This window comes from Anguilla anguilla, chromosome 2 (assembly GCF_013347855.1).
Source record: "Anguilla anguilla isolate fAngAng1 chromosome 2, fAngAng1.pri, whole genome shotgun sequence".
NCBI classification, from domain to species: Eukaryota; Metazoa; Chordata; class Actinopteri; order Anguilliformes; family Anguillidae; genus Anguilla; species Anguilla anguilla.
In genome coordinates, this window is record NC_049202.1 from 50,122,911 (window position 1) to 50,411,268 (window position 288,358).

Here is a 288,358-nt window from a genome sequence, read left to right on the forward strand (position 1 = left end):
CATTGTTTCCAGAGGTATTTTAGAACTCTGTAGTATGTTTTGCAACTGACTTTTTGAAAGGTGGTATCCTATGACAGTGCCACGTTGAAAGTCACTGAGCTCTTCAGTACGACCCATTCTACTACGAAAGTTTGTCAATGGAGATTGCATGGATGTATGCTTGATTTTAGGCACCTATTAGCAATAGGTGTGGCTGAAATAGCTGAAATCACTAATTAGAAGAGGTGTCCACATACTTTTGGAAATGTAGTGTACGTGATATACATGCTGCATTAATGGATATTGCGGCAGTACTGTACCTTGACTCCATGTACTGTAATTTGTAGCGGTGACTCAATCCTTCAGGACTAAATAAAAGCTTGCTAAGTAAAAAGTAAATTATCTGTTGCTAATAATCTGTCGCTGAAATTAGCTTTGGGGTGCAAGCAGCAAAGATGTGACAACACATACCTTAGTTTGTGTTTACAGATTGCAAGATTAGCCACGCAATCAATTATAATTGAGTTTGTGTCCATTATTATTTTTAGATTCCTGTAATACAAATCACATTGTCTGTAATTGCAGTTTTTGTGGTCTTGGGTTATGGAACTAACAGTAATTTATTTGAGACAAATAAAAACAAAAACCAAGAGATATAGCACAAATAATTGTACCAAATGAGTCAGCTATTTGAATTGGATTGGAAAAAATGTGAATGTAGATCTGAATCACCACCTCTAAATGCACCCAAGCAATTAAAAGATAATGGTGATTCAACAAGCCAGTGCTTAACAACCTTTAATATGGTAATTGAATTACTCCTTGTGATGAAAATCTACAACAATGCAGGTAACCAGAGTCCACTGAAATCACAGATGAACTGAGGACAGCCTAATCATATTGGTGAACCATTACCTTTGAAGCTACTGAAGTGTTGAATTTGGCTTAAAACCGTCAGACCAATTTGAAAAAGGTGCAGATCTAAAGTATAAAAGATGCAGTAGCAGAGATGCTTTTGAAGAATTAACCCACATAACAGTGAGCTCTTGACAGGAGCCATGTTTTTATCCTTGTGAGGCATGCACAGAGTAATGATAAGAATCATCCCTCAGACCATTAAACAAAGCTTAGAGACAAATGGTCACCATAATATGTCACCGAAACTTGATGAATGAACCTTCAGTCCTTTATTGGGAAAAAACTGCGTCCTTTGCAGCATAAGTTCAACCAGGAATATACTGTATATATTCTATTGGAGAATGAACACAAAGAGTTTTCTCCAAATTAATAACAAATAATTTAAGCTTAATTGTTTTTAATATGGCATTACAAACTATAGAACAGTTGATGCAGGAGAAAGAGTGTGACTCAAAACGGCTGCTAGCTGGACCAGAAATGGGGGGGGGGGGGGTTGCTAGGGTATTATACCCTTATACAACTGTTCCAGACTGACACACCTTTATCATTTTGAAACAAAATGTATTCTCATGATTAAACAGTCGTGATGATGATTTTGATTGTTATTATTATTATTATTCATAATAATAATAATCTGAATGAGAACCATTCCTACAAAAAAAAAAAATACAGAGTAAGGAAAGCAAAGCAATGGACAATTGTAATGTTACTCACAACGTCAAAATCAGTGACTGTCAGCTGAATTCTAGTTCAACTGCCTTACAGAGGTGGAATCTTATTTCATGAAGTACTACCCATCTGATACCGCCAAACAAGCTAACGAACAGCACTTAACTTCAAATCAAGTCGCTATGTACAAATTCAGTAATCAACTTTGAAGCACCTATGCCCGCATATCGATAAATCGTTTTTTTAAAGAGTAATGAGAAATTTAACGGCAACCATCAAAACATTTAAAAACAGGTGTGTTTCACTATCTTTATCATTCTGCATTAGTGCTCGAATGCAAATAAAACAGTAACCTACAACGGTTAAAATTTGAGGGAGCGTTCCCTGTTGCACGGACAAACGCAGGTTGTTTCAAGCGTGAATTCACACGGCAATCAGGAAACAACCGAAACACCTTGCGTCCGTAAGCCTGAAAACGTGCTGCGGAATTGATTTTGTGATAGTGGCTGCAAAACAATGCCACTAAGAAGGCGAAAAGTGCATGCTGCTGAAGGCTAAGTGAATTTGTAACATCTTAGTATGTTCGCGTAAATATGTAACATTTGCCATATTTTGCATGAAAACTAATCAACGGGAGCGCGTTAAACATGAACAGATGCTTCAACGAAACAGTTACAAGTCCAAAGGTGAATCACATGAAAATGTCAATGTGTGAATTGGTGCTACTCACAGTTGGCGCGTCTTCACCAGGCTGTGTCCTGGTGTCTCCTTGTATTTGAAGCCGCTGACCCCCATTCATTTTCCCACATTCCATCTCCTTTTCGTTCATATTGATTCCTCCTTCGCTGTTCCCCAGTCTCACTCTTTTTGTTTCAGGCTGAGAATCTTCTATGTCTTCCCTTCTCAGCTTAACAACATCCCTTGCTTTTCCATGGATAGCCTCCTCTGGGTTGCTGCAATAATTTGACATCGTGTTATTTGTTTCTTCTTTTTTAACTCCTGAGCGGCTAGTTGTTTTGTTCCACGATGCAGCAATGGTACTGTTAATCAAATACGCTACAGACACAGTGTGTAGTTAACTATATTGCATGTATGTATTGCTGCTGTCTTTTATCTTGCTGCCGAAACTGATGAAATCCCTCCCAGTTCCGTAGCTGCGTCAGCGACATTGAACACTGCTCCACGTTTACATTTATATACCATATAATGCACTTTCATATAAGCTCGCGCACGCTGAGACAAAAGTGTCCACCTATGCTAGGCGGTGCAAGCAGTCGCAGTAACTGTCTTAGAACAGGTGCCTGGCACAGTGGTAGCCTACTACCCAGGGCTTCTCTTCACTTTCAGAGGCAACCAGGTTTGTTCAAAACGATATACAAGCTGACTTACTGTTTTCACTGAGCGTGTACATACATATATATACATATACATACACACACACACACACACAGTGGCCACTTTATTAGGTACACCTGCTCTTGAACGCAAATAGCCTGCTCCTCCAAACAACAAATCATGTGTCTGCAATTAAATATATAAAACATGCAGACATGGTGAAGATGTTTAGTTATTCAACCAAACAAGATGAATAGTCAAGATGCCTATCTGGTGACTTCGACTGTGGTCCTGTGGTTACCAGGCAAGGCGGTTCCAGCATCTCAGAACCAGCCGCCATCCTGAGGTTTTCATGTACTACAGTTTCTAGAGCAGGGCTGCCACCCTGTTACTGGAGATCTACCTTCCTGTAGGTTTTCGTTTAAACCCTAATTTGGCACAGTGGACTCAACAGCAGCTCAAGATCACATTTAACTGTTGAATGATTTGTGCTTTCTTAGGGTTGAAGTGAAAACCTACAGGACAGTAGATCTCCAAGAACAGGGTTTGAGAGCCCTGCTCTATTGTTTGCAGAGAATGACAAACAAAAAACATCTAGTGAGAGGGAGTTGTGCATAAACATCTTGTTAATGAGAGGTCAGCCAGAGAAACAGCTGTTTTCCAACAGCAGTGTGCAGAAGAGCATCAACGCATTGAACCTTGAAGTGCATGGGCAGCTGTTTGAAATTTTGCAGGTTCAAACAGCTTTATTTATGGAAAGCTGTGAGTGTCAAGGCACGGACTATATCCCCTGGAAGAATCTGTAGTCTACTTTATAAGAAAACTAAAACAATAGATGAGGGCCAAAGAACTGAATTTGAGAACTAAGAAAGCTATTGTGAAGATGAAAGAAATATATATATTAATTTGTGTGAGCTCAGCCAATATTGTCTGTTGCAAATTGGCCTCATTTTGATATCATTTGATATCATTTTGAACCCGTGTTCAGCAGTTGTCTACGATCATGAAAATGCACTTCTTGTACGTCGCTTTGGATAAAAGCGTCTGCCAAATGAATGTAATGTAATGTAATGTAATGTAATATCAATACTTTTAACGGCAAGCCTACATCTTATAAGTTTTAATTAATAATTTATTGACAGTGCTTTGCATGCAAAAGTAAATTGGCATTTTTGTATGTTGGCAATGTGGTTTTGTTGAGATTTAAAGTGATACACTGTCACAATCAGTGTCCCTACCTTACGCACAGGAGTATCCATCAGTGTTAATGATGGCCTCTACAGCGCGATAACATATTACTGTTGTCATCACTTTGTCTTTATGCTCTGACGAAGGAGTCTATGGCCCGAAACATATCCTAAGTAAGAACGCAAACACAAATGACAACACCGAGTCCTGCATATGCACAGCCCAGTTGTACAATCTCAACGTGGATTCTTATGTCCCAGAGGAGGTAATAATCCCAAGCCCTCTAGGTTGCAATCCAGGACAGTTGTGAAAAGACTGAGGGAAAGAAAACACAAATCGAAGACCCCTTCATCCTGTTGTTGCCTGCACCCCTTGCTGTGATGTTTGGCACTACAGATCACACTTGCGTTGCATTAAAGGTGATGTTGTCCGCCTGTGTTTAGTCGCGAGATTGAAAAATAAATACCATTGACTTTGTGAGGTCCCCCAACTGAAACAGCAGATCAGATAAATCATGTTGTCATGAAGACAAGTGAACTGCCTGTGGAAATTTGAGATTAAGTTCTTAGGAGGCAGAAAGCTATTCCTAAAAGAGTTATTAAATGATCATCACTGAATGTTCCTAGGCAACACTGTTAAGTCCATTGCGAAAAGTCTGAAGAAATCTGGCACAGCCCAGACACTGATTTACTATTTGGGGCAGTTAATTTGAGAAGGGTGTGTTGCTTTAAGAAGACCATCTTCTCCACCTACCAAACTAATCACTTTCAGGTGAACATATCACCTGTTGCTGTCTCTTACCTGACACACTATGATGAAGGCAAACACTTGAACAAGTTGGTAGGCATTGTAAATTTTTCTACAGTGACATGCCACTCTAATAAAGGCTTTAACTTTTTAGAATCAGAAGAGTTCTTTGGATCAGATAACCCTTCCAAAGAACACCTTCTGTAGATGCCACTTTAATACATAAGGCTATTCACCTAAAGTAGTGCTCCTGCCCTCTGGCTATATAATGCATGATCTTTTTTGCAAGTATGATATAGGTTTATCTGTGTATGGGAAGTAAAATTGTAATGTTCACTCACATCTTATGAGTCGGACTGACAAATTTAGAGAATTATGTTTCCAATGCCAATGTGTTGTACAAGTGTAAAACATGTATGTCGGTTTAACAGGTTTGGGTAATGTCTTACTCCTCACCACAGTACTTGTTCCTGCGCATGCAATTTCGTCTATATTCAATAAGTAATTACATCTTTTGTATTTTCACAACTGAGAATCACTGAAAGGATACCAAAGCAACTGTACCACTGTCAATGTTCTGGTGGCAGTACATATATTTAAACATAACACACACAGCTGCTTTAACTGAAGACCCACATCTAATATGAAATGGGTCTTAAAACTTTGAGGGTACTTTTCCCCCCTGCAGCAATACCTCTATCACCAACAGCCTGAAACAACTGTTTATGGGTACTTGGACTAAGTGGTAATGACTGCACCTTAAAAAAAGACCAAAGGGGATTCAGTTTTCAGTGTTCAGTTTTTTGATCAATTTCTAAAAATCTATGATGTCCTTCAGCTGATGTTGATTTACTGTATTCAACAGTACATTGATTTAAAATATGTTCTAATTTCAACAATAAAACATGAGATCTCATGGTCAGAACCTATTGTGTGCTATAAAAACAGTAACATCTACATTCATGCCTGCTCTGAGCCAGATTGTGCTTCTTGAGCACTTTTTTATGTTTGTAATAAATGGTGAGCCTTCATTGAAAGTGTAATAATTCACAACTTGTAATATAAAGCTTACTCTGCTGCCTTGTACATTACTTAGGCAGTTTAAGTTCTACACAACAGTCCACTACTACCTACACCACCAAATGTTGAAACTAGAATTTATAGAATACTAATGCAGCATGTTTAGAGCACATTCCTATGTTGTATGACTGGATCCAACAAGACCCAGAAATGTTATCCATTGTGACTGCCTGACACTTTGCTTGTCATTGACGTCATTGATGTCATTGACCCTTACAGACGACACGTCAAGCCATGCATTTAATGACACTAAGTTTGGGATTTAAAAGCTTCCTATTATGTATGAGTGTAATAACCTGTCACTCAGAATTAAAACTATGGGCCATCCTTCCATTAATATAAAACTCCCAACAAACTGATCATTCCTAAGAAGTAGGAATTTATAAATCAGTTTTTTTGGGCCTGGCTGCCATACAGAATAGGAAATTTTATGCATCTAGTAATTTGGAGATTGTTGTGCTCTTCAGCTGAAGAAAATAATAGGGTGATAAATACATTGAGCAGAGTGAAACAACTTACATTGTTCACTGTTCTTTTAAGCTGTTGTAATTATTACTGTGAAGACTTTAGATTTTTTTTTGTGTCATCTCCGGGATCATTTTCTAAAATATTCAAAATTTCTCATTCTTTCAATGCTTCTTTCTTATCTATCAGGCAGTTATTTTGAAAGGTGAGCTGGTACATGGGTTCAAAGAGGACTAGTTCAAGTACCCCTCAATTGAAAATAGCCTATCTCTTCTCCAGAGTTCTGCCCTACTGAGGCAAAGGAAGCAGCTGTAAGGGGGGTCAAGAAGAGTGGCATTCAGAATCACAGATATTTCCACAAGGAACTGAATGTTATACTGTTTATTTAAATACCTCTCACTGTGTGGAATTACCAGAAATGTCAAGTGAGACACTCAAACTCCCAGGTATTAACTTGAGGTGTGGTGGCCTTTTGAACTTCCATTCCACTCCACAGTTTTATTTGACAACAAATAAAATAACAAAGTGAATCCTAGCAAACCAAACGAATTTGGTGAAAAACAATATAACAATTGATTGATGCTCCAGCCAAACTTTTTCATGTAATCAAACGAAATAAAATAGGTTCTTGCAATCACATTGTTTACTATCCGTTTCTCTATTAAATTAGTGAATGTTTGCTATGCATTATAATCTATAGAAATGGCAAATCAGATCTTGACAAATTGGAAAACACAAAGTATATAAGAAAAGGTTTTCTTATAATGGGGCTATGAATACAGTCATGAACAGTAGTAGAACCACAGAGTAGGAGCAGTTAAAATGGTAGCACTGTTGGTTGATTAGCAAATGTCGTAAAGTTATAAGCCATAGAAAAATTATACAAGCAAATGCAAAATGTGAAACAATAGAGTATTCCGTTTTTGTTCACATTTGCCTGAAACAGGATGGTACACCCCTCACAATACAGTTACAGTTGCATGGCAGTGATTTTATGTTTCCTAATTACTGGGGTCAAGTGGGTGAATCTGAAAAGTCAATAGAACCACAAGAGTAATTATTCTAATCTTGAGGAAGGGAATTATAAAAGAAATCAATTTATTATAGTAAGCATAATACATTTTAAATGGTCTAATGCAGACACTGAAGAGCAAACAGTGGATGTTTGTCTGAAGCACTGCACTCAGGCTTTAGATATTGCACACAGTGTGGTGAAATGTATTCATTTTTGTCAGCTGATCTTTCATGAATTCTTTTTATGACTCAGACAGCAACCTCATCCTAGCCAAGCAAATACATACAGTACACGCACACAAAATGAGTGTTCAGCAGTTAAGCACATTTATTAGTTGACATACTGAAAGTACCTCCATCAATGACTTGTTCAGATATCAGTTTGATTGTACATAAAAAAACCATAATAGAGACATCTTGATTGCTCCTGATTATTTCCTATGTAATCCCCATGACCTGACATTTGAAGTCAGTGGAAGGAGTACGTGCAGGAGTTGTAATTATAGTATGACATATCTGATGAAAGAGGCCCCCCCTAAAGGGATGCAAACCACTACTCATCTGACCTTCAACCGCTCCTGGTATCTGTTGAAAGGGCTGCGATTTAAAATCCTGTCTCATCTATGCCAAGGGTGACCACAACACATATATCAGAGCTATAATGTACAGACAAAGAAACTTTGGCAAAGCAGGAAATTGAAGAATTAAAGTAGGATACAGCTTATCATGGGCAATCTGAATATTCCCAAAAACTACAGAAAAGGCGAATGAAAATAACTGATGTACAATATTGTACAACGCACATCAGGCCACATATCACTCTCTCAACCTCAACACAAGTTCCTTAATGTCTGTGGACCACAAGCCGAAGCACGCCATGCTATTTACTGAGGAGGATTCAACATGCTTATGATAGATTGTTCCTCCGTCCTAAAGATCAATAATTCCACTGCCAGTCAGAGCGCAAGATAAGTTGGAGAGATATAAATGATTAAACCGTGAAGGGGAAACTAAATAAAGACTCCATGGGAAACAGAAAGGAACATCAAGAGGAAAATGTATGAAACTGTCATGTCCTGAAGGAATCTCTCAGTGTTTTTAGAGCTAGTTAGTGATAGTTTTAGATCTATTATCAAATTTTATTACATTTGTATGCTTAAAATATCTAAGACTTCGTGCAGTGGGAGCATGGTAGGTCTTCATGTTCATGTTATGAAATTAATTTATCTTTCATGACTTCTTAAAAGCTGGTTTCATTCCCTGTAAATTGAGGGCACTTAATGTTCACGCTTACTCTGAAAATCATTGAAATTCCACACAATGATAGCCATACTGTATGTCCCTTGTATGAACTGGCAAATGTAACCCAGAATGTTTACCAGAAAAAAGGGTGGTCATACTCCTCCAACCAAGGTACCAGAAATATATTTTCTTCTAGTCCTCCTATTTCAAAACGTCATTTTTGATTTAGATTAGGGATTATGTGATTTACCTTTTTTAGGTCTGGGAAACTGAAACCTGTGAATCCTCTGCTGATGTGCTGTTTTAATACTTTTTTGCATTCAGAAATGGCCCAGAATTTTTTTTTAAATGATTCTTGAAAAAAAAAAAACCTAGAAAAGCCTGCACTGAGATTGGCTTGTTTTCCCCCTCGGCTAAATGGCAGGCTGGTTTTCAGTGGGCGGGGTAGCTGGCTACAATGTACTACACGCTAAGACCTGCTGTAAACTAGCCACGAGGAATGATTTACATTTGACGTGTCTTAGGAATATGAATATGAATGAGTGCAGACTACACGCACACCCCATCATTATCTGCTGAACAGTTTACTATAATCTAATAGTGTTTATTATAATTGTATTGTTATAACTAGGTTAAGAACTTGAAATAAATATGAAGACAACTATTTGTCACTTCTGGGGAATATAACCACAATTTGAATCCAGTCTCCTGGACCTTTAAGTATTAAGAATAATACATAGAGATACTGTTGCTACTGTATACACAATTTGACCCTAAAATTAAACTAATTAAAAAAATAAGAATACTTATTCTTATCATCTGCACTCCTGATTCATACAGATGCACATGATGTTCTGATATATTTAAAATACGACATGCATGCTCGAGTGAGAAAAAATAGACATTGTTTAAAATTTTCAGCCGTGGAGAAGGCTGCCTGTTTAATAATGAAAGCAGTGTACTGAATCCTTCAATTACATGGAATTAAGGCTTATGCTTAGAGAGTGATCAGGCACACTTTGCACATGGCTCCAAGCCCACAGACAACAATGACCCCAAAAAGCAGGAGAAGAACTAAATCAAGTTAAAAGGTCTAAAGAAAAGGCAGGACAGAGAGATGGATGTGGATTTTTGGGACATTACCACGGACGTTGACCTGGACATTAGACTCTTGAGGGACACGGGATCACTGTCAGCGACCAGACAGTTGAGATGATATGTCATAGCATCGCACCCAACAGTGAACACCATACCACAGCTCCCATCACTGCACATGGGATTTAGTTTCACGTCAGTTCAGGACAAAGAGTACTTGTATGCAGCCCCACTGTCCACAGCGTTCTCTATTCTTGGCTAGAATGACCCATGCCAGCTCTACAGAAGGGTAGTCAAATGTACTGTATTAAGTTTGGATGCCCTGAAAAAATTACTTATAATAATAAACAGTACATTTCTTAATTCATTTATAAATCCTTAATTCTGTTTAGAATAAATTATTATACTCTATTATCAGCAGTTGAAGCAAAGTCAGTCATATTACTGAAAAAACCACACAATGTTTTAGAGAGGGCTGAATCGGTTAAAGTAATGAGATATTTAGTATCACTTAACATATAAGGTTATCTGTAGTTAAGTTTTTGGGTGATTTAATCATTCCAGCAACCAATCATGAAATGAGATATGTAATTAGTTTGTATCAATTATGTGAAATCTTGTTATTTGAAGAACTAGACAGCTGTAATTGGAAGGTGCATAACAGAGGGAAAGGGGTAAGTGGCTTCGATACAATTTCACTATTTGGGGCTGTTCAGGACTAGATGGATTAATTACTCTCACAACTCAGCAAGCATTAATACAGTATCAAAATTATTTTAATTTGTTGTGAATTTGCATGAAGGTATTACTTCCATACACACACGCGGGCGCACACACACGTGCATGCATGCTTTCGATGGTGTATTGTTTTCAAGGTGAGGCACACAGTGGGCAATTCACTGCTCTTTCATTGATGCTACTTATTTATTTTTGTGCCATGAAAAATGACTTATTTATAAATTATATGTATACATATTTTGATTTCTATGTAACATTACTATAGTGTTAATGCCCACTATCTAGAGACCTCAGAGAATGTATAATTAACCGATTATAGAATTGGGGTGCTCACTTCACTGAGGTTAACTCCCCAGGGAAACTGCCAACTTGAACAAATACAGATGCATTAGGCAGAGTCGTTCTTATAACAATTTGCATCAGCAGTATAACAATCATCAGCCAATGAAATGTAGAAGACCGCCTTTCACTATGCTGTACTGAGAGTTTAAACTCTACAATACTGTAACGCAGCGAACCGTCACTTCCTGCTTGGACAGTATTTTTTGACAACGATTGGGTTTTAACTGCGTATCTGCGCGTGGCAGCGGTTGTTTGACTCGAGTGTGCAGCTTTCATGAATGTAGTGCGCACCATTTACGTTTGCCGGTTTGTCAACTCAAACACATTCGCTACTGTACATCTGTTCACCACCATAATGTATATTCAGACTTAAACATACACATGTCTGGTTTCAAACATTAAACTGATTCATTTTAGTATACTATGTTCGATCAACGCAATGTTAAGAGGTGCTACTAACCCGTGGTTTATTCCGTTTGTTCCATGTTCAAACTGAAATGACGTGACCCGAACGTCACAATTCTGTGCAATTTTATTGGAAGCACTGGACAAGAATAATTGGCTATTTTAGACGGGGGGAGACCGTAATGTGTATTGGATAATATTTTCCAGTACCCAATTAGATAGGTCATTATTGGATATAGAGTAGCAACTGATAATATATGTATAATGATTTATGTATGTAACAATATACTGTCATTTCTTCTGTGAGAATTGAATAGCATATGCAAATGGTATAGTCTGGATAACGCATAGTATATAAGCAGGTCATTTGGCGTCAGTATTGTGGCCGGCAGTAGGTGGGCACGATTTTGCGAGTGTAATTAATGTGCTTATTATTATTTGCTTTGTATGTGTATATAACTGTTTGTGTAACAGTTGCAGGCACTTTTGTAAATAAAACACCCCATTTGGGTTGCACAAGTTTAAGTCTTATCTCCACGGTCACTGAAATATTCGCCGTCCGACCAACCTTGTAACAAATGCCTTCCCCTCCAACTTGACACATCCATTTGAGTCCATTGCAGAACTCACACATTTTAAGTCTACCTCACAGCCCTTAAATTGTGGCATAAATGTGACCATTGCCACCACTGGTAAATTCCATTTTGACTGAAATGCTGTTGAATTTACTCAAGCCACTCAGTATCACAGAAGAGCAAGCAAGCACTGATGGGGGGTTGGGTGTCACCCCACCGCACCTGCCCTCCTTGTTTGCATCTGAGAGACATTTTCTCTTATTACTCCAAGGAAGTAATTCTGCAATTAATATAAACAGTTAATATCATAGAAAACTCATAAAACAGGGCACACTTTCTATAAACAGGTGATCTTCACACAAACTGGTATGTTTTAGGCTGTTGGCCCTCAACCCGAATTTGCCTCCCAAATATATAATCATAGGTGTCTCAAGTATCATATTTGTGCTGTAGTGTTTACCTTGTTAAGACTTTCATTCTCTCAATTACAACATATCTAAATTTTTTAGATATCAATATTTTATGCTAACAACTTAGATATTAATTATTCTAAGTCATTTACATAAAACAAGATGCACAATTCTGAAGGTTTTTGGTACTCTCTGTGAAATACATATTGAGGGAACTTGGTAAAGACTCCTTTGAGATGTTAGAATTTCTTGTGAAAAACTGTCACAGCTACCTCCATTGTGAGTGTTTGAGAATAATGGACAATAATTGCCATCAGTATATTTGCTCCCTAGAATGACTGCAGCATTTATAATGGCTGGGAGGTCAAGTTGAAAATTGTTTCCAGTCGAGGGCCATGCACTTTAGACAATTATTCCATGAATTGTGGACATTAAATCGATTTACAAAAATTGTCACTATATGAAAACCCAAACTGTTCAGGCTTTAGACCTGATATTTTACATTTTTTCATTTTACAAATGAAAGCTCTCTCCAGTCTTTTTTTCTTCAACAACCCCTTTCTTTTTCATGACATGTTTGCTAATTAGTAAGATTCCATCTGATACTGTTCTACATTAATTCTGTACAGAATATTGGAACTTGACTTTCAAAAGCTTGAATAAGAAACTGACCTTGCTAGTGCACCCACTTAAATGTGCAAGAGGAAATGTGAAACTGTTTAAACCTTCCATGACTGCAGGCCAGGTGTGGAAGCGGTATGATTTCTTTTTCTCTGGCTCAATCGGCAGTAAGTTAAAATAAATGTAATTAATCTTATTTCATATCTGACACTAATGCTGCTAATGTTTTACTCTGTGCAATTAGATTCATCTTTATAAGGTAAATACCCTGAGGCACCCCCAAATTTATGGAATTAATGTTGAAGTGATCTTCATGTTAATGAATTTTTAAATGAATCTATTCCTGGCAGCACCATTTAAGGGCATTCAATTAAATCAATTAGATTACAGTGTCACTTTAGATCACTTTAAATTATTTCTACTTCTGCCAAAAGACCCCAAGAAGTGCTCACTTGCTAAATTCTGCTTAATTCCTTCGCAACTCATATGGGAGGTTTAAATAGTGTAACATTTCCTCTTACGTATCTATTTATGGTTTATCATGACATTGTGGATAATCTGATGTCTTTGGTCAGTGGAGCTGTGAAGTCAAGAAAAAATACTGTCAAAAATGGTTATGGCTGCCACCATTTGATCAAAGGTAAACGTTACTATTTCAGTTGCAGTAAACATTATTATGGTTACAGATGTGATGTACTGTACAGCCATTGTGAGATCTGGGATTTTCATACATTTTAGTTTCACCATATAGAAATTACTGCACTTTTTATAAGTAGCACCCCCATTTCAGAGTGTCATAACATTTGGGACAAATGACATCACAGGTGTTTCTGATTAGTCAGGTGTGTTCAATTACTTCCTTGGTGCAGGTAGAGGAGATATTTCAGTATCTAGTTTTGTTTCTAGCCTTTGGAGTCTGTTCTTGGCATTTGTCAAAATGAGGACCATTGTTGTGAAAATGAAAGTCAAGTAATCCATTATGAGGCTGAGGAATAAGAAAAAAATGAGCAGACACATAAGCCATAAGCCACTGGAGAACTTAATAATCACAAAGAACCTGGTAAGCATGGGAAGACCTCGACAGTTGATGGCAGAACAAATCTCACCATAATAAAGAAAAACCCCATACAGCTGTTCAACTGATCAGAAACACTATTAAGGGGGCAGGTGTGGACCTGTCAGTAACTACTGTCCACAGAAGTCTTAATGAACAGAAATACAGAGGCTGCACTGCAAGTTGCAAACCACTAATTTGCTAAGATAAATAAGCCCAAGATTCACTCTCAAGATGATGATGAAGAGCAAAGTATGGCGGTCATTGGGAACTGCCCCAGATCCAAAACACCCATCTCCCCTCGACTGTGAGACATAGAGGTGGGGGTGTGATGGTTTGGGCATGTATGGCTGCCACAGATAGTGGCTCACTTGTCTTCAATGATGATGTAACTGCTGATAGCAGCAACAAAATGAATTAATTATTCATCTCACACCTTTACACCAACAAGTTCTTCATTTGGTCCTCAACTGTATAATTGGTCATATGCTTTTGACTGCTTAACACCAACAACTGCAAAAAAGAAGTGCCAACAGTGACACCTCGGGGATGGAGACTGAAATGCAGGTTGACTGTTTCCCAGTTCACATGTTCAAGAAACACTCAAGTCCCCAATCATCACCGATACGCAGATTTACTAAATATTTTCAGCACAATAGTTTTCATATACAGTACATGTAATTGTTGGTATTCTCAAAGAATGGGCACAAACATACACGTGGATTAACTTGAATCATAAACCAATGAATGAGTTAACTATTTGAGGTATGAAACTGTTTCCATAATCTTTTGATCCAACTTTCACTTGTTTAACATGTACCAAATTCATAATCACCTATCTACTCACTGTGTGTGACTCCAAAAGAGGGCTTGGGATCTGCACATGATCTCTTAAGGAACTTCTGTTTATTTGTGATTTATAAATTAATTTATCAATCCGACTATTAGTCCAGTAGCTACATATTTGTGCAATAATGTATCAAAGTCATCATAATACCCATGTAAAACCCAACATTTACACAAAGATAATTGTGAATACTGGCTAGCAATATGACAATGATAGATTGCACCTACCCTCATTTGCACAACTAATTATTTTTCATAAATACTCCACTGACCTGTGAACAAGAGTATGTCAAACTATGTGTGTATTAATGCGTGGCTTCTCATACCTTGTATAATGGCTTCCCTCCGAATCTTTGTGTGGAGAAAGAAAACCTTAAAAACAACTTACTAAAACATCTTAAATGAATGAGTGCCCCAATCCAAAAACCATTTGAATTTTTGTATTTATTTAAAGTTACATTTTATAAAAAAATGGAATTTAGAAATGTCTGTTATATGAGCTTTATTAAATTTTATTCTGTGACAGAAGATGTGCAGCCATCTTGTTGGATATGGTGAGTCTTTCTGATGAGGCTGCAATCATTGGAAAAAAAAAACCCTGCATTGAACTGTATCACTGCCTGCTCTAACATGTTACTCTTCCTAGAACCTGTCACTGTCTCTGGATTCAGTAGTGTCTAAGCACTCAAATTTTTTTCAGTCAGTCTTCTGTCTCCCTGGCACCAGATGTCCTTCTGTGCCTTTAAGATAATTATGAACAACATTTTTGCCAAACATTTGCCTCTTATTATGTGAAGTATGATGTATATATTAGGTTTATATAAAATGCCAAACAATTACAAACATAATACAAACAGAATTGACTTTGGAACGGACATTACATAGCTGGTCTGTCGACAAAATATTAATATTTTTGGATGCTTTTGTGGGATGTGATACATATGACATTCTGCTTGCTATAACTGTTCTGATGCAATGATTTGTAGCAAACAAATGAAAAAGGAGCATCAAGAATTTTATACCAGATGGCTTCCCATTTAAAGGAAAGTGGTGGTAGGAAACAGATGGGCAAATTTCCAAATGATTTATTTGAAATACTTTCCTTTAGCCATATTTTTTATTTTATGCAAATGCTTTGGAGATCAAAAATACCTTTTCATTCAATTTCCATGTGGCCAGTTATTTGCAATACAGCCAACTTTTCTTTCAGCTGTCAAACCAGTCAAGTGCACACTAACATAACGTTTAATACAAGGCATCTTTTTGTTAGCAAAGCCTCAGTACAATGAAAAGAAATTTATTGGTGAAATAAATTTTTTGACTGTGCTTGTTTCTCTAATACTTCCTTGGTCTTCATTTTAAGAGACAGCTAAAACACACCACTCCATGAAAACGGTCATGAAGTGAATTCATGAAATGCATTTTGAATAATAATTCTTGATTACAGACAGCATGGGTAATATTGGCCAGTGATAAATGTATGAATCCTACGTATAAAAATGCAATAATTTCTACATGGTGAGACCAAAATAAAAATGCCCTTTATTATAAATTGGGAATCTTCACTTTAACCACATATCAATTGCTTGACTCTAAATTAATCATATGTATGAGTGTGTGAGTGAATGATTAGTGAATGGTGTGTGTGCCCTGCGATAGATTGGCGACCTGTCCAGGGTGCATTCCTGCCTCTCGCCCAAGTTTGGAGAAGGCACTTTCATGTTTCATCATGAAAATGCCCCTGTGCACACAACGAGGTCCACACAGAAATGATTTTGCCTAGAATGGTGAGGAAGAACTTGACTGGCCTGCACAGAGCCCTGACATCAACCCCAAGCTACACCTTTGGGATCAGTTGGAAAGCCAATTGCGAGCCAGGCCTAATCGCCCAATCAGTGCCCAACCTCACTAATGCTCTTCTGCATGAATGGAAGCATATCCCTGCAGCAATTCTCCAACATCTAGTATAAAGCCTTCCCAGAAGAGTAGAGGTTGTTATAGCAGCAAAGGGTGGACCAACTCCATATTAGTGTCCATAAATGTGGATGAGATGTTTGATGTCTGGTGTTCACCTTTGGCCATGTAGTATTCTTTTGAACCTAAGCTTATCTAATGAGGATTTAAATGGTATCATTCCCATATCAAGTCTTCTGAAACCGCCCCCCCCCCCCCCCCCGCCACTCCCCCATTGGAAGGAACAGCCATAGTCAGGTACATGGTCTACATTTGTCAGGTGTCTGTTTGTGACATTGCCTCTCTGAATAAGCCTCCATTCCATTGTAGAGCTACAGCCAAACTTTCAATGGACACCATGTACATTTCCTTCTTTTCAGAAGTTACAAAGTCTGCCAAGACTGGGCTCATAAAAAAAGAAGCCATCCCTCCACTTCCTTGCTGCTTCAATACAGACCAGTCCAGAATCGGGAACTGCTATGAACTACTATAACTCCTGCCATGATCCACATACAGAATGAAGGCACGAACGCGCACAAACACACACACACACACACAAACACACACTTAAGCAGATCAAAGGGAACAAGATCAAAATCCAATTTTTAGCCACATAAGTGAATCAGCATTATTGTATCTTGTTCAACTGTTTATCTTATCTTATCTGTGATTAAAAAGATATCTGAACAAAAAATTAAAAATTAAATGTAAGCATTAACTGATAAAGACACTGGAATGCCCTGGACTGTGGATTATGTACTGTGCAACATGAAATGCATGCCATTTACTATAAAAACAATGGTTTCCCAAATAGTTTCTCTCAAATAAAAGGGATAAAATACTTACTGGATTTCACATCAAAATAATGAATCATTTTGCATTTAGATTAGCTTAATTTGAATGAAAAGATACAAAGTAAATTTTATACATAACCTACAAGAGTATTAATCCATTACAATGCAATGTTTCTGGTAAACTGAAATGTAAAATCCAGCATCTGTGAATATAAAATTTCAAAATTTCCTTTTTGTTGCCTAAAGCATGTTATTCCTTCATATATGTCCAAGAATTGTTTTCAAGGGACACTCTCACCTAAAAATGGCATTGTATACTATGTATACTAAGTCATTACTTGAAAAATAATCTGTACTGTGTGTGTTCTGCCCTGTGATAGATTGGTGACCTGTGCAGGGTGTATTCCTGCCTCTCACCCAATGCGTGCTGGGATACGCTCTAGCACCCCTCGCAACCCTAACCAGGATAAGCAGGTATAGATAATGGATGAATGGATGGGTGGATGGATGGATGTGTGTGTTCTGCCTGGATTTTTCATTTCATTCTTGAGGTTTCAACAGCATACAACACCAAACTGCTCAAGGAGAACAGGGATTAGTGACAATGCGTACTGTACTTATCTGGAACGAGTGCATAATTGCTGAATTATGGTGTGCTCTATCTATCATGCCAAAGTGATTAGAATTTTACAACTTAGTAAATGGCTTATAACAGTGTCTGTAATTTAATATTATTCTAACATATTTATTTAGGAACGTTGTTAAAGACTATTTTAAAATACAGCCTGTTTAAAATACATTTTTGCTAGCTACAGAACAGAAATTCAACAAGTGACATGGGTTTGAATCACCAAAACACTATGTATTGTGAAAAGGAAATCTCTCTGTCCTTCAGTCAGAAGTGTCTTTTCTCTTTTGCATGTATTTTGCCTCGACACAACAGTTATGGTAAAACTGCAGATTCAAGCTCATCAAGCTCAGTGTTGATGGCTAACATTGGTTGCTACAGTGCCAATAGCCAACTATGCTACAGCAATAGGTGTTCGATAGTAACCTTTGGCTTGCCTGTGTACAAATTGTTGTGGATGTCAGTCCTGGTGTAAGCTTTTGCTCCACAGTGAATATTGCACTGGAATTTTTAGGTTGTGGCACTGGACCAGAACTGACTTGTATTTTTGGGAAGGGAAAGGAAGATGAGTTGCTATACATGCAATGTTTTACCTTCACATGGTTTGGAACAAAAAAGGTGTGTATTAAAAATATTTCAACAAGAGGTCTGTGAAGGAACCCCAGCCCTGGTCTGTGATCACAACCAACCCAAATACTATCACAGTGTTTTTAAGAATGAATCACAGCTGCTTGACAAGAAATGAGCACATTTATTATACATGTATAAGGATATAGCAGAAAGTGGTGATCCAAATTCTATCACGATCTTTGACTGCATTTCTTGAACGATGACAACAAAATTAAGTCCAGCAAGTAACAACCCAATCCAATCATACCAGCGAGGCTGTTGATATTTCAGAAATCAAATACCAAAGTTTCCATCTCCATTCACCCTCTGTGCCCTCAGAGTAGGCCTAGACTGAATTCAACCATCCTGTTATTTGTAAGTACTGTATTAAGTTTTACTTACGTTGTCATGGTATAGACCTATGCAGTTAACATGAGGTAATGGCAAGTATTTACCCCTGTCACCAGCTGGACAAAGTTTTGGTTTGTATCTTTTATTTTACATCACATACCCCATTTGATTTGGACTACAAGAGACTATCGGTTGATACATGAATTAATAGTAGTAATTAGCACCATGTCAACAGGGAGTAAAAACTTAATTAGCTCTTGATGTGTTGCACATTAGCCTATGTCTTCATTCATCATTATTTATGCATTAGTTTATGTATTAGAAAATTCTTACTTGTGTACCAGTATTATAAAGTGTTACCTTTATAATCAATAATCCTTTATAATAATCTTACCCTTCTTTTTATTTTGCCAAAATTAAAAATGTTTGTCAAACACTGTATGCCACCTCAAACATCCAGCTGAAATGAATGGAATATTCTGGTCAAAAAAGTTCAAGGTGAAAGACTGCAGTCAAGGTCTTTGAGGTGATATGTTAACCTTTGATGATAATTAATAAATCAGCATATTGAGGATCAGCACAGGACACAAGTCAATACAAGTATCGCAATAACCTTTTATGACATACAGTTTACCTCATTGTTATGAAGATTAAAAATGAATAGCACTGATAGCATCACCTCAACTTTAAAATGCAGCATAATTAGTAGAAATAGATTCCGTTGACAGTCCAGCATACTCAGTAATTCAGTTCTGAATTGAAATCTAGGCAAGCATGGTTTCTAGTCCAATAGAACCATATTCCTCTTACCCTCTCTCCCTCTGAGCACAGTGCACACCCTGCATGCAGTGGGGAGCTGCGACCTTCTCATTGGTAATGTATTCCAATGACACAATGCAGCAGTGAGTGAGAGGAACTGTGTCCCAGTAGTGCATTGTGTTTACTCTTCCATGGCTGTGATGACTGATAGGAAGTTTCTGTACAATTGTCACTGTGTTCCGCTATGCTGCATGGTCAGCATATCCTATTAAGAAGCTTTTTGGCCAACTTTTTTTCAACAAGTCAGTCAAGAAATGATGGGAGAACGTCAAAATTTCCATCTACCATTTCAAGCACACACAACCAAAAAAACAAAACAAAAAAAGCCAACTTGTATATAAATGTAATTATTCCTGTTATTCTATACCCTATTATGCTGTAGGGAAATGTCTACAGTAATAAATGAAAAAAGCATGGCATGCATGCTAAATAAGGCATAGTTTGCCTTTATTCAAAATTATTTTCATTTGTCCCATTACTTTAGCTAAAATTAGGGACTATGTATAAAAAGGGCTGTAATTCCTGCACAGATCACCTAATATGGATGTAACTGCCCTCAAATTAATAGACGGTTTGCTGGCGGTCTGCACTCGATCCTTATATTCATTGTTTTATTTCAAACAATATGCTGGAGTAAAGAACCAAAATAACTAAAATTGTGTCGCTGTCCCAATAGTTTTGAATTTAACTGTATATATAAAGGTCTAACATTGGGAAAAATGTCAGATATCTCCAGCTCAACAGTCACATACAGTATATCTGACATATCACATGATCTTATCTCAATAGGCTTTAGTGACTATAAAAGCACAAGTCTCTCCATGTTAGAGCAAGCCAGACCGAGACAGGCAGAAAGGAAGGATGAGGCTAGCCTTGGCATTCATATTAGCTATCCTTTTGAGCCACAGCATTGAGTGCAGGCCATTATACAGTGATGGGCAAAAGACCTTCAACAAGCTGCTGGTCATCTCATTTGATGGCTTCAGATGGGATTATGACCAGGACGTAGACACGCCAAACATGGACAAGCTGGTAAAAGAAGGAGTGAAAGCCAAGTACATCACACCACCAATGATTACCATGACCTCCCCGTCTCATTTCACCACCATCACTGGTAAGGTTTTTCCATGTCATTCCATGTCTCCCCTGAATGGTGCATTTTCCTTTCTTGCTAACGGTGACTGTCTGTCTGAGCTGTCTTCCTCAGTGGCTCTGTTTAATTTTCACTCTGTGAAAACAGAAAGCCATTGCCTCATGCAGCGAATGACTGTTCAAACATGTGTTGATACAGAATGGCTGTTTAATCTGCATACTTAATACAGTGCAGTGAGAAATGTAAATGTATTTTAGTCACAACACATTTAAAATACCAATGTAATTCCTCAAAAAAAGTGTTAAAACTCAAAAGAGAAGAAAGAATTGTTAAGCTGACATTTTAAGCAGCAAACATTTAAAACTATGACTGAGGATTTGCCAGCTATACAAATAGGGAGCATTTTGGTCTTCCAGAATGCTGAGAGTTTCTGGACACAGGTAACTTGGCAATGCACAAATACAATTTGAACATAATTGTTTTTACTGTGTGGATTCAGTAAATCCGGTCAGCCTAAATGTATTTTGCAAACAAATATTACTCAGAAACATCCTTCCATCCATTATCAATACCCGCTTATACTGGTCAGGGATGCAGAGGTTGCTGGAGCCTATACCAGCATGCATTGGGCGAGAGGCAGGAACACACCCTGGACAAGTTTCCAATCTATCACAGGGCACACACACCACTCAATCACACCCATGGGCAATTTAGAGTCTCCAATTAGCCTACATGCTTGTCTTTGGACTAGGGGAGGACGCCGAAATGCCCAGAAAAGCCCCCACATGGGTGGGGAGAAAATGTGAACTCCACACAGAAAGGCCCAGGTCAGGATTCAAACTCAGGACCTTCTGCTATGAGGAAACAGTCCTACCAACCGTTTGTGAAAAATTATGGAAAATATGGGCCTTACACATCTTAATTTGGATGTGAGACATAATTTAGAGACCCATGATATGATACACCATATGATGACAAGGCATAATGCTTGTATCCTGGTAAAACATTTACCCATGTCCACTTAGCCATCTGGCATCACTGGGAAACAGTCTTTATTACATAACACATCATGGCAACTATCCTTAATATCTGAGAATGTAACAGGGAAAAATCTATGCTACAGTCATCAGTGACTATAATGCACTGTATACCCAGAATAAAGATTTTTCAGAAATGGAGCTTCTTTAATTCAAATATTTAGCTATGTGCACCCTTGGTAAAGCCAAATACTTGGTTTCACACCAGCCTATATTTATTCCCTTCATTTTCTGCAGTTCAGCATGAGGTAGCTCTGATGGCTGAGCCAGAGGTTTTCATCCATACAAATGCAATGTTATTTTCCTCTGCCTGGGTCTTGTGAACTGTACTGAAAATAGTTTTGACATTTGCTTATATTGCCATATGCATCATCATTTAAAAATAATTTTCACTACATCTCATACTCAACCATTGAGTACAAAAATCACTGAAGCGGCCTCAAATGTATTGCCATCCTTGTGAATGAATCCCTTACAATTCCACCCTTGTGATTTCCCTCAGACTTTAGAGGTGCACATACTTACAACTACATCAGGAGTCAATTTAATAAATCTGACTGCAGCAACACCTGTAAGACCTTGATAAGCCTATATAAGGCACATCTTTTTAGTGCTGACAGGAGAACTCTTCAACAGCTGAGCTGTTTTCTGGCCCTGCAGTATACCAAGATCGGCTTTATGTAACAGTTTGGTCATTCTGTGTGAACTTTAACCAGCGATCATTTCAAGGTCTTTGCTCTTAAGATCAGGGTTTACTGGGTGCAAACTGTGCCCCCTGCTGTAGAGAGGCAGAGGCAAGAAGGGCAGCCAACAAGGGAAAAATAAGAGCTGAGAAAAATTCAGTTGATGCAAATAAATTAAGTGCCCTACCGTTTTTTGGAAGGGGGGCTTTATGGTCTGTTTCGTTCTATCCCTATATCAGATATGAGATTGCAGCAAATTATTTTGCCTCATTATGATCAGGATCAGGAAAGTCAGACTCTATGGGAGTCTATAAATGCTGAGTCGTCTGCATAAAACCTGCGACATAAGAGATTCAGCAGAGCTCAGTAGCTATAAAACAACAATCAAAATAATGTTCCACTAACTGGCTCAAAGCTCATAGGTGCTATACCTTAGCACCTAATTGGGAGGACAATGGTCTAAGCAGTAATCCTACAGATACTTTTTTTAAAGGTCGGAAGCTAGAGAGTTTCCTGCACACAGTGCCCTATCTGTCTAATTACAGCATCCTGGTGAGCAACTGCATTACACTCACATTCTGAAGAAAGATAAAGAGGACTAACAGTCAGTTGCTGATTCAGCTTAATTGCCAGTGCTGGCTAAGCATTCTGTCCCATAAAATTTCTACTCAAAAACTTTGAAGCAGATATCTGTGCACACTACACCTGTTTATGGCTGTTCAAACAAAGATCAATGTATTTTATTCTGCTGAGGAATATCAAGAATGTACATTATTTTCCTGGACGTTCTTTTATCATTTCTCAGTTTTCTCTCTTTTTCTAATCATTTGCTTTTCATAAAAATGACTGTGAGGAATAATAAATGGCACGGAGTGTAGCACAGTGGGTAAGGAACTGGACTTGTAACCGAAAGGTCGCAGGTTCGATTCCCGGGTAAGGACACTGCCGTTGTACCCTTGAGCAAGGTACTTAACCGAAATTGCTTCAGTATATATCCAGCTGTATAAATGGATACAATGTAAAATGCCATGTAAAAAAGTTGTGTAAGTCGCTCTGGATAAGAGCGTCTGCTAAATGCCTGTAATGTAATGTAATGTAACACACATCCAGCTATCTTTCTAGGTTCTGACAGAAAAAAGTAAACAGAAAGCAACCAATGGTTGCATACTAAAATGCTCCCTCATAAATTTATGATGAATGGCACTCTTTAAAAATATCCCAGACATGAGAAACCATCTATCATAGAGGATTCAGTTAATCTCTAGACAGAGTTCACCATCTTTATGTAAATGAAAGTTTCTGTGAGACTTTTTTCATTATCTGTCAAACCTAGAAACAACATGATGTATTAAGCATGCATGTAGCACCTAAGAACCTTTTATGCAGTGATCACAGTATTTCACTTTGGACTTTGATTAGATGTGACAAGACATCTACCTAAATCCTAACACAACAGAAAACATAAACTGAAAGTGAGTCACTTTTGCTGTCGTACTGTGTGTGGTTCTCATGTGTCTAAATTCCATGCTCAAGTTTTTATTGTGCTTTTGCTACTAACCCGAATGATTTATATGAGCACAAAATAATCTAGCAGTGTAGTAATCTGTAATATGTGAAAAGAAATAGTTTCCTAATGTAAATATGCAAATGAATATGCCCATATTAAATACTGGGACAGAGATTATTGTGTTGTGCCTTGACCTTTTAGAAAAATAGTTTAATCAAACAGATGATCAGATGATGTATGGTTGAAGGATTAACATTCTATTTTTAAAATACCATCACAAAAAAGAATTCATCATTACCATGTTGGTGATAATGCACTTTAATAAATTTGACTTTACATGTACTGTTGACAAAATTGCACCACCTAGTGGCAAACAACTTCTACAAAATTTGGTACTTTCCTGACCCCTGCTGGTGAGCAAATTAAGTCTACTTTACCAACTGAATATTTACTTTTACTCTTTACTGTGCCTTTTAATAAGAAAGGACCCAACTGAGAGGTTTACAATTGGCTGCTAATCTCACTGCATTAGAACTTGGGGGTGAGACATGTCATATCTGATTCAAGCTTGGCAGAGGGCCATTTGAAGGCAGAAAAAATATATATCTGAATGGAGACTGGGGTATCTTACACTGTGATTGTGTGCATACTATTCAAATATGTGCACATTTATTTTGTATAAACGACAGCATTTGACTTAAGTTGTGACTTAAATGGCCTTCATAAAATTTGAATAGCACAAATTCATTTCTGCTGCATTCTGATCTTGTAGGCAGATGGCCAGAAGACCACGGTGTGGTGCACAATATGATGTTTAACTCCACAACTCTCTTAAAACTGACTCATAAGGCCACTCAGAATCGTTCTGAATGGTGGGACAATGGGGTCATGCCACTGTGGATTACCGCTCAGGAGCAGGTAAACAGCTGTAAACACACTCAGCCTTTCAACACATGATCCACTAAAGTACAAAATGTCAAATGACTGTAATCTTAGACTGGTGATGAACAGTAGGACAGACTGAATTTTACCTAGAGGATAGCGCGCAGAAATCTAAAGTAATGGTCAAAAATTCACATGTAGGCGAAGATAAACACGGCTCATTGAAATTTCAATGTCCCTTATTATTCCCTCAGGGCCTGAAAACAGCCTCATTTCACTATCCAGGAGGTGGAGCCAATTACAGCGGGCAGGCTGTGACCCGTTCTTTGGTCGAGTCCTATGATCACCCGGACTCCAATGAAACAGAGTGGCGCGAGAACATCGACATTGTCATGGGCTGGTTCACCAAGGAGAACTTTGACTTTGTCACGCTGTACTATGGGGAACCTGACAAGGTTGGACACGCAAAAGGACCAGAACACCCAGACAGAAAGGAAATAGTCAAACAGATCGACAGGACTATTGGATACCTGCTGGAGGCAATTGATCGGTATGGCCTGACTCAACGCCTAAATGTCATCATCACTTCTGACCATGGCATGACCACCATCAAGAAGAAACCAGAAGTGGATGAAATCAGACTCTTAAAATTTCTCAAGCCCTATTACGATTTTGTCTATTTTGACCTGCTTGACTATGGCGGTTTTGGCATGATCAAACCAAAGGTAGGTAAAGAGCAGCAGGTGTATGACCTCCTGGTGAACGCCCATCCCAATCTGACAGTATACAAGAAAGAAGAGATTCCGGAAAGCTTCCACATTGCCAAAAACAGTAGAATACAACCCATCGTTCTCATTGGTGATCTGGGCTTCAACTTGAACTCGGTAGGTTCAGTATCTCTTCCTCCATACTATAAGTGTGAATTTTTTTGTACGTCGCTTTGGATAAAAGCGTCTGCCAAATGAATGTAATGTAATATATTCACTTTCATTTACAACAATGTTTACTGGGAATTAAGCATACTATTTATACATTTATGCGAGTCAATTTACAGTGAATATTTGATTTAGTTCATAGTTTTATGTTTAAGTTTTAGTATATGTTTTATTGTGTATCTTGAAAAGAAAATTCTGCACAGAATTTGAGTAAAAAACGCAGGTTTTGAGAGTCACTGACCTGGCATTGCAAATTTTATATGGCTGCAGCTGTCCCATCACTGACATGTTTCCCAGTATGTACAGTACACATCTGCCTTAGCTAAAATATAATTTTGTGAGAGGAAAGCCAAAAGGTGACATTTGACATGCCAGCAGGCAATTTTGGATTCCATACAGAATGTGTGTCTTCAGACATTCCATGTGGAAAGAGTGTGATTCTCAGTGATCTATATAAAAGTAATCTAAACCGTCAGAACAGCTTCTTATGTTCAGCTTCTATCTTGTGGAGAGAATGCTAATGAAAACAAAGATGTCTGTTAACACATGAATTCAACTTAAACCTTTGCAGCAACTCATACTCTATGTTAACAAAGGAGACCATGGCTTCCACAATGGAGAGATGGACATGAAAACCATCTTCAGGGCTTTTGGCCCCGACTTTAAGAAGAATTACTTGGCTGAGCCTTTTGACAGTGTCAACATCTACCCACTGATGTGCAAGCTACTGGGGGTGACCCCTGCCCCAAACAATGGTTCTCTGTCGTACACAGTGGGGATGCTGGAGGACACAGACACTAATTCTGGTAAGGACACCTAAACATTTGCAATTGGGATGGCAGGTAAGTCATCCTGCCAAGTTACGGCTTGGTGGGGTCAGGTGGCATGCTTCATACCTATACAGCACAGAGAGTTTGGCACTTTTCAGGGTTTCCTGCAGAAATAATCACAATGACTCTTGGACCTTAAGAACATTAACTTCAGTATCTTATGACCTCATGTAAACAGACAGAATTCACAAACAACTTCACACGTCCACACAATAAAGCCCCAAAACTTAAGGGGTTTTAGATGTCCCCAAGAATATACTAAACAGATCACTTGAATTCAAACAAATATTCTGTCAGAATGTAGTGATGGCTGAAAACAGTGCACTGCAGAAGAAAAGTGGTCTTGACGGCCAGCTGCTGACATGAACACAATATGTAATTGCTTAGGGCCACGCAGGGCCGGCCTGTGGCATAAACGGTCTATGCGGTTGTTTTGGGCCACAAACGCTAGGGGGGGCCACACGATCCAATGTTTATCTAAGGTAAATAACCTTATTATCGCAATTACGTTATTCATCCCCTATCGCGGAACTAGCGGTATTTGTTAAATGGAACCGAACATTTCATAACAATGTAATGTAAGAAGGATTTTACCAAGCGAACCCCCCCGCTCGACAGAATCAAACAGCACCCCCCCCCCCACCCCTGCTCGGACAGATTTGCTAAGGGCCACCAAAAATCCACGACCATCCCTGGGTCACAGAATTCAAGTTTAAAGTTCTTTTTGGAAGACACTTTAAGTGTAAAATAGTGCTGCTTACATTTATGTGGCAAGCAGCTCCCCTCAAAAAAGGGATGAGATACCAAAATCAGCCTGGATTCCTGGAGGTAGAAGTTCAAAAAGGTTCCAAGGAAAACTGGAAAAGGTTCCTCCGGTGGAAAAGGATCATGTTACCATAAGGATGAGGTAGAAACAAAAACACTGATCAGTAGGTTGTTCCTGGAGCAGAAGCGGTGACATCACTGATGATTGTGTTTCTCTCTTCCAGGTGCAAATGGAAGCAGACATCATGTGTCTTACAACCTTGTGGCAGCGACAATCTTTTACCTCCTTCTTCAGATGTAGTCATTTATGTGCCGCACAAATATAGTGCAGTCTGAACCCAGTAGACTGCAGTGGAAACATGCAATGTACACGATAATATGCTGCAAGCTGGCTCCTAAATGGCAAATCTTGCTTACAATTCCTGAACCTTTGTGATGTATGCAAATATAATTCCTGAACCCCTGTGACCTGTTTATTTCAACATCAAAAGTTCCAACTGTTGTATCACAGTGAAAAAAAAGACAAAAAAAGTATTGTAATTAGAAACTGAAGACATTTTCACATATTTTTTAAGTGTCTCTTCAACAAAAGGCCTTTAATGTCTTATTTATTGTACTGCATACCATAATGCACTATTTCATCAATAAAGTTTTGTTACAACATAAGTTAAGCTGCGCTATATGTTGCATAGTGTCCTGCACTTGCAGTAATATGCATTTCCACCCTTCACAGTCAACACAAACACAAGACTCCGGACAACAAGGATTGTTAAAATGACTTTGTCGTTTTGGAACTTTATTTTGTTAGCCAGTACTTCCCAGCTTGAAAAGGGTATGGACACACAGAAGGTACATGTACAGTAGCTCACAGCTGTGATTGGTATGCAAATCATGCTAGACCCACAAAGACCAGTGACGTTAATCATTCAAACAGCAACGCAGTAGATGCTGCGCAGACATCTTTCTACAGTTCTTGTTCATAAGGGGATTCTGGTTAAGGTGGTGTGATCACTGTTTGTGCAATCACATATTCCTGAAAGGTTATGATGCCCAGAGAGATGTATGAAAATAAGACAAGTCGGCTAAACTGTGTGCACATTCTTATTCCTACATTCATATCCCGGTTTGGAAAGTAACATTTTCTTCTCTTCATGATGAAATTAAATACATCATATTAAAAAAAATTGATATCCAAAAAATGAGTAAACAGGAAAAAAAAGAGTATCACCGCATCACAACACAGTCCGTGGACATCACTGCTAAACAGTTCAGCTAAATGTCATAGCTTCAACTTTAATGAGAAATTCAATTTTTCCCCACGGTGACATTAATTCACAGAAAACCATGTCCAATTGCAATTACGTATAAATGACTTGACTTCAAATAGTAAAATGCCAAGTGAGTGTGCCAGCAAGTCCATTTCGAAAGCATGACCTCATCTGCGACCTTATGATATGATGCTGCAAATTGAAATGCCATTTTCAAATTGGATTACCTTTGAAAATTTCACATAGAAGTGTGTAATGTCCCGAAAACATTCATCCATGAAAGAAGTCCACAGAAGTGTGCGCATTTTAAATATTCTTAAATCATTAAATGTGGTTCAGTGGTTTCACTTTCTCAAATGAGGGAGATCAACATCTCTCTTCCAGTCTCTCAAGATTTTGTCAAAAAACGAAAACCTTCAGCGTCCAAGAGCATGCATCATTACGTTGCCAGAGTAGCAGAAGACAATAACACAGGTTTTAAAATGAAGCCTTTAAACAATATTTAATGCGGTTCTCTTTACTTGGCATTTCTCCATTATCTTCTAAAGGTGGATAATAATAGTCTAGGAAAAGCCATGCATTTCCATAAATCAAGACGCTTTGTTCAGAAGTTTGACTTCAAAGTCATCAGCATTGAGACAGCATTTAAAAAAAATGATACTTCTCTCTCAATCTGATTTCAAGCAGCAGTACAGAACGCATCCCGGGCTGAATATTTACCCCTAAATACCACCTGAAGTTATTTTTAAACACAGTTTCTGCAGTAATTTACATGACAGATAAAATCAATAAAATAAATGTTAGCCAGTCATCTGCACATGCATGTCCAGGTCATCTTGCAGCTCAGCTAAGCCTAAAGATGGAAACAAAACCAAGGCTTTTCAGGAGCACAACGGGGAGGGGCAAACGCAAAGACTGATGACCAATAGCTTATTAGCCTGCGCTCAATGTGCTGAAAGACAAGCGAGAGAAAAGGAGGTGGGGAAAGTGGAGTGTGCGCGTGTGGGAATGTTATTTAGGAAGCGTCCGTTCCCGCAGCTCCGGGAGGGTCAGAGTCTCTGGGGCGGACGTCTTCCGGGGGCGATCCTTGGGCACGCTGAGGAATTCGGGTGGGTCTCCGTTGACGGGCGTGGACGGGGCGCTGGCTGGGGCGCTGCGGGTGGTGGCCGTGTGCGACACCTCGTGGATGGAGATGGTGGGCGTCACCAGGCCGATCTTCTCGTTGGTGGCTTCTTGAGTGTTCCGCTCGTACTCCCTCACCTCGTCCATGGTCATGTCTGACCCCAGGAAATGGAGGAGATATGGACAAAAATCAATGCTGCACCTTCAGCTGCATTTCTGATAATCCCTGCTTTTGGCATGTTGTACTTCACTGGCTATCATAAGACACATCTTTCAACTGCGGTCAGGCTCGGCGGTAAACATTGCAAATCACACTGCAATAAACCTTTGTTTTGCACATTGTTAAATGAAAATGTTTGAATTGCAATAAAAGGGTTTCGAGTAATGATTCAGTTGATTATGGTAGTTCCCATTCAAAGCTACTCATGGACATCAAGCAGAGAAAATGCTACATAAAAACAAAGGGACTACCAAGTAAGACTGTGAGCACATATTTGGGACAATGGTTTAAGATGCTAGCACCAGCTCTCAGTACCTGTGGGAGTAATTTAAAGCACAATGGGGGAAAAATACACATTTATGTTTAGTTTTACTTTCTTTTCCATCTTCATTCCTGTAGACATGAGCATAAAAGAACCAACACATTATTCTGAATTACACATGCTGCGGGTATAGGTCATCCATCTTCCACCAGTAGCTGGCAGTATAAGCCACATAATCACGTTCAATCAGTCCACATAAATACAGACCTACAGTATACTTCCTGGTTGATAATGCTGTTAACACCTTACCCATCACCACTAACCATTTCTGCAACAGCAATAGAAACAATAATCAGTTAAAACTCAAGGATAAATTCCAAACATTGAAAAATAAATGAAAGAAAAAGGAAAACATACATTTGCAGGATCTCTGCTATGTCTCTTGGCATCCAAGCTTTTGGTTTGTGGCCACGTGCATCTGATTCTCGAACTTACGCACATCCTCCAGAGTCATAGCTGTGGAAAGGGGGACATTATCCACTTGTACACTGTAGCCTGCTTGTTGCAAACAAGGGAGGGTCACGCCTTTATATATAGAGTGAATAATCCCATGTAAAACACTGGCTGCATCTGAAGAGAAACTGTGCAGTTCTGCCATTGCCAATCACTTCCAGTAGAAGACAGTAAAGGGCTTTGTGAGGCAACAGGGTAAAATCTTTAAAAAATGACAGATGACTGGACCAAAGCCCTCTGCGCAAGAACCTAGAATAGCACAATTATTACAGGTGCAAAATGCTCATCTTATCAGGTGAAAAGCTTAAAAAAAAATGTTTTCAAGCATTTGATGCGCATGAAAAAATTCCAAATATGAGTTTACTTCAAAGCCCTTTTGTATCTCACTGAAAGACTGTCCCCAAAAGTAATAATGAAAAAGCTCAATCATTCATTCTCTCAATAGGACCATTCGCTATTCTAAAAAGAGATTTTTTTTTCATTCAAGGAATTTTTGTATTTTTTTTTTTTTATTTTTTTTTTTGAAGAGTTATGAGGGTGCACATGAAAATGGTACAACCAATGACGTCTCATCCACTGACTAAACATCCACTTAAAACAGCCGAGTCATAGGGCAGTTCAACAGTATAGAGCATATTAGCATTGCAGACTCTTGTTCCGGTGGTCTCTGAGGAAATGTATAATGTAAAATGGAAGTGTGGCCAATTAATGTACTACGGTATAGGGAATGCAGGTTCATTTGGGTATACTGTTGTCAAGTTAGTTTCAGTCAAGGCAGTTCTACAGTATATAACCTTTCAAAGATTGCAGACTGTCTTCCAAGTGTGGTGTCTGGAAGTGTTTGTTTACCGACTCCCTATTCCACTTTGACAGGTAGTATGAAATTATGGCTGTTAGGAAGAGTCAGTTAATCGCTCCATCAGTTAATATTCTCTTGTGTGCATAATCATTGTCTTTGCTGAACACTTTCATGCCAGTCATATTTGTACCACTTGTGCACAAAATAATACAAGGCACGTTGAGTATGCATGGAACATTTCATCAATATCTGAACAACAAAGGCATCAATTTGAAGATGATATTCAGTTATAAAGAGTTAGGAAATAAAGAGTCTGGAAATAAATAAATATGCCAATGAGAACAGATTTATATAGACTTATAATGCCAAATATAAAAAGAAAGAACCTAACAAAATATGAGTGTTCTGCATTCAAAACATTTTGGTGTTTTTTATGTTCAGACCATTAAGTAATTTCACTATAAATCTATCATTCTTGATGACACCCGTTGTTCCACAACAAAATAATCTTGAATATATATGAAGCCATTTTCTTTGCTCTGAAACATAGCTCTGTAGCCAGGACTAAACTGAAAAGCAATTAAAAACGACCAACAGACTGAAAGAAAAAAACCAACAATTATAATATTCTGCAGTAATTTGGGGGCTGTTACTGGCCAGGATCGCTGTACTGTCCTGCTGGTGCTTTCTTTCCCCATATCCCACCACAGAGTTATTTTGGAGTATCCTGGCCTGCATCCCCAATGCCAGATCACAGCAGGCGTTAATATCACACGGATCCCTACCCCCCCAGTCCAAGTCGTTGTATCACCTTACCCTCAAAATATTTGTTGACAAACTGAAAACAAATTTCTCCAAATGCCACAGGGAACTTTCCCATGGCTCTTGTCCAGATCAGATAAACTAATGTCACCCTGCTTGGTGTGCTTTACATAAAAACCATTACGTGCCACTGAATATGGGGGGGATACGTGCCTCGCAGAAACTCTCGCCACTGAAACCTGAATATTCAGTGAGCACTATGATGTTTTGGCATTTTTCCTTGATTTGGCACTGTACTCCACAATTTTAGATTTGTAATTAAACAACTGTGGTTAAAGAGCACATTCTCTGCATTCGTTAAAGGGAGTTTTTATACATTTGACTCTGGTTTCAGTATGTAGAAATTATAGCAGGCTTTATACATAGTCCCCCCCATTTCAGGGCACCATAATGTTTGGGACAAATGGCTTCACCGGTGTTTCTCATCAGTCAGGTGTGTTCAATTGTTTCCTTAGTGCAGGTATAAGACAGCTTTCAGTATCTAGTCTTGATTCTAGGCTTTCGATTGCCTATGGAGTCTGTTATTGGTGTCTGTCAACATGAGGATCAGAGTTGTGTTAATGAAAGTCAAGGAAGCCATAATGAGGCTGGCAAATAAAAAACAATCATAGACAAAGGCCAAAACTTAGATTTAGCAAAAAAAAATGTTCGGAACATCATTAAGAAGAAAGAGAGCACTGGTGAGTTCAGTAATCCCAAAGTGTCTGGTAAGACAAGGACCACCTCTATAGTTAAACACAGAAGAATTCCCATCATAATAAAGTAAAACCCTTTAACACCTGTCCAACAGATCAGAAACACTCTTCAAGAGCCAGGCATGGATGTGTCAGTAACTACGGCCCGCAAAAGACTTCAGGAACACGCCTTGTAACCCCTCCCAACCGCCCAAAGGGATCACAGAGCTTCTCCACCCTAGCTCCCCAGTGGTGGAACAAACTCCCCGTCCCTCTCCGAACCTCCCCCTCACTGCCCATCTTCCGCCGTGGCCTGAAGACTCATCTCTTCAGACTATACCTAGACTAACCACCACCACGCTGTATAATATTAAAAAAATTAAAACAAAAACCCTTTTTCCTGTCACTTGTTACATGTTGCCCCATCCCTGCACTTCTTGGTAATTTGTATTTGTCCTAATACTGTAGCTTATTCTTCTGCCTAGTTGGCTTTGCAGATGTTAGACCAGAATAGTGTTCATTGTTCTTGGCTAGAAATAGCTGTACAAAATAAGTAATTGTACCTTACTGAACCCGTGTTCAGCAGTTGTCTACGATCATGAAATGCACTTTTTTGTACGTCGCTTTGGATAAAAGCGTCTGCCAAATGAATGTAATGTAAATGTAAATGTTAACTACAGAGGCTACACTACAAAATGCAAACCACTAGAGTTAGCTACAAAAACAGGATGGCCAGGTAACAGTTTGATAAGAAGTACCTTAGGAAGTACCTAAAAGAGCCTGCAGAGTTCTGGCAAAAGGTCTTGTGGACAGATGAGACCAGGATGCATTTGTATCAGAGTGATGGCTACAGCAATGTGAGGAAAAGCAACTGCCCAAGATCCAGAGCACCCCCTCATCTGTGAAGCATGATGACGGGGTGTTATAGTTTGGGCATGCATGTTGGCCATAGGTAATGTCTTCACTGATGACATACCTGCTGATAGCAGCAGCAGAATCAATTGTGTGTACAGAAGCAACTTATGAGCTCAAGTTAAAACAAATGTCTCCAAAGCCATCCTACAGCAAGACAGTGATCCCAAGCACACTGCAAAAGCAACAGGAGGAGTTTTTCAAAGCCCAAACCAGGAAAACTTAAGGCAACCAGCCCCCGAGACAAGCAGGAGCTGAAGATGGCCGCAGTACAGGTTTGGCAGAGCATCACCAGGTAAAGTACTCAACACCTGGTGATGTCTATGGCTCCCATTCAAGCAGGATATGTTTAAGTATGAAACATGGCTACTTTCATTTACATAACATTAATATTTTATCTAACATTATGGTGCCCTGAAATGGGGGACTATGTATAAAAATGCTATCATTTCTACACGGTGAAACCATTAATATCCCTTTTAATAAAAGCTGAGAATGTGTACTTTAACCACATTGAACTGCCTGATTGCAAATCTAAAATAGTGGAGTTCAGGGCCAGACCCAGGCGGAAAAAAAACATTATGGAAAGAAAACTTTGAGAAATAAAGAACATTTCCTTTATGTCCCTCCATTTTCACGAAGACCATAAAAGATTTCTTTTTTCTTTTTTCAACAGTACAATGGCCCAAGACTCAATAGTATCCCCATCTTTCATGTCATCAAAGTGCCTAAACTGTGATGCAACCATTTTGACTCATGCACAGACAGCAGCACCTGCAGAGAAAGGCTGAGCAGCAGGAAGCTTAGTCTGAACAATTGTTAGTGAGGTTAGAAAGGAAATAGAGTATTGCGTAAGGCAGCCAGGAGCTAATACCTAGAGCACTATGAAGAAAAACTGAGAAATTGGTTATGAAATATTAACAAGAAACAGCTACAGCATGTCAGTCCATTGTGCCTGTTAGTAGCAAAGACACATTAGACACATTTCAAACACCTAAAAAACAGAAAAAGATTTAATAAAACAAACTCGGGGTCAGTTTTCTAGGTTAGACTAGCACCAAAAAGGAAAGGTGGCGACACTCCGAACAGAAGGCACAACCGTTAAAAGCTTTCAGTGTTAAAATAAAACAATGGCTGGGATGAACACCTGGAGAAGAAACATCAAGGGGATAGAAAATTATGAAATAGTTATATATGTTGTTTACCTACAATAAAAACTGTTTAGTTACAATAAACTCCGTCTATAACTCAGCTTCCCTTACAGAAACACTGGCAAATTTAGACGAGTAAATTAGCTGCACCTTCTTCAACACAACTGATAATTGTTTGCTTAATAACTGACCATTGATAATTGGATGCACCAAAGCAAACTCTCTTGAATGTCTCCAAAGCCCATATCTCAGTTTAAAACATTGGCAACTGGTTAATTCCTTGGTCGTCTTTGTCAGTGAGCAATTATGTGTAGCATGCATGGCCATCCCTGATCTTGACTGGTTTTGGGCTCAGTTGGATAAAATACATGGATAAATGGATAATTATCCTGTCGCCTCCTTTCAGTTCCACAAGAATAAATTATTAATCCCAGTTCATAAAGTTGAAAAGATAGCAGGTCATTAAAAAAAGACAACTAGTGACTTACCATACCACTCATCAACCCACGCGAAAGCTTGCCGGTGTCCCACCAACAAGATGTCCCTGATGACCTGAGAAAACAGGACAGAGCAAGATAGTTCCCATATTAGTCCTTAACTAAACCACCCAACTACAGGGGTGAGTCAACAGGCAGGACCATGTGTAAGTAACCTGTAGGACTATGTGTGAGTAGCTGTAGAACCAAAGTTGTGAGATACAGGGCTATTAAAGGAGCTTTCATACTGGAAAATGGAAGTCAACACCATCCCATATATACCCCAAGTCTCACACAACCAGATCAAGTGTCTGGCTTAATGGGTTTTTGTGTAAAACACACCTTTTCTTAATTTTGACACCATTTTTTAATAGGTCACACATCAAACATTGATAAGCTGTGAACAACTCATCAAAGATAGGAAACAAAGCATGCAGAATCAGTGGCTTCTGCAGCTGTATGCTATGCGGTAGCAAAATGCTGTGTTTACTAAACTAATAAAAATGCACACAGATCACCCCTTTTCATTATGACTGGAATCAGCACATCAAAACTTTATTCTGCAGACTGAAGAGTCAGTCTGGCCACAAATTCTGAGTGTGCTACTGTGAGAGGTGGTGAAGCTGGACTTTGGTGTAAGCACATCTAACAGTAAAATTTCCTTCTGCATCCTTATGTATTCTGTAATTTCCCAAATTTGAAGACGGAAGTTGGTAAGTAAGCTGTGGTCAATCATGATGGTACTGCATTTCTGCAAGTGCACACACATCTGCTTCTGTATATAGAAATACACAAGCAAACACTGTAGTGCTTATGTGGCAGTGGTTATAAATATCAGAGCATTTTTATTAATATACACCATCTGCAATTATCAGTGCGGAAACCGTTTTAGCAGCAGAACTGCTCATTCTTTCCAACGCAAGACTTTTGACTGGCCATATTTCTCTGTGACATTTCTTTCAGCAATGCAATAAAACAAAGTACAGGCCGTCCTTTGCTGCACTGTTAATTGGTGAGAGGCATGTGCATCAAGTTCTCATTCCAAACAAGCACAGTAAAGGTCTGATAAGGCTCAGTTCTCTATGACCATGTTAAAGAAAGCACAGTACACAGAGGCATGACAGTATGGGCCACTGCAAAGATCCTTGTGCTTCTTTGATAAACAATCGCAAGCGACTTCATGACCAATAAGACACCAAGTAACAGATATTCAAAAATACTCAAAATGCCTTTAAAACCGAAAATGCACGTTATTACTGGTAGAATATGCAACGGTCCTGCCCTAAAGCCTGGAGCTACCAAATGACCTGTTCCTGCGTGTAGCTACATGGAGCGCAGTGTACAGGAGTGGCTCCTGTACCTGATGCAGCAGCAGCAGTCCTGAGATTGCAGGGGATGTGAAGGAGGACTAAAAATAGCCTCTCATTTTCACACCTCCTCATGGTACCGTGCTCAGGGCTCATTGTGAGGCGACCTGTGCCGCCTCCACACGCGGCGTAGCGACTTCCCCTGCCGTTTAATCACTGTCCTGGCCTTGTTTCAGCACACCTACCCGTCTGAGCAGAGGTGGAGCGGGTGACCGGGATTGGACGGGAGGTGGTCACTTTGAAGTGGCCTGCATGAGCGGCAAGGCAGGCTGGCACAACCCGGGGAGCGAGAAGATGAATAAGGCATAGGTCCCAGGGGGGCAAGACTCATGCAATGATCATGAATCAAAGTCCCGGTTTCCCCCGAAGTCATGCAATGGCGTACACGAGGCACGTTCCCCATGCTCTCCAACCTCTAAATTTCACCATTTTTCAGTTCACAGCATGGGAATATGCAGCACTCCTGATGCAGACAAACAAGTGTAAAATCAGATCCACCTGCTTATTCCCAATCAGACTGACTCTCTGGGCAAATTTGCACCTACCTCTATACATGCAACACGGTTTAGTCTGATCACAGCCCACATACAGAATGCCCCAAAGTTATATTTATCTTTTAAACACCAGATTTTTTATTTCAGACTGTGATCCAGCAAGAAATACGAGGTAATAATGTCATAGACAAAATAATTAGTTGCGTTTTCACCAGCAATACAGAGAAAAAATTGCAGTTGAGTTTTCTAAAAATGTGAATACAACAAGGACAATTTAAGTACCTCCACAAGTCATTGAAAGCTGAAAGATTAGAACCATAAACTCAGACAGTACTACTGAATAAAAATCCACTCCTGATGCATCAAGTTTTAAAAAAAAAAGTTAAAACCCAGAATTTACTTTTCCAGCACTGGGAGATGTAGGATTGTAATATATGGCCTAATTCTACAGGCTTTTTTACGCACAACTGAAAGTTATTCACATGATAAAACAATCACAATTGAAAGGTAAAATCATTCATTATTTTCTAACACCGGCTACAGCTTCCCTTAACGTGAGCTCTGTCAACCTCTAAATATTTCCGATGGCCAAAACCAAAAGGTTTGAGAGAGAATTACCTTATTCACAATCTCGTGAATATTAAAGATTTACAGCCACGTTGGGCATCTGTCCCATCTCAATTTATCAAACAACCTGCAACCAAGCTCTCACCAAAGTTGTGCGTGTCATCAAGAAAGCACTGTAAATCACACACTGCAGCAAAGCTGATCACACTGACAGCGACCTCATTATTTCAAAACGGGAATCCAATTGTCCGCATGCAGTCTGTGTACAAAATGGATTAGCATCCATCTATCGCCATCCTGTTAAAGGCCATGTGGTGACTCACGGCACTTTGGACGGGAGCCTGCTGCGGGTCCCCCAGCAAAAAGCACAGAGCTGATTTCATTCTTTAAACATTTCCTTGATTTGTATTCCCGAGAACCTCTGGCAGATGTTTTCTGTTTCACTTTTAGCGCCGGACGCTGTTCGGTCCCCCGAGAGCTGTGCATCCATTTAAGAGCCGGACGCTCGCGCCGAGAGAACATTTTATTTTCAAAACAAAACAATGTGTTCCCGGTGCTTGGTGTTCCGCTGGATTTGGTCACATGCCCGGGTGCTGCCCCGTCGATTTATCTGCCGCATCAGACTGTGCAGTGGACTGGAAGGGCATCACAAACTCCTGGCCTGGCAAAGGGTCCAAGATCAAGTGAGCTAGTACAGTAGCTGGGACAGCAGCGCCCTACTCAGCCGACAACACTCGCTTGGAAATGCTAGAATCCATTATAGAATCTAAACCACTCCCAGTGTTTACAGCTCCATTTTAAATGAAATGACTGCATTTCATAGAATTTCTGCTGGTTTGCTAAAGACCCATTAGCTTCCAGGACTTATCATATTAGAGACACTACGTTGGGAAGTCAGAAGTGAGAAATATTTAGCTTTTTCCTTGATCAAACTTCCAACTGCGTTTCAAATGCACCAATTATTTAACGTTCTCTACAACAAATAAATGTTCCAAGTAATTTGATTGCTTTCATAACCAAGGAAACTGATTTTACAGCCTGAGACTGGTCTCAATTGTGACATAGAAGCAATCTCCATATAGAACAGGAAAACCAATTTGATAATTTAATTGACAGATCAACCACGAGGCACTAAATAAAAGATACTGCTCAAGATGACCCTGTTGTGTACTTTATATCAGAAAAGGCCAGTTATTCCTGTAAGTCTGTGACCAAATTAGTCTCTCTCAATAAGTAAGGCTAGCAGGCAAAATCATGATAAAAGGTATCTACTGTAAAAGCACTGGCTGCCAATGTTCAGATGAACAGCCAATTACCAGTCAGTCAATGCGTAATTACCCAGTCTAGTAGGTTGCGTGGCGTACCATCACGAAAGCTGTCAATTAACATGGACAAAAGCTGCCAAAGACGAGTGTATTCTGGCTCAATGTGAAGAACAAAACAACTTAAAACCCAGTTAGCAATTATCTGCGGCATCGAAACAATCTGTTGCTTTGTAAAAGTTGTCGAGCATTCGTGACCTAGGGAACCGCCGTTTCTTTGCTTTGCCTCCGCACATCTTCATAAAATCTCTGAATGGCAGAGAGAGCATGACAATGAATGTGCTGTACAGCTCAGCCCTGGGAAGGGAGGACAGGCGACTACAGAACAATCAGCGACACGCTGTCTGTCAGTTCCCATCATTCAGCGGACATGTGATTATACAATCTCAAAGACAGGGGGATCAGAATCTCCAAAATGGGTAGTGCATTCTCTATTAACAAATAAAAGTATTGGTACTAAAGGTAAAGATATATGGGTATACGTGTCTACTATGGAGCCTATTTTGACAGTAAAATGTCTTGTCTAGGCAATGTGAGAATGTGCCTGTCACAAGCACAGATACTTTTCAGCAAGAGAGCATAAAATAAGTTTGAGTTCGCCTTTTTTCAATTATATACGAGTAACATGTAAAACTCTGATAGACATAAACCGTTCCAAAATTACAATGCCTTAATTTGTCAGTTGGAAGTATGTGCCACATAACCTGTTCATGACGTGGTTTGTCCCTGGTTGGTTTGCTGGCTTCATGCCTGGACATGTCTGGACAACAACATACCACATTCGGGTCAAACAAGACATACATTTCAATCCAAGACAAGATGCTAAACCAAGTACCTTGTGTACAAACTGCTCGACTCTGGTCTGAAGGCCCCAGACCTCGAATTTGACCGCAACCAGCTTGTAAGAGCACATGATTGGCTGGCTGCTTTCTCTCCATCCTTCCTTCAGGGGCCCCCGCCCCGTTTTTAAGGACCTGAAGCACCTGAGATCCTAAAAAGCAAGAGTTACAGATGTCACACAAGGCAGATCTTTAAAAGAAATATTAAATTTTTCATATCTTGTCCCATCCCTGAGTCAATACTGTTCAGAGAATGTAGTCACAGAAAAGTGTATTGAAATACGCATAATGCCATGTTAATCTGGCAGCATTGTCAAAATGCCTTACTTTTATTTGTCATCTGAAGTGAAACATCAGTAACTAACCGAAACAATGAACCAGTACAAGAACCAAGACTGAAGAATACTGCTTTCCCATGCCTCCTCTTCTGAAGATACAACAGATACAACATTTGTCACCAAGAAGTAAACAAGTAAATTGAGGCAATAATGTCACGACACTTACTATTTATTAGTCTAAACATAATAGCAGGCAAATACATTAAAAAAAAGTTAAAACACTCATTGATGCCCTAGAAATCCAAAAATTTAATTTGTAGTAAATAAAGACTGGAATGAGACTGGAAAGTTTTAGTTACAACTGAGCTCCTCCATAATTTCAGAGAAGAACATAATACAGTTTAATGGAGAAAAAAGATCATCCAGCACATCTGCGCTCATCATTTTGCCCACGGTCTCCAGGACTGCTGCTGAACCCCCACAAATGTATGTGCTTCAACTACATGACCCGGCAATCTATTCCAGACATTGACAACATTATGAAAAAATAAATAAAGCCTTTCCTGATATCAGTGAAAGACTTACACCTGAATAACCGGACGTATCTTTTGTCTAATTAATCAATCTCTTTAAAACAACAAAACTTCCAATTCCCCTTTGTCTCCTCTTGCTGAGCCAGAAGAGATACACGTGTCTTCTAATCTTCCTTATAACTAATTCCTAATTTCATACCTGGAATCAATTCGCTTGCCTTTCTTTGTACTTGTTTAACAGCTTGAAAATCATTCTTTATGGAGTGGTGCCCAGAACGCAAATAATACTCTGAATGTGCCCTGAATGTATTTTCTGGCAACGCAACCCGGCATATTGGTAGCCTTCTTTACTGCTACAGCTTGTTGTTACTGATAGACTTTATCATTCTGAGCACATTCTAAACTGTTTCTACCAATCCTTCCAAGTCTTCTTTTGTATGTGCACTTTAATATCTGCCAGGTTTCCCCCCAATTCTGCATTTTTTATTGTTTCCTGAATTATTTCAGTAGCTTCTGAACCCGTTCAAAAAAATTAGTTATGTGACATCTGCAAATTTTATCGGGTCCTTACTATAATGCCTTTATCAAAGTCATGTATGAAAAGATTCTTGTGTGCTTTCCTACATATTACACTGAGGGAATAAAAACAAGGGCACTTTGACGCATCTTGGAAAAGTTGATTCTCAGTGTTTTAACCACATTTTTAAATATTGGCACACATTTTACAATACACAACCTCCTCTCAAACAGTCTATTTTGTTTGTTCTATCATTTCAGATCTGTTTATACCCTCTTGATTGTACTTCCCCCCACTTCACCAATGACTGCACTGAACAAACTCTATCGTAATTCCGCACTAGATGATCATACATGTGAAGCCCTGAGTGCGATTATCATAAGGACCCTTGAAAGCTGCCATCTGGGCAGTATGCTCCTCCCTACTGTTAACACTAGCTAAGCTCCCTGCACACCAAACTGTCCCTAATTTAAATATTCTTCTGCTACCCTAAGCATATCCTGGTCCAATGCAGCTCAACGTTCTCCCCAAAGGATTGCGAGTGCCACACTGTTCCTTCCATTCGACACACTGTATAATTTTAAACTCATTATCTCCTCTGTGGGAAAAGCTATGGTGGGGGCTTGTTAAAAAAACATGGATTCTTGCTAAAAATATCAGTGATTTTCACCAGAATGATGGTCAAACACTGCATGGTCTAAATTTCAACTTGCCCTCTATTTAATCTTAAGTGACTTCTCACGGTTTAGAATTGTAAGAGTTCTCATACGAGAAAACATCATTGGAGGAAGTGCCTCCTGCTATACGCAACTAAAGCCTCTATAGCCAGAAGCCAGCAGCATTTAGCCAAAATAAAGGTTCATTAGTTAGCTACACACTCCGACAGCTATTGTAAGCTGCCTCACTAAATCAAGTGTTTAAACACAGAAATATAAATGAGTCAACAAAATGTAACTTCCTTTACAGGGATTGCCCTTGGTAAGCAAGCCTTTCGTTCTAGCCATCTCCATTCAAAAAAACCACTGTAATGTTCTGAATGAAACAAAGGGCTTTACATTCAGCCAGGAATCACTGAAACATGAGCCCAGTCAAAGCAGACTGTCTGCTTCGAATTCAATTCAAAATGGCCAACTGAACTTCTTTCAGTTGCTTATAATATTTGATAAAATAAAATATTCTGACTGTCAAAATGCTGCATCAGTTGAGGACAGTATGGAAAAGCATATAGAAAATAATGAATAATATTTCTGAATTTTAATTTAAACCATATGTAACATAAGAACACTATTTATCAACCTCTTGAATGAGACTGTAATGGCAGATGTTCGGTAAGGAAACACTATTACTGCAATGTATTATACTCCACAATGAAGGCCAAGCAACAGCACATTTCGGTACCTCTGAGCTTTTGTAGTGCCTTTCTGGGATGTCATCAATGGCAATGTCCAGGAAGCACACCTCTGTATCACAATTACTTTTCTCCATAGTGAAGATCTATCAGAAAATAACAGAGAATTACCACAAAGCAAAGTCATACACTGTACAATACCCATCACCCATCAAGGAATCACTGTGTAATCATGACTAGAATTTATGTCTCTTTTCATATTAAGTTCACTCAATAGATAATACAAGGATCCCTTACTTACATTTTCATTGATCCCACAATTGTCTTCATATTTTGTCTCTATGTGAATTGAAAACTTTGGCAAAAATGAGCACTGAAAAAAGAGAAATAAAGTGTAATCACTACATGATGAATGGACTGATGAAAGCAGAAAAACCAACTGGACAAGAAAAGACATTCAGAGGAATGGGGTTCACCTCAGATACAGCTCTGAGCAAACCCTCGCATTACTGCAACTGAAGAATTATGACTGGCTTATGTCCCAATGTCAGACATATGGGCAACAAACAAAACAAGCAAATTATGTGTCAGGTCCAACAGAGGGTGTGCCAGTGTTCAAATAAGAGAGCTTATGAGGCACGCAGAACTCCCATTACTCCAGCGTGTCTCCTTCCCACATCTCTGCTCAGGCTGTGGCCTTAATTTGCAGAGAGAAAAAAGTCGGCCGGATGGAATGAACTGCGGCTAAGCACCATCATGATGAAGATGGTGCTGACATTCCTGCAGTTTGGCCACAGGGCTCTCAAATCACCAGTCCTCCTCCTTACACTGCTCTCTGCACCTACTGCTGTGTCAAACACACATCTACATCACCATGCATGCAAATGTATTCACACACACACACACACACACACACCGGTACATGCATACACATACACACACGGAAGTCCACAGACTGGCTGAGGGAAAGGGAAGGGAAAGGGAAAGCAGTTTTCAGGACAGTCCAAGAATGCTCCGATGTTAATACTATTCTTAAAGTGAAGCAGTAACCGCTGTACATCACTTCAGATTTAACTTCTCTTTTGTTAATAAAAAACAAACACTTAAGTCAATATAAATCATGACTTCATAAAATAAGAAATATGGTTAACCATTTAAAAAAAAAAAAAAATTATTTCAGAATTTCACTGCTGTTCAGGATTGTGGACAGTTTGAGTAAATGCACTTCACAGAATAAGACAAGTTATTCAAGTTTCAAACAGCAACCAAAATAATAAATAAAAAACTTACTGTGTATTCTGGATCCAAAAGCCAAAATAGTGCATGAAAGGAATAGAAAGCGTTATTCTCTCAAATTAAAGTATGAAGACATTTTATCTCTCAGCTAATTATACACCAGCATATTGAAAATGTGCTAATAATGGAGCAATATGGATTTTACTATTTGAAAAAAAATGTACCAAAATGATTCATGTCTTAATGTAAATGCCTCCCAACTATGACTAGCCATCCTTTGAACATTCCCATATCACAGTGTTGTATTAATCTTACCCGTTATTGTATATGGATAGTAATTCCAGGCCTTTTCTGTAATGTAAAAAATACGGGGGACAACGGCTCGTGCCCAGCTGGGAAGTTTGCTGAAAAACACAGAGGAAGAAATGATGCGATTGTGCAAAATACATGCATAGCCCTTAGCGCAGCTAACAGCTAATATTCACTAAATATGCCACCTGATACAAAGAAATTTTCTAAATGGTAGCGGAGGAGCACTAAGTATGATTGTGGCCCCAGAATGCATTATTCAAGCCCCGGCCCCAGAGTCATTTCCAGAGAACTTCCCTGATTACACAGAAGAAATCCAATTATTTTTCAACTGATTGGGCACGAAAGCCCTTGATACCCGACGGTGAGCGTAAGGCGGACTAACGCCGTTACCCAGAATAGAATCCGGTTCAATAAGAGGTTACTATAAATAGAAGGACTGATTGATTCCACGTTACCCCATTCAACAGAAAAGGCAGGCCTCTCCTGGGAGACCAAGGCATGTGTCACCAATTACTGCTGGTTAAAAGGCTACACCAGGAGAAGGACATGTGGATGGCTGAGCACTGATGTGATATTAACCTAGAATATTAACTGGCTTATTAGAAATCCACACGCAGCATTTTTCACAATCCAGCAGTTGATAAGGAATCTGCTGCCGGCGGGAAATTATACATATGTCTACATTAATGACATCTGATCCCTAAACAAGCAATACGTTCTGAAAAGGTACCGATGTGTCAACTGGTTGTGTCCACTTGTAAGAAGCTTAGGCTGCATTTCCTCCATTTGCTGAAGCATAACTGGAGCTGCTTTCTAATTTATCACAATCTATAATATCAATGCCATACAAAGAATAATTAGCCAAGATTCATAAATAATTATACTATCTGCAGAACTGGAAGGAAATTACAGCCTACCTACAAGGCTATAGATCATTACCTACAAAATATTTGACATTTCACAGGATGGTCAGTTCAATTCACTGTGAATTTTTCAATTCCACTGTGCCGTTTTAAAAATTGTAGCAATACATTTTCTTTTCATTCATACTCATTAATCAAATGCATTTATAAATAACTGCTGCAACGGCATTGCCAGATAATGGGTACAAGCATGGAATATCTTCAACCATCTCAAACTTACAAAAGGGAACACTGCAGGTCACATACCCACTCAGTCGTCTGAGTTGAATCATACATTAGGAGCAGTTTATAAAATAACACAGCCAAACCATGCAAACTAGGCTATATTAATGTGTGTGTCAATATAGGCTAACTATCTGCAAGAACTGAAGTGAAGCTAATGTATACTTTCGCGGAAAACTGGAAGATATTTCAAAAGACGGTTCAAAAGCTGAAAACAACTTCCAGCAGATCAAGATATATTCATGATATGTAATGTGCAACACCAATGTGACTGAGCTCACGTGTATCCTGCTTCATATATATGATATGACCTACGATGAATTTGAAACTCTTTTTTCCCCAATTTGAATGTTAGGTGACCTGGCTTCCAGGTGCAAAACCAGTATTTTCCATATGTAAAACTAGCATTACATTACATTCCAGGCATTTAGCAGACACTCTTATCCAGAGCGATTTACATTGTATACAATTATACAGCTGGATATATACTGGAGCAATGCAGGTTAAGTATCGTGCTCAAGGGTACCACGGCAGTGTCCTACCGGGGAATCGAACCTGCGACCTTTAGGTTACAAGATCAACTCCTTAGCCATTATACCACACTAGCACCAAAGCATGTGACCCTACCAAACAAAGAATTAGCACATTGCGAACCTAATGTGTGAGAGCGATATCAGGAAATACTACTTTCCTGAACTCCGGGCTACAAGAGCAAACACATCGAAAGGCACAAAGAATGTCATATTATAAACACATTAATGCAGTTCAAAATTCAGACAAGGGGGGTGGCTTTCAACTGAATTAGCATTAACCATATTTCTACAATATAGTTGCTATGGCTTATGCTCTTGCCAACTACACATTCAAATTCACATATCAAAGCAATGCCACACAATGAATCTCTCTGTCAAATTAAATGGTTATGAGTGATAGGAGCAATTGCCACAAGAAGATTCACCATGTCCCTGGCTGTGAAACCATTAGCATACAGCAATGAAAATCATGTTAGCTACACAAATCTGTACATCTGTGGCCCCATTACCATAGTTGTGGCAAATGAAGCATTGCTATCAACATTTTGTGCACCATAATAAAAACAGAATGTGCTAACAGTGCCCGACACTGGTCCTGCCAACATTGGCACAAGCGATGTGTCACTATTTATCTTCTGTCGCAGAAAAGACCAGTATACACTACATTCTGGTTCAAAAAATCTTAAACTCTGGCCATTCATTCTGAGTTTATCAATATTACCAACACTAAATGTAACGCTATGGCTTCAAACCCTCTTGCACAACCTACGTGCACAAGTGCATATTTTGTGCATTTAGCATCACCAGATGACAACATATTTCCCACTAACCAACAGGGCCACACAACTGTATATACTACTATTTTATTGTAGGAACACAGTATTATATATGCAAGGAAAATAAAACCCTCAAACTACCAAGTTACCTAGCTAACAAAACATTAGTCGTGGCTATGCTTGTCAAGCTAGCTGTGGCATGTACGAGTCTACCAGGCTGTCAAGACAAAAAAAGGTATAATAGCTGTAGTAGGTTTCAGTAGGTTTAACTACTATACCTACCTACTACTGTCAGTAATAGTAAATATCAGATTCAGAGTTCAGATTTCCCTGGAATCATTTCCTATATTTATTTCATTTGTGTCAGTTAACACTGTTTTTCCCTGTGCCAGAGAAACCACCAAATAACCCTGATCATACAGAAGCACTCATATTCTGGCTACCTAAGTGAGAGCGTTCTGTTTATAAGAGATTCAGATGTATTCATCAAAGCTAAATTGCTCTGTGTTAGGTAATACAGCTCACAGATACAGCAGGGCTCATTTTTAATTGTATCACTCCATTATAATTGCATCACTTCTGACAAACTGTTTGCTGTCCACTGCAATGTGATACTATCCATTTCCAATCCCTGCTGGCAACATAACACATTACATACTCTCATAAAATACATTATGTATCTGAGGTAGTGGGCTTCCAATAGCCAGTATGTACATCGTTCAAAAGAACCATCGCTGAATATTATTCATTAAAAGTTTAATTTTGAGATGTTTATGTTAAGATGGCATACAGCTTAATTACAATTTGTGCAAATGGAGAAAATCTACCACTGAAGAACATTTTAGCTCATACATACCTTTTCTAACCAGGAATTGTCCCTTACCAAACTAACTGAAAGTTCACAATGTAGCTTCCACAGCCTGATGCAGATTTACTAGAAATACAAAAACATTTTACAGACGAGACAGGAACTGGGAGAATGGAAGCTGTGGCTTACTGATGACATTAAATCAGCTGCGATATGATACCAAGAACTGAGCTTCACAGAACTGACCTAATCCTTCACAGACTCCCCAAGCTAAACTGTATTTTAGTCAAATGAAACCAAGATAATGTGAAAAGGATGAGCTACAAGGTCGCCCTTGTGCAAACCGCTTGAGGTGAAATATATGCATATGCTCCAATGCAAGAGGAGGGAGTGCATAGTGGAGAGTATACATCTATACATACAGTGAGCCCCGTAATGTTTGGGATAAAGATATACCTGTATGTACTTACATAGCCTAACATCGGTACCTAACGTAAACTCGTTATCTAACCTTAGCTGACAGACTCCAGACTTACACCCCCCTAAGCAAACCGTGCCACTTTTTTTGAGGGTGTAGCTTCGTTTTGTTTCGTTAGGAAAACAAAATGTTGTGACCACAGATGACGCAAAATTGACACAAACTGAAAGATTACGGATAGACATTTTAACTTAGTATGTATGTACGGCAGTATTACAAGAATTCATTTCCCACCCTGAAAAAGAATCCACTCAGCGTCACCGGAAATGTGCTGGACAAAGTTAAACTTTCCAAAATGCTCCCAGCCTCTGCTTAGTGCTGCAGTAGAGGAGGGCGTTGTTCACCCTGGGGCTGCTGGTGAGGAAGAAAGAACACTGGTTGCTGAGTGATGCCCCTTTAAAAATCCACTCTAAGTTAAGGCAAAAAAAAAAAAAACATTTGCTGTGACATTCCTACAATGATTTAAATATAGTAAAATTTTATACAAGGACACAACATTAGGTCATTTGAGGGGGGGGAAAAAAACCCAGCTCATTTTACTCGTATTTAAAATAAGCAAGCGCTTTGCACTGGGGGGACCAACTCCAAGGTGAATGTTCACTTAGAGTACAGTGTGTCCTTTAAGAGACATATTCACAGGAACTACAAATCTTTCTACCTAGCTACATATATATCTGACAGACCTTTTCTCTCATTTCTCTTTCCTGTATGTTATTTTGTTAAACAAAGGGAAATATTTCATACTTGCTACAATGATATTACCTCTGGTATTAAAAAAAAATATTTATTTCCAACTGGAAAATGCAACACTTTTTCCTTGTGGTCTATTATAAGCAATAAAGTAAACATCTCTAATGAAAGGTATGTCAGATAGCCACATTAATGTATTTTACAGAAAATGGTGAGGAATTCACACCCTTTGGAGTGTTCAGCTTTGTGGCTGTCTAATGGATGAGCAAATTGCCCATAGCCCCCGATCACTCTTTCTAGTAGCAGAACTATCGGCAATAGCTGGCTCATTAAAAATACACTTCATTATAGAGGCTTGTGGGGAAAGGCGAGTAAAAATAGATTTTGTTGGGAGATTTGGTCCTATGGTGTGAACAGCTCAAAAAAACTGACACGCAAGTCCATGCCACAAAACGTTGCCTGGCAACAAGAGCTGCACAGAACACTTTTTTTTTTCTACCGAAAAAGAAAGATGCATTTATATCAAGAAAGCGGCATATGGGGAGTGAGTAGGTGGGAACACAAGCTTCTGGCTTCGACTGGATGTGATCAGACAGTTGAGGGAGTCATTTTTAGATTCTGATTTAGTGCTGAACATTTCAGAACTGGGGTCTAATCTCATTTCCCCAAATTGAAAGCAGTGTGGGCAGAAGAGGGGTTAGTCTGTGATCACAGGGAAAACAGAGACAGGATAACCTTAAACAAAGCTGTCCCTAATCATCACCCTTAATTGGTGTCCCATACAGAATTGAATGTAGTTCAATATTAGCGGTAGAGGTACCCCCGGAGGCAGCACGGTGACATTAATCAAACTCTATTGACCACAGTCCAAATGGATTAAAAAACATTGCCATGACCCTCAATGTGCATTTCTGTGGTCAAATTGACCATTGAAATAATTGTTATCACTTTTTATTTAAATAATTTACTTTGGTCTGAATTAAACTGAAGTATGGTAATGCCACAGATCAAAGACAGAAAGGAGCACGACTGTCCCATATGCAGGTGCTAAAATAATGCTCCATTAGGAAGGTCTACCTGGACAGGTGAACTCTCTTCTCTGTGAACTGGCCTTCTCCGTGCACGGGGTCCACGTGCGGCTCGTTGCGCACCACCTCCACACCTTCGCCCTTGTCGCTCTCCTCGTGGCTGTGCTTGCTGATGGTGTACAGCTGTCCTATTCGATACTGCGGGGGAGAGAGGTGTGCATTCAACAACATGGCTGAAACTCGATGCACGCCGTAGCTATGTTTAAAGGGCAGCTTTGGCTAACACTGTCTACGCTTTCACATAAAACATTATCCTGTGGGCTGGTGATGTGGTAGCAGCACGCGTGGAAGGACAAGCTGAAGACGTGAGATGTAATGAGAGCCAAGTTTAGGCATACGAAGCCAAGAATCCTACAAGACATATCAACTAAAACACGCTGCTGTCAGGCTAGGAAATCTGGACCGTGGATGCACTAACATGCATGCATTTCTATAGACACAATAATTGCACATAGTAAGAGGAAAATCCTAAATTTATATGCACGATTGGGGCAAATATTATAATGTAGCAACGTATACTCTATCAAAATATCCTGTAAACTTCTGAAGTTAATAAATCAGCTGCTAATTATATGAATTCATTTTCACTCTGCAGAAATCTTCAGCTGAGGTTGAAACGGAGAACAAGACAGCATTTAATCAGCTACGATGAACCAAGTACGCACATTAGCATTGCACCGTGTTAAGACTGTGAAACTTAGTTACGCCGATGAAGCCATTAGCACGACACGTGCATTTAATAACACACAAATTGCCTGCCACGTTTCTCATCCATCAAACTGATGAAGTGAGCTGCTCTAAATGGAATTGTACAGGGAAGTAGATATTGATGAGCTCTTATTTCACACCCTTCGCAGTGCTCCCCGCAGGAATTTAATCTGGAAACTGCTGCATAAACAGAGAAGCACAGAAAGATTCAGGACCCCGATAAATGTTTGGGTATCCGGGAGGGCATAGTGAGCCTCAAAGGCTATCACTGGGAATGAGCTCGTGCAGACACAGTGTAGCTACTACTTAGCCAAAGCCAAAGAATCCTGCTTTATGCATTTTTGCCATTTTATGTGAGAGGTGGGTGATACTACAGTTCTTACAGGCTCCCTGACAAAATATGGAACATAATCTCTGATTTTGCACCTCAGTGCATGTCCTGCAAGTCGCAAATATTTTACAAATACAGTCATCCACTGTTACACCGAATGTTCTACACTATGTGGAACTGATATTGCTTGAAAACTGGAGCTGTAAAGCTGGAGCTCCAATTATTCTGTAGAGTTAAATACTACAAAATACTAAAAATACTAACTGGACAAAAAAACACAAAGTTGCATCTGGGACAGAATGCACCTCAGGGCAGAGAGGGTCGAAAAGCTGCAGCTTTTCAGTACGCCCACTTGCACACGCAAACACAAACACGCGCTCTGCATTCCTTCCCCCCACAGGCCAGTGTCGCTCCCTCCTGCATCACTGTCTCCTACTCAGCCCCTGACGTCACGCTGATGTCAAGGGTGGGCTAAAAATAGCAGCGGTGTAGCAGCAGCTAATGATCTTCCATCAGTGGGGGCAGTAACGTGGAGAGGTGGGGATCCTGCCTTTTATTATGCGCCACGCACATATCCTTGACATCAAACGATCTCGCCTCATACCATTAAAACCATAAAATGTGAACTTGAGCGTTTCGATTTGCGTTTGAGCAAACGCCCTGCCGAATCACTGAAAACTCAGTGGGAAACAAAGGGAAGGACAAGTACTGCAAAAACTGTACAGTTAAATGGAAATGCATTGGTACAGTGACACAATTTTTGTTGTTTTGGCACCTGTACTCCAGCGCACTGGATTTTAAATGAAACTATAAATGTGAGGTTAATGTGCAGACTGTGAACTTTAATTTGAGGGTACTTACATTTTTGGCGAACTGTGTAGGAATTTTATACATAGTCCCTCTATTTTAGTATTTTAGTAGCAATTGGACAAATTAACACAATGTGAAACATAGTCCTCATATCTAGTAGTTGGTTGCAAATCCTTTGCATTTGCTGAAGTCTGAGACCCACAGACATCACCTGAAGTCTGCGACCCACAGACATCACCAAATGCAGGATATCTACCCTGGCAGGCCTGCACTGCAGTCATCTTCAGTTCCTGTTTGTTTCTGGAGCATTTTGTCTTCAGCAAGTAAAATGCATGGTCAGTTGGATTCAGGACGGGCAATTGGCCAGTCAAGAACATTCCATTTTTTTGGCCCTGAAAAACTCCTTTAGTATGCTTGGGCTTATTGTCCTGCTGCAAGGAGATGCGCCATCCAATGAGATTTGAGGCATTTGGTTGGATCTGAGCAGATGAGATGTTACTATACACATCAGAATTCATCCTACTCCTGCCATCAGCAGTCCATCATCAAGGAAGAGCCAGGTCCAGTGGTAGGAATACCTCCACCATGTTTCACAGATAAAGGGGGTGCTTTGGATCAACAGCAGCTCCTATCTGTCTCCACACTTTCCATCACTTCGGTACATGTTAAAACACGGCTCATTTGCACATAAGTCTTTGTTCCATAACTCTAGAGTTTTCTTAATGTACTTTTTGGCAAACTCTACCCTGGCCATTCTGTTCTTGAGGCTTACCAGTACTTTGCATCTAAAATGAAGGCAATGAGCTTATGCTGGTGTAGTCTTCACTTTATGGTGGCCTTTGGCACATCTGTTTTATATCCTGGCGAGGGTTCTTGATTTGTTTGACAGTTGAAAAGGGGTTTTTCTTCTCACTTGAAAGTATTGTTCGTCATCCACTACAGTGGTCTTCTATGGTCTATCAGGTCATTTGCTATTACTCTGCTCCCCAGACCGGTCTTCCTAACAATGTATCAAACTGTTGATTTTGATACCTCCAATATTTTGGCTAAGGCAATATTTTGACTATTCTTATTTTTCAACCTGATGACGGCCTGCTTTACTGACATTGAAACTGAATTTTGTCCTCATGTTAAGACAACAGTAACACACAATGCAAATTTCACACGTAGATTCAAAACCCTTTGTTGGCTTTCTTGTGCATGAACTAATGATGCACAGCTGGCCAAGAAACAGCTCAGCATCCAATAGACAAATTACTTTTGCTGCCATAAAATGGGGTGAATATTTATAAAAATGGCTGCAGGTCCTACACATATCACCAGATATGTATGTGAATACCTTCAAATTAAAACTGACAGTTTGCACAAACTCATATTCATTGTTATATTTCAAATCCAATGTGCAGGAGTACAAAGCCAAAACACCAAAAAATTGTGCAGCTATCCCAATAATTTTGTATAAAAAAATCTTACTCCGTAAACAGGCAGGAATACACTCTGGACAGGCCACCAATCTATCGCAGAAATATTTTTAAATGAATAGTTAAAATATGTAATTGCAAATGATTAACTAATTCACATGAGTTTCATCGGTGTTCACTGAACTGAAGAATGCCTGAGAAATTCTGCTTAAATAAACAAACTTCTGCACTACACCCTTCTGTACTGCAGGGTTGACATTATCAAGGTATTTCAGGGTATTCTGATGGGACTAATCTTCTCGAATCAAGAAACAGATTGTTTTGGGCAGCTGGGGGATGACGGATGCAAGTACCTCAGGGAATCCACAGCTGACTGATTGTATTGACAAAACATATAACAAAAAGATGGGGGAGCATAAATATTTTGATCAGCCATGATTGAATGATTTTCTAATGTAAATGTGGGCACCCAACACTGCTACAGTCACAACTCATCCGTCACTCTAGTGTCTAGTGACTTAGGTGCATTAACTGACTTAACTACTTAACTACTGCTTGTATTTTTTCCATAGACTGCGTTGTTGCCGTTCTCGTTGTTTAGTGTTAATCAGTTTAACCTTCAGGGTCCAAGTTGAACTATGCGGTTGTTCCCTGCACTTGGACCGGTACTTCTCTCTAGGGGTTTCGTCATACTTGTTCCTGGTTATGGTTATACACTTTGTTGTACGTCGCTCTGGATAAGAGCGTCTGCCAAATGCCTTTAATGTAATGTAATTTAAAATAGAAACATACATTTGACTTATCCATGTCTGATTTTGGGGAGCCAAGTCCTCCAACAGTTTCTAAACTAGACAAACCAAATTTCAATACCATGAACTTCCCCATGCACATTATGTTGCTTGTGCTTTGTTAAGCCATGCTATTTATACTTTTAAACTAAACATTTTTTTCATGTTTTTGTTAGATTCCAACAAACACCCCCTCAGAGCATGGGCACATTTGAAATATTTTGTATACACTATGCCCCTGGATCAGAACTGCGTGTTTGGCACATTACACAATGCTGCTTTACGATTTGTTTGTAATTGTACATGCCAAGCACATCACTGTGTACTATGCAAACTGATGGGAAAGTCTTCATTGTCCTTAGGACAGCTCCATTGGTACTTGTTTGTTCATAAAACCATTTTGGGTGAACTGCCAACCGACTTGAACAACTTAATAGTCCAATAAAGAAATGGTCACTACAAGCTCAGATCAAAAAAACATATTTTATCACGTTCCCCAGGCAAGAACAGAGGAGAGCATGCTTTCAGCTATACAGCTCCATCCTCCCGGAAATTATTTGCAAAAAGATTTGAGGGTGCATTATTAAAATTGATTGTTTAAAAGATCGAATTGAACAGTTGATCACACCACAGTCCTCACGTCATAAATTTAAAGCAAGGTCATTGAAGAACGTACCTGAGGGAAATCCTGCTGATGAAGCGGCGATAAAGTCTCTTGACATGATGGCGAGCTGAAGAGACGCCAGGGCTGAGAGTTGTATCATGTGTGCTTGCACTGCACACATGAGGTGACTACAATTTTCTCCCAACTTTAAACAGTAACCATCAGAATTCAAATTTTTAATCATTGAAACACAGGTTGCATATTGTAAAAATAGCTAACATTAGTGTTTGCTAATATAAAACCATAACGGATAATGATACGCTAGGGAGTCAGAAACGTTTTTAGAGATGTGATTTCTATCAGTGTAAGCATAATAAATGTGGAAAAAATTAGGTCGCTTGTTAGATTTCCAAACAAGCACCCTGTTAAAAAAAAAAGTTTCAATTTTTTTCAAGCATTTGCATGGACAAAGCATGTAAACTCTGTCATTGAGTGAGAGAGAGACAGACAGAGAGGGCTTTGAATGTGGACCCAGCTCAAATTAGGCTATATTGTTAAATAAAAAGATAAAACATTCTAACTAAGTACCATTTTGTCATGGTAATTAGGCTAAGTTAATTTAGCAGAAGAATTATATAGTCCTATATTCTTGAAGATAGAACATCTAGATGGACAATGTGTTCTTTTAATTGTTCTCACCCCACCATAACTCAAAATACAGGCCTATATTGCTTCAATATTTACAAACAATACAAGGGTTAACAAACCTTTTATGGTTTTAAAGTGCATGTAAAACTACTTTTTAGCTCTTGCAAACTGCTATTCCTTGTATCAAGAGCTCGTCAGAACTAAAAGATAGATTTAGATATTTTAAAAAATAAACACTTAAGATGTTATGTTTTCGTAGTCTTAAACTTTTTCGCCTTTGCTAACCCCCCCCCCCCCGTCGCATACCCACGACCACACCACGAGGAAACACAGGATCCACAGGAAAAATGGTAGGCCTATTTGGTATCAGCAACAAACTTTTCATACTGGTCAGGCCCTAATGACAATCTCAATGTGACTACTCTGGTTAAATAAAGTACAAATAAATAACTATTTGCAGCACACCTGTTTAGTCTGAGTGGTGGAATACAAGCTGGCCTCACTGTCCATTACACCAATGCGACTCACACTGCCAATTTTTCCTTTATATAGCTGAAGAGCACTGTTAAGGGTAGACTTGCAAACAGCAGTCGCCAACTATCAGCAAGGTGTGAAACTAAAATAGGTTTCTAGGTGTTTCTATATCAGGCCGCTGTTTCATTCATACATTCATCTGTTCATTTCATGTTACTGCCAGCTTCAGAAGTCACTTTCATAGCGCTGAGTTATGGCACGAGTGGTATGGCAGACCGAGAGAGGCAAACAACGTCAAGCAAGAGCACTCAAGCTGACTGCATAATCCAAATGTTAAAATTCATGTCATTCGTTCAGGCCAGGCCTTAATTACGGCCACACACATTGCCCAAATTTATAAATTCTAGTTTAAAGTGCTATTAAACATTCAGTTTGACATCATTTTAGAAGATCTTTATCTTTATTTTAAGGGTAACCTAGGCCTATATGGGGTTTCCTCCCCAAGAGAAGATGCCAGTAGTGATATTTACAGGGCAATGGGGTGCAATGGCCAATGTATCAAATTTATACAGAGATGCCAACACAGCAGAGATCAAAGTCACAAAGAAAATGCTGGTTGTAGTATATAGCTATACCATAGCTCATCACAGAGCTCAAGTTTCGAAATGTCTGAGATAGACGAGCTTGACCACAAAGGGGATGACGTAGAAGAGTGGTTGCCCAAGGCTGGGGGGAAGTAGCGTAACATTTAAAATCTTTCCAAAAATATACAAATGTCACCTAATTTCTATTTTTAAACAGTTTCCCCCTACTAAACCACAGAAAAGTCAGCAGATTCACTGGGCATGTAAGCATGACAGTCTTCAAAGCGTAAGCCTTACATCCTTCAAGTCTACGAATGTAAATGTTTTTTTTTTTGGTTTGCCAGTTCTATTGACAATAGAAGTTGATGTTAATCTTTTTGTGATCACTGGTTTCTTTTTTCCCCATCAAGAAAAAACAGCATATATGACAGGACAAACATGAGTTGACAAGGCAATTAGCAAATTGTTTTAAAATTAAATTGGGAAAAAAGTGTCTCATAGTTCAGACCCACATATTCACTTTTGTTTGGGGCCTGTTTCTGCAAACTACCCTGGCATTTTGTCATATTTCTATGTTTAACATGCAAGCTGATTCACCCTGCCATGCTTCACGCAGATGTCAGTTCTACAGCACTCCCAGCAAAGTCTGATATCATACTACATTTGACAAAACCCAAATACCTGCGTACTCTTCCCTGAATTTCTTATATTTTAGATACCAACAACCTGCCAGCTTTACAAAGGCTAGTATATAGGCATCAATATGGTCGTGGTTTAAAGCAAGAACACACACTTAATGTAACCTGTTGTTTGTTCGTTGGTATGAGATTCTGTTTCTTCCTGTTGTTGTTTTCTAAAGTGCAAAAATGTAAATAGGCTATGCCTTGCAAGGAAACTGTTCATAATGTTAACTGTATTTACAAAGCCAATGCACATATGGTCTGTTCCATCAACTTGTTTTAAAATTGGTAATTGACCATTTTGAATGGATTCAAATTTTTAAATGATTACTCGCCTCCCTAATTTACGCATACTGCAGCACACACACATCTGCTGAGCAGCACATCAATTCACCTTTTGTCTAGCTTTCCTCCATGACAAATGCATCGCTGTAAATGAGCTGCCAAACTGTAAAATCAGATGCAAGACTAGCATGCAAGACATCACTCAAAGAGACAAGATCACTTCAGATCTAATAAAAACTTTCATTTTTATCAATACGCAGCACTTGTGTCCCAGTGCACAGCTTAAATCCTTGCATGGTGTACGAATGGTGAATAAATAGTGAGATTTAAAAACAGAACTCTGAATATGGCTATTTAAAATTGAATGGATGGCACAGAAAGGAAAGGTAACATTAGAGAAATAGGCTAAGTGCCAAACGAGGCTGCTAGCATCTTACCTCAACTACAAACAAAAAAAAAAAAACTACTCAGAAGTTCTCACTAACGTTTAGCCTACTTTTTGTGTGCTTTCATGCTCAGCAATGAAAGAGTTTCGCTTGAGTTCTAACCTTTATTTATGCCACTGCCCCCAGAACAAAGCTACGGAAAGAGTTAATTCATATGTAAAAAGATCATCTCAGTAACTCCTGCTTAAGGTGATAGCCTACATGGAATGCCACCAACCAAAACGACATTCAATGCATGTGCTTATGTAGAAGCACGTATACAGTCATACAGCAGTTTCTTGGCAATTATGGAATGAAGAACTGATCCTATAGGTATATTGATACTGAGTATGCAAAGGCCCTTTGTGTTCAGATTCCAAGTCAGCACATTAAGCTCCATAGAGCAAAAGCAACAGGAAAACATGAATCCAGGTACTAAAGGATTTCAAAATTTGCATGGACATTATATGGAAAACCTCCCGATCTGGACAGATTAAAGCAGAGATCGTTGATCTTTGGAGGTCAATACTAATCCTGATTCAAACAGCCAGATGGCTCTGCAGTCTGCAGGCATCAAGACTGAAAATTTGCATGACAATTTGCACAATGGTAAAAGACCAAGCAGAGCCAAAGAGGAAATGTGGCTATTTCACACTTCCTGTCTTACAGGGCTATTTTGAGCATACATCTTTATGAGAACCAGGTGAAGTTACCCACATAATTCTTGAGCCTTCGTTTGTTGAAAGCTTCAAGTGACATTTGTAAAGAAATTATCTGTTTCTTTTCTGCTTTAGGAGCTATATTAAGCATTTCAGTCACCATTGAGAAATAACAATATGTGCTTTACCGAACAGGAACCAATGCACATCAGACAAATTAATCTTTCACCTTATGTTTTAACAGAGAAAAGCTAGATTTATCCTAGACACTTAACAGGTTGAGCACTAAGTCCTGTTTCCATGGTGATTATTACTGCACTGATATACAATGCTTTCAGAAAGTTTTCACCCACCCATGGATTATGCCTCTTTTTGCTATATCAAATTTAAATATATTTAAATGGAAATTCTAGATAACTATAGATAACGCAATAATAAAGTATTCAGAAGCCTTCAGAATTATACTCAAAATAAAAACTTGAAATTGACTTCTCCCAATTCTCATTAATAAAAGCCAGTTCAGGCTTCCATTTTCTTCAGAGATCACCCTATAGCTATATGCCAATGAGGTCCATCAGTGTCAACTTGGGTTCGGCTGCATGATTACACAACAGATATTAACAACTTTGTGAGGTCTCACATCTGAAACGGCAGATCGGCTCAATCATGTTGTCATGAAAGGGAAGGACCTGCATGTGGAATTTCAAGAAGAACCCAATAGGAGGCAGAAAGCTGGAGAAGATTATGAAAAGATTGGTAAAGTGTTAAACCATCCTTGAACAGCAGTTAATTGAAACAATTTTTTTAAATATGGCACAACCTGACACTTCCAAGACACTGCCAACCATGACAGATTTATCGAGCTTATTTTCAGAAAAGGAAGAAACTATCAGGAGATAAACAGTCTCTTCAGAAATTCGCAGATTTGGCCCCTTCGGAAGAGGGTTTAGATGGAAACCACTTCTGAGAAAGGCCAACATTAAGTCATGTCTGGAGATTTCCAGAAGCCGTGTGACCTATTGCGATGCTTTCGGAATAAACATTTGATTTGTTTATGGTGTGTGTCATCTTTGTATTGTAGCCAATGAAAAGTGTATATTGTTGGTTTGGGTTCATGTGAAGCCTGTCCTCTCTCCTAGTTACATAAGCTACCTAGTCTTGCTGAAATGATGATTGCAAAAGAAAAAAAAAAAAAAACATTTACAAAATTTTGTTTTTGTACCACTGCAAGGAGGTGTAGTTGGAATAGTCTGGACGATGACCGCATTAGTTACAAATACAGCAGTGTCACAGGATTAGCTCCAAGGAGGGCTTTTTTACAGGCCTGCCCAAAAATGTATTTCTGCCTACGCCACTGTAACTTGTGCTACATGAGTTAACAAAACATAAATCACTCCTAGGGCTTTTTTTTTTGGCTGGACTGCAACAGCGGGGCCAGCCCTACAAACGCGAATGTCTGTGACTGACTGAGTGAGTGATGAAGTTACACCATTGGTCGGCCGAGTTATGACGTCACACCATTGGTCGGCCAGTCCAGCTATACACTAGTTTTTGACCTGGTCTTGTTTATTATTCACTTGTGTACCAAAAATTCATTTTCATCAGAACGCCAGAACGTTAGCTTATTTAATCTCACTACTGTTTAAAGCGTTGTAACAAATAAATAAATATTACATATATATATGTGTGTGTGTGTGTGTGTGTGTGTAAAATGCAGATTTTGAAATGTCCTGCCTTCCAAAGACACAGCATTACATGGGCTAGTGTGACCACTTTTAGCATGAGGGACTGGGAAGCTTTTGTTAAAGAGAAATGAACATTGAAGTCTTATTTTTGCAAATAATCTTTGCATCATAAATTGATGCAATGAAGTTGAATTGTGCCTGTGCATGGAGAAATAATGCTTCAATGCATTAAAGTTTTAAGACCTAATGGGACAAAATGTGAAAAAGTTCCAAGGAGGTGAATATTGTCTGAAGGGACTTCACCATTCTCATCTCAGTCCAAAGTGGACAAGAATTCATATTAATTATTTAGAATGTTCTAACCGCAGTTGCAATTTTAACAAGATGTAGAATAAAATTCACGATCTTATATTATAATCATGGTATTGATCGTGTGCTGCCAAAGTCCGCCAAGTTAAGTAACCTCTGCTCTAGTTTGTGCACGCCCTTATGGAAAAAGAGGGAACTCAGAGTTATTCAAAGTTCAGTGATAACCACAATTAAAGTCTAAAACACCAAGAAAATCCAATATCTGCAAGCTAAAAAAGCCAATATGGGTTGCAAGGGTCCTTCTGTGAACAAAACTCTTGCTGTGTAAATATAATGACTCCTCTTTTTCAAACACCTATATTGGTAACCAATAAGAAACCTTCACAAGAGCAAGGTCCAAGCTTTGGGTGTTCTCTCATTCATGCTTTGGAATTACTCTGACCTCTCCATGTGAGTGTGTTAGACTTTTTCCCTGATGAATTAATCATTAAATAAAGGTAAATCCAAATGCTGTCCGCGCATTTTAGGCTATATCATTTGATTAAGAAGCAACCTATTAGCTAGTATTCTCCACATAATGAAGTCATAATATACAATTATACGTGTACACCCAAAAAATAATAAAACATGCACAGATTGTAACATGAAATTTTCATTTACCACTGCTTTACACCAGGCCAGGCAGTGGAGGATGGGCTCCCTCTCTACAGCCGGGTTCCTCCCAAGATCTATTCTCATTGGGGAGTTTTTTCTCACCGTTTGAGTTTTTTAACACCATTGTGCTTGCTATTTTGGGGTTCAGGCCTGCTTTTTGCTACTCTGTAAACCGTCCTTATTACAGTTTTCTGGGAGAAGCACTATACAAATCTAAAATTAATTTGATTTTATTTAGGTTTGTATAGAATCCCATAGCAAAACAAACCGTTACCATAATTTAATGACATTTAAAACTCCTTGTAAAACCCATTTAGCTTGTCTTCTGACATTTGAGTTGTACATCCAACAAAACACTTCCCCCAAAAAATATAGACTTATAAGATTCTGGAAGAATCCCACATTTCAAACAACTTCGTTGACATGTGTTAACTTCTGATGCATCAAAGTGTAGCCACAGGAATGTATAGGCTATCAAGAGTGCTAAGAGTTAACCTGATATTCCAAGCAAGTTCAGTCTATTACATTTGGCCCAAGGACTGAACATTTTTCATAAAACAGATTTAACTTGCTTTTTATTGCAAAACAACCAAGATAATTAACATTTAAATATTCACCATTTAGAGAACATTTTATATTTAGAGAATAACCAGGCCAATTCTACTTCATTGTAACAATTGATCTACACACTGCCAAAATCAATAGTACATCCTAAGAAATAACACCTTGCAAAGTGAATGTAGCTGAATAAATAATGCAAAAGACTAAATTACGCTGATGAGGGCACATTTGGAAATCCCAAAACTTTTCTCTGAAAAGGTGCCAACATCTGAAAATAAAAACCGGTTTTATCAAGTTTTTGTCATTAATTATACCACACTTTACCATGGCTTAGTAACAACATTTCAATCCGGTAACAATTGTGGTCCATCCCATGATGTCCTGCAAGAGGAACAGTTGTTTGAGGAATAGGCTAGTTGTTTGACAAATAGTTGTCCAGTTCCACTCCTGAGATTTCTAGCAGATAAAGAGGTCAATACTATGATGCTGTCCAAGGAGAGCGAAAGGTCAACTAAGGAGAGGACTTTGGTGGGAAGGATATCATCTTTGATTTAGCCAAGCTGAGGGTTTGTCATCCACTTTAAGATTTCTTGTAGGCAAGCTTCGATGAATGCTGAGAATAGTGTTTTGGAGGAAGGGAAGGTAAAAAAAAAGTTGTGTCATCACCAGCAATGATAAGACAGGCCATGGGAAATGATGACAAACCCAAGAGCTTTAAGTAGGCAGTATACTTCGTATGAAATAGGCCTAGAACTTTTTGAGCAAAACGAAGCAATCAGAACAACTGACGAACAAAAAGATGCGGTGTTGTGTGTTCGTACGGTGCAGTGTGCGACGGCCTCCAGGGAGAACTTTTCGAAAAGTTCTTTCTTGTTCTTCGACCTCCCCCTCTCAGCTATTGGTCCAAATATCACATAGTTGGTTACGTCACGGTTGAGAGTTCAGAGGTCTGAATTCACATGCTAATGTACAGAGAGTCAACGACAATCTCTCTTCTGTAGAGATGGGAATTCTGTGAGTTCCCGCATGTTTGATGAATGGTGCTACTCGTTTCAGCAAGTCATCAAAATGCCTAGCACACATTCAGAAATAAGAGAAAGTGGACCCCCTCGTCTAAACTTGCATTTGCTGAATGTACAGACAAAACTCTCCATTCTCCGTCCTACTCTGATTTAGAGGGTGAACGTACCATCTCCTTCGCCTTTTTTCTTCTTTTGCATAGCTAGATAAACTAAAGCCACTTTAAACATTTTAAACTTTTTGTTTTGTGTTGTGATCTCGCGTAGCCCTTCTCTTTATACATCCATTGCATAGCCGCGAGACGGAGGTCTGGTTGAGATTTCAGCCCCGATTAATAGCTGCCTCATAATTATTCACGCCCCAGCAGCGTGGAGTGACTTTAAACGGTGTGGTGTTCTCACTAGGTATACCGACAACAGTGTTCGTGGACATGTTCGCCGGTGGTTCTCAATCCTGAAGTTCTTTCTTCTTACTGAGTATACTGCCAGCTTTAGAGTAGAGAGTGAAGAAAGAAGGCCAAAAACAGAACCCTAGGGGAACATCTGTAGAGAGCTTATGAGATCTCAAAACTGCCAAGCCTTGTTTACTGGATGGTGTGGGCGTTTCACTGATAAGCAAATGAGTTAAATGACGTCACACATAACAAACACGCATGACTGAGGTTACAGGGTTGCACGCTGTACCTCTCTTCAGCTGATATAGCTAATTATCACAGCAGAAAGTAGTACTGGTAATATTTCTAAGTTAGGCCCATATATGTAGGAGCCCAAGAAGCCTAATCAATTACAAGATGATGTTGTCGTGGAAGATGCCTTAGCGCATCTGGCGCAACAAACCAGAAAATCGTAGGTTTAATTTGCCTGGCAAAGTGTGTGTAGCTGCTCGTGTTGTTATATTAAATTACATATCGAGCCAAACGAAAGACATGTCTAGCCAACATATGTAGCAAAGCAGCTAACTTTACTCATGTCCATGTTGGCAAAAATAGTGCCTACTAGCCTGTGCTATACAGCTAATACATCTCATTCAGAACTCTGCTATCTGACTAGTCTTCAATCTTCCAAAGTTCTCACATGTCACTCCCCTGCTGAGGTCACTCCACTGGCTGCCGGTTGCCACTAGGGTCAGGTTCAAAGACCTGACTCTGGCCTGCACTGTAGCCAAAGAGATAGACCCTTCCTATTAACACGACATAGCCTAATTCAACACTACACGCCAGCTCGATCACTCCGCTCTGCTGTAGCAGGGCAACTTGCACTGACTGCTATCCGTGTGAACAGTTCTTGTTTGTCCCGACCACGAAGCTAGCACCTCTGCAAGGTTACCCTCAATCTGGTATCACTCATGTATCACTTGTGTCTTAATCTTCTAGCAATTTCATGTTGCACTTGTATCTTCATCTTGATGTTGTAGCTCTTTATCTTATCTTTATCATAGTAAACATGCCTCACTTCTAGTTTATGACTTGCCATAACATTACTGACTTTGCCTGTGCTTACTGTGTTAACCAGACATAATATTCATGACTATGGATAACATCCTTTAATGAAAATTCAACCTTATCTGACCTGTGTACCGTATTTGTTCCAACGACTTTTGCTATGCACTTATTGTATGTCGCTTTGGACAAAGAGTCTGCCAAATAAAATGTAATGCAATAGTGGGAAGCTTGAATTGATGAAGGATGGATCTCTTTCATTACATCCATCCATGCTGCAACAATTGATCGCCATCTTTATCAAACTTGTTAGTAAATGATGTGTCAATCACTGAATGAATCACTGATAAATGTAGCCACGGCATTAGCAAGACTTTCGATTCTGCATCAAGTTAAAAGTACAAGCTAAAAACAAAATTCACTGTTCAATTTTTAATGATACTTCCCCCTACGTAGATTCACTGACATAATATCAACTGACATATGGTTTTAATTTCTGCAAGAACAACAATGGTTTGCATTTGACATCAGATTCCTGACAGGACATGGTGCTATTTCAGAAACCACACAAAATCAACACTAAATTCTGATCGCTTCAAGCAGAGCCAATAACCCAACAACTGCCCCTCCCCTTTTGGTACTGTGCCTTCAAAAATACAACTCAATATTTCCCAAGAATGGGGTTTCACAATAGATGGAACATGAGATCTAATATCATAATTCAAACATCCAAGTAACACTACATGTCAGCGCATGTGCCATAGTATCGTCTACCCCCTAATAAATCACAAGCACTGGCAGACTGAAGATGAATTCCAGCAGACATTGTGAGGAACAGCCATTGTCAACCTTTTCAACGAGCCTGCCACACTCTGCCTATTACATGGAAAAGGCTGTGTTGTGTGGGATAGTGAAAGAAGTATGTAACAATGCATGTATTAAGTATGTATTCAACTCTGGTTGGTTAAAAACAAGTAACACTGTACTGCAGACAGCCAACAGAAAAATAAACGAGGGGTTTGTTGCTGACTGCAACTACACCTGATATCCGAGGCTGATATTGACATTCTAGACAAAAATATGTGTCCAGTACGCAAGCCAATATCAAGTTTTTTTTTTCAAACAATCGACATAAAATAAATTGGAAACAATGCATTATATACACATGTAGAAACAAAACAAGGCATGGTTGATGACAATTTATTTTTGTGACATGATTCTTGTTCTACATTTACTTTTATATAAAACTGTGATGGATATAGACTAAAGACAGGTCTGGACCTACCATTTCCATACCAGGCAATAAATGGTGAAGAGTATCTCATGAAAGCCTGCTCTAAGGACCTATACACTGTATAACAAACAACTTTAGAGTTAAGAGAAGAAGAAGGGTCATTAGTCATTAAGATATCATCACATAGTATTTATTGCCCCACACTTCATGCCTGGAATACCTAAAAAAGTCTCAGTGAAGTCAGCCATTCCAAAAAACTGCCAGAAACATTACACTCAGCTTCAAAACAAGGTTGGACACAGACGAGAAAAAAAATTCTGCGCCTTTTACTAGGTCCACAAAATGAAGGACAGTAACAATACACAACAGCACACAACTACTAAATAAGTTAAATTACCCATGCCCTGGGAGCCAGAAGTCAAAAGCAAACAAATGGACACAAAACCATAGTTTCTCTCCTCACTTACATTCATTATGTTTACTTGTGTCCTAACTTAAATGCACTTCTGAACACCTCAAGAGCAAATGACTATGGACTAATCCAAACCAAGTACTTTCTTAGGAACTAAAATTTTGTATTTTAAGACAATTATACAAATTGTATGCAAGGGGATAAATCAGGGAAGTTATGCAGCCAATTATTCACATTATTTTGGTAATCTGAATTAACGTTATTATCCTAAAAAATAAAGTTAGACTGGACAGGCCAATAGATTTCAATCTCAACCAGTTCATGACAGAAAAGGAGCAGCTGAAGGTCACAAAAGAACATCTCAGAACTCCATATCAGCCTCTTGTAAAGAACTGAACTAAAAGTAAACATTAAAACAGCAGCAAACCAAAGTATAAAGTTTTTCCTAATGCTTAATAAATGGAACATCCATAACTTCCATATAACTAATAATTAGCCTAATGTTTGAGATATTCAATTTGATTGTTAATTATTTTCACAGATCAATTCCAATCTGGGATATAGCGCTAGCTAGCAAGCTAAGCAATAGCAGCCAGCTAGTTAACTTAAGAACAATCATGTTAGCTAGCTAGCATGCTAGATAGATTAGCCATAAAAGTACCATAATTCACCAACGAATACAGCTAATTAAATATAATCAATTGCACTTACATTCATTAATGAGTGTTTGATTTCTATTTTGTCTATTATTGCGATAACTTGTTTGTATACTTAGTAAACAAATTACATAGAATACAGAGTTAGGTTTAGGTTTGACTGGTTAATTCCACCAGTTCATTGTTTGACTAACTTAGAATCAACAAATTTGGAGATTTACACCCGGATTATTATTTTTAATAATTCATCACTTGAATTGGATCTTATTTTAATTAGCCTAATGTATGGCATTTAGGGATCTTCAGTTGTTTGTCCCATTAGGCTATCTTTTAGATGAGTAACCATTAAAAAGGAAATAACTAACAGGAGGCTGTGCTGAATTTAGAGCTGCCACATGATAAATTATTATTAGATCCTATTTGCGTAACATGTTTCACATGAAATGATCCTGTTAATATGTTTTTAAATCAAAACAGAACCACCATAAAGTTTTAACATGTTAAGTTACAGAATAAACATAGTATGGCATGTGACAGGAAATACAGTATACAACAATGAGCACATTAAATGTTGTTGAATAAAACAGGTTATTGTTTTATGACTAGTAATTTGAAGCCAGCTTTTCAAAAAGGTTTAAAATGTTCAACTGCATTTAGAAAACACATCTATGGATCAAACCCAAACTCACTTGTGCAAAGCAATTTGGTTATGGAAATATAATGCAAAAATCACAGCTGGCAAACTTTGGCTTGGGAACAATTCTGAAATATGGAAATGTATGGTAAAAACAATTCCCCCCAATCATTATATTTGTCTCAAGCAAAACTGTGCTCTTATATAAAGGGACACTTAGAATCGCTAATTTTGTGTCCAACCTTAAACTCACAAGTCTTAAATTTAAAAACAAGCATTAGTATACATAGTAAGACTACAAAAAGTAAATCTGGTGACAGGAAAAGAATAAACCCCACAGATTTGCAAGACGCTCTGAATGAACTAGCAGACAGATCCTAAACAAATGCAAGTTGCACATGTATTCACACAGAAAAAAAATCATAATATTTTAAACCAGATATGCACAGCTGTTGGCTTAAAACTGTGAATGCTACTTTTAAAATCCTCTTTTTTCCAGAGCCCTCACAATCCGGCATGCTGCATATCAGAGTGTTATAAAATACATGTGTTTTGAAATGAAATTCTCTGTCTGAAACAGTGGTCAGCAGAAATAATTTGACCTGTACTAAGATACAATGATTGGCCTCCAGATGGTGAAAAGCAATATTACTGAGAAATGAGATTCAGCATGAACAATATGATGGATCTGTACACATGATCATTGGCAGTAAATGGAAGAGGAGGCCAGAACATCATACAATCAAAAACAGCAGGTCAGACATTTATGGCCAGCATTATTGAATTAAATATCTTACCTCCTCTACACTCAGGGGCATGCAGATGCGGTACTCTTTCAGTAGCATGGCTTTTTAGACAATGTGGCAGGCAAGAGGGCTGATCAAAGGCACAGAACTGCAGCTGGCTGAAGACTCGGGAACTAAAACAAACGCTCCAGATAGTGAGGAGCTGTATCAGGCAAGGTCCACGTGCTGATGCCACTTCCTGTATAGGCTGAGGAAGAAAAAATACATGGCTACAACAAACTAACTGTTTTTACCTACCAAGAATACCTCAATCTTAAATCATGTTCGCAAAAAATAAATAGTCAAGTATTTACACAGTTGTGCTAAAAAAGAAGAAACAGGCACGCCCTCGTTTGCCACTAAATGGTAGGGTACAATATAAACAGTCAGGACGTTTTTGAATTCCGGACAAGCACGGTTAAACAATTCACGTAGAGAATCGCGTCAATAGAAATCATTAAGCGAGCATTAATCGCGGTGACTTTTGCAAATACTCCAAAATAAACATCAATTAAGACTGCTTTTCTGAGTTTCCTTAAAAAGTATCCTATGTATTTAATTTCTTTCACTGCTGTTAGTCCTGGAATTTATTCATTCTAAGTCAGAACTCCGGTCAGTTTGCACCTATTTATAATGTTAATTAAGCCGCAGAGTGAGCGTAATAGGCGTTATATAGAAAAGGGTGCAACTCTATATTACCACCGTTTGAAGAAATATGTGAAAACCAAATAGACCTATATATTTCGGTCACTTCGTGCCTGTTCTACTTCTGCGCCCGCACAACAGGGGAGGCTATAGGTCGCACAACTATTCAGATGATACGTTAGCATTATCAAGCTCGGGCCTTTTAGTTTTGAAATACCAGTGCTGAGTAGAAGGTAACGGGTGTTTAAACCGGCGTGAAATAACCATGTTTGCATTGCCATTTTACAGAAATTAGACTGAACACAAAAATTAATTAAACAATTTACGAGCCAAATGCAATACCTGCATTGCACAGCTTAGGAAATGCAGTGTTATGTTAGCTAGCTAGCACAGGTTAAGTGTCTGCTTTTTGGTATGACAACGTATAGAATGCTTTAACACTTTGGCTAACTAGGTATCAAGCCAAAAAGTTAACTTTCAGTCTACTACTTTTTTAATTTGTATTTTTTGTATATACAATTTGTGCAAAATAGCTGAATAGAGACACGGATAAAATCGCCACAGTGACAGCGTTACTTAATGAACGAATTGAATGAATTACACGAATGTTAAGCTGACGACTAGTGTTAAAAACCTTCTGCGTTAGCTATCGATATAGTCTACTGTTTTGCACGTTACGTAAAAGATCCACTTCACTCTCATATCCCTAGGACCCGTTTCACTAGGATTTGTTAATACACAATGCGAACTACACAGCAAACCAACGTTAAATTAACAGTATTAAATCATTGAATTGTTCCACTAAATACAAATGCTTTAACGTAAGTTGCAAAGATAGGATATTATGTTCAAATGGCATAATGATGTAAACTTTCTCAGAGCTATGTTTACAGTTGGGATATGACAGACTATTTTGCTTGGTAACTGGCTTTTTTTTTTTTTTAGCATTTACAATGTTATCTGCTTGCTAACTTTTATTTTAATTATAACTAGAAGGGTATGTCCATATAATTCAGTCACATCATTTTGTAGTTGTCAGCTAACGTTAAATTAACAGTTAGTCTAGATATACAAGCATATACCGGGAGAAGTGACTGGTTAACTGCAGGGAAACATGGTATAACGTTAACACTTGAACCTGTTAAAGTTAGCTTACTATAGACTAGTTCTTTTACGTCAAATTACAATTAGTTCGCTAGCTACCTTAACAAGGTCGGTACAGTAAGTTGGAAAACCACTGTAATGTTAGTAAGCTAGTACGCAGTATTAATAGTATAACTAGGATTTGCGATTGTTAGTCAGGAAACTTACCCAAAGGTTGCATTGATAGCCAGATAGCTTAGAGTCACGTCTTCATTCCTGCTGGAGCTCACTTCAGTTATACATTGAAGCCAGTATAGCTACAACATACAAACTAACGTTAACATTCGTTGAATAAACTCAATCAATTCAAACAGGTTCCTGTAAAATGTCCTTAAACAAGCAGTCCGGTCAAACGTGGAGAAAGGAATTAGCTATATTAGCTTAACCTAACTAACGCTAGCGAAGTTACTTCCACGGCAGACAGTCATATAGTTTTTTGCTAGCGAGCTAGTTTCTCTGAAATTTTTCTGTCTCCATGGCAGCCGAAAAGTCCCACCTCAGTGCCATTCACACGGCTTACTCCCGTTTCTCACGTTTTTTTAACTTAATTTTTTTTTTGCCAGTTTCGCTTAGTTTCCAAAAAAAAAGATCTCCAAAATACAGTACTTTATGGTAGTCGTTTGCGCTAGCAAGATTGCATGCGGTTTAAGTGTGTACTATGTGCTGCCACGGTTTATTCTTTATTAAAAGAAACTGTTCCCCAAACCTTCAGGTTTGAATGCTCTACACTGACACCTAGAGGACTATAAAAAGCATACCCGCTTTGGGCAGGAAGGTGATGAGATGCAGCATGATATTCTCATAGATATTCTGGAGGGTTTGCGAGGCGTGAAGCATCACGTGGCAGTTCTTTCGTAGGCGGACGTGAATATAGTGCTGTAGTTCAGCTTTCAGGGGAGTCGGGGCAGTTACGAGGCTACTGTCGCTTGTGAAATGTGAATCAGTTCACATTAGCTTGAGTGTTCTTGATGAAAGACTAACTGAACACGATGGCGAACAATTTTAGTAATCTAATTACAATTTTATCAGCCACATTAGCCTATGTGACTGAATTAACTATAATTTAGACTGTTCATTAGATTCTTTATTAACCTTTTATTTATTTTTTTGAATTTTTGAAAGTTTTTCTGAATCACGTGATCGATTAAAAAAGATATTAACTGTGCCACATTCCTTCACTAACCTACAGCTGTTCTGGTGATTGTTCTGGTGATCTGTAATAACATTAAACATTTCATCATGACAGTAGCGTATTTATTGGAAGGTTTTTATCTCTTATAAAATGACAAAATCAGAATAATACGCAGATTTTTTTCAACTGTTGCCTATTTAATTTTCATTTCAATTATTGAATATATTTTAATCAAACTGCTTTGAAAAAAAAAATATTGTGTGCATATTTAATTCAGAATGTGACATTTGAAAAAAAAGTAGGTCTATGTCCATAATTCATTAAGCTGATTTTTGATGTAGCTATAGCCATACTTGTTTGTTAATCCGGTCATCCAACATCAATCAGAATTACTGCTTTGTGTGATATTTAAAATGACTCAACTTGTGAGGCTGTCTTAATGAACTCTTATTAGAATTTTTTGCATTTAGCATTATGCATTTCTGGCAAGGACACGCAAAATGTGAAAACACAGTTATCACCAGTGTGTTGCTGCAATTCAGCTTTAGCATGGGAAGTAAATTATTCAGCAAACTGTGTCCCTGCATCATGATATTGTTCTAAAGTGACAGCCACCTTTTGTAAAATATGTAAAGTAACTAGACTTGGATTACAAGTTGTGAAAATGTCCTTATAGCTCATAGTCTCCTAAAATGTTCTCATTTGTTGCTCTTCAAAAAAAAAAAAACATGTGCATGTGGGGTTATGATGACTGTATGGCTTATGGATATGTGGATGAAAGTGTTCCTGGTTTCTGTAGTAGTTTTAGCCTTCTGGTGGTTGCAGTCATTCTTTGTGGAGGCTCCAGTAGCACAAGTTCTGACTGGCTCTTTGACAAATTCTCAGCCCAGCCGATGGACAGAGTAGGGGGTTTAATAATTTTCACAGTGGAGAGCAGCAGGCCTTTGGCACATCTCAGTTTGTGTCCTTAGCTAAGAAGAGCTATTCTAAGCCTTTACTCAATTTTTAACCCTTTTAAGGTGTAAGATCACCAATATGTGAATAGAATGTTCTCTACTGAACATTCTGATGCTGGTGTAACAAGCACTACTGGAAACCAATGGAATTCTCTAGAACTAAAAAAAAAAAACATTCCAAAAACTACTCTTCAAAGGGTTAAGCAGAAAAGAGTTAAGCAGTGAATACAAAAGAATTATGTTCTGTATTTGCTGTATTTAGATATTTTGTCACAAAGTCAGACATACACAATGGAGACAACCAAAGTGATTAAAAAGAACAAATGTGCATCCGGTTTAAAAACTGAGTACTACTTAAGAAGCAACTAAACATTTCGTTGTTAGGTTTAAATGAAACTATCTGTAACTGTGGATCTTTATGGAAAATGAATAAACAGTGCATAATATAAACAGGAAATGAGTACTGCTATCCTCTTTGATTCCACCAGAGTGGACTCAAAATGTTTGTTCAGCTCACAAGAGAATAGGAAGTGATGAAAAAGCATGCACAGTGAGACATCCCAGGTGTATTTACCCATCATCTCTGATCCCACACCCTTGGGACTGTGAATAAAAGAACAATGAAAATGTCATATGACAATATGTCACCAACATGGCTTAATATATTTCTCATTTCAAAAGAATACTAACAATGTCATGAAACATAACTGTAGGCACACATAACAAGCATTACTGAAAATTACTAATATTCAGTCTGCAACAGGAAATAAAGCTGCTTTTCCACCGCATGGTACCGGCTCGACTCGACTCTACTCGCTTTTGGTACCAGGTACTTCGTTTTCCACTGCAGATAGTACCTCCGTCTATGTAGCTGGTCGTCATTAGCAACACCGTACTTGTGGTCTGCAATGTTTTCACATCACCTTTTGGTATCGCCTCAGCTCGCTTGGAACCTCGACAAAGGTGATACCAAGAAAGTACCAGGTACCAGGTACTATCCACAACTTTTGCCCGATGGAAAACCAAAAAAGTTGAGTAGAGTCGAGTCGAGTTGAGCCGATACCATGTGGTGGCAAAAGCGGCTTAAGGTTGCACTGCAGTTCCTGCGGTTTTGTTGTTGCCTCTTTATGTCTTTTTTTAGAAATGCTGAATTAAATATTGCCGAGTTCTTTTAAGTGAAGTCAGTCAATAAATCAATATAGGGACACTTGCCTGTTCTGGGGGAATGAAAGCTCACCAGTGATCAATATATCTGCAGCACAGAGGACAAATAGGAAGAACAATAAAGCATGCAAATAAACAGAGTATCACTGGCAATCAGTATTGGTAAAGACATAGTGCAGGGAGGTTCCTGGCTCTATAATGCCTTGCAAGCATTTTAACAAAAATATTTAATATATGTGTCAATTTTTTAATTCGCAACCTAGATTGGGTCAGGTATTTTAATTGTCTTGAGAGATATTAAGCATTTTGAGGTCCAGCTTTGTTGATTTTCAATCCACCTTCATTGGATTGCAAAATAAATATCACTGACTTTGCGAGGTCTCAGAACTGAAACAACAAATCAGATCAGTCTTGCTGTCACAAGTGCCAAGGAAATTTATGATTAAGTGCTTAGGCAAAAAATTGAAGAAGGCTATAAAAAGAACTTTTGGAATTTTAAGCTTTAATTTTAAAGTCCATCCTAGCACAATGAAAAATATGGTACCACAAGACATTAACAAGATCAGAATGTCCTACCAAACTGAGAAATAGGACAAGAAAGGCCATTGTCAGAGAAAGGACCAAGAGTCAAGCCACAGCACTGACAGAATCACAGAGCTCATTGACTGAAATTGGAGAAACTGTCCAGAGATTAACAATCTCTTCAGCGCTTCACAGATTTGGCCTCTGGGAGAGTGGCTGGACAGAAGCCACTTCTAAGAAAGGTCAATATTAAGTCACGCCTGGAGTTTGCCAGACGCTATGTGAAAGACCCTGAGACCTTCTGGAAAAAGATGTTGTGGTCTGATGAGACTTAAGTTAAGCCTTTTGACCCAAAAGCAAGGTACTATGTTTGGGACAAACCACATTTTCCATCAGCCAGGGAACACCATCCCTACCATCAAGCATGGTGGCTTGCAGCATCATGTGACTGGGTCGTTTTGCAGCAGGAGGGACTGGGAAGCTTGTTGCTGTCAAGGGAAAGATGGCCGGCAGATTTTACAGTGAGCTTTGGAGATGAGACTCAAACTTGTGCAACCCAAGTCGGTGTGTTATTTACAAAAGTGTCCCCAACAATTATATACAAAAGAATCAGCACATCAATTACACCCATTCAATCTCACGCATCTAGCGCCGGCTACCCTACTGGCACCAAATGACCTGCTTATATACTCTACATTATCCAGAATATACCATTTGCATACACTATTCAATTATCTCACAGAAGAAATCACAGTATATTTTTACACATATACATTATTATACATATATTATCAGTTGCTACTTTATATCTAATAATCACATATCTAATTGGGTACGAGAAAATATTACCGACTACACCCTACGGTCTCCCCCCGTCTAAAATAGGCAATTCTTTTTGTCCAGTGCACCCAATAAAATTGCACAGAATTGTGACACACGATTTACGTCATTCCAGTTTGAACATGGAACAAACGGAACAAACAACGGTTAGTAGCAACTCCTAACATTTCGCATATTGAAACATGGTATACTGAAATAAATCTATTTAATGTTTGAAGCCAGATGTGAATGTTTAAGTTACTTGCAGTACATTATGGTGGTGAACAGATGTACAGTTGCGAATGTGTTTGAGTTGACAAACCGGCAAACATGTATGGTCCGCACTACATTTATGAAAGCGGCGTAGCCTACTGGCGCCAAACAACCGAGCCACAAGCAGATACCGCTACCATAAGCAGATACCACGTAAAATCCGATCATTTTTTATAATAGTGTCCTAGCAGGAACAAAGGGTTCACTCCGTTACAACGGGTGACAAATTAAAGGAAATCCCAAGTGTCTTGGTAAGGTGATGGGCCCCTACATGCCGCCAAAACAGCATCAATGCACCTTAGCATAGATTCTACAATTCTCTGGAACTCTATTTTTCTTTTTGCTATCTTGATCTAGATTCGAGATCTCGCCCTGCTCAGAATTTTTCTACATGCCACAGAACATGATAGGATGTTGATCTCCTAATTGTTTCATGCACTATAGCTACCTGTGTGGAAGCATCTGCATTCATTGTTTCTCCACTCATGTATTCAGGTTTTTCCTTTAATTTGTCACCCGTATGTAGGCTATGTATATGTATGTATGTATGTAAAGGTTTTGTTTTTAGCAAGTAGTAATTTGATAGTAAGATTCTGATTGTTTTTTTTTTTTTTTATGCCTGTCCTTCTTTCCAAAGAGCAACTTTTGATATTTTTTCAATTTAATCATATTTTAATATCTTTATTCCTAGCACTGTAGTCAGATATTTACCCAATAAATTGCTTTTGGTTATTTGTAAAATCTTGATCACATGAAAAGTGAATATTAACACTTAACAAAAGATGATTACTGTTGGTGTATTTCTTGATATCTGTTCTTGTGGCACTCTTGGTGACTTTTATTATTCATTTGCATAATTTTAAAATCGCATTTTTACTAACTTTGACATGTTTTAAAACATCTTCAGCAACCTTGAATTATTAACTTAATTATTCTAACAGCAGCATTAATATCCAAAACAATATAAAAATTTGAAGTCTAAGCTATATCGTTAATCATACTTTTCAGTGGGTAAAGCTGAATGGTTAATTTAGAAAAATTGTTTAATTATCAAGGATTTTAAAAATAACATTTTTCCGAGAGCTCCCCGAAGGTGCGTAGAATATTAATGAGTGGTATTTTCCCTTCAGAATCGAGGCTGCTTTCACACTGACGTCAGAAGTCTGCGAGCACAGACCCAGCGGGGGTTGCACTGATAAATGAATAGTTCTGAGCACCACGCTTGATCGATTCATGCAATATTTCTTTGGTCCTGCATTTTCAGGAGTGCAGCAATCCTGGAACAAGCTAAAGTGGTAATATTTCTGTCTGAAGGCAAAAAAAAGTCTGATTTGAATCCAGTCCTGGGTACTAGTTAGCAAAATATTAAATGTGATGCAGGTGTTTGGGTAAAAGCTGCTTCTATCTCATGTTGAATAATCCATGTTGGAATTTTCCATTCAGGATTAGAAGGTTTTTTTTTTTAATGAATACAAGTTTGGCTGTTCAAGTGTATCTTGTGACTCTGATTAGCATAAATGGACTTTCTGGGTTCTTCAGTCTACAAGTCACCAGTTTCAATCGCTGTCTCCCACCACCTTCTCAGCTACTGTGGCCCCATATATGCATACCTTTATGACTAGAATCTAAATTAACAATGGCACATTGCATACTAACTGAAATATTGGGTAAAATTATATCCCAGCTTGGTTCTTTCAGTTTGCATCTTGCCTGCTTGTTGATTGACACAGGAGTTATTAAAAACTGAGAAATGACACTGCTAGTGAGAATGTTAATGTCCCTACCCCCTGCACTCGACTGTCAGTCTCATGTTCACAAACAGCAGCAAAAATTCTTGCCTGTAACTTTTTTGTATCTATTCTTTTCATTTACATTACTTTGAGATGAGTCCAAGCAAGGGTCCATGTTTGCCAGTGCACTTTCAATGTGTTTTTTAATGCAAAAAAGTATCCAAAACAATATCTTATGCACCTTCCTTTCATAAAATATGTGCCTACCACCAAGTAGTTCAGTCAACCTACAGTACTACCTTAGAATCTTATGTCCAATTGTATGGTTAAAGCCTTATTTCCTGAATTAAATTTTCATGAATTTAATGTAATATTACAGCAAGAAAGACGTGTAATATTACAGGTTAAACAGGGGTGCACAACTTTGCTCCTGGGGTGCTGGTCTGTGTACTGATTTTTGTTATAACCACTTACCTAAATTTTAGATTTCTGGCAGCTCTATGAACTGCTGGTTCACTCGTGAATTTGAGCACAGAAATCTTTGGGATACATTTGGAGTCTGCGGCTGTAGCTGGTAGTTATACTCATTTCAGTTCAAGATATGATGAGGCAATTAAATAAAAACCAGAGTTAGTGTAAAATCCTGAAATGGATCAGCCCTTGTGCACCCCTGGGGTAGAAGCAATTCCACTTAAAACAGTCCACTTTATTTTGGATATCACACTAAATATAGCTACATAAGATGTAGGTAACTAGAAAGTTTGGCTAAACATGCAGAATGTAAATGTTCCAGATATTTGGCTGAAAATGATGTGGTCATTAACATTCTGATAAATAGTCTTAATCTTAAAATGAGTCTTGTGTTTTTTGTGGGCCTCAATGTAAATTGATGTATCTTTTGCTTTCTTTATTTTTTATTTTTTAATGTAATAGATCAGTAATTGTCCTGTGATGTGACAGTCCATTAAATTTTAATAAATTATTTTTATGCATTAATACATTGAAATGCATTAATTGTTTATTTTAGTTGTATTTTTTCAGTAATGACACTTCTTGTAAACCATTAATCACATTCTGTTATGTGATACTATATCTACTTAAATTTTGTGCTGAATATTTGCTATTTGCTTCCCTTAGGTGAAGAATTCTCTGTGGCGCACATGGGGCATCTTTGATATTTTAGCTCATTTTACTTTAGCTCAATTGTATGATTGCGAAAACGTATATGTAAAATTTAACAGCGAATCTTCCACGAATACCAGCTGCAAACATAGTATATTATGTTTTACAGATGGAGAATTAAGCCACACAATACAATTAAATGCTATGCATTTCTTGCTAGCTAAATTAAGTTTTTCCAGTACTAATTACAAAGCTGACTACCAGAATTAACTGGAAGGAGCATAGGGCAACAAGCACTTGACCTCTCAAATTTTGGAGCACAGTAAAGACAAGAATGATTGAATGCAGCCAGTGAGAACACACTGTGATAAGAGTCTGCATGAGATTAGTGTTTCTGACTTTGAAAAAGCAGTAATGAAATTGGTGAACAAGACGGAGTATTGCAAACAAACTAAGGGGTAAGTATCAAAGTGTCTTCCTTTCAGTTTACAGGGAACAAAATCCCTGTAAAAAAGTATGTATCCATTCACCATTAAATATACTGTATATACGGTATACTGTATACAGTATATATAATGTAATGTACATATGCTATTTTAAACACTGATCTGGTTAACTGCCCCATAAGTTTAAGTCAGTCTGGGAACAAGTTCTTCAACAGATTGTACGGAAACTGACCTCACAGCTTGTAACCTTGGCATGCTGAATACACTTATCAGCACTTTAATTGTGTGGCTGTGACCATGCAACACCTCTCGAATTGACCTTGAGAGCGCCCTCAAAATGAACAACCATTACAGTTGGCTCCTTTTCAATTGAGTACTGCCATCTTTTAAGGCAAAAAAAAAAACAAGGCATCTGATGCTCCTAAGCATGCTATCAGAGAGTACTCCCTGAGTGAACATATGGCAGTTTAATAAGGGATGCATGTGACAGAAAATGAAAGGAAAATAAGGAAAGCAGTAAATACCAGTAGTGCCATTAAATGTTCTGAGATAATTATTTTACTCTTTTGTAAGATGAAATAATGTCAGTACCTGTCACAGAAGCAATTGTTAATATAATTTTGATATTGTTTCACTACATCAAAATGCTATTTTTGTCTCTTCCAATAAAGCTTGTGATTTCTGTGTCACATCTACCCCCTCTGATGATAATTGAGTGAAGTAAAAACAGTTTGTTAATTTGCATATTCAAGATGCATGCTTGGAAAAACTGGAAATGCAAAGATCATGAATTGTGTGAATTCATGTAGACTTTGAAAAAATTTGGTTTCTGTGCAGTTTTGAAATTGGATTTTGCATCAGAAGAGTATGTTAAAGCTGAATCTCACTTAATGTCATTAAGTAACATGTTTTGGTAAGTGGGGGAAAAATAATTATTTTGCCATAGTATAAGCTCAAGGTTGCTCAATATCTTCAGATAAAGTATTGGTTATTTACCTGTTTGAATTTCAATCCAGCCAGTAGAATGAAGTGAAAAACAACATGTTAAATATATATTCAATGTATTCTATGCACTAGTCCTAGGAATATGGTATTCTTTCAATAATGTGGTATCTGCAAGATATTCTATTTATTTTGTGACAATTTTATTCTCTTAATCCTGACAAGGCAGTTTATCCATGACATATGAGACATGCTCAGCATAGCTTTATTCTTTGCCACACTGCCATTGCATCAGGTTTATAGGAATTGAAAGGTGGATTAATCAAAATACCGTTGTCAAAGGCAACACGGAAAACTGTTTGTGACAAGTACATTAATCAGCTGAGCCACTTTTGAGATAAAAATACAGCCTATTATTGGTCAAACACAGCATATGCAAGTATTTTACTCAGATAATTCTATATTTCACATTGTGCACATGTAAAATTAGGACAGATAATATGGCAGATTATGGATGAAACTGAACCCAAATAATACCCTGTTCAGAAATGCACAGATGATGTGAAGATATTTGGAAGATGAGTTGTGGGGAAAGAAATGAATGTAACGCCCCCAAGTCAACCCCTGGAATATCACATATCACCTGTCAGCCCTCAGCAGTCTCTTCAGGGCTGGCCGCTCAACAGTCAGCCCTCCTTGCTGTCAGCAAGGAGCTCCACTCTGCACCACTCTTGACCACCACCTTTTGTTATCTTCCCCATTTTGGGGTTCTGTGGTACAGCTTTCAATTGGATTGCATCCAAGCCAAGTCTCTTTGTTTTGTCATCTCCTCCCATGGCCTGCTTCTCTCGCTTTCTCGCTCCAATGCACTCATCTCAACTTTCCCACAAGTTATCTGAGTTGGATGGAAAACCATCCGCTAAAGCTCAACTCCGCTATAACTGAGATGCTGTACTTCCCAACCAAGTGCTCCCCCTGCTTAAGCTTTCACTCACCATGGATGGCCCCACAGTGTCACCCTCTTCATCTGCTAGGAATCTTGGAATGCTACTGGATGACAATCTGTCCCTCTCAGAGAACATCATGGTGATATGTCAGCCATGCAAATTCTTCCTGTGCAACAACCCTTCTCTGCCACTTATTCAGCCTAGCTCTTAGTCAAGGCCCTGATCATTTCTCCTTTGGACACCTGCAACTCCCTCCTTGCTGATCTTCCCACCTCCACCATCCGATCTCTACAGCTTATCCAGAATGCTGCTGCTCAACTGAGGCTTAGTTACTGTGTATAACTCCCTTTCTTATCTCCATCCACTACCTATATTGGCTCACATCAAATTAAAAACCTTGCTGCCACCTCATGGGGGAGCTAAAGGAACCTCTCTGTTCTATCTTCAAATGATCATAACCATCCACACCAGTCAGATCTCTCCAGGCTGCACCCTCTGGACACCTGACCCCTCTTCCGCTGTATGTGCTGCACTTACAAAACACATCTCCTGTCTGTTGAATAACCTTCCCACTGCAGTCAGGAAAGCAGAAACCTTAATCATCTTCTGACACAGGCTGTAGACCCATCTCTTCAGGCTGCACCATGGCTCCCTTGGTCATCTTTAGCGGTCCTCTTTCTTTCTACTGGATTTCGATCTAGAGAAACTCACAGAAGTGGTGAACATTTGTGCTCGACTCAGGAAAACACCAGTGTAATATCACCATAAAGCTACAGGGAGGCTGGAAAGAAGGGAATTCTAATAATCCAGGTGTGAATTTGCCTGGGACAAGACTAATTGCTGTGCTGTGTAGGTGGTAAGGAAGGGGAAGATTTCTTGACTGTATAGAAAGAATCTACACGCCTGACTCATAGCTGCTGTATTAATGACGGAGAGCTGATTAAGGTACATAGTAGTAGAAGTGCCCTGAGTGATCTGTAAGATTCTAAGTTTGAAAATGCCATACATACCAGTGTTGAATGGAATAATCAATTAGACTATGTACCATTACAGTGTGTGACTATACAGTTGTCTCCAGGTACATCACATATACTTGCTATATAATAATGTTTTCATTTAAACTTATTTAATCACATACTGTAGACCAAAAGACTCTAAACTCACCAGTAGATGGCAGCCTATGCAAGAGGAAAAGGTCTTATTTTTAACATTGCAATGTCCATTAATGGTGCTTTAAGGATTACAGGCACTACGTTTTTGATAGCATGTTAATATTTGCTTGTTGGGTCATTGGGTCAATCAGGCTGTACTGTGTCACTCTGTCTTACCTCATACCTTATGAATGCAGCATACAGCATGAAAAGGCTGTTTTTATGTTTTAATCAAGCATAACAAGTCGGCAGCTTCTATCACACGCACACACATATGTACACACGCACATACATGCACAACCACAAGTCACAGAACGTATCTCTATTTATTTTAAGCATCATGATGCAGAAAAATGTCCATAGTAAGTAGGCTTTTCTCTCACTACTCCAGTCAGTGAACTGATTAATTCAGGTAGTCTGAAATCTTCAGTACAGCAATCCTGTTCTGTTATTTTTTAAAGAAGTCAGATCAGTTTTGCCTTTGTGAATAGTGTAAATAACAGTAGCTGCAATTTAACAATTCCATTCAAGAATTAAAAGTGAAATGGGAAAATGAGAGGAGTTATAGTGCTTTAGGGCAGCATAAATCTCAGGGAACCTGACATGATGTGTCTATTGTTCCCATAGCATCCACATGAGCTGTTTCTCAGCTGTCTGTATCAGTCAGTTCAGCTTGTGTAATGAGAGAGCCTGAGAATTGGTTCAGCTGGTTTAATGCTGTATTGCATTGGTAGTGCATCCGCTGGGAAGCAGCAGTGATTCCTTCCCTCAAATGTACAATTATCTTGATGAACTTTTCAGATTTGCTGTATCTGAGCCCAAGCAGCTAAGGTGGCCTGTCTGGGGGCTGTTCAGACACGAGGCAATTCTGCAGCCATAGCTCAATTATACAAGCCTATTACTACAGTTGTTAAAAATGTGTGATAAATGACTAAACTGTTCTGTGTCCACATAAAGCAGTGAATATATTATATGTATATGTAAATACTGGTATGAATGTACAAATATAGACATTTTAAAGAATTAAAAGATTTAAAAAAATATATTAATGACTTATTAGAGCAAATAACACAGACATTTCTCAGGTGAGTTTAGTTTTTGCAAATACACTGTGGTTGTCAGTCCTGGGAAAAACATTGGTATACCTTTCCATATCTGAGGTTGTATGAAGTTTGGTTTACAAAGTAACTAATGGGTGGAGCTTCCTGTAGGTATTTAAAGCACTTACAAACATGGGGGTAAGGCTGATCTTGAACGCAAAATAAAAATGTTTGCTTGCTACTTTCAACATAGCTCAAGTTGTCTTAGATAAAAATAAAACAAAATGGCCAAGAAGAGCCCCTCCTAAGTAATAAAATATTGTATTCTATCAGTAGAGCTATTCAACATGATAAAGCATGCTTCCTGAGACAGATTTCACTTGAGTAACCTACACAATGCACTGAGGTACAAGTGCAATTAAAAAAACAACACTGAGGAGACACTGGCTGCTTGTCTCAGAATAAATCCTTCAGAAAGATACCACAGAGAGCACCGCTCAACTGTTTGGAACTGTGGTATTAATGATGCGGGGCACTGTAAATAATAGCCCACAGAACTGGGTTCAAGCAATTAAGACTATTACACATCAGGCTAAATCAGATTAAGAGCTGCAGTTTTACAGTAAGAATAAAATGTTCTACTGGAGACTGTGTGGTCCGTGGTTCTTTTAATTACCCTCTGTAGACTCGCATGCACCCAAAGCGTGCTACAGCATGCTAGGACAAGTATCCCAAACTACTCTAGTGTTTTGTGATTTCCTTTCAATCAGAAGCCTATCTAAACCTTGGAATTGTGCTGTTTGCACTCTAGCCAACTACTGAGTAATATCACTATGCTAAAATACACCAAATACTAGCAGACACTGCAGCCCACCAGTTGAGTTCAAATCCCTGCACCAGGGGTACAATAAAGTTTCACAGATGTGTTTATGAGAGTGCAGTCCAGAATAAAAGTACTCTGCATGAAAGTACAGTGGAAGTCATTTCCCATTAGCACCTCTGCAGTTTTTGTTTAATAAATTCAAGTATCGTCAACCTGTATGACTGACTGCAAGACTCCAAGAATGGCTATATGCTGCATTATGCTTCCTCTTAGATAGACTGATTACTATTTTTTGTAAATCTCAGAACTATATTGTGCTGCCTGTTTGTAACCAACCTGAAGTAACCCATATATATATACCAGTACAAGAATTAGAATCATTTACCCTTCTTCCATCTGTCTGTCCTAAAATAATAGCTTTAATTAATTACGGAGGGTAAAATCCAATACAATATTAGAACAGATCTCAGCATCACAACAGGATCAATGGAAGCAGTCAAAGACACTGCATATACATTTGCATTAAGCGAATGCAACATACTTTTTATATAATGTACTTGGTTGCATTTCAGTGCATATACATCTTAGCAGTTTACCTATCTCTGTTGCCATTGTTATCCCAATTAAAAAACAAAGAATGTTGACAGAGACTGTAGGACACAGAACCAGGAGGGATGATGGGAGGGTGTGAGACCAGAGGGATGTTTCCTCACAGCTGTCACTCCAAGCCTTGACACAGGCCAGAATATAGTGGTGCCTGAGGTCTGCAAGGTGATTGGTCAATTAGCAGGTTAGGTATGAACATAAAAGGTATGCTCATTTTTTTTACTTCCCCCCTGACCTATAGTTTAATTGAATAGTTTTCAGAAGCCTTCTACTTCACTTCCTGAATACCTCAGGTCACTACTGTAGAATGGTGAGAAGAGAAACGTGGATGGAGAAAATGAAGAGGCCTCTGAAGCTTTATTTGCGGCAGTTTAAAGCTATTTCAAACATTTACATCTCCCTAATTGGTTCTTCTTTAAACAGCTGCCACAATCTCATTTACATGAGCTGGATTGTTTCACACAAAGCTCTCTTATCCTTTTGTACACTTCCTTTGCTTCTGTGGGAAGTGGCTTGGCATGAGAACACTCCAAACATTCCTCTCCTACTGCTGTTAGAATTAAACTTTCTAACAGGTGCTGACGAGTTCACGGGGCATATTGCGGCTTCTCAGAGCTTGGGAGCAGACCCATGTGAATGAAATTGGGCTACTAAGATCAGTGAGCTCTATGGTTTTGCTTTAAACAGACCATAGGGGGGAATAGTTTTTCCTAAGAAATTTCATTGTTTATATTCTGAAGCTATCTGATTTTCTTCAGTGTGTTATACCACTTGAGGCTAAATGACTACACAGCCATTTCATCTCCTAAAGGCAAATACCTTTCTGAGGGTCTCTTATCTTTGCCAAAGGTCAGCCATTGTCCACTAAACTAAGCTCTTCTTTCAATTGCTCACCCCAGTGCTTGTGTAAGGCAATGACTGACAGCTAGGTAAAAAAACAATTCAGCTGGTCAAACCCATGTGACTCACAGGGCCTGATCCTGCCTTGCCTAGATGATAACCTCCAGCATGCTGTCCTTCACAATGTGGTGTATACAGGGCCTAAAATGGGGAGCCATCATCTCCCCAAGGGCCTGACCACCATTAGAAACTGAACTCTATTTTTGTGTTGTTATTCAGCTTTATGAATGCACTATGTCTGGCCACTCAGTATGCCTCCCATCACCATACAGCTTTGGATCAGAATGTCCAGACTCCATTTTATATCTACAATAAAGATGGTGAGTAACAGAAGATCAGGACTCTAATATGCACTGCCATTCTTTTACTGACATCATTCACAGTATTTACAATTTTGTATTTACTGTGGTACCGCGCCAAAGGTTTGCGCAGGGAAAACGAGAGAATCTTAAAATTTGTGTGTTTGTGGTAATGCATTTTTATTTTAGGGAGTTATGGCGGTAGACCGCAAAAACTACGGGAGGAAATACTTTAAATTTATGAATATAACCTGTAGAGGTGATTTAGTCACCTGCTAGAGGTGCGTCATTTTTTTTTAACATCTGCGAGAACCGGGTGATCAGGGTTGCCATTTGTAAGAGGAGACATCGTCAACGTGAGAGTCGCCATAAATATAGCCTAACAGTTTTCGGATTTTTCTCTTTTATTCAGAAAATGTCTAGCCTAATATGCAATTTTACTTCAAACAGTTTGATATGTAAGTAGCCTACCTAGTCATTACGCATTTCAGTTACATTCATAATTTCATCAACTCCGATGCAATTAAAACGAAAGTAGGTTACACACAGTTAATGTTACATTCATATCACGTAGTCGGTATAAGTGTATCTTATCAGAGGTACGGAATAATTGTAAATTATTATTAACAGTAGGCCTATGTGGTTTTCAACACCATATAGTGTCCTTAATCTCCAAATCTGAAGCCCTCCATTCCTTTCATTTCAATGGGAGCCGATTATTCGCGTCCGCAAGGCATGCCGGGATAACTGGCGCTGCTGGGTAAGTGGGCGGTGCGACTGGAAAGACGGGGAACATTGTGCGATAACCAATAATTAAAGATCCGACGTGTAAACTGACTTTGATTTCAAATTTTATTTTCCCATTCCGCATAAGTTAGTTCTGTCTGGAGGAATCATTAATTATTGCTTTATGGGGATTTACAAATTGTAAACATTTAAGGAACACTGCTTTAAAAATAGAAAACAGACACACGTGCAGCTGTTTGTGGGAGGGGAAAGCAATGCCAGGCGAACTCGTGGGTGTGTGGCTTGGCTTTACCCAAAGGAAATACCCTGCTAAATTGAAAACATGCTGCGAGGCAGAATTTTACGGCACTGACGATAATTTATGGCATGCTTAGTAAATATGGCCCTATATTTGTAATATTATTCCTAGGACTATCCTTAATTTAATGATTACTGTAATTTAAAATCACAATTATATTCTCTGCTTGAGAGAAAAAAAATTATATATATATATATATATATACATAACCGGTTTAAGCAGGTGTGTCCAAACTTGACTGGTACTGTATATATATATATTATTAAAATTTAATTCAATTCAAAATAATTTAATAATCAAACCGTGGCCAGAGTGTAATTACAGAATATTTACAATATAGTAACATTCAATCGAAAACAATTCAATAATAATGTAAATAATAGTACACAAAAATGATAGAAATATCTTGACGTTGACTTTTCTCAATGGCATGACTTCAGACTTACAGAAACAGTTTGGCTCGGGCCCGAAAAGTCCTGGATTTGTAACCCTGCCCTGTTTCAGCTCTTTGAACCCCCCAGCCCAATATTCATCCCTCTTCACAGCATGAAAAGCCCAGGCGACATTAATCCCCACCACATCAGGCTCATATAGCTAATGAGGGCCACTTGAGATCAGGGCCAGGCTGCTCAGCATGAGCAGGGTGGTGTGAACCATGGGAACCTGGTCACATGGTTTCTCACTTACCGCAAGATTTAACAGGGAGCTGTTTAATATGAAACTTTGAGCCCTGCTCCACAGAACTGAAATTCTTCCCTCCATTAGCATATACATGAAAGCATGACAAAGTAACCCTAAAATCGAACAATATTTGGCAAGATATAATTTGTATTCATTACTATGCTGCACAAATAGGTAATCATCTATTTATGCAGCATAATCACCCAGTGCCTCAGAGAAATGCTTGGGAATGTGAAATGTAACTGCACAGATGAATAAATGCACCTTTTGCATGCATGTTTATGAAGGAATGCATATCATTGATGTAACTAACATTCTATCAATTAAAAAATGATAATATAGACAAATACACCTTGTGGGTGCTGATTCATAAGCTGCATTCATAAAAATAACAACAATATCAACAAATCAATTTACAACAGATGGACACAAAAAGGATAAATTCAAATATTAAACATTGATCAATGCATGATACATCTTTAATCAGTGCATCTGTTATTGGAAATCATCCAATAAGTTCCATTTAAAAATGTGCATATATACACAGTCATGCTATTTTTATTTATTTCAGAGTTTTATTTGACAAATGTGTGATTTTGATAAAATACTGGAAATAATGGATTACCTCTGATGTGACAGTACACACGATATTGACTGAAAAGCATTTTCTCGCACAATAGTCCAAATATTTCAATATATAGCCTGCACACTCCCAGCCTGAAAATATTGGTTTTATTATTATTATTTTTTTAAATCAGGAACTGGTTAAAAGAAACAGGAAACTAGAGGAAGGGTTGGCTGCAGCACAGGAAATGACTGATAGGAATCAGGGAGGGAGTACTCCAAGCCTAGATGGCAGTAGACATGCAGTGGCCTTTGCCTAGCCCTATATCGTATCGTGCCTTCTTTCAGGGCAACTATGTGGGCAGAACTGCATAAAAACAAACCATTCCCCCAGCTCCTGTGATTAAAACCTCTGCATGAACCACCACCCTTTTCTTACATAGATGTGTTTACAGCACCTGGACCGACCATATAAGCTGTGATTTAGATCACATTTTAAGTGGAGTTAAGCGAATCACAATGGTGCACCAGTTGAGTACAGTGAGACACTGTTCTCTTATGCTTTGCAAAGAGAATGCCAAACAAAAACACACAACCAGTGTTCTGTTCAATTGCATAGGCATGCATTGGAATTTAGTGCATGCCTGTATTAAAATGACCACTTTGCCAGTTTCCATCTTCAGCCCTTAAGTGATGCTTTCTTTATGTAAAGAAAGACCTTCTACATCTACGGATAGTTTAGAACATTGGGCATAAGTCAGTGTAATTCATATAATATATGCAATATATAAATGTACGAGTTTTGCAGGAAATTGCGGCCGAATATGAACTCCTCCAACAGACCACCCATTCAAAGGTGTCAAACTTCGCAAGAAAAAAGAGGCGGGGTCGCAGGGGAGTACCTATGGATTTAGCGAAGTGCGGGTAGGTGAAGCGTGAAACGTGATCCAGCCAATCTGCTCGAAGGGATGGTCTTTTCGGGGTTTCCGAAGGGGAGGAGGCTTATCAGAAACCCATTTGTTCTTACTGAGTTCCAATCGTGATGAAACCAGTTTAAGACGGTGCGGTTGTGCGGTCGGATGTTGAGTGGATTTGAGATTTTTAAAAATAAAGGCTGTAAATTCTTTCGATTCTTTTCATGTCTGGCTAGAGGTATTTTAGTTTGGTTTTATTATTTAGAAATAAAAGTGCGTTTATTTTGTTGTGTATCTTGCCTAGCCAGAGTTTACTGGGACCAAAACAGTCAGGATGTCAGACTTTTCTGTGAATGACCATCTTGAGGGGATATTGTCCGACTTTGAAGGTAGGTCGATACTCCCGCTACCGTTACCTTTGTTACTACAATCTTTGGCTATCCAGCTTCTTCTGCAGTAGCCTACATCATTTTGGTCAGTATAAAACCGTAGGTACTGATCAGTAGATATGTATTTGAAACATTTGGAACAACCAATGATCTAACAAAGGGAAACTTTGTACAAGACTTCTGAAGTCGTTTTAGCGTTGTGAGATATAAAAAAAATCCTCTTCAATCGCATCGCATTTCCCTCAAACCAACTTTAAAAACAATTATTCTGTAGTACATGGATTTAAGTTAGTTTCGCATACATTTGAAGAATCGCTTCCATTCTTCGAAATGATTATCATTAACTGTAGCTGTCCTGATTCAAGTGAAGTAACATATAAGCGCCAGGTAAAAGCATGAACCAGCAATAAAAGTTTGCGCTTTGTATAACGGCTGTAATTCGCAATGAAAACGTGCAGCAGTAACTACAAATGTACTTTCTGTAGAAAAGCATAAGAAGCGCGATAAAGTCAACCACGCTAAGTATTCTCAAGTTTTAATTTCCAGAATGGATATGATGAATTGAGAATCAGTAATAGGTGTACAACATTGACTGGGGTGAATAGAGCCCACTCGCAACATTCACTTTAAGTGGTTAGAGCCCACCCTCTCCCCCAAAGGCCCCCAGAGAGTACTCGGTTGAAGGACTTTCTTCCTCTGTAATATAATATGTATTATATTATCTGCTCTGTAAAAGATTAAGCATTATTCCACAAATCAACTTCAGCACTTGAAGAGAAATACTGAATGTCAGTCACAGCAAAATTAAATAGAATGAGAATGGAAACATTCAATCCATAATATGCTACTATTAATAGGTGAAGGCATATTCTGATACTTTTCTTGTTAGAATCCAGTGCATTCATGTTTATCTCCACGAAGATTAAAATTTTAGCTAGAGAAACATTGACATATTCAAACTTTGAATCCCTTCCTCATTCTCCACATGCAAACACTTATTGATAAGAGTAAGATTTGTGGATTGTCTCTTAATAGTATTTTACCATGAAAGACCACAATTGGCAGTGATGGTGGCTGACTTTGTCCTCCTGTATTAAGTTGCATTGTGCTGAAAATAATGATATAAAGCTGAAACAATGCATGGAGGCACAAGGTAACAGACAATCATTCAAGAACAGGGTGCTGGCTATTTGTGGCACTTTTTAAATATAAATATAAAATATAAATGCTTACATTGTATCCTATATTCATGTTAGCAACCATACCTCCATGTACCCTGCACCCCACTCCTGCCAAATGGCTGAGGCTTAGTAGGTGTGGGTTTAGTTAGTGCTGAGATGGGAGACCTCATGGGAAATTCTAAGTTGCTGCTGGAAGTGGTGTTAGTAGGCCAGTTGGTGGTGATATTTTTTCCATTATCTGTACCCACTTATTCCTGGTCAGGGTCATGGGAGGTGCTGGAACCTATCCCAGTATGCACTGGGCGAGAGGCAGGAATACTCCCTGGACAGTTCACCAGGCTATTGTGCCACCAGATTTGTGAGAATTATACTGAGAAAATTGGTAGAAGGGGAATCCACTAGGAATGGTGGCAGAAAAAAAGTGTCTGAAGCAATTTAACAATTCTGTCCATTGATGTAAACTTTCTCAGTGAAATATATTTACAGACTACTTTGCATGGCTATTTTGAATAATGTCAATAATGTAACAACCTTCTATACATTTTGGAAGAAGGCAAGCAGGCTTTACATGAGATATTTTCAAACATATATACACATTAAGAAGAGATCAGCAGTGACTTGTTCGCTGTGATTTAATCTGCCTGGTCACACAGGTGTGAATTTCATAAGTAAAAAAACTTGGCAAGGAGTGCAGTATGAAATATGTGCAGCTTTTCCAGGATTATGCAGGTTTTACACCATTGTAGCTCTCAGAGTGTTCCCCCACATTTTAAGAAACCCATTGAAATGTATCATTAACTTTGCAAGTGCAGTTTAGGAAATTTCACCCAACCTCAAGCACAACCTCAAGCCTGGCCTGCTAGCTATCAGCAGAACATAGTAGTATCACCAAACAAAGATGTACTCATGGTCAGTTCAGACTCAAAAAACTGAAAAATCAAGAAAAAAAACCGAGAAGCCATGCTATTATTCTGAATTAATTATATTTTGATATTTTGTCTTAAAGAAAGAATGAAAATAAAAAGTATCTTTTATGGTGTCCTGTGTTGAAAGAGCATTATTACACAAGAGCCCTTGTGCTGCTGTTGAGCACAGCAACCTCCTTGACGTCCAGGCATTGCCTTTTAAGTGAAATGGCATGTCATCCACTGTGACCTGTGATCAGAAGGAATTGTGTTATTCATTCTTTTTCCATCAGGAATCAGCATTAATTGTCAGGAATGAACTTTCTGCAGTATTCTTTCTGCCTGTCTGTCTTATAATGTGACCAAAGACTAAAAGGATGGATTTAAGTGGTCGATTTTGTGTGACAGCTTCAAATAGAATTGGGTGAAAGCACACAATTGTTGATTTCCATGGCTTTTGAAAGCAGCGGTGCCAGTCCTGTAGTGTTTAGTGTTCTGCTTTTTCTCAGTGGTAAGTTAAAATACATCAAGTTCAAATTGTATTTAGTTTCTTGCAATGGGGAAAATGTGGCAAAAAATAATAATTTTAAGCATACATTTAATTTTGTTTAATCTTGAATAATACCTAGTGGTTCATTTAAACATATATACCCCACAATAAGCCTCATTGAAGACATGCATTAATATGCAGAAGCCTTGTTAAAGCTGTGAAAGACAAGTCCTCTTTGACCTTGGCTCATGCCACTGTTTTGTGTGGTGATGCATGATTTTGTTGCTGGTGACTGTGCCATGCTATTTTAAAATTTGTACCCATTGTGTCCTGATAAATTTATATAAACGGCTCTTAGCCAGCAAGGAAAATTAAGGGGTCCGTTGCTGTTCCCCTGAGACAAAAAGATGGAGTTAAGCTGTGCTTAGACTGAAGCACAAGAGCAGGTGAAAGCTATGGATGCCAACTCTCGATCTCAAAGTTTTTTTTTTTTTTTTGGGCGGGACGAGAATAGCTGACCGCATTGAGGATGGGGCAGATGTAAAGAAGCTGGGCTGAGCACTTGGCCTTCTGAAATCCAAGGCAACCTTAGTTTGGGGCCTCACTTGATCTTGGAAATGCAATCCTGTTCTCCTAATGGCCACACCAGTGATTTGGTTACGCTAGTAGCACTGGAAGAAGAAGAGATGCATTTTTCATGTTGACAACTGGCATAAAATAAAAATAAAGGGTTTGGTTACGTGCCCTTTGCCACATTCTTTCTGCCTGTTGCATTCCAGTTGGCATTAAAGCATCAGACTGAAGGCAGCTGATCCAGTAGGCACTGAGCATTGGTGGGCTACGGGGGGAGGGATGGAGTTCATTAACTGCATCATTAAGATCTGTAACTGAACCACCAAACTTCTTTCACTGTAATTATGTTAGTTTATTTAAGGTTTGTAGTATTTGTATGTGTGATGGTTTCATTGCTTGGTTATTTGGGGTAAATAAAACAATGTTATGTGAACGGGCAAAAACATGCTGGTGGCACACAGGAAAGAGGGTTTGGATTTTGGCCCATAAACATGATTTATCTGGACTTTCTCTCAAATCCTGGACATTACTTTTTACTGCTTTTGTTTTGTCTAAGACAAGGTTCTGTTTGCTTTATGTGGCTGTTGTCTGAATTTTACTGTCAAAATGGAACACTGTTTCCAAAATCGGCTTTAAAACTGCTTGAATTTGAAACGAATGCTAACAAGACCAAATATGGCTGCAGTGCAGTGCAGGCAAATTGTTTGACTGCACAAAAAACAAACAGGAATTAAGCAGCAAAACTGTGAATTAAAAGCTATAGCCATTGCATAAATAGTATGTAACTGACTAAAGCTGGGCATCTTCAGTTTAACCAGTTTGCATTTTGAAGAAATAGTGCAGAACTAAATACACTCATTGTTTCTGCCATCGACTGTTGTGTTCTCTTTTCCTGTTATTTGGTAGAATCAAATGTGACCAATTGGAAAGACAGTCTGAGGTGTGAAGTCAGGTTGAGGGTCTCCAGGCCTCAGGCAGGGGCTGAGGTGTTCTTGTGCCTGTAGCAATAGCACTGTAAAAGATAGCTTGGAATTCTGGATCCAGATGTGCCTGTGTACAGAGGAAGTTTCCACAGGTAATCAGCACACACCTGATGTTCTCTGTGCTGCTGATGGGGCCGTCAGTAAATACCAGCGTGGAATGCGGGGACTGAGCGGGGAGAGGTCTTCTGGGACAAGTCCTTGCTTGCTCCACAGGACTGTACACTCAGGAGACAGAATACCTACTCTCATGTAATCTATGGATGGAGAGCTGTGGTAGTTCACCAAGGACTGTCTAGCATTTGCAAGTACAGCAGCTGCGAAGCCATGTTTGAATTCACGGTTGTCCTCCACTACCATGTTCAGCAACAAAATCAAATGAGATGTTGATATTTGTAACTGATGACACCATTAAAACTCCAGAGAGTAGTTGTGTCTTAAGAGGGTGGTTGTTTATTGCCAGACGGGGGCATGCGCTACTCTCACTAGTGTTAGCCCCGGAGCCTCCTTTCCAGCTTGCCTCTGGGATTTTGGCTCTTAATAGATTAAATCAGTCCCTGCAACCCCTAATTCAGTGATGTATACCATGAACAATAAATCTAGGGCTTCAGATCACTGGCTGACCATCGATGTGTAGCCTATGAGTCCAAGCAGTTTCATCTATCAGCTTTGTTGTATATGTTTTTGTCTGGAAAACTCATTAGAAAACACAAACACATTTCATTGCTTTCATTATTCTACCTCTAAGGTCCAAACACGCAATATGTCCTTGTGAGCTGACCCTGTCACCATGCTTGTGTCTTAATGACCGCTTTGGGATTACATTGTTTCCCAGTGGTTGGCATTTGACATTTATGTGTTGAAAAGTGTCAAAACCCAGAATCATAAGATTTCTAAGTGACAAGAGTGTTGTTTCCTGCAAAAATTGTGTGTGCTAATACGTACCACTGTAATTACAGTTCTAAAAAGCAATGCTAGCCCTTGATAATTGCAGTTTTTATCTGTGATCAATTAAAGGAAGCTAGAATGGACAAACAGTTGGATAAAATAGACTACACTTCCTGTAGAACTGGAGCAAACATCAGGCCAAGCGTCTGATGTTCTAAAAATGGTACATAAGTAAATACACTTTGTTAATTTTCCTGATTGGAGATTTGGAAGAAGCTCACAGGTTCTTTTATTTTTTATCATTTTCAAAAGGCAGTGTACTGCTATGTGAAAACCGAGAGGATTAAGGCTCTGAAATTCTGTGGGAAAGTGTTCTTTGGGAAGCAGAGTCAGTGCGCATAGCTGAGGCAGTAATGCTTTTTAGCAAATTTGAAAGGGAGCCAGTAGCTGCCTGACACCGGCCTTTCTTTAACTTGAGCGTATGGGCGGGCAAGTTCACACTTGCGTCTGTGACTTTGATAAAAGTGACTTGGCTCAGTTGCGCAATTTAAATAGGTAGGTGGGTATACTTGTCTAAGGGGGATAACTGCATCTCTCCAGTAACTCTAAACGAGCTGTAATAATGTCATCTTCCCTACCAAAATGATAGTACCAGGTTTTGTCTGATTTATTCAGTCTGAATGCTGTATTTATACATGAGAAATGGCCCTTGAACTGAAAGTAAAATAAGCTGTAACGCATTTACTAAAATGCATGTATTATAATTTGTGAAGGGTGGTGGCGTAGTGTAGTGATTAAAGAACTAGTGGTGTAGTGAGTTTTTTTTTTTTTTTTTGCCTTTTCCCCCTTTTCTTCAAATTTGTAACTGGACTCTCAGCTAATGATTCAAGAGAGCAGACACAAGGGGCACTTTTTTTATCACACTGCAGCTCACAAGTCAGGCTTGAGCAGAGATGAGTCAAAGGAATATGTTTCATACCCAATTTAACAGGAAGACTTGTAGGTGTCTGATTGACCAACGGGGGTTGCTAGAGAATGATGAGATGTGAATCCCTGCCAGCTGAGCCCTCCCTAACTCAACCCTAGATGACGCTACTGCCAATAATGTGTCACCCTGTGGGGCTACAGTTAGCAATGGCACAGGCTTGATTTGACCTCTGCTATTGGGGTTCATCCATGCACTAGAACGAAAACCGTACCTTAGCTAGATGAGCCACTCAGCAGCCCCAGAAGTGGGTGACTAAATCATATTTCTGGTTCAAAACGTAGATGGGACACGGTGCTGTTGCACTCTTGACCAAAGCATTTAACGAGTGTTGTATTAATGGGCAATATATACAAATGTTAGCTTTTAAGCAATTCTGGGGAAAGTGTGTGTTGAATTAATGTACAAACAATAGAAATGTATAAAATCCTATTTCTGTGATGTTAATGTTAACAGCACTGATCAGCACTAAACAAAGAAAATATCGTGCCTCATAAGGATCCAGAACTACTTAGCTCTTTCCTGTGTTTCTGTACACTGGAAAGGTATGTACAAACATGTATGAGAGTGAAGTCAGCTAGAAGTACTGGGCTCACACCATGCTACCTGTTCCAAAGTTTTCAATGACCTGCGACTGTCATAACAAAAAGCGATGGGGGCTGTCTTACCTCCACACATAGATGAGCGATGCACTGAGGACACTGATTGCCTTGTTGTGGAATTCCGGGTCAGCGCAAAAGCTGCAGTAATCCGACCCATCCGCCCACAACCCCCAAAGACACCCTTTTTGTGAATTGGCCTTTTGTTCAGAGGGAAGAGCTGCCATTTCCACCAAAGGTACACAGATGAAAGGCTGTGTTTGCTTGTAGATTTTACTCCTAGGTTCCGGAATGCGGGCGCCCAATAAGTTGTGCAAAGCATGTGTTGGGATATATATTCCATATTATTTAGCTCTGTTGTATTGAACCCCACTCTTCCAAATGTTTCCCAAGTTCCTGTTTTTGCTAGCAGAATCTGAACTGGAGTTCTGAATTATTTTTTTACTTTTTTTTTTTTTTTTTTCATTTTTAAGAGCCCAACTCCAGAAGTGAAATTATTGTTAGGATTGGAAAAGGCTCCCAAATGCAAATTCTGCTTCTATCATCTTCATATATGTTCTCCTCCCTCAGCTTCACTGTCTGTTTCCAGTCATATTTTATCCATCCTGTTTGTATAGAAATGCAGGTTTGAAATAAGCAGGAGCCATAGTATAGACTGTTTGTGCTAAGGATGTGCATGTGAAGTACAAGAATGTGACATTTGCTGTCCTTTATTATTCTGGCCTCAATCATTATTGTAGGAAATTCTGGGAAAAACTCTTCAGATCATTCATCGCCTTCTCGGTAGTTCCCTGAGAGACAGGACTAGACCACCTGATAACATACAAACACAGGATGTGAACCAATAACTGTTACAACATCAGTGTGACAGCTCAGAGGATTAAAGTGAACTAAACAAGAGGAAGCTGACCCTGAAAAGAAGAGAAAAAAGATCTAATGAAGAGATGTAGTAAACCTGGTGAATCCAAATCTGTTTTACATCATGTATATATTTGGCATTCGGATATAAATATTCTGATTCATTACCTCTGATAACGAGGCTCTGGCTGTTTTTTGCTTTTTAAATTCCTGCCTTCATGTTTATTATGCAATATTGTTGAGTGTTCATAGATTAATGCAGAAACACATTAACAGTGAGCATACACTTCATGAAGTGATTGATTCTGATGGTGAAAAATTTGAATTCCTTTGTATCTGGAAGTCAGCCTGCGCATGTATTCATTTATTTAAACATTAACCATCTATTACATACAAGCACAATGTTTGAACAAATATACCTCGACTTGTTGCTCTGCACTTCAAGACTGCCTAGGTTCCATAAGCTAAAATACTGATAATATATCTTTTGTGTATTACCAACCCCCTCATCCTGCTGGCAGAGTCAACCCATGTGAAACAATAGTTCTCCTTCTTTACCAAGAGGCCAGTGGCCAAGAGCAAAGAAGATGTTTCTGCCTCTGTCCCACACTGTCTAGCTTTGACCTGACATTGATGTTACTCTGTAATCATCCTGCACTATCCTGGCATAGCTTCCAGTGCATTCATTGTCCTAGCTACTGTACATTAATACAACATATCAGTGTTGGGATGTTCTAACAAAACAAATAAAATATTTGTTCAATCAGCATGGCATATTATGCCCTTGCTTTTAGATGTCTTCTAACACATTGGTATTTGCTCTCATAGAGGTACCACTGTCTTTTTTTGAGACAGACTAGGCTATAGGATTACAACATATCTTTCTGTGATGTCATGTAGACCTCAAAGGAAGATGAAATGGACAGAGTTGTAATTATAACTTGAGTTTAACAATATGTCTGGCAGACATGAACTGAATTGTGGGTCTTGTCAGCATTTACAGAGAAGGGTCATCTCTTAGGGCATCTGTTACAAAATATCTGCAGGATGATGGTTGATTTATTATTATGGAATTATCAAAGGACTGCAGAACTTTGAAGCATGCCAGTAAACACAGCAATGTATTTTCAGTTACAAATACTCTGTACCTTGAAATCTTTTCTGAATCACTTTTTGTGTCTTGGGCCAAACAAATGAGTAGTTATGGCATGCTGGTCTGCTGATGCTGGTCTAAATCAGCTTATCAGTCATATGTACAGCACAATACCAGACTGTAATATTGAATAATATTTCATCTATGTCTTGTTACTCACAGTACAGAGAAATATATTTTAACTTGGAACACAAACAAGAATCATCATCATCAATTTACTTTAATAATGTTAATGTTTGTTTCTTTTCTTTTCACAGCTCTGAAAAGATCCTTCGACATTGAGGATGTGGACGATATCCCCACTTTCTCTCCCACGGCCACTCTCAGTTCACCTTTCAGCCCTGGCCCCATCTTAAACAAGACCAATGAAGGAAGAGGGCAAACAACACACATTTCCCCATCCTACCAATCACGGATCAGTATCGGCTCAAACCCCTCTCCAAGTCCAGTGATGAAGAATAAAATGAACACCAGCTTATCCTTTAATCGTGGCACCATGGCTATAGCCAAAACCAATGGAAACATGGGTCCAGGAATCACTAGGGTCTCATCTTTCCAGAGCAAATTCAACCCAAATGGGTTCACCTCTTGCTCCAGTCCTGGGAGTGATAATGACAGCCTGCATAGCTCCTCCTCCAGCCTGGAGTATCAGGCCTCCTCCAAGATGAGCTCCTATGCCAGCCCTCCCCAGAGCCCAATGGGCATGAGTGAGTACAAAGCCCTGCGTTTGGGGAGTCCTGCACTGAAGAAGTTCTCCTCCCATGGCAACATGTTTCATTCCGAAGTTGGGCCACCCTTAGTCATTGCTGCTGAGCCCATTGGTGTCAACCATGTGTCCATGCCATCGCTGGACCTCCACATTGCAGAGAACAGGACCATCAGGAGCACAGTCTCTCCAGGTCTTCGATACGGAAACTCTGGAGTTTCCTGGGGCTCATCTCCTCAACAGCCGAAGCCCACTGGTCTTGTAAGGGAACCATCTTTTTCATCTAGCCACCAACCCCCTAAACTGAGGGAGTCTGTTCGTCTCAACAAATTCCCTCTTGATCTGGACAGTCTAGTGTCTCAGCCTCAAGAAACTCCTGTGGAACCTCCTCCCTTCATTCCAATGCCACCTCCAAGGTCTAACTTCAAACTGAGTAGCCTTTCTAGCTCTGCCAGTCCTTCACTATCGACTAACAGCCTGGATAGCACAGACACAGGGTCCACTCATGAGCATATTGAAAATACAGAGTCCATGTCTGCCCCTGAATCCATTCCTGTCCCTAGTGTCAGTGAGTCTCCCGTTCCTCTCTCTCCTGCACAGACCCCACAGCTCAAGCTGGCCTCACAGCCACAGGTGGTACAGCTTAGCCCAGTGTCCTCCCCTCTGCCCAGTCAGATGGGCATCGTCAGTGACCCTGAACAGGAAGTGGCAACGGTAAAGGAGAGTGTGGGGTCCATACTGCAGAGGATTGCCTCCTTCTCAAGAGCTGAAAAGCCATTCCCCGGACCCATGGAAAACCACTATTGCAACAGGGTGGAGAAAGAGGTGTCACCAGTGCAACACCAGATGTTCAAGAAGGGAGAGGGTAAGAGCTGCGAATATCTGTCTATTTAAGTTTTAAATAAAGTAAATTAATTAGCCTATCACAAGACAATAAAATTAGGTTTCTCCTAAGTAGCTTTGTTGAAGGACATGGTGATTGAAACATTTTCTCAAGATTTGCCAGATTCTACCATGAAGACATACTATTTGTTGAACCAGAAGGTAGTATGAAGCAATAGAGGTGCCTGCTCGGAGGTTCTCCTGTCTGACATGATGCTGTCATCACAGATATATATATATATATATATATATATATATATGTCTTAAAAATAAAACAAATAATGAAAGAACCTAACGAATACCAGGCATATAGTTTTGACCAATTGTTGACTCCTGACAATTATAAACATGCAATGGATCTGATCATTGCTGCACTTTCAGTAATTTGATCCCCAATGGCCATTAGGCTAGGTAATTTTGTGCTTTGCAGCCAACCAGATCTGTTATAAGTTTTGTGGCAAGTCTAAGGCTGGCGGTGCAAGGAAGCGGTGTAGACAAAGTCAGTGCTTTGAGTTCAATGGGTGGAAATCAGATTGAACTCAAACACCTCAAGGTATTGCAGATTACTATCCCAATGGCAGCTTGTAAAAGTCCAGCCCTATCTAGCAAATAGTAATCACTCACTTTAAGTGCTTTGGTTTATTGGAAATGTAAACAGTACATTTCAGCAAGAGCAACCATGTAGTGTCCATATGCTTTCTGTTTTCTTTTCTCCTTCTTTCTATGTACTTATTGGAACAGAGTTTCTGCTTTTACCAACCTAAAGAAATAATTATCAAAGAACAGTAAGGATTTCCTTGTGTTTCAGCAATCACTTCACTGACTCAACTTCACTGAACTAGCCACTTAAATCTGCCAGCAAGTCATTTATAAAACAATAAGAGTGAGTTGTTCTTTACCCAATTTGAGGGATTACTTGACACAATGTTTTATAAACTTAATATCCCTTTGTTAGGTGGAAAATGCAGTTATGTGTAACAAGTTTAAAAAATGACATGGAATGTATGGTCTAGTTTAACATGCATTTTTTCATCCCACTGTGTAAACATAAAGACACACATGATTACTTGGGTCATAGTTTACAGGGTGCTATTTTTGGCGGCATGTGGTTTATCAAGGTTTTATCAGAGATTGCTGGGAGTGTTGTATCACTCAACTTGGGCTTGTAAATCATTGGCTTACTACAATTGCTGCTACTCTTCACTGCAACAACATGGCTAGATGTTGGTGGCCTGAGACCTTAATACTCCATCACAGAGGTGCCGAGTTCTGACATTATTTGGAGCACGTTTGAATGCTTTCTGCTGTCATATTGAAAAAGTTAGTTATGTGGATACCTATTTTAATTCCCCTTGGTACAAATGCATGTTAAGTGGATTGGTTGACACCAAGGGGTTCATTGGTGAAGACTCCTGGGCTACTCCAGGTCCCTGCTGTTGTGACACAAATAAACCCCTGATGCACTGGAGTGCCGCAGCCTCAGGACTGCCAGCACAACGTGCTGTTTCCTCACAGAGCTCGGGCCAGCTGTTTCCTGTGATGGGCTCGTATTGGAGAAAACTACATTATGCGAGCAGGTGACCAGTTCTGCCACATCCGAGTCCCACCAGAGCACTCTTTGTTATTGTTTTTTTAGGTTCCGTGTGTCACACTCTATGACCTGTTCTGTTTTTAAATGGTATTTTTAGATCAATGCTCATCTCACACCCAGAGTGCAGCTGGGGCCACATGTGGAGTGTATGGCAAGCTGTTATTCCTGTTTATACAGATAACAGAGAAAAAAGGGGAAATAAATGGAAGAGGGATGAAATGCCTGTATTACTTCATGCTGAACCCCTCATAAGCTTTCATGAGGGCTATGTAAATATAATTTTCTTTGCTGTTAGTGTTCTCTACATTCAGCTTTAATGCATTATAATGAACTCTTGTGAGTCAGGCACTTCATAATTAAGATTCTGAATGAATAGAGAAATCATGACTGAAGGCTCTTTAGTCGAAAATATGTGGCACATATAAAACCAATGTTATTTCACATTGGGCTGTGGTTGAAGTTCTTTAGATTGGGCTGTTCACTGTATTTCAGGGTGTATGAGGCAGGATTTTTAAAAAAAAAAAAAAAAGAAAAAAAGTTGTTGTTGGAACCACATGTGTACTTTTAGAACACCATTCTCAAAGAATGGAGATTTATAACGTGGAAATTCAAAGCCTGTTCCCACACAAAAAACATCAGAACTTTCTGCGCACTTTTCATGCGCAGAAAGTCGAGCATGATGGCCAGATTTGCAGCTGTCTGTTTTTAAGCTGAGCGCTGCAGATGCCTTGGAAAAGTGCTAGTGTAAAAATGCAGCCATTTTGGACACTTGATAGTGGAATTAAGAATGCTTCAGGGGCAGGGTTAATTCTATGAGAGTATAGTATTGTTGGCTGAGGTTGTTTTATTAAACTGGCGCCGCAGCCAGGAAAGCTTCCAAATATATGTTGCTTATCTGATGCTGTGGACTGAAAAAAAGATGGTGGTAGTTTTAAACCAATATTTTACAACTGCATTGGGCTATTGTGATAAGGAATTGAAAAACAGATACCAGAAGGAGTAATAATCCTGCTGCTGGTTCATATGATCATTGGATTTATAGTAACATATGTCGTTGTTCCCTCCCTTACATTATGTCAGTAGTCTCTGTTTTGCTTGCAGATATTATGAGGCCAGCATAACCTTTAACTGAGCTCTGGCAGTTTCAGTCAACATTTTATTTGGCAAGAAAATTGAAGTGTAAACTCAAAAAAGTAATTAACTCGTGGGAATCTTCTGTTAAAATTTTTAAGCACAACTTATTTTCACTTTTTTTATAGAAATATAGACCAATCTGCACCAAATGACACACCTATGTGAACTGCAAGTGATAACCTGTCTGCTTGCATTGGTTATGTGCACGCTGTGTTATGAACACACTAAGGGTCACGTAAGTACCCTCACCTTCTGACGCACCGTAGACACTCTGTTTTCTCATTGCCAGCCAACCAGTTAAGACTTCTCAGGTTTTATTTATCTTTCACTTTTGTCAACAATGAGTAGTTTTGTTTTTTGTTTAGCATTCCCTTTCTGAGAGTTTCATAAAATTCTCATTCTTTTTAGAAAGAATTGACAATGGCACACGTCGATCCATTGTTCGGGTTACATTTAAATAATTACAATGCACATTGTAATTTGAGTATGCAGACACTGATATCAAAATGAACTGATAATTAGACATACCAATTTTATTCTTGAGGCCTGTGACTGGCTTTACTTCCATTTTTAATTAATCAGTCATTGTCCACAAAATACTATGATCAAGATGCTGTCTATTGAATGGTAGTAAAGTTGCATGTTTCTAAATAACTTGGTGAGGAAACAGACAACATATTTATTGAAGAGCAATGGAGAGTACCTACTTGAGCTATGAGTGTTTTTCAGTAGGTAATATGTTTCACAAACCCCGACAACAAAGTGAATCTGTTTTGCCGAAATTTTTCTAGCCCTAAACCCTATCATATTTCAGAAAGGAAATAATATCTGCCATACTTGTGATGTTAACGAATATATGCTTGCTTGTGTGTTTGTGTGCCTGCGTTTGTTCGTGCATGCGTGTGTTATCTTGTAATTTACACCTTTCTTCAAAGGGTCCGCCACTTTGCCTGTTAGAAGACCTAACAGTTATAACACTGGTTGATGTATTAGCTGTTCGAAAATGCGATTGGTTCTGAGCAATTCTCCAAGCCCAAAAATGACCACATAAGTTAAAAAACGGTTATCACAATACTTTATTTTTGAACCTCAGGTACATCAGATCTGTTGTAAAAATTAATTAAATGTCCATATGTGAATATTGTTATTTGGAATGTATTACTTTCTTTCAAGTATAAAGATGGTTCAACACTTTCCAATAATAGACACACAAGCAAGAACTCGCCAAAGGGCTTTCCTCTTCCTCCTTCCTTCAACAGCCAGTGAAAATAGCTTTGAAGTAGGTTAAAAAAAGACTAGCTGTTCAAAGTAAAGCACATCAGAGGTTAACTTTTTATTTTTTTATTTTTTAAACATGATTTCAGAAACATAACTGAACAGAAAGCTCATATTCAAGGACTGTGCACCTCATAATTGTAGTAATTGTTGCATCTATATAAATGTCCATGAATAAATCAGTGACTATATCTCCTTAGGATATAGGAGATTATTTTGAAGAAGCTAAACTTTATTGTGAACTACCGCGACAGACATGGAATATACAGAAAATATATTTCAATAAAATGTATTATGAAAATATATTGCCATTCTGGGTTTTCTGTAAATAAATAGTTTTTGCAGTTTTGCCTACCACACAAAAAACTATTCATGGTAAACATCTGATTTTTCTACATATGGTTCTAGCATCTGTCAGCCAACCAATTCTGAGTCAAAAACCTTTGTAAGTAGTTAATATATTCCACAATTAGTGTTCAAAACAAGGAATACATTTGTTATAATTGTCAATAGGGACAGTTGTAACACTCATTTAATGCTCTAAATCTATAGATTGTAGTCTAATGTAAACAATAGTGTTCTACCCTACACAAATTTAAAAAGGTCATTTGATTTCATTTTGGTTAGCTATTAAATATTGTTTTAACATTGCAAATGTATCAATCTGTTGTAAAAGCAGCAAATCTTCAGGCTGTAAAAGATTTAGAAATGTTATTTTTTCAAACAGATTTGATTTTCAAGCTGAGGTTTAGAAAGCTCGTAATATTGTACTGTATTAAATGTCACCACTTTTTCTGATTTCTGAAACACATATCTGAATACCAGAGTTAGTCTCTATCAGCACTTGTTTTCTGACCATAAGTATAGATGTAACACTGTCTTACACCTGTACCTGGCTAACTACCTTGCACATTTGGATAAATTTCATAAAAAGCTAGCAGATGTCATTTTTAGATGACGGATCAAGGATCATAACTATCTAAGTTTAATTATATGGTCACATAAACAAAAGAATCTATCCAACAACAAATCTACAGATAAGAAAGTGAAAAATTTACTGCAAAACAGATTTTCTCTGAGACCTTTGGAGTGGTCCACATACATTTCCCACATAGAAAGCAGATGATACTATTCATGTACAGAGCTAATATGACAGTGCAAGCTTGTTATGCAAAGAAGATATTTAGCATGTTACATCTGTACTCTGTTTAAACTGTATGCAGTCTCCCCTACTGTTCTTTGTAGCCAGTAATCAAAAACATTCCAACATATTTATTTTATCAAGTATGTTTCCTGGCAACTGTTGCTTTGACCAAAGACTCCTGTACACACCAAAATTCGGTCAACTTCCAGTTAGTCAAGTTCATTAAAAACCGGTAGTTTTTAACTTGAGAAATATGTGCTGCTTAAAAACATGGAACTTTGTGTTATATGACTGCGGTTGATTGGCGTGTTCACCGTTCAGCCTATTCCATATAATTGTGCCAGAGAATGAAGGGGGTATTCAGATGATGAAGATGATGACAATGATAATGCCTGCACTAGTGGATATAATGTGTATAATGTGTAATATATTATGTGAACATGGCTTGGGGACCTGTATTTGATTCTACTTATCAAATTATCTTGACTTCTGGCATCCTTTTAGTCTGTGAAGGATCAATATATGAGATTGATGAATATTCATTCATCACACATTCAAAGGGCCCTAAACAGAGAGCATTGAGGGAGGACTGTTAGCTGAAAGACGGGCAACACAGCAGAAACTAAAATGATCCTGAACTCTTGTTCAAAAATGCATGGTAATGGGCAGCTTTGAGATCTGTAAAGACAATAAGGTCTTGGCTTCATTTGCCAAACTCTGAAAACAACATGATGCCTCAGAGTTTCACAAATTCAAGTTCACAAATATAGCATCTTGTCCAAATTTTCTGAAGGTGCAAGTTGTTTTGTCAATCAGTAATAGGTCCACTATGGTTTTTGTATCCACATATTCATAGCAAGTACTGCAGTCTCCCCACCCTCTCTTTCTGTCACCCCCTTCCCTCCTTATCCTTATCCAGCCAGGTTCATGTTGGTGCTTGTTGAGAACAGACTGGTTTCTCTCTCTCCTATAGAGCGCAATTTATTCTGCTGTTAATTACAGTGATTTGAGGAATAAATTCTTCAGCAGCAGATGTTAAGACACCCTCCCTGTAACCCTGCCAGCTCAGACATTATCTGTCAGAGCTCCTCCTTAAGCCCTGCTTTTTGTGCAAATGGATAAATACTTCCTGACTGTTCATGCATCACTTTGTCACCTTTGTAAATGGTCATGATCAGCTTTGCTAAATGCATACAAGCATATAATTTGTTGTCTAGTCTGGTCTGCAGGGCAGTAGTTTTGTTTCAAAGCACATTCTTATTTTTCATAAAACAAGAATACATTTTGATGGATCTATAAATGCTACATTTTTTAGACTTGAGTTGGGTTTTAGATTGGGTTCGATTTGGAATACACCAGTTTTCCCTAAATGAATAACATCATAGGGTCAGTTAATTCATTGGTTTTTGTATGTTTCTGTTCACCCCAACATTGATTTTCATATTTTTTTAACATGCAATTAGGCTGCATTACATACTTCTATTAAGAACATAAATGTGATTTATGAGCACACTAACTGATTATTATAATATATTTTGGCAAGGAACTGAGGGTTTGTGATATCATTTCCCAGTTTTTTTCACAGTAGCCAGGAGGTCTAATTACCAGAGTTTGTATCCGTTTTACAACCCATTACAAACATCAGCTGCAATATTGTTGGATGAACCATAAATTATATTTTTGGGCTTGTTAATACATCTTTTCCACACCAGCTATATTTTATTTTTTTAAAGAGTGGGTACAATTGCTTTGACTTAATTATTTACTTAAGCAATTCTTTATCCCCATTTCATTATTCCCCTGGAATGGCCTAATCATAACTGTAGGTCACTCCCACCACAGTAAAGTTTGCCTCCCCGGGGGCAAAACCAATTTTGTCATCTCACATTGGAATTGTTGTGCCTCATGTAGCAGAAGTAAATGAGTCGGTAATGATTTTCCACACTGCAGGCTACACAGTACAGCAAGAGAGCAGGAGCCAGTTGGAGGTAAAAGGTGCATCCATCATGGCTGACATGTGCTACAAGTTGTTTGGAAGAACTAAAGCAGCAGGAACCCTCACCAGCTTTAAGCACATACTGCCCCTGAATGCAATGAGAGCATTGTTTTGGAATAAAATTTGCACAATTTAATACTAGGTTTTTCCCTTGAATTAATTCATTAATTCATCCATTTCTTGTAAAGACAGTGATATGTGATAGGTACATCATGTTGGAAACAGTTGAGTTATGATCACTGACATAAGAAGTAACTTGAATGTGGAGCGGGTGTCATAATGTGAAGCACCTCAGTGCTGATTTATTTCTCCTGTATGAGGAATGCATTTCTCTGCAGGGTAAAATTATTAGTTGTACAGTAGTTGCGCTGTAGGGCATTGTGTGTGCATGTAGCTGTCACCATAGCTGTGGCTGCAGGCCTTTCCATTGCTATGATCACTCATGGGGTCCACATCCTCTGATCTTAAGCAGTTATTCAGGGAGACTCACATACATTGGTATGTACCTGGATAGTTCACTGAAGCAATCAGGATTACTACCTTGCTCAAGGGTAAAATATCCATTCTAGTGAGTTAAAACTTGAAGTCATTAAACTTGAAGCCCTCCTTCTCTGCTTACTGTATGGTAGTAGAATCAGGTACAGTTAGTATACAACTGAGCACTTCACTGTCTGTCAGTAGTGTCATATTGAGTCAAATCAATAAAGAAATAGTGGTTCCCTTCTGTAATGTTTGTGAATGTTGGTGAGTAGAAGCTGAGAATAGAGACATGGTAAATGAGGAAGGACGATCAGATCAACAGTGAAGCAGCTCGATCTGTCTTCTCCTGAGATGTGTTACAGATGCACATACAGATGGCTGAGAATCTCAGGTGTCAGTTGACTTACTGCAAGCATCCAGTGATTCCTTCTTTACGCTCTGAGGATGGCTGAAAGTAAGACCCGTGCACAGCCAGCCAAGTCATGTGAAAGAATGAATGAATGAAATCTGTAGGTTTATGAATGAACTGAGGCTAGAACAGCAGTGAAACAAGGTCACTTTCTTTTTCAGATTACATGAACCGTACCATGTTTCACCCAGGATAGAACTGTTCTGCATTGTGTTTGCCTGTGTGATGGACCCTTCCTGGGTCCTTGATGGGGTGGCCTGTTCTGTAATGGCTGTAATGTAACCCAATTGGAGTGGCATTGGATGGGGACCATTTGTAAATGCCTGTAGCTCTGTCCTTCACCATGGATGAGACTAATAGAGGAAAATTTTGGGTCGTGTGGGAGTATAACCTCATCATAGAAGATTTTATTTTTGGCTGGACCGCAATAGCGGGGCCAGCCCTACAAAAGCGAATGTCTGTGACTGAGTTACTGAGTGTTGAAGTTACACCACTGGTCGGCCGAGTTATGAAGTTACACCACTGATTGGCCGGTCCAGCCATATGCTAGGTTTTGACCTGGTCTTGTTTCTATTATGTCAGGGACCACCATAAAAAGTGTACTCCATTTGACTCACGTATTTACACAATAATGATGTATGAAATCAAAAAGTAAACCTACAAACCAATGAAACGCTACACGTAAGAGTAAAACACATTTTCAAATAAATATGAGTAGAGTTTTTCCCTCACAAATAGGTTGGTGCTTTGATTTCAGTGATCTCTTTGTAAAGAAAAAGCTAACAGTTGCATTTAATCCTGAGGTAAAATTAAGGACAAACGCTGATTGAATCATGGCTTGAACACAATACAGCTTTGAATGCAAGTATTCCATGTCTGCCTTCAGCTCTGTTTACAACCGTGGAAGTAATATAACATGAATGACAGATGCTGTGTTGGAAAACAAGATACATCACATTGTAATAATTTTGTAATTGATCATGTACAGTTTGTTGGTCTGGGCTTTGAAAACACTATTCTCTTGTGTGCCATTTATTTCTGTTTGTGTGTTTGAGTTTCTAAAAGAATAAATGGCTAAAGAAATAATAAATATCTGTTACTTTGAATGTGTAGTTTGGTCCTTTGCTGGCATCTTGGATTGGCCAAACATGCTGGTCTTAGCTGTGCACTGTTACATTACAGCAACAGAGTAGAACATGGTGGCATAGTTAAGGCAGATGAAATTAAAAGGAGTAATTGAGAATAGAACTGGGACAGGACCACCCTCAGTAGCAGGCTAGGCTGAAACTTTGAAATGACATTCCACATCGTCATCACACAGAGGCCAGATGCATAAGGGGACCATGGTTACTGGTTTGTTGGGTTCATAATGTGGAAAGACTGAAATGTATCTTTCACACACATTTATATCAGCATTTAAATCTCATCACAAGTGAATGCAATCTGATGGCTTTCTATAAGATGCTTATATTCAATTTGTGACTAATTGCTATCAATGTGGAGGGAATAAGCCTACCTTTAATGCAAGTCAGCTTCGAAGATCCATGTATAATTATGGCCAAGTCAGGGAAAAGCTATGTCTTAAGGCGGAGAGCCAAGAGCTGTTTCACCAAAACAACACCTTATATAAGACTGTTTACCTTGGCAAATAAAATGTCATACCATTAGGGGGATATAGGGAAGGATTGTATTGATGCTGACAGGACCCACAGGCATTCATGGATAAAAACCAAATTGTTGCTATGTATGAAAAACACAAATCTGTTTTCATTAAATTGAGAAATATGAGCACCATGACATTTGACTCCACTAAAACATGACTGAAACCACAAGAAGAAACGTACCACAGATAGTCATTTGTAACAATGGCTCTATTCTGTTTTCAGGGCATTTTCTTTTGCTGCTTGTAAACAAAGTTTGCTCCATATGCCTGTTTTCATTTTAGTCTATCCATGGGTGTTTTGGACTAGCAGGCTTTATTATGATTCCCAGAATCCTAACTGCTTGGATAAAAACTATGGTAAACATAACTGTTCAGTGTAAATATAGTTGTGAGCTTAAATTGTATGGCTTTATATATATATATATATATATATATATATATATATATATATATATATAGCCTTTAAGCCAAGAAAAAATGTATTATTTATCATCTGCACATTGACAAGCTTTTAACTGGAAAAGGCTGCCTGGGGCAAAACATAATAATCCCAGTAATTTAAAAAATTACTAAAAAAAGAAAAGAAAAAAAAAAACAGACCAATTTGATGGAATTAATTAATTTGTGGTTGAAAAAAAATATTTTTGCTGCTGGCAATGGTTGTTCTGGAGTCCCTCAGATTCTGAGATAGATTTGAATTTAACAGACAACAATGTGGTCTGATGGATGGCTACAGCTACCTCACATAATATTCCTCCCCATTCCTTCCCCCTATTGCAGATTTAGGATACATTACAGCCTTATATTAGTAATAATCTTAAAGAACAATCGCAGCATTACTCCCGTTTGCATTGGTCCAAATACGACCATTGTCAAGACCATCACACAATTTTATAACAGAAACCCCTTGGGAACCATTTATGCCATGGGAAACTGGAAGCTAAAGAGCTTATTAATGTCGCTAATGACCTGTGTCTCCAGTCCCCGGTTGATGTTTCTGATTAACAGGAACTGCATAATTGGAAAAAAAATAATTGGCTGTGAATGTTATTGTGAGCTTAAGAAATGTGCCCTTTAGCTTTGCGAGCAGTCGTAGTGTCAGTTGCAGCATGGTTTCCCGGAAGTATACTTTTTGCACTTGAAATCCTTAGTGTTACCAATTGTGATTTAAGTTGTAGCAAAACCTGTAATGGTTTCTCAGATAGGATGGTGATAAAATTATTATAATTAACTGCATGCGAGAAGGTCCACAGTTTGATGAGGTTCGACCCGGAGGTCATGCCACAAGATGAACATGTTTTTCTTCGCTTTTATAATCCACTCCTCTATCAAAGGTGTTGACCACAAAACTGTCAGTTCCAAAAGCCGGGTTATATAATCTTAATACAAGCTTGCGTGATCTCAGAGGGCCTGAGTTATTTCGTGGTAGGAATAAGGCTATAATCAAAGACGCTGCGCTGCCATTTTCGGAAGTGTTTTAGTGCAGCCGGTATCACAATTAGCCCAAGGTAACCACCACCTAAGTCTGCCCTTTTAGTTGCGACTTGTTGCACCTTCATTCCACAGCCTTGAGTCATTCCCTCTCCGTGCTGTTCTCTGGTCACTAATCTGCTGTTTGTTATGGTCCATGGAGTGTTTAGGGTTTAATCCCTGAAATATGTGGAACTTGGAGGTAACGTGTCTTAAATAGCACGGGGTTTGTTGTGGCCTGGAGAGATTGTTGTGACAGCTCCTCTGCCTAATTTAGTTCTGGTTTGATCTCAAAGGGCATTCTCATGTTGATGGATATTTCAGATTTTTTCACTCTCTGCGAACATGACATTTTAAAAATCTATTTGTTAACCTGTTGATACAGGACACTGGCTGATTTGACTGTCGAGTGTAACTATAGCCATGTCATGAGTGCCAACTATTCAAAATACCACTATGATACATTGCGTCTTATGTATCACAGAGGTGCACAGGGCTGGCAGTGCAGTATGCATGCCCTTTATGTGAGTCATTGCAATGTGCGCTTCTCTGCATAATGCATATGTATTCAAGGGAGGATCATGTAAATAACAGACAGAGATATTGTAAGTGTGGCTGATTATATATTTTGTTAAATTTACAGAACGAGGGTTGATTTTTGCATGGAATTTCTCAATTTTCTCACCTCTGTAGGTAGGCGTAAATCTAGGCACAAGCAAGACGGGTATAGTCCTCAAAGATGCGCTGAGAAAATCTTTGCCACAAGAATCACATTACTCCAAATTCCCGAGCAAGAAATCATCAAATGTTCAGATTATTAATATTAATTATTATTGCTTAATTATTTCAGCCAAACAATAAAGGCTGGGTGTTTGTCATGACAGATGTTGGCTATAGCTGCAGAGCAAGCACAGAAAAGTTGTTAAAAGTCACAGAAAACTGAAAAAAGAGGAAGAAGTCAGTGTTTAAAAACATAATTTTTAAAATTGAATTAATTAATTCAATTTATTAACCAATTTGTCCATGCGGAGCAGTGGGAAATGATTGAAATAACATGCCCAGCTATAGCCAGTGCTTGAGGTTTCGAAAAAAATTAATGGAAAGTTGCTGCACTTGTAAGTAATACAAGTAAATGCATTGATAGGCTAGTGCGTAAAATCACGTTTGCCCATTATGGAAAGAGCATGCTTTTTGCCTTAAGCAGAACATTGTTAGAAACAGAGCACACTGAGCTTGCTGAAATTACATTACTAAAATAATAAAACACAGGGTTATCATATGTTTTTGTTGTTTCTTTAAAGTTAGATTTGGTATATGTTGCAAGGTTTTAGTCTTTCAGCAAATGTTGCCGTAACTACATTAAGTATTTTATTGTAACATCTGACTGCAGGCTGCATCGTAGTTACCATCCAAAACTGCTAAAAAATCACAGAAAGCTAAAAACAGGGAAATTCACTGAACTGCAAAAAAAGACAAACATCATGGAATCTGTGACACCTGCAACTTACGTGACAAAAACCCAGTCGTAGATATAACTATTCTTCTGGGAGAAATATAATATGACCTAGAACCTCCAACACAACGTTTCCCCATTCCATTCTGGCAATACTGAAGCTCCTTGTGACATTACACTCTCTCGCATCTGGATTAATTCAATCGGCAATTGCCGCCACAGCTGGAACATCACAGTGCAATCGATATTCTTTCCTCCACTGTCTGTTGTGCTGGGTATGCTTTTATGTGGCACCAGAAGATACATCAATTTCCTCACATCCAATGAAGATACACAGTACAATGTTCCGTGTTAAATCTATGGCCAGAGTGGACTCACATAAACTCTGTTAGAGTTGAATTAATACTGGACATTTTACTGTGTATTCAACAGGAGTTTTTTTTGTTTAACTGTGCCTTTTCAGCTCTGCTTCATATGCGCATTGTGAATAATAGGCAGCACTATTCACTGCCTGTGTAATTAGCTGTAGCCCTAGTAAATAAGACCTTAATTTCAGGCAGACTGTGAACGCACCAATATGTCTTGTCAGCCCGCAATTTGCGCTTCAAATTTTATGTACGTAAATCTGGAACGTAGGCTCTTCTCTGGCCTGCCATTTCAAAGTTGTGTGATGGGCAAACACTGGCTTTTTAAAAATGTTTGTCCTTTTTTAATAGGCACCCAGGACAGAGAACACCCAAGAATTCCCCAGACAAATTGCTACACAGTTTACCAAGGAGGTGTGGAGCCATTTGTGTGTTGAGAGGGTTTCTAAATAAACAGGAGACAGATGTGTGTTATGATTTCTGACTGTACAATTTTAATCTTAGTCACGTTAAATTAGAGGTGTGATGTAGACTTGTTTGACAAGTTGTCTGAAAATGACCTGTTGTGAAAAACCTGTTTGTTTTTCATGTAATGGGTTTTATAACATAAGGTTGGGTTTTTCCAGAAAGAACATACATTGAGAATGAGATTGCATTTTATTAGGTGCTGTTTATTTAGGCCTATTTATTTTTTATTTTTCATTATTGCCATTATAACAACACATTACACAATATTCATAAGTGCATTCAACAGGAATACAATATTTGAAGATTTCACAAAAAGTTTTATGCTGGTGTTGACTGTAGCACAATTGTTGTCACTAATGATGGAAAAATTCCTATCAGCTACCTATGACAAAGAACCCATTGTTGCTTGTGTTTGCGTGTGTTTTTGCTAGTGAGGAGAAGGAATGCACTGGAGGTGCAAGACGTTAAACCTGGGAGCTGCAATGATCTGTTGTTTAAAACATGTCATTGCAGTCCATAAGAAATGAATAATCAAGGCATTTGCAGTTATTTTTAAGTTTTTTTTAATGCCTTTGCTCTTGTTGAAGAACTACTTCATTGCTAAAAAGCCAAACTCCCAAGCACATGATATTTTACACATCACCTGGCTAGCAAATCACACGCGGTAAAGAAATAGTTAAACTTTTGATGCTTCTCTTTATTTAAAATGTGTTTGTGAGTAGTTTTTCATGACAGCCACGGTGTGGTTTCCAGCCCTTCAATCCCATTAAAAGAAGTGCAGCTGTTTTCCTCCTTTAAAAACATGACTATCTGATTCAGAGTAAACAGCCTGTAGTCCTGTACAGCAAGTGCTTTGATTTATAGCTGCACATGAGGGAGAATGTGTTCTTCATATGGAGGCAAATCATACATTTTCCCTCCGGTGAGAAAAATGGCGTATCTGTTAAATTCAAGTTGTGTGTCTTCCTCTTTAAATCCATACTGGAGTCACATATGACATAAACAGCCAACATAAGCATAGTTTACTGGAAGAGGAGTCAGTGAATGTGATCTAGCTGCTGTGTGTTTAATTTGTACTCATAAGTAATAACTATTTGTAGTAGTTTACTTAATCAGATCTCTCTCTCTCTCTCTCTCTCTCTCTGTCTCTCTCTCTCTCTCTCTCTCTCTCTCTCTCTCTCTATTACTTTTAAACATACACTAGTGTGGTTCATTTAATCAACATTTCATCAACATGTTCTAAAAATCTAACCAGTGGTACAATTAAAATACAGCTCAACCCATATCCCACATGCCTCATTGGTCTGGTTTGGCAGTTGTGGTTCAGCTCTTCAATAAGGTCCATTTTTTTACTTATTGATGAACTGTTCTGAAGGCAGTGGGCTGTTCCTATGAGCTTCTAGAAACAGTGCCTAACCCTTACTTTTTAATTGTGGGGAGCATGTAGCCAATTAAGGCTGCAGCTGCTGCTGTCTGCCTGGTCAGTACTGTACAGAAAATTTGCAACATGTGCGATTGTGTTGAGGGATTGAATTAGAAGCATGTGGCAAATGTGTCCGCAAATACTTTAAAAAACAATCCAGACCCAAGTAATTGCTGCAGAGAGCCTGCTGTGCTATCAAGTAACTTTCTTTCCCTCAGCTCAGATGTTGTTTGGACATGGCCTTCAGTGCTTAGATCGTTTCCTCAAATACAGTTTTGATTGTAGAGAATAATGAAGATGATATTTTTAATGTAGTTATAATCTTCAGCTGTATTGATTTATCCTGTCCTCCTGAGGACATGCTGCTTTCCATCTGGAACAATGGCTAATTCAGTTTGAACAGAACTGAACAGGTAAAGGGCCTATGGTGTCAGACAGAGGAATTCCGTACTATCTGTTCTTCTGTCCTACAAAGTGTAACTTGCAAGTTGTGATGGAAAAGAGGCTTGTGGAGTCGTGAGTAAATGGGGATCATGTATTGGTGTTTTCTTTTCTCTGGCCTGGAAAAAACTACACATAGTCGGCCTGAAGCCAGGAACACTCAGCCATGGGGACCCACTAGTGGCTGCTGATAGAAGCAGTGCATCTGGTTGTGTAATCTTGTTATTGTTCCTACAGACTGTGGGCCTTATGTGACCGTGCTTGCTTTCGGAAAGTTGCATGTGTTCAACATTGTTGGAAAAATGTGCTATAAAAGGTAGCAAATAGTTATCAAGGGCTTCTCAACTAAAGAGCTCTTAATAATAACTTATGAACTGTTATTGCACAAGTATTTTATTTGTTATTGTTATTGTCATGTGTTATTCTTGTTGTTATAACAGATATTATTCTGTTATTGTTATCTGTTATTATCTGTTATGTTATCTGTTGTTATAGGTCGTTACAGTGTAAAACTCTTATTATGCTTCAATAGCATCAGAATAATTTGAATAGATAGCCAGAGGTTAACTTACTGCAAGCTTACTGAAAAGAAACAATGGTGCCTTTTCTGTTTACCACATGCCGGAAGAGTGAGGCGTTTTCTGCCATTTGGGCTGTTTTTTTTCTTTCTGCATTTGTAAGGGAGAATGACTTCTAAATTGATAATCACTTGGGTTTGTATTTATACCTTTCCTATTGGTGGTTCTGAATGTTTCGAGATAATCTACAGTATATAAAATCCACTTAGTGCTACTCTTTAAGAAATGTGCAAACACACGTGGCCTGTAAGTCTGGAATATCTCCAGTAGTAAGTTTTGAAATAGTAACCAGTGGATTTAAATATCAAAGACCTGGACCTTCTCCATTTTCAAAATCCCCTAGAAATAGAGTACACATTTGAGTTGTGATTCATACCAGTTTTGAAAGATGATAACGGTGTGCTACTAAATAGGTTTGGCCAATATGCAGCACACTACACCAAGAGTAATGGTGCCAACTAATAATTGTCAAAGAGGAATGGAGCCATAATGGATGCCATGGACTTGGGTTTCTTCTGTCTTGGTTACATTAACACTATGCTTTCTATGCTTGATGCTGCTATTGAATATGGTAGGACTAAGGCTAGTGTGGGATCACTTGCCTGTAAAATAAAATAAAAGAGATTTATTTTTAAAAATTTAGCAGCATCAGTAACAGCACTTTTGTAACTGTGGTACAATGTAAGAATGGAGAGATGGTTAATTCATGGTATGGACCTGCTACATGAAGACTTTGAGTGGAAATGCCTGGCTCACCCCTGAGCCAGCAAACTTAACCTGCAACCAATCCAGTGTTAAACTAGGTTTGTAGAGAAAAGGCCTAAGCTTGTAATATTGTTCCAGGAAATATGGGTCAGTTACCAGATGTGCTCTGTACATAAAACCACTGAGTTTCAGACTTTGCCGGGTCATAAAAAGGGAAGAGTGGAATCACTATTAATGCTAAAATAAAGACTTAATGTACTGTTTCCTTCTTTTGAAAGGATGGGATTTTGGATAAAGTGCTGTACTCAGGAGGATCAAGTAATGACTTTTGGACATAACTGAATTCTCAAACAACCAATTTTTTTCTGGCCGGGTGGTACATTAGAAGATATTCCTCAGGAAGACTGTGCATTCTTTGTGGAGTGCTGTATTCTACACAGAATAGTGGTAGCAGCAGAGTATGATGGTTAGGGAACTGGGCTTGTAACCTACAGTAGGTTCAATTCCCAGGTAGGACACTGTCGTATTTAACCTGAATTCCTTCAATATACAGATGTGTGACAAATTAAGGGAAAAACCAACATTAAGTGTCTTAGTAAGGTGTTGGGCCACCATGAGCCACCACAACAGCTTTAATATGCCTTGGCATAGATTCTACAGGTCTCTGGAACTCAACTGGAGGGATGGAACAACATTCTTCCAAAACATAACATCCCTAATTTGGTGTTTTGATGATGGTGGTGGAGAGTGCTGTCTAACATGCTGGTCCAGAATCTCCCATAGGTGATCAACTGGATTGAGATCGAATGACTGCAAAGGCCGTAGCATATGATTCACATAATGTTCATGCTCATTAAACTATTCAGTGACGCCTCGTGCCCTGTGGATGGGGGCATTGTCATCACTCTCAACGGGATAGAAATGTTTCATCATTGGATAAAGGTGATCACAGACTTCAACAGCCAAGAAAAGCACAAATGCTAGCCTAAATGGCCAGAAAAGACAACCCAATATCAACATAATCTAGCCAAGTGTTGTATTTTTTCTATTTATAATTATAGATGAAGGGCTGAAAGTTCTAAATCATAAATTAAAATGATATTGTATTGCGGAAATGAGGACATTTTATAGTAATTTCCAATAATCATTCAGGAAATGGTCTTACTGATACTGTGCAGTTGTATCACATGATGGGACCTGACAGATGGCCCCCAGAAAACATTATTTGCAGCATGGCTGAGGAGAGAGACACAAATATAACATGGCTGTTAGGCCTGTTTCACTGACCATTCAGTGAAATAAAGTAAATTAAATCATTGGTCCTTTACATCTGTTAGAAAATTATTTTATATGTAAAATATAAATAATTTTATTTGAAATTCTACTGAGAAGGGTATTTCGTTATGTTGCATTTTTAGCTTGGCCAGTGTCATGTCCCGTCTCTCAGCAGGAAATACAGCACTGTATGTCCAGCAGATGGCAGCAGAGCAGAATCACTTCCATCTACCTTTGGTCTGTTAGGAATCAGTTCCAGGACTGCATATACATTCGAGTAAACAGAGTGCCGACATTTTATTTAGTGAGACTGAAATAACATGAGTGGTATTGTTTTCTTTGGCTCTCTGCCTAAGTTTGTTTATCTTTAAGAGCATCCCTATTGGTAATGGGCTGTAAATGATGTGTTTATTTATGGGCACCAGAGTTTCTCAGTGTTTCTTCTTACCTCTCAGTGCCTGAGGAACGAGGGAAAACAAAGAAACTTTTATCTGCAAACATGGCACTCATGCGCCAGGAGGTTGTGTACTTTGACCGAGGGGTTGCGTGAAACAGTCTGGGAAAGAGCAGGGTGTGAACGTCTAAACCTGACAAAGGTCAGCAGAGGTGTAGTGTGAAGCTATTAAGATCAAAAATAGACCTCATAATGCTTCACTCTCGGATGTGCTCTGAACTGAAGTCCCACTCTCTATGAAGCACACATCAATTTGGTGTGCTGAAGAGGAAATTGAAATGCGAGTGAAAGTGAGTGTGTATATTTATACATGTGGCGCTACGCTGTATATAGCTGGGCAAATTAGTTGTCTGACCTCAACAGCAGCTTAAATTAGAAAAGACGACTGACTGCATGTTGCGTATTGGGGACAGGGGCCTCTGAACAGGCATAGAAGTGTAAAAACAACAGGAGGAGTCTTACAGCTAGCCTGCCCACTACGACCACTGCACCTTCTCACAGGTGAGTGTTAAAGCCTGTTCACATGTCCTTGCAGGAAGACTGCACACTGGGTGTCACACAGCATCAGTTGTAACAACTGTGTCTTGTGTGTGTGTGTGTACATGTGTGTGTGTGTGTGTGTGTAGGTGTGTGTGTACGTGTGTGTGTACATGTGTGTGTGTGTGCGCGCAACTCTATTTGACCAGTCACTGGGATCATTTGTTTCACGTTTGGCTGCCATTTCATGCAAGGCCACTTAATAAAGGGAAACTGTTGGAAAATTATGATCATTGGTGGTTTTTCTAATCTCCTGTTGGCTGTAGGCTCGTGAATTCATTTTAGGTCTATTTTCCAAGGGCATCTTGCCATGATAGTTTTTTTTTTGTTGTTAGTTTTTTCTGTGATTTAAGGGGTTTTCCAGGTTTGGTTGGAGACTGTAATGCAATACTGGTTGATGCCCTCGTCAGTATGTCTCTCTGTAATAGATTAGCTGTCATTTTATTCAGCTTTACTTTCTCACTGGTAAAGAAGCCGACATTATGAAATTAATATTACATAACTACATTCTCCTTCTGAGAGCAAAATTCAATCTTGTTAGGCTCTGGAATGATGCCAGGTTAGCTCAGGGAAGTGCCGAGCTTTCAGAACACTAGTGCGGATATGTAACTCCTGGGGCAAACTCCATCAATGGATAAGGGACAAGGGGCTGCATGATTAGTTCCTAAGAGAACATTATAGATGCTTATATGTATGATGTCCCTCTCTGACCCTGGGTCTTTCCCTGTGTGGCACTGTTTCAATGTCCAGATTTTATTTTCAAAGGAAAATAATGCCTGAAAGTAGCTCCTATTATGGCCAGGTGCATTTGTCATGGCATCTAATATTAGAGCATTCCCCATGTGGTAAAATGAAAAGGCTAATTAAATGACCTGCTCACACATCCCTGTCTAGAAGGAGTCGCTTCGCCATACATGGGCATGTGAAGGTCAGCTCAGCTGTGGTTCAGAAGAGATCCCTCCACACACAGAAACAGTCTGATCCTCTAATGAGAAAGATGAACTTTTCAGTCTGTCAGCCTGAGCAAAATTCACAAAACAGCTGCTTGCTCCTCTGATTGTCTGATTGTATTCAATTAAAATAGCTAAAATTGGCTAAAACTTTATCAACTAGGCGGAGTTTACATGTTAATACTTGCTGTACAGACCATTCAAATCCTTCAAGGAAATCAGACTGAAGATGCATTGCTGATCACTTTGCAGGTGCTGGACATATTGACATATTGTTATATTTTTATAACCTTTGAAAACAGAAATTAAACATAATCCTATTAAGAAATGTTTGCATATATAAGGAATGGTATGTTGCAGGTTTATTATGGAGGAACTATTTGTGGAATGTGTTGTTAAATGCTAATGGATCTGGCCTGTGCAATGAACACGAAAGAACAAAAATACCAAAGAAATATTACAAAAGAAGGCATTTTATGCAATGACTAATACAAACATCCATTAATTTTTTTATCCTAAAATAACAGCTTTTTTGAGAGAAGATAAAATAAAAAGCACAGAATAATACAGTCAGCAAAGAAAATTATTCCTTCAGTGAACTAGAGGTGCTATCACTCCCTGCTGTGGAAACACTTCTGAGCTGCATTTACTATTACCAAAAAATGATCGATGACCTTTAATCTGAAGACTATATATCCACTGTAACAGGCCGGCCCAGGGTTACAGGGGGCTGAACACAGCATTCATATACTGCCTTGTGAAGAGGCCCCGTTGACAGACAGTTTTTGAGGCTGGGCCCAAGGTGCTGGGTTAGAGACAGGACCTGGGGAAGAATGTATTGGGGCAAAGTGAAATGATTTCCTTTCTGACAGCAGGGCATGGGCTTGAGTCTGCTTCCTGCAGAAAGACACCCTCCTAAACAAACCCTCTCAGCAGTTTGTGCCCTTCAGCTCAGACCATGTGAGATTGTATTATTTAAATGCATGCCAACATATGCTGGGAAGCAGCTTTTTAATACAGCTGAGCAAGTATGCAATTTGTGCAATGTGTGCAACAAAAAAGCAACTATTTTTATGACCCAGAGCTGGCATGGGTTGTTGTTTAGTTCTGTAATTAATATGCTATTTGAACCATAGCAATGCTTATATGATAATACGTATACATGTGTAATAAATAGAAGTAAATAAAAATAAATACTATAAATAAACATATACAGTACAGGAGTGGTATGGTTTTGTCCTCTTTTTCAGTAAGGAGTGCAAATCAAGCTTGAGAATTTGAGCGATTTAGTTCCCTCACAGGCTGAAGGAAAAGGCATTAGCAAATAATATGAGTGATTAAATGGCAGAGTGCATATGGCAGGTATATCAGTGGCTCAAATGCTGACTGAGCTAGCATCTGGGGGTTATTAATGAGATATTGCAGTATGACAGTCTGGTATTAGAATGAGATATGAACTACACACTCAGGGTTTCTATATTTCATATACTGTATATACAGTCATGTGATGTGTTTGCCTGTAGAAATGAAATAGTTCCTGGTAATGTAATTATTTCAGGATCACTTGCATACCTGTGAATGTGAATGGCGGAAGACTGTTGATTGTGAGGGATTTCCAGGGAAAGACCTGGAGTGCACTGGTCCAGGCAGTGGAGTGTGAGGAGACAGGGGAGAGGTTGGAGTGAGTGTATGGGGGTTCATTTGTATTGTGTGAGTGTCCTGAACGCTGGCCCTCTCTTCCTCCCTGGACAAACAGAACCACACACCGCTCCTCGCTTCCCGCTCCAGAGTTCCCTTTCTCCGCCTGCTGTTTTCTTTTCCCTTTTTCGCGGGACTGGGGGTATCTGCTCACTGTTTGTGAAATTTAACAGTTTGCAATTTTGTGAGTGTCCCAAACAAAGCCCTGGAAAGTTGGCAGTGCTATGTTCGTTTTGAGGTTTGTGGTGGATTATCGGGTGAGTTATACTGCTTTTCTCTTAGGGTGAACTCGGCTGCTTCTAACTTCTAACTATAGATGCCATGTAGTTTGCTTATTTCATGATGTTATATATTGGGATGCATATTATGGGATTGGAATCTTGGTGATGTATGGATTAGCTATGGATTTCATGTCGGTATTACAACTTTAATAGACTTTTTGTATAAAGAATTGTTTTCTTGTTTTCAGAAATGAAGTAGTAGTCTAGTGGAACACCCATAATTTTCTCAGCTACATTTCTTCTCAGCATGTTGCTGGTCAGTCAGTTACCATGTGACTACGCCATCATCTCTCTGGGTTTTAAAGCCCCCACCCCTATGTATAGCACACTGAGGTGTGGACAGTAAAACTGAAGCCACTGGGCCTATTATGGTATTTCTGGGTAAGTGATCACCAGGTAAATGTTTCATATTTACTAAATGGTTATCTTAAAATAATGGTCGCATGACCATATGCTTATGCAATTCCACTGCATCCCTATATTTTTAACTTGCCCAGTCTTGTTCCAGGCCGGTGTTGGCCATCATTGGGTGGCTAATTCATCCTCTGTTCTGGCAAAATCATGACATAATTACCTTTGTTTTCAGTTGCAAAATGTGTATTTGACTTCCTGTGAGGCACATGGATTAAAAACACCATGCGTTTAGCGGAAAAGTTTTTATGGAGCTAAACATAAATTAGGATGGTCAATCTAGAGCTGCCTGAGACAGCAAGATGCATAACATGATGAGTAGATGCTCTGCTCTTAAAAGCAAAGGACCCTGGAAAAGCGCATGCCATGTATGCTCATAGCAATGGTGATGTACAAGACTGAGACTACGTTTAAAACTGGCAGCGGATGCCAAGAGCTTTATACTATACTACAGTGGTTTGTTTTCAAACCAGGATTTGGTCAAAACCTTGAAAATGGCACCAGCTTTTACGATGCTTATTGCCCATGTGCAGTTGCTGGGACTGTGATAGCAGGAAAGGAAAGGGTTACTTTAAAGCTTTCTGTACCTCAAGCTTTGAATAGCCAAACTACTTGGAGTGCCACAACCTTTGAGTGAGACAAGAAGTATTTCCCTTTTTGCTGCTCAGAATGTTAATTTCATACAAAGGCTGAGCTCTTTTTCTATTGTAAGCCAAAATTATGCAAATGAAAAGCTCAACTTTAAGGAAAAAGTTTATGCGGGGCTTATGTGTGTATTGTGTGTGTGTGTGTGTGTGTGTCTGTTGTGCAGTGTGGGAGAAGCAGACATTGGCTTAATGAATTAAAGAGCACATGGGGTTGGGGGAGGGGTGAACAGACTGAGGAGCTGCCTCCCCTCTGTGAAAGCAGGAGGCCCTTTCAGTTACACTGCAGTAGCACCATGCTTTGACAATCTGTCTCAACATTGCTGCCTGATACAAAACAGTGTTCCTTTTGAGCTCATCTGCAATTGCAGATAAACCTGTCAACTTTCAGTAATGTGTTTTTGTAGTCCAGTGCTCTTTAGCGTCTGCATTTACCTGCTTTCGCCAGCAGGTTTATTTGAATCGTTCACTTTATGGGAGTAATTCATGCCATGTCTGCTCGAGCGTAACATTGCCATTCAGGAATCCTGCTTTGGAGCCTCCCACTACCAGCAGGGGTCTCTAGAGAGCAAAAATAGCCTTCTGAAATAATTGGACTGGTATGTTCACTATAATACCCCCTATTCCGTGTGCAGTCCTGAGGGAGGAATGAAGCATTGTTGTATACAATCGACCTTTCTTTCTCACTCCCAATGTCACCCACATGAAGATTTGACCTCTAACCCCTTCATTTTTTGGCAAGTGTTACATCCTTCTGCTTCTTTCCTTGGTCACCCCCGTCCACTTTCTTTTTATTTTGTTCTCACTCGAAAGGGTCCAGCTAGAAAAAATGTTGACAAAGCATTGACATCACTGTTCTGTGCCAAGACCGACTCCAATACAATGAATTACCATTGACATGGAAACTTGCTAAGGATTAAAATGGTTGGGAAAGACCCTGGTGTTTGTTTTCAGCATAAAAATTCAGAATAGGCAAAGGCAGCTACTGATTATCAAATAATATAATTGAGGGTCCAGAATATATCTTTGTTTTCGTAGTTTTGTGCATAGCCCTCTCACTGAAAGTTAATTGGCTCTTGAATTAGTGGGTTTGTCAAACAGTACCTTATATTTGGAAGATATGTGACATGCAAGTTGAGGGTTTCATGAGTTCTTCAATATCTTATATGAAGAGGTCCCCATGTGATAAGTATGGTAGCCTAATGTTTTTTTTCTGTTGTCCTACAGAAATAGTGTCAGAGTGAAGGTACATTATCTGCTGAGAGACAATGTGGGATGGGAATGCGGACAGTCTGGGATTGTCTTGCCCAGCACTTTTCCCTTTTGAGGGAGAGAAAAAAGGATCTCTGTCTCCAGCACCCGTCCCCCCACTGAAAGCCAAGATGCAGATTTCCATAGACAATACCTCATCCTGTAATAGCCGGTTCAGCCTAAACTAAAGGAGAGGTTTTTGTGTCTAGCACTTTTCCAGGCATCCAAATTCTCAGATTTTTGTCTGAGACATTGGGCTGTGTCATTACACTTTTTGTTGTGTTCCTCTATAACTGCTTGGACTGCTGTGGTTATCTGAGACCGCACATATATGAAGGTTTGAGCCGTGACCTTATATCACACATTATGGTTACATTAGTGAAAGCATTCAAAAGTCAACCATCCGGGGCCTTTTGGGAACAGAAATTTGAACAGAGTGCAGATGGTTTAACACAAACAGGAAGTACAAGCCCTACAGAGGAGGAAACACTTCACTGCACAAGCTTATCTATGTGGCGGCTTTAGAACACGCCCACCCGCTGTGGTAGAACTGTAGATATCCTGTGCACTTGAAGTGTTGAATGCCGACACATGTCTCTGTCCTCCAGGCTCTTCACAGCTAAATTAAGGTAAATATCAGTACATGAAACCCTCAAGTTCTTTGGGATCTGATGTAAAGTTTGGGCTAATAGCTGGTAATATCTTTCAGCCAGTGGTTTCTGTAGGTGAGATTTATTACACTGATTACTTATTAGACAGGCTGGGCAATAATAAGTTGTTCATTGTAGTACATTTTCTAAGGGTGAATGTTCACATGCGTTATTGCTTACATCCACACAGTGTTGTCATCTGTTTTGCTTTGGTCTGAATTAGATATGAAGGACTGCACCTAGTCCCAGACCAAGGAGTTGCTCAATGATACCATTACCACACGACACTAATCCCAGTAGTACATAAAAAGGTGGACTGTCTCTGCAGGGCTGATGGAATTCTGTGTTCTATCTCAGGAGGATCCTTGGGGGCAATAGGTTTGTGGAGGAGGACAACGCTGTTGGATGTATTTAAACATGGTACAATCCATGTCCTAGAGATTTCAAATGACTAGACATTTCTGTTTTCCCTGTCGCTGATGGGCTAATCTGACACATATTGGGGGGAGGGGAAGATAGATATGCATCTGAAGTGCTTGAAAGCACAAGTGAAAAACAGTAGTTCTTTAGCAGGAACTGTCACTTTTTTTTAAGTGAAGATAGAGGTTGGATGATAAATGAAACCCAGAGGCCAAAAAGCCTACAAGGTATAAAGAGGAGCTGTTTGTATAAAACTACTGAGGATGAAACTGAACAGAGACAATGTCTATACTGTCTCAACCACTTGTTTAAACATTCTCTTGATAATATGCCATAATTTACCAGATTTTGATAGCTTCTAAGAATTGTATGGAAAACTGTTCAGTGAAATACAACAAAAAATCCTAACAAAATGTAAATACCAGGGATCTCTTTTTTCTTTTTCTTTTTTAAGCAGTGAAAGTCATCAGGGCACTGTCCACCCAAAGGACCACTTGTTGTTACATTAAGCCTTTAATGTGTATTACTCAAGCTGACTAGGCCCTGACTTGTGACTTGTGACAACTGATGACTTTCATTGCTTAAAAAAAGGAAAAAGAAAAAAGAGATCCCTGGTATTTACATTTTGTTAGGATTTTTTGTTGTATTTCACTATTATTAATAGATAAGTTTAGTTACTAATGATCTTATTATGAAACATTGTTTTGCTGTCAACAGTCTTGTTTGGCAGATGGCCAAGGGGGTTTCTGCAAAGTGGTTGGCATCTATGATGGAGGCGAGATTATGTTAGAGACAATCTTTTTGATCAAGGCAATTTAAATTTGTGAACATGAGTAACTCTTCTTTCCCTGGAGAATTGTTAGTTTTATGTTTGGGTTAGTTTTATAGTCAGCAGTGTGCTCCTTGCAACAGACCATCAGCAGCTTCAGCGGCCTGTGAAGGCATCTGTGAAGATGCCGTGTGTGAGAGGTAGAGAGAGGAGCGGAGCGGGGAGGCCAAAGCAGAGCGGCTGGGTCAGTGTGCTCTGTTGGATTAGTGCAAGCTTCTTGGCAATCTGCATTTGAATGGCTGAGTGCAGCCTGAGCCGTTAGACTCACTCCCTCACTCTGACACACAGGAGGGAGAGGGAGGGAGGGAGGGAGGGAGGGAAGGAAGGAGAGAGTGAAAGAGAGAGAGACTCTTATTGGAACACATCAGCGACAGCGCTCGTTGCTTCTTCAGCACAGGAACAATTGCGAGGTTTTAAGACAGCGGCAAAACAGGCAGGAGTGCTCTCGGCCTCGCAGTGGCCCAGTTCCCTGCTTGGCAGTAGCGTGATTGGATTACCGGCGTATCCAGAGGGAGGCAGACAGAGTTTTGTGAATGAGAGAAGGTAGGAATCTCTGTTCTGTTCTTTGAATGAGGGCTCGCTCTCAGCGCTTCTTTCCCTAACAATGGGCCTGGCCAGGAATGGCCTCCTTCATCAGCAGCTGAAGTCGAGGCTCTTTGCTGTTTGAATGCTGTGCACAGCTCTGCTGCTCCAATTCAGCATGTAGAGGCAGCTTTCTAGCTTTTTTCAAATCTTTGAATCTGGTTGGCATCCAGGCTGCCTAACTTTTATTTCACGCGATTGCACTGTGTCACTCTGAACTTCATTCAAACGGTTATCTCATATTTATCTCTGCTCTGCTGCTCCGAAGGCCACTATTGAAGCACATCTAGCTTTAATAATGCAAGAAGAGGAACACGCCACTGTGTAGTTTAAACAGCAGTCCCAGTTTGAAGATAATCTAATTCAAAAGCAAACATTAAAAGCGCATTGACAGACTTTACTGCTGAAATCAATGTTAAAACAAGCCAAAATAAGGAGGTCAAAGTCTGGCATCCTCCCAAAACTCCTTTAATGAATTAATTCTGAAATGTTCATGTGGGAATTACTGGAACTGCATCGCTGCTCTCATTGTAATTTTATATTGTACTGCAGATAAAAATGTAAAAAAACAATGAGATGCACTTGTGACATAGCTTCTTTGGCATGATGGGTTTATGACAATTATGGCAAAATTATACTGAAAGATAATCTAGATAAAATTCAAAATTTTAAGATTCCAGATGAATTGCCTGTTCTTTTTTAAAGTTGGTGATGTATTCCCAGGGAAGAAGGAAGATGACAATGCTTTATTTGTTCCAAAGTACTGGAGAGCATATTCATAATGATTTGTCCGTGGTCCAGTTATTGATCTGCACCCCCACAGTTGTTGATTGATAATATTGATGGGGATTTAAATAAAACCAATCCCCTGAGTATTATGGTCATTTGCTGTTGTGCAGTGCAATCAATACTTGTGTGCTGTGATGTGTAAACCTTTTTAAGTTCTAAGAATTGAGAGAGGATATGGTGAAGATGTTGCCAAGAGCAGATAGCAAAGATGGGCAGGGTTTTGGAAGCTGTGTAAAGGCTGCTCTCTGTATCCCAGGCTGGCCTGGTCACACCCAGGAGGACAGTGACCGCCTTGTTCCCTTGAGTGGATCACAGCTACCCTGTACATTTAATATACTGGGGGCATGTGTGTGGATATGTCGCTGTGTATGCCTGCGTCTCAGCCAGTGAGGTCACTGGTGCCGCAGTTCTGTTGAGGTCACTGCAGTGGCATGGCCTACATTATGCAATATAGAACAACAGTTAAAGAGAAGTCTCAATATGCATCATGACCACAGCACCAAAAAATTAACCTTGTACACATTAATGTGTATTAGGTGATTGTATTTCACAGAAAAGCATGCTGAAACCATTGCCATGTTGGCAAAATCATAAATCATAATTTAAAACTGTAAAACATGGTCGCATTCAGAGATCAGCATGAACTGGTCAAGACACTTGACTCCCTGCATCTTTTCTGTGCCTATCTTTTTCATGACAAAAAGCAGTCTAGCTTTGGAAGGAATAGCCCCCATATCTGTTTAGTATATCAGTGTCTCCATGCTGATTTTCCTGGATTGATGCTACATTTTCTTTTTTTCTCATTTACTACCCAGCTCTTTCATTAGCTCATCATTCTCATGCCTCCCTTGCATACAGTATGTCCTGCAGTCTAGTGCTCTTGTCCAGTTCCCCGTTTGTCATGCCATCAGACTGCTTGTTCATCTCAGCTGGGGCTTGTCTGTACTTTGCATACACTTGTTTTGGTGTCTGTAGAAAAACAAGGCAAGTGATTCAGCATGTGTCGCTGCTTGGTGGCAAGCAGAGCAGGCCTTGAATTATTACAAGGTCTTGCAGCATATTTGTCTGTTCTAATCTGTGCTCATGAAATGGCTTAATTCCCCTCCCGCAGTCCAGCTGTCTAAGTGAATTTCCTATCTGAGAGTTCATTATTAAGTGTACTGAGCTTTCAGTAACTGATTTCCAGACTTTACAGGTCCTTTTTTTCACTTTACCCAACTGTCAGTGGAAATCTTGCTTGTAAATAAAGTTGCATGCAGTAAAGCATTAGGCTACTTGCTTATGTCTGCGCTAGTTGGAGGTATTACTCAAAAATGAAGAAATGTCCTATATCGCAGAAGATACAAATAGTTAATTTATACATTTGGCATACCACTGGCCTGATTTTGTCATGACCAGCAGGCTGTCCTGTGGTCCAGTTTTCCAAAAACTTTTAATGGCTTGTTTTTAAATTTTTTATTTTTATTTCCCATCTTTCCTCTGTGTCAGTACAGCTTGCATCCCCTCCCCCTCCTCATCTCTCTCTGCCTTTTGCACCCCCCCCCCCCACCCCCCCCAGTTCATCCAATCATCCAACCCAACCCCCAAAACTCCTGCTGCTATGCTGGGGCCAGTTTTTACAAAAATGATCAAGAACAAAAAGAGCTCAATCTGACTAACAGAGAGGGGAAACCTTTTGAGATTACCTTCCTCCTCTATCAATTGGCTGAATATACAAAATGCATTTCTTTATCCACAAAAATAAGGAGGTTGTTAGAAGGTTCAAGTGGATGCAAGTGGACACATTTGTTCTAAAACAGCAGGGCACTAGAAGTAGCTTACTTACTCTTAATTACTTACAAATAGTTTTTACTTACAAGAGCTACTTAACTACTATGTCCTACCATCCTTTTTATGTAATAATATGGTGGCTGTGATCTATGGCAATGCGACTGGCTCTCACAGTATGGCATGTGGTTTTATGCCTGTCTTGGGGATATGGTATAGCATGGAACTGGATTTTTCAGAAGCAGGTGGACTGCACCCTTATGGGTAATGGGTCAAGTAGTATTGTTCATGTCAGTGGCCCTGATCAGTAAAAAACATTTCTTCAAACATAGCTGTATTCAGATCTTTTTCTTTCCAGGAAGTCTCCATAATTGCCCCACTGTAATTACCTGACCTCTGTAAAGTCAGTGATTCATGTGATGATGATGAATCTTATGTCTACTCTTTCTACCACTTATTCTGCTAAAAACTAAATTTCAACACACTTTCCCAAGCTTAAAAAATCATAAACAACGAATGTGAGTAGAAAAGACTCACTGTTTTTATAATGTACACTCATCTTACGAAACAGTGAGGAAGTCTTCTGCTATTGGTAGGTGTATGACAGTTCTGTCATGTTGCGCCATACAAGACCTGCAGTAACCTGTCTCATTTGGCACAGTATCAGGACCAGGTATCAGAGCCTCAGAGTATCAGGGCCACAGCAGGATTGTGACCGCCACCTAAAAGGGTTCCCAGATTGTAGCTGACCCGTGACTGCTCAATTTGGATAGCCACAAGTGTTGTATTTTTATCTTTGTACCAAAGTCATATACTGTAGCTACTGCAGCTACAAAACAGGAATACACGCTTTACATGAGGGGTGAATTCATTTTAACTGTAGTCAGGTAGAATCATGAAATAATGCAAAAATTAAACCAAGCTGGTGGATCATGCAGCAAGCAGAAAGTCCTATGGACACAGACAAACAGGGAGATGGAGGGAGGATTTTAAGATACCACTGACACCAACACCATAGGATGCAGCTTTGTTTCTGTTTAAAGATAAAAACTTTGGTGTTAAAGGCATTTGAGCGAGGGCCAGAGAAACACTTTTGCAGAAGTGAAAAAGAGCTGAATAAAACTGTTTGCGTATGTAATAAAAATACCAAGCAATGTGTTGTGGTGAACCTCATAAAAAAGCAACATTATTGTAGCTTTGCAAAAGGTGTATTTGGAAAATTTCATGAGTTGATGCTCAGTTTGTTGAAAGTAAGCCCAAAAGGCAATTTAAAACTCATCAAGAGGAAATCAGCCCATGTGACATGTTCAGAAACACTGATTGTGTTTGAAGATAAGCATTTTATTCTTAAATAAAGGAAATCCTTCTTGTTGCTTTTAAGTTTCCATGTGGGCCCATGCCAGAAAATGACAGGATGTATCATTTTTTAAGGGCAGAATATCTAGTGTTCTAGAATATCAGTCTTCACCTTTCAACAGCTTTTACATCACTGTGAATGCTTCAGTTTTATATGACGTGCATGGAATTTGAACAATACATTTAAGCTGTCAGAACAACTTGAGATCGTCCATAGACAGGAAGTCGGTCGTTTTGCCCTTAATTGTCTTGGTCACACATCCTATTCTTTCCTAGTATTGATGAATTCCCTTAGGTAGTAAATATCATACTTTGACCCTGGCACTGTTTGAAGACCCATGCTGGTTCCCTGCTCTGCTCTGAGGACCACAGCTTGGAGACATCGGAGTCTAGGGGTCACTTTCCTGGCAGCCCCTAGACTGCAGCACATCTGATTAAGCCAAAGGCAGACAGCTCTTGGAAAGCAAAAATCATTGGATATGTTTCTGAGCCTCTGCCAGCACTGGGCTTCATGCGCAATAGACTAGGGATATGTGGAACATGACAGCTTGTCTCCACATATGTCCGAGATTATGGGCTAAGAAGTACTTGAGGGGATCTCTCCTCTGATCCCTGCCTGTTGCATCTACCTGATTCCTGACTTCTTGTTAAATTCGCTAATAAAATACTGCTTCAGTGGTGCTTCACTGGAATTGTTGAACAGAAAGTGAGCTGCCCACATTGGGCAGCTCACAATGTTTTCTATGTGGAGCTCCATGCCTGCACTTTATTTGCCTTTAAATGTAGGCCTGTTTTGTAATTGAGCATCTGCCACAAGATTGGCTGTAATGATTGTGCCGTGAACCTCAACAGAACTTTGCTTAATTCTCTGCACATGGTAACATAACAGAGTTGGAAATTATTTGAAGATTCTAATGGATGATAATCAGTGGTGTGTTTTTTTTTAGATTGTCATGGAATCAGCCTCCACTATTATGCATCTCCTTTTCCCATTTGTACCAGCAAATCTGAATCAAATCACCGGTTCTACAATTCATTCTTGTTACTGAATCAGGAATCTGCCATTCCTCATCACCATTATTTCTTCTTCAGTCTTCTACATGTACATGTAAAATGTGTGACTGTTTGAGACCAAATAAAAATGGAGATGTAGATTTTAAAGAATGGTGTTGCTCAGAATGGTAATGTGATTCAATAGCTGTTTTGTTGAAAGCATGTTTAATCAGTCTCTCAGGGGTGCTCATGTGTCAACAATTCAATTTCCACTCTAAACTGGGTTCCTTGGGTTCTATTAGTCTAGTAACACCATGCCTTTTAATATGATCTCAGGCAACCATGCACATGGTCAAAGGAGCATTGCCACAGTTAGCATTGCACTGTTGATGCCTGCAAAAACAAACCATGCTATGAGCTTAACCAAATCATCTGGTTTTTGTGCGAATAGCAGCATTACAACTATTTTGTCTGGAACTGTACGACCCAATCACACTCAGATTGACTCAACTTGGCACATAGGCAGTAAATTAACCTGTTATGTGTCTGCTTTCAATAAGTAACTGGAAATTGACATCTGGTTTCTTGTGTAGTACTTTGCGACGACTATAATGTGTACACGTGTGTATTGTATTGTTAATTTATTTCAGTAGACTGCATGACAGAAACATGGTGTCCTCACAAAACAAATTTGCTGTGCTGATTTAGAATTTATTGACAGATCGGACACACCAAATTAAAATAATAATTAATGGTCATTCTAACTCATTTTGAAAGTACAAAGTACAGTTTAATCAATTTTAGTATTAAAACAAATACCCAATATAATATTTTGAATGTAACTTCTTTACATGCACTTTTGGATATTAAGCGCTATTATGATCCAGTGGATCCATGGCTCTGATCTGACTCGCCCCTGCTTTGTTTCCCCGCAGACGTGTCCCAAGGCCTAGAGCCTCAAGTACAGATGGCGGAGACGGAGGCGGAGCCAGTGGAGCAGCTCCCATGTGCCAGCGGGCCCACCGCTGATGGCCTCATCATGGGCCGCAGTCCCTTCGGCTACGTGGGCATAGAGGCCGTACTGGACCAGATGAGACGCAAGGCCATGAAGACCGGCTTTGAGTTCAACATCATGGTCGTTGGTAAGTAGTGCAGCATAAATAGCTGTCAACCAAAGTGTACGTGAGAGCTCATTTTTAGCATATGAACTATAACCGCACTCCTATATATTTGTGAAGTGGGCAAAGAAAAAAATACTCTACTGACACACAAATGGCGGTGTGGAAAGAGAGAGGATTTTTTGAGCTGTGTGGCTTTTGAACAATAAGGATGTTTTTTATAATGTCAAAGCAAAGATAGTCAAGACCACACTGGGAGAACAGATAGTTTGGTCATGGGCTGAACACATGCATGAAGCCTCTTGTGTTTTTGAATCTTAATCTTCATAAGCAGTAGGGAAACAGACTCCGTTACACGATACGGTAGTTGTGGTTTCTCGGGACTGCCTGAGATGGGCGAACGGAAAGCTCTGTCTTTACACAGAGGAAATTGAGAGGCTTGAACAGGAAGTGCATTGGGATGGCATGTGCACTGGGGTAGAATGTATTTGCTGTGTCTTTAATTATCAGTTGTCATAAAATAGTAAGCTGTGTGAGGAAGGATATTCATCCTGCACAAAATTACTGTTTACATAAGGTAATCTGGCTGTAATTACGCAAAGAAAGTGTTTCATATCAAACCCTCTTTTGTCTTTGTCAACAGTAGTATTGTAGATGTGCGTTTAATAGCAGGATCTCCAGTTCAGTAGGATCTATGAGCATGCATTGGCCAACTTTGGCTGTCAAAAAACCTCACATGGTGTCGGCCGGTCACAGTCAACTGTGGGAGATTTATAGGAGGATGCCATACAGCGATCTGCAGTAGAAGTGATTTAGAAGTGGTCTTACTAGGTTGCAGTGACGTTTTGAATTACAGAAACAGTAGCAGTAATGAATACACTCTAACAGCAATTCAGTAAAGGCTATTACACAAGTGTTAATGGTTTTCAATGCATGATGACTGTCTCAAAATAAATGCTTTACTCAAGAAGTTACTCAAGACAGAATTCTCCCCATGCTTTAAAAATTAGCCTTAAATTAGATTATCTTAGCTGTGGAGTTGTTCCTGTTTTCATAATTTGCATTTAAAAATGCATTGAATCTGTGTAAGTATTGCTTACCTAATTTTATTAAAAGGAGTTAAGATTAAATAACAATGCACATGCTTGCCTCAATTTGATGGACATAAAAACTGTCAGAAATGTTAAACAGCTGAAGTTGGGCAGTCATTTGGCTAACATTCAGTAGGGAAGGTATCACACATAAAGTTCAGATATCATGTTGTTCACCAATTACTGTGTCAAAGTGGAGGACTATTTTTATTTCATCGTCCTGCTTGTATAGTTGCCTGGATGAGAAAAAAGGTGTTTTATCATAATATGATTTCTCCATGGTGATACAAGACTTTTAGTGTTGATTATGTGTTACATGGCATTGGTGTTATATTATACTGTTGAGATTGTCATAAATTATTTAAGCACAATGAATAACAGAATAAGTAAGCTTTAGTGTGGTAGAATACATCATAGATGTGCCTACCCGTAAAAAAAATAGAATAAAAATCAGAAACAAAAACCTTTTGTGCTTCAGACATATTCTGGGATATTTTGAAAAATAGCAGTTGTTTGGGTTGAAGGTATTAGTATTGTTCTGGCAAGAAACGGAGAGGCATCTCCTCCTTGTTGATACTGGCTGTCTAAGGGAGACCAGATAACTTTCACTGCTTCTCGTTGGAGAGCTGTGGGACATCTGCCTTTCTGACAGGTCCCTCCTGCTGTGACCTGAACCAATCACAGCCCAGCACATGCCGACTCTCTCATGCTGCCATGGCCTCTCCCAGGCTACCATCTGCTCCCAAAGGGAGATGGTGGGGGGATTGTGGTGTGATTTTTATCAGATTTACAATCCAGGTTGTACAGTGAAGCTTGTTTGGCATGGACACACTCTGGCTAAGCTAGACCCAGTTTGTATCCTGAGGTGACCACAGGATTTATTTGACAAGTGAACAGACTGAGGCCTCAGCAATAGGCATTCAATGTAATCCTGATCTTGGCAATAGCTACATATTGCTACAGCTGCCAAATAGTCTTTGTCCTTTTTTCTGCTGGCTGTATAATGTTCCTGGTCGCCCAATGCCTTTTTCCCCCCATTTCTAAACCATTATAGCTTTCATTAAATGATCATTACAAAATTGCTTTTTTGACATTAGAGACAATGAATATACATTGAGCACATTGACATTAAAGACAATGAATACACATTGAGTGCATTTAAGTCTGGTCTTTCTCAAGATTGTGCTGTTGTTTGTTATGGTTTAACAGTAACTGTACTAATCGCACAGTTGTGTGATTATGGCATTGCACTGTAGGTGCAGCACGTCTATATAATGTAATGCGTGGAGAGGGAAGGTCTCTTTCAGTATCCCAGCCTATGTCTGCTGTCCTGTCCTCTAAAGCAGAACACAACTGTTTCTCCATGTGTTGGCCAGGGAATCCTGCATAATATGACTCATGCTCTCCCAGAAACAAAAGAACAGAACTTGTTTTCTTTGCAGGAGGTTGTGGAAAATGTAACTCATCAGTGCTGCACTGCCACAGAAGAATTTATGTTTGAATTTGAGAAAGAATACTCAAAGTGAACTTTCAATTCTTCCTACTGAAGGCCAGAATCACATACTTTAATCAAGAGCAGCAAGCACAGTTATAAGAAAAAGCAGCATGCTTTCCTGAATCCCTTCCACCCTCAGTGAGTGATCAATCATGTGCTGTTTTGTGCATCCGACAGTGGAAGGCAGTGGCCACTACAGAAGGACCTGCTATAATGATTTATTGGCCTTTAAACAGAAGGTAAAAAGCACCTCAAAGGGGGGGAAAAAATTCATGATTCCTTGAAGGCACTTTTTATTGTCCAATGTCAGAAAGCTGGAGACCAAAGTGTCTTCTCTGAGCTGTTAAAATGCTCATATACAGCTGAGTCTCAGGAGGCCTGCAGCTGCCGTGGCTCCACCATGGGCTGGAGACTGTAACAGTGTCACAATCTCAGGGAGAATTTTAACGGCTTTACGCTTTCTCCTGAAGAATGTCTCTTTTTTTATTTGTGCATCACTAAGGTAGTATTAAAAATGAGTGCTGTTTCGCTATGACGTTTATGACCATGTCAGTTCTCAGAATTGATTTTTTTTTTAAATGAGGTGAATTAAATAAATTGAAATATAATTACGATCTGTAGTCTGCCCTTTGTATATTTGCCACATCTTATTTCAGCAGTATTGATAGACGTGCATTACCTTGTACAGCTTAGCACCAATACAAAACCACATTTCATGTTCAGGAACCAGAGCCAGGAGGCAGTCCTGTTTGCATGCTGTGACTGTCCAGACAGATGTGACAGACAGAGGGGTTTATGGGAGTCTTTCATCTTGTTTAGCACTGAGTGATTCCAATCACAAATTTACAAGTTATTTCTACCACTAGTGCCATAAATGTCTTTTTCCTGCTTTTGGTACAATGCTTTTCGAACAATGATCTTGAGCCTAGTTGCCCATAGGTATTCTGGTGTTTCATGTACAATAAAAAAAATGCTCGTGCATATGTATGTAAAGGAAGTTATTTAGATCAAAATGTGCTTTGATAAAAAGTGCTTCACTCCTGAGGCTCCTGTTAATCTGTGGGAACTGTGCTGACTGCTGACAGGCCAGACCTGAGTCCTGTGAGGGGCTGATAACACCAGAGGGAGAAATAAAGGCAGGTTGATCCAGTTCATAAAGAATACATTACTTACTTTATCGTATGTCGATATGACTATCAGCAGTCATAACGAGCAGATCAAAGGAGGGTGGTTCCATTTAATGTCACATAAATATATAACTGGACAGTAATAATTAGTGCATTTATTAGAAAGATTAGGTATTGCTGCATAACTGTGTCTTTTAGTTCTTGTTGTTCAACTGTTGCTATGTTCTGTGACAGCATTGTTAATGTCCAAATAATTTTTTTAAAATTGCATTGACTTCTATATTATGTCCTCAGTTATTTGTAAAGTTTCATGATACAATTTTCCAGTGTCAACCAGTTGAACATGTAAAGCTAGATTTATGTTAATGGAACTGGAAACAATGACTTAAGTGCTTATATTTTTATATTATCTATTTTTTGGAATCTGAAACACTTTGAATTTATCCATTAGTAACTATATTATAAAGCCCTCTGTTGCTCTGGATTCATTGTAAGTAACCACAACTGTAATATATTAGGCTGACACCTCCCAACATACAGCAGATACGCGTGTGGTAAAGCAGGAGAATAGCTGTGAAAATGCTGCCTTCGTCTGAGGATGTTTGACTTCTCCTTTTATGGAAGCAAACTCGCTTTGCTGTAACTCCATCTGTCACCAAAATCTTTTATGACATTTCTTCTTCGCAGGAGCATGGAATTTATTAAAATATACTTTCTCGCTCCTCCTTTCTCACAAATTCAGTCACACGCAGACACACAGAATGCGTTTGATTGTCTGTTTTAGGGCAAGAATTTCAAGCCCTCTGGCAGTCCAGGGGTGCTGTGGAATCTCTGTGCCTGAGGTGTTTGTGATGGTTGTGACAAGAGCGGTCTCCGTGAGCCTCATCAGGTGAGATGTAATGCCTGTGATAAATCACATTCCCCGAGGCTGGACCATTAACCAAACAGCGATGACACATACGCTCCTTCCTTCAATAATGTCCCATGTGCAACGCCCTGACCCCAGCAAACTGATTGCCTGACACATGGTTATAATTTTGTCCTACACGAGGCCTGTTGTTCACACTGCACTGAGATGTGAAGCCAGACCGGAAGATCAAGAGAACTCAGTTGACCTTAGTGCTGAAATTATGTCCAGTTTGATTTGGCTGCTTATTGAGCTGTGTGTAGTTTATAGGCTGTGAGGAAAATTGTGTTGATTTAGATTATGTGTAGCTCATGGTAATGAATGCTTTTTGGACAAAGGTGAAGGTGATCATGTGGTTGTCTCTGGCTTTGTTTCCAGCTGCTTGGGCCAGAGGTTATCTATAGTAAGAACTGTCAACACCTTCTGGTCACAGACTAAACAGTGGTAAACAAACAAAAGGTAGTAAAAGAGGAGGGGATAGGTCAGTTTAATGCAGTATGTGCTCTTTCCATCCTGCTGTCATAAAGCTTAGGTCAGTATGGAACAACTCTTCCCTTAACTTTATGTAGGCTTGTAGGGCTGGTTGAAATGTGGATAGATGTCATTTTATGAGCTAGATACAATGACCTGCAATGTCCTGGAAAATTGTCTCTACTTTGCAAAATTGTAGTAATTTGGCAGAACAGTGCAACTTTTATTTTGGGGATTGGAACAAGACAAAGTATCAACTGGGTGCTTCATCATAATTTCTGTTGTTTTCCATATAGGCTCAAATTGCACCATTCCCTTTAAGCTGTTAAATAAGTACAAGCTCACCCCTCCACCACCAGTTTGTCTTGCCAGTGCTACAACCAGTCCCATCAAATTCAAATTTTTCCAACATTAATATATGCCGTCGTTTTAAAATTAAATTGATTAGAACTGAAGTAACATATTTAAATTGCTTATCATCTTAAATGTACTGTACATATTGGATGGAAAACAAGCTTTGACAAATGGTGCCGATGTTCATAAGTAATGCACTCAAAGACAAATACCATGGTTCACTCTTCACAAGACGTTATATTTCACATGTTGAAACTGGTTGTGTTATGAAATAGTGGAAGAGGATTTCCTTTTTGTTCTTCTGGAGGCAGAATTCATCTATAGGGTAACTTCACCACAGTTATAGAAGCACCAGTGAAATGACATGTTTTTAGAATTGCAATGTTTGGCAGTATGTGAAGTAAATGCTTATCAGTGGGTCTGTGCGTCACACATGGCTTAACCTAGTAGGGATAAAGAAAATGTTCAGATTGAAGTATTAAACTGTGTGGAGAATCTGCATATTGCACATTAGGTGCTTGGTTGGTACTTCACTTTTTTCAGTTTGGCATCCCATGCTGAGAAATGTTGTGTTTAGAGAACTGTAGCTGCAGTTACTGTAAAAGAAGGACATGAATCAGCATGTTGTTCTGTGCAAGCCAATCATCTATTCATAGAGTGCCTTTTAATTATATACTTTTCTGCAAGCAAAACATGTAGCGCGTCTCCATTCACAGTTTCAGAATAATAGTCAGACTATGATATAAGAGCTAGATCTGATCACAGGTTCACTCAGTGATTAGTTCATTTCAAAGATACTTCTCAGTGTTATACTCGATTGTGAAAAAGCTGAAGTGGTGTACATATGCTATACCAGAAGCATTTGAAATCTGTAAGGCAAATTATGGTCCCTCCCAACCCCTGAAGTTGACAGACTGAGGGTTAAAGACATGCAACTCAGCCATCAACTAACTGAGCAGCTCAGGTGAAGTCTCGTTTCTCAAACATTACGCTACGCTGCCATTCAGCAGGGTGTTTCACTGAGCTAAAACTGCAGAGCTGCATGGCTGGGCAGGACATGGAGTCCTGTTCGGGCAGGATAGCGGCATTTCCTGACTACAGCAGATACACACAGGATGGGCCGTGAGACACATTGGAGTGGGAACAAACTGACAGAGCCGCTTTTGTATTGTGGGAATATAGGAAGCGGCATGTTGTAGGCAGGAAGTGGATAGCACTCTGGACCTCTCGGAGTCTGGACCGAGACCCACGCACATGAAACGTGTGCACCCACAACATTCGGGTTGGCTGGGATTTGAGTCGCGCAGCTGAGACCGGAAGGGCAGGACCTCAGTGACCTCTTGCTCCTTACCGCTGTGCCTCTTGCCATCCCCTGCAGGCAACACTGCTCCTCAGTGCCATCCAGTGCCGTGTGGAAATGATTACACCCACCCCCATTAAAGCCCAATGCTTAAACCTGCTCTGCTCTTCCTTGTGAAACACTAGATGTTTTTGCTTGAGGGCTTTGAAGGAGAACTTGACTTTTAAAACATTAAAGTATATAACATGTATCAAGTACCTACATGCCAAATTTTCAATCAATCAGTTTTATCAATTCCCTGGTTTCCCCTGGAATGACAAATGGAATGATTTAGGTGATGTTTGAAAGTCTGAAACATATACTTTATTACCTGTTTCCTATCAGGATATTTTATGCTTTATTTTAGCTTTCATGTGGCTTGATGAGCCAAAGGCTTAGTAGAGATCAGAGAGAGGTTTAAATGCAGTCATGTGGAAGTGAGTGCTTGCATGACTCAAAACAGCGAATACCTGAAATGTGCTGTAGTCTCCACCCGGAAGACTTCAGTTTGTCAAACGGATTGCAGCGCGCTGTCTGCCCTTGCTCAGTGACTGTTGACTGTTGTTGACTGACAATGTCTAGTCAACATCCTGCTCAATAACTGAATGTACCTATAAGTAAGCATTGCTGTATACACATATTCATGTATGTCATAAATGACCTTACTCAAAGACTATGATAATGCCAGACAACCTCATAATGACTCATTCCCAGCTGAACATAGCAAGATTTGGATGGATTGGTGTCTGATTTTCCTCTTTTGCCATTACTGTTTTAAATAGCAAATGCTTGATATTATTGCATAGTATTTTTGGTTGCAAGTCAGATAAAAAATAAAAAGAACAGGCCCACTTTTACGATTATTTTTCTGTGTCATAAATTGCACATCACTGGCTTTCTGTAAAGTGTAAGCCCAGCATAAATCAGTCAGTGCTTCTGGTTATGTGGCCAGTGATCCAGTGGTTAGACATGAACAGTTCTGCACTGTCCATCTTCATCATCTTTAGCGCTGGGGGCCCAATCATTTTGTTTCATGACAGCTCCCTCGGGAAACTGTGTGTCTCTATGGTGATAAACGAACAGCAGTGACAGCTGACATATGGTCCTCCCTGTTGAAAAGGTGCCATTCATTTCATATCCAAGAAGCCGAATGCTGCAAATTTATGGATTCTGGATTGGCTGTGTTGAAGACAGGAACAGTGTCAGGAAATGTTTTTTTGGAGTGCTGGACTTTGATAACTGAATTGCTGCAGAAATAGTAAATATTATTCTTTGAGGAAAATCATAGAAAGGAGATCATGTAGACCAGATTATGTTTATCTGTGAGGTGGAAAAGTTTAGTTAAATATTTACCTCCAAGCCTGGAATTTCACTTTTTTATATTTGTTGTTTTTTGGAAAGTAGGGAATTATCTCACACCAGCCTTTACATGTCTTATTAGCCAATGGCCGACCATGCAGAATGCTATCTTCAGCTTTTTCTGGCCTGGCTCCAGTTTTTCCTGCACCAGCCACCCCAAATCCTGGGTTAACACAATGAAATAGAAGTAGAATGTTCTTTCCCTTTGTCTGAAGTTCAGTGCCGTGCTTCTTTACTTCAGCTCCAATGATAGCTACCCAAGGATGCATTACCTGTGTAACCAGGTACTATATCTCACCTTATCACACCAAGATCACAGTTTTGTCACAAATCCCAATACCTGACATGTTTTTTTTTTTACGTTCTGAGGCCTGAATGGAATGAACTCCATGACACAAAGTAAAAGCAGTTATTCTTATACGGGATCTAGAGCAGCACAGTTTTCTTGTGGGACCTGGCTGATTACAGCAATAGTAGAGTCCACTGGTGTATTGGAGGACAATTCAGTTTCTGTCCAGTCAGCTGACCGGTCAAATACAATAGCATATTGATGTGTGTTGGATAAACTAGACAAGATCGCACAAGTGTGCGAATGCTGTTGTAGTCACAGTAAGATGCCGTGCCAGAAAGTGTAGCTTTTGTATCATTTGTGGCAAACAAAAGACCTTTGACTTCTTTTCTCTGCAGGTCAGAGTGGTCTTGGAAAGTCGACCCTGGTGAACACATTATTCAAATCCAAAGTGAGCCGGAAATCTTGCACACCAAATTATGAGGAGAAGATTTCTAAGACTGTGAACCTGCAGTCTATCAGCCATGGTAAGTTTAATTGAATCGGCCACCCCTTCTTTAGGCAATCTTATTAACTCATTTATATACAATGGTAATTGCACACTGCTAAGTATGTGCCATATGTTTTAACCTGGCTATTGAAGCTGGCATTAAATAAAGTGCTAAAACAGTTGCCAACAGTTATTACTTGCATTACTTACATTTTTGTATATCTAGCTGGGTTGTTTATTGAAGCAATTCAGGTAAGGTACCGTGGATCAAGTTAAAATGAAAGGGCCTCACATCAAAATGGATCCTACAATCCACTCTGCCACAAATGGACATTCAAAAACTGAAACATAGTATGACTAAATAAAACCTAAGACAGAAAAAAAGATTTGAATAATTTTATCTCATTGGTAAACCTGGAGGTAAGCCAGACCTTGGTGAGCATCTGCTCTCAGAAATGTAGAGCTTAGATGTCTGAGAAGCTGATGGCTTAGAAGTGAAAACAGCCCTGCTGCTCAAAATCTAAGAATCCCACTTATGTTCCTGGAGGCCAATCCTATAGCTATCATCATGTTGTGTTTCAGCATGAAGAAAGACAATGGGGCACACAAGCCCAGTTTACACCCCTCATCCAGATAGCGATCCGGCAGACACTTCCCCCTTTCTCTCTCCCTGTGTGGTGAGGTTCCCTCTGACAGATCACAGAGAACAAGCTTATCACTGATGCTCCTTGCTGCAGACAGTTCTGACTGAGTTATCTGAGCAAAATTCCTGCCAAAGACCCAAAAATCAGCAAAGATGATCAAGCGATACATCTTATCGGTTTGCCTGGCTCTCGACTTACTGGAGTAATGTCAACAGGAAGCAAAGGCTTTTAGTCAAAGCCATAAAGTCCTCTATTTTTCATGTGTATTTTCTCCTGGAATTTTTCTATCCTGTGACTAAAAATATTCTGTATACATATTTAAAAATATTTTTAAAAAATCTGTCATAAAGACTTTTTAAATAATTAATAAATGTATTCATAAATAAATGTTCTATAGGCCCATGCAATCCCATAGACATAATAAATGCATGCAAATGTCATCAACTCCTTTTTTGCTGGTTGTGGGCAGTACCCATTGGAGAAATATTGCAAACCTCAGAGTAAATATGGAAGCTGGGTGACCATTTCATCAAACGATACAATTTCTTACAATTAACTTTTATAACTAGTTCACACCCACAGAGAAGGGTCCACCATGCATTACATGGAGAGTTTAAATTAGGAAATGTCAGTGCTTTGTGAAGTTTTTATGTTGTTATGTTCTGAACAGCACATAGAGTACTTACAATGCCCTCATATACACAGATAAAGAGCGTTGATTTTCTGCTTTTATTCAACATGCTAAAACAGGCATGAAAGCCTTTTGATCTTCATTGTGTTTCTTGAAAAATGTCACCATTGCATTAGGCTTTCAGCAATATTATTTATTTTTAGCCCACTAAAACTATTCGGTAATGAATGAAAACTGAAATTATGGGAAAGTTGGTTGGGCAAAGTAAGCACAAAATAAGTCATCTTTACCAGGCTACTTGATGAATGTGTCTATCCAAATGTTATACAGTGTGATTCTCCCCTCTCAGAAAAAAAGATCACTGTAATCCCATGTTACACTATGTGAAAACTGTGCTCAATGCTCGTATTTATTTTACGGGAGTGTAAATCAATGTGAGGATCAACAAGGTGCATAAACATTCAACCTTTATTATTTTGAGATTACTTTGTGGTTTTCAGACAAGGCTACTGTTCACTGTTTATTCTTGTATTCATATTTGGTGTTCAGTTGAGCGATTATTGACTCAGTAGACTATTGCACAATTATATTATTCCCTGTAGGCATGATGAGATTGAGCGGTGTATAATTTATGTCATGTGTCATATAAAAAGTTTTGCGCACCCTGAGTTTGGCCTGTTCCATGCACACGATCACTGTGGGCGGAAAGGCTTGCTACGTAAACCACCCTGGGGCGGTGCCCTCCAGCTCCATAGCAGAGAGAGAGCTGTTCTAACCTGATGTCAGTCAGGGCTTGTCAAGTTAAAGAGGCGGCTCCTTGAACAAATCAACAGCGTTTCTCTCATTTTCTGGAGTGAACCGTTAGCGGCATGCAATTAATCTTTTAGCAGGGCCTTGTCTGAAAGGTAGCAGGCCCAAACATGGGGTTTTGACTTGCCCCTGGGGTTCAGTAACTGGAATATGATTTCCGAGCTGGCAGAGATCTGGTGTGAAGCAGCAGTGTCGGCCCTTTTGTCTGTATCTTAAAGGCACCCGTCACTGAGCACCGCTTTTTGATTCAAAGGAATCAATGCGTTGGCATTGGTAAGAAGCTTCTATACAGGGTAGCATGCCCTTTGAAGGCTACATTGACACAGCAGGAGACAAAGCCACGATTGTTTATTTACATAGCACCGTAGGTTTGTTATAAGGAAAACTCTTTTCATATCATGTGTGACCTGGACACTGCCTTATGTTTACTCTTTGACTGATGCTAAATCCATATTTTAAAATTCCCTTAGGGTTCTCTAATAGTGATTTAGCTACTTAACTTTTACAATTAGACTTGGCAGAATAGACGTACATTAGATGTTTTGATCATAAAAAGATTTATAAATAAAACTCCATCCATCCATTTTCTAAACCGCTTACTCCTCGTCAAGGTTGTGGGGGGCTGGAGCCTATCCCATCAGACATTGGGTGAAAGGCAGGAATGCACCCTGAACCAGTCACCAATCCATTGCAGGGTGTAAATTAAACTTAAATAAAAAAGTTTAGATCTGGTTATGAAAGTCAGCTTATTTGTGTTTAGATGAAAGTCATATTATCACATGGCAAAAATTGTACATATTTTCGTGTGTGTGTGTGTTACATATACTGTATGTACTCGTTTCAATTTATTTTTGCATGCAATCTGCTCCAACCACTGCAGATCATTCTGACCGAAATTGTCTAAATTCAAGAAGCCATCAAATTCAGACTCAGGAGAAGGTCTAAACTGGATTCTTAGACTTTCTGTGTGTGCTTCTGTCAGTGGCTTGCCTGTGAAATGCCATGGCCTGCTCCCAGAGTAGAGTAATCATTAGAGGCTGAGAAGACTGGGTGAAAGGCAGAGGAGAGAGCAGAGACATAGCTCACTATCTGTAATATGACACCAGCTAGGTGTGGCCCTTCCCTCTGCATTCCATGAGTGCCGTTCAGGTATTAAGGTAAATCCTATCCTTATCCCGCTCTGGCTGAGCTGTCAGAACAAATCTCCAATGCTACCTGGCGTTCTGAGTCCTGCTAAGAGCAAACAAACAAAAGCTACCATGAGGGGACTTTCAGTCTGCTATTTCTCTCAACCTGAACCACATTACAAGCGTAGGTTTGTCTGTAAATACATGCATTACAAGTGAGTCCCAGTTTGAATTCGATGTTCATCTCCAAATCCCCCAAAGCGGAAATCTTACTGTCTCATATCCTCTCATAAATCTCTGTTCTACTTCACTTTCTCATCCCTCAATTAACATTACGAGCACTGCAAACCTGACAACTGCTTTCACTATGTCTAATCCAAATGACTTCTCCTTCACACTGCACACAAGTGCATGCAATAAATAGCTGGCTTCCGGGAGTGCGAGCATGGCGTGGCTAATGTGGGATTGGGTGCTCTCCTGTGAGTGTGAAATGGATTGTGTTTGTCCTCGTAGGTTCCCTGGCATGAATGTGGGGCCATTCTAGGGCCGTATTTCTGTCACACCGTAGAAAAGCAGGTCCAGGTTCCCTCTCGATTTATGCCTGTTCCCTATACATAACCTTGTGAGGAACAGCGTTTATGAGTCTGGGACATAAAACAGGCTAACCTGTAATTGCATTTATTCCCTGCCATTATCATAAATATGTTTCAGAAATTCAGAACACATCCAATTTTGCACACTAAAATATATCTCATCTGTCTTTTCGGATTGACACACAATACATTTACCCTTGTATAACAAGTTCATGGACAGAATGATTCTGTTTGAAAACTTGTTTTAACCTGTCTATTTGATGAATTTGTTTTAAATTGTAAATACAATTTGGCCCATTCACTTGACCCCCTGAGATTTTATGGTAGTGAGAAAGGGAACCATCTCTGTGGCACAACACAGTGTCACAATTCTAATCACTATTAAAATGGCTTATTGTAAATGTTGCTCACAAAATTTTAACCAATAGAATTACAATTCTGTGCACACTGGCTACTAAAGTAAAAATAGCTTACACTCATTTTCATCTTTCAGTTATTGCAACAGGAAATTGCTACAGAGAACCACAGGTGTATGTGTATAAGCGAGTGTAGAAAATGTCCACCGTTCCTTTACTAGGACTTACAGTAAGTGTTATATTTATGGTAGTTCCGCATAAATAAATACATCTCAACTTTTGTCTGTGACATAGTCATATGGTCTAACTGGCACACATGTTCTCTCTGCTGCCAGTGCATCTGCAGCATGAAAGAGTCTGCAGGGACTTGTTTCAGAGCACGGAGCAGCTTACTGCTGCAGTTAATCAAGCACAAACACAAGACAACATTTCACTGCGCAGCTTTGTTTCAGGGCCAAAAACGAGAATGTGAGAAAAGGGGAAGATACAGCCGGGAGCACAGGCAAGCTGAATGCCTCCTCTCTTTAAAGAAGAACAAAAACTGCTCGCTGCAGGTCTGTTGTCTGAGAAGATGCGTTTCCTCCCGGTTCAGAGGCTTTTTACACATGTAAACCAGAGGTCAATCTGGATACCCTTCTGATCTCAACACAAGTCTTTAGTCCCACAACAACTTTTTTCTCTTTCCCACTCACCTCAGCTCAGGGTACATGTTATGAATCGGTGTGTATCGTGAGTTCAGGCAGGCATCCAACCCTGTCCATCCGCTGGTGTGTGACGTATAGGCCTCAGGCTGCACCACAGTCCAGGCTGTGAACTATGGCGCCCTTTTGACCCTGTAATTGATTAGTTCTTCAGATCAGTTGTAAATCTGCAGCTTTGACAGAGGCCGGATGGAAAAGCATTTTGTGTGCGACACCTTTACTGAACTGTCAAAGGCCCACTGCCCGCATAGCCTGTTTCATTACTTCTGCCAAATAAAGATGCATGATTCTGTGCTGGTAGATTGCTGTGTTTTGGATGTGTTTTGGGTAGCGATCTTGAATATGCGCAGAAAGAAAAGAGTGCATAAGGCAAACACAGGGAGCAAGATCCCTGTGGCTCTTGAGTGAGATCTCTTTGGTCGATTTAAGTATATTTAACTATATTAAAGTATATTTTAAGTATACAGTTTTTTTCTGTGGTGTTAGTGGGTTAACATTGTTTTAAAATCAGGAGATCTTTATAACAGCTGTAAAAGCAGCCAAGAAAGGATTGCCCTGGGCCATAAGAATGTAATGTGCCTATAAGCATTAGTAGTGTAGATAGTGACTTATCAATACTGCCACCTAGTGGAGTGTTTATTTCTAAAATGATCTTGAGTGTATCTTGAAAATGGTTTTAAATAATTTTCATTCATAATTCCCTTGCCCCTTTGTTCCTCAACAGTCATCGAAGAGAAAGGAGTGAAAATGAAGCTTACTGTGATTGACACTCCAGGTTTCGGAGACCAGATAAACAATGAGAACTGGTAAGGCAGTGTAAAAGCTCCTGAGTCATGCACTCCTGAAGTAGTTGGAATTGATTTTCTATTTTTAAAACATATTCTGTGTATGTATGCCACCCCAGTGTAGCTATGGGGAAAGTGAGACTTTGTGAACCAAGACTGGGAGGAGTTGTTATGTCATTGTGAACTATGTGATTTGAAAGAATTTTGTTTTTAAGGAATGTTTTTTCTGTGAGGAACAAATTATTTAGATTTGTTTATATGGCTTGTTGATTGGCAGTTCACTATCTCTTTTCCCACTGTTGGGTCTAAAAGCGCCACTGTCCCATGCTGGCCCCTCTTTATTAGGCAATACAGACTTGTGCTTTTCTTTCAGTTGGGAGCCCATAGTGAAATATATCAATGAGCAATATGAGAAGTACCTGAAGGAAGAGCTCAATATCAACAGGAAGAGGCGAATCCCAGACACTCGTGTCCACTGCTGTGTGTATTTCCTACCCCCCACCGGACACTGGTACGTAGCTCTCTCCAGCCACTACTCTAGACATGCACGGTTCCTGTGATGTAACTGTGGGAAAAAAACCAGGACTGGGACTGTGACAGCTTAGCTTCTGTGCTATGGAACTGTGATTTATGGAAACACTTACCTCATGTCACACCTGCTGGGGATTGCACCAGTCCACTGTAACAACAGAACTGGAAACCGCTGCAGAGGTGCGTCAAAGTCCCCTCTGCAAGTGTAAGGTCAGAGGTCTCAGGTCAGACTTGAACACCGGGGGTTAAAAGTGCATGGAACTGTTGACACACTTTTTTCAGTGCTGAATGGATTTGAAATGCCTCTCAAAATGACTGTTGACCTCCACTGTCAGCAGTTAAGAGAAGGTCAGATGGTCTAAGTGCAGGTCAGAGTTAGGGAAGGCTTTTATTCTCATGGCTTTCCAGGTCTGGGAGTGTGGAGCACCTTTACTTCCTTAAGCACCTTTCTGGAAGTCAGGAAACACCTGCAGTGTTTCACACAGTTGTAATAAAGATAGCCATAAAGTACATATAAAGTCATTTGGAATACTTTTCTCATCTCTGCAGAACAAATAACAGATTTTTGCTTTTGGTCATTTTCCATCTCACATCAGCAAGATGACCACAATTTTATAGTGTATACACAGGCAGAAAAAATTACAGACCTACCGAATTTTATATCTGAGCCTTGCGCAACCTCCTACAGTATATATAATATTTTTGTTAAATACTATGCTGTCTTATAATGCAGGCACAATATTGGTTTGTTACAAGCAAAAACAAGGAAACTTCTTAATTCAACAACCTTAAGGATATGAATATATAAAGAAGAATTTATAATTGAATCTACATTGACTGAGACAATACAATCTTATAGCCACAGCTTGTATAACTGAGGCCATCAATCCACTACATTGTAACATATAGAATGGTATACATGCTATAAAATAACATTATGGATAACCATAATTGTGCTGTTTATCCATTATGAAGTATTGCAAATGAATTTAAGTACAATCCACTTTATAATTAAATCGATATAATAAAAGACTGTGTCACAACCTGCAAGATAGAGATGCTTTAGGGATGTTTAGGGATGTTAAGTCCATTATTTCTTTTGAATCTAAAAAGACAATTGGAATCATTGTTGTGCTGATGTTATTTTAATATCCATTGCAGCACTGTCAGTCCTGCTAAAAATACTCTGCAGATTGCATCAAGGATTTTGCTTTGGGTCATTGGATATGTATTTTTATGTTGCCATGGCAACTTAAGACGTCCAGATTTTTTGCAGCAAAAAATTCTGCCTGCACCAATCAGAGACTGTTTAAATAGAGAGGACAGGTTTAGCATGAGCGTGACAGGGGGCTCCAGCTGTCTGCAGAAAAACCAAAAAGCTGCTGCTAGATGACAGCCACCATACGGGTCCATTAATCAGATGTGCACACATGCAGTGGACTGAGCTATCATCAGGTAGCAAAGCAGCTTTTAAAAGCAGCCCTGCTGCTGACCAATAGCAGGTGACTTCAGCTCTGTTTGCGTTTGCGTGTGCAATGCTGTGCTGTGTTCATGCATTCATTCGTAATTCTGCTCTCTGATAGGTTACGTCCCTTAGATGTGGAGTTCATGAAGAGGCTGGGTAAAATAGTGAGCATTGTCCCTGTCATTGCCAAAGCCGACACACTTACCTTGGAGGAGAGACACGAGTTCAAACAGAGGGTGAGTAGCCAGAGTGGGCTAACGGGGTTTAAGGCGGTATATTTCCACCATTTTGTCTTGCGCTAGAAAATTTCACATGATGATGATAATGATGACACTGGCCATCATCCCCATTCCTGCTTTTCAAGAAATAATTAGATCAGAGATGTAACTTTCTCCTCTTCACCATCTCCGAGCTCCTCCAAATTGCTTCTGCAAACTTCTTCCCTTATGGAATTAATCCCTTATTAAAAGTGATTGCTCTCTGCCACTGAACTATTTTGAAATTCCACAAGTTAAATAATGTAGAAAAGTGTAGACTAAAGTGCCCAAGGGGAGGGGAGGGGAGGGGACAGAAAACATGAAAAGTTTTAAATCTTCTGCCAAAGAAGGCACTTGAAAGGAGCCTGTGTGGTTTTCTCCTACTGAATGACCAAAGCTCTCTTAACCTTTGACTTTCTCCACTAAGTACAAAATACCAGGAGTGGGCAATTATAAAGTTGCAAATGCTGTCTGTGTGTGACTGCTAGGGGAGTGGACACACACACACACACACACACACATACATTCCAGCCAAGCTTGCCTGAAAGTGAAATTCAAATTTAGTAACTGGCCAACGAATGACTTGATCAGGATAAAAGCAGTCAGCAGCCTACAATAAATCCCCTTCAACTGTGGGATTATTGAGATGATGTAATAAATCACTTCATTTGTTTATTTTTTCATAAAAGGCCACTCAGTTCCTGAGTGCATAAAATCTTAACTGCACATTAAATATGGAACATCCATCATTTCTATTCACTTCGCTGACATATCTTCCCATGCACCACAGTCTGCTCCTACCATCCCCTATCTGCGTCACTAAAGCAATGGAATACATAATTGGTATAAAGTCCCTCATTTAAATGAACATAACACACTGACTGTAGAGTTATGTTAGAATGAAGATTAAAAAAAAAAAAAAAAAAAAAAAAAAAAAAACTTAGAGATTAGGGATACAAACGCACATCTAGTGAATGCATAAGCATAAGAATCTGTCAAACTTGTTTCACTACAGATTCGACATGACCTCCAGGCCAATGGAATCAGAGTGTACCCCCAAAAAGAGTATGACGAAGATGCAGAGGACAGGATACTGAATGATAAAATCAGGGTAATGCCTCACTTCCATAAATCAGCATGACAGCAGAAGCTAGAATAATATTGCTTTGACACATTACTAAGGTGTTGGTTTTGACACTGTAGCTTCATAATCCACTAATGTATTATGTATTTCATTACCTAATGTATTACCTTAACAGACACATTTTCAAGAGAAACTTAAATATAGTAACAACTTTTTACATTAACATTTTATCCATTAAAACAGCTGAATATTTTTTTAATGAGCTAGTCTCAGACTTGAGATTTTGCCTGAGGTACCTGGCTACACACTACAAAATTACTACAGTTCCACCTTGTTTTTGTATACATATTTATCACATTTCTGCAGGTGTATTTTCCTAAAATGATACTGTGCAATTGTTGAATTGTACCCTAACATGTTATGTGTGCAATTTGCAGGAAAAGATCCCCTTTGCTGTGGTGGGAACAGACAAAGAACACCAGGTGAATGGAAACAAGGTCCTGGGGAGGAAAACAAAATGGGGCATCATTGAAGGTGAGTTGTCCTGAGAAAGTATCTGAGTGAATCTCCTATAAAAGTGCCTGTATTGCTGTACCATAATCTCAGACTGGCCTTTTTCCAGCATGAAACTACCACGGAGCAATTAAAATCCTATCTGAACAGGTTTGAGCTTGCATATTCTACTGCAGAGTATCTGACTGTAATTTTGACCAAAAATCCCACAACTATCTCTCTATTCTCATTAACTGTACACCCCAAGTCCCCTTTTGTTAATTCCCCATTCCTATTTAAGCAGCATTTGGCTTTAATTGGTTCTCCAGGCTCTGTGCTGAGGGACCTTTTGCTGGCTTTTGCTCCACAAAAATGACTTCTGAGAAAGGTTCTTCAGACCCCTGTTAATGTTGTATGAATAATAAAAAAAAAGTGGTGGCTGGCTATGCTATCAGCGATCTACAGCACAGCTCAGTTGTGTTTACTCTAGCGAGACCTGGCCCCGCCAGCCCAGCTCAGCTCTTAGCTGCTGGACACCAGGGTGCAGTTAAGGAGCACATGAATCACCGGCGGCCATGCAGAGCGCTCAGGGTGTGCCACTCTCAACGTAAACAGCGGCGTGTTTTTTCATGCTAAGCCTTTGCAGCAGGGCAGCCCCTGCAGAGCGAGCGGCCCGCTTTGTTTACCCTCCCCGTTTCCAGCGCCGTCATTAGTGTGATCTGTGGGGATGTCAGTCCGCCGGTGACAGCAGGACTGAGTGACGTCCCCTTTGTTCAGGAGGCGATGACAAATCGCGCCTCCCCTGCGGAGGACTGGGGGGGACTCGCGTGGCGGGGCTGAAGCCTCGCTCCAGATGCAGCTGCCACTCAGCTGCTCTGATCTCCACAGCTGTCTGCTCGCGTTCCCTGCAGGAGCGACAGCGTCTCTCCCCGCACAACGACAGCGGCGCACCTCCTGCTACTAGTGAATAAAAACCCAGATGTTAGCTACAGAGAGGGTCAGCTGTAAAGATGAAGCTCAAACTCAATTAAGTCAATCCAGCCAGACAAATTGCCTTTTTTATTGCCTGAATGGGGTGGGATTCTGGGAGTCTGAGTGGTGCTTCTTCTTGGGTTAATGCAATGCAACGTTTTGTGTCCTGTATGACAGCTGTGGTCTGAGGTAGAATTGGAACTAAAAGCTTTACCCCATCAAACGAGGCCCATTGGCTGATTGCTGATATCAACATATGTGCTGTTTAGCTTTGTCTGAATTGTAAAGATGCTGACAATAGTTCCAATTCAGAACTATAATTCATCTTTGTCTATAAAACCAAAAACTCTGAAAAAATACTCATAGCTCTCATACTTGAATTTATAAAATTATTATTGTTGCTATTTTGTTTTTTATTTATGTGGGCTTAGCAGTGAAATTGAAGGTATACTGCTGCTTCTTGGGTGAACTTGCTTTTTACCAACAGCTTAACCCATAACCATTCGCTACATATTGTATTATCTGTTTCCTTAGTTAGATTCTCTGTTGCAAATCCATTCACTGCTTACAGAGTAATCCAAGAAGCAAGTTCATACTCATTAAATTTAATAGATCTCAATATTTTCCCTCAAGTGTAATTTCGAGTAAGTTTAAGATGAAACCACAGTCGAGTGAAACTGACAGAACACTTCAAGATGAATGTAAAATATTCTGCGGTATCCCCCCTCTCTTGTCATGTTTGAAAACACAGCTGATGTAGTATGGCAGTTGATGGGTGCAAGTAGTACAGCTTTTAAATTGAACGACAGTTAAAACTTCCAAAAATGTGCAATGAAGAACCAAAACCGGAATGACTTCAAGCCTTGTTAAAGATGACAAGTCATTCCTAAACTAACTTGTTCTGCAAACAGACTGTTCTTATGAAATATATGTTAAACTACCTCATCTGCACCTCAAACCAATGGTAATGTTATGAAGTTTGGTAACGTCATGGAATGTTTTGACTTATGGGGCCATCTAGTGGTCATGTAATTTATGGTTGTATTTTAACACATTGATTTACCACAAATCGTCTTACTTTCTAACAACATATATTTTCTTCCTTACTGCAGTTCTACATTATATTAATGGAGTTACATCTTCACACAGCTAACAAACCATCAAATTATATTTGTGTTTACTTCCACAGTTGAAAATGTTGCACATTGCGAGTTTGCCAACTTGAGAGATCTACTCATCAGGTGAGCGGACAGTTTTTGTTGTTCTTACTGTCTGTCGTATATCAGATCAATTGAAAATACATTTAAGAATACTTTCCTGATCTGATATTGAAATCAATCTAGAATCCCAAAGCGAACACAACATCACTGAAAGCACAGATTAGAGTTTTGAGCCTCTTTCAAAGGGAAGGAATATCGTGGCTTACTCTAACACAGAGACGCCCAGGTAGGAAAAATCCCCACCTCAGTAATGGCACGCGCAGACCCCATGCTTCCTGTGCTGATCCACCAGCAGCAGAGGGAGAGGCAGAGACAGGCACAGGGGCCTCTAATTACCCCGGGGCAACTCTTACTGGATGACAGGGGCAGCCCAGCAATGCGGCTGTGTGCCGGGTGAGAGGTGTCGAGAGGCTAATGACAGGCCTCCTCGGTTCACTTCAGGTGATCCCGCCACCTTTCAGCGACCCCGGCCCCATCGCCCCCATGGAAAAAGACAGACATCTCGACCCCAATTCACAAGACCAGTCACAAGATCTGGATCTGCGAATAGGAGCTGTCAAACAGTTGGAATTCACCAAATTCCATAATCCAATCAGTTTTGATCACAGAAAGGGCATTCTACCACAAAGATTCAAATGATTTGGATGATTAAAGGAAGTTTGGGATAGTCATGATTGACCACAGAACAATGCATACTACTCAAATTGGAGATATTCTAAAGCATTAGTTTTTATATTAAATAATACATACAGTGAGCTACATAATATTTGGGACAGATATTTTTTTTTCCTTTTTTTCCTTTCCATTTGGCTCTATACTCTGTACTATACACAATATTACATTTGCAAATGGTTCACATGCCGTTAAAGTGCATATTCTCAGCATTTATTTAAGGGTATTTTATTTTGGTTTCACCATGTAAAAAATTACGATTTTTATACATTGCCCCCCCCGTCCCCATTTTAGGGTACCATAATTTTTGGGACAAATGGGTACACAGGTGTTTTTGATTACTCAAGTGTGTTCAATTGCTTCCTTAGTGCAGGTATAAAAGAGCTTTCAGTATTTTGTCTTTTTTTAAAGCTTTTGATTGCCTTTGGAGTCTGTTACTGGCATCAACATAAAGACCAGATTTGTGACAATGAAAGTCAAGGAAGCCGTTATGAGGCTGAGACATAGGCCAAACCTTAGGCTTTCCAAAATCATCTGTTTTGAACATCATTAAGAAGAAAGAGAGCACTGGTGAGCTCAGCCATCATAAAGGAACTGATCGTCTAATGATGACCTCTACAGTTGATGACCAGAGAATTCTCACTATGATGAAGAAAAACCCCAAAATTCCTGTCCGACAGATCAGAAACACTTTTCAGGAGGCAGGCGTGAATGTGTCAGTGACTACTACTACTACATTTCAAGAAAAAGTACTCTAATTTCTACATTGAGAAACCAAAGTGTATATAAGAAAATACCCTTAAAATAAAACCACATGAGATTTTTTTGATTACAAGTCTAATATTGTGGAGTACATATCTAAATCAAGTAAAAATGTTTTCGTCCCAAACATTATTGAGCTCACTGTATAGTAAATCATTAGTACTGATGCAAGCACAGGTGTGTACATGTACACACATTCACACAAACCAACACAGTAGTGATGCCCGATGTCATTTATTTTAATTGTAATGCTGCCATAAGTGGCCACTATGAATAGCTCACACCCACTTCTTACTTGTCTTGAAATCTGTCACCAAGGTACATAATGTGCTTATTGTGTATTCTTTTGGACATTCTGTACAGTTGCATTCCCTGTTTCCTCCAGGTCTCACTTGCAGGATTTAAAGGACGTCACACACAACATCCATTACGAAATCTACAGAGTTCGGAGGCTCAATGAAAGCAATGTAAACGGATTAGGACTTTCACCTCTGACCCCAGTGAACGGCACCGTGGACAAGAGTGACGCGGAGAGCAACCTCTGAGAACGGAGGGAGGAAATGGAAGATGATTCTGATTACTGCTCTTCCGTCTCATCCCTCTCTCCTGCCCTCTTCACCTCTTCCATACGAAGGCCACTGTGCCACACCCGCAAAAATCGGAACAGAAATGCTTGAAACAGAAATGTTGCATTGGAGAGAGCGTTGAGTGTAGAAAATATGAGTAAGTGTCTCTTCCCTCAGTTTGTATGTATAGACATGCAAAGGCGTATGTACGTGTGGATCATGAAGTCTGTTATGGCTCGGAGAAAATAAGCAGTGGCCAGAATTGAAGCGAATGCTGACCTTCAGTAGAAAGTTATGGAAAAGGATGCTTCGATTGCAGCATAGCTTTGTGCCCGTATAGACGGCACATCATGCATACAGTAACTTCTCATAGCTTGTGGCTATGACTCCTTATAGCCTTCGTGTATGCCACCTAGATTGAGACCTATTGAATTGTAACCAGTAAAAAGACTGATGCAGGGGAAAGGGTTTTAACTATGGCTTCTAATCTATTTACATCACATTTTTAGATCAAATGAATACAGCGTAATGCTTCCTCTAGTTGTCTCTTTGACCTTGTGAGGTTCCAAAACATTGAGGTTAATTTGAAAATGTAATTCTGTTGCTTTTTTGTTTTTGTTATATGATTGCTTTAGCCATCGCAGCTGTTGAATTTCTGATATGTCCCTGAAAAATTCCATTAAAGCTTTGAAACCAGAGATAATGAATACCAATAAATTTTGATACCAAGATACAAAATACACGAATGACCTATTATTTTTGTACCCATTTATATACCAGTGAGGACAGTATGCCTGGTATATTGTCATACTCAGGGCTCACACGCGCACACACACACATACATGCACGCACACAGATTCATGTACGTGGGCCTTAGTTATAAAGGGAGATACAGATTTACAGATTGTTTATGTTTTACCTGACTCTGGTGACTGTCAGACCTTTTTTTACATTGGACATCAAATCTCTGAAATGGCGTCATCAGCGAATTCATTCAAAATGCTCCAAAAGGATGAAAGAAAGTATATGACCTCCGAATGAACTCTAGCCAAAAGTCTTGTAATTGCTGGTATTCCTAGTGATCACAAAGCATGTCTTGGTAAACAGTTCAGTCCTGTTCAGGTTGTACATTATTTGACCCTTGCTCTTCAGGACAAGAATATGTCTGCTCTTTGTCCAATGATACTGCAAGGAGTGTTCTGGAACGTCTCGGCTAAAAATATGACCACATTTTACTCAGCTATTGTACAGCCTGTTCTTCCCTGTTTTTTGCTATTTTCTTTTGTTTTCTGCCTGTTTTATATTGTACTAACAGTTCAAATGTGATTTTTATTTCTCAATGTTTAATAACAAAATGCATATAAAACACAATTTGTGATTAAATATTAATTTCACTGTAAATACATCATGTTGTTCCATTGCTGACTCTCCTCCAATTCACATCTCAGTCATGTCATATTTCACACAGGAAGGCAAACATGCAGACTGTTAAACATTCATTGAATTTGAAATGACCATAAATAATGTGTTCCTTTTATATGTTTAAATCTCTTTTACTCAGCCCTATGCATCTATCCAAGCTTCAACAGCAGGTGTGTTTGACTAATCCCATAAACCAAATGGCATCAATTTAGTAATGTGCAACAGCCGTCTGAAAGTTGTGACCATTTTTTACACTGAAATATCTTAATATCCTAAAATTTACATTATTTTTCCAAGTTGCCTTTTTCTCTGCAGTCACAGCAAACAAACTCACGAATGCAGTGCTTATTCAGCCAAATCTATATTGTCTTTTCAGTAGGTGGTGCTGTAGGATAAATATTTTTGATATTCCACATCATGTGATTAGACCAACTGCAATGTGCAGCAACCAGTGGATGTATTCTGATAATCATGACTGTCCCAGAGGTTCAGTCATTCTGCTTTCATCACACAAATAAAGATGTGTCTCAATTTCTACGACTGTTTTAAAAACACCTTCATTTTTTAAGTTCAATACTTCGTATTTTTCTTCCAGAAATATGCATATGCATAACAATCCTAGGCAAAAGAAAAGATGCTTGACGCATTTTACAGCAATAAGAAGACCCAATTTACAGATTCATAAATCATAGCTACCTGCACACAAATTTCCACTGTTGTAAATATTACATTTCTCCAAACTGTAAATGGAGTAGCTGTAGAACCTGAATGGGTACAGTGCTTAGCTTTAATTGACCAAATAAAACAAAGACAATAAGCATGCTGTAGTGTTTTGAAATGAAAGATGACTCGGTACTAGTATTTTTGTTCAACTTTTACTAAAACGGTGCAGACTGCAACCAAACCATTTCAAAACGACAACGCTCGTCTGACAAGGCACTGCAGCCATGAGAAGAAATGAATAAAAAGTCATCAAATAGATTTTCACCACAATAGTATTTACAGAAACTAAACTAAATGAAACGAAGCAAAACGAAATCAATGAAGCTCATGACTTCTTTGTCACAACTGAAAGAACCAAATGAATACATCAGAGTAATAGTCAGAATTTGGCATTGATGGTTGACTTTGCTGTTAAGCCTACAAGACCAGTGTTCCAGACCAGGCTTTCATTCCAGCTGCAGAACTCATCCCTATCTATTGCAGTCACATAATACATGTTGGATATATGCTTTATTCATAAAATCTAACAGTTGCATTAATAAAATTGTACAGAGGGTTTTAGGTGGGAAAAACAGTTATTCCCAATGAAAGTATGAAATCGCTTGAATCCAGTTCATTACCATAAACTAACCACAGGTGAGTATCACATTTGCTGTTGTACTTGCTGCACGGTGAGTCGACAGAAACTGTGAAGAACTTGGCTTTAGAGGTTCACGCTAACTCTAAAACCCACTTTTACAAGAAGTTACCAGGGTAGAATTACAAGACATCTTTCTGTTTGGACAACGAGCCTGAAGATCAGAGGCTTTTGATTTTTCACTTTGGACCTGCGCCGTCACAGACGTGAACAGCAGATATTGTAATTATCACATACTTGCACTGAAAAGTGACATCTGGGTTAACGCCCAATAGATGTTTCAGGGATGTGGTCAACAGCCTATAAAGAACATAGCTGCTCTGCAGGGGCATTAATAATACGCTTGCTGCCATTGATTTGCAGAAAAACAGATGGGCTTCTTGTGGGCCACAAGGGATCTGCATTATGAGCATACTGGACATGCCTTTCATCAGGGCTGCTGTGATGCAACATCGCTTTTTGCCTGCACTGCATAACTGACTGTTGAGGTGTTTCCTACAGATACAATTAGTGAAATGATTTAAAAGACTTAATTTGGACAGTATGTCTTCCATTGGATAATCAAATGTTGTAAAGGAAGGGAACATGCAGGTTTTTACATAGTTAAATGTGAACTAATGTGTCCAGCAAATGAATGCGCACACAGTTTAATTCACCGATTGTTTGAATTAGCATCCACACCATTAAGCGCTTACAGGTTTAGGATCATCAGTAGAGTCCTATTGTGAACACCCTGCAGTGCTGAACGTCTAATAAGGTGAACAACTGGATTCCGGGTAATGGCTCCATATTTTATGTGCTGTAACAATTCCTGGTCAATTACAGTGCAGTTCCTGGTCAATCCTAGTGCACAATAAGCTGCTGCACTTCTGGCTTGTACTTTCATCTTTACTGTTTGACTGACTTCACTAGTAGGCAAATACATCCGGAAATGCAGGATTATAAGTCTGTATATCAGGCACAATCATTCTTTCCTTTTTCTTTGAATCATCACTCTAAAACAGACCATCATCAAATATATAATATATTCAAACAATGCAAATAAAAAAAAAAATTATGTTCAAAAATAAATAGCAAATAAATTCCACTGTGGCCTTCATACAGTATCCTTCAGCCAGTATGGTGGCCCCTCTGAGCAGTATTTATATATAATTTTTTACATTTCTTTATATGTATACCTTTAGCTTATATGTATGTCTTCCTGTAATAAATGTTAGCACACAGGCAAATAATTTGTGGGGGGTGGGAGTTAAGTCAAAAACAAAGAAACTGACTTTATAAGAAATATAAGTTTCAGTTAATGAGCCTCAGCCAAGCCTTCATCCACTTCAAAAAAATGAGCCTCTTGAGTGGCTGTGTATACCAAAACACGTTCTGTGCTGAATATGCCAGTGCCCAGGTTTGACTGTCTTGAAAACCACTAGCAAAATTCATTTCTAATTGTTTGGTCAGGATCTCACATTGGCACCAGTGGCATTATAGTTATCTCAATTCTGACAGAACTCAGCGGTGATACTGACCAACCCAATCTACTGAGATTGGGTATGTGTAACTGCAGAAGAACACAGCACTGTCACCTGACACAGAGATACCAAAAATCCAGATGAGCAAAAATGACTTAAGCTACATTCCTACCTTCAGCCAGAGGCTGCTGAACCTCACCAATGTCACAAAAGCCAGTTCTAGCAGACAGTAGCAAACGGCCAAAACCTGCTCGTGCAAGCAACAGATTACACTCTCTCTCTTCCACTCCCTCCCTCGCCTGCTTGTTATCAACAACACCATTCAGAAAATACAAATATTGCATGGAGCAGTGATTGCAAACATCACCGCTTCTGCATAATAGCTCAACTGGTTCAACAGATGGCGAAGTTGGATGACAAGCAAGGAGCGAACCGCTTGATGAGAACCATATCTCTAAAATCCATTTCCCCACTGTTCCATTTTATCTTACAGCCAACCAAAAAAGCAATGAGCTGCCTCAGCCCAAAACGTCCTCCAGAAATAAAAAAAAAATGACTTAATGAATGAGCAAATAAATAAATAAATAAATAAATAAATAAATACTTCTCAATAAATATACATGTACATCCATATACAAGCAAATAGTTGGAGGACTCAATCCATCAACAAATAAACGAGCAAAAGGAAATGAAGGAAGAGGTTGACTGAGTGGGGCTGGTACCCTGATCCCCGCTCTGCGCTGCTCCACTGCCTGTTCAGAGGAGCCCAGAGATGGCTCAGATTTACTAGAGATGGCTACTATCTTTCCACAGCAGAAACCCGAAGACTCGGAAATAAACATGCCTACACTCACAAGCCTTGCTCTTGCCAAGCTGATCTCTACCAGCACAATCTGAAAGCCTTCTGACCTGCCGCATGACTGCATTTAAAATCAAACTCACCCAGCAGAAACCAAGAAACCAACCCGGGAAATGGATATTTCAACCCCACACTAATGTGTTCTGAGACGCATGCCTGCTGATCTATCATAAAGTTTAACAGGCCACTGGCTTTAAGCTGATGGAGTCAGTAGCATCCCTTCCATATTACACCACTGATAATTAGCCTACTGAGAGCAGACTCAAGATGCAGCACACACCAGAATTAGGCCCTTGCTACAACTTACAACCTCTAAGTTGAATTTGACTTTGAATTTGACTCCACCACATCCCTCTGATTAAAAAATAATGCAACAGAAGCAGACCTTCCAGGAGGAAAAAAATGTCAACTTTGCGGCATGAGCTGCATGCGTCTGCCTGAAGACTCAGCATGGTCTGCTAAGAAACTGATGGTGGACTCAGCTACAGGCTTTTGTGTTCCCTCAGCCACCGACTTCCTCAAGCAACGGGGGCCTGTCGGCATAGGTCAGGTGTGAACAGAGGAGACGAAGAGAGCCAGAAAAAAAATCTCAGAACAACGCATAGCGACAACAGTGCAAGAAGAGATAACACAAACTGCAGGGAGAAGAGGTGGATCTCCAAAGCAGCTTACGCCCCCTACTGAGCCGAGCAACAGAGAGGAGTTTAACTGTACCGTACCGAGTGCGAGTATAAACTAAAAATAAACTGAAGAGCTGCAGGTACAAGAGGACTTCTGCTGGAACAGCGAGCCGAGTGAAAAAACAGGAGCCCGAAAGCAGGCCCAGGATGGAGGGTCGCAGTACTGCAATACATCTGCAGTGGCTCTGAGCCAGTGAATCGCACAGCCTCTCACAGTGGATTCCCTCCATTATCCTTCCCTCTTCAATATTCTATGAGGACAGTATATTCTCTTAATCTTCTGAAGGGATTTTACATAGTTCACTCCCATCAATCAACATACATCTGTATATATGTGTAAATGTATCATTAAATAAGTTATTAATTATATATTACAATGCAATACAATGCAGTGTTAGTATTTTGCATACGGTCTCAAAAGAATACGGCTGACGAATATGTGCTTACACTACTGAAACAGTAGTTACCACCCGCAGCACAGCTAATGTAAGTGTTATGTACATTTGGCCAGGTCACAAATAAGTAATACAACGTGCAGTTTCTTCCCCTGAAAATGTTTCGCCTGGCTCTCATAAACAGGCAGCACTGGCAGCCAAAGAGCCCAAAGAAAACGAAGTGTGGATTCACCTTCAGCTGCAATAGCATCAAGACTCAAACCTGCACACAAGCCACTAATATTGTATGATTTCAAAAATGGAATGAAAACTGTATCACTTGTAAAGGCCAAGCCGGGCGTGTTATTCAACATTTACAGGGTACAGTCCCCTTACGACCACAAATAAGAGAGAGCAGTAAGGCAGCCCCCCCTCCTTCCCCTTCCCCATCCAACCGGCCGGTTTTCGCCACACGGACTCCGCCCCCCCCCGGTCATCCGCTTCATCGCGTCGAAGTCGACCCCCGGGCCCTTGACTGCACCGATCCTTCGGCGGTCGACCTCCATCGGAGGAGGCGTTCCGCTTCCTCCACAAAACCCCAAACTTGATTGCTTACCACAAATGCTTTATATTCATCCCGTTAATAAAAAATAATATCTAGAAAAATAATGTTAAAAAATGCATGACAACAAGCGAGTAAGCGTGCAGCCTGGACGAAAAAAATCTAAGTAGCTGTTTTTTTTTGTTTTAGTATTTTTTTTTGTATTTTTAATACAGAGACAAGGGGAAAAAACCGTCATCTTGAAGAATGCGAGAGATTGGTCGCTGCCATTCTCCTAAGCCCTGTCCCCACCCGCCCCTTTTCTCTGGACACCCACAACCTGGACGGGACCCTGTCAGAGGAACCTGTACACACTTTTTAATGAGTTGAAAAAACACCGAATGATGTCACACCAAAGCCAAGTTTCACTGTCCCGCGAAACCGTCGCGTGTTTGTGTATGTGTGAGCGCGCGCGTGTGTGTGTGTGTGTGTGTGTGTTAAATCCGGTCTGGTTTAGTAAGACGCCTTTCCTCTGGGGCTTCTCTCATCTCAGGTTTTCTCTCTGCACACAGGCCAGTCAGTCACGACCCTCTCATCTGTGCCTCCCAACGTCCCGCTCTCTCCGGTCAACTCTTCCTTATCGGTGACAGCTTTTCTCTTTCCCCTTCAGGCTCAGGACAGTATCGGTTAGGTCAGCGTTAATTTTCTATTTTTTAAAGTCGACTGAAGGAGAAGGATTTGGTGTTATGATGCAGCGCTCCGATGCATCCTCTCACTACTCGATGACCATGCAGTGAGGCAAGTGCTGAGAGTAGTACTTGAAGAGTTCGGCGGTGGCTCCTGGGCAGTTGGTCAGTTCTAGCTCTTCGAGGTCCTGAAGCTGAATCAGGCCAGAGAGGCCTGTGGTGGTCAACAGGGGGCAGCCTAGGACAGACAGAGAAAGGACGTTACATCAGGAAAGGAAACCATCACCAGGAGGATGCAGCACCTCAAACCTGTTGAGCCATGTGACCATGAAAAACAAAACAACAAACGAAACAAACAAAAAAGGAACGAACCTGCAAGAGACAGAAGACGCAGGCTCTTCATTCCAAAAAGATGCTGTAAGCCGAAGTCCTGCACCTGCAAAGATTGAAGAGGATGAGTCCCTACAGTCATTTTTGTTTGTGTGAGAGCGCTTCACTCTACCAGTCACAGGCAGAGCAGGGAAACTTCATCTGAAGTGAGATATGACAGCTATGAAAGCTAGGAGGGCTGTACCTGGCAACACCATCTCAGGTAGAGGCTGCGCAGGGAGGACATGGTGGACAGGTATCCCAGCCCTGTGTCTGTGATGCGCACACACCTGAAACACAGACAGTCACCACAGGGAGAAGGAGGAGGTTAGGACCAGGAAGCACACCTGCAATTGCATCATTAAAGAGGTGACCAAGCCCTGGGCACGCCGGTTTCTGTTTTTTTCCCCAGACTGCAACTCAAGAGGCTAGCTAAGGTAAGTTAATTACGAAACCATCTGCTTTAAAGGATCAAGTGCCAAGTAGCAACAAAAACCAGCCTACCCTGCGCCCCGCCACGACAAGGGTTGCCCATGCCTGCACTACGGCATAGATCTTCAAAGCATTCGTGGGGGTTGTGTCAGAAACAAGGCAAACTCAACAAGGCAAAACTCCAGCCTTCCCCTGCCTTTCAGGGAGACTCACCGGTCAAGCACCAGCTCCTCCAGCTTGTGGAGGTCGCAGGCGATGTACTCCAGCGCCATGTCGGTGATGCGCGGGCACCAGGACAGGTCCAGGCTGCGCAGCTTGCGCAGGTTCTCGGCCACCAGCTCCACGCCGTCGTCGGTGATCTTGGAGCAGCCAGAGAGGCTGAGGGCGGTCAGGTTGGGCAGGCTGTGCACCATGTTGACCACGCCGTGGTTGGTGATCTCCCAGCAGGAGTGCAGGCGGAGCGTGTGGGTGGTGTAGCCCTGCTTGGCGGTGAAGTAGGCCATGGCCGTGTCGGTCACGTGGTAGGCCTGCAGGCTGAGCTCCGACAGGTTGGGAAGCAGCTGCGAGATGGCGGCGATGGCGTCGTCCGCAACGTTGATGCAGTCGCTGACGCTCAGGGAGGTGAGTCGCGCGTTGAGGCTGGACCACAGCCCTGCCTCTGTGAAATCATTACAGCCCGACAGCTCCAGGTGCATCAGGCCCTGCATCTGCTCCAGCATCACCTGGAGGGCAAATGGAACATCAGCTGCCTGCACTGCTCTCTTTCAAAATATAAACTTCATAGTCAACAATATCCGTAAAGTGCCATTTCGCTTCATTTTGTTTTTAATCCCTGCCCCCAATCATCACTGTAGCAGTAATACTAGTTCACACAAATATGTGTATGAATTAAATCATGATATACGATCTTCATTGGTGAATTACATAGGTCGTAAATCAGAAATTCCACAGAGATACTGCCACACCCCTTGAAGAGCCCAAACATCTGTTTTCTCTCATTAGACATGGGAATAAAGCCAGAAATAACACTGATCTGAAAAATGCTTAAGTAGTTGCTAGCCAGCACAGTGCATCTGAATCTACCCTTAAGTTATCGCCATGGAACTGCGGTTCCCTTGACATCTCTGAAGAATGCTGACAGGCCAGCCTTCCTCCACACATGCCAGCCACAGGGGAGACAGAATGCTGTAGTTTCCTCCTCTGCATGTTTTAATACCATGTGCAGCAGTGGACGGAATCAAAACATTTCCCTCAATGGTTTCTTCCGTGGTAAGGATTTAAATACCACTTTGGTACAGAATCTCTACTCCTCCCTGAAGTTGCTTTCACTCACAAGAATTAATGCATATAACATGTCTTTGGCATAGAACAACCGTAACATTTTGGTAGGATTTTTGGTAGGAAATCTGCATAACAACTATTGAATTTCTGGACAAGTAGTGTCAAAACAGGGATTTGCAAACAACAACAAAGCCAATGGTTGAAAACATAATTTAAACCACTTTTTTTCCCCTCAACCCTGGGATAGTGAAAATGCATTCAGATCAGTATGTCAATCTGACTGCCTACACATTTTAGCATTTGATGTTGGGGTCTACAAAATGTTACATTTATTGTCAACGATATAGGCTTGCCGCGGTGTTTTGTTTAACCGTGTTTAACAATGGACGTGCCTACACCGGTGTAATTACCTCCACAATGTCAATACCAGTTTTGTAATTTTGTAAATAAAATTTTAAAATAATTTTTAAAAAAGAAATAAAAACGTGCATTTTCAGAGCTTCAATATTGTCTTTATTAAGACAGTAGAAGTGCATATACTGTAGCCCACATGTCCTTATCACTGATCAATGCAGGTCACGCATCAGTTGCCGAGCAGAGCTCTAAATTAGATTGTAGGCCTATCGTGTAGTAATCGTGTTGCACTGTCAAAGATAGTTAACTTAATGTTTTAATTTGTTTATTTAATTTGTTACATTTTTTAAATGTTGACGCCACTTTATTTAGGCCATTTTTGTTATGACTGTACCAGAAGGAAATTAAATTTAGGCTATTTATAACCAACATTAATTCCCAGGTATTTTACTTAAAATTTTTATTTGTAAGACTTTTGTTTTGATGTTGCAAAGTATTTCGTGAATTATAGAAATTTGAGCGCTAAACTTGAGTCTAGTCTCATGAGGGAATCCGGCAGGCCTTCCTAACAGCTAAGGTTGGTGATTCTGATATCAACAGTCTTAGAGGGAAGTCAAAATAGTAACACTGTGACAAGCCTACAAATACATAAAGACAGGGGGTGCAGATAGCTTTTCCCCACAACAGAATCAAAACAACAAATAACACCTGTCAGTTTTGGTAATTCACTTTTTTGTCAATATCAAAGCATGCTAACAACCAACACAAGAACACAGAGTACGGAACTTCCAAAATGGACTCTCTCTCTCTCTCCTTGTGTGATGTGCTAAATGCGCAGAATGGACCCCAGGCGGAATGTATTCACATTAGGGTCTTACAACAGGAAGATATAAAAGCCTAAGAGAGCCTTAGGCTTCTGCCCAACGTGACCAATGTCTGCAGCTTATAGCCATTCATTTTCTGCCTCAGCTGAGGTCTCCTACCAACTGCACAGTTGAAATCTGGTAACGAACATCCACACATGGACGGAAATTTGTCATTGGAACAGCTGCCGAATAATTGCTGGATAAGTACACAATATCCTGGATGGATTCAAAGTCTTATGACTGTAAACTTGCTGTGCAAGGACTGAAAATGAGAGATGTATGTGACAACTGCAAAGTAAAGTACTGTGCTCTTCTACCCCCATATTCATACTGAATCATTATTGGGAATTCTTTTTATTCAGATCTCAGAACACGGTTTTAAACTGCTAATTAAACTTTTTTCCCCAGACTAAACAACACATATTCCCAATTTAATGTGTTCCCTTAAAATGTGTTTCACGCATAATTCTTTGAAACAAAGCATTTTTTCAGGAAAGGCACTTAAATACACTGTTTATTTTTGTTGTTATACAAAAATCTGATCCATAATTACTGTAACCTTGAAATGTATTTTTTCTGCAGAAATGTACTGTAATATGATTTCTAAAATCCTGACTAAAATGCTTGCCCACAGCAAATTTGGTATCTGCAATTCACTGTGCTGGCTACACATCAGGATATATTTAGAACCAGAATTACTGCAAAATGTCAAAAGCAATGAAAGGGTAAAAGGTTTAAAACAAAATAACCAACAAACACAGTTGCTGGCCAATGTTGTCAGATGAAATAATATTCAATGAATTAACTTTCAGTAGTTGCAGTGTTTAGACGTGAATACACCAAGTCTTTCCAAAACTGTGACATTTGCCTGACAACTGTCTTATTTAAGTTCGGACATAAGTTTAGATCTATGGCATATGATGTAATGTTGCCACTGACAGCTAAGTTTCTGTAGTTATCAGAGGGCTCACTGCAGTCAAACGCAGTGTATTTGTTCTTTGTGTGCTGAATGGTCTCTTTGCCATCGAATGTCCTTTGAATATGCCAGTGCCATGTAATCAATGAAATAAATCATGTAACTGAACCCCTTTGGCCTTGTGACTCAAACGGCTCTTCAATACATAACATTGCAATGGAACTGATGCCCATTTTCCTGGTGTCCATTCACTACTTTTACAATAAATTCTTGGGTTCATCAATTGCAAAGGGTGACATTGTTTCACTGGTGAAGATGACAGCAATCCTCTGTTTGGTTTGGTATGACTGAAAATAAAGGCACTTTCAAATGAGACCTTCTAATTTGAATGGAGCTGCAGACCTGCTATATATTCAATAAGCTGCAATGACTGAATGGGAGAAAAGGATAATTAGGGGAAAACTGAGCCAGTGAAATGTCTTCTAGATATATGTCTTTTTATATCTGTTTATAATTAATAACTTGAATGTTTTTGGTTCTCAGATGATTCAACAGCCATTCATATTTCAGATATATTATGTTGAAGGAGTGTTAAAGTCGTTTGTTAAGAAATTTTGCATTCCATACTTTGCATATTTCACACTAAACGCAATCATCTCATCCTATCTTACACATGATAGCCATTAATTAATAATTAACCAACACCATGACAATAAAAAGTGCCTCACCAATAGAACCTAAGCAAGGAAATACAAACATATTATGTTGCCCTCTAGAAAATTTTATTATGATGTAGATCAGAATAACATAAGGACAGCACTATTGACTATGAGATAACCCTCTTTAAGTATACACAATAAAGTACCTAGGCAGATCTCTTTGTTAAATTGCATGTTCCTCATAAAATGTGAGCAAATGACTGGTTAGTGACCTGAGCAGTTAGTTCATGCAAATTAATTCAATTACGTCCCACAGATGGAGTCTAACAAGCGACTGACTTCACCCAGTGGTGTTTGGATTGCTGTAGTGGTAAAACAAAGACTACGGCAGCCTGACATATTCATTTGAAAAACTACCAGACAATACAGAATGTTCACGGGTCATAAATTGAACAATGTGTGCACAGAATATTATGTTTGAGTAAAGTGTTTCTGTCTTGTTGAATAAATATTTGCAACAAGGAAAAAACAATAAAATAACTTCTTTCTTCCTCTGTTGCACCTGGAGTTTTTTTCCTTGTTTAGACTGTTTTCCATTGTATGTGTGGGTGTGAATGTGCATGTATGTGTTATACAAAGTTGCATTCACTTAATTTTTGCAATTTTGGAAAAATACAGCAAGAGTTCTGTTCTAAAATGAACATTTAAGTCATCTTAGAGAACCACCTGTGGCGCCCTTTGATTGTGGTAACCTTACGGCATAATTCTCAGTGATTTAGTTCATCATATTATGCAATCAAACACCTTTTGTATTCACTCTTAAAAACACTTTCAGAAAAGGAGTAAGCACAAACCTGTGTGTTTGGACTGTACAGTACAAGAGCAGGAAAGCCCAGTGTTGAAGTGCCAGAAATGTTTCTGGTTTCTGTTTGATCTAAGCTTGATTGCAGTTTGATCAATTATTAATAGTCTAGGCCAGGCAATCCAGAGCCTGGTGAAATGCTGACTACCTCGGCTCCAGCACACTCACGTTTGTTCATTACATCAAATAACTCATCCAAACATGGAGTTTGGAGGGAGCGAAAACCATAGACATCCCTGGCATCTCAGAACTAGGGTTGCCTACCCCTGCAGTACCATATTCACAGATTTTCCCCATCTGTAGGAAGCTCAAGAAAGAATGGCAGGAGTCTCCAGTAAAGTACACTCAGTCTGGTGATTGAACTATTAATACCGTGTGCCACATTACATAAACTTAAAAAACTTCTATTTGGATTCACTTGCAATTTATATACACAGTGAGTTATTGAAACCATCCCACATAAGGTTGCAAACATTCCAGGCCAACCAGTCTTCGAAAGATGACTCTCTGTTGTTAGCCTTCAACAAAACACAAATAAATAAATATCTAAATAAATATGATTCACAGAAATTACCTCCAAACCAGCGTCTGTGATGGTGGATCTTTTCAGGCTGACGGACTTCACTCCCTTCTTGGACAGGGGGTAGTTGTCGATGAACTCGCAAATGTCCAAGTCGGAGACGCCCACCAGGCAGAAGGCATGGAATCCCCTCAGCGCAAAGGCCTGCAGGCTGACAAACTCCTTCTCCCCATTGGGCAGGATGGCATACAGTTCCTTGGAATGCAGAATGGGCGTCACACCATCCCAGAACTTGGGCTGGTACAGCACCTTCCTCCAGGTCTTGCACACCTGCGCCAGAACGCACTTTTCGGCAGTGGTGAAGTACCACAGGAGCCGGTTCAGCACCTTCTCGTCCAGCACCAGCTGCCTCTCCAGGGACGGCTTGCAGAGCTTTTGGCGAGGAGGGAAGTCGGAAGTGGGGGAGCCGGCGTCCAGGTCGGACCCTAACAGGGAGGCAGCCGTGGGGAGGGGCTCCATGTGGTAGGGGAGGCTCGCGGGGAGCAGGATGGTGGGCACCGAGGAGGACTGGCACAGGCGGTTCTTGGCAGCTGGAGTCCCTTTGGTGATGCTGGCAGAGCCGAGGCCGTTGGGCTGCGGGGGCAGCTTTACCAGGCCATTCCTCGGCACACAGGAGGACTTCAGGTCATTGGGAGCAGACATCTTCAGCATTTATAAGCTGACAGAACAAAGAACACAAGAAGACGTCGGCCCTGAGGCTGAAGAGGTTTCAACTATATACTAAACTGGTATTACCACATTCAAGAGACTGCAGATTAAAAATGGCAAATTCACTTATTCTGAACACTGATCAGGCAACAGGAGTGAAAATAAAAGAACGCATCTCAGAAAAGAGGGCCTGATCTGGCGTTAGACCTGCCTCTGGGAACTAATGAAAATGTCTGTTGACTCACCATAAGCACTGACTAGGAAAAAGATCAACTCAAATGATACCTTATCAGGCAATCATACAGGCACATTGAATTTTCACAATTTCAATAACTACTTCACACCATTATGCAAAATCAGAGCAGGTCAGATTATGCCAGGAGCTTGATGGAGCTATACTGATTCAATGACATGTAGGCAAATCTTTCATTATCAAGAGAGTGCATTTACATACAACACCAACTACATCAGAGTGAAAATGAGGGATAATGTCAAAGCAGCAGGTTACAAACTATGAGTAATCCATAGAGACAACATGAAAGTATTAGTAAGCGGAGCTGAACAATTAATTACAGTTAGTGAGGTTACATAATATCATTGGCTTTTAGCCGTTTAGGATCATACAACAAATCACAAACAAAGGGACTAATACCACGAGGCCTTTTCAGATTACACTGGTATCCTTCATCTACCCTTTTATATGCTGGTGCAACCATGCTAAATCAAAATAACCTTGTGGCCTTACGATGCCATTTACAGTTGCAACACGGTACAGTACAGTACTCTATATGAAATGTAAGTGTACCAGGGTGTAATCAAGTTTTCAAATAATTCTGCAAAATGGAGAAGAGGCATCCAAAAACCCAGAGATTTATCCAAAATAGAGACGTCCTGCTAGATCTACTTTTAAAATATGTGATGGGTGAGTGAACGGGTGTGCATTGGGGAGCAGTTTATGTATTTACATATTTAGCCTCAGATATCGCTTTTCCAAAATTCAAACACTATGTACACACATCATCTGTGCTGTACATTTCATAAAAGGATTGGTAGACAATAGATATAGGCTACTGACTTGATTTTGAATGTTAAGATTTTATATAGGGCCTATTTCTTTTTTTAACAAATGCTACATTTTTTATTAATAGCTCTGGATAGAAATACACCAATGCTTTCTTGAAGACAGTTATTTAAAAAAATAAAGAAAAGGATTTATCTTCACTCAACACCCTTTCTTTTGTTCATTATTCAAAGTGAACTAAAAAAAGTTGTCTAGTTTATAGATAAGATTAGACATTCACTAACTCAATTTGCACTGCAAAAAAGGCGGCTGGTTTTTGTAAAGCTGCAATGTTAACAATTGAAATTCAATTATGTAACACAATATCTAAAGTTCTGCCAGCCGAAGGAATTGTGTGCGTCTTTCAAACAGATTTAGTCAAGCCATTTCACTGCAGTCTAAATAGGCTAAACAATGTCGATGTTAAATTAAGCCACAAATACTCTAAACTTACAAAACGATATTTACATATCCATATTACAAGTTTTTTTTTTTTTTTGCATAATCACATTTGAAGAAAACAAATAAAGATCCGCGTGTACTGTACATGGGACAATGGTATATTGTAGTGTGGCACAGGGTGTGCGTTAGGATATGGTTACATGTGGTGACTGGTTAGGGGAGCTACATCACTTTGTGGAAAGGCTTTCTAATTCACTTCTGATTTATGATCACTTTGTAATGATCCCTTCCAAAACCGTGGCAGTGTGGGGAGGCACTAACATTCATGGCAGTATAACAAGGAAAAATTACATTTCTTAGAATTAGAAAAAAAACAAGAGAAGGCAATTAGTGTTATATAATACGGACTAAAGACAGACATATCTCAGAGAACAACAGCGTATCCCATTTGATATCGATTGCTGTTGTTCTAATTTTGTTGTAATTTTTGTAAATCAAATGCCAACAAAATCAGCATAGCATCTGGTGATTTTTTTGCAATAACTAAATTGCCTGTCTGGATTTAATGACTACTTGGCTAATGCCTTTTACATTCTAAAACATATACCTCCCCAAACCAAATAAGGTAGCAGTTAGCTAAGGAATAAACAATCGAGGGGGGAAAAGTAATAAAAAACGGCCAAATCTATCAACAGCGCAGTGATGTCATTGTTATTATATAGATGGCAATACAGCTAGCTTCAACGTTAGCTAGCATCCCCAGAAAAGCATCATCATAGTATCGATAGCTATATAGCTAGCGAATATAGCATTATAATGACATTTAGCCAAACCGATATTATCGCATGGCATTTGGATAGTGATTATCAACTGAATACGCACGATTGTTACCAGATAACGATTTTTATCATCTTTATTTATTTGCTTATTTAAAAACAGATCATCATCTACAAGAGAAATCAAATGCTTATGTCACGCATCTGCCGCAGCAGTGTGGGCTATGAATGGCTGCTCTACAACAGAACAAAAAGACATCCTCGCGCAAATGTACACCCCTATAGTTTGCTTTGTACTCTTACCGTCAACGATACCCCGATAGTTTCTGGTGAGTGTTGATCAAGTATATTTAGCTCCTGGCCTGAGGGCTACTTGAAATCTCCATGTTATAAGCATCCACCGGGAATCGCGGAGATGGTTTTCTGGGTGTTCGATGGCTAACTACAGTAGCATCCAACAGAAGACGCTGAAATGAAGAATAGCGGGGAAAGAGAAAATAAGAAAAATATCAATACATAATTAAAACAGGTATTTAAGCAAAGTTTCACTGTTGCTGGTTGAAACGGCTGAAATCGGTAATGCATTTATAACCTCAACTAATCCAAGAAATGACTTCAAGCACGAGCCGATATCAACATACCCATTGACAGCGGAACACAGAACAGCCCACTCTTAAAGAAGCAGTGCAAATTTGTATTCATCCATGTAGCCTGCTGTATCATGACATGAGCTTTGCCGGCTCTATCAGTGCAACTGTTTGATTATGTAATTCGATACTGCCTTGCATGTACCATTTTTAGATTAAATTTCGTGATAATATGCATAAATCCTGATCGTTGACATAAAATTAAACACAGCAATAGTTACATTACTGAAATGTACTGCATTGTAAGAAGTTGAATATGGAATGCTGAATCAGCTGATTAAAGAGCTTCATTGTGCATAACTTTCTGTGTCCATTTACTGAGCTTCGTTGATTATTATTTGAGTTTGTTTAAGCAGAACTGCATTTTCTCTACAAAGGGATAGTTAAATTGTATCATACCACATATCTTGACAGACAAGACAACACAGGGTACTGTTCGAGATAAATCATTGCACTATCAAATATCTGCATTTGTTTTTTGTTTTTCTTTTTTATGTTAAATTTCCAATTTGGCTTGCAACCCTTTATCCGTTATATATCCGAACAAGGACTACACAAATGAAGTGGTGGCCTAAAATAGTTCAGGTTTACCAAAACACAGTGACCGTGGTTAGTCTGCTCTCCTCATTTCAGTAATTTCACAAACATATTTCCCACTTCTAAAAGAACTAGATATTGTAGACTCACTACTAAAGCCAATATAGTCACCTGATGTAGCTTCACGTCAAATCATTGTGCTTTTCATCATTATTTTATAAGTAGGACCTCCAGTTTGTCTCCACCATGTGTGCTGCAGGGATTTAAACCTGTATTTCAATGGTTATCCTCCAGGAGACCCCATAGGTACTCCAATGGCACAGTCAAGTGACTAACTGTACAACTGAATTTTTAATTGAGACATTTATGAAAACATTTAGTTGATCTAATATGGGGAGAGTCAGATAGGAAAGTGACCATGGATGGAAATAAAAATGTTATGGAAAGGGCATCCCCTTTAAAACTTGTCTGGACATGCCACTGCTCTGCATTAACATTGCCCAGCAATGTGCCAGGAGTTCACAGTACAGTAGTAGTCATCTCATTGACATTGGCACTCTAGTAGCACTGTGTGGCCTGTCGCATGAAATATAATCACTGTCTGTCATAATTCTGAGTTATCAGGGGGTACGAATTCATATGCAATGCTCCTTGCATGGGTACATTTGTTATAGTGGATTATCAGATTTTGTGTAAACTTAAAACCCATTTCAATGATCAATATTAACAATGAAATCCTGGAGGGTATTGCTGTGTGGATTTAAGGATTTTGGGCAGGTGTGTATGTTCTCTGTCTCAAAGACAAAGTGCAGATCTCAAATGGAGTCTTATGTTTTTCTTTAAGTATATGAATCACAACAAGGGCTTTAAATTGTGAACATGGGATATAAGTCAACAGCAAGAATGGCTTATTATTCAAAAATTATACCTAGGAATCTACATGCCACTGATTTCCCCCAGGCCCTCTCTGCATCATATTGACATTCTTCTGAAATAACCCTGTGAGTAAAAAGGTTACTGACATTACTGGAGCCAGCAGCCTTTATGAAATACAGAATGACCCCAAGTACACAAGAGAGTCGAAACAACTGTTCAGAAATAGAGCCTTGGTTTCAATATTGAATTAGTGATGAATGCATGACTTGTTGCCACTCATTATGAGCAACAAACACATAGTGATGTCCATCCAGCCATCCATTATCTATACCTGCTTACTCTTGGTCAGGGTTGCAGGAGGTGCTGGAGCCTATCCCAGCATGCATTCATCTCTATTTGTATGTTTTAGCGAATATAATTAGTACCTTTAAATTTGAGTGTAAGGTTATCATACAATATTTTATTAAGTTCAATATTCAAACATCACTATATAGGGCGGCATGGTGGAGGCAAACACAGAAAGGCCCCGGCCAGGATTCAAACCTGGGACCTTCTTGCTGTAATACAACAGTGCTACCCACTGCACCAGCATGCCACCCAATATAGTGATTTTTGAATATAAAAAGGAACATGCATAAATTCATTGGGCTTTGTCCATTGCAGTTAGATGCTGGTCCAAGGGTGAACTTATAAAATATCTTATGATAACCCTACGCTCAAGTTTAAAGTCACTAATCATTGTTTGAACTAAAACATACAAATAGAGATGAATAAACATATGGGATAAAACAGAATATTTATATTGTAGTATGGTGTACAAAAATATTACACATATTATACTTTCAAAATAAAAATTCATAAGAACATCTAATGTTACCTGGGACATCATATCCATGGTGGACTGATTTATTATCAGGAACTATATATGTGTGCCAGCAAGAGAGGAATGTATTGGTTGGCAACCAATGACATAATCAGTGCAGCAAGTACACAGTCAACAGATCAACACAATACTTTTCATGACTGAATAAATGTAATTTAAACACCATCAAAATCCAATTTTAACAGCTAAGAAAAATGAAACAAATCAAATGGCCTCGAAAGGTTGCATTAGTCACAACCTGGACAACTCTTGAAAAGAAATTGTTCAAGAAAACAGCAGTAGAATAAGAGAGTGCAGCACTGCAGCCATCCCACTCTTCACATGGTTTCTCTGTCAGTCAAAGTTGCCCATCATATGCTAGTACAATATAATTTAAGCGTCTGCATAAAAAGAATGCAGTTCGGAAAATGACATCAAAGTCTTTTTGGTGAAAGCTTACTGTTATTTTATCATGTAAACTTTACAGTATCACTTATAGAGGAATAATGATTAATAATGATAGAGGTCTTATGATTCTCCTATACTAGGTTCCACATTTCCATTTCCATTAAATTCTTCCAGTAGACTTTTTATTAATTCAAAAATGAAAAGAAGTCCCTGGTTTTGCCAGGTGCCTCATCCTGTTAAGTTATTGTTCCTGTGCATGGATGGACCCGACAGTTTGGTACTGAGCATACAGCCTTAAAGGCATACTATGCAGGATTTTTACCTTGAAAATATTATAAAATAACCATGCTCAGTCATATCTATGTTGCACTGGAAATCTCTGTCTATGTGCACATTTGCCGAATCTGTGCTCCTCTGCCTGTATTTCTTATTCTAAAATGTGTTTGGGACATTTCTGGATGTGACGCTCTTTTCTGTGTGGGGATAGGGTGGGTGTAGTTACAGAGCCTGTGGGATGGGATCAGGCTTTAGCACAGCATCTGTAGCTAACTAGCTAGCTACTGCAACGGTGGAGGATAAGCTTACAGGACTCTTTCAAAAACCAGTAAACTTTGTAATTGTCTTTTCTAAAAGGAGACAGCTTTCAAAAAACAGAGATTTAAAAATAAAAAGGTATAAAAGGCTGATATAAAATATAAAAATGGAGGTGAGTGGGCAGGATTGAGACAAGGTTTATTGTAAAGACAGGACCACAGCAAGGCTAAAATTCCTGCATAGGATTCCTTTTAAAGCATATAAAGGAACTAGAAGAGAGTGGAAGAGGTGAGGAGGTGAAGCATAGGTTATGACTGGAAACAGCCTCTGCTGTGCACACTGAGCACAGATGCTAAGGGCAAAAGATTGTGCTGCCCATTGAACCCCATGCTGAACCAAGGCTACTACTGGGAGTGATTGCAATTGCAGATTGATAGGGGCTGGGGTAGCAGTGGATTTTTTCCCCTTCATTTGAAAAACTGAATGAAATGAAATTCATTTTTAGTCTTTTGTAATGCCCATATCACTTCACCCACTCTCAGTGCAAAGCTGATTTGTGATGTGTTTGGAACTAATTATTTAAAATATGGTTTAAATATGGCCAAAATTATATCCTTTTGTATTTCTGTAACTGCACAGAATAAATGCTTCATATTTGAAAGCTGGCTATTGTTTACATTTACAAAATGCTGCGTATCAAAGTAATTAAAACTTCCCTCGACTGCTGCTTAAATTAAGCTTTCATGCTTGATGGTATCATAAATAATTTGTTTGTTTTAGATACCAATAAAAATAAACAGCACATCCTAAATGTCTCATCCTAAAGTTATTTTAATGTAAACACTATCTTTCCAGAATGTTAATTTTCAAGTATTCCTGAGTCATTCGCAATAAAACTGTATGAGGCAAACAATGCCTGGCTGTCCAGTGAACTTTTTCAAACTCCATTACACAGTGGTACATTTTGGTTAAGTGACCAGTGTTCCACAATGTGCCTGTTAAACAGCATATGAAGTCAAACCAGCAACCTTCCTGCATCTCATAAAATCCTTGTTGGAAAAAAGACACATAATGCTCCTCCTAATTTTTGAGACACATTTTAAAACCCAGTGAATGTTTTGTGGCTGCAGAATGGCAGAGAAGGCAGTAATTAAATGTTTCCAGTGTTGTTGGCAGGGATGCAGTGAGGATGTTTGCCTCATGGGGGGTGCGGGGGGTGGTGGGGGGTGTGGGTGCATGGCCAGCCACTTTTCTGTCCCTTTTATCCTGCCTGTAGGGACCAGCCTAGTTAGCAGTGTCAGTTGGTTTTGCTGATGACATGCAGCTACAAAATAGCACACAGGGAGCAAATGTAAATTACAGCACTGTCAGAAAGCAGGATGGGACTGCACTTCAGCCAGATTTTTTGTTTTTGAATCAGCATTAAGGGCTTTTCCCTGGAGTGGGTGGGCTTGGCAAAAAAAAAGGTTAGAGCTGCATACAAATCTGCAGGCCTGAAAACATTTTTAACAATCTCGGTCCTCTCTTTGAATGTGCAGCTCGGTGGCTCTGAGACCTGGCGGCCTTTGACCAGAATTACCAATCTTTGGTCTGGAGGCTGGGAGGCTGCCCACAGCAAACTCCCATTCCTTCCAGAGGATTAATCTGCTGGCAAAACCGAATTCACTTCTCAACAACCAGATGAGCCTGAACATTCTAAATCTATTTTAAGCGCTACAAACACTACTCAGAAATACACAAAACGCATGGCACCAGGTTTAAGACCACAGTGGGTAAATACTCTTTTCTATACACATAAGCCATAAATTGGAACAAGTTACCACTGTGTATTAAAAATACCATAAATCAAGGCAGTTTTAAGACAAAGTTAAGGCCTGGCTAACTGATAGCATTTCCCTGTAATACACTGCCTACTGTATTAAGAAAGTGTTTGCAAATAGTGTATTTGTGTGTTAATTGTAATGATGCTGACCTAACCAATAATAACGATCGCATGATGTTTGAATTAGATTGAATTTCATGGTTATTTAAAGTATATGGTATTGTGAATAGCGCACTTTACCACTCATGACTACAATCATCTTGCCATGAGCACTTCTATCAACATGAACCACAATGGAAGTATATCCATGACTTTACTGTGTTTATCCTTGGCAATATTTTATGAATGTATCTTTTATTCATACTTTTTAAACTGTTCCATAATGTAAACGAAACATGGCCATGCACAATGCAATTCATTGTGTGGCACTCACACACAAACAAACTCAGAGTAGTGGAAACACTAACAGATTTACCCACTCCAAATGGTCAGCAAAAAGGAGTATTAATTAATAAAAGGAGTCATATTTAAATATTAGTAGAGCATTTATGTGTACTGAGATTACACTCTTCTACTCTGTCTACCAAACAACAGTGGCGCAATGGAGCAGATCAATAAATGAACTATAAGTATGAAACACTTGTAAGGGTGCCATTTTGGACACCTGTCATGCCCCCAGATTAATGATGGATAGCTCTATATGTACATGATTGGTTGGGCAGAATTCAAGAAATTGTTTGTATTACATGTATGAAATTCAAAAACTAATGAAAATTTTTTTTAAAAAAAGGCTGTTCAGACTGTACAGGAGCATGCCACAAGTGCAGGGCCCTGTAACATAAACATCACAGATTTATGCCTTGGAAGTGCTGTTAGCTGATGGCATAATAGGATGATAAGATATCCTAAAGAACCTAATATTTTTACAAGGGCAAGGGCATGTTTGTGAGCATTAACATTTTAGCAGATGTGCTCAGTTTACTACACAAGGTCATACAAATATTCACATCACAAACAGTACATTAAACCTCATCAAACTGGCTGCACCAGACAAACAGCAGAAAGCAAACATCAAAGTAGGGCAGCAAAATCATCTATGGCAAACACTCAATGGATTTTCTTCAAGATCTACCCTACAAGTCTATGTGTTCGCATTTTTGGCAAAAAAAGAAACATTTGCGGCACATTTGAAGACAGGTACTATAAATTAGGGGTGTGCAGAGACGTCATTATCTGTATCTGTATCTGTTCAACCAACAAAATGATCTGTATCTGTATTCGGATAGAAGACAGGAAGTGGGCATGGTTTATACCGGAAGTCACGTTAAATCAGGCAAATGCTGTATTTTCTAACCTAATATTCATAGGCAATGCAATTGTTGTGCCTTCAAAGCATCAAATTGATTTAATATTGACATATAATTATGAAATATATTTCCACATCCTCATACTGTACCTTTCATCTCACTCTCTCGGTTTTAACTAAACTAAGTTTTATAAACTGTCTGAACCTCACCACCACCACCACGTGCATCTTGGTCACCCATGCTTACCTCCTGAAGAGTGTTAATAGACAAACGCATTTTGCTTAAACGAATCAATTTCATTTTCATGTCTTTATTGAAAACACTGTCTAAACTTTCACAGTTCAAGCTGGAAAAGGTATCTCAACCCTTGTATCTAGTAAGTGGTAGGACCTCTTTAGTAGCAATATCCTCCACCAAATGTTTTCTATAACTGCTACTTGCACAATGGTTAAGAGAAGTTTTGGACCATTCTTCCTTACAAAACTGCTTCAGTTCATTGATATTTGTCAGATTTCTTGCATGAACAGCCCTCTTCAGGTCATGTCACAACATCTCAATAGGGTTAAGGTCTGGATTATGACTTGACCAATTCAAAACCTTAATTGTATTCTGTTTAAACCATCCTGTTGTCAATTTACTAATTTGTTTTTGGTCATTGTTTTGTGGCACCACCCAACTTCTATTCAGCTTCAGGTGACAGACTGCTACCCTGACATTCACCTGTAAAATTTCTTGATGCAATTTGGAATTTTGTTCCCTCAATGACTGCAAGCTGTTCAGGCCCTGAGGCACCAAAGCAGCCCCAAACCACCATGCTTCATGGTTCAGATAAGGTTTTGGTGTTGGTGAGCAATGCTTTTCCCCTGCAAACATAGTGTTGTGCATTTCTGCAAAAAAGTTAAACTTCTGTCTCATCCATCCATAGAACATCCAGGTGGTCTTTTGAAAACTTAAAATGTGCAGAAATGTTTTTTTGGAGAGCAGTGGATTCCTCTGTGGAGCCCTCTCACGAATACCATTCTTGTTTAGTGTGAACCGAGACTTTAGCCAGTTCAAGAGATTTCTGCGGGTCCTTTGCTGTTACCCTAGGGTTCTTTTTGTCCTTCTTTAGCATTTCATGCTGCGCTCTTTCTGTGATTTTTACAAGATGCCCACTACTTGGGAGAGTAGCAACAGTACAGAATTTCCTCCATTTGTAGACAACTTGTCTTGGTGTGGATCGATGAACACCTAGGCCTTTCGAAGTACTTATTTCCAGCTTTATGCAATGGTAGTTATTCATCTAAGGTCTTCAGAAAATTGCTTTGATCAGGGCATGGTTCACATGAACAGTTGTTTTTGAGAAGAGCAGACTGTCAGTAACAAAATTTTGTGCCTTTTTTGTAGGGCAGGGCACCTCCTACCCACACCTCCAATCTCATCTCATTGATTGGGACACCTGACTCCAATTAGCTTTTGGAGAAGACATTAGCCTAGAGGTTCACATACTTTTTCCAACCTAAACTGTGAATGTTTAAATGATGCATTCAGTATTGACAACAAATACACATATTTGTTTGTTATTAGTTTAAGCAGATTGTTTGTTATTAAATATAGATGAAGACCAGACAACATTTAATGGACAATTAATGCAGAAATCCAAGTAAGTCCAAAGGGTTCACAAACCATTATATATTTTATATATACACAATCGTGTGCTGTTTTAATGCACCAATATTAAAAATGAGTGCTTAATTACAATTTCACTATATGGACAACATGGTATATTTTTTTAATTATATGGGCGATATGCATTTTATAACCGTGTATGGACAACGTAGGCTACATGTGTATATTTCGGACAAAGTTAAAGCGTCAGGTAAGAAATGTCTTGTCGGCCTGGTATAATATAAAGGTGACATCACATTCGGTAAGGGGGAAGTTACGTAATGTTTGAATTCCTAACGCCACCACGACAGAAAACAAACCAAGCATGCGGATATTTACACGATTACCGTTAGTTATACTTCGTATGAACAATTGGTCTACATATTTAACGTGAATTGTAGCCTACGACAGATTAAGCACGGTCAATTTTATCTTTCAAATGCTCACAGCCTGGGCAACACAGCCGGTGCAATCGTCTATGTGCATTCTAGACACGTGAATCATCATGTCTTCATAATATGCATCTGCAGTCCGAGGCTCAATCGTAGTTTACGAACCACATAAAAATCTATCAGAGAATATATTTGGTTTTCTTACCTTGCTTCTATAGCATAGTATGCTGACAATTCCATCCTATGCAAAGGTGGCCACTGTGCGATTTAATCGCGTTTTCCCATAAACTCGTTGGAGAAGCCAGGTGAAATAATTTGAATTGCAGCTGCCCTACTCGCAAAAGCTTATATTTGGATGTGTTGTGGCACTGTAAAGGCCAACATGCATATATATTAACATCTGTAGCCGTTTCTGAACTGAAAAACGGAAACACGTCCTAAACAAAAAGCTGCAAGGAAGCCACAATGCCGTCTACTCCTCATTCATTGAATGTCCCATCACACTCAGCCAGCCTCTCCTACTTTCTCATTCTTACGCGCGCGGTCATTCGTTAGTGTTCGCAGTTAAGTAACTAGCACACTTAAGATACCATGATCATATATTTTATGTAGTTTTTTTAAATTTAGTTAAGAGCTTCTCTTTGTGTACGTGCACGAAGATGATAATTATGCATAGCTCAATGAGTTACATGCGGATAGATAGCCCATTATTCAATTGTAAACCTTGAATGTAATTATCAATTGCCGAATGTGTTATTTTAGCTTTGACATATATTCGGTTTAAGATTCGATTTGGAAACCATTTTTGTATTTGTCTGTAGAGACATGGATGTCTGCTATGGGTAAGAAACATTAAACCATATATTTACCAGGTACGTTTACTTATTATGCACTGTGCATCTCGTAGCCGCTGCTACAAAATTGAACGAAAGGAGACTGTGCTTTCTATTTATAGCACACGCGCAGTCTGTGCGTGCCCCCACCCACCCCCATTCTCCTCATTCAGCATTGCTACACAACAGATTGAGAAATTCTATCTGCCTATTAGAATACTGCCCAGAGTCCCACAGCATCAATAATTAAAATATTTTGGTGGTTGGGGGATGGGGAGAGTGCACATTTTAAATAATGCATGATGAGCTGGAACTGTGTTTATTTATTCATTTATTTTGCACCGTCGTCTAAGTGTGCATGTAAATATATGTACGTATTTGAGAAATATAGACAGGAATTATTAATTTGGATTTGTTGCTTGGATAATTTTCCCAGTAACTGTTACCATTATTTCTGTAAGATAAATGATTAGAATTGGACCCATTGGACCTTAATTCTTTTCACAATGTAAGTTTACATAACATACATATTTCATAATATATATTTTTTTAAAAATTGATCCTGTCAAGTTCATTCATCATCTTCATTTAGCCTATGGCAGAAACAGTGGAATGAACACTAAAAGTAAAGTACAAACATATTGCCATAACCTGGTTCAACAGCCATGACGGAAAGGGGAGACGTATACTGATGCATTTAGGGAAAGGGTTCACATTTATTTTAAATAAACTAATTATGCAAAAGCAGGACAATGTGGGGTGTGAAAGTTAGTATTATCAGTTGTTAGTATTATCAAGGGTATGGTGAAGCAATGTTGTATGGTGTAAACCCAAACTGCAGCCATCGCCAAAACAGAAGCCAAAAAGTGGGGAGAGAGCTTCCCTCAAACTGGAGACCAGCACATTTTAACATCTCTGAGAGCCCTGGCTACAGGTGCTCCCAACATCGGCAACGACCCTCTGCTCCGCCCTTCAGGCACCTGTGAAGAAACACTAAAACAAGCAGCACTGGCAGTAGAGTAGGGGGTTGTCACAATATTTTGATACATATCTCATTTGAATGGAACTATATAAACAATTTTCACGTACTATTCCTCAGGTTCTCTTCAGGAATACAGTGAATCTTCCGTACTGAAAAAGCTTAGAATTTCATGAATGCTCTTCTGTCTTCCCCAGGCAAAGGAGCACATGCTTCACAACTCCCATCTTGTTGTTGTTCTCGTTAAAGGTGTTGTCATTTACTCCATGCTGTACTAACACATTAACATGTTTCTGTCCTAACCTCATGTTGTGTCATTCAAGAGCCATGAGGGACATTTTGCATATTTTTTGTTATTCTTTCATTAAACAATCACTTCATAAGTGGATTTATTTTATGTCTCATAAAGGATTTCGCTACAGCCAGCCTTCCCATAGGCTCTTCTTTGTACAGCAAGTGCTGAATCTGCTTCGACTTTGCAAACTACCCAATTCAATGATACTGGAAGATCAAATTCATATAGGGTGTGTGTATGTGTGGGTGTGTGCGTGTGTGTGTGTGTGGGTGTGTGTATGTGTGCATGCATGCGTGCGTGCGTGTGTGTGCGTGTGCACGTGCGTGTGTGTGTGTGTGTGTGTGTGTGTGCCCAACATTGAGAGAAACTTGGGTTTCAAATGAGGCATGGTCACCAAATTACACCTGTCCCCCCAAACAAATATTCACATTCTCTGTATGTAATCATACTATTGGCCTATAAATCAGCAATATACCCACAAATGAAAGAGAAGATGGTCATCGTCGGATACAATGGACAACTGTAAGCAAGCGTGTGTTTGTGTGTGTGTGTGTGGGTCTGTTATGTTTGGTTAACATAAGATCCATCCACAATATGTTTCTGTGTGAAGATTTTCAGGAAGTGGTCTTGCTCATTTTCTCAACTTCCTGTCTGCTACACGGTAGCTGTGATATGCTCCTGCTAAAGCTCTTGTGTTTGTTTTATTATGACTGAAATAGTGGGGACAGGTGGAAGTCATGGGAGCGAGGTGTGAGTGGCAGACTGAGGGCGGCGCTGGGCTGTGCTGTCAGCAGGGCTTTGGCAGCGGTGCCTCTGTTTTGCTATTGGTGGCAGATTGTGTCAGGCTGTACTGCGAGCTGAAAGGAGCTAGAGTAACATGCATCCGTATCCAAGACATTGGGGAAAAGAGTGCTGTGTTATTATTGTTGTGATTTACAACTACCACTCTCTACTGCTATCCAAGCGGTGTTTGCCGAGCTTAAACAGAATGAGAGACCTGACATGTATGTTACCTTTGTTTTACTTAACTATTTTTCAGTCCATACACGTTTAAGAGTAGTAATCAGATAAGCAAATAATAATCAAATCAGGTAATTATAAATACTTTATGTCCAGACACATTCCAGATAATGTCTCACAGATACCCACAACCCTACAAAGGTGTAGTTGCATTAATGCAGGGTTCTGCATTTTTTATGCACAATAAAAGCGTCAAATCAGGGAAGAACATACACTACATTCTATAAATGCCGATATTCTGGGGTCTTTTTAAAAAAGATTTCAATGGATGATGACCCAAACTTGAACCACAACAAAATAATTACTACTGTTTCAATCATCATTTGCTGTCTGAGATGATACGCTCCAGTAGCTAGCTTGCCAGGTATGTAGCCATGGGTAGGCCTATCCAAAATGATCACAGGCCTACCCAATGAAATGGTAGAAAATATATATTTTTATATTTACATTTTTTAAAGAAAATGCATTTAATTAATTTTTTTGTGTGAGTACTGTGGAACACTGCGTTAAGGTTGTCCTTTGTGTGAACTGAATTTCACATTCGTTTTTTGATGTTGCATGTATGTCCACCATGGCAATGTTACCATAATCTGGTCTTGTATGTTAGCAGGTTATTTGTCACTGGTGATGTTGTAAGTAAAAAAAAAAATCTAGTTTGTTTACAAAAAATATTGGCTTTGCTATTGCAAAGGTGTATAGCTGATATTTTTCTGCCTGTGTGAGGGCATCCTATCTTGTAGGATGCTTTATGGGTTTTTAAGTTTTCTGGGCTTGTTTTCCCCTCACCTTTGTTGTGTAACTCTCAGCCCTCTGAACTGAATTAAGTTTTTTCCTCTTAAATAGGGCTAATAAGCTGTGCCTGTCACAAGTGGATGAACACTTTATAGGGGTTGGGGTTGCACTGTTGGTTTGGGTTTATGTGAAGTCTGTGCTCTCTTCTTGTTGTGTTGGCTACTTAGTCTTGCTGTAATATTGGTATTGAAAATGTATTTGCGTTACATAATTGTGTTTTTTGTACCACTGTAAGGTGGTGGAGTTGAAATAGTTTGGACGTTGACGCCATTGCCCTTAGGAATAAGGTTGTTGCTTCAAGGCGTGCTGGAACAGGGCATAGCGTGTGTGGAAAATGTACTCCGAATAAACATAGTCAGCCTATCCACTTTTTCACAGGCCTGCCCAAAAAATTATTTCTACCTACATCACTGTAGCTTGCTCAATATGAATAATTACTTTTTTCCAATTTATTTTTATTTTTTTTATATCATTAGCCTGTGTGGCAAAAAATTGTTTTGTTCAGAATGCCAAAACATTATATGTAGCTCATTTCATCCTGCTTCTGTTGCAAGTGTCTAGTAAAATTATGAAGCATACACATTTTTGTTATTATTGTGATTTGACATATTTTGGCAAAAATAGTTATTTTTGTCAGAACTGCGAGTGAATTAGGGTGAAAAACAGATTTTGAAATGTCATGCATTTCAAAGACGCAGCCATCTAACATGACCACTACACAAAGGCCAATGTAAGAACTCACAACATTATGGAAATATTCAATGTTTGTATTTTGCAGTTTTTGGGGAAAAAAACTGTAAGGTGGAAATCAGAGCTTTTCAAAATGTAAAAAGTGCAAATTCTCTGTGCTGAGCAGAACTGCTCAGAGTTTAGGCACTTCTACTTTGTAGCTCTCCATTACTTTGAACAGCTTTGTTGAAGATTCCTCAGAGTTCTGAGTGTAATAGCACCCTGTCTTACGGGATAGTGTTCTGATCCATTGATCCACTGTACTAAGTACCTCGACCGTGACTTAAAAGCCAATCAGCTAGTTGCTTCAAGGACACACTGCACTGCGGATGACTCAGCCACAGCTGTTGCTATGGAGACCAGCTTCCCTTGCAACCATTGTGTCTCTTAGTAACTCGTTGCTAAGCAACTGTGCATTTGTATGTGTGTGTATGTGTGTGTGCGTGCATGTGCATGCATGTGGGTGTTTGCATGTGTGTGTGTGCATATTTATGCACCGCTTTCATTAGTACATTAAAAACAAATTTACATTTTAAAGTTTATGTGATGTCCTATTCTACTTTCTGAGTAGCTCTGCAGAAGTCAAAGAAACTTTTTTTTAAAGTTTCCCAAACTCACAGAACATCACAAAAAGTTGATTCTGTTAGGAATGTGCCTCTGTGCTTCACACCATTTACTCATACATACCCCAAGGACAATTTAGACTCTCCAATTAACCTAACCTGTTTGCCTTTGATCTGTGAGAGGACCCTGGAGTACCTGGAGGAAACGCATGCAGACGAGAGAACATGCAAAGATAATACGTTGGAAATGAAAAGTTTCTTAAATAAAAACTATCTAGTTCTTTCATAATTTTATTTATATGAGGTTCTCTTCGGACTAAAGAAATGACAATTTACTCCATCTTCTACTTTAATTGCTCTGAAACAATGCAAAGGTAGCCCATTCAGTGAAGGTATTGCAATAGGGTGTATGCTGTTGGGACCTCTTGCACAGTGCCTGATGAGTGACAATCAAACAGCTGATCTCATTTCCCAGTGTTGTGTTAAAATTGCATTTGAATTTCGCTTCCTTAAGCTTAGATAATATGGACGCCTTACTCCGGAACCTCTCATTTCCCAGCCTTGCCTGAGAACAGTGCCCCGCTCTTAATCTCCACGCATTCTCAAAGAGCCCTCTGTGTACACTGGCCAGGGCAACTCCCCTGCCCTAAATTTGCTGATGAGCAGGGCCTCTTTAGAAGTAGGCCTGCACAGGGTACACATTCATGGAGGTGGCACAAAGGTCCTCAAACCAGTAAACAAACACATGGCAGAACAATGAAGGCAGAGGCCCGCGGTTGACGGGCTTGTGCTGATTTTTCGGCTTGATTTTTCATTCATGCTGTCCACTACAGCCCACCCACCAGCCAGTCCACCTACAGCAGGAGCGCTTCTCGGGCTGGGTTGACGTCAGCGCTGACGCACGGGGCTCGGAGTGGACTGCAGATCAAAGGCAGCCACGCGCGTAGCTAAAGAGGAAGTATTTTTAGCTGGCAGAGCGAGGAGCAGCGAGAGCGTAGGGGGGAGGGGCGGCTGGTCGCCGTCTACCACTTTTGCTCGGCATATGGGCCATTGTTCGGGGGCAGGGCCTCTCTTTCTTCCCCCTCTTTCTCCCCGAAAAACATCTTATCGCTTAAGCCAGCGAGCTGGATCCAGATCACTGCACGCATGGTAAATGTCAGCTCATTAAATTTCCTTTCCTCCCCTTTTTTTTTCCAGTTCACATGCAGCCCTCAGCCCTCTGTGAACTCGCGTCCTCAAAGCAGCTCTCAAAGGCTGCTTTTCATACATTGTATTATTTGTTGCTTATTTCCTCTCAGCCAATCACACTCCCTCTGCAAATGGGGTCAAGGCAGCAGAATTCAGAACATGCAAGGGTTGCACAGGAACACCCTGATATTCCCTCCTAGCCCAAATATGTCTGAGAAAGGCATGTAATTATCAGATTTATGGTCACCCAGAAATTACCGAAGTATCCATTTATTAAAGTTAAGATTTATTTCACCAGAGGACAATTTTCCCACAGAATTATATCTTTTTCCAGATGTGAGGTGTGTACATCTTGGCTGATTCTCACACATTGGTGCAGTATAACAGCATTATTATTTGTCTGCTAGATAAATAATAACAACTAGCAAACTACAGCACATACTTCACACAACTCTATTTAAACAGCTTGACATGCACTGAAGCAGCAGGTTACACTAAATTTAAACAGCCTGGGTAGTGAGTCTTCTTTAACCATAATTCCATACAGATTCCCATGTACAGGGACTGCATATGGTATAATAGCGTTTTCCAAAATGGTTTGGTACGGCTTGAGTAAAATCAGAACCAATTCAACAAGGATTAATTCAGTACTATGCGAATTTCAATTAAGATAGCATTGTTATTTTTTGGTATTTTTATTCCTCTTTAATTGTGATCGTAAAGACTATTTGTGTGACCCTGTAGTTTTGATATAAAGTGAAATTATTCACATTCCAGGAGGTGATGGTTAATTAGTGTGATTAGTGAATGAAATCAATCACTCAAACAGACTGCAACAATTGGATGCAGATAAACAAGGGCAGGAAATGTAACATTTTAATTTAGTCAATTCTCCTTTTCCTGCAGTGAGGTATTAAAAAGCAACCAGGCTCAACTGATTGCAGTGGAACAATTACATGTCTAAATTTGTCAAGACAAATCCAATGTACTTTCAATTTTCTGAGGACAATTTGCACTTTTGAGTGTAAAAACAAAGAGGATTTTGCACTGTGGGACTGCTAAATGGCAGCATTATTATCTGTGCACCCACACAGATTCCTCCACAGTTGACTCATGATGTTTTATTTCAACTTTTCTAGCTGTTACATCACTGCCAGGCAATCAGTGTCACTCAAGGTACAGAAACATTGCTATATTTTGGACGAGGTGTATTCATTTGTGGCAAAATGTGGTTTGTCATGTTACTGAACAGGAAATGGCATATTTCGTGTTTAAATTGACATTGTGGTATTTTTTCAGTGTTCTCTGTGGCAGATGTCATCTAGAATATTTCTGGTTCTCCAGCTGAACACATATCCAATGCAGTGCAGATTTAGTACACTGCTCAGGGGCACCATAGTAGTGCAGCGCCTGGGATTTGAACCTGAGACCGAGCCACAAGCCCAGTTTCCCGACCATGCAGTGATCTCTTAGTATGCCTGAGCATAACTGGAGTTTTTTTATATTCAGAAATATAAACAACTAATTGTGCATGAATGAATATCCTCTTGAATATCTTATTTTCATATAAATACATTAGCCCTTTACAAGGTGTCAAATTATACAAATTCAGTTCTTAGCAGAGCAGTTATTTGATCTTCCAACAGTACTAATGGCTCCCCATTGTGGTCTCATTGGTCACTACAGCAGTGTAGATTTAACACAGAATAAATGTCATATATCAATTGTCAAAACCAGAAACTGTAGAAACTCTTGTTTATTTTACCTTTTCATATACATGTGTAAATTGTCTACTGGCTGTCAAAACCCCCTTTTTTCAGTTGTTCGATAGCCAAGCGCTGATTTCAAAAGAGAAAATAAAATATTCACACACAACACTAGATGGTAGCAAAAGCAAAGACAAATTGTATGGCACCTTTCTTTATCGATGCCATTCTATCAGCTGATCATGAAATAAAGCTTATTTTCCTGTTTGTTAATGGAAGAATACATTTTCATGCAGCGGAACCTGGAAATATACATACTCGCTTTAAAAGAATAGCTAGATTTGAAAAGCTAGACCAATTGTATTTTGTTTTGTATTCAATTTTCAAAAATAAAAGCAGTTTATAGAGACAATAAAAAAAGGATTACAGGAACTGATATACAGAAACATTACAATGTTCTGTACCATATTTTTCCTGGTCCAAGGATTCACCTTTGTTGTCTCTCTGGGTGTTATCACAGCTGTCTTTGAATTGTGGCTTTAAGTGCATATTGGAGGACACTATCAAAGACTCTTAGGGAAAGCTGACAGCTGCCTTGAAATAAGAAGTGTCTACCACAAGGGGGCTGTATCTGACTTCAATGTGGTACGATACGTTTCCAACATTGTATGACACAATATTAACTTTCTGCTGCACAAACCTCTTCTTATTTACCGTTTGGTGCACATGTGTAGATTGTCTTCTGTGCAGCAGTGAAAACCCACCTTTCAGTTGTTTGACAGTCAAGTGCTGATTTAAGAAAAAATAAAATAAAATTCACCATCCACAACACTAGATGGTAGCAAAAGCAAATATATTGTGTATTGCCTGCCCATATTTTCCCATCAACTGATCATGAAATCATGAAAGCATATATGCCTGTTCATTCATAGAAAAAAAAAATTTGTACAGTGAAAATTGTTGATGTAGCTATTTACTATTTCAATAATGAATGCATTTATACTGGCCAAAAGCTTTTAATGAATAGCTAGCTTTGAAAGGCTAGACCTATTTTATTTTCTATTCATTCAATTTTCATAGTTCAAGCAGTTTTTAAGGCTTGCAGGCTTGATATACAGAAACATTGCAAGTCTGCCCACCAATATTTTTCCTGAGCCAAGGAATTGTCTTTGTTATCTTTCTGGATGCTAGCACACCTGTCTTTGACTTGTGGCTTTAAGTGCATATTGGGGCACTCAATCAAAGACTCTTTAGGAGAAGCTGACATCAGCCTTGAAGTAGGAAGTGTGTGTGATTCAACTCTTCCTGAAGACAGCCATATGAGTGAGCCGCAGTGTAAATGCAGTGAACCTTCCATATATAGTACCAAATTAAATATGTACTGTTTTGTCATATTTGCTACTAGATATTGTGTGCAGTGCATGAGTATTTGGACAGTGATAGAACGTTTGTTTATTTTGGCACTGTAATCTAACACATTGTATTTGCAATGAAAATGCGGTTAAAGTGTTGGCTGCTAGCTTTAATTTCACGGTATTTGCATCCATATTGGGTGGTCCGTGTAAAAATTACAGCCCTTATATATCGCCCCCCTTCCTTTTTTTTTATGGGAGCAAAAGTAATTGGACAATTGGGTCCTTTGCTGTTTCTTTGCCAGCTGTGTGTTTTTGCATCATTAGTCCATGGACAAGAAAGCTAACAAAGGGTCTAGGAGTTGATTCAGGGTATGTGATTTGCATTTGGAATCTGTTCCTGTTATCCGTCAACATGAGGACCAACCAAGTCTAAATGTGAGTAAAGCAGGCCATCATGAGGCTGAAGAATCTGAGTAAATTGATCGGAGACATAGCCAAAACATTTAATTGATTTATGTCTTAAAATAGACAGTCATGTTCATCAAACCATGAATTTACCATGCTCAGCACTTTAGTCATCTCCACATGAGCATCCAATGACCAAGCAGTCCTTAATCCTGTTTTTGAGATTTTCAATACTTATAAAAAGGTCACATAAAAAATGATGTTGTAGCTCACACCAGGATGAGGGTGCAAAGGACTTTTAAAGCGTTTCCACTAAAAATAGTCCGGGTTTGAGGATCTGTGATTTGTCTATTGATAGTTTGCTGAGTCAGTAGGGAGCATAAATGAGGAAGGTCTTGCATGATGGCCTTCAAAAATGTAGCAGTTTTTCATTATATGGTTATATAAGGATAACACACCAACTTTCTTGTATTCCTGTAAGTACAGGTATGTGTACAAAAACTTGAGTTAGAGATGAATTGTAAGGCTCCATGGTTTCTTTAAAGCTTACCATATGTCCTTAATTGCAATGAGAGTGAAGTTAAAATTAAATGTTCACTTTTGCTGAATGTCAGAAGAACTTTGGGCAGTCTCTATTTTTGCTTGCCTCTCAAACAGTAAGCCTAAAGATATAAAATGCCGATTAAGGATATTTAACATACTTGTTTTATCTGTAATCTCTTTTATCAGCTTTATTGATTCTGGTAGTACACTGTTGCTGTTACCTGAATACATTGACTTAATAACCTTCCACAATTTAGAAGGGTTATTCAAGCTGTTCATTTACATTTCCTTAATGCAAAAATATGATTTATCTTTATAATATGATTTATAATTTTCTTGCAGTTGCTGAAGCAAGGTTCACTCATGAATAATATTTGAAAGTTTCTCTGCAAACTAGAGATTTTCCTGACCATTCATCCTATATTTTCTTAAAAGGAGCATGCTTGTTTGCAATTTCTCTGAATAGCAATTTAAAGCCAAAGCCATATATCCACGTCTGGAATGAGACATACCTTTGCCCAATCACACAAGTATAAATTACAGAAAAAAAGCCTGCTCACAAAATTCTCCTACATATAACACGTGGTTGTAGCCTTTGACGTTTTGTGTCTCTCACCGCAGCAATTGCACTGACATCATATCGCTGACATCATTTGCAAATACAGCGGGAGCTTTATATTTGTGTGCAGTGTTTGTTAAAAACAAACGGAGGAGCATTGACTGTTCAGGGTATGGCCTTGTCGGTCACTCTGTCATTTGCGTCAGAATCACAAAAACTTTTAACAAGGGTCTGAGACTGGTACCAAGCAGTCCCAATTGAAGTTTCCCATATAAAACAACTCATTGCATTTAACTGAAGACAGGGATTCAGACAATGAGGAGTTATAATGGTATAATTCTGGATTATTACATTTTGACAATACCAAGGTACATTAATCGTGAATTTCTACATTCTTATTTTCTATGATTTCTTCTTTTCGCACAGTATATTTGATGCAGACATTTTTAGCTATGTTTAAAGGGATGCAAACATTAAAATGATACTTTCGTTTGATGTACACTGTACAGAATTTCAGTCCTTTCATAAACCCTCTGCCTTCCATGAGTGAATGCTCATGGTTAAGGAAATTTAGGACAAGAAATTAATCTGGTTTGTTGTAATAATCATTACATCTCCCAGCTGTTGCAGTTTCTGCCTAAATGAGCATAATTAAATTAGATGTCTCGGTGGGAATATTATTAGGCTGTCAGGGCACACAGGAGTGATGGTTTATTTTTGAAGAGTAAATAGTTATTTGACCAAGTGTCTCTGGAGAGTATACTATCTCCAGGTACAAGGTGAAGCAATTAATCCATTGCAATGAAATGTAATCAAGTTCTGCCTTTACTGAGAATTGTAGATAACAATCACCAAGGACACAGACTCACCTCAGTTTTGTATGTGGGCATATGTATTATGTGCTGTAGATCTCCATAGAGGTGTTAATTTTCAACTGAGGACATGTCCTTTTAGTTATATTGTCCACTTGTATATGTGTAATGTTATAATATATTATTCTAGGGTACTATTCATGAAAATTTTTCCAGATGCATCTAATGCTGGCATTAACTGTGGGGCATTAGACATTTGGTTTCATACATAAAGATTGCATACATAATAAGTAGGTGCCAAGACATCAGTTTCACGTACTCCTTTTAGCCTGTAAGGAGTAGTCATCACATTAACCTACAAGTTAACATGAAGTGCTTTAGTAAATACAAACAAAGATGTAATGCTTTAAATAGCAGATGGATTCAAATATATGGGGTTGGATATAACATAGTAGGGCTTGCAAACTCATGCTTAGAATTACACATACGTGTATCCAAGATGCAGTAAATAGATGACAATGACTGACCTGGCTGTGTATGGGAGCTCAATGTTACAGTAGTTAACTGGTGATATTACACAGAATACTGTTCAAAACATTGCCTATTTGAATGTACATAATATGTCTCAATTTTCTCTAATTGAGGGGTGGGGGGAATACAAATACAATTATACACAATTAATAATACAGTATGGATGAATTTACGGTATTATTGAAAATTAAAATAGCTGAACTCTGAAATGAAAAACTTTGCACACTGCAACATATTTAGCCTAACCTATGGAGAGAGATTAGTCTCAATATTATTCACAAATGTGTGTACCATGTTTTATAAATAAGAAACAAGTCACAAATAAATATCTTTCAAAAAAATAAAGGAAACTCACAAACTTACGTTACTTAATACATGCAGGTCTCTTGATCTGCAAATGCAGATTCAACCCTTCACAAGCAAATTTAACATTGAGAATGTCTTATTACAAAACAATTCACAAGGAAATTGGAAACATGTTTTCGTTTTTCATATACAAAGTATAAGCTATTTGTGCAAAAGGGACAATATGTATTCACAAATATGGATGCATCTGTACAAATCAGTGCATATTCATTTAAATGACAATTTACAAGACACAAGTTGAGAGATAGATGTGGACAGTGAAACATTTGCGACTTCTCTCCTATTTATGGATCATAATACACACATTTGTCAATAATATTGAGAAACATCTATTTCCATAAAAACCTTGGTAATGTATGCAGACACAATCATAAGCCAGAAACAATGCTGTCATGTGTTTCTGTTACGGAAAATCCTAATATAAACACCTTATCATATATTTATACACACTGCCCCCACCACCTCCCAGCAGTAGGTCACTTTAATTCTGTTTTAATTTGGCTATGACTGACCCTGGTAATGGAATGATAATGAAAAGCCATGGATGGTACAGAAGGCTTGTCCCCACCTGGCAGGCTTGGTCATTAGAGGAGACAATATGGCACCACAGCTGTCTCACCAGTTTGCAAAAAAATACAAATAATAAACAAACTTTCTGCATCCCAATAATGTTTGGTGTGCGTTATTCATGTGCTGTTTTGCATAAAGTAATTAGTGTTCTCAAACACTTCACGCTTGTCCCATCCAGGAATCTGGCTAGTGTAAACCAAGATAACAGCGGCTAGAGCTCCCGTCCCCGTTATACACTAACGTGGATTTTTGCTCCAACATGTGTAATCAGCAATCAGAGTGATGGATTTGTGAAGCATGAAAAATCCACAAAATCTTCAACACATCAATTCTCATTCTCAAATACTTGCCCTTCAGTGCCGCGTCTGAATCAATATAGCTTTGCAGCTTCCTGCCTGTTGTACTTAACGAAACCCCAAAAAGAAATTCCATCCTGCGGCCTGTTTCTGAATACCAGCAGACCTAAATCCCATTTAGTGCCAAAATGCAGAACTCATTTAACTCCACTTCACCGTAAGTCCTGTTGGCAGAAATCAGTGATAATGCTTTATTTTGAGACTGTGAAGAGATACCAATAATTCAAAGAAGGAATTTAAGATAAGCCCCCACCACCACCAGTGTTAAGAATTATAGATTTTAATGAGATCTGACTGGCTTGAATTGATTACTTTCTAGGGAGCCCCATGCATTATTTATGAACTAACAGTCATCTAATTTGTTTGAATGCATGGACAATCTTGATCCGACAAGTATTGTTGTTTGAAACACAAGGGCGACGTTTGGCATTCTCAGACTCATTCCATAATTCTGCTAGTTTTCTGGTTAACTGATGTAAAGATACCAATTTCAAATTATGAAAGCTGAACCATGATGTGGCCTTGCTGAAGGAGCTGGTTCTGCCCTGAATTTGTGCTTTAATCATTAAAGATTGAAGTAAATGTTTCCTTCAGTTTAAAACTGGACAAAACTGCTTAGGCCACGCATCAAATTCTTCATTCTGTTCTTCTGATGAAGGGTTCCTGGCCCTTCATTTGATGAAGGTAATACAGGTGAAAGATTCAAACTCCCACAGTTCACAATCATTTTTGACTGGCATTTTGAAATTGAATAAATATATTTTTTTAAATGTATATATTTTCCTGAAACCACTTCCGATCCAATCCCTCAAAAAGCATATGGAGATTTATTTAATCCCATGATCACTCAAAGCTCCAATTTCTCCTTGAGAGGCAGGAATTGCCAGGTCTTCGTGGTTGTAATATACTGAACAACCTGCATAAATACTGCAGAAAAATGTGGAAGCAGGCCGGAGCTGTGACATGAACCCCTCCCCATGAACAGTTTGTGGCGTTCCCATAGGGGCTTCATGATTGGTCTGGTGGAAGTCTCTGAGTGAAGGATCCACAATGTCATGATCAGGGATCCATGTTTTGGTCGCACTCAAAATGAAATGGGATATAACTCACTTTATATTTGGTGTGGGTACAGTATATAATTATGGTATCATTAGAAAGGTTACCTTCTCCTCTTTCCTATAAAAAAGGAGTCAATGTGACTGATTATGGTACAGCAGGTCTGAACAAGTCACTTGCACACATCCAGGCAGGAGCAGGAGATTCAGTCACAAAGACTGCTCAACTGGTTAGTGTTTCAATGGGAATTGTGACTAAAGTGACATCTGCATTTAGATCTATGGGAAAGACATCAGTAAATAGGATCGGAAATTGTGGTCGAAAGTGCATATTCAATGACCATGATGCTTGTGCAGTAGTGCGATATGTAAGGAAAAACAGAAGAGCAACTCTTCCTCAGGTGACTGAGAATATCAATGTAAGACACGATCGGACTGTTAGCAAGAATAGTCCATCAACAATTACATAGAGAGGGATATTATAGTAGGGTTGCACTTCATAAACCCCTCATTACAAAGCAGAATGCATATTTGAGAGTTCAATGGTGCAAAAACCATAGGCACTGGTCTACAGAGATTTGGAAAAATGATATGGCCAGATGAGTCATCCATCATATTCTCAACAAGTGGGCGAGTACATGTGTGGCATACACCAAGAGAAGGGTACAGGCCTGAATGCTTGACCCCTACAGTGACAGGGTCCGGAGGCTCCGTTATGCTGTGGGGGGCATGGTTTGGGTCCACTTATCATCTTAGAGGGAAGGGTCACTGCAAATAAATACAAAGGTATTCTGAATGATCACCTTTATCCTATGATGACACATTTCTATCCTGATGGGAGTGATCTGCCATTGGATGATATTTCCCCTATCCACAGGGGATGAGGGATCACTGAATGGTTTGATGAGTATGAAAATGATGAGAATATAGCACCAATCTAGACCCAATTGAACACCTATGGGAGATTTTGGACTGACATTTCTGAACCTAAGAGAGTTACGAACTATAAGCATTTCTCAATATTTTACTTTTTTTTGGTTTGTTTTAACATTACATAGGAAAGGCATCCATTTGCTAAAGCACTAAACAAACTGTTGGAATTTAACTAAAACATGGCACATACAATATCAGTGGATGTTGTTCCAAAAATAGAATCTTTAAGGCCATCTCTGTAATGTTTGAGCTCTTTGCAATAAAAAAAATAAAAATAACCAAAATGAGTGAGCGTCCCTGCGCAGAACCTCTGTGGAATGAAAAGCCATTGATTAGATCAGGCACAGTTGCTGATTAAAATGCAGTTCTGAGGCTCACTACAAGTAAAATCTTTGGACAAAAAAGTAGGTCAGTTGTAATCACAGGAGCTGCAAACATTAGAAATCGACTCACAAGATTTTTGTGTGGGGCAATTTCTCAGAAGTCACTCAATCTTGCCAAAACCAGTGTAGCAACATAAGACGAGTCACCAGAAAACTTGATGAACCATTGAAATGGCATTTAAACATGTTGTCCTCTTAAATGCATGCCTGCCCAGCTAGGGAAGTAGCATTGTTATCATCCTCATGGCCCTCTACATTGTGGCCACTGTCTGGGATGAACTCCAAACTCACTGGAGGTGTGCAGTAGGTCATACAGTGCAGCTCAATACTTCTGTCATTAGTCAACCATGAGGGAAGAAGTGTGATTTGAGAAGAACCCTTAAAAAATAATCAGCAACACTTCTTAATGATTTTTATTTGAGTAAAAAGTATACAGTGCCGTGAAATAATAATTTTAAAAAGTGTGTATTGTTTACTCAGTTTCCCTTTGTCTAATATCACATCTGGATCACTTTGATAGTTTGTGATTATAACTCTGCATTTTGTCGTGTGCTGTGCATAGTGCTGGATACACTCTTACGGAGCACCAGCAAATACATCAATTTCCCCACATCCAATGAAGATATTCAGCACACAAAACAACTTAACAAGAGTTTAAAAAAAAAAAATCAGTTATTAACGTTATTAGTGCCACAGATTGCACACGCATACCACATTAACCCTTCTGTGACTCATTTATAGAACCAAAAACCAAAAAAATCACAAAAGTTCTGGCAAAGTCAGTGGCATGTGTGGGTGCAAGGAATTGCGTATTATGCATTCAAATGACAAAGCGCTTCTCGTCACAATATTTACCGCTAATTAAATCAACCGGAGAAATTAGCTGTTTCAACTTGTCGCTACACAAAACACTGCACAAAGCATTTATTGCCAGTCATTTCGGTGTCACCCCCCCCCCTCATTGTGTCACCCGGTGCGGTCTGCACCCCCCAGACCCCCCACACCCCCCTAGTGACGCCTCTGAGCAAAGTATCAGGGCTCTGTCCATGACAGTTTCATTTTCAGGAACAGCAATGTATGCCAAAACATAAGCAATGGAAACACTGGAGAAACATGGCTACTTGGTAAATGATTTTTAAAAAATGGGCCATGCAGCATTAATACAGTGTCATGTGTTACCAATAATGTGAGGTGTATTGATTTTTTTGTGCTGAAGGTGACGGTGGTTATCCCCTGCAACCCTGGATCATGACTCCAGTCATCAATCTGACAACAGCAGGCCAACATAGCAATAACCGGTCCCACATCAGCACCAGGGGAGTCATTGAGCGTATGTTTGGCATCCGCAAAATGCAATTAGTAGGCAGTCCCATTCGCGCATTGTGTAATTAGCTGCAGCCATAGTAAATAAGACGTTAATTTCATGCAGGTTGTCTAAGCACCAACATACCGTCATCAGGCCACAATTTGTGCTGTGAATTTTATGTATGTACATCTGGCCCAGAGTACTGTACATTTTTAAAGCTGGCTGAGGTGATATCCTGCCAATATATTGTTTCTCACAAGATAAAGGGAGCAAATGTCACGTCCAAGACTGTGGAAGTGGTTTCATTGGGTTAGATGGGGAACATCCATCCAGTGCTTTAAATGTACCAAACCATGAATCATTAAGGAAAACCTCCTTAATGAGAATCTGCACTTTGACCATTGTAGAGTACAGAGCCAAATTAAGAAAAAATATGTGTTTATCCAAGACATTATGGAGTTCACTGTATGAGGAGAAACAGAATGTGCATACTGCTTTTGTTCCCAAAAGTGATAATTATATTGTGCAATCAAAAGGACAATATCTTGCCAATTTTCACTTGGTGGAGGACTGGGCTGGTATTCTTTGCATTTTGTGCTTTCCTCTGCTTCAAATCTTTAGGTACACAACTTCATGAATAGTTTGATGCAGGATAAAGAAAAAGAAAGTAAAAACAATTAAACTTTTAATTAAAGCGGTGATATATCAATTTGTAGTATTTTCCCTAAGCTGCTGTTTTTTTTCGTCCATGTTTAAAATATTTTTCTCTTTTTAATGTACAGCTTACACCAAGAATATCACCAAGCAACCCTTCAAGAGCTTTGTGCAAGCATTACCTCTGAGTCTATGAACGATAAGTATAGACTGGATTGGTGTGGCACTGCATTCAGCCGATTGACAGCAGCTTCTTTTTGATGCACTACAGTTTATTTGGAAATAGCCACAAATCAAAGTGACACATTAGAATTGGACCTAAGGTCATGTCCCTGAACCTCACCTGCCAGTGGTTTAACCTCCATCTTCAGCTGTCATTTCAGTGAGACATACAGCTCTGACGCACTGGGGATTGGAAATACCCACTAAAATGGTGAGCACTGATGGTCAGAAATATGCGATTCAAGGCTGAAGGGCATTTGTATTTTGCGCCATGATGGAATTCTGAACATTTCCAGTGGTCAAAAGGAATGTGTGTTGATATGGTCATCTGAAAAATCATTTAAAAAAACTAATTACAGGCATTTTTTATTGTCTGAACAGAGGTGCCTCCTTCAACTTCACAAAGCTACAGATAAACAATTAATTCCATGAGCACAGTGCAAAATGTTCAGTGAAAAATCAACAATTAACAGAACATTTTTGACTAATATTCATGCTGGATAGATCCTGCCAATAAAAAATCCACATCCAACCCCTTTCACTACCCTTCCAATTTTAAATTCTTGTTGTTAGAGTGATTTAAGTCATGCAGAAGTAATGAAGAAATCCGAAGTCACTAACCTTTCACAAATAATTATTTGAAGCCACTCTCTATAGGACAGTGCAGACATATCGCACAGCAGCAATATTGGACTCTTTGATTGGATCACTCCACACAGGCTATCCTCTACTTAGTTACAGCAGTGGCCATTAGAAAAGACAAATTATATGTACCAAAATGACTTTGTTAAGCTCCTGATGCAGCATCAGTGCTTCATGCAGGGATTAGCAATTGCAATAAATACAGTGGAGTATAATTCCTTTCTGTAGCTTTGTTTTATTTCTCTTGCTTATCATAAGACTCATCGGGTTCACTGCATGAAAAGTGAAGGACAGATAATAACATCCAACACGTGTTAGGCCAACTCAGGAGGCTTTCCCCCCCTCTTTTTTAAAATATAATTCCTGCTTTGAGACACAACTTTTAAAATAAATACTTAATTATACAAACATTGCATCATACATATCGGGCATGTCTAGACTTTAAGCAAAATACATATAACACAGCAAAAAAAAAAAAAAAAAAAACAACAATAACAAATAACAATAAAAAGTAATAGTAATTAAGTAACATATCCCCCTGTTGCTATACTAATTACCTATCTTACCCACTTCTCCTGGCTATCAGACACCTGACTATCACACTGACACCCCCAACATACCCAAGCCCTTATTCCCAGCCTCCCCAGCCCATATACCCTGTGATTAAACGAGAATTCAAGAACTAATAATAATATTAATAAAAAAGATTAACTACACAAACATCAGATTGAGTGGAAGGGAGAAGGAATGCAAAGAAGAAGGAAGAAAAACCCAACACACCTAGGCTGCTTTTGATAATGGATCCATTTATTGCATAGATGACAGTGAAATTACTCTATTCAGTGTAATTAATGCATTTAACACAAGGTTGTAAGAATACAGTGCAAGTTAAACCCGGCAGAAGGGTTGCACCCCAATTTAATTGTGTCATTGGAAGGAAGTTTATATAAACAATCAAGTCTATAAAACATTGTCTTAATGTGTGGTTTATTCTAAACCAAATACTCATTTAATTCTAATAGATATTTATGTTTTAGCAACTTCACTCACTGAAATGTAAAGCAGTTCATTGTTATACGAGTAATGCTGATGAATAGCGGCACCAAAAGGCATTTGCTTTCTGGTATTTTATGTTTCTATTTTATCTTTTTACAGATGGGAAAGCATATAAAATATGGATCCAATAAATGAAATGTCATGTGTGTTTCTTGTTTGCTTTACGGTGAGATGGAATCTCACACCAGGCTCCCTGCAGCTTGCTTCAGTGGACGTACTCTCAATATTGCATTTTAATAGTGCGGCGAGGGTTGCTGACAATTTCATCCAAGGCTCTGAAAATATGTCACTTCTTACCTCCTGCTCCTTTACTATGCAACCCTCAAATGTACTGACTGAATAATTCAATTTCTTATGTTCTAGTGGGAGGGATTGGATTGATATGGAAATGAGTTCCCTTGGTTTTACTTTTCCGTCCAGAGAAAATCAATAAAAAGCCGGGCCAGTGTGACTCTGCCATAAACAACAACCTACTGAAACCCAGGCAAAGGCCACTATAAATTTTCTTGAACTAATGTTTCCGGAAATGACTTCATTTCTAATCAAGATTAATGTGTAACCAAAATAAGGAAAGTAAAGGCATGCACAGATGGGTTCTGCTATTCGAAACATTTAAGGCCGGAGGTGTGTAATGTTATCCACGTTGTATATGCTATTCGCAATAATGTTGCCATTTGTATTGTAATAGCTTTGCATATAAATTTGTCATTTCTTCATGTTTTCCTCTCACCAGTCTTTGTTTCTACTCAGCTCTACTGGTAGTAAATAATTTGTTGAATAGGAAATGGAATTTTAATGTATGCGTGTGAAACCCAGATATGTTTCTGTGTGATGAAGGATTTTAGATATGTATGGAAGTTTTTGACAACCTGTTGGGTTTACAGTGGTGGGTATCGTGGCGTTCAGGGATGAAGTAAATTTCAAGCTTTGGAGGTAATTGAAGTATAGTTTCAGGCAGGATATCAGAAACATGTGCAAAATATATAATATATCTTTTTTAAAAATGTAAAAACTGGGTGAATTGAAAAACATACACCAAAATATGAAATTGGAATATTTTAAAAACTCCAGAAAGTAAACTATCCCTTTAAATAAATATATCTGGGTGGCCTAAAATCATTCCTAACAAGTGCAGGGAAATGGCAGTACACAAATGAAAAATGTAGTAGATGAGTAGATGCCATTTTGTATGTGCCATATAGACTAAAGTGTTAGAGAGAAAAGGGTGAGAAAAGAGAAAACTGTAACTGTTTGGGCAGTTTTTCCTCACTGGAAGCAAGCAGCTTCTGTTCTGCTGCTTATAGATTCAAGCTTTGTTTGGGGCCAAAAAGGCACGTGTAACCAGTGATGCTATTTGTGCCATCCCGTTTAGTAACAATGTTACTCAGGTGATAGATTACACTGCCTGGCTAAAAAGAACAAGTGGTCGTCCATAGACATGTATAATTGATTGAGGACCATGCTGCAATGTAATGGGGTTGCAGTCACAAACTGCTTTCCAAATTTGGAGAAAAATAAACATTTTAGGAATGAAAGGGCAGTTAAAACTATTCATTTGAATCTCTTTCATCCCTTTAATTTCTCTGACCATTCCGTTTATAAATGAATGAATGACAAATAACATATTATGCATGGTTCATTTGGAATTACGTTTACAGACTATACATTCTGTACATGCAGAATTATGCAATGAAGCATACAAATATATGGCCCAAAAAGCGGTGACAAGAAAGATGTCATGCAGATAGTTGCCCTGCTAGAGACATTGTTGGCCATATTTGTACTCACAAACAAATACAAACCATCTGATGATCTGACAGATGATCTGATGATCTGTTAGATTTATTAGACTTTTATTGACTGTCTACTATGGCATGGTGTTGGGTAGAGAGTTTTTCAGGTTTTTTTTTTTTTTTTTGGAAATTTTTGTAAATAGAATGAGGTTGGTTCTTAGATGTGTTTAAAACATTTTTTAAATAGGCTACTGACGACCGCAGGTCCATGGCACAATTAAGTATACTCAATTCCAAAATGTGAAAACTAACCATTCATACTAACTATCACATTATATACTAAGGTAGTACTGTATGTAGTATGCTAGTATGTGGTTTAAAACAAACTGCCTTTATAACAAGTCTATTCAAGGCATTTGGTAACACCTGAGTTGATCACTGATCAGTCTCAGATGAGAATACCCCTACATGTAGCATCATATCCAGCACTGACCACTTCTTGTGTCCTTTACCTCAAATAACATAGTGCATCATGTTGTTTCATTTTCAAAAGCAGGAAATGCTATCTCACTAATGTCCACACAGCTTAATTCAAGTTTATTATGATGTCTGGCTATAGGGAGTTAGTTGAATGTTTGGCTATAGGGAGTACAAACTGTCTTTCATCCTCTGCATTACCCAAGGTAAGGATATAAACAGTATGGTCGCTTTGAAATGTAAAAAAACATAGTATTAAATATTCTTCTCACTCATTATAGTTAAAATTAGGAAAAGCCTATCCCCCGAGTTCAGAAGAATTACACACCCATTACATAAGCAGTAATTGCAATCTCTGAACATGGCTTTGTAATACAAAAAAGAACACTACCAAGCGCATGAGCAGTGGGAAATATAATTGCTCACCATGATGATGTGAGCCATAAAACATAATTTCACAGGCCTGTCACCACTGCAAGGCCACTTGTTTATGTCTTGAAAATGTAGTACAATCAGGGATGGGACCATCTGCAAGAAAATCTAGTGACCGTAAGCCGTCGGAGAAGTAGGCAGGTTCCTCTATGATGTCAGCTGTCAGTACAAATACCCTGCATGTGAATTTGCTTGCGAGGCAGAATGGCATGTTGGAACACTCACATTCTAATCCAGTCCCTATCAACCCAGAGTACATCCAGAGATGGTTTGGATTGGATTGTGAAACAACATATCACAAAGTGTTTTCTTGTGTCCAGACAAGGCCAAGAAAAATGCAACATTGATTGGATTTATATGAAAAGCTGACATATGCCACATTTAAATCCTAATGTAAAGAAGGCTTTAGGGAGAAAGCAGTGACCTCAAGTGAAAATTGGAGAACAATCTTGATGGATTAGAAATGTTTTATCTGATTCACATAGTTGCAGTCTTTATGGATTAAACTTGTTTTATCTGATCGTGTTGTATTTATTGCGGCTGTAAAATATGCCACCACCACATTAATGCTTATATTTAAAATACTGCAATGCTTTGTTTTCAAGATAGAATAAGAAATAAAATGAAGTCATAGTTCAGGATTACATAGTTATATGGTGGTGGTGGGTTGTGGGGGATTCCACTCTTTTCTTTAGCAGTGCAAAGAATAAAAGAATATGGTTATATCAGGGTTATGTTCCTTTATGTACCCATAATGGGAAGCATTCTCAGGTAATGCTAAATTAATTTAACATTAACATAAAAGCCACGGGCACAACTAATGAACGCCAATTTACAAGCCTTTAAAAGGGGGGAAACTGAAATACAAAATGAGCTATGGTAAATATCCTATTTTTATGCAGCACATAAACCATGTGAACTTGAGAGACAAGTATATTGTGGCGAATAGGTATGCGTGTGATGGGATAACAAAAGTTAATATCTATGAAAATGTACAAATGAAGTCAGAACAGGAAGGGTTTTATGTTCCAAATGAGTCTGTTTCCACCAATCTGCACTGAAGGAATAATGGCTCCCTGCATGTGAACCTATAAATCTCGTGGATCCATTAGAAGTAGCCAGTGATGCAGTACCAAACAGAAATATAAATGTTCCCCTAATTTCTAAGCAATGGCACATGGCAAGGAATACCCATTCGAAGAGTGAATATATCTCAGGAGTGACACCGTGGGCACATCCACAGAATCAGATAAGTGCTTGCAGCAAGGACATTTTGAACCATTGACAGGTGAGGTTACTGGAGGGCGTGCCATGAATCTATGTGCAGATCCCTGGTCTGATCCCAGTATATTTCTCCTGCACTACAGGCTACACTGTTTCCAAGCACTGTATGGCTGCCTATGGAAAGGTATTAATGAAAAGGAATACAATGTAGGTGTGCTGCACAGCAACAAGTGCTTAATAAGAACCCACAACTTTCCTGACCCGTTTCAATATAGAACAGCAGTTTGTACAAAGGGAAAATATAACTCTCATCAAGGTGCATGTAATTTACCATAATAGTGAAGTCTGAAATAATTGCATTTAATGGATGTCAAATCTGAGTGGAGTAAAGGCAAATATAATCAACTCCTAATCACAAAAGAGTTAAGCCATTGTGCACTTTCCTGAATTTGGAACAGAATGTAGTAAATGGATTTGTTGATTTACACGTTATCTGTGTGGAATTTATAAGACCAAAATTTCATCCTTCCAACAAGGCCCTTATCCAAACTTGGATGGAGGATCGATGCCTTGCCAAACTGAACACAGTTTCCAGCTGTCCCTTTAAATCTCAGCCTGCACTCCTCCAACAACAGCTCTCAGCTCCTAATGCCTGGCCTCACTGCAGCATTCTGCTCTCCACCCAGGCTGCCGAAGACCCTGGAAAAACAATTATGAAACCCGATGATGGAGAGAACCAAGCAAGGAAAACAATTAAGGTTAAAAATAGGTATTCTCTCCCCTCTCACACTCAAACTCAAAGAAACCCATTAGGTTTTGGGGATCTCTCTGCCAGGTGAAGCTGGCACTGCTAAACATTTGAGGCATTGCCACCTCAATACTAAGAGGATAAAGCCAAGTAAATTAATCTCATGGAGGATTGAGAACAAATCAAATTACATTTCGACAGAATTTCAATATTTTAGAGCATTTTAGAACAGCAAACTCTATGATGGAGGTCAGCTGATACACGCCATTGGGTGAATGAACAAAAGGTGATATTATGAAGCAATTACTCAAACCCAATTATAATGCCGTGTAAATTAATCACATCCTTAGATCTCTTTGAGTTTTGTGTACACCTCAGCACCAGTCGCAATATAATTTTTAAAAAATGCAGCTATTAACTGATCTGTTTAGAATGACATAAAATAAAATATGACTGAAAATATGATTTATAATGGTGGTGTGTCACATTTGTATGTGGCTGTATTGTCATGAAATGTAATGAAATTATTGCCACACTATTTTGTCTCATTGTGTTGCATAAAAACTGGACATAGATGTACAGTAATTAAATAGAATTTTGTAGCATAGTGTTGTACAAAGGCTAACCTTTTTTTATGTGGAGAAGGTATACTACAAAAATATGGTTGCCTTTCTGTTCCAATCCTAATTTTGGATCCAAAAGTTTATATCCACAAAAGTATAGACGCTTTCATCGGACGCACGCGCGTTGCCAAGGTTATGCGCTTAGCCCTAAATTAACTTCCGCTCTGTGTTTGTTTATTATTGGGTTCGTGTTTACTGGCTAATATGGCACCGATTACAAACGGAGTGAAAGTTAAACTGATGAGCAGACTGACGTTGGGCTCAGGTTGTTGTGCTGTGGGGTGCAACCTGGAACAAATGCCATTTCGAAAAAATACACAATTTAACTTTGTAACCCCACTAGGGAATTGTGAAACGAATTGCTTGAATCCCTGCGATTATTATAGCTGTGCTTTCCCGTTGTTACTTCGTATTTTTGAGAAATAACCGTGGACATCGTTACCTATTAAAATGTAAGTCCTGTAAAAATACACATAATAAACTATATTTTTTAAAAATCAACTTCATACATACACATTTAATAATACTAATACAGCCTTATTTACTATATCAACTATAAGACAAGCAACACGCTTGTCATCGCGACCCATTAAAGCCAATGTCGCAGACGTTGCTTCGTACTAGTCCTGCGACTTGGGTTACAACTGAATATGTACGGATTCCTAGACGTGCTGATAGCGACCATCCTTTCTCATATTAACCTCAAATACGCAAGATAGGAAGGACACTTATACAGTATGCTAGCAAATTTATTTATGAAGTTCTATTCATTTATATGGGGTGGTCGATACACGTCCCCTTAGCAACCAAAGCTAGCACTGGACCACCTCTGACTTATTTGCTGGCACAGAACATAAAAATCGTGAAAGTACTGAAAAAATAACCACGGGAGGATAACTCATTTTCCCTAGGTACAGGTTGTTACCGATATTTCACCTATTTCATATATAGTTGCAAATCAGTTTACGTTTTCCTGTTTGTCAAACGAAGGTGGTCGAATAGGTGCTCTCACTCTAGCACTGACTTTGTTTCAGGTAAACTCATGATAAGCAATAGCTAATAGCTAGCTGACCAGTAACAAGCCTAACTGGTTGTAGCTAGCTAGCTAGCTAAACGTAGCTAACATTGTATACATTATACACAGTAATGTTAGATCAATGCTGGTAGATACGCTTTAGCTACGTTTTGAACGTCATGATACCTTCATGATATATTTTTTACAGTCTCTGCATGATACCTGTTTCCAGTGTCTTGAAAGCGTTACATTGCCTGATCATTTTTGTTGTGGTAACCTAGCAAGACGACCCAAGATGTTTTTCCATCAATGCATGTTATACAAACAAATAACCTACAGTAATTGCATTGGCTACACATGCTGCCCACTAGCCCCAGTTTGTGTCTCATATAATCATGTTTTAAGCAACGTTACATTTACATTTATTATTTACGTCATATAAAGAGTGCACTTTTTACACAGGAATGTGCATGTAACCAGAATAGTTATGGATTATGCAAGGAATGTATGATGCTCAGCAAGGTGCAATACTGTCAACACTATCTGTTTCTGTCATGTTTTTCTGGTAGTGTAACGTTATCGCATTTGAGTTTGGCCAAGTAACGGTTTTTTCTTCAACTGGTAAGCCCAAATAATACTGGTTAGACACAGTTGTAACTAGCTAGCTAACGTAATTTACTTGTTATTTATTTTGCTTGTTATCAGAAATAGTCTAGAGGGACTCTGTTGTTATTGATTGTTTGCGGAAGTCTGCCGGAAGTTAAGTTAGGGCCAGAACAACGCACGTGCGCAGTAACGTTTGTTTTTGTTGTTACCGTTGAAAGCGTCTAAGAATACAAAAGGAAAAAGCTTGAGACAGCCATTTTCTTGCATTGGTTTTCACCTTTCCATGAACAAATTAAAAAGTATGCAACACTTTCCACACCACAGGTGCAAAACCAAAGTGTCCATGTCCAAAGTGTTCTCTTTTAACTCATATCTCTGCTTTCTGCTTTGAATTTTGGGGAATGTGGGAACTTTCCTCAGGAGAATACCTTTGTCAACAAATATTTTCATTGGTTATTAAAGAGTACGATACACATCAATGTTTCATTTACAGTTCTTTAAAACTAAGTTAGAACATGCACATCAAATATACCATAGCCACAGGTGCTGGGCAGGGTCCAAATCAACATAGAAAAACATACAGTAGATGTGCATCCTGAGGTAGATCCGTTAGTGTCAAAACATTGATGTTGTAATTATTGTAATTAAATGGGACATTTTTCCTTAGCTACAGCATGCAGTCTTTTCTTATTTAGAAAACTTTTAGAAATTAATGATTACAGTACTTTTAAGTTACTGGGCTAAAAAGTCATGGCTTTCAAGATTTAACCATTCATATTGCATTAATACGGCACAATAATTTTCGCATGTAATACCTCAGCGATCCATGATGTCCTATCTTGATAGTACTGTACATAAATGTATTATAATGCATTTCATAATATAATGCATTTTTAAAAATTTCATTACACCATTTATTTTGGTTTTAATAAGTCTTCAAGCCCGGAATTATGGCCCTTGAAGGCAAGTGTGTTTGAAACAGAGTTTATGTTTGAAACAGAAAGCAATGATTAAAATATCAATCATAATCTGATGACAAAGGAATTGAGACCATGCTCAGGAAATGAATCTCCCTGACCTTTGTAGGTTGTATGATTCCATCTGTAATCTGTAGCTGTGTGCCTGATATTGCAATAAGCAGAGTTGTGAACACAGTGCTTCACAGTCTGCTGGTCACAAGTTGCATCTACTGTACCTCAGAAATGACTGAACTTTAATTAGTCATGATTTCTCCTCAATTTATCAGCAAATGCTGCATGATAATTTCCCAGCGAAGCTATCCAATTAATCTACTGTTTGAAATGCCACCCCTTTACGTTTCATATCACAGAATGTAATTAAACCCACATAATATGGCTGCTTAGCTGCATCTTTATTGCCTCACTCTCATGGCTAATTCTAGAGGGCATGGATTTGATTTTAGCTTGAACCTGGAACATAGTGCAAACCATCAGGCCAGTGAAATAGAATTCAGCCACTAATAATTGCTGTTTAATATACAGTAAATAACCATTATTTTATGTATATTCTCTGCTTATCTTTACACCAACACCTCCAAAATGTGCTTATTTTGAGCAGAAACCTATCTGCTTCACTTGAGCTACAGGAGGAAAGCAATCACCTCTAATGTATTTTTAGTATCCCAGCTGCAATGGCTAAGTTACCTCTAATAAACAAAAGGAAACCAAAATTGGGAGAAAGAAAAAAAAAAGAAACACAAAGAAAAAAAATTGGTTCTGAATTATACTTTTTTAAGGTTAAGGCATCTCTTATCATTGGTTCCAGTGGTGGGAACTCAAAGTACAATCCATTAAAACCAATTCAGTCAAGCCAGCAGTTATGTATGTGCAATAACACTGCTTAATCTGTTGCCAACACTGCCAACATTCAAGTACTTTCAAGAGGGAAAAACAAATGTGCCGTTTGTCAATGATTTCATGAAAGCCATTGCCATTGTTTAATGCCTTTTTATTTACAGCATATTTAACAAGGATGTTCTGACTAAAAACCGAACATTTGTTTGCTTGATAATTATATTTAAGAACCAGATAATTAAGAACACAATAAACATTGCATGAATAAAAATGAGTCCTGCATAATATATTGTTTTGCATGCTAATTGTGCTAATTGTACAAAGGATGACATATATTTTCAACCAAATTAACAATTTTATGCCATATATTTTTAACAGAGGGGCTTAAAATATAAATGTTTATTTTTAAATATGTACTTATAATAAATGCATGTTTGTGGACATGTAATTTACATATCATAAGCATGAAATAAATGATACACAGTGTCTATCAACTGAATTCTTGCAAATTCTGTCATGGAAATATATTCCAAAAATGATATCAATTATTATACAGGCACAAGTGGAGACAACAAAGCCTTATCATATGATACTGTATGGTCACTGTCATCAATATTATACACTATTCAATGCCTTTTGGATTAAACAATTGTGTTAAACTTGTCAAAAAATGTCAGAAATGGGTTGAAACCAGTTGATTAAAAAAAAATATTTAAAAAAACATTTTAAATGCTCCTGATCAGTGACAGAGCTGACATGTCTTAAAAAATGATAAAAAATAAATAAATAAACGTGAATGCTTATAACATTCACCAGCTGTGCAAAACACTTATAAAACAACTCAAGCTTAGTAATGATGAACAAATTTCTTTCACAAGCTTTTCTGGTCAAGCTGGATTTCAGATTTATCACTCTTAAGGCTGCGTCTGTGAAGTAAATAACAAGATCTACAACCGCAACATCTTGCAATCATGTACACAATGCTTTATCATTTTTATCTTTTGAGGTACTGTAGTATAAATAAAAAAGTAAATAATAGTTTGGTGTTCCACACCACATAAAAATGTACAACAATGCCAAAATGGAAGCTTTTTTGTGATAATATTTCCCTGTATGAAATGACGTTGGCAGTTTATTTCATTTGTTAAATAGGAGTTGGTGTTAAAAGAGGAGGGTTTCAACCTTTCTTAATGCCTTATTTTTCTGTGCTTTCCCTATTTTCCTCCACAATTTGGAACACCCAGTTGTATCTATATCATTGCTTATTGTTGATTACTGATTCAGGAGGCCACAGACAAGCATACGCTCTATTACGAAGCATGTGAACTCACTTGCTTGGGCTTGTACAGACATAAGTCAAAGGAAGACACTTCATATACAGCCCAGGAAGATGAACTTGAAGGTGACTGCTTTAACAGAAGGAGTCACTAGTGTGCAAAAAGACACTATCATTGTAGTTGACTAAAACCCTCCCATCCATGGTGATGCTAGAGTGAAATGTGCACCTCCCTGGGGTTGCCAGTATTGTGAAAAACAGACCTACCTCTCAGAATGACCTACCTACACAAACTGTGAATGTGCCCACACGCTCTTTTTTATATTGCTGTAAATCATAGTTAACATGCCACACAAAAAATATATATAAAACAAGAGTATTCCTTTATACACACCACATGTTTTTATTCCTCAAATTTGTCTTTGACCAATTAATTGTCTACTATTATGCCAAATTTACAGTATTCAATGTAATGTTTGCTAATGAACATTTAGTTTAAACTTTGGTCTCACATTTTCTTCTCCGCGATTCACATAACATTTATTGCTCAGTAACCCTAGTTTTTGTACACACACACACACACGCGCGCGCGCGCGCACGCATATGCCAAGGCCCTTCGTTTTTGTTTTTTATTTTACAAAAAATCTGAGAATTTATCGGTGCTAATTTTGAATATAAAATAAATAAATGATTGAAAATCAGTTGAAAAAATTGCATAATGCAAATTTCTGGGTAGAAATTGAATCATAAAAATAACAGTGCAAAGATCAGGGCAAAAATTTGATTTTCCCAAGAAATTGTCAATGTCATGTCGAATACTGTCAATAACTCATTATTTAACAGGCATCCCATAAAATAACAAGATTTATACAGTTAAATCACAGGAATATTATACTGTTTTTCCCTTTAATTAAAGGATTTCACTGACAAGATTGCTACCATTTTTTACAGGACAGTATGCTCCTCAGTCACTCTTGCTACACCTATCACAATCTATTAAACCAATCGCATTTACAATACCACAACACTAGCACAATAGCTTGAATCTGCACTGCTCTATAGTGTTATGATTAGTGTTTACACTGGCAAATTGTCTCATATTCCCTTTTGAAATATTATAAGTGACCATATAAATTTGACCTTTGAGCACTTATTCATGGTTTATCAAGATAAGATATAACATAGCTAGTGTGAGAAATCAACCCAGTGAATTTCAATAGAATGGGAGATCAGTAGTTTTTGCTCCCTGGCATGGCATCTCAAAAGGGACACTAACACGGAATGCTTGTCAATATCGTCCAAATTACATAAAAATGTAGCTCCTTGATGCAATTTAACATAAAGATAACAATAGATATTTTACTAAGGCTTAACAGCAAGTGCAGTACTGATGTTTAGTATCTCCACAACAATGAATTTAAGCCCTTAAACATACAATATATAAATTTAAAAACTATATTTAAAAAGCACACAGTATTGAAAGTGTCAGAAGCAAGTTTCAAGCTGAGTGAAATGAATTGTAGAATGAAGGAATGTTTTTTTCCAAGTGTAGAATTTTAAAACTGTTGTATGGCAGTGATATTGTTCCTTGTCAGAAAAGTCCAGTCCTGGTTCTCTTGTATGTAAATACATTTGTTTAGTTCCATAACTTACAATGTATATGTTAACCATTTGGCCTCACAAAAAATATTATCTATATTCTGAAAATGTCCAAACAGCAAATTTTTTACCTATATTTGACACTGTTAACTGAACATGTATTTATAATATTTTGTATGCACCCCATATATGTTATTAATGTCCCATGAGCATAATTTTCTACCCCTAGCAAGACATATTTCTGAAAAGAAAACGCCTGGTGCCGCCAGTAATTCTTTCGATGATGCACCTCATAGAGTCACTTCTTGTGAAATTCCCCTTCGTGTCATAGCCATAGGTGGGTTCTGGACATGAGTATACCGGCCTTTTCAGCATTGCTCCTCTCCCAAAGACTCGGGGATCTCCCCCAGGTCTATAGAAGACGCAGGTCTGAGTGCTTTGCCCGCACCGCCTCCTTGGCTGGGGAACACCTCCACTGAGCTGGAGATGGACTGCACCGATCTGTCTCGGAAGTAGTTGAAGGTCTCCTGGTCGAGGAAAGTCTGTTCTTCACGGAGGCCTTGCTCAAACATTTTGCGCTTGTGCCTGAACTCAATGACAGTCTTTGTGTAAGAGTTAAGGGTAGTAACGGAGGCAGCCATGCAGCAAGTGAAAGAACCCCAGGCTAGACTGAGAGAGGAGAAAAGGGAGACAGAAAAGATCAGAAGAGCATGGGCCATTTACTAGATGCATCTTCCCAATGCACCACCTACCTGACTTACAACTACAGTAGATTTCAGTGAAACTTCATGGTCCTCATAAAACAGTCGGATGCGTCTTAAGACCATTTATTTATTAAAAAGCAATATACAGCTTAGTATTATATTTTAGCTAAGGGCACGCCTGCAAATGACATCTTCACCTCTACAAATCTCTGATAATGTCACAGGGTAATTGTCAACCGTTGTGGAGCGAATCAGAATATTTGGGCAGAAAGCTATTTCATTTAAAGGTATCTTCACATTTTTAAGGGGTACTGCAGCTGAAAACAAGAAATTGGCCAGGTGCTGGAGAGCAAATTAAGCAATTTGCCTGGGTGTGCTCGAGCAGGTGGCATAATTCAGCCAAAGTAAATATCACTTCCATCGCTGTCAGGACAAAATGCATTCCTTGAAGACTTTTTACCCATGTACCGAAGAAGCATAAATAAATGCATTTGCTGCAAATTGTGCAATATTCAGTCTAAGGAGGAATCTCTTTTCTGTCCAATTAAGCTATGAGAGATGAGTTTATGCCTGGGTAAAAAAAAAAAAATCAAACACGAACACAGGCAAGGTCAAGTGAAATGTATTTTTCGTTTACTTTTATTCAGCATTTTAACTGGGGAGAACATTCCTTTTGAATACACCAGGTATATTGTGTTACCTGTATTTCATAATTTTATTTCAACATTTATTGTAAATAGTAGAACCATTAAAATGAAAATAGCATTAGTTCATTGTGCACAGCTTTGGTTCTTCGAGTACCACACTCCTTCTCCTCCATCACTAACATTACTCCAAACATTGACAAAAAAAGGCACAATCTTTGTAGTGCCTCCACCTTGTTTCTGTGGAAATAGTGCAGACTACAACACATGAGGAATAAGTGAAAACCATTTAACATCATTATTCTTCTTACTTGTCTTTCTCTTTTGTATGTTGTCAAATTTTACATCAAAATTGAACCTCCAAGTATATTCCTAGGGAGAGACTTCATTTTTACCGGAGTAACTGAAGTAACCAAATCCGCAACAGTAGCTGCCATACACATGAAAATACAATGAAACCCCTCCCTGCTTTAGCCATTAAAATGTCACTCATCCCACCCCCTTTATCCACACCCCTAACCTACCACTGAACTTCATTTCCTTTGGTATAACAGTTTGCATTTGTATGTCTGTTGAATCATCACACATTTTAAAAAGCTGAGACAAACCATACAGCTAAGACTTGTTTGCATATGTATACTGACCAGAAAGACCAGCCATAATCCCAGGAGTGAGGTCTCCAGTCCTCTGGGCCCAGGCTGACAGTGACCTGAAAGACCTGGGTGTACATCATGTGTGCCACCATTCCCAGGAGTCCTGTGGAAACACACACACACACACACACGCACACACACACGCAAACACAGCTGTACTTTAAAACCTTCATATGACTAATGAGTTGTGATTATGAAAGGAGAGCTGTGAACTGCACCACAAACCCAACCGGAGGAGGACAGGCGAGATAAACTCAACTCAGTCTGTTGGAAGAGATTCACTGAAGTCCCAGGGGGTTCACATGACCCCTCTGAACCCCTAAAAACCTGCCACTGATCTGTATCGTTCTTTTTTTAAAGTTTTCACACAGATTCTGTGAAACAGCTTTTAATAGAATTCTTTCTTTCAGTCTTGATCTTGTATCATTTATGCAAAACTAAAAAATGTATACTGTAGTTGGAAATATTATAGTTCACATGCATTTCCTTGTGATTTTCTAGCAAATTTATCAGCCTTTTTATAAAATTCCATAAGTACAGAATTGCTGACAAATACAAAAACACAAACTCACCATTGCCTTCTGTATGAAAGAGCTTGATTAGCCTCAGTCATCACAGTTCTATTTAGTGGTATTTCTTAATCTACAAAGCTCATCATGCTGATTAAATAAAATAAGATGAGTGATAATTTACCAAACTTCTGAAAACTTGTCGTGCAAATGCAATACAATCATACGTACATCATACATAAATACAGTCATACTTTTAAAGAAATCACGTGTGTTATTTCATATTCAGGGAGCAGAGTCTATTCCCTATTCTTCTGTAATTCAGTGCTTGAATGTAATTTTGTCAGCATGTTACTGCATCTCATAATTCATCTAAATAGTGTTTAATGGCAGATATGATTTAAATACATTTCTAGCATATCTATTTAATTATTTTAGGTGTATTTTAAATGTAATTTTCTTCTCACCAAATTATATTCTCAAGTGAACTTTGAATTGCCTGAGTTCCTGTTACATGACATTTATAGAACAAATACTTATTTACCTAGTCCAGAAAACACAATATTAATTGAAACTCTTAAGTACGTAAACATGGTAAATTATACTTGCAGGTAGGTTTTTCAAAACTGTGAAAGTACAGCTTGCTCAGCAACCCCATTGTGGCACTGTGCTAACTCTCACACAAGACTATGTTGTCAAGACATTCCTCTTGAACATCACATGAACCTTGGGGACAAGAGACTGCAGGAACTCAATTTTCTGCACATGAGTAAGTACATTACAACAATGATTGTGATTATGATTATGTACATATGGTTTAAATGTTCCTTGATGGTAGGTGCTGCAGTAAAAGATCATCATACTGAACAATTAAAAACAATTGAATCCCCGCAAGAATAATTATACTGCACAGGCAAGTACAATTCATTTAATTTCAATATATAATTGATTGAGTTTTGACTAAAATTGATGGATGATGATTTTCATTACACTGATTCACTAAAGTATTGTTATTCTTCATTGACTTTTGTTGATTTAAAGGGAAGATATGGGTAAGGCAAGGTCAATTTTATTATTTTTACATTTTAAATTAGATTTACATTACATGTAGCATTTAAAAAGAATAATAAGTTTGATGGGTGCAAATGATATGCATAATTAATGCTCATGCTGGGCCTCCTTGAGTCATCAGACTAACATTAACACAGAAGTCTTCTCTGCAATAGGGCATTTTTTAGCATTGCACTCCCACTAGGCTAATTCCTATTAAATACATACAGTCTGTACACTTACAAAAACCCTTAGCATAGTAACAAAACCATCTGACTTTACAGGGTAATGCTCTCTCATAAAACCACCACCTGGTGTAGTTTCGTAATCTGTGGCAATGGGCCAGACAGGACAGAAATAAACTGGTAGAGCCCATTGTGAAACATGAGAGAAGAAATAAATGCCTGAATGATTCAATGAATATGAAGAGTAATTTGAGGGCTCTAGCCTGTAGCTCATTATAACCTTGATGTTTGCAATCACATCCTTAATAATTTCAGTTCTCCTGCCAAGTAGATTACGCAGAGTGAATAACAGAGAGAACTTATGAATAATAAATGATTTTACTATAAACATGTCAACTTCGAAATTACTATTAACAATGCTAAACAAACTCTTGGAATTGTATTTAGATGAAATATTAAGGATTAACTATGGTACACTACAATTAATATGCAATTCATTTAATACAGAAACATGAATTATAACTCCTAAGAGGGAATATTGTGAGATATTACAAACATACAAAAACTGAACAAACGGAAGGCATTGAGTGATGTTTGGGAGTAAGAAAACTCAGAAATTAGGGAAAATTTTGGGAAAGGCAGCCGCAATGAGGTGAACACTAATAACAAACACAGTTCACAGTTCCTCTGTTTATAAGGCTGAGATTCAGCCCTTCTGCAGTCCCTTCTCCAGATATGTCTGAGGATGGTTCCATCTGTGTGACAGATCTACAGACCCAGAATCAGTTCTGTTTAGGTTAAAAAATAAACTACATTTTTAGTGACAGCAAGTGATGACAATGCTGAAAAAACTGGGAAATTCAAATGAGAGCGCTACAATGTAACAAGAGTGCTTTCAAATGCATACTTTTGTGTGTATGTGTTGCCAAAATAAAATTAACTTATAATTGCACATGTAGAGCCATTTGTGACCTGGAATGAATTGCTTGTGTGGACTGTTGACTTGTATTGGCCTGTGCTTAGGCTGGACATGAAGAGTTTTCTTCAGAAATCTTCAGGAAGTGCTGAGCAAATAATGTGCAATAATTTACATTCCACTAGTGTGCACATATAATTAGCTTGTAGTAACTTATTACTGATTATTTAAATGCTTGATTGGTAGCCACGGCACCATACATGTTGTAGCTAACAAAAATGAAAATGGAGAATGAAAAAAATTACTGATCAGAAGCCTATTTTTCACTTTAAATTCAATATAGTTTGAACCCCAAAACATGTCTCACTGAGCCTCTATTCTCATTTTCTCCAATTACAGTTCATCTATGGGGGTGGAAGTAACAACAATTAATAAATACAAATAAATAGTTAATTGTAATCAATTAAAATGTAATCAAATTAAATATTGAATAAAGTAAAATGTCGAATTAAATGTTGCTTTGCATAAAATGCAATTAAATCATTATTAATCAATCAATCAATCAATTATTAATCATCAATCAATCAATTAAGTAATCCAATATTGAAGTGTTAATGCTATCAAATAATCCCTTGGTGATAAAATTATTTACAAATCATTTTATTGTCATATCTGGTCGTCCAGACATTTATTTATTCACTTGCAGTGTAATCAGTTGGATGCACTGCAGTTTCAATTGCCACTGCTTTTGTCAGTTCACTGCCACTTTCACTATCTCATTTATCCATTTGATGCAGCTTTCAACATCACTTTTATCAATTCAATGGCAGTTTCAGAGTTTCATCAAGTGTCAATCAGATTATTTCACCCACCGATATCGACAATCGACAGTTCTTGTTCGGACTATCCAGTGTTTTTTCCCCCCAAAAGTCGCTTGAATAAATCTGAAGCCATGGTGGGTGGTTTTTTGCTCTTGTTTTTAAAAAATCTGAGTGCTTGTTTGGAAATGTAACCAGGCTTTCTCCTGGCTCAGGTGGTGACTTTGTGTGACAGCGACTGCGGTCGGTCTGTCTTTACTGCCTTTACTGCCACCGTCAACTCAACGCATTAGCTACATTTAGAATGTCTTCAAGAGACCACCACAATGCATTGAGATGTAGGCAATAAAAAAAATGAAAGGTGTGGTATTTGTGGCTTTTGGAATTGTAGTACGTCTTGAAATGTGTTTCATTTTTGTCACTAAAAACGTATTATATTAATTAACTTTTTAACTTAATGGTTTCACAGAAATGCCAGCTTACTGTATTTTGATAATTTTTATACATTCACTCAAAGAATGCTTGCACTATCCTCTTTGTGACTGGTGTTACATGTACCCTACAAGTAACACTAGATTGTTCTGAGAATTTTATTTCTTAGTACTATCTGCACAGATGGGCAAAAATAGTGTAGCTTAATACAGTAGATCCACATAATTGCATAACGGATTATCGCATGATTTGGGTATTTGCACTGAATACCTAAATATGCTACATGGCTAAATGGCAGACACATTGAAATCACACACCAAACATCTTTTTTCCATAATGGACACTTAGATACCATGCACACAAACAGGTGGGTGCTGTATAGTCCATACGCAGGAGCTGTCGTGCGTCGAGTGCATAGATGTAGGCTACATTGGTCGATGGGATAATTTCATTGAGACTTGGCGAAACTCAAAAACTGCCATTGGATTGATAAAAGGGGTGTCAAAAGTTGCATTGTGGTAGTGAAAGCAGCAATGAACTGATAAATGTGGTGGTGATTGGAACTGCAGTGCATGTAATTCATTAAACTGCTAGTGATTAAATGAATATCAAGGCGATCAAATGCAATGATAAAATGATGTGCAAATCCTTTTAACTTGATAGCATCTTAACACTTGAATATTTAATTGTATTTTATCTGATGCAATATTGAATTAGATTAAACATTTTAATTACAATATAATCGATTCAGCATTTATTTACTTCCACCCCTCATATTCATCTTACAGTACATATCACCTCTAACAACTACCCCAGTTACTGGCATACATGATTGGCTTACTTCTGACTAGATACAATACACATTTATCATAATTACAGGCATTATGAATAATGTGGGGGTTATTAAAATTTTGCACTTCATATTTGTTATTGCATTACACTGTACAAGGATAATACATTCACAAATGAGAACATCAATCAGATATCATACATTTTGTTTTACTTATCATAATTGATGTGAATCTACAGTACTATATGCACAGAAGTATCAATCATAATATCTACCTGCAAAGATCACAGGCAACTCAGAATACTGTATATTAACTGACAACCACTCAATTATAATTAGTCTGCTCAGCACTGAGGCAGACAAATTAATTTACCCTCTGAAAAAATATATTCATTTAAAGGTACCATTTAAACCTATTTTTCTTCAAACAGTCTACCTTTATCAGTGTAATAAATTGACTGTTGTAGACAGGTCTATAACTGGACATACTCAACTGAAATGCAGGCGTACTGTTGCAGGCTAGTATTTTGTGTATAGCCAGTCTGCTTCACTAAAATAAAACTGCATTAAACCTGACTGGAAGGGCTTGCAAATCACATTTTTATGATGGAAATTAAGGGCTAAGCAAAAGTGACTCAGTACCACTTAACACCAACTGTATTTCACCTTTTTAAATCTAGGTATTAAAAATTCAATACCTATGCCACCTTAAGAAAATGTTTCACTAAAACATGCAGCAATCCTGAATGCAGTGTTCTGGTTGACATTCTGTCCCTTTGTTTATACCTGAGTTAATGGAGCATATGTGAGTTACGAGCTTCATGCCAAATTAATCCCATATTCATTTTTTTCCATGTATTTACCAAGGTAACTCCTCATTTTAAAAAAAATAGCCCACAAAATAGACCCTCTGCCTTTTGACTCACAGCCCTGAGACACATTCATCTGTGGAAGGCTCCTGTGCTGCTCAGTGTCATTGGACAGTCACTGGGGAAATGAAGCTGAGAAGTTTTTTTTTTTTCTCAACACAAATTGAGATAACCTGATTTAGCTCTATATCACTACTTTATATTGCCATGTTGTAATGAGCTTATTTCTGTTTTAGAACATAACTGCTTAAAATAAAAAATAAAAACATATTAACACATTTTTAAATGACCTCTTTTAAAGAAAAAAGTTATCAAACACCCATATCCCCTGTGTGAAAACCTAGCTTCTCCCTTAAAGGTAGCTGGTTCTAACACCATTAGCAGCAATAACTGCAACCAAACATTTCCTATAATTTGATATCAGTTTTTCACAATGCTGTGGAGGAATTTAAGCTCACTTTTCTTGGTAGAACTGCTTTAATTCAGAAAAATTGGTAGGTTTTAGAGCATGAACTGCTTGTTGCAGGTCTTGCCGCAGCGACTCTATTGGGTTCAAATCAGGACTTTAACAAAGCCACTCCAAAACATTTTACTTTCTTTTCAGGCAATCAGATGTGGACTTGCCTTTGTGTTTTGGATCATTGTCTTTCTGTATAACCCAATTGTGCTCCAGCCCATGAACAGATGACTGGATGTTCTCCATAAGAATTTTCTTGTTTGGAGCAGAATTCATGGTTCCTTCAATAATGGCAAATCGTTCTGGTCCCAAGGACGCAAAACATCCCCAAAACATCACACTAACACCAGCATGTTTGACTGTTGGTACAGGAATATGTTATTGCTATGAAATGCTGTATTTGCTTTACGCCAGATATAGTGGGGCTTGTGTCATTCAAAAAGTTCCACTTTTGACTCATCTGTCCATAGAACATTATCCCAAAAGGCTTGGGGATCATCCCGATACTTTTCTGCAAATGTGAGAAAAGCATTGATGTTTCTCTTGGTTAACTGTGGTTTCCATGAATCACATTTATGCCCAGTCACTTTTTTTTATTGTGGAGTCATGAAGAATGACCTTAGCTGAGGCTAGAGATGCCTGTAGTTCTTTGGATGTTCTTCTGGAAACTTTTGTGAATTCCTGGATGAATTGTTGCTGCGCCCTTAGAGGCATTTTGGCAGGCTACTCCTGGGAAGATCACCACTGTTTCAAGCGTTCTCCATTTGGAGATAATGGCTCTCACTGTCATTTGGTGGAGTCCCAGAGCATTAGAAATGATTTGGTAACCCTTCCCAGATGGATATATTTCAACTTTTTTTTTTTTTAAATTTCCTCTGGAATTTCCTTTGATCCCAGGACTGGCTACAATCAAGCCTGACTGATTTCAATCAGCTGAATCTAATTAGCAAAAAAGGGGGCAATTACTTTTTCACATGGGTGTTTGGTAACTATTTTCATTAAATAAATAAATAAAATAATTTTTAAAATGTGTTTTGCGTTTACTCAGTCCCTCTGTCTAATATTACAAACCATTCAGTGCGACAATAGTAATAGAGAAAGGAGGCAATCCTTTTTCATGGCACTGTATAAGAAAGATGATGTGCACTAAGTAAAAGATACTGTACAATAACTACAAGTTCCCAAGTAATTTCATTTGCTCACACTGATACTGTGCATGTATGCATTACAAAGCTAAACATACAATTTGTAGCACAGTAAACACGGTACATCCCCTGACATTTCAAAAGCAAATGACCACACTGAGGCAAACATTGTGCCAAACAGCAAATCAGCCTAGAGTAATCACTTATGAATTGTTTATTTATACCAGTTAAAGACTGTTGCACAAATTTGTATAAGTCAATCCTCTGCTGCCCCATTCTCTCCATTTTTTAATAACCATAACAACTGCATAAATGTTCAAAATTGAACATATTGCATATCTGAAATGCATACATCTAAATGATGGGATTAGCATAAATAATGTCAGTGGAGTAACTGGGCACAAGACTTGTTCTACAATTAAATGACAGCATGTTTAAATAACAAATGGTTCGTAGCCATTTCTAAATACAGCATAATCACTATAATCCATGACATCACAAATAGTAACTGTTACTAATTTCTGTCTGGTTTCTGAAGGCACCAGATTAACTTCTCAATAAGAATTTTCTGTTTCCGTCGGTTTCGTGTCCTCAAATAGCACTTTCTCCAGCTAAATTTGTTTAGAGAATTTTGTTTAGAATAAAAAAGAAAGGAAGGAGAGCACATCTTATAAAATATGAAGGATGGGCTCAAAGACAATCTTTGATGCACTTTTTATAAGATGGTTTTGAAAACATGCCTCCTTGAGCTTCATCTAAAATGAGAGCTGCTGGTGGGATGTCAAGGAACTGCTTGCACTGGAATTAAAGAGCATTAAAGGCAAAAAGAACAGTGCTGTGGCATAGTAGACAAATCAAATAATCACAGCTGAAAACTAGCTGCAGTTCTAGCTGACAGCTCGGCTTTAGTGATGTTAGTCTACAGCTATAGCTGAAAGAAGCTCCTGCTGCAACATAAGATTGGATAACAAAAATAAGTGTTTCTTTTCAGTCCACCACTGTATTTTACATACTGAAACAATACAGCTAATATTGTACTATTACATTATGACAGCAATGGGGAAATGTCAATTTATAATTGATCTTTAATATAGACCTCAGATGATATTAATAAACATTTTTATTACTAACAAAAAAAATTTGTTTTTGTTATTCACTTAATATTTAAGTTTTGTTACACATTAAGCCCAGGATTTATACATCCCTAATTGTAGTTTTCAGTGTAATTATAATGAGACAGCAACATGTTAGGAATGTGTAGAAATAAAGTTAAGTCTGTTCTTATTGCTGGTCTCTCCGGAATTTATTTTATCTAGCACTTTGGATATAACTGACAATACACAATTTGACAATAACTCATTGATGGAAATATTTGGTTTTAAATACCCATTTAATGTTAGACTGCCAAGCATCTCACAATGCCCAGTAAAGTGCACATATTCAAAGAAAACCCGCTGTAGTGGCATTTCTAAAACACTGCACACGTGTTAACACCAGGTAAAAATGTTGCTAAACTCTGCATGGTGTACATCAATAACAAATAACACTATAGCTCATTAACACTGATATGTTGCTGTCCATGAATAAATAGCTCATATTTGCCTTTATTTGAAAATATCAGCTAAGGTCTGAGTGCTAGGTTTCGGGCAATAATCACAAAATACAATCCCATGGCAAATAATACACTGAGAATCTTGTGTTATCCACATATTTATAACAGAATTCACCAAAAAAAAAAAAAAAATAGATCTGTATGGAATATGCAGGGACATACCTGAGAGAACAGTGAAAACAGCAGCAAAGGCATTCAGCTTGAGTCCATCGATCACATTGCTGGAGTGAAAGAGTTCTAGGCACATGAGACTGAAGCCAACGACCAGTAGCATGATGTATAGCACTTCAGAAACCACTGACAGCCAAAGGACACCTGCAGCACGAGACAGGCACATCAGTTAGCATCAGCTTTCAAGAGTCATATTTCAGTCCTTTCAGAGCCATTAGTGTGGTCATGGAGGGAGGCGTAAATGCAATAATTCTCCTAGCCAACCGAGTCCCATGATTAGTCCAAAGACATTGCACTGTGTGCATGCTGACTTGGAAGGACAAGCGTGTCACGTTTTCTGCAGGAGAGCAGGGTTTAATAGTGAAACAGCATGGCAGTGCTCGCTCTGGGGGAGGGAATCAGGGCAATCCAGGGCCATGCCAGCTGGTTAAGCAGACATATGCACTTGGGTTGCATGACCTATTCTATTCAAGGGTGTAAAAGTGTGCTTCTTTTCGCAGTAGGTGTCTGAGACAAGGATCGTCCCATGCTGAGAGCCAAGGAGACAGCGAGGGAAATTTATTTATTTATTTATTTGTTTGTTTATTTATTTAAATAAAGCCCTGCTGAAAAACTTTCATTTCTGGTTTATTTTTATTGTGCTATTGTAGTTCATTATTTTAACCAGGATCTTGTGAGGATGAATTGTCTTATGTTCTCAACAGTAATAAATACACTGGTGAAAAACATGATTAATCTCTTCTCCTGCTATTCTGGCCCTCCCTGCAGTGAGTCACAGCTGGTGACAAACAATTTACACTTTGAACACGTTGTTCTCTTTGGTGCACCCTCCAGAAATTAAAGCTTGAAAAAAAGTCTTGTTTCAAGGAAACTTTTCTATGATGTAAAACACAGTGGTTTTGTTCATCTGTTTGACAAAAACATGATTCTCTTTTTTCCTAGCTGACATTCATCATTTTCCCACTCAATTCTAATAAATTGCATTAACTGAGAAAACAGTAAGATGAGAAAGGTGCCAAAAAAAGAACAGAACACAGATTACTATTTCAATGGTCCATTTTAATTCTCATAATAAAAATAATTTAAAAAAATTATAATTACAAGTATACATTATGTCAGAAATATGCACAAAATAAAATTATGCAATTGTACCTCAGTGTAGTTTTCACAATGTTTTAAGGACTCTCATCTGATTGGATGCGTCACGGTGAAGAGACGACCAGAGGGTGCCCTCTACCCTTGACAAGCGTTTCGGTCCCGTTGTGTATTCCCTGATAACCTATTGTATTAGTGACTCTTGGTTGCTGCAGGTGTTTGTCTCGGTGGCTTTATTCACCTGGTACCTTAGTATTTAAACCTCCCGTGTTTCATGTCTCGTCGCTTGGTCTTTGTGTTTGTCTTGCCGTGTCTTCTCGCGTTGCTTCTCCTGTGAATTTTACCGTTATGTCTAGTCTCTAGTAACATCTCATGTTATTCCCTGGTTGTTATTTTATTTTTGCTGAGTTCCTCAGTGACGATCTGTGGATTTTATTACTGGTCTCCTGTGTTTTGCTCTGTGCTTGTTTCTGACCTGGCATTTCCTATGATGGGATGAGAAATTCCAAAATCTGTCTATTTTGTCTTAAAATAAAATCAAAAAACTTTTAAGACCAGAAATATCTGAAAATGCAGCTGCACCTTGGGCCCTTCTCGATGATTAACAGCTCAGAAGGCTCATAAAATAAAGAAATATGTTCAAATAATACATCAGCCATTCATAAATACTATACTGCTGACACAATCGTGGGATGGCAGCAGCTGCTACGGATGTTCCATGCGTGTCATTAATTGACAAAATCATTGATATGTCACTGGATAGTTCACTGAGTGAACATGTGATTTGTGTCTGACAATGTTGCACCTGTAGTAAACGATCCTACAAAGGGTTCTTCCGTAAAACAACACATCACATATTCTCTTCCAGCAGCCAAAGCAGTCCAACAACCTTCAGCACCACAGCCCACTTCATTGGTGACGCACGGAAAAATTCCAGCATCACTGTATTCATTCATGTATAGCACATCTCAGCTTTCATTTTAATCCCAGTATTAAGCCTTTCAGCAGAGTTCAAAAGCTTTCCACCGATGGGAGAATAAACAGATTTTTTTGCTCTTCCTGACCATCTCAAGCATTGAAGGCGTGGCTTGTTTCATCAACTGCTTCTCATGAAACAAACTTGCTTCTGTCAAAAGGAATGAAAACTAGGTTTTGTGGGCCATACGCAATCACAAAACGGTTTCTTATCTGTAAGGGCAAGTCAAATGTAAAATACATTTGGGACTTCTCCCTTGGTGTAAAAGCTGGGAGATCCAGGTTTTCCTTAAGAAAAGAGCAACTAATAAGCCATACCAACAACATCTTTGACACGTTCCATCTTACCAGTCAAATTCCTCACTCCCAGAGTTGGCTGCTGGCATAAACAGTCTATGCAGACGTTTAGGGCCACAAAATTACATTACATTTATTTGGCACAACCATCCGTGGGTCACAGTATTCAACTTTTGTAAGACATTTTAAGTCTACAGTATTGATCTTTATGCCTGCGGTTATCAGTTCCCCGGCCCACTTCCACTTCCACACTCAGGCTATAACCAAACAAAATCTCTGATAACTACAAGGTAGTCACTCAAATTCTTAAGTAATAGAGGTGTTTCAGACATAACAGAGGAGGTTTTACTTTCTTTGTATATACCTATTTCTTTACCAGTGGTAATTACACAATTATGTACTATTCTTACCTCGTATTTACATGGTACTTAGGGGACTGTAAAAGGAAGGGTTACCAAATTTTTTATATTAAAGATTTAGATTTATGTACTGAGTGCAAGTAAATGTACCTTAACCAAAACTACCAAGTTATTCAAACATACAAAGCACTGTCTATAAGTCATTAATTCTAACTTGCAAAATCTAGGCCTGCCATTAAAGTATTGATATCAGACTTAGGCCAAGTTAAAATATACAATATTGGCTATCTTAGCTCAGACAAATTAAACAAGCTGTATTCCAAAGAAATGCTACCTAATGTTTCCTAAATTATTTTAAGAGACTTGGCCCTGTGTTTATTCATCACACTACCTGGTCTTTCAAACTTTGTGTCACATCAAACCACAGGTGGCCTAATATGTTTGACCTGTACTATACATATAATGTAATATAATGTATTATGTAACATAAATTACATTTCCCCTTATTGTTTACATGGCAGACCACTGTGATTTAATTACAGCCACATCAACATGACCAGAACAAATATATGTTACTGCATCATGTCTTCTCCCTTTGGGGAAATCTGTTGTCAAAAAATCATCGGAAAATGAAATGAACAATTCTGAAGTCCCAAAAGCTGCAAGCGCTACAGCCTTAAACTTTTGTTACTTGATTGTATTCAAACTTGGAATCACCCATCTTTATCCATGTATGATAGTAATGGCCAGATGTGTTTGTGCTTTAATTATTATTATTTATTTTTCATATTATAAAAGGATACCGCCACTGGGCAACAATTCATGGGGCATTTAATTGGTTCGCAAAAATGAGATGAGTCACTACTGCAAGTCTGAAAATGCACAACAGATGCACCATAGCAGCTGTTTGAGAATATTTAAACAGGGGAAGAATGATGCAGCCATTCTTAATTTAGTTCTTATAGCTCAGTGGCTGGTTCACCTTAGACTGTAATAAGTATATACAAAGGTCTTGCTAGACTGCTGATGGTACTGTACAAGTATCATCAGACGCCACTCAATCTTTTATACATGCAGCTACTTTTCCAGCAGCTGAATTTCTGTATTCATGTAGGTCTGCTCAGGATGTTTATAGCTAGAGCAGACCCCAGGAATAGAAGGCAGAGGAATTCTACCATCTCTCAAGTCTCAACAAGCTTACATGTTTCTCTGTGTTCCTCTGCAAGGCTAAGTCAATATGGACATTAAAGTTTATGGCAGGAGCTATCCTGGAGTCCATGTTAGCACACACACACTCATGCTCAGATGAAGCCGCAGTGCCTTTGATGAGCATTTGTCCAGCAATGACAGCATTAATGCAAGGTCACCTTCTGTAATAATGGCACTGGTTGCCTTCATCTTGTTGCTAACTGTACATTCAGTCATTTTATAGTGTACCTTCTAAAGGTTGCCATTGCTCTTGTTCTAAATTTCTATCTGCCCATGGTTCTCCAGCCATATTCTTTATAGGCACAGACAGCCAACATCAGGCTGAAATAGCAACTAATTCCCAGTGAGGGGCCTTACTGAAGAGCTGCCCTTCACACCCTTCAGAGATTCCCCCTGAGCACCTGGCCAGTGTGTGTGTTTTCCATCTGCATTGCATCAGGTGAGTTTCTTTATCTGTCTCACATCACCCCCAGGGGGCTGGCCCTGAGACTGGCTGTCCCGTTGGGGCTCCTGCTCCCAGTCATACGGTGCAGCAATGCTGAAAATGTTACATTTGTTATTTCTGTAAGCAGGGCTGCTGGGTGCAATTTCCAGTCCTGGGACAAAATCATATCATTATATTATTGCTGGGCCCGGGACAATAATATTTCACAGACCATTGGCCCATTTCCCTGCCCCCCCCCCCGACCCTGTCATCCAGTACCTGGGACAACATATCCGCTTGTCCCACAAAACAGCGGCCCTGCCTCTACGTGTTTTACAGGGCCCCCACAATACGATATATTGCCCCCCAGACATGGCTGTATAACACCACATGACATCAGCAAGGAAACCTTGGTTCCTGAGAGAGGGATCTGAGCTAAGGTATCTTGTCCTTGTGGAATTTTTTTTTTTGATGGAGTACAACTACAAGTTACGGACTGACCACATCTCAGTGCCACATACAGTCATACATTGATTAGACTGGCAGACTGATGACTGATTGTGAGGCTCGAAGCTTATAATTAATCCTTTTTTTACGAAACGTAAATTAGTAGAAAACTAATTAGGCAGCAAGCGCCTGAAATCAAGCAGGTACAATTATCCTTGAGTGTACACAACACAGCTGTCTCCGGCAGCAAGCAAGCCTTCTGGTCCAGGTGAGCAGTTAATATACGGCTGGTCTGCTCGCTGACAGAGATAACAAATCTGCTCTTTGCCCAACGCCCAGCATTCATAGTCAGACAAGCCTGATAGCTGACTTAATGGTAATCATTACTCACCCCTCTCTGATGCTGGGGCCAGATCAATAAAGCTCCTGCATTTCTCACCTGCAAAGACACAAAGATACCACAATATATAGATATTTGCACATAGTTTAGCTGGCATAAGGACAAACACACACGTGCCACTGAGGGCATCTGGTTAGGATCCAGTATAGGGATTAAACTTTGAGAGGCTTGATAGTGAGCACCAGGCTGTACTGGTCATAGATTAAAAATAAAAACCGAAGTGCAGTAATGGTGCAGTATATACTTGCATGGTGTTGCCTGGGTTCCAGACTGTATTGCGTATGATTGCTTTGTTAGCAAAAAAAAAGCGAGTTATTTCTGTTCAATGATGTTAGAATGACGTGCCTACGTGCAATACATCATGAGCCTGCCAGTAGAAATGATCCATCGCAATTCCAGATAGATACGATGTCAATGAATTCACATTACTTTTTCAAATTAGCCTTTGGTAAACCTTACAACAGCCTTACTTTTTGTACTACTTCAATTTATTGTACTAGTATATCAAAAGGCAACACTACAATTCTGCTGTCCAACTCAAATCAGCTCAGAGGAAGCCTTGTTTGTGCCTGTAAGTTGACATCTGTGATGTGAAGTGTGATTTGGACTGGGGTAGGACAAATCTGGAAATTAGTTGCGGTTTCAGTGGAGGCCCCGGGGTCAACACTCCAGTTGGCTCAGCAAAAAAAACGACATTGACGGAAATGGGTAGAAATGCATTGCGATACTGACTAACCATAGTTCTGCCAGCCCAGCAGACCCTAATGCCTGAACAAGGCCTTCCATTTCTCAGTCGCTGTGCGTTCTCACACAGCGCAGCACCAGTCAAAACAAGGATCAAATCTGCTGGAGTACAGTGTACCACAGATGACTGGGTAGAACACCTACCATAAATCAAAACCTGGCAAACGTGGACAGCAACCCTTCCTGTCATAATTTTCTGTCTCCCCTGCTCTTTGTAGAAACTGTCCCGTCTAAGGTGCTGAAATCTTAGGGTTCAGGTTACAGAAAATAATTTTCTAAAAATTTTCTCTTTCCAACAAAAACAGGAAATCTTCAGGACAGTGACAAGTCTGTGTCGTCCTCTGACAGCAGTTGTTACAAAAAGTTAAATGTTATTTCCGGGGCAATTAGTAATAAAACATAAATGAAGTAAAAAAATAAAAATAAAAAATAAAAATTTTCCCCAAACAATTAGAACTATAGGAATATGGAAAAAATCAGGGGAAGAATGGGGTAAAATGTTAGTATCTGAGCTGATTTTGATTATTGTTACTATTTTAGATTTATTTTAACATTTGCTGAATTTTTAAAGAAAAAAGAAAAAAAAAAAGCTGGTTACAATTCCTTCAGAAACTTATTTTTGAGAAAAATCTAAAATAAGAACATAACATTAGTGATTTTTCATTGTACATATCGGCCACATGTACAGAAATGATGGTTAAAAACATTCATTTTGATTCAGTGTGCATCATTTTAGCAGTTATGCCGCAAAAAGCACAACCAAAGTAAATTAAATTCAAATTAATGTGATTTATACAGTTAAATGCAGTAAAGTACATGGAAAAGTACAATTGCAAACAATTTTATGGGTCAAGGTCAAGGTAAGGCAGACTGGCAACTAAGGCAACATTTTCTGTTAAGTATACATAAAACCTGCAAGGGAATATGGTCATTGGTATCCACTTGGTTTTGGGAAGCTAATTTAATTTGTGACTGACTATAATTAAATGTCTAAAATCTAGCCGTACACACAATTAGAATGAAGGAATACAGTTACAAATCAGAAATGTGTACTATTGTTACCTGCACAAGCCACAAAATGAGAAAGAAAAAAAATTGAAAGAGAACACAAATGTTGTACACAAATAAAATGTTAGCTTTCTTAAAATGTACATATTGCTCACCACTGTATTTTTGATGCAATGTTTAAAATGGAAATAATTACATAAAAAACTGAAACTTTAATTTGCAATTTCAATCTACAGGGCCTCACTGGAAAGTGTGATCATTATCAGGAAGAAACCTAGTCTACTTCAAAACATGTGGATTGCCAGTTTCAATAATTATTATGGTATACTAAAAAAGAAGAAAAAATCAACACAAAAGAAAAAACCACAAATGGAGGCAAAATGTTAAGAAATTCAATAGACAGTCAGACCACTGGGACTAGGGGCAATGATATCTTTTGGATGAAACAGAATTAATTGTGGCTGCAAGTTATACTAATCTGCAACATTTAATTACGGCAACATAATACATTTCTTTCTCTTCCGAAAAAAGTGTTTTTTCCATACTATTTAATTAAACAGTGTCCCACAGCACTAATTATGTGTCATTATCATTAGCATTGTTAACCACTGTGCAGTAAGAGCAATCAGAGCACTAATTGCACAGTTGGTGTCATAGTCACTTTCAGTTTGAGCAATGTTGTCTGTCAAAAGTAAAGCGTGAACTTATTTGGATGTCAAAATGATATTCATATTAAAAGTCCTGTTTGTCAGTGACCTCTGAGTATTGCCCCAAAAATGCAGACTCCAACTACCTCCTTTCCAGATGCCTTTTAACACTTTGTGTATCTGTCAGTGCATAGCCAGTTGGATTTGTCATAAATCTAATGATTAAGCAGGTGGAACAAGGGTGGTAACATCTGCTTTGAGGAAAAACTCATGAAGTCTTCTTATATAATTCTTATCAAGTTGTGGTCTCTCCCAGCTACCCCCGTCCCCTCCCTCCCCAACCCCCTAGCTCAGTGGTGTCAAACTCGTGCCATGGAGGGCCGTGTGTATGCAGGTTTTCATTCCAACCAATTAATGCTGCCTTAATTGAGTCCAATTACTCATTCAGCCATATGCGTTTAACTGCATTGAAGCACAGAATATAAGAAAATTTTTATTTAGACAATGCGGGTCACCATAGACGTCGGGTCACCATTGTGCACAAACCTGCATCCCTAATTCAGCAAATAATTTAACTAATTATATAATCAAGATCTGAGGCTGGAATGAAAACCTGCATACACACGGCCCTCCATGGCACGAGTTTGACACCACTGCCCTAGCTGGTAAACGAAATGGTATGGTCTTCATTTAAGCCATTTTTATGAATGGATAAACAGAATACAATGTTGATGCCTTCTTCGCCTCCCTACAACACATCTATTGGACAAGTTTATTCAACTTGAATCTTGCTTTGGATTAATCTGAACCACTGCCTAGACTAAATCTTCTAAATCCATTCTCTACGACTGAGAAAAAAGGAGGTGCTGCACATTGGTGACATTATTTTTTGGGGTATGGTTTTGCATTCTGTCTTTGGGAAGGCTGAATTACTATATTGAATATATAAAATATTGTTTTCAGCTGGAGTTTCCCTTTAACGTTGCACAGCCCTTGTACTTTCCTAAAAATAAAAAGCTAAACTCAACTCATTTCTTAAAAGTCAACTACTTCATCTTTACACCCATTGTAATGAATACCTCAACATGATGAAAACATTGTTACTATAGATACTATTTAAATAGTTATAAAAGGCATAATATTCAGGTTACAATTATTATTTTTCTGCATACATAATCATCGTACTGCTGAATATGTTTTCGTTCTGTTTGCAAACATCCACTGTGATATAACATGATTCACCCTCTTGCCAGAATGTGGGCTGTCAACTTGTTTGACAACATTAACATCTAGTGAAGTTTAAGGATCACAAAGTGGGCAATAACCCATATAACCCTGGGAGACAGAAGGTGTACAGTATATGGCCTCCTGCCTTTGCCTTTCTTTGGCTTGCATGACTGAGCTCTCCACTCCACCCTGAACTTACTTAGAGCTGTCCAATCCTTCATACCAGGGATAATAAACTCATTTCTCAGAAGCTTTCTGTGACTGGGGGGCTAGTAAATCAAAGGAGTGTAGTTTGTAGTTTGGCATTAACATCAAATTCTCATAACTTAGAAATAAGCATTTTCACTGTATTCTTCATTGCATTTGGCATGTCAGGACAAGAGCTGATCTCAATTGTAGACTAACGGGAAATTGGTCGTACATAATTGCTAACAATCGCCAAAGGCAAAACTTCTCTCACTACGGTTTAGGTCTGTAATCTATGGTGAAAGCAGAACCTTATACACAGATCAATCCATTGAACTAGGATTATATACACACACACACACACACACATTGCGTGTGATGACGAAACATGTCAGTTTCGCATAGATCTGAATACTATGCTGGAATTACATTTGAACTTTGGCCCACTCTGGTCTCACCGAAAGCAGAGATCTTGACTGTTGGACGAAGCAAAGATGCTAAGATTTAAAATAAACAAATTGTTTCTAGTGTTTCAGCCGTCGATTCAAACGAAGATTAAATACAGTTGCTGATCCCGAACACAATTATAACCGTTTTGCGAATTGCCAGGCCTAACATGGAATCTAAACACTGAAGTAACATAGGAATAGACCTAAACGCGAACAGTTCCAATAAACAGAAATAGGCTACTAAAAGACAGCAGTAGTTAGTAACAAATTACAAAATGACACACAGATAACTTAACCGACCACACCAAGATAAAGAGAAACCGATGTAAAACGATCACCTATATTTCATCTACTGCGTATTTGAAGTTAGCAATGCATATTTCAAAATAAACTAAAAATTCTTTCTGAAGTAGGCACGAGGCACATAACAGTAAGTTCTTCACAGAAGGCTGTAATTGATTCGTACCTGCTCCGCTGATGTTTTCTTCGCAAGAGTACCAAATTCCAGTATGGAAATGCCTGAACAGGAACCTGTCATCCCCAGTCTCCCAGCTGTAATGGACTTTGCTCTGGTCCGTCTCGTTCACCCCATAGTTTATGCAGTTGTGCAGCCGATCTTTGCTGCAATTCGGTTTGGGAACTCGCTGGGTGCCCTCGCACCAGTAAGTAGTAATAAACGCCGTTGTGGAGAATAAGAGAGCAACGAGATTTAAACCAACGGAGAGCAGCGCTCTGCATTTTCGAGTTGTCTTCATTGTCTAAAAGTCCGGAATTAAACAGTGTAGTAAGTTCATCAATGCAATTTTAAATGACAGTAATATAATAACACACGAAGTTAAAATAGAACAGCTGTAGGGAGTACTCACTATTTCACCAAATGATGCAGAAATTGTGAGAAACTTGAGCATAATATGCTTGCGGTAACTTACAAATATGTGTTGAGCACTCCAAACATTGGATGCGAAAGTCCGACCGTAAGGATGCAACAGCGGAAGCTTAAGATGAACATTTTATTTGTAGTGTTCCTTGGGTCTTTTTTTCCCAGAGATAAATGAAAAAGTCTTGAAGACGAGCATGTAAATTCGCATCCCCTCCTCCTTGTCAAGGTGACAGGATAGGAAGTCTCGATTCCCTGTAAACCACTTCTCCTTATCAAGTCTCTCTCTCTCTCTCTCTCTCTCTCTCTCTCTCTTTCTCTCTCTCTCTCTCTCTCTCTCTCTCTCTGAATTGTTCACTTGGGTTCTTGATATATTTCTAGCTTATCTGCGCATACTGCTATTTAAAAAAGTAATTGAAATAATCAGTAATATGTCGTTACATAAATCTACTTGAGAAATGTTATTTTTATATAAATTAATGCATAATAATAATAACAATAATAAGAATAATAATAATAATAATTGGCATCGTCATCATCATCTCATAATTTTAATCATAAATAGGATATAGTGTATAGAGCTTGCAAATGCAAGATGTAACAGTGGGGGGCATGGTTTTCCACAGATGAACCTGTAGAAATAATGTGATAACTTAGACAGTTAAGCAGAAATTTAATGAATACCCTGTCATTGGTGGAAAGTTAGCTGCCACTAAATTAAGCAAACTGAAGTTTCAGTTTATTATTTTGAATCATACCAAATAAGTCTTAACATATCACAATAGTATATAGAGTAAATGCACATCATTCTCTGCATATTTATGAATGATGAATCATTGAAGGGTTTCATCAGATTGATTGAAATTTATATATTGGACAGCATATCATTTTGTCAGAAACACAGATTTATGAGCTTGATGGGAAATAAAACGTGTCACAACAAGAAAAAGATGATTTCATAACCAGACACAGAGCTAACATCACACACACACACGCACACACACATCCAAAAAGGTGACATAGTCAGATATACGTAAATAACATGACACACTGCACGTACACACACAAACATGCACATGCATGCACACACAACACACACATTCTCGTGATAATAGTAAATATTATAATAGTTACTACTTAACCACATGATAAAAATTAAAATTAAAAAATCAAATTATTTACTAAATATTTGGGACAAAAAGAATATGCCTTGTATGGATATAGCTTTATGATGCTATGGACAGTATATATATAAGAAAAAACATATATTTGACACATATTATACAGGAGGTATATCATAACATAATGATATTCATGAAATCAGTTTAATGCCTTAAGTGTTAGATTAAACATGAAGTAATAGCCTAATAATCGACTTCTAACCAGTGTCAATCTTATAGTAGCCCAAATTAACTCTTTCTAAAGGTCAGAAAGATCTTTTCAAAAGATCATAGTAACAAATCAGAGAGGGCAAAGTTTGAGGGCAAGGTGTTAAGTGTAATATTAATAACTGTGAACTTGCAGTTTCTGGAAATGCTCTAAACACATCTGTCATCATGAGTCAAGAATGACCTTGATCCCATTTTCAAAGGTAAGCAACCTAAAAGCACTATTACCCTCTCACCATTTTAGCCATGGCAAAGAGGAAAACAAGACAGTTAATTATTATCCACTGAAAATTACTTTGAAGTACTGACACACAGATAGGTGGACAACAGAGCCGTCTCTCCCACCAGGCAGATCAGGCACACCACACCTTGGGCCCCTCCTTCTTGTCCTGAAAATAGTTTTTTTGCCAAGGGCACCCAAAAGTCTAGGGAAGGCTCTGGTAGGCAATGTCACTGATTTGCCTGCCACTTTGAGTAAGATCATTCTCCCATCCCCTGTGTATCTAATACAAATAGATCAGTAAAAGAACAGTAAAACACAAAACACAGTGAGTTAATCTTACCTTGTGTCTTACTCTAATGTCCATTCATCCATCCATTGTCTAAACCCGCTTATTCCTGGTCAGGGTTTCGGGAGGTGCTAAAGCCTATCCAAGCTTGCATTGGGCAAGAGGCTAGAATACACCCTGGACAGTTTGCCAGTCCATCACAGGGCACACACACCATTCACTCACACACTCATACTTAGGGGAAATTTAGATTCTCCAATTAACCTAACCTGCATGTCTTTGGACTGTGGGAGAAAACCAAAGTATGCGGAGGAAACCCACATGCACACAGGGAGAACATGCAAACTCCATACAGAAATCGAAACAAGGACCTTCTTGCTATCAGGCAACAGTGCTACCCACTGTGCCACCATGCCACCCCTTACACAAATGTGATGTACACAATTACTTTTTCAAATAACCAAGATAACATTGATCATTTAAGGCAGTTTGAGTGACTGTATTTCTTTGTCAAGAAGTCCATGCTTTTCCTCTCTAGTAATTTGACCTTGCTCTCCTGATATTATCTAAATATAACTGTCAACATAGATGTCATGTCAAATTTGTTTCATGAATTTTGTAGCAATCGCAAGTGTGGCTCACAGTGCCTTTCTTTGTATCTTATAAATGATTAGGAAAAAACAACTATTTTCAGATAAATTGTCCTTTTTTTTAATCTTGCAAACACAAAATATACTGGTTTTAAAATGTAAATATCTTCTTGTTATTCATGGTCAGCATATACCACAGGTATGTTACCATATAGTGGGACTCCTGAGATCCTGAGTTTGTCAGCTACCTACTGTTGACGTTTATTTTAAGGCAAGACTCAGTTTCTATTTTATTCATATTACTTAAAATCCCATGTGCCCTGATTCTCCTGTACTTACTCCATTTCATATTATGTTTAAAAAATTTTTTTTTTGTCAAAATGCCAAACATTATGGGTGATGTAAGATTTTGTAATACATCCTGCTCCCCAAAAGTGAAAAAACCTTGAAGAAGACAGAAAAATAGAAGACACAATAAAATATCCAGTAAAGTCTCATATAATACATTTGATCCCTATTGGACTTCAAAAAAGTGTTAGATTAACACTGAGAAGTTTACTCTTTAAGTATAATATGTGTTTTCTACAGTGTGATATTTGCAAGGTTAGTAAGTAACCAGGGCAACATCTTTATTTATATAATTTAATGCATGGACGCATGAAATGCATTGTCTGTACTTCACTTTTTCCTCAGTCTGCATTGTAACATGGTCAAACCTCAGCTGTTCTGACTGCCAGGAGAAGATCATTCTACCACTTGAAAGGACGAAACAGACAGCAGACGTGGCTCAGAAGTGCTGGCTCAGAGAATGGGAGGAACCAGACGTGCTGAAGAATTGAAGTGTCTGGCTGGTCTGTATGGTCTGATGATCTCCTCAAGGTAAGAAGAAACAATCTGCTTGGTAGCCGATTAGGCTGGCAGCTAAGTTTTAAATGTGATGTGAGAGGTTACGGGTAGCCAGGGCCGTGCGGAGGGGAGTGATGTGTGAGTGTTCTGGAAGGTTGTAGACAAGGCCAGCAGCAGCATTCTGGGTGAGCTGTGGAGGCCTGGTGGCAGTGGCAGGGATGCCAGCAAGGACAAAGTTTCAATATTCAAGACATTACATCTGGCTGTCCAACTGAAAGTGTATAAGCTGTTGAAGATGATAAGCTTTATTTTGTTTTTAAATTTAACAAAGGCTTTGGATGACACAGTGTGAAATTCGGACGAGAGAAACATTCTGACGAGAGAAACAACTGTCTTTTAGTCTAAAATAGTCTATTTAATAAACTATTTTACAGTACAGATAACGTCCATGTGTCACTTGGACAGAAAGGCAGAGGCAGGAACATATATGTAACTATGTATAGAGTGATAGGAAACTTTAAAGTACATTAAAGTATATAAATAGTATGGAGTGATTTTTGACTATTCTTCATTCTTTTGCTGAGCAGCTTGTAAAACATAAAAAATGAAGGCACGGTCTTTCATATACCGTCACTACCTCCGTATGACTTTGGTGCTGTTTATATTACTTCCTAAAACCTCCATATCATTCAAAACCTCAGGGAAAGTAACAACAACATGTTTATTCTTGTAGACCACATGGGATAACATGTATGTTATATAAAATTTAATGAGATTCATAGAGTCCACTTTTATTGATTTAATCAGGGCTGAAAGCTGAGAGGCCATGAAGTATCAAGGGAAAAACATTGATTCTTGTCATACATTCTTTGTTGTTGTAAGAAATAGATTTTGACCCATTCTCCAACTTTCGTGTCATATTGTAACTTTTTTTACAGTAATTTAGTATTTCGTATTAAAATGTATTATCTTATAGTGTTTTGCATTGAGATGAAATCTGGATATACATACTACTGTTAAAAATATGTATATATTTTTTTTACCTAGTACTTTTTATGGTGAAGAGGCCTACAGTTGGATGATCCAACTGTAGCCATGGAGATGGCTAATGGGCAGTCATATTTAGGCACTTGTACTGAGCTGGAATTCTCAAATTACAGTTGTTTGAATCAACCGGAGCAGTCCTAATCTTGTGTCCAGACTCGTCTATGCTTACATTATGTCAAAAATAGGGCCCTGTATGTTTACTTTACTTTACTCACTGGTCAATTTTGTTAGCCAGGCCTAGTACTGCTCATATCAAATGAATGCAGCTACATTTCTCCCACACTGTATGCTCTGGCTAAAAGCATCTACTAAATTAGGGTAATGTACAAAATATGAGTGCTTGGTATTTTATTGATACATACAGCATGTGGACATAAAGATGCATTTTGTTTATATTCTGCATTTTATTTACAAGTTAAAAGGAAGAAACAGGTGTACTGTATCTTAAGTTAATAGCCAAGGCTCATTTCCAAAACCCCTGCCTCCAATTCAACCGTTGTATTAAAAAAAGCATTTAATCCTCACACATTGCTCCATTGATTGAAATATGTAAACAGTCCTGATGCTTGTTCAGAATAATTACATGTTATTTTTCAAATCAATGTCAAATGCCTTTTAAGATGAAGGAACACTGCTCTGTTGTAACATTACCTTGTTACATTACATTACCATTTTTAAATAAATGGAAAAATATAGACAAAGTAAATGTGGGACATTATAAATTTTCTTGCAATTTCAAACATACAGAACAGTTCTTTGCATCTTTCTAAATGTGAATCTGTAACATATGGCCCAAAAATGAAAAGCTTATACAAATAATCCCATATGTTCAAATCCTGCTGCAAATCCCTAGAAAGTAGTATTTCATTTTCATGTAAAGTACAGACCTAAAAAAAATCCTACATCGGCTGCATAGACTCCGCACGGGAGTGGGACATCATTGAATGGAGAAAGAGATGACAATGAAGAGAGTGAGGAGATTGGCTTTCAATAAAGGTGGGTGTTGTGCATTACTGTACTTGTTAATTACTGCCAAGTTGGGGTGCCAAACAAGGAATTGTCATTCATGTGTTTTCATGAAGTGTTTGTTTTTTAACAAAGAACACAAAAAAGAAGACGTGAATGAATGGCAAACAAAAAAGAGGGAGGGACACTAGACCAGTTGAAGTCAATAGTAATTTAGTAAAGTGAGTGGGAGTGGTAGTTGTGTGTGTGCGTGGGCTCCGTATGTAATACTGGAAGTGGTGGAGGTGTATTGTATGTCTATTGTACTCAAATCTTTGTGTTACAGAGTACCAAACCTGTGCTTGAGGGAGAGAGTGAGGAGGAAGAGCTACAACAAAATAATGGTGTGTTTGCATATGTGTGAGTGTATTCTAATCTTTCTCTTACAGTGAACCAGACCTCACCAGGACAGACAGAAGGAGGGGTCAAGGAGGGGGGTATAGGAAGATCATTTTGTGCAGTAGTTCGTCCATTGATTTGTCTGTTCTAGAGATGGCCAATAGTCTATGCGCTCCATCTTTTTTTTTCTAACTATATATAAGAGGCGTTGGGTGAAGAACCTGAGAAAAGTGAAGATTGCATGACTGCCTGTTGCGTGAATACATTACATTAGTGCAGCTCCTTTGTTCAGACGAGAACATTCTTTTTTGTGGGAATCAATGCATTTTGTTTTACAGAACTGCCTATCTTAACAAGGGGGGGGGGGGTGGCTCTTTCAATTTCGGGTAACAAAGGGAACGGTGCTGCCCCAGTTCAGCGACTTCACTATTATTTCAATTTCTGCTGAGATCAGCAGTAGCACCGCTGAGTGACTGCCCTGTTTACCTGCTCTTTTGGTGCAAGGTGCTATTAGTCAGAGCAGATTTCTTGAGCTGGAACCGGGCCCAGGATCCAATATGGCACTATATACTGCATATATACATTCACTTGTGATGTTATTCCATACCTGGCTGTAATTTAAAGCTTTATTTACTTGCTATTGCTAGCAAACAAACATCAGCAGAGATAATACAGATCTATCTAGTTAGAAGAGTAGCCTGCATCACCTAGCACAGCACATCATTTATTCAGACTAAACAGTATTCTTTGCTATTTCAAAGCCTATTTTGTACTTAATGAATTTGATAAAAAGTTGATGTTGCTTGCATGCATAAAATTGTACACGTTATTTGGTTAGGTTCTGTGCTTAAAATGGCACAGAGTGGCAATTCAATTCAAGAGCCACTCAACCCTCCCATAGATTCATGTTCTTAGTGATAGTGTTATTTGCCAAACATTGACTACCAGCGCACCAGTTCTAAAAATACTGCCCTCAATTCTGATTCATCATATTACATTTTTGACAGGATCACAAGGATATAATGACTGGCTAGAGAGGGTTGGTCCCAAGGGTCATGTGACTGAAAATCTGTGGTCTGAAGTGAGTGTACTGCGGAGTGAAATGGAAATGGATATCTTCACGGCATCGTGTAAAAACAACTCATGGATCGTAACAAATGGGTAATCTATACTTTCCCAAGCATTTTTTTTTTCTCATAACAGTTTTTTAAATTAATAACTTAATATTTTATACTAAGCTATTCCAAGATGGGAAACCTTCCCATTCTTGTTATTTATGGGAACTGCAGTATGTTCGGTGTGCAAAGAAAAATACCCTGTTTCTTACTTTATAGCATATATTTTCATAATACAATTCTATAGTTCAGTGACTTTAACATTTTTTAACATTCGATTATTTGATTGATTTGATTATAAATTTAAACAGGTCGTTGTAACTTTTGTGTATTACATTTTCTCCTTGTGTATTTTTTCCTTGTTGCATTTTGAGACTGCATTGTCTCTGGTTACTTAATTTAAGGAATGTTTATGTCTACAACCTGTGACTTTAAAATGAAATTATGCTTTACAGTGTAATTATATACACCTGGTCAGGCGACCAGCTGATGCGATTTACACAGGTTCTCTCCAATTGTTTGTTAGATACCTGATGAAGGTCAAGATGTGCGAAGCATTGCATCATTTATAAAGTCTTTCCTAAGTGAGACATTGTGCAGGACTCCACTTATATTTAATTCATCCACAACATCAAAATGTACATTTGCTCCTTTGGCTTGTAATCAGTGTCATTGGATACCATATTTGAAATAGTCACAGAGGCTAAATATATCCTGGGAAGAACTACTGTTTGAGCAAATGGAAAGGAGTTTTCCAACTATAAGTAAATATTTGCAGAATTCTAGAAAAAGAAATATGATTAACCTTGTTGTAAATTGATTGACTTGTGGATGAATTACAAATGGATCAGCTAGTTGAGTCATTTGAAGCAATTCATTTTCTTGTGAGGCCACATTATTCATTCTCAGTTCCTGCTTTCCACCTGAATGCTTATGCTGCATATGATGCATTTGTCAATAAAAGGCATTGGATTATGATTAATGAATTGTCCTTTTTGCTCATTGTAACATATTGGGTTCTAATGATCAAAATATATAGTTCCCGCTTAGGTGAATAAATATAAACTCGCTCAGTTACATAAATTGAAAACTGAAAACACATACGCATGCACATATGTACACACACAGAACATGATTCCGCTCTGATTTTGAGAGCACTGATTCAGATTATGCAGGTTGTCAAGACATGTTTAGACTCCAAAAACAGTCCAGTGGTCATAGTTCCTGTTCAAAAAAGTTTGGAAATGAGTTCACCAAGTGTATATGATTGTCTTGCAGAGCCAATGCCAATAACATTTTAAAGCTTTCAAGGCAACATTTTAAACATGAATAGGACTATGCATTTTCTGTTGTTATAGTAAGATCATATTAAAATATATATTTTTCACATGAAATTATAAACGATTATGATAGGGCTTATTTAAGCAATATAAAAACAGGTCTAAATTTTGAAGGGAGATGTGAATGGTCAAAGTCAATTGACTGCAGTTACTGAGGTAAAGAGGACGTATCTTCAGCAACAGTAACAGAATCAGAATGGAGAGCATTTTTCCCTTTAGGATAATCCGATTCCAAATTAGACAAGACCTCATCAGAATACCATATATATAGAATGGAAATCAACCATGACCAAGAATTCATTTTGTGGTACCTTTGTAACGTGAGGAATTTCACCAAAAAAAGAACACAGCGTATGTGTACTCGTCTTCCACACAATCCCCCAACCACCCCCACAGGAAGTTAATGTTTGTGCAGACCTGTCAGACGGGTGTGGCTGACCCTCAGAGGGCTTTCAGGCAGTGAATGGCCTTGTGTTTCAAGGTTAACAGCAGACCTCTCCTGAAGCCACAACAAAGCCCCACTGGATATATGCTATCTGCAGGCTATGACACAAAAGAGTGGTTCCCAAGGCTGCCATATCCCCATCAGTTTTGTCATATGTCCCAAGTGAACCTCTTAGAGCCCCAGTTTATTCCATGTATGGAGACAAACGGCTGTCCATTGTAAAGACTGATGGCAGTATTTCTATCATTGTATTCACCCATCACCTCTGTTTGGGCTTATTGAAATCAGCACACACTGGTTACATGATTCTGCTTTTGGGAAAATGGATGCTTTGGTGGGGAAGAGATTGGCGCTGGAGGTGCACCTAGTCTAAATTTTCTTCTAGTGTCTTGTATATTTTGCCTTAATTTATCCAGGTAGGTCAAATGAGATTTTAATTATCTTTTGTAGTAATTACCTAGACAATCAAAGTGGACATGAATGCAACAGATTATGTACCTAATCAGATATAGGGGGTAATAATGTCTTCAGACTTTGAGAATTTGACCAGGACCCTGGAGTTAATATAACAGACAAGTAGGACACAATTTAGGATGCTGCAGCTCTGAATCCTGCAAAGACTACCATTAATTACCCCCTTTTAACAATTGGAAGATAACCAAATGAGGAGAAGTAACAGAAGGTCCCTAAAAGCATGACATGCATTAAATGTAAAAACGTTTTGATCCCCAAAATTCCCCACAGAAAATTTCATTACTGGGGCCTAAGACGATAGGCTGCCGTCGTTCTTAATCTGAGGCAAGAATGCTTGCGCCATCTATATGTCAGTGCCATTATGGACCATATTGTACAAGGACACAAAAAAGATAAAGGACAACCATTTCCAACCATCCAGCATTTTTCTGCAAAGTACTGAAGGTAATGATGAGGATTAAATGAAATGATAATTTGTACTGTTAAGGAAAGTTGCACAGACATGCCATGTACCAGCAGTCCCTTACAGTGGCCACTCCTTGCTAGTTAACTAATGCCTGAGCGACTTTCAGAAGCAACTGCTATCTAGTACACGTTGTTCGCAGGCTGCACACATCCTGATATTTTATTGCAGCTACAGGTAAGCACCGGTCTTTTACCAATTAATGTTGTTGACTATTTGTATAGGCAGTTTGTACATTGTGCGTTTGCCATACAGATAGATAGATAGATAGATATTTTATTGTCCACTTTTGAGGAAATTTGCCTTTGGCTTCACCATAGTTACAGTAAAAACAAGCAGTCACACAATACAGGCTACAAACAACACAATACTAACAATAAAGGTTTAGACAACACAGGCCACAAACAACCCAGTACATAGACAACACAACACAACATAGCTTCAAGTACCTTCCCAGTACATTAGAGTGCTATGGTCAAAATATAAAGTATTTATCAAAGCAATGGCATGTGGAATGAAAGACTTCTTAAATGTGTTTTTTGAGGCTCTGGGTACTCTATAGAGCCTCCCAGAGGGGAGGCATGTCAAACTGATTATGAAGGGGATGTGAAGGATCAGCCAAGATTTGCTGAGCTTTGTACCTGTTCCAGAGTGCATAGATCTCATACAGTTGCAGCACAGACTAAACAAAAAAGGGAGAAATTAAGGTAAAAATTCTGAGGAGTACCTGAAGTATGGATTTACTTTCAATGAAGCAGGAGGAGAGACAGGTGCCAGTCTGTGTTGTTTGCACCAGTTCTCTGTAAAATGAATGTATGAAACCAAGCTTCTGCGACATTTACAGACAAACCACAGTCTTTTGAAGAACAAACCACTGGAATACTTTCAGGAATATCTGAGAACTTGAAATTGAAAGGACAATAGACATTGAGGAGAAAAGCATGGAAGGTAAGCCAGGTGTTTGTAGGTTTTGATGTGAGAAACTTTCAAGATACAAAAAACTTTTGGCTTGCTGAGACTCATCATATTCAAGCTTTTTCAAAGGCCCAGTCTCCCATGTATGTCATGTCTGTCATATATTGCCATAAAATCATTGACAGGATAAGAATTTCTTCACAATCTATAAATGCTGTCAAATGGTATTTATTAAGTTTATTAGAAATATCACTGGTCCTTGGAAACTTTTTTGAATTTTTTATGTATCTACAATTTGGGTTCAGATTGATTTTAGGTTTGAAGTCACTAGGTTCAAGTTGGGTCAGGTTTAAATTTCAGGCCTAGACAAATCTCCATCTCAAAAGAATTTTAAATCAATTTCTGAGGTTGCATGGACATCTGTTATGTTATTTCCTCTTATCTCCTCTCTGCTTATGAGTTACGATTTCTTAGGGCAACAATTAGTGATTCTAAATAAACTATTTGATACTTCAGAATATCATGATATAACATTTCATAAACTACCATTCCATCTTGGTAGTATGAACCTAGTAGTCTGCCATGGATAGCAGAATGGCAAAGTAGAGGCTGAAGGCCTGGAACCATGTGGTACTATAACTTGAGTTACATTTTCTGGTACATCTGGTAACCTTTTTAAATACAAATATATTCAAACATTTACAAGGATATTTTGGGTGAAATAGTTTCCCCTCCAGGGTTTCATTGAAAATGCCCATTTCAAAATAAGCATGCAAGGTGCACTGCATAATTTCAGTCCATGTAAATCAGTAAGTCATTCAAGCTAAAACAAATGAAAAATATGTTTTTCACTGCAACTTTCTGTTCAGCTCACATGAAAATCTCCTGTTATTCATTAATTTCTGTAATATCCACTACATGGCTGCAAAATAAATAAATACATAAACAAAATTTAAAAAACTGTAATTTTGGTCAGGGAACATGAAGCAATGCAGAAACGAATATAATGGATTCCTGTCCTCTTGAATAAGCATGACAGAATATTGATGCCATCATTGCAATGTAAATGGCTGAAAATGTCTTGGACACATGCAGTGAGATTGCATTGCTCTTAGGTTCTGATCTTGGTTCTATTTACCTTTGGTACAACTTCTTTTATTATTGTTTTTGTTATTACATCCATTTCACATTTCTCACAAAACTTTTATTTATTTATTTATTTATTTATGGGGGGGGGGGGGGGGGGGGGGGGTTACATGTTTCTTATGGTAACTTACTAACTCACCGGTAGCCACCACTCTGGTTATGGAGATACTTGGCGGTATGATTATTTGGCTGGGTGTAATTATGGCAGAATGGATGTTTGTTGGCAGATATGTCTCAATGTGTTTATTTCAAAATCATTGGCCTACTGTCTAGTGTCTCACAGAATTAGTTATAGATGGTAATCAGCCACGTAGCTGAACATATACAGTATATAGTGCTTCCTTACCATGTGAAATGCACTTATGTAGGTCACAGCGGCTAAAAGTGTCTGTTAAATATCTTAATTGTAAATTTTAAGTAATAAACAGTAATGGTTGTGGCAGTGTTGGTGAAATACAAATGTTCAGAGCTCCATGCCAAAATTTTCAGAGCCTAAAGAAAAACATCTGCAAAATGTTCGCACGGAATGATTCCCAAAATTTACTGCATGGGGTATGGTAGGCATATAAAGATCTCATGGAAGATTTGCAGAGTAAGAGCTACGGATTCATCTCTCTCTGCTGCAGTTGGCCTCATCCAGCATTCTGCCGAGCCCCCCAGAGTCAATGACTTTTCTTATCAGACATGACATAATGAAATGACCTGCCAGGCAATCAGATTCAGTTTTAAAATAGGGGAAGGAGAGCAGACCAAACAAACACGCAGGATCATCCGTCAGCACAGTGGACAACCACCTGAAAGGTGTCGTAAATCTGGAGCTCCTCTACAGCCAGGGAAACGAGGCAATTACAATACAGCCGGCTGATTTATTATGGCAGTGGACTTTTTTAAATATCAGAAATAAGGCCAGCTGATAGACCACAGAGAGTTCTGATCTCTGTCTCCTCTGAAGTGAAGGTGTTTCTGGGTTTACACCCTCGTCTATCTTCGCTGCTATCACCGAATTGTTCTGCTTTTCTCGTTGTACTTCCTGCTGTTTTCACAAACCAGTCACATTTTAGGTCCCTGGAATCAGTGCACCACCTTTAAAAGCAATAATCATTTTTTAAATTTATGTTGTTAGGAACCAAAATTCAACCCAACTCAGTACTGTGCCTTATAAAAATGAAGCGGCTGCTTGTTCAGATTTAAAGTGATGATGGATGTTTGACCTTCTTAAGATGAAGTTGAAAGATCTCAGTCTTGGCATTTCATTAAACTAACACCGCAGGGTTGTCTTGTACTATATTGTTCAGATGTCTGTGTATTGTTTAACACAAATACAATACAATGCTCTTTTTTTCACTGAAGACATGGAGATAGCCTAATGAATATTGTACAGTTTATGTACTGTACCAAAAATACAAACTCAGATCTCTCTATGTGAGTACTGTATACCCCACTGTCAACTGATATTAGACAGCACACGTCCTGTGGCTTCAGAAGCAGCTTTTATTATTCCGTCTGCCTGTTTGAAATGAGGTTCCTTCCTTGTGGTGCCTCATGTTCAAGGCTCTGCTCATGTTCTCTTCAGAGCAACAGAAAATGGAATCTATATAAAGATAACCTTGTCCCTCGGCTTTATCGATGGAGTCAAGGCTGATGTGTTAATAGCTTGACGTTACGCTTATGTGATCACCTTTTGGTTGGAATAAGGCTGGCCCCAAAGGGAGGACTGTCACCCTTGCAGAACAAATAACCCTGAACCTTATCTCTCCGGAGTAGAACTTAAATCAGACTACACAGAGAGAATAAGGCTTAACCCGATGCCAGCACAAGACATTCTCAGGCTCCAGTTCACAGCCATTTCATTCAGGTATCTATCAGTGAGGACATTGACCTCTAGTATTCCACGCACACACACGCACACCTAAAAGCATGCACATATGCATGCACACTCACGCACAAACACACACACACACACACACACACACACGTTTGTATTGCTATACTTGTGAGGACTTCCCATTGACTTGCATTCATTCCGTAACCTCTAACCCTAACCCCAACCACTACATGCCTAACCTTAACCCTAACCTTAACCTAATTGTAGCCCTAACCCTAACCCTAAGTCCTAACCCTAAAACAGCCTCTTGAACTTGTGGGGACTAGCAAAAAGTCCCCACCTTGCGTAGTTTTCCTCATCTTTCTATCCTTGTGGGGACATTTGGTTCTCACAAAGATAGTAAAACATGCCCACACACACGCACACACATTCTCACACACTCATTAACAAACACACAAAGGTACAAACAAGTTCTCAATGTTGGTGGAGGGAAAGAAAATTCATTGAATTAGCCCTCTAGATTAACATTTATTTATAAAATGACAGTGTAGTGGTATTACTGTTAAAAATGCAATATCTGGCTTTGTAAAATGGAGAGTAAATGGAAATTATCTGGTTGATATAAATGTACAGTGCATTGCTGGAATTCTAACAACATTTTCAAAATAACAGATATTACTGTAAGATGCAGTAATGAGTAGCAATGATCATACTACTGCTGTCTACTTAAAATGTTTAGCATTGCTGAAATTGGTCAAAAAGCAGATGATAAAATTCACTCAAACCTACACTGACATTTTCAACTGGTGTAGGTTTTTGTACAGGGGCAACAGTTCCTTAAAGCTGTTGCTCAGGTCCATTGATTTTGGATGAGCTGATAAGCTGCACAAAAAACAATACAGTGTTACACTAACACCAGAAAAACTTGTGGATTCACCCATGTATTTCTTGCTATATACTGGCTTGAACAGGTTGTTAATGGTGAGCTTTTTATATAAATACATTTTGCATACTAAAAATTACTGGATGAAACAGTGTATTCTGCCTTCTCTTTCTTATGGCTTTTGTGCAGCTGTATACTGCAGAGTTTTATGGAAACAAGTAGAAAATCTCAAGGTTATACATAGCATGTTAGGTTAGATTTTGTCTTTTTAGATTTTAATAGAGCAAAATTGTCAACTTTGTACTCAGGAATATTAAGTTTCAAAATAGAAACTTTTGCAGGTCAATATTCTCTTTTTTTGTTTCTGTGTGTAATCCTGCCAGTTAACTCAAGCCTCGGTTACATACCCCTTCCCATTCTTCTTTCTCATTTCACTTATATTTTATATAGTAGTATCTCAAATCATAACTAAATTGAAAGTTTTATTGATTTCCAAATAAACCTTTTACATGGCATCTGCTTAGCTGTGAACCAGAACATTCTCTAGGAAGAATGGATCTTGTGTTGCTGCAAGCAGCAACTATGGGGTTGTTGAGGAAAAAGGGTTATAACTATGTGAGAGGTATGAGCGACAAACAGGGTCACAAGTGTGTGTTTATCTTTGGCATATGGAGCGGCCAATAGTTAAATGAAGTTGATTAAGTGAAGGGCTTGTTTGGGTGCATTTCAGGATTTTAGATTTCAGTGGCATGCAATTGGGAAATCACCCAGAGGATTATTATTATTTTTAGTGTAAACGTCTTATGCTTTCTTTTCCTTTCAAGTAATTGAGTTATACCACTAGCTGTGGTATGAAGAAAAGTAAAATACTGGCTCGCTGGCTCAGTTTTTTTTGTGCTAGTTAATTGGTTTATATTAAAATTGTAATCTTAATGAATGTTGTTGTCATTTTAGCAATATGTCACTGTGGGAGTAAAAGCACAATGCCATTGTATCTTTATGTATTGTTTCCCATACTCCCTAATTTGAACAGTGCTGCTTGGTAGGATAGTGGAGCTCTCATTTTTTACCCAGAGTCTTATTCTTTTGAATGTGTGAGTGATTGTGAGTCTCTGAAAATGATCCATGTTTAAACAGAGGTTTCGAGTCGCTGAGAGTAATGTAACTAACCCGTCGCCAAGTCATTCAATAAAAACGGCTCGCGGCATCTCAGACAGTTCCAGCACAGCCGCTCTTTTCATTATCCCACAGATAGGCCTGACTGGCATGATAACTCTGGCCTGGTATTGATCCAAAAAACCCTGAACAGATAAAACAGGTTGCCTGTTCAAGATGTCCCTGAGATAGAGTCAGTGATGAAGGAATTCCAGAAAGCCCTTTGTATATTCTGTAATCAGAAAGTGACAATTGTTACAGGAGATGGGAAATGGCATATTTTGGACTTTTTTCAGGCAGCTTAGCTGGTATTAGCTGACAATTACTCAGCAGCAGGAGAAAAAAAAAAGGAATCTGTCTTGGAAGCAAATGTTTTGTTATGGCCTACATAATTATTCACACTTGCCGGAGTTGTTCCGCTCAGATGTCTGAGTAGCTTGTTTGTCGGCAGCTCCTTTGCCAAGTTCTCACCTGAGAACCTCCCAGTAGGTTCCTGAATAACGTGTCTACTCCTTGTTTTTTGGAGAGAGAAAAAAAAAACTCACAAACATGTAATATTGTGCCCACCTTGTTATCACAACTATCAGGCTGGGCAGTTTGTTCTGCTATTTAGCATTGTTTTCTGTTGTTTTGTTACAAGTTGACAACATGCTTGAACAAGCATGTACTGTATGAGTATTCTTAAAAATGATTAAAAGAAACTTTTACTTTTACTGGTGTTTAATATGGCCATACCTATTTTAGCTGTTTATACTCTTGTCAGGTCAAGTGCCAGACATTTTCAATCAAAGTGCCAGACATTTTCCCTTCACAAGCAAGCATTTCAAGGGTACATAATTGCTGCAGTTCAAGTTCGATCCACTGTTGTGGCTCATTCAGCCTCAGGCTAGGCCCAAGTATAATAGAAAATGAACAGAAAGGGGAAAAAAATGTCTTCTTGTTACTATGTGTGCATTGAAATATGAATGCAGTCAGCTTTACAATAAGCGCAATGGGTTTGTATCATACAACATGGAAAGAACTGTGTGCCCTGACAAACTAATGCTGAAGTTATGCCGGCAGAACAAATGGGCAATCAAAGGCATTCATTTTGAACTCAGTCATTCGCTCTCCGAATGGAAATGGGATTGCTGTCAGCTGAAACATAGGACCACTGAATGTTAATCTTATGCTAAGTATTCCAGCACCATATAGGTCAAACCTTATTTTGATTTGCACAGATGCTTTTAGCCACATAGGTGACAGTTATGAACAGTCATTCAACTTCAAAAAATGGATATTGTTTTGAGTGCAAAGTCATTTCACTGGAAGCAATATGCTGGCACGAGGCTGTCACATGCTCTATGTTACTGAAAGTTATAGAATGACTATACCACAGCAAATCTAGCGTTTTTTCAGCATGATCCATCCCCAGATTTAATCAATTTCTCCACTTTCTCCAAGGAATCAATATGTATAATTGGCAATGGTCGCTACTAGTCCTTGGGGCAAGAGAATGCCTGATTTTACTCACAATAGAAAATAAATACATACATTCATGTTCAACCTCACTTTTGAGAAGGTGGTGATATGAAAATTATCATAAAAACTGCTGGATTGTTCTTTTCCAAAACAGTAACCGAAGAATACAACAGAATGAACAACATTCCTCTTGAGTGAAAAAGTTGTTTGTTTACACTCAGTTTTGTTTGTTACAGTATGAGACAGATTTTGTAAGTACAAAGTTTAAAGGCTTTTAAAATATTTTAACATTTAATGTAAAATGTTCCAGATGGCATTGCATAAAATGAATTTGGCAAATTAAAATGAGTATTTTCTTTACCATTTGATTTATTGTGCACAGCTTTATATTTCATATAATTTTGCAGTACAGAATACATTTCAAAAGCATGAGGATTAGTGATGTAATTTTTTTTTTTTTACATTTCCAGTCTATATGAAACCTCAGGGTTTATGAGAGCAGCTTTTCAAGAAGTATTTTGCTCGCACAAGCTCTCATGGAAACTATACATTTATTTGTGTAGACAATGAATTGATTGAAATCATTTTTGCATTTTGCAATTATGATGATTAGAGTTACCATAACATTATTCATTTCAGAGAATTCTGACTTTTTTTGTTCAAGCAATTTGATTCAATCATCTAAACCAAATCACTAAACATACCTTTTTTCTATTCACTTACGTATTTTTTGCTGCACACCCTCTAGTTACATTTCTTTGGAAAGTGTATTACTAGTCTCAGTAATCATGCAAATTGGTTTCTCATTTTATAGGAAGTGTTCGCAGAAACAGAGACAAACTCAGAGACCTACAAACAGACAAAGGTGGAAGTTGCTGAAAATGAGGATTAGTTTTTAGAAACACAATCTGTGAAACACAGCAAGACTCCCACATTATTCTGTATAGAGGTAACACTGGATTTCATTGCAGTTCTTAAGGACAGTTTCACTAACAGTGCTGTCAGGGAGTTGAGGGCTTTTGATTAAGCATAAAATTAACTTAAATAAAAAGTGAATTTACTCGACTCTATAAAATATATGCAATATTTAGTTATATTTTATACTTTGATTTCTTTTATTTGAGTGAAATAGAGGAGACAGGTTGTGCAAAATAGTCATGACACAACTAACTCTGTTAATGTTTTCAGTGAAAGTTTTTTCCAGTTAAACATTGCATAACGCTGCACACAACTGTCGCAGGTCACTTATTACTGTGATGAATGGGGAAATGACAGCACTCTTTTACACTGCATTGAATCACAAGCTGTGCCACTACCTTAAAACAGCTAACAGATGTCAGCAACCTACTCGGGTGGGGAAAAAATCACATATTCAGTAGATACAAAAAGACCTTCCTTGAAAACATCTAAAGGATGTTTAATTGGCAGATACTCTTCTCTAATTATTCTTTTTTAAAGCTGGGAAATAGCTCATTATGCTGCTTTCTTTTAGACCTTTGGTCTGTATTAACTGCTATCGTGCTTTTAAACAGCAGACAAGTTACTGCATAGTTTTATATTTACTGTAGATAAGAAATTAATTACATGACCTACAGTAGGAGAAATGGATCCTGATTACACTCCCTGAAATAAATATTACCTTAGCAAATCCATTTCCCATACATTATTGCACCAATATACATGGCAGAAATAATATGAAAAAAGCTTCATTACACATCCTGTCAGTAATTTTATACAACTTATGAAAGACACACATCCGTGCAGCTCAGCTGTGTCCTATTGATAGGATGCATTTCATGTTGCAGACCTGTATCAAAACCTTCACAAGCATTGCGCCTTAACGTGCTTGATGACATTTTTATCGCAATGTTTTCAACTTTTAAAAGCCAGGTTACTGAAATGCAAATCATTCCTTTGCTGCGTGTCTACAAACGTGCTCTTTCTACAATTGTCTATAGAATTATTCATTTAAAAATGATGGCAAGATGCAACAAATGCTACCTCATGCTAGAGCAATCCTATCCCTATGTTTGGGCCGGTGCTTGTTCCCCACTCAGTCACAAGGCACTGTGGTATTCTACATGTTATATATCTAAACAAAGTGTAAAATGTTGGCTGGGGGCCAATGGAAACCTAGTTACTTTTTATTGGTCTTAATTATTATTATTTAACCCTTATTTTTCCAGACAGGCCAATCGGAATCTTATTTACAATGACGGCCTGGCAAGAGCGTTCCTGGCGCAGTAAGGGTGATTAAGCTGTGATTGTTACTGGAAGTAGTTCATGTGATTTAAGATGTAGACTACTGAAACCCATTTTGCTATGCTCTGCCCATTATATAGCAGATAATCTTGTTAATGGGAACTTGTTTCAGGCATGAAAGCGAATTATGCATATCCATATGGTATGTGTTAAGTGTTTGCATCTTACATGCCCGTTCCAGCAAGAATAGTAGCTTATTGAAATAATCGGTGTTATTAATGTTGAAAAGAAGGAAGCTATTTTTCTTAAGTAACCATAGTCCTTGAAGCCCAGAGATGCTTATTTTTGGGGTGTTATGGACATTTGTCCCTTGGTAAAAAGTACAGAGTGGGAATTCACATTTCCTGCTATTGCTGTAACTGAAATGTTAGTGTTCTGTACAAAGCACATAAATCAGTGTGAGCGATAGATCTGTATAAATATATCTGCATGACCTGCATAACTTGCCCCTGTGTTTTTTCAACTAACCATCTGAAAATAACTGGATGCAGACAATTGTTCAGACATATAGTGTAGTCATTTTGGATATTTTTAAGCTTAACATAGCTGAATTTTTTATTATTTCCAATATGAATGATTGGCATTTGACACTTTGATGTGACACAAAGTTTAAATGACCACAAATGGTAGAATGAAAACCTAGTTGCATTAAACCTTGTTTAGCATTGATTTGGAATAGTGATTGTTTCATCTGAGTGAGCTAAGATAGCCAATATTGTTTGGGTGCAACTTGACCTCATTGAATACAATGCTTTTAATGGCAAGCCTGGATTTTGCAAGTTGTAATAAACGACTTGTACTTTGACAGTACTTTGTATGTGCAAGTAACTTTTTGTAAAGTTTGTATGTTAAAAAAAAGTTTTAGTTGAGATGTTAGTCACACTAATGATAATTTGATTCATTACCTGTAATGAATAACATCCCAGATCAACTCAGACATTAGCCATACTTTTGTCAATTGGCTTATGAATTTCTTGATTTTTCATTCCTTACATGTGTGCAGACCCCCTCCCAACAAGCCTCCCCCTAGACTCCAGGTTTCAACAAAATTACAGGTTTCAAACTGGGCAATTACAAATTATTTGCATACGAAAACAATACTATCATGGCTGGATTATGGGATACAGCTGAAGAAAATATTATAAAGTCTTGCTCTGAAGGAAAAACGATACTTGTCTGATCTAACAAAACTCTGTCAATATAGAAAGATGTATCTCTTCATATAAACATATTTCCACCAAGCATCATTGATTTATGACAGCATAATAACTGACCATGATCAAATTTATCACAATTATATGTATATATATATATATATATATATATATATATATTTAATGTGAGTACTTCCTAGGGGTTCTGACAAAAACTTTCATCGCCTATACATTTCAAAACACTGCTGCATATGTGCTGTCCTTAATAATTGGACAGAATGAGTGTCGATTGTAAACATTGCTGTCAATCATCATCTGTGTTCAATTTTGGTAATTGCTTTAATTACATAGATGATTGCGGTTTTGCATTTGGGATAAATGTTTTACATATGGCTTGATAAAAAGATTGTCAGTCATTGTTGGCAGACTGTAGGACTGAGGACTGTAGACTATGTGAGAAAAGAAGAAGAGATGAATTTTAGACATAAGCAAGGCTGTCATTTTGGTATGGCAAGATATGGCATTTTATGGTATGATAAGGTATGGTACCAAAAAACTGTTTGAACATCTGGTAGTGTAAACCACAGGTGCCAAAGACACACAAACACAAATAAGAAAATTAAATACAGTGTATCTTCCAGGTTGACACCTTTATGGATGTAAAGGTGGAGACCAATATGTATTTTGCGTGTTTGGATGGAGTGTTCATTGTAGAGAGGTCTACAAGTAGGCAGAGAGATGGGGATAACACTTCAGCCCAAGATGAGGAAAATTCTGCTGGAGACCAATTCCCAGAAAAGTTGTATAGGTAGGCAGAGACAGAGACAAGTGGCATGAAAGTAGTTGTCTGGGGTGTCCTGAGTGCGATAAGAAATGTATTTTTAAATGAGTTTATTAATCCCATCCTAAACAATTTATATTGAGTGATGTGTGTTCTGTGAAAGATTTTATATTGAATAAACTGCATGTTAGTATTGTTATTCAAAGTGAAAATGTCTTTGCAGCTTCTGGTCCAGAATTTGATGTTGGGGGAGAATGACAGACCGTCTTTCCCATTTTGTGACTAGTGAAGATTTTGAGAGCGGTTTGGAGAGGTATTTTTGGAGATAATATTTTACTAATTTCCTCAAATAAGGGGGTGGTAGTGGTACTAGTAATAATACTGATTTTAAATTTAATAACTGTTTATTTGAAGGTACTAGGGATAGTGTTGCCTTCCATCACCGTTCTATGAAGATGAAGATGTGTGCTCCTTTTTGTGTTCATGTGCTGAAGGAAAGTGGCATTTTGTTGAGCTGAAAATCAGGGTTAAGCCATATTGGGGTGTATTTACAAGGTGTTACATTGTGCATTCTGTGGTTTTGATTGCTTTCCACCAGACATTCAGAGTTGTTGATATTGCAGTAGTCTTGAAACAGTTGTGGTGATGGTACAGAGAAAGGGTGTCAGTGATTAAGATACCATTACATTTGGCCTGTTCTATTTCTATCCAAGGGACTTTTTCTTGCTAAAGAGATAATTGGAAGTTTGGCTAAAAAAGATAATTGGAAGGCTTGCAAAAAATATATAATTGGAAAGGCTTGTCAGAAGAAAGTTGCTACTGCCATTAAATCACAAAGCGCCTGGAGTTTGATAAACACTATTGGAACTTTGATTTGAACCACATTCTATAGTCAGAGACAAAAATCACCATTTCTAGCAACAAACACCAGAGATGGATTTGGCATAAAAAAGTGATGGCCATTTACAAAGTAACCTAATCCCTACAGTGCTCAAGTGGGGGCATTTTTCTTTCAAAGGCCATGGAAACCTGGTTAGGATGCATAACATCGTACAGTCCATCAAGTACCAGAATATTTTAGACCAAAATCTGGCTCCTTCTTCCAGGAGGCTACAACTGGGTGGTGGTTGGATCTTTCAACAAGACAATGATCCAAAGCATCCCAGTCACCTGGCCAAAAACCCGTTGAAAACCTGTGGGGTGAGATGAAGAGGAGAGTTCACAACATGGATTCTGATTGGCCTGGAGAGATTCTGCAGTGAGGAATGGTCTCAGATCCCTTGCTGTGTGTCCTCCTACCTCATCAAACATCACAGGAGAAGGCTCAGTCATGTTATCTTCGCACAGGGAGGCTGTATAAAGCACTAAAAGCAGGGTTGCCAATGATTGTGTAACGCATCTTTTTCAGACTAAAAAAGGTTGAAAGGTTGGTGCTATACACGTACAGAAGTAAGATAAGCGATTACAAGAGGAATTTCAAGCAAAATCCTCCCGTGGAACACCCCTCATCCAATATTTGAGCCCAATTTTATCCTGCACTTTTAGCCTACTGCAAGAAGCTTATGCAATGTATGTAGACTAGACATGGCTGCGACAATAGCAGCTATAATTACCACAGCACACAGCCATCATCGGAAATATGACCAGAATTTCACTTTTCCAGCTGACTTAAAGGCAAATGATTACATGCTCTGCTATTTCTGTTCCATTTTCTCTCATCACCTGTTCTGCCCCACAGAGACCAATGACCTGCAACTCTGATATTGGCTGTAATGTTTGTGTGGGCCATCAACATTGAATTGAATTTTTTAAAAATCAAATGCCTCTCAATCTTTTCCGCATGTCTTCTATTCATAATTGTATTATGCTCAGATTTAATGTATGGTTGTCTTCTATGCTGAATCAATTTTCCTTTTGATTGTATAATTACCTTGTAACAATTTTATAGACAGCAAGCTCACTTCACATGCATAGGCAGGGCGTTTGCAGCTGCAACTGCTTCTTAATTGAATTGTCTCCCACTGTCCAAGAAAGAAGTTTTAGATTTGCCTGAAACTATGAAATGGGCCTAACTATCTAAGTAAGAGTGGATGAAATTTGACATACAGTACCTGTCTGCCAAATAATATAAAGTGAAAAGTGTTTTCTTTTGTGATGATGATTGTTTTTATAAACCTTAGTTGGTGCATTGTCTATAGAGAGCCTCTAGGATTCCATTCAAGTGTTATACCTGCAATATTTTGTAGAATCTAACGGACAAGAAATGATCTGTTAAAATTAGCATTTTAATTTTCGTTTCAGTCATTTCGGTGAATTCAGCTTAACTGTAAAAAGATGTAACCGTACAAATTCCTGTTTTGGTACATGCTTTTAAAAATCCTTATTTGAACAAAAAAATTGTCTGTCTAGCATAATGCATTTAGAAATAGCTGAAGTGAAATTTTAACAATGGCATCATCTATTTTTCTCCAAGATGTTTTATGCTTTTTGTTTTATTTGGTCAACACAAAGATTTTGATCAGTCCAAGGGCACACATGTCCTTGAGGGGGACATTTCCAACATATTCATAATAGTTTGAACTGTTAGCAACAGTCACAATGATTATGGCCACGCTTTGCTAGCATTGGTTTTCTCAAATAAGCTGTCCTGATAGACTCTTGGCAAGCTGAACTGTTCTCTGGAGTGGTTCCACATTTCTATGCATCTTTGTAATGCTATTGATTTCAATTAAGTGGTTAAACATCAAATACTCAAAGTAATTTGTAAAAGTATTAACAGAGAATCTATTTTTTGCAGTGTGGCATTAGACAGCTCAACTCATATCACACATATTGAAAAATGATAATATGCATGTATTTCACTAAGATTTATTATATGAATAAGTAATGATGAAGAACCAGTGCAGCCTCCACCACAAAATCATGCTAAAATTAAATCTTGAACAGTGTCCATGTTTATATCTCAGGTGGAGGATGAATAAATAGATTTATTTTAAAATAAATTTGAAAATCCTTTAATTAAAAAGCAATTTCATGAATACTTAATATTCAAAATTGTAAGCATGCATTTGTTCTCAGAAGTTTATTAAGACTCTCTTATCTACTTCATCACAGTTGTAACTCATTACAAGTCAGTTATAAAAAACATAAACAATGAAATACAAGCAATGTAAATGCAAGCAAAGGAGTTACTGATCTGAATTGTTTTCCCCATTTGTAAACAGACCAAGTCCTTGAATAATCAGAGGTTTGAGGTTATGATTATATTTCTTTTGGAATATCATGTTCAGAAATGCTGAAATTAACTCGACTTCACTATATATAGAATTTCTAATTTCTTTTTTTTTTTACATATACATAGAACAGTATATTTTATTTTGAGACATAGTATATTATTGAAGTTAAATTTCATAGAAAAAAACTTTAAAAGATCTGTGTATCACTTTATGCATGAACAATATGGCCCGCAGTCTTCTCTGTCTGCATTACCTAAGAGAGATAATAGAGTGCCATTCTCTGAGTAATACTATCAGACTATAATATAATTGTGACCTCCCCAGGCCCAAAATAGACTGGGTTTGAGTGGTAACGTGAATGTCTGAGATGGGCAGGGTAGCAACACAGCTGCCAGCAGGGAAGAGAGGGAGCTTGGAATTTTAGACTGGCACCCTAACAGTGTGAGGAAGATCTCTACAGAATTGAATTTTGTGCTCCATCTTATCGAGGGTCTACCACATTTCCTCCCAGCTCAGAGCAGTTCCATCGCATGAGGCGATCTTAATAAGGGTCAGCACTGTCTGTCTGACAAGCCAGTTCAGAGCTCTCACTGCACAGAAAGGCTTTCTCCCTCCTCACTTCTGACTGTTTGTGAAAGAGTGTGACAGGTACCACAGATCAGCCACAGCCTCCTCTGAGACTTTAAAACTATGTGACATGTGATGAGTACTGGTGAAGGTCAACCATGCTCTTAAAGCAGAAAAGCATTTCTGATACTTAAAGGACTGATATCTGCAACGCCTCAAATATAGTAAATAATAAGCCATTCATTTTAAAAGAATGTAGTGTAATGTAGCATGAGGTACCGTATCTCTGCATGTGTTCATTTTGTAATGCCTTCTGTGCCTTCATGGTGATATTGCACTTTTGTATTCCTGAGAGTAACACTGATGTTTTCCACTGGCTACTAAGTGATTTTAATGCAGTGTAGTTTATGTAATATGAACAGGTGAAATAGGCTACTGAGGAAATCTCAGTTAACATGGCATGAATGAACAGTACTCTCCAAAATATTCACATTCTTGAAAAGATGAGCAAAGCAGGCTGTATGAAATAAGCACACATGTACAGTATATTGCATACTCAAAATATTGGAAAGCAATATTTTTATACTAATACAATTCTTCAGAGAAGAAATTGACCGCATAATATTTTTTTCCCTAAAAAAATTCAAAGGATGTTATGTTCTTTTGAACATCAGCATCTTATTTCTGATGCCACATTCACAGCTGGAAGAGTAATCCTTGTTTCTTTTGTAGTTTCACCACTTTGGCTGTAAATTCTTATGTGCATGACAGCAGATATTATCAGTCACAGCCATTCTCCCCCTGGTGCCATAATTGTTTTTTCTCATGAGAAGTTAGACATCTTCTTCGTAGCTGTAAATTCAAAATATCATTTCAAAATGCACACTAACGGTAATCTCATTACAGACTGATTAATGTGTGTGTGTGTGTGTGTGTGTGTGTGTGTGTGCTGTTACGAGTTTGGTTAGTTTTTACATTCGATTAAAAGTTTATGTTAACAGACTGTCACTAAAGCCACCTGGCTTGTGATTTATTAGAACTGGGTCAATATCACACAATGCATACTGTGATGTGTTCATGCCCGAGGGCTGATCTGGGATCAGAACAGTGGGGGCATGCATGTGCTTTGTTGATCAGGTGGAAATTTGCAATTCATATTGAGAAAGCAGCAAGGAGTCACTGTCAGAAGCACCATAGATCCCCCCCACCTCGTATCACACTGACGTACATTGGGACCATCATGACGTGATGTCTGGTTGTCACGTTGAGAGAACCTCTGTGTGTGTGCTAATAGCTGCTTTAAGGATTACATTACATTACATTACATTCATTTGGCAGACGCTTTTATCCAAAGCGACGTACAAAAAGTGCATTTCATGGTCATAGACAACTGCTAAACACAGGTTCAGTAAGGTACAATACTTATTTTGTACAGCTATTTCTAGCCAAGAACACAGTTTAGTTCACACAGTGAACACTATTCAGACCTAACCTCTGCAAAGCCAACTAGGTAGAAGAATAAGCTACAGTATTAGGACAAATACAAATTACCAAAAGTGCTGGGATGGGGCAACATGTAACAAGTGTCATGAAAAAGGGGAGGGGGGAGATTTAGAGTGAAATACACAGAATGGTGGTGGTTAGTCTAGGTATAGTCTGAAGAGATGAGTCTTCAGGCCACGGCGGAAGATGGGTAGTGAGGGAGAGGTTCGGAGAGGGACGGGGAGTTCGTTCCACCACTGGGGAGCTAGGGTGGAGACGCTCTGTGATCCCTTTGGGCGGGTGGGAGGGGTTACGAGGCGCCCTGCTGCCGCAGAGCGGAGTGGTCGAGCAGGCACATAGAATCGAGTCATGTCCTGCAAGTAGATGGGGGCTGTCCTGTTGGCAGCAGTGTAGGCAAGGGTCAGGGCTTTGAACCGGATCCTGGCAGCGACCGGGTAGTGGCTATATGGCACAAGCTGGCAGGCTTGCAAGGAGAGAGTTGCAGTAATCAAGGTGAGAGATCACTGTAGCCTGGACGAGCAGCTGGGTGGAGTGCGTCGTCAGGTATGGTCAAATCCTTCTGATGTTGTACAGAAGGAATCTGCAGGACCGTGATGTTGCCTTGATGTGCTCCTTGAGGTCCAGTTGGTCATCCAAGACCACCCCCAAGCTCTTGGCAGAGTGAGAGGCAGTCACTGTGGTGCCATCAACCGTGATTGAGAGCTCACAAAGTAAGGAGGTCATGCACGGGAAGAAGAGCAGCTCAGTTTTGTTGAGGTTCAGCTTCAGATGGTGGCTGGCCATCCAGGTGGAGATGTCAGCCAGGCAGGAAGATATCTTATCATTGACCTGTGTGGCCGAGGGGGGAAAAGAAAAGAAGAGTTGTGTGTCATCTGCATAACAATGATAGGAGAAGCCATGTGAATTAATAACTGAACCAAGAGATCTGGTGTATAAGGAGAACAGCAGAGGACCCAGTACAGATCCCTGCGGCACTCCCGTAACAAGCGGATGAGAAGCAGAGGCAGACCCCTTCCAGGTGACCTGGTAGGGGTCTGCCAAATTCATCTTCATGGAAGATGGAGAATCCCTTCATAAAACATGTCTATCTGCAAGATAGGAAGCGAACCAAGACAGGGCAGTCCCGGCGATGCCCATCCCAGCCAAGGTGAAGAGGAGTATTTTATGGTTGACCGTGTCGAAAGCTGCAGACAGGTCAAGAAGGATCAGGACAGAGGAGAGGCGTGAGGCTCTTGCAGTGGCAAGTGCCTCCGTCACAGCTAGGAGCACAGTCTCTGTTGAGTGCCCAGATCGGAAGCCAGACTGGTGAGGGTCTAGCAGGTTGTTCTGATGGAGAAAAGAGGTTAGTTGTTTAAGAACTGCTCGTTCAAGGGTTTTGGACAGAGGATTTATGTACATTAGACAGAGGAACGTGCTGTTTACAATGACTGTCACATTTTATGCTCTCAAATAATCATTTGTTAACATCCTCTGTAGCATGTTTCAAAATGACAATTCATATTAAAAGAACATACACAATAAATATGCTAAACTAAATATGAAAAAAATAACCTGATAATATGTGGTAAATTCATTGGAATTTAAATGCATTGCAAATGATAAATAATAATTAGCATCTATTACAGGAAAATGGACAGATTTTGTTGGTGGAGTTTAAGATGTGGATAAGACTTCGACAGTAAAGTTCACACCGATGTGTTCTTCAGTTTGAGTCTCATTTCCAGCCAAAATGTTTTCACATACTGTAAGAATATCAGTGCTAGCATATTCACTTTTATTTTGGAAATCTTTTTTGCTGCTTGCATCATGAAGAGCAGTCATGCAAATCATGAAATGTCCTGAGGTAAGGAGATGCAATGGTCCAAATCTGATGGTCAAGACCCCCCAAACTCCCTTATTATGTATTTAGACTTTGCACCAGAATTGGGTGACACCATCATTTTCATCTTCATTAAAATGTAAGATTGACATTTGGAATGATTACAAATGGCTCATTTCAGTACTTACTTCCTGTCACCCTCAATCTTTATAAAACCATTTTAATTTTCTCCTCATTACATAGCAATAGATCGTCTGTCATTTCTGCGAGGTTTTACTTTCATTGTAATTTGTGCTGATTGTCCATCCTTTGTATTCTGGCTCTATTTCCATGTGAGAAGTTCTGACAGAAATTTTATTTTAAGATTTCCACTTAAAATAAATTATCAAAGATCATTATTTTGATATCTCCACATATATTGTTCACAAATTGGGCACAATTCAGTCAAATGTACTTAGCCTTAATTTAACATATATAGTATATAAAATGTAACTTTAAAAAAAGATATATCTGTCAAATTTGAAAGTAGAGGCCATTATGTTAATTACATGCAATATTTGGTTGTCTTCTAAAAACCTTTTTTTTCTTGATTTGATAGTACTCCACAATTTTAAATTTGTAAATTAAAGATAAATATATATTTTATTGAACCCCATGGGGTAATTTGTCCTCTGCATTTTGACTCATCCTAGTTACTTAGGAGCAGTGGTTAGCCACAGTGCAGCACCCGGGGACCAACTCCAGTTCTGAGGCCAGTGCCTTGGTCAAGGGCAACTGCACCTAACATGCATGTCTTTGAGTGTGGGAGGAAACCGGAGTACCCAGAGTAAACCCACGCAAACATGGGGAGAACATGCAAACTCCGCACAGGAAGGCCCCAAGCCGAGATTTGAACCCACGACCTACTTGCTGTGAGGTGACAGTGCTAACCACTGTGCCACTGTGTCTGCCCATGTGGTCCATATGCACTTTTTCAGTTTTTATTTATTTATTTTTTTTGACATTTTGATTTCACCATGCAGAAATTACCATGCTTATTATACAATGTATGTGCTTGTATTGTATTCAGGCTACCTGTGATCAATCAAAAATGATGAAACTCACAAAAATTTAGATTGCCCTGAAAATGTTCTGCAGTATCAACAAAATCTGCAGCCAATCGATGTTGCTGCGTACCTTTTTATACAAAGCAGAAACAATGCAAAGTGAAAGAAAAACATTCAGCCATTGACGTGAATTGTTGGTAACTTATTTGTACTTATCGTTAAGAGAAAAGCACTTCTGCCCCCTGAAATATACTTTAAAGTTAAGATGGGGTTTATTAGCCAAATTCATCTTCATGGAAGATGGAGAATCCCTTCATAAAACATGTGCATAAATATGTAATTACACAAACCTCTTTCCACTACTGTCTATTTTAGTGTTTTAGTATTGTTCAGTGCGGGGCTGTTGACATCTGAGATGTAAAGATTGCACATTTCCAAACTGACATCTTAAAATAAAATTTTAAAAAAGCATTCACATTCATGAAGATGGATGCTGGAGTTGATTTTTTTTATTTTTTTTTATTATTGCAGGCTAATTATTATGTAGGCTGTGGAGAACTCAAGCCACTTAAACTTCACCACTTTAGTTGGCAACCCTGTGAGGTGCTGCATAATGGATGCATTTTGAATGCCAAACTGGATTACGTGGAACTGGGAACAGATTGGAATCCATAGTGGCACCAATGAAACCTGAACTGAATTAAGAGTTAATGAAACGCTCAGAGCACCTTGCAGAGACGCCGGCGATCCCTCCGCTTTGCTTCCTTTGCAGGATATAACCTACTTTTTCCCGTTTAGCATGCAGTGCACTCATGCCTCCCAACTTAAACTTTCTCCAGCCTGATGCTTCCCTGCTTGGTCCCTTGATTTGAAATGTCTGGTTCCATGTGTTTCCTCTCGCTGGGCAGTCTCTGACTGGAGTCCTTGGGGAATGGGGTTTCCTTTCATTATATCCACCATGTGGTGGCCACCTGATTGAATCCGACTGATGATTTAAAATGGCAATACATTAGTGCTCTTATGAACCCAATAATGTTTCCTACAGCTGAAGGGTGCCTGATTCAATTACCTTCTGGGAGATGTGAGGGTAATCTGCTGTTCCATGGGGACCCTACAGCACTACATTGTGTTCTGAGGTGGGGGTACACAACTGACAAAAAAAAAAATAATCTGTTGTTCGTTCTTGCTGTCAATATTTAATCAACCAACCATTTCAATGAAACCAAAGGCATATTGGCTGAGATGTATAATATACAGCATGGCTCAGGTTAGAGAGAAGCACTTTCAGGAACTCCTGACAGATAGTCCAGATGTTCTTGAGATCCATCACCACTGCATTTTGTTGGCCTTAAATCGAGGAGAGCTTTAGCAGACAAAGGCCCCGGTTTCCATTTTTGGTGTCTGGGATTTTTTCACTTCTCTGCTTGAGCATGTTAGTGGTTTATAACCAGACTAAAGAGGGAAGTAACAGTCAGTGTTACAAACCGTATCTCAGAAGAAGATTTGTCTCAACAAGTCGCTAGATGACATCATACAGTATGTTAATTTGCATAAGATTGATGTCATTGAGTGAATTTGCATGTACATCCACTGCTCGTTATATCGTCATATATTATGTTAAATGTTCTACTTTAATAATGACTTAGTTGAATCAACCTAAATAAAACCTCTCTCAAATTATACATTTATTTCTCCAAAAAAGTGTTAAAAATATTCACAGCTCTGTTTTCAGTACTTTGTGAACTCTCACTTCACAAAGATAACTCTGCTAGGTTCTCTTCTGTAGTGTTTTATGTGGTTGGGGAACATATTGGGGGGGGGGACCTGCTGATGTTTTAGCATTCCTACATACAGAATCTTCTAAGATTCTTCAGATCTTTTAGTATGTGCTTGTGGACTGCCAAATCAAACCACACATTTCTAAATGTGTTCAAGTCTGGAAACAGAGATTGCCACTGGAAAACAGTAATTGCGTTCAGTTAAACATTTCTTCGCTTATTTTAGGTGTGTTTGGGATCAGTCTTGCCAAAAGATGTAATTGCTGCCAGATTTGAGCTTTTTTTTGGCAGAGTGAATCAGGTTCTTGGCCAAAATGTCTTGGTATAACCCAAGATTCATTCACCTTAACAAGAGCCCTGTAACTAGTGCATGCATGTGGTGAACTAACCCCATGTTAGTAATGGTCATATTTTAAAATGGTAAACCATGGGCAATTAGTTGATCTTGGCAACATGAAAAATTCTTAACTAGACACCATTAGGGTCCTAAAAAAAACAGGTTACAAAAAAATGCCATGCGGGTACATGGGAACCTATTTCTCCTGCTAGACTATGGTCTCTGGTAAACAGCTCATTGTGATCGGTAAGGAGACTAGCATATAAATAGATGAAAACGACATCAACATCTCTCCATAGAAAAGTGTCTATGCAGAGAGTGTGGCACAGCAAGAGCCACACGGTTCATGTGTTAGGCTGTTAAAGAAATAAAACATCCACCACTGAATGGTTTTGCTTTTCGTGACTGTGAGTTTATTTTTACTATTCCATGTTCAAGCTGTTTGCCTGTCCGTGCTCCCTTTTAATTTTAAACCTGTATGTCCTAAGCAGGGACATAACACATAACTCCTTAACATCAAAGATCCACCCCTGTATTTCACCGTACGGCATGTTTTTATGTATGCTAGTATCTGTTTTCCAGCACCAAACTGATTGCTGGTGTGCATGGCCACACCAGCAATCAGTGATTATAAGATCTTGTTCCAGTCAAAGTTCCAATGCCACTTAGCAAACTCAAGATGTTTTTTTTTTTTTTTTTTTTTTGCTGATTTCCATTATTAGAGACTTCTTTTCTGGCAACCGTAACAAAAGCCTATTGACATGGCAGTGGCATCTGGTGGTAGATTTAGGGGCTTTGTGTCCCCAAGATGCTGCTAAGTTTTGTAGATCTCCAACTGTGACCCTTGAGTTTTCCTTTGCCTCCCAAACCATCTGCCTCACTGTGTGTTACATTAGTTTGCCACGGTTCCAGTGGTTGCACACGTCTTAATTACTAACCTAATAGTGGAAAATGGTATGTATACACAGTAAAATGTCCAGTGTTAATTCAACACTCAGTAGATAACGCTGGGTCCCACATTCCTGAGTCGGACCAAATGTTATCTGTTAAGAGTTTAATGAACACTGTTAAAGTTGAATTAATACTAGACATTCTACTGTGTAGTTCTCATCCCTTCATGCGTTTTACATGTCTGTTACCATTACCATTACCATTTTTATATCCCAGTGATATAGGAAATCAAAGGAGGTCACAATACAGATCACTGAGATTGAGTTGAATATAATAAAAACGGTAAATGCAGATAAATACTTGTTGGATTTTATCAACAATAATTATAAAAGACATGAATAGTTCTGACGTGTTTTGAAACTAATAAATAAAACTAAATTTTTGTGTAATAATGTCTGTATAAAATAATGATTTTCGCATTTTTTTAGCATTTAATGTAGCTCATTACCTGTATTGTTTATTTTATGGTCTTCATTGCTCATATTTAAGTAAATTTTGGGAAGGTACGGAACAATATGGCACTTTCAGGGAATTTGACCTTATCAAGCAGTTAATGATCAAGTCCTTATTTATGTTTATTTATTTAGGGCAATGTGTTTGGGTCCCTGGTACAGTGCTGAACCCTGGAGCCAGGTACAGTACCTCCATGTTTCTGCTCTGTTCACTCTAGAAGCTCACAGTGACTTCAGCTTCTACAGTGCCCTCCTTTAACATCCGCTTCATGGTGTAATTGGGTCTCTGTTTTTCATGAAAAGACTGCATGCAAATGAGTGAGGTGTGAAATCATACCACAGCCCAGGGGCACATCAAATCCTCGACCAGAGGCTATTAGTGCCAAGGATATGACACCAGCTATATTTCTCTGAGTAGATTATGAATATTAAATCTGCCCGGGGTGCTCCAGTCCTGTTGCTTGGCAGGTCTGTTTTGTTGCATGAGTGTTGACAGGAGTGACTGTCACTCTGACAGCTTGGTGTCCTTCAGCTAGATTAAATTAGCAAAGGCTGTTTGTTAACTCAAAAGACTGAAACAAAAGGTAAAATTTAAGCAAAAATATTATATGTGGCTTCCCCCACCACCATAGGACTTCAAAAAGCCTCTGGTATGCATTGTCTAGGAGGGAATTTGTTGGTTTGCGCATTTGTTTTTGGCAGTATTTGCATTTTGGTTTGTACGTGGCGGTTTGGTTTACATGTACAGAAGAGAAACAAATCTTACAGGTTTCCCACTGAATTGCAAAAGTATTTTATTTCAGTCTTCCTTTTTTACTACGCTCAATTAGGTGTTTTGTTTGTCTGAGAATTCTGCCTTTGAAGAGCTTTGAGGTGAGGGCTGCCAGCATGCTCTGGAAAGTCTAGAATTTAAAACAGCTGACACGATAAATAAAATATTGATTTAGAGACTATTAAAAATGTATTACTTGTGTGAAGGATTTTATTTTTGCTAGAACTATTTGCATATTTATAAATCATGATTGAACTCACATTTAAACCCACAACTGTGTTTGACAATATTTTTACAACCTTTCGAAAACCTGTTTGGCCTTTACATGTTAAGTCATTGGGTCACATTATCTCACTTCAGCTCCAGTTAAACATCTTTTGCAGATGAATTCAAACTTGCTTTCTTGGGAATGGACCCGTTTTCAATATGGTTTCCCTTTAAACTGTTTATTCAGGCACAGCCGCATAGAGAGGAGATTTTTCTTCTCTCACATAAAATGGTGATCATTACTCCTGGTCTCTGCGGTATGCTGTGTTTCTTACTGCTCTAGTACACGTACAGTAGAGTACGTTATAGGAGAATGATTTAGAGCATTGTGTATTACAAGTGAGACTGCACTTTATTTAAAGTGTACATGCTGAATCGAGTATTTCTGGAAATATTTAAGACTCATCAGTTAGTACTGATTGACCCCATACAGCATCTATTCAACATAACTGTTTTAATCATTTTAAATATCTATCTGAGGTGCTACAATGTTCTGACAGTGTGTGTGCGTGCGTGCGTGTGTTTGTGTGTATGTTTGGGGAGAGGGCAATGGAGCATCTACTGTAAATATTGCCATACACAATGTATGACATATATTATTAAACATAGCCTGTGAAACTGCCTTTATGACCCCAAATAGGGGTGACAAAAGGATAGCAATCAAACAAAACATATGATACTGTGTAGATGGCATGTAAATTCAAATATTCATGAAGAGAAGAGCATGAAGCTGAGAATGGCAGAATGCAAAGGAACCAACATGTCCCCCAGCAATAATCAGTGGGTGGATGAAATCATATGGTGAACTTAAGCATAGAAGTCATCAAACGGGAAGGGTGTCCCAAGAGAAACTCACTGAATAATGAAAACAGACAAGTGTGACAGGGTATTGAAAACCAATTCACAATAACATTGATGAGGCAAAAGTTTAATACCATCAAGTGTCAGTCAAGCTAACAATTTCTGTGGGGAAAAAGGACAAAAAGATTATTGGATTACTGAGGTTAGAGGTCAAAAGAAATGAGCTTTCATTAAGAAATTGGTACATATACTGTAATTCCCGATTTTGTACTGATTCCATAATTATCTTTATTAAAGTATACTGCAGAATCATATCAGATATTTACTCATTTACTCGCTTACTGTGTGTATATATGTATATGTACAGAAATGGAAGCAATTAAAATGTAAATGGACAGACTTTTAAAATAGACTATTTTTCTAAAAGTATTCTAAATAGGTCAATTTCACCCAAACTGAACACAAGATTAAATACAGACTGCTCACCTGTAGCTGGATCCTGATTTTGACTAATATCCTTGCAGAACCTTTATTTGTTTAGTTTATTTTTTTAACATTATTTGTATTGTGCTTTCAGTTGTCTCCAAATGTGGTCTGCCCTGTCATATACGTTTCTTACCTGTGCAATCTATCAATTCAAGGCAGCACAGACCGACCCAGCAATGAATGTGATATTTTTATGCAAAGCATGTGCTATCAGCCACTACTTCTTTGTACTCTGTGATCCGGCAGCTGTGCCAAGCAGTCATTGTAACGGAGGAGTGCATTCCATGCAGTGCTGGTACAGATAAACTACAAATGTCTAATCAACTAGAGGAATTTGATTTGGGTTCATGAGACAGGCACCAAACACTGAATTTCACGAAAGAGACACTAAATCATTTTGGGAAGGAATTTCCAAACTGGTTGAATTGTTACTTTAAAAGGATACTGTGTATTTATTTATTTATTTAGTTTCAACCAGACTAGGTATGGTCTACATTCACAAAATAATCTGATGCACATCTGTAGACCTCAGATGGCAACAAATCCAAGGGTAGTATTTGGTGCCAAAAACTGTCCATTCTGCTGGTGCCATTGTGCTTACTCTGACTGGATCCACAAAATGTATGATAAAAACAAAGATTTACCAATACAGATATCACTACAGTGACAGTTTCATCTACTGTATCAACACGTCATAGAAAAATAGTAAATTTTGGCAGCTGCAACGGAACCTGTCTCTTCAACATTAGCTTGACTTAAAAATTGGAAAAATTCCAGAATGGCCTGGTACACCGTACTGGGACTTCTAAATTTTGCTCAAGTGAGTAAACCGATTTTTCCCTGGTGAGGGCTCACTAAAGAGGGAGAGGTGGGGGAGATGTGCCATGGGAAGGGACATGTCTGTACTGTGACCCTCCCAACCTTTTAAATTCTTATTATTCTCAGTCACCAGATCGCCACATCAAGACCCAGCACAGCGACACCCACTTCCCTCCAGCTAGAGCACCCTGAAGAGCACTGCTGAGGGAATTCTCCAGCACATCACAGTGGAAGTACACGTCATACCAGATCCCAATAAAGACCTGCAGCTGTTGCCACTTTGGGGAAACAACATGAAGGGATAAAAGAGACCAGGAGGTGAATGCCTCTTGGGACAAAGACATATTTTTTCTTGATTTAGCTCTGTATTCCACAATTTGAGATTTCCAGCTTTTATTAATGGGTATTTTTGCACATTTTGGTTTTATCATATAGAAATGATAGCACTTCTATACATAGTCCCCCCATTTCAGGGCACCATAATATTTGAGACAAATGGCTGCACGTGTTTTCTTGGTAAGTCAGGTGTGTTTAATTGTTTACTCAGTGTAGATAAGAGCTTTCAGTACTTAATCTTGATTCTAGACTTTTGATTGTCTTTGGAGTCTGTTATTTCTATTTGTTGTCATGAGCACCAGCATCATGAGTTGCACCAATGAAAGTCAAGGAAGCCATTATGAGGCTGAGAAATAAGAAGAAAGAAAAAACACTCAGAGACATAGGTCAAACCTTAGGTTTATCGGAATCAATTATTTGGAACCTGATTAAGAAGAAAGAGAGCACTGGTGAGCTCAGTAATTACAAAAGTGTCTGGTAGGCCAAGGAAAACCTCTGCAGTTGATGACCTGAGCCTTCTCACCATACTGTAATGAAGAAAAACCTGCAGACATGTGTCTGATAGATCAGAAACGCTCTTCAGGAGGTAAAGCATGGATGTGCCAGTGACTACTGTCTGCACGCTTTGCATACAAAAACAACAGAGGCAAAAACAGGATGGCCAAGCTATAGTTTGTTAAGAAGTACCTAAAAGAGCCTGCAGAGTTCTGAAAAAATTTGTTGTGGACAGATGAGACAAAGATTCATCTTGCAAAAGCAAAGTGTGGAGGCCTGAAGGAGCTACCCAAGATCCAGAACACCCCCTTCATCTCTAAAACATAGTGGTGGGGGTGTTCTGGTTTGGGCTTGTATGGCTGCCACAGGCACTGGCTCGCTTTTCTTCATTGATGATGCAACTGCTGATAGCAGCAGAATGAATTCTGAAGTATGCAGAAGCATATTATCTGCCTAAGTTCAAGGAAATGCCTCCAAACTCAATGGATAGTGCTTCATCCTCCAGCAAGACAATGATCCCCAACATGCTGCTAAAGTAACAAAGGAGTTTTTCAAAGCCAAATACTGCAAAAGTCTTGACTGGCTAAGGCATCCATCTCATCTGAATCCAATTAAACATGTGTTTCATGTGCTGAAGTGAAAATTGAAAGCAACTAGCCCCTAAAACAAGCAGGAGCAGAAGATGGCTGCAGTACAGGCCTGACAGAGAATATTCAGCACCTGGGGGTGTTTATAGGTCCCAGACCTCAAGCAGTCATTGCATGCAACAAAGTACTAAACATGACTACTTTCATTTACACAACATTTTACGTTATGTCTTTCCATAGCATATAAAACCTTATTGGGCGAGGGTTTTTTATTTTATTATTATTATTTTTCAACCTCATAATGGCTTCCTCGACTTTCAGTGGTCAACAGTGGCCCTCATGTTGACAAACACCAATAACAGACTCCAAAGGCAATCTAAAGCCTATACTAGACTAGATCAAGACTAGATACTGAAAACTCTAAAGTCTGAAATCTGTCTCAAAAATTATGGTGCCCTGAAATAGGAGGCTATGTATAAAAAGTTTTTAAAATTCTACATGGTGAAACCAAAATGTATAAACAAATAAAAACCTTTAATAAAAGCTGAGAAAGTATTAACCACAAAGGGATTGTTTGATTACAAATCTAAAATTGTGGAGTACAGAGCCAAGTGTTTGTCCCAAACATTATGGAGCTCAATGTACATATATGTACAGAGCAACTGGTTATTAGCAGTGTCAAAATTTAGCGGATGAGCTCACCCAGTTCAAATAAAGCTCATAGATGCTGCATGTATATGCTGACATAAGGGGAAACAATGTTGTTATCTTTATAACCCTTCACTCCATGGAATACCCACTGGCTGTAATGAACCAAAGACATCACAGACAACATCTACGGCCCTGGATCTATATACATTGAACAAGCTTATATATTCCCTTGACAAGTGGCTTCTGAACTGTGTCCCATCTGGCTGACTGTGAAACTCATTTACCTTGTTGTCTTTTTTTACATGTCTGAATGAGGATGGCAAAGGTCTCATGTGAGCCATCCATTCTATCAATATTTAGAGGTACAGCAATTTAAAATGTTGCATAACTCGCGTGTTTGCCAATATGTTAACTTGGTTTGCTCATAACTCCTTTATTCTGGCAATGGATTTTTTGTATACGTGAGGATGATGCCACATTTTTTATTCACAATTTAGAGACACCAAATTTCTCTGCTGCTAGGGACTATTAAGAGAAGCTTAGTGTTTCATGATATACAACATTCAATGACAATACAGTTTACAATTAATAAATTACCAGTCATATGTAAAGTTTAGTAGGCTATTTTGGTAATTAACCACATTAAGTAAATTAAGTAAATACAAGAATTTATATCTACTGTATCTGTAATAGGTAAATTTATTAGCATAGATACTATTACACTAAGGGCATACACTACATACTGTTGCACAAAAGGTATGTACATATAACATTGTATAATATTATATGCTCTGTGCAGGCATGGGACCCATAAGAATTTCATTTACACTATTAAAATATTATGTGATTTAAACATGCCTTTTCTGACCTTCACTAAAACTCACACTTGTTTGTCAACTGTGTCTAGGGCCTAGAGAATCACTGCTGTAGGTCACCAGTTAAAATAATGTCTGTTATATAGTATGATGGCTTTATATTCTACCTCATTAGATTCTAAATTACACCATAACCATGTTCCTCAATAATAACAACTGGTGTATTGTCAGGTGCTGCCATTCAACCTGTACAAACAGCGCTAACAGCATATTCGTCAGGCCTTGGTATTCATTATTTTCAGAAATCATCGCTATGTTGTATTAAACAGCTTGCTGCTTCTTATGTTTACAGCAGACATTGAGGTATGTGATTGACAAGAGATAAATGTTGTGTAATCAACATTTGTTTTCTTCACTATTTGACTATGATTGTTGATCACTGAGTTTTTTTTCCCTTTTAATCATTTGCATATTTGGTTTTCTATACTACTACTTTCTATTAATAGACAGTTTCTGTTTTCAGGTTTAAAATATAAGTTACATTCAATTGTTGCCAATTTTACAATCCACATTCAGTCTTAACCATCTTCACACAACTAAAATAGCAATCACAGGAAAGCTAAAAAATGGTTTAGCTAATGCCAGCTAGCATTAATTACCCAATCAAGCAAGTGTGAATACTAGCTGAGTACTATGTCTTACCAAGCTAGCATTAGCTAGCTGGATTAGTGACCTCACATTGGCTAATGCTACCTGCCTAGCTATCTATGTCCACGTACTTACTGTAGCTGAAGAAGTCAAAATATAGGCTTAACATAATGTGGAGGATGACTCGAATATTTGCCTGTCATCAATTTTAATGGGGATAGACAAGTTCTGATGTGAGACACAGAGTCACTCATTTTATTGAAGTTAGCTATAAGCAAATGTGCATTGTTTGTAACAGACACGTTATTACTAAAATGTCTGATAAGAAGTTTGTAACATCAACAAATTCATTTGCAAATAAACAGAGTAGGTCATATTCATTTTGCTTGTGTTTATGACCACCTTTTTTCAATGGGAATTCCATGGATCCATTATTTAATTATTCCATTATTATCCATTATTATTTTTTTCTATTTGTCTTTATTAGTGAAGAAAAGGGCTGTCATTACAAATTTTAACATAATTTGATGTCAAAAAAGTTCTTTTATAAAATAAAAATAGAAAGATTAGCATTCAAAAGTGCAAAAATTTGCATTTAACAGTGACATATTTTAATTTGTGTGGTTTCAAACATTGTGGCTTACTGAACATGCTCTGCTCCTCTTGTGTAGTCTCATTACTGCAATAAATTTCTTCCAATAGTTATTTTGTATTCAAATGCACTGAAGTTGCATCATGGCCTAAAACTGAACTGTCAATGAGGAGATTCTGTCCCGAATATCAAATACTGTTTGAGAAGTGTTGTTACTGTCTAGCTCAAGGGAAGATTCAACAGAAGGACACAGTAGTTTAGAGAATTTCCTAAATTCAATATAATAGGACAACTAGCAATCTTGGGGCCAGTTTTCTAACTGTGTATCCAGTAGCGTTTGCAAAGATAAGACCCTGTTATCTAAACAGCCAAGCATGACCACTTGTTTATCCCCCTCATCCATATGCACATTAACTGCTGAGCACCAGGAGGCCATCGCTATAACAATCCTGGTAAACATATGCATGGAGGTGGATGGTGTTGGCAGTTAATTATATGCAAATATAATGCAATATTGTTGAATGTATTCAACTATTTTCTTCAGTGGTTTAATGGTTGAACATATTTAAGGAGAGAATATTCAAAATGGACAATTGACAGTCCTAGTCTTAAGTACCTTTCACAAAGAAATACAGAAATAGGTCTCATTTTATACCATGTGGCCTTTACATGGTGCAACTATGGATAGATGTACACCCCTTTACTCGTTCAGGGCATATTTTCACAGAGCTTATGTGGATAATAGCATGTGGAATTTGTGCATTTTGCATTCTGCAATATCATAAATCCTTAGAGAACACCTGAACCAGACTGCAGTTTGTGTCGATGCATCAGCTAAGCGAAAATGCAACAGCGGGGCCAGCCCTACAAACGTGAATGTATGTGTCTGAGTGACTGAGTGATGAAGTTACACCATTGGTCGGCCGAGTTATGAAGTTACACCATTGGTGTGTTAGGTCCAGCCATATATTAGGTTTTGACCTGGTCTTCTTTTGTGAACACTTGGGAAACATTAAAAAAAAATATACCACTCTTATGCCAGTTTACTCATTTCCTGCCATCTGTTGTTCTCTGTATCAGTAGCTTGACCCCTGACACGTTGTAAAATTTCCTTCTGAGCATCCATGGTTTCCTGTTAGTTCCCTGTCCACCTCTAGTTGAAATACTTGTTCAACAGGATGACCAAACCTCCTCCATTAGTAGACAGATTTACTTCCTTGTTTATTTTCAAACCATTGATTTTGTTTGATATATTGGCAAATGTATTTTGGATGTGGCCCTGTAATTATTGCAAAATTAAATATGTGGCAAATATCATACAGCAGAAATATATTTGACTTGCTCATTGGTGCTCATTGTTTCATGACTGAGATCTAAATGAATCACATCTTTTCAGACTTCTAGCATTTTACTGTCACATCACCTCCTTCTTTCTTTATCACACTATCAATTAAAATATTGACTATTACTCAGGAAATGTCTTTTGATTTGTTTTGTTGGTATTTTTTTTCTGTTCTCTAAATTCAGAGTTGCTCCACTGGTGAAATGTTTATTTATGCGATGGGCTATTAAGACTGTTCATGGCACGCATGGTTTGGTTTTCATCAAGCTGGAGATAGCGTTGTGTTGCAGTGGAATGACAGTCCCCGAGACAGCTCTGGGGAAGGTAGTCTCCCTGACAAGCCTGATAAGTAGCACAGGGAATAGAATTCTCCCTGCCCCTGCCAACCAGGTGAGGCAGACCCCAAATGAGCTTTTTTTTATTGTTCCAGCCTGGGTATTTTCTGACGAAGTCAACATCTTTGCAGGATACTATAGTGGTTAAACGTGGTTAAAGTATTAGCATCGGCTGCTGTGTGTACACTGCTGCAGATGTGCAACACTGTAGTAGTCACAGCTTTGGGCTCCACTTCTCAGTCACTTGCTCTCAACTACCATGTGGAATGCAGGGACTGTGAGGAAATCCAAAGTGTTGAATGGGCATACTGTTGGGTTCAATAGGGCCAACCCCTTCTCTTGCTCGGCACCTGCTTTTGTGCTCTGCAATAATCTCATAAACTAAATATTATCTGACAACACATCATGTCCTGGAATCTATGGGTTCTTTGATACGGTTGTTTTCTAAAGTAGAATTCTCAAAATGCCTCAATGGCAGTTTGAGGTCAGTAAATGGGCTGTAGCTGTTCAGTGTATGATGTGCAATGTATCAACTGACTGCATTTTTTGAATTCTGGAAAGTTATTCATAAAGTGCCATGAATAGTCACCAAAGCTCAAAAGATAAAGGTACCTTTTTATATGGTGATTGTACTGCAGCTTATAAATAAGAATTTAGAAGTTCTTTATTACAGTTATGTGATGTAAAGCTGGATAGCTATGGTCAGCAGAAGAGAAAAGGGACGTTTCTGTTGTCTTTAGTATAGTCCCTCTTACAGCCATGGACATAATGTCATAAACTCCAGAGCTTTATCACCATCACAGGTAAGAGTTGATTTACATTGTGTCCATTGCCCTCTGATAAAATGCAACCTTCAGGTGTTCTTTTCTGGTTATACTTTGGTTTATTTATTGTATGCTGACATTTACTACAGTTCATGCAGAGGTGTTAGTGTATGGTAACAAATCTTGAAGCTTTTTTCCTGGATTTCAAATCTTTGTGGTTTACCACTTTCAATAAAAAACAAAGCACAAATTGGTTGAGGTTGATGGCAGTCTTACATGAAAATGCACAGGAGGATAGCATTACATGACTTATTGGTATGTAAGAAGCAGCGTGTCATGGTGGTTATCATTACAGAATGCAACACAGCCATTACACAATATACATTATTTCAGTTTGGTTAATGAGTGATTAATTAAACTGACACATTAGGTTAAACAGTCAAACTATGTCATACCTCCACAAAATAAGATATTACACAAGATGAAAACAATCGCACCATTACCAAATTTGTATGCCTGTTCTCATGCAAGATCTCCTCTGTGATCTCCATTTTGACAGAGGTGGGACTGTGAGTGCTCCAGTTGAGGGAATTGATTCTGTCTTCCCTTTTAAGTAAAGCAACATTTGTAATGGTCTCTGCAGTGGAACACAATGACATACTAGCCCCTCTGAGGTTTTTTATTTATTCAATAATGAATGCATGGTATAGGCTTTCCACTGGGTCAATGTAACACAGAGAAAGTTGAGATTTAAAAAGAAACCCCCTTAATCTCTTTCCTTTCTCCATTTTATTGTATTAATCCCCATGGCGGCTGCTCGAGAGACAATATGCTTATGCAATGTGTCTCCTGCTCTCTGTCCTGAATCCTTGTGGTGTAATTGAAAAAAATATGGGTGTAGCCAAATGCTTTCCCCCTGAATAAAAGTACAGATCTATTTTTTTTCCTGCAGGTATTCAAGGCTAGCGTCATTTCACTTGTAAACCGTTAATATTTATTCATTTTTTTTAAAACAGCATTTTCTGATTGGTGACAGTTTGGTAAGCACATGAATTAAAACTAAAATAATGGTAAAATGTGAAAATATCAGACAATTTTCCTAAGTTGCAATCATTCACGAAATTCAAATGACTCTTTTTCATTTATCGTGTAATCAGATTTCCATGTACAAAGTTTATTTGCACATGAAAGAATTCACTGTGTTGTTGTTTCTCCAAGTAATTAAAGTCTGAGCTATTACTTGCATTTCATATTGATGAAGTTAGTAGCAGTATTATGTTCCTTTTGTTTAATTTATTGCTTGACTTTTACCTATGTGGACATGAAAGTGAATTATGATTACCTTCAATTACAACTATTCCATTGGAAATGTACAGCATTTAAACACGGAATAAATTAACAAAATATTATGATCATGAGGGAAAAAATTGGCTTGTACCATGTTGTTACAAAAGTTCTGTTTGCAAAATGTGTCAAATCATCAAGAGGAACTATAAATGACTCATCATCAATAATGAATAACTTTCCCCATGCTTCGGCAGGAAGGCATTACACAGATTTCAGTCCTGGCCTGGCCTAGGATAGTTTTTTTTTTTTTCATATTTGAGATTCCACACATTCTAATCCTTTTATGTTATTATTGATAATATGACAGCAGCCCTGGAGATTTAAGAAAAGCTTAAGAGATGAGGTCTATAAAGTGAATGGGGAAAAAACTGTGTGGAGCGCCTGAACTGAATTGCCTGTACTCTGGTTAAGGCTGTTTGGATTAAAAGATCAGCCACATTGAATGTTAACACCCAGGCATCTAAACAGAAAAATAGCTGCAATTCAAGGGCCAAAAAAAAAAATTGAAAAAAAACTGGTGGAGTTTAAACTGACATAAATCTACCTGGTAGGTGTGCCTGTGCTCCTTACCATCTGCTCAATGTTCTGCATTATGGTCATAGTTACAAAATATAATTTGAAGCCACATTGTGAACTATATCATGGCCTGCATCACTCACAAGACCATCAGATCATGGGCTCCTTGATACATAATAGTTTTACTGGTAAATCTGTGAAATTAGTATAGATTATGCTATTAAATGTAATCAATATTGCATTTTCATCATGTCAGAAGACTGAGTAGCTCTGTAGGAAAAAAAGAGCCAATACTATAACCTTGTGCCCAAATTCTTAGACCAATGGTTAAATCCCACTCCTAATACAATTCAGAATTACTGGTCTATACAGTGTGCACGGTGATGGAAGCAAATACATACTTTATTTGTGATTACTGTGATTGTTTTCACTCAATGTGTAATGTCACTGTTTAGTGGCTTTCAATTTCATATTAAGTATAGGGAACTGGAATTGTAATTTAGATGTTGCCGATTCAACTGCAAGAGATGAGGCTGGTGTATGCGTCAATGAGGGATTTAACTTGAATTGCTTTCATTTTAACGAATTTTTACAGCCCACCTATTTGCTATATTATTATTCAAATACATTAGGGATAATTAATATGTTGTTAAGCGACATGTTTTTTTCTTTTTTTAAGGTTTCAGGTGTGTCAGGTACCAAATACTTAGAATTTTACTCAGAGATCCCTGAATTGCCAAAGACAAGCTACAGCAGCCTGGGTTTAATTAGTCAGTCAGTTAGTTCGTTCTGCATGCATACATACGTCATCTCCCTTGTCATTATTTTAAATCAAGGTACAAAATGTCCCTGTGTGTCTCAGTCTCATCAGTGGCAGGCAGGTGGCCTGCATAGCAGTAGATAACAACCATTGATAATGTGTCCTACTGTTCAGGGTGAAAGAGGAGTGTTAGGAGATTCCCCTGTCATATTCCTGACTGTCTGTTAATTACCTCGGACTCCTCCATTCCATCTACTCTATTATCTCTCTCTAAGGGAAGCTAATTATGCCTTGACTGAGCAGAGGCAGGCAGGACAGGGAACAGTAAAGCAATCTTACCTGTCTAAATAAACACACACTGCTTGGCTTTGCTATTGAAATAGGGGTGTGGAAAACATGCATTTGTAGCACAGATTAATTTCAATATTAGTCATAATAAGGAAACTACAAAGTGGCTTTCATGATATTGATATTTAGCAATTTCAAAGATAAAATGGATGCATGCATCTTTCATAATAAACAACATAAAACAAATGTAATGAGTTCCTACAGCAAACGACGCGCGGAACTGTGACAGAAATGTGTCCGTTAAGCATTGGCCACTGAAATGTCTTATTTAATGGGTGGGAGAAAATACTTTATTGGTAAGTCAGCCAAGATATTTGGCTCTGTCACACCACTAAAAATAGTATGTTCATTTTATAAAGCAGTCCAAAAGCAAACTTTCTGCAAAACCACAGTTTGACCACAGTTAAAATGTAGGTAGAGGTAAGACATGCAGTAACAGTAGAAATAGATATATTAATATACTTGGACATTTTCTCCAAAATTACTTTTAATAGATGGCACTCTGAGAGTCCTATTGCTTTGATTTTTTCTTAAGCAAAACGCTGCTTAAATTTCTTATTGATTGTATGGTTCTTTGTAGAGCACTGAACTGACTTTTGGTAGAGTCATAAAAGGCAGTAGAGAAAATGAGTGGTTCAACTGGGGGTTGTTTGTCCCGCTTGTTAAACAAAGCTAATGAAATCACTATGATTTAACAATATACCAGATAGCACTGAAATTGTCCACTGCTTGTATGTCATCCATAACAGAGAATTATACAATGCAGTTAAGACATAACACCAATGTAATGCTATCAGATTAGGGCCAATCAATTAAAAATGAAATCAAATGCAGATACGTAATCCTTATTGGAATTGATTCCCATGTTAAGTACTCTGAATTAGCCATTAGCACTTTTAAATGTACAGGTAGGCATTTAGATTTTTCCATTTCATGCTGACATTCTCCTCCACTTTTTGCATTCATCTCAGTCTAGGACAATGACTGCTAGCACATAACAGGATATAAGTGATATAATACATAATACAATGTATATATAGATATGATACCATAGTTCATAGCCTCTAACAGTACATAGAAAAGGCAAATATAATATCATGGCCCAACATGGACAGGTTCCTTATCTCATGGCTGGAAATTAAAAGTTTTATTACCTTTTTTTACATGTATTTTCATATATTGAAATGATTACTGCTTACTTATTCTTGATGCAATGGCTACTGGAAAAGTTACAGAATACAGCTAAATTGAATGAGAGATTGTCCATTCATAATGGCAAAAAAAGTATTCATGCTTTCATCTCTCAGCTAGATTTCTGTCATACTTTACTATCTGGCTACACTAATTCAACCTTGAGAAGCATTCGATTGGCCTAGAATGTGCTGCTAGGATATTTGTAAGAATGAATAAATATGAAAATATCAGTCTGGTGCTCACATCTCTTTGTTGGCTGTCTGGCTACAAGGTTCCCCCAATTTATAAGGCTTTAAATCAAGGCTGCCAAAGCAGATCCTGGCGATCTACCTTCCTGAGGTTTTAACTCCAACCATAACAAAGCAGGTCTCATTTAACAGCTAGAGATCTTTTTAACGTGCTAATTAGTAGAATCAGGTCTCGAAATCAGGGTTGAAGGTAGATCTACAGAAACAGGATTGAGGAGCTTTTCACAAGGATTGCTCTGTTCTGCTCTTTAGTTATTTCAGGAATAACTAAAATTATAATGAGAGTCAGAACCTTTCCCTACAGAGCTCCTGTCTTATGGACTAATCTCCCTTTGCATGTTTGAGCTTCAGACTGTATTGAAGTGTAGGCTCAAAACACTCTCTTTATTCAATCCTATTGTTAAAGGTGGGTCAGGAATGCAGAGCGGTCAGGTGAGCAAAGCTGATGGTGCTGTGGCTCGATCATGCATGTGAACGTCCTGATTTGATGTTCTGTGCTATGCTTGGGGCAGTGCAGTAGCCATGAATTGAAATATTAATGCATTGGGCCGCTTAGTGGGCACAAAGCATATTGCAAACAATTCGCCCACTTCATGTTTGTAAAGCAAAGAGGATGCACCTGCAACCCTTGGGGAAAAATGTATCACCTTGGTAGACTATCACAATGTGGCGGACTTGATCAGCACCTGTTTCCTCTGCATAAAATGAACGATTGGGTATCCGCAGAGAAATAATAGTTTTAACTACAAATCAAGAGCAACAATAACCTAATATTTGTTTGGCAAAGTTTAGAGAGAATTACATTTGCATTGCAACATGAAGCCTTCAGAATGACAGAGCAATAAGGGCATCATTCTTATTCATAGTAGCCATTCTTGCATCATTATTCACTGATTTACATTGTTTTTTGGATCTGGCTAATCGTTAAAATTCTTTGTAAGAAATACCAACGTTATCCTAAAACTACAAAACCAAAATGATCAGTAAGACAGCAAACATTTGTTTGAAATCAGTAGCCTCCATGCAAAGTACTGGAGGAGTATGCCAGGGAAATGGACACTGAATTCAGCAGCACACTAGTGCCTGGGTAAGTCAAGAATCATTGTTTTTATTGCTATCTGCTGTCATAAATTCCCCCTCCCCCTGGCATCCACTAATCTCTTTTCTTTGGCACCCCCAAGACAGGCAGATTTTTAAATCCTGCACAGGACCCTGCCCACTGGGGAGTTTTTTCCCCCTCACTGGCTGTTTTTTGAGGGGTTCAGGCTCAGTCTTGCCTAATTTTACGGGATTTAGCAAATTATTTGGTAATGTAATTATCATGGTGAAAGTTGCCTGTTGTTAGTCTTCTGACCTCTGGTGGGAATGATGTCAGAATGCTTCAGCCAATTTAAAAAATAAACCTTTCATTTCAACAGTTTGCATTTTGATTGAGTACTTTCTTTTTTGGTGCGGATCTAAGGGGTGAGGGGCTAAGTGGGCCACAGTGATGAAGTGCACCTGCTTTTCCACAAAGTGCCCTGAACTAGGGAAAATGTAATGAACAATCCTTCTGTGTATGATGAGTGGACTGGACCAATTTAAAGTAGCTCCACAACTTTACCACTTCCAAATTATTAGCAGGGGTTTCATTATGTTCAGTAAATATCCATAGGATCAACGAAGGCACGTTCCTCCACGTGTAACCTTAGGCCAGAATGAGAAGCAGGCTTTAAGGTCCTAAAGGATTTGTGGCAATACAGCAGCCATGGAATAAGATTCTCTGTGGTCTAACTGGAGGTTCACTATCACAGCTCCTTCAGCTCTCCACAGTGCTTTTCATTTACTCTAATTCCACCTCGGCCCGGGGAATCAGTCTCGTTTGTCTTCATAAAAATCAATACTGCCCAGGAGGCGTCCCCACTCTACCAGTGCATGGCCTTGTTTTGTGAGACCTCAGCATTGCTCTTGGCTTAAAATTTACATTACTTTATTAGTAAGGAGCAGTTTAACATGTTTAATGTTTAACTCTTTTCAGTTTAACGTGTTCTGTTCAAAATCTTCAATGTTACTATATTTAATTTTTCATTTTAATTTTATATTGTATTATATATTCATTTCTGTCACAAACATACATCTTATGCACAGATTGACACTTTTCCTTGACATGAAAGGTTGTGGTAAGACTAGTGGAATGCATTTTAGTCATGCCTGATTTACTTTTTATTCTGATCCATTAGCCATGTCCTGGTTGTTCCCTCCTCTAGAAAAGCACAAACGGCCCAGTAATGTGCCATCAGACTGCTCCCGAAAATGGCATATATTGGTGTTGTGATGTTTAAAATGAGACTGGGATGCATATAAAATATAGATTAGTGGTCATTGAATGAGTCCTGTGAGTGGTAAACACTTGGAAAGTGATTGTTTAGAACTCCTGTATTTACTCTTTTTAAAGAGTAAACATTATTCAACATAGTCAATATTATTATTTTATTTTTTATGCTTATGATTGATATCTGTTCTCTTGAACTGTACCAGTGGATCCACATTAATGAACTGGCCATGAAATAACTAAAAAGCTGGAAGCATAATTACACAATGTTTTTTTCTGAAGCATAGTTGAAATTGTATTCAGCATGTTTTTTGCATTGATTAATTTATATGTAAGGTGAATGGTGCCTGGAAGCACAAGGCAGTTATCAGGGATTATTTCACTATGTTCCTTATGAAACATATTCTACTTTCTGAAAGTTGGACCAAACAGATATTATTTGGTGCATATTGCGTGTGAGTATCCAAACTAAAATTCTCTGGTGCTACACCCATAATAATTTTTCTTAATAATGTGGGAAAGTGATAGAATGATCAAGCCATACAGATTATTCACTGGACCAGAAGAACACTGGACCAGAGAAACTGGCTTTTGCACAAAACATTCAAAGTATCATTTAAGCAAAGCTGTAATGACATGTCAACATGCCTGTTTCTATAAGCCAACTCATGTCAGGCGCTAAATGCAGAACCCTGATTTCTGATGTGTGATTATTCCTTTTGTATTCTATATATTGTAAAACACATCTGTTCCCTCAAACAAGCATATTTAAAAATCTGTCTCTATCTGCTAGAAGAAGGACGAAAAGGGTAAAGGGGGAGTCAAACTCCAGTCCTGGAAGGTCATAGTGTCTGCATGTTTTGTGTTTTTTTGAAGTGCTCTTTAGCCAATCAACAGCTTAAAAGTATAACTGGTGCTAAAACGCACCAAAAAACAGACACTGCAGCCCTCCAGGACTGGATTTTGCCACTGGCAGGTCTTGCAGACATCAGTACTGCCGAGTACCCATTTTTCAGTATGGTCATCTTGTGATTTGTGATTTGTTACAGTTCACCAATCTGGAGATTTTGCACTGTATTGGTTTCATCATCCTTCGATATAATTTTATCAACCGGGTCATTACTTGAGAGAAGGACACAATCCTTCATATTGAGATCATAAAAGGAGCGCCTGACACCACGCTCAGAAAAATGTTTCCCTTCAAGGATGTGAGCAACATCATTCACAGCATAGGAACATCACTGCTATTCACAAATTAGATGCAGCATGTCACAAAAGGGCTCTCTGTGCTTCCCCATTTCCTACTCCATACCGTACGAAATACAGGAGGGTATAAACTACAGATGTGGAGTATACAAGATTTCAGCCCCATTCCCATGGTCTTAGTGTGAAGCCCTACAGCCCATCACTGTGCTGATGTCCAAAGATGACGGGATTAGAACACACATTGCAAAAATGTATTTTAGTACCATGGCAGCTGGATTGGTGTCATTATGATAGAAGGTTCCTGTCATATCAGAGGTGAAAATAATGTCGATATAGGATAAACATGCATGGCATGATGCCAAACCCAATTTACATTGTCAATGTACAGCCATTGGAACCCAGAATACACTGTGTGTCTGTAATATGATATAAAATTTTTGGTTCAAGCATTTAGTCATTTTTTGTTCCAGCCTGTCATAACATATGGAAAAATTTAACAAGACTATCAACGGTATTTTCACAGGAAATATCTTACATTGAGTACGTGCATGCTAGGTTGGTTCAATCAAGACTTTTCACATAAAAAACAAATCACATGATGGCCAGTCATTCGTGAAAATCATTGTTATTTAATGCCCCAGGTTGGTAGATAAACAAGAACGCTGATAACATTTTGTAGTACAGTGCATACTAAAAGAGGAAAAAAAATGAGGAGAAGCCAAATAATTTTTTGTGTTTGTATCTGATGTAATGGCATTGTAAAAAATAGAATTGCATTCCATGGGTGGAAAAACCCATTTAAATGCATGAATATGCATGATGCATATCTATCTGTCTGCATTTATTTATGCATGATGAGTGTTGATCATTCACATTTTTGGCATGACCAACCCCATGAGGCTATCTAGAATATCGGACATGGGTCATTTTTCTGCCATTTTATATGACTTGAAGCAGCACATTTCACAGAACAATAAATACAGGCCCTATGGTGTTAAATGAAATACCTTGATTAAGGTTTTAATGTAATCGCATCTCATAACTGCCACACAACACAAAATTTAGAACAAAATACATATAGTGCCATTTATTATCCTTACCCTGCTATACGTGTTGAAAATAATAAAACACACATTTGCTCATTCATTGACACCTGCGATTAGACAAAAAAATGTCTTGTTAGGAGGATCTGTCAGCGAGTTACTGCGCAGACAGTTCTGATATGCGGTGAAAACAATCCTGGATTTTCAACTTGATTCATGTAATTCCCTGAGATCACAGAAAGTAGAGTATGGCAGTCATAAGTAGATAATCACGCTCGTTTTGACATTACAGTATCCCCAAATGCATTTTAAAGCATGTCCTCACGCTGCCTCTATAGGAATGAATTTCTTCTGAGAATCAATTTGATCCTCACAGAAACAATTGAAAGGGCACCTGTTTTTATCTAAAACTTTGCCACATGGGAAATTGGTCCAATAACAGTTTAGCCTCTGACACAAATGACATAAAGGCGTTGTTCTCTTGATAAACAAGAAACATTTGGTCAGAGGTAAAGTCATTCTTGTGCAACACTCACTGAACTGCATCATAGTTGGTCACACATTTTCTAATGGCTCTGAAGAAAGCAAGCTAAGTTAGTCTTTCCTGGAAAAAAATGAAAGGGAGCTGCTTGAAAATCTTTTGCAGTCTGGTGTCGTTGATCTCAATTTTCCTTTGAAGGACATTGTTAGACCATACGCTAGTTAACAAGCTCCACTCACTGTGCTTTTCTTCACACCTGTGAAACTGCAGCGGATTGGATTCACCCTTTAAAATTGCAAACTTCGCTGGTTCAACATAGAGTACAAAAAGAAAGTGCTCCATTAGAAGATGCTCCGAGCGGCTATTTAAAAACACAATGTGTTTTTCCTCCCTCTTAGAGACAGCTCTCTGCTCTACATGCACTTTTCATTCTAGCGTGACTGCATGCCTTCCGCCTCCTTGGAGGCTGTGTCAGGATTCTGTGAGCTCTGTTTCCCCCTGCTGGAAACTGACAAGGCGTCCTATAAAAGCGTTCTCATGATACATCAAGTCAGAGCTTGTCCGTCGCATTCCCTGACAGAGCAGGTGAAATCTGTGCCCTCAGGTTCCTTTCATTAATTGTTCTGACATTTAAAAAGCTTAATTTGCAATTTTGGCAAATTGAATATGAGGTTTTTAGCCATGTTTGTTTTGCTCTTTCAGTATAAAAGCAGCTGTTCTGCAGCATGTTAGATGATAATACTAAATGAGGCAATAATTTTCACAGTGATTTCATTGATTGGCCTGTTTAATCAATTTTGGGGTTTTTTTTCTTCTTCCTTTTCCTCCCAATTTGGGATGTCCGGTTTTTTCATTATACAGAGTCAGCCAACCTTATTTGTGCAGTACATCAGTTGAGCTTGTGCAGTCACTGTGTTAGGGCAGTACACTCCATGTGCAGCTTGTTTAGGGAAACAGCCAGTGATTGACACCCGATCGATGAAACATGGTCATTTTGCCAATTGGATCTTTCCTTCCCTGCGTGATACTATGGCCAATTATGCATCACCCTGTGGCACCACTAGCCTCAGGCAGCACTGACATGCTTTGGTTTCAATACCGGACCACGGGATTCATCCATGTGCCGGAAAAGTGTCTTAACAAGATAAGTTTCCTTGTGCCCCAGATATATTTTAATATTTCAAATTCAAAATAGAAATTTTAGTTATACTTCGGCTGTGGAACATGCTGACACACAGTAGTAGCTTGTTGAAATTCCTGTTCTTGTACTTTTGAATTCTCTGCACTTACAATTCTGCTTCCAGAATGGGAATACAGCCTTACTGTGTTGTGAAGGTTATAGTATTTTTATGTAGTGGCCATTTTCATTTTCTCTGGTAATTACTTTATCCAGGTTGTCATTAATAACACTGGAAATTATTTGGCAGACAGAATAAGTATAAAGGGAAATGAATAGACTTGTGCAGTTCGATGAGTATCTAAAAATTCAAGTTCAGCAAGGTGTTATTCTATAATGAAAATGAGCTATTGATTCCTAGAGCATAATAACATTTAGATCATTGAATAACAGCAAGAGTTGATGGTAGATTACTGTTTGGTTATGATTATGTAGACATGGACAATTGTCCATGTTTATTTATTCCATCACAAAGCACTGCCGAGGTTTGATGATATGAGTCTTAATCTGTGAGGGAAAGGATATTGGAGCTGGGTGTCAGTGTGGTGTCCTCCTCCCTACTGTGTTGAAGAGAGAAGAATTACTCCTCCAGCATGCCTTCTCCTGGCCCTGCTTTTTGTGATTCCCCAGTCTTACTGACAAGCCTGGTTATCTCCCCCTCTCCAGTGCACTGCACGCCCACAGTAGTCATCAGGTGTGGAAAGGTCTTACGGTTGCTGACAGGGAATTATAGACAAAACAAAACTCAGAATATGGATTTTCATTAAATGATAAAATTGCAGATTTCCGCTGGCTAGTTATTTTCGTTGTATGCGGGAGAAAAAAATACAGGTCAATTAATGGGAATTTAAACCCAGTAACATTCATACAGTGTGGGATGCATGCCAAACAGGGATTCTATGCACACATGCAAAAGAGGGGTTATATGCACACACACGAATGACTGTAAAAATGCAGTGATGTGTTCACATGCATGTTAATAATGATGATGATGATGGTGAATATATTATTATTATTATTATTATTATTATTATTATTATTATTATTATACAGACCCGTGCCATTTTATACAGACCCGACCCATTTTTCTCCTTGGTAGCCAGTCTCTCACCTAATCTATCCCCCAAACACACACACACACACACAGATGCTTTCCTCTCATCCCACAACCACAAACAAAGAGAAGCTTGATATGAGGAGAAAGACAACATAAATTATAAACATATTAATATTCCTGTATATTTTCTTTTCTCATTTTTAACCATTTCAGTGCTCGAGGTGCCCTACCCCTTCAAAATATCTCTTTTTTTTTTGCTTTTTCTTTTTTTGCTTTTTTCCCCCCAGAAAAGTAGTCCTTGCTGAGATTTGATGCTAGATTGATCTGGTGGGTTTCAATGGTTTTCTTTTGCATCTTAGTTGTAAATTATGAACCGAGAGAAATAATAATTACATATACAAGTTCATTAAGTAACATCTATTCCAAATACAAATACTTTTTTCTCATTCTCACAACATAATGCAATTAAAATAACATTATTAATATATGGTATTGCTTTGAAATGGCTGTGATCTGGAGACATGACAATGTGATATAATTAAAATCCATTAGATGCACATGTGTTGCATAATAACCAGCTCTGAGTTCTTAATATATTCAGGTTTTTTATTTTTCATGATGGTGTTCCCAGGAGAACGTGGAGTTCAATTAACATATTCAAATCATTATGTTTCATTTTAACAGATAAAACTGAACAACTAGAAACCAATTTAGTTTTGTTATGCTGATCTCTGAAGAAATATATGTGTATTGTTCAATTCTTTCCCTGATTTTTGGCACCAGGAGCAGTAGCAGGTATTCTGTGCCTCAGAAGGTATTCGGATTCCAATTTAAACTGCATGCAACAAATGATTAACTTATTACATTCAGCTTATGTGTTGAAAAAACATTCACTGTTCAAAGGCATTTGCTTTGCTATCTGTTGTGAAAGAATATTTTATAAGAAGTACAGGGATGTTTCTTATAGCAATGTGCCCATGGAGATGAAGTGCTTTCTTGGAAAATCATCAAAATAAATCAATTACTGCAATTAAAAGTAGATGTGTATTTGTGTGGTGTGTGTGTGGGGGTGGGTGCTGGTAATGTTGTTTGGACGGGGGTCATCCGAAGGCCGTCTTAGTCTCTATCTTTCTACTTGATAATCTTTCTCTTGGGACTGTTTTTAGGGACCATGTTTTTGGATCACGCAGCATCCACCTAATCAGTGGTTTCATGGCCACAAATCCTACTGTGGCTGACAAAATGATCCCACTGGACATTGAGTTCCTTCCAGGGGGCTCCTAGGCAAGATCATTGTGGAACACACGGAGTCATTTCACAATAGTGCACCAAGAGAAAGTTATAATCCTGCTTACAGAAATTGATGAAGACAGTGACAAGACTGCCCTGTAAATGGAAGAATCTGAAAGTAATAATTTAAAGAGGACATTATTTGTTCTCCCTGTTCATTTCTTTTAAACTGCACAAGTGGGGGTTGTATTTTTAAGGTGAAAATACTCTTCCATTTCCTTGTTTTTAAGGAGTGTTTTAATGAATGCTGAAAATCACCGAGCTGTTGTGTGTCTCATTCACTGCTACACTGACTGTGAAGAGCACTTTAATTTACCAGATGTTTTACTGGAACAAAGGAGGGGACAGCTCTGTGCCGAAGAAAATAAAGTGTGGCTAGTTAATTAAACTCAATATTAATTATGCACTCCCATTGGACAAATGAAAACACATCAATCGCAGTTTTTCATTGAGCTGATTGTAATTCAATAAAAAGACAGAAATAGCAGAATAATTCAATGGCTGAAGGACAGTCTATTTATCAAGAGATGACTGTTAATTCTGTGTTGGTTTGAATTCCTTTCAGTTATTCATAGTGTGACCTTTCACTTCTACCATGCTAGAGGGTATTAATGCATGTTATGGTTCAATTGAAGGTTCCTTAGTACTATTTAACAAGCTTGTCAATGTAAGAAGGCTTGCGTACTCACACTGGCAGCACATTCATTTTGAATTCTGGATTGCATTTAACTGGGTTTTTGTGCCCTTGTGCCCTTCATATGACAACAGTGGGAGCGCCATCAAAGCCAGCAAGGAGAGCGGCCTGTGCATAAGCAGACGTGATGACCTCAAGAATGGAGGTCATCAATGTTAGCATAACATTTAAAATTCTATGATATCTTAGTTGTCCATCATAGTCTGGGGGCCAAGA

The 288,358-nt window shown here is 38.7% G+C and overlaps 5 protein-coding genes and 1 long non-coding RNA gene across 15 annotated transcripts; 3 read left to right on the forward strand and 3 right to left on the reverse strand.

Annotated features, from left to right (window-relative positions):
- Positions 1 to 20,722: 20,722 nt before the first annotated feature.
- Positions 20,723 to 28,270, forward strand: zgc:153896 (uncharacterized protein LOC569930 homolog). Its single transcript, XM_035406602.1, has 5 exons — positions 20,723 to 20,991; positions 24,970 to 25,115; positions 25,334 to 25,963; positions 26,586 to 26,820; positions 27,834 to 28,270. Exons 1-5 carry the CDS (start codon positions 20,739 to 20,741, stop codon positions 27,908 to 27,910), a joined length of 1,341 nt encoding a protein of 446 aa, XP_035262493.1. The 5' UTR covers positions 20,723 to 20,738; the 3' UTR covers positions 27,911 to 28,270.
- Positions 28,271 to 28,373: 103 nt separating this feature from the next.
- Positions 28,374 to 72,447, reverse strand: LOC118221071 (cytoplasmic phosphatidylinositol transfer protein 1-like). 3 transcript variants are annotated; one of them, XM_035405724.1, is made up of 11 exons: positions 72,415 to 72,447; positions 69,921 to 70,009; positions 67,977 to 68,172; positions 50,149 to 50,297; positions 44,645 to 44,733; positions 44,384 to 44,391; positions 43,395 to 43,466; positions 43,144 to 43,239; positions 40,414 to 40,569; positions 35,841 to 35,904; positions 28,374 to 30,154 (listed from the first exon to the last, which is right to left on the reverse strand). In XM_035405724.1, exons 3-11 carry the CDS (start codon positions 68,022 to 68,024, stop codon positions 29,889 to 29,891), a joined length of 948 nt encoding a protein of 315 aa, XP_035261615.1. In that variant the 5' UTR covers positions 68,025 to 68,172; positions 69,921 to 70,009; positions 72,415 to 72,447; the 3' UTR covers positions 28,374 to 29,888. The 3 variants fall into 3 exon arrangements, with proteins under 3 accessions (XP_035261615.1, XP_035261616.1, XP_035261617.1); XM_035405726.1 differs by lacking the exon at positions 72,415 to 72,447 and adding an exon at positions 30,899 to 30,997 and having other exon boundaries at positions 30,017 to 30,154; positions 69,921 to 70,471; XM_035405725.1 differs by lacking the exons at positions 69,921 to 70,009; positions 72,415 to 72,447 and adding an exon at positions 68,699 to 68,770.
- Positions 72,448 to 87,958: 15,511 nt separating this feature from the next.
- Positions 87,959 to 154,812, forward strand: LOC118220537 (neuronal-specific septin-3-like). 5 transcript variants are annotated; one of them, XM_035404357.1, is made up of 11 exons: positions 87,959 to 88,217; positions 97,087 to 98,400; positions 130,835 to 131,041; positions 139,848 to 139,976; positions 145,526 to 145,607; positions 145,960 to 146,097; positions 147,701 to 147,818; positions 148,855 to 148,950; positions 149,361 to 149,457; positions 151,577 to 151,628; positions 153,427 to 154,336. In XM_035404357.1, exons 1-11 carry the CDS (start codon positions 88,163 to 88,165, stop codon positions 153,584 to 153,586), a joined length of 2,448 nt encoding a protein of 815 aa, XP_035260248.1. In that variant the 5' UTR covers positions 87,959 to 88,162; the 3' UTR covers positions 153,587 to 154,336. The 5 variants fall into 5 exon arrangements, with proteins under 5 accessions (XP_035260248.1, XP_035260252.1, XP_035260251.1 ...); XM_035404361.1 differs by lacking the exons at positions 87,959 to 88,217; positions 97,087 to 98,400 and adding an exon at positions 117,134 to 117,242 and having other exon boundaries at positions 153,427 to 154,812; XM_035404360.1 differs by lacking the exons at positions 87,959 to 88,217; positions 97,087 to 98,400 and adding an exon at positions 120,010 to 120,183 and having other exon boundaries at positions 153,427 to 154,812.
- Positions 154,813 to 155,885: 1,073 nt separating this feature from the next.
- On the reverse strand, positions 155,886 to 179,773 carry LOC118220538 (F-box/LRR-repeat protein 16-like). Of its 3 annotated transcripts, none has more exons than XM_035404362.1 (7): positions 179,435 to 179,773; positions 170,501 to 170,664; positions 167,306 to 167,969; positions 162,007 to 162,515; positions 161,567 to 161,651; positions 161,365 to 161,428; positions 155,886 to 161,230 (listed from the first exon to the last, which is right to left on the reverse strand). In XM_035404362.1, exons 3-7 carry the CDS (start codon positions 167,960 to 167,962, stop codon positions 161,082 to 161,084), a joined length of 1,464 nt encoding a protein of 487 aa, XP_035260253.1. In that variant the 5' UTR covers positions 167,963 to 167,969; positions 170,501 to 170,664; positions 179,435 to 179,773; the 3' UTR covers positions 155,886 to 161,081. The 3 variants fall into 3 exon arrangements, with proteins under 3 accessions (XP_035260253.1, XP_035260254.1, XP_035260255.1); XM_035404363.1 differs by lacking the exon at positions 179,435 to 179,773 and adding an exon at positions 170,839 to 170,900; XM_035404364.1 differs by lacking the exon at positions 179,435 to 179,773 and adding an exon at positions 170,790 to 170,835.
- A 28,118-nt stretch (positions 179,774 to 207,891) lies between these two features.
- LOC118219527 (germ cell-specific gene 1-like protein) lies at positions 207,892 to 232,170 on the reverse strand. Of its 2 annotated transcripts, none has more exons than XM_035402742.1 (6): positions 231,981 to 232,170; positions 231,518 to 231,809; positions 226,782 to 226,829; positions 221,576 to 221,728; positions 212,622 to 212,733; positions 207,892 to 211,298 (listed from the first exon to the last, which is right to left on the reverse strand). In XM_035402742.1, the coding sequence occupies exons 2-6, from the start codon at positions 231,804 to 231,806 to the stop codon at positions 210,998 to 211,000; spliced, it is 903 nt and encodes a 300-aa protein (XP_035258633.1). In that variant the 5' UTR covers positions 231,807 to 231,809; positions 231,981 to 232,170; the 3' UTR covers positions 207,892 to 210,997. The 2 variants fall into 2 exon arrangements, with proteins under 2 accessions (XP_035258633.1, XP_035258632.1); XM_035402741.1 differs by having other exon boundaries at positions 231,918 to 232,170.
- LOC118219528 lies at positions 231,702 to 239,032 on the forward strand. Its single transcript, XR_004763791.1, has 4 exons — positions 231,702 to 231,835; positions 235,109 to 235,294; positions 237,600 to 237,657; positions 238,660 to 239,032. It is a non-coding gene; the product is annotated as an uncharacterized LOC118219528 (long non-coding RNA).
- Positions 239,033 to 288,358: the final 49,326 nt, after the last annotated feature.

Bases quoted from the DNA above. Each gene is read 5' to 3' on its own strand.
- zgc:153896 (XM_035406602.1), top strand. From the start codon at position 20,739: ATGAGGCTAGCCTTGGCATTCATATTAGCTATCCTTTTGAGCCACAGC. The intron at 20,992-24,969 runs GTAAGGTTTTTC...CTGATCTTGTAG, and splicing joins TCATTTCACCACCATCACTG to GCAGATGGCCAGAAGACCAC. The intron at 26,821-27,833 runs GTAAGGACACCT...TCTCTCTTCCAG, and splicing joins GGACACAGACACTAATTCTG to GTGCAAATGGAAGCAGACAT.
- LOC118221071 (XM_035405724.1), bottom strand. From the start codon at position 68,024: ATGCTACTGAAAGAGTACCGCATCTGCATGCCCCTGAGTGTAGAGGAG. The intron at 50,298-67,976 runs GTAAGATATTTA...TCTCCCCCGCAG, and splicing joins TGCCCCTGAGTGTAGAGGAG to TATCGAATAGGACAGCTGTA. The intron at 44,734-50,148 runs GTAGACCTTCCT...TGTGTTTTTCAG, and splicing joins AAGAGAGTTCACCTGTCCAG to CAAACTTCCCAGCTGGGCAC.
- LOC118220537 (XM_035404357.1), top strand. From the start codon at position 88,163: ATGTCAGACTTTTCTGTGAATGACCATCTTGAGGGGATATTGTCCGAC. The intron at 149,458-151,576 runs GTGAGTTGTCCT...TTACTTCCACAG, and splicing joins AAAATGGGGCATCATTGAAG to TTGAAAATGTTGCACATTGC. The intron at 151,629-153,426 runs GTGAGCGGACAG...TGTTTCCTCCAG, and splicing joins TTGAGAGATCTACTCATCAG to GTCTCACTTGCAGGATTTAA.
- LOC118220538 (XM_035404362.1), bottom strand. From the start codon at position 167,962: ATGCTGAAGATGTCTGCTCCCAATGACCTGAAGTCCTCCTGTGTGCCG. The intron at 162,516-167,305 runs GTAATTTCTGTG...TTTGCCCTCCAG, and splicing joins TCACAGACGCTGGTTTGGAG to GTGATGCTGGAGCAGATGCA. The intron at 161,652-162,006 runs GTGAGTCTCCCT...TCTGTGTTTCAG, and splicing joins GAGGAGCTGGTGCTTGACCG to GTGTGTGCGCATCACAGACA.
- LOC118219527 (XM_035402741.1), bottom strand. From the start codon at position 231,959: ATGCTCAAGTTTCTCACAATTTCTGCATCATTTGGTGAAATA. The intron at 231,810-231,917 runs GTGAGTACTCCC...CCGGACTTTTAG, and splicing joins CTGCATCATTTGGTGAAATA to ACAATGAAGACAACTCGAAA. The intron at 221,729-226,781 runs GTGAGTAATGAT...CTCGTGCTGCAG, and splicing joins GGCCCCAGCATCAGAGAGGG to GTGTCCTTTGGCTGTCAGTG.